Source organism: Bombus affinis, chromosome 18 (genome assembly GCF_024516045.1).
Source record: "Bombus affinis isolate iyBomAffi1 chromosome 18, iyBomAffi1.2, whole genome shotgun sequence".
Taxonomy (NCBI): domain Eukaryota; kingdom Metazoa; phylum Arthropoda; class Insecta; order Hymenoptera; family Apidae; genus Bombus; species Bombus affinis.
In genome coordinates, this window is record NC_066361.1 from 4,270,400 (window position 1) to 4,478,418 (window position 208,019).

The window sequence follows — 208,019 nt, forward strand, 5'->3', positions numbered from 1 at the left end:
ATACAATCTACATCCTTATTTCTCATCCTTCCACTGTATTAGCTCCATAATCCAATCCTATTTTTACTATAACAAAGTTCCTACTTCGAATTTTACTAGAACCAAATCTCTAGTCTACTTGAAGACTCGTTTACATGTACAAACAATTGCACGCAGATTCTCAGGACCTTTGCCTTCCATTGAAATAAGAAACAACAGACAGTACCTTTGAATATTTGCGGTAACGTGTCTATGAACGATTGTTTATGAGTTTCGACAAGCTTAAAACACATACTTACAAACATTAATTAACAGACACATAAATACACATATACACAAAAGATCTACAAACATGTACAGTGCTCAAAATAATTGCTGGCTGGGATAAACATTTTTATTGTAAACACAAGTGAAAGAGGAGTAGAGAGGACGAGGCTTATGGACTTGATAGATTGACATGCTATTCACAAGATACCGCAATAAAACTTATCTCTAAAGCAATCGTTAAAGACAATGAATAAACACAATGAACAAACATTAAAAATCAAATTGACATGGAAAGCGATCTTCCAATTGTTTCGACCGTAGAAACACGATATGCCCGATACGACTGTACAACAATCTGCACATCAATCTGCCATTTATCAACAATATCTACAACCATACACATATTATTTACATATTATTTACGTGTTTTGTAATTCACCTATTCAACTGTTCCCTCGAAAAATATACACAAACACGATCCTCTCACAATCCCTGCCGGAATTCAACGAAAACAACGATGCAGTTAAAGCAAGCTGAGCTTCGAGATCCCGTTTGAAGCAAATCGGGCTGATAGTTGTGCGTACGCTTCTCCACTCGAGCGAGGTTCAGTTTCGCGGGAAATCAGAGCTGGAGGAAGCCGGTTGACGATGCGAGAGGGAAGGAGAGGATCTCTCGAATCGAGAGAGTCCCGTATGCGCGTTCGTAGACCGGACGAACGGCTGTGTCAGTGAAGAGACTGACAATGATGGATGACTGCGCGTGATGCGTGTGAGTCAAGCCCATACGATGCCAGCGAGCTCATATGTGGCCTCCTGTCCGAACGAGCCGACCGAACTGTTGCTATCGTTGCATCTGTGCAGAACACCCCAGCGAAACGCAACCCCCGATCAACGATCACCCTTGGCTCTCCCCTTGCTCCCCCACTCTCTGCCGCTGAAACCATGGATCCTCTACGGTTCACCTCTCCCCTGCTCCCTGCCACCTCTCTCTGTCGGGCTAATTTCTCCACGCTATTAACTTTTTCTCAGCGATGGAAACGCCGCCCTTCCGCCGGCTGGCCGGCCCTAGAAAAAACTGGAAAACCGGGGAATCGCACTTTCGACGAATCCTTAGATATCACTGTTTTTGCCGGCATACTGGCCTTCCTGCTCTTTCGATGCTTCTTCCTTTGCTTTCAGTGTTTCTTTGCTTTTGTTTTTTTTTTTTTTTTTTTTTTTTGGAGAGATCTTGCATGAGATGGGAAAAAGTTCGCGAGGCAATTGTTTCGGTGGAGCTTGAAATTGAGCGAGGTACTGTTGTAGAAATGGCGATACTGAGGAAGTGTTAGTTAATGGAATTTCACAGTTGAAGTTCTCCAATTCGAATTTTTATTTTTGCAGACGATTATCTTAAAGATCGGAGCTACAGGAAGATCGTATAATACGATGAAGTAGCTTGTCCGAAAAGTTTCTTTCGTTTTGTAATGTGGTAATGGATGAACAACAATTTGTGTTTTGTATTGTTTGTTTCTTGTTGGGATCGTTATTTTTATTATTATGTTCGTGCATGATTCAATAAACTGATATAAAGGAAAAAACATTGTGCTTCTGTTATTTCATTATAAAACGAAAGAAACATTTCGGACAACCCAATAACTTGGAATTTCGTGCAATTTTTGGAAATTTAAAATAGTGGGAAAATTGGTTGTACAGTGTAGCAAATAAACAGAACTTTGCAGGTTTTTTTCTGTAAATTTAGGACGATGATAAGGTTAGGATTACAAACCTTCCATACGAAATATGAAAATATCTAATTTCCACTTTCATGATGAACGTTTCCAAAAGACATAGTATCGTCGATTAAATAAAGTTTGTTATTTCAAGCTATATCTTTTATTTAAGAATGGTTTATAGAATTTTGTAAAATTAAAAAAAAAATCGATAAATTTTATAAATTAAAAAGAAATTAGAAAAAAATGATTATATGGTTTATAAATTTTAATAATAAAAAGATACATCATTTTAAAACAATATGGACAAATAAAAAATATCACATAAACGATGCAAGTGTAAACACAGTGTATCTTTTAGAAAATGATTATAGCTCATACAAGCAGTCAGTGCCTGCTTCAACTACATTAAAAGAAAAGCTTCATGGTAAGAAAATATCTTATCGTACAAAGTAGTCATATTTTTATCACGAGTCGTACGACTACTATCACAACCGCATTGGATCGCAGGGGGTGGACCACGAGAAGTCAAGGGTTACTAGTCCCAAGTCGAGCAATGTTTGGCCTCCCTGTCCAACCGTCGCGACCATAAATCTTACGATCGTCAAGGGACGACTCATTCACGCCACTTTGCTTTCCGACCGATATAGCTGAACACCGGAAAACTCCTGAATTCCAGCGACTTTTGCTTCGAACAAGCTGTCAACCGACTTACTTTTTCATCAATTTTTCTTTTCCCTATCTACAGTGCAGAATTTTTCAATCGGGAAAATAAAAATATTATGCGTTTTTTACACTGAATTATATTCTATACAATCGCATACGTTAAATATATTTCACTCGTTAATCCTTTAAGGTCATCGTGGATGAAGAAGTTCAACGCAGCAGGTCTTTTCTAAATTTAAAAAATAATTCAGTTAGACACAGTTATTATTACAGCTGAAGAGTAGACAAATTATTACTCGTAGAGGTTATGAATAGTGACATTAAGATGATAATGACACAAATAATAATACATCGATAATAAAATAATAAACAAAATAAATAATAATAATTGTTGTTACGTCTTTATTCAAAGGTAGGATCACGATAGCTATTATTTTATTCTATGGATAAATCTATCACATCGTTCCGAGGCAAGAAGCCTTTATTGCACATTCTGACATGGACTAGGGATAAAAACAAAAGAACGTCTTAAACCTATCGATTAAATCTATCGATTGTATCTAGAACTATCTTCTAGTTACTTTTTCTTGTAACTAACGCATCTGCATATGGATGGCGAGCACCAACTCAAGTTATCATTTTCGACAATAATAAAACATAATAACGATAATAAAACAAAAACACTCACGACAGTCTTTATGGATCGATCGAATCTTATTTAAAATTATAAAATATAAAGTAAGTACCTGAAAGTTGCAAAAAAATTATTTCAAAAATGTTCTATCTGAAATTTTTTTTTTTTTTTTTTTTTTTTTTGAAGCTAAGGTACATTGACTTTGCTAGTTTCTAAAATTTGAAACGAAGAATATGGAAGCGTTGGACAGGAGAATGCGACACGAACGAAGAAGCGAGATTCACGAAAAGCAAATGTCGGCCGGGAGAAAACGGCCGGCTCTCGGTTCGACGTTTAGTGTCGCGTAATTGTAGGCTGGCGCAAAAACGTAAATAACGAGGAACTCATTTCACAGAGAGGTGAAATCTCGCGGCGCAGTGGCGCGGTGATGAAACGCCGGGGATTTCATGTAATGTAGAAAGTTAAACTGCAAAAGACATAATGCGGCCCCTGCAAAAACTCGCTGCTCGCAAAAACCGCCTCGTGACCAATTCGATCGCGCGCTCCGTAGTCTCGATATTTCGATGATGAAGCATCGCGCGATTGCTATACTTGGAAAGCACAGATCATAAACCACCTTTAACGTCAAACTATCCGAAAACAGCGAAATAGTAATCAATAAAAAGAAATCAATAAATCTATCGACAAAAATGACATAGGAAGACGATTTGGAAAATTACCGCCCGATAATGCAGTTACCTTTATTATCTAACATGGCCTCCCTCCACTTCGACACGCTTCATTCTAACATACAATGACAATGATGATGATGACAATGATACTCCATAAAGTGCTTTTATGTCATCCAGGAAATCAGTTTCTTCGAGTTCTATAAAATAACTGTTTATTGTATTTTAGCTGGCAGTTTGCGGTCTGATCAAAATTATCGATCGACAAGAAACTTTTTCAATTTTACGTAGTAGCAAATGGAAGTGTCAGAGCGCTGAATCTACAGAACACGTGGAATTAGAAAGCAAGTGGAACATCGAATGCAGCAACTTGAATATGCAGCGTTATTCCTTTTCACTGCTCGTGTAAATAGTACGATACTGTGTTCAGATTAATTTCTACAGCAAACTAATCGACGAATCAGCTTCGAACTTAGACCCTTTAACGGTACAGCCCTAAACAGACTACTACGAATTTTATGATGCAATTCATACACGATGCAATTATTACTGTTTTTTTGCTACAAAGCATTGAAAGTGTGTTTCACGTCTTTACATAAGAAATACAGGACATAGAAAAAGATGATGAAAAATTCGACATTTTTCATTTAAACTGTTTATCAAATAGGAGGTTGGCAACTAACTGATTGCGGGTTTTATCATTACGCGGTATTGACAGAATCCGCAATCACTTAGTTGCCAACCTAAAATATATATCAGTAACATTTCAAACTGTACAGTTACAGCATCTACATTTTATATACTTCATGAACTTTCGCGAATTACAGCGCGATCTCTAACCCCGTAAATTTTGAAACGGTGTCCCGAGAGAAAGAGAAGGTGCAGGTTAAATTAAAAGCCATTCGATTTATTTCCAAAGGCGGGAGATCGCCGCAGGCAAAAACATCGTGACAGAGTTGCTCAAAGACGAGTCGAATTTCGAGTTGGAGAAGCTGTCGCCCGAAACGAAAGGAATCTCGAATCCGGGTGAGGTGGCGGCTGGGGGCGAGCAGCAAGCAACGGACGGTTCCGGTTTCTTCGATGCCCCGTGAACGCCAGAGAAATGTCGTTAACGCTTAAATGTTAATAAATGTGGAGGGAGCAGGAGAGAAGAGCAGATCCCACGTAGCGGACAGGTAGAGAGTCTCAGCTGAGACTAAGCGTAGAAGGCAAGAAGTCGCTGCCACGCTGGCGGCTGCTTTTGAGCCTCGGTTTGTCATGGTTCGCATGATAGATGAAGGAAGCGGCAGCCTCCACGCTCTACACAACCTCTACACCCTATATATACGGTGTTAAGTTTTCACCGCGGGAACACCTTGCGCATTCGACTCTCCGCTTTCGAGGTTAGCTGTAGTTGATTCTCGTTCCTTCGTTAATTCCCGCCGTGGTTACACCGCAAATAGAATCTTACACGCCACGCGACCGTGCACTGGCACATGGAAAATTATGGATCTCGCTTCTATTCCGTTTCTTCCATGAGGAACACGCGAACCACCATTGCAAGCAAACGACAGAACTGTGTCGAGTTTTCTATGGTGGGCGGTAGATGTGTCGTTCTATTGATTGCCACGGTCGTAAAGGCTGACATATAGTTACGGTAGCTGGCAAAAAGATTTGCACACTTACCATCAGACGCTTTTATATATATCATGCGTGTTACATATATCAAACATTTCGGTATTTCATTAGTACTGTGATGACACGCGTCTGTCGCGATCATATTGCTTTCGAAAATGTATATATTCGGTTGGCAATTAAGTGATTGGGGATTTTGTCATTAACTGGTATTCACAAAATCCGCAATCACTTTACTGTCAGCCAGAGGTTCAACAGCATACGCACGTCCGATCGGCAGCTCAGGTCCAGATTCTCCCTGGCGCCAGCTCTGTTTCGGTTTAGACTCTCCAATACCATTCTTTTTATTCATCGCGAACGGTAAGTTTTTCAAATTGGTATAAAACTGTGGGAACTAACAAAGCAATGCAACTGACGCAATCTAGCAAGATACCTTAGTACTAAATAACAGATTACTGCTCAAATAATGAGAAAGATTGACGGCGACAGAAAACCGATTAATGGCTATCGGTCGGTAAGCATCGGAGATAAAATGCCAATTAATTGGTTATCGGTCGGTAAAGTGTTAATATACGTAATGAATAATGATGTTAAATATATAAATAGGTGAGTACAATTAGTGCTACAGATGCAGTCTAGCTGAATATCGTAGCTCACTGGTATACTGAATAATTGACTAATTCAAATACTTTGATGACTCTTATAAAGCAGAAGAAACGAACGATATTAGTACTAACCTGCATAGCTACTGTCGTTAACATTTCTTAAACATTGAAACAGACGACAAAGAGAAATTATTGAAATCGAAATCAACAGAGAAGACAATACATTAAATTTTCAAATTGCTCGAATGTAATAGGCGAGAAATACGATGTATCAAGTTTTAGTGGTACTTCGTAGCCTTCAACGGATATAATTTAAGGAAGGATGATGCAGCGTACACTTTTTTTCATCGAGGTAGTAGCAGTACATAATAGCAGTTACAGTCGTTAACGTGGTACTACGCGGTGTTGACGGAACAAAACAGCGTAAGTTGTAACGTTTTCTTCAACAGATACGTGTAGAAAATGCGCTATCGATAAAATCTCTTTCATGAAATGTCAGTGTATAGAATCATTAACGTAGTACCAGGCTTACGGACCAGTGGAATACCATTAACGTCCAGTAACAGAAGTTGAAAGTCGACGTAGTACTACGTGCAAACACCTTTCATACATCTTATCTTGCGACACGAAGATCGTGCAGAGTCACTTAATGCACCGATCAAACCTCATTAACTCGACGATACCTGTGTTTGCAATGGAAATCACAGAATTCTATTACAACGAAATATTTTCTATTTATCCGTTCCGTTATCACAATTCACTCGCAACTATTTCCTAGCAACTCGAGAAGTACCGACGTCCTTTTAAGACTCGACTCGACCATTTGTCGCAGTACAACGTCCACAGACTTAACTAAGAACTCAAGGGTTAGCCGTTCGATTTGACACGTTCCATAAATCTCGATAGGGTAGGCTGGAGAGCACTGAAGAACGAACGGGCCAGGCCAAGCTTCCCGGAGGGTGATAGATCCGAAAATCGAGCGGTAAGCGTGCAAAACCATTCGACGTTTGTTCGTGGAGAGGCAGCCGGGACCAGAGTCCACGATCCACGCACACCACCCTCTAGCAACACGTATACGTGCACACACGGCATCGTTATAATGATTAGTTGGGCCGTGTCACGCCAGAATTCGAATATTAGTCGGGCCGCATCTTCTACGCCTAGACACTCCCCGATACACTTTATTAATTGTTGCGCATCTGGTTTCACCTATAGATCGGCCGCGGTAACGCCACATTGCGATTCATTGCTCAAGGATTTTTCTGTAGAACGTGAAACTCATGGGGGGGGGGGAGGATGGAAAGTTCGATCGATATATGACGCATATGAGTTGCGTGGAATGGTTTAAAATACGAAGAATCGGAAAATGAGAAACTGTGTAAGGTTAATGTGGAAAATTTGGAAATTTAAAGATTAAGCGTTATGATATTTTTAGATTTGAATAATTGAAGATTCGTATATTTGAATGTCTGAAAATTTGGAAACTTGAGTATTTGACAATTTTTAATTTAAATATTTGAAAAGGTGGGCATTTAAATTTACTCGTTGGAAATTTGAACATTTGAAGACTAAGCGACCAAATATTTTTAGATTTGAATAATTGAAGATTCGTATATTTGACTGTCTGAAAATTTGGCAACTTGAGTATTTGACAATTTTTAATTTAAATATTTGAAAAGGTGGACATTTAAATTTACTCGTTGGAAATTTGAACATTTGAAGGTTAAGCGACCAAATATTTTTAGATTTGAATAATTGAAGATTCGTACATTTGAATGTCTGAAAATTCGGAAACTTGAGTATTTGACAATTTTTAATTTAAATATTTGAAAAGGTGTGCATTTAAATTTACTCGTTGGAAATTTGAACATTTGAAGATTAAGCGATCAAATATTTTTAGATTTGAATAATTGAAGATTCGTACATTTGAATGTCTGAAAATTCGGAAACTTGAGTATTTGATAATTTTTAATTTAAATATTTGAAAAGGTGGGCATTTAAATTTACTCGTTGTAAATTTGAACATTTGAAGATTAAGCGATCAAATATTTTTAGATTTGAATAATTGAAGATTCGTATATTTGAATGTCTGAAAATTCGGAAACTTGAGTATTTGACAATTTTTAATTTAAATATTTGAAAAGGTGGACATTTAAATTTACTCGTTGGAAATTTGAACATTTGAAGATTAAGCGATCAAATATTTTTAAATTTGAATAATTGAAGATTCGTATATTTGAATGTCTAAAAATTCTGAAACTTGAGTATTTGATAATTTTTAATTTAAATATTTGAAAAGGTGGGCATTTAAATTTACTCGTTGTAAATTTGAACATTTGAAGATTAAGCGATCAAATATTTTTAGATTTGAATAATTGAAGATTCGTATATTTGAATGTCTGAAAATTCGGAAACTTGAGTATTTGACAATTTTTAATTTAAATATTTGAAAAGGTGGACATTTAAATTTACTCGTTGGAAATTTGAACATTTGAAGATTAAGCGATCAAATATTTTTAAATTTGAATAATTGAAGATTCGTATATTTGAATGTCTGAAAATTCGGAAACTTGAGTATTTGACAATTTTTAATTTAAATATTATACCTTTAAATATTAAAACTTTAGAAAAGTTTCATTCCTACAGACTAAGATTATTGAAAAGCACAGACTGCGATGCAAATTGAGGTTAGGTTGGAGTTAGCTTAGAAATAGATTAGGTTAGAATAGAATATAAAAGAAAACTATCTTTAAGCGTCACCATAAATTTTACAAAAAAAATTATTTTCCTTCTCATATAACGATATCTAGTTACAACACATGTAAATAACCAGTTAAGAAATGTATAGGTATCGGAATTAAAAAATTGCAGAAAATCAAGAGAAAGAAGGGAAAAGCATGAGGTAGATAACAAAAGCGGTGGTAGGTGAGTTTCTAATAAAGGAAAGGAAGAGGAGGGCGTACGAGGGGATTCCCCTGCGCATGTAAACAGGGCACACTGTATAACGGCCCTATAAAATGACTAATGATGTAAGGTGGGTGTAAAGTGAAGCGGCTATTGATTCGTAGACGCGTAAATGACACGTCTATCGGCTACCGAGGCCACCAGTCATGCTGAGGTTTTAACTCTTAGCACGGTGAACCCCCGAATCTCACTCAGCAACCTATAGAGATGATGATAAACGGTCGACGCCACCGGGAGGCTGCGGTTTACAATTACCCGGCAATATTTTTTCCACGGACCGCATTAAGAATGCTGACGGTCCGTTGATTTCGCTGTCGCAAGAAACTGCACGGACTCGTTCTATCCGCGCTGCGAAACACTACATTGTGATTCTGCAGAAAGAAACGATTTCTCCGTGGATAATGAGATCGCTACGATTTTTTATTAAAAACGAAGCCCTAGAAATTTTGATTAAAAACGGAGACCATTCAAGGGAAGTTGAAATTAGCGAAATTTCAATTATTCCCAAGATAAATCTTGATTAATTTGAAATGAAAATTGAATTAGACGGCATTTAAATCGTGGGACAAATTGAGAAGTAACGATGGTTCATTTAGATTAAGTTGAAATTAGTGAGTTATCGGGGGACGATAAAGAAGATTGTTTCTATTATTGGCTAAACGACGGTTTCGATAAAAGGAAAGAAGATACGATAGAACGCGAAAGAACGGAAAAGATGTTTACTTCTGGTCTGACGTGGAATCCAATCAACGTCTCCATTGCGACTTGACCTTACGAAAATTGGGTCGAGGATCCACGGGGATGATTAATGCTCGCGCTGATTAGTCTCGGGTCTTCGAGACGAACGAGTCTTCCACCATTAGCCGTCCTATGATCTTTGTCCATCGGTCGGGTAACATTAGATTGTTCATAAGACAGGCATAAAATCATTTTAGCTGGTACCTTTCCACCGACACCTTCGATTCCACGGAACTGATTGACATTTATTAATTATTCCTGCCAGCCCGTACAATTTTTCTTCGTCCAACATCGAACCAATACACACTTTATATTTCATATTCTTGTCCTCTTCTTTTTTTTACCAAATACTCGATAGACCGAAAATTTTATTTAGGAAATTTATTTTTATATTTAAATCACTTTTGAGTACTTTTTAAATTAGTACGTTTTTTTTTTATTTTACGTATATTATGGCGTCATTGAATATCGTAAAAAAAGTACACGAGACTTAGTTCGTGTACGATCGCTTGTTGCACGTAGCTTTCGTCGTTTATCAGTTAGGGCGCGCGAGGTTTGTTTATGTATGTTAACATGGCGTCGGCCTGTCTCTCCCATGAGCTCGGTTGATTTATAGGCGGAGCATCTGACAGTAGATACCACCCCCAAACTCGACACAACAGCTGTTTCGTTCTGCGGCACAACGTGAAAGTAATCTTGTCAAACACCATCTACGTTATTCAATTCTCACTAAACTTCGCGTACGATGAGCTAGGAACTTTGATTTCTCAGTCAGTTTTCCTACTTCACCAACAGTAAATCAATTCGTCAAATATTCTATTTTACCAACTCCTAGTGAGAAGGTTCTACTTTAGCCACAGAAATGCAGATATCCTGTATTGGTAAGAAGATTGCTTCTTTATCAACAGTTAGTAGGCATATACCTTTCCGTGGTAAAACGTAGAAATAACATAGTTTTCGTCACAGAATAAAAGGACTTTTACCTTCAAACATTAACCAATAGAAATTACGAAGTTTAAGACGATAATTGTTATACCAGATGGGCTTGTTTCACTATTGGAAGCTTGTAATACTTAATTGTTTCAAAAGTAGACAAACTTTCTTTATTGCTAAATTCCGTTACTATACCGATCATTTTTTCATCAACAAATGTCCCTAACTAATACCGACATAATTAAATATCAGATTATATAAGGAATATCCATAATCTCGATAATTGTAAAAAGTTGTTACCGACTAAAAACATTCGCTGCACAACGAAGTGGTTCTCAAACGAGGAAATAAAACAAGTATCTAAATTTCGCTTGTAGTCAATTAAAGTACAAGTTATACGAACTGACCTCAAATTTTTTCTTCTTTTTTCTTCTTCTTCTTCTTCCTTTCGTTTCAAGCTCGAAATCAATGCGCCATTGTACCATTGTGCCATTCTCCTCGCGTTAACGCCTGAACCCTGGACGCGTTTTCATTAAATGGAATTTCTTAATAGAAACTTTAGCCAGGATTGGCAGCATCTGCGAGAGAGTGACGTCGGACCCGACCTTAGTGGGATTGAACAGGGGAACCGACGATCCCGTGTGTTGACGCCCGAAATGCTGTCCGATCGATCTTCGTCAGACTTGATTTCGCAGCGGTACAATCATCCAACAAATAGAATTGTACGTTACCCTAGCCGTTCCCCGAAAAACTTCACAACTGCCGTTCCTTGTCAACAGCCCCTTTCCCGACTTACACCTAAATCCTCCGTCTTCTCTCACCCCTATCCACTCGTAACCCTTAAAAATTCTCTCAACTTCCTTTACCCTGAACAAATTATAATTTTCGTCGTCTTTATCTCTCAACGCTACAATTACCACTGTAGAAATCATACGAACGAAATGAAAAGTGGTAGGGGTAATGCAATGAAAAAGATAAGGTGTTATGCCTGTATATCTGTTTTACAAGGAATCATTCAAATCCTCGAGAATACAACGTCCATTGTAAATTATGTGATAAACTTATATGAAAAATTACGAATTTATTTATTTGTCGTTGGTTTGGTACTTACAGCTGTTAGGTTGGCAACTAAGTTTGCGGATTTTGTCATTAGGTAGTGTTGCCAACCCAATAGTTAAACGCAGCAAAAATTTTGAAAGAAAATAAGGAATAAAAGTTAGCTGCGCGAAATAAATAGAAAATTAGGGAAAATAATTTCACCAATGTTTACTTTTATTCTCCTTTTATAGCAAACTTGCCCATGTTTAATCGCAATGAAGAAGTAGAGAAGAAATGAATAATTATATGTTAGATTAAGGAGATAAATTTATAGGTTATACGTTTAATAAAAATGTGTTCGTGAAACGTATGGTAAACGTAATGGCCGAGAAAATTCCAACGCCAGTGAAGGAATAACGAGCAAGAGTTTTCGTTGCAGGCGCAACGTGCTGGTCGTAGCCACGCGTTTTATCGCCTGGCGATCAACCGACACGCGTAAGTGGCATGATTGATTCTCATTGTCGGACAGCAGTCGTTACCATATTTACTAACGACCGCGTTTGTCTTAATTAAAACATTACCGTACCAACCCTCGAGCAAAGAAACGCTACTGGCGTGCCGGTAGCTCGCGACCTTCCATCTTTTTTCCTCACGTGGTAGCCATTTTGGTCTTCGCTTGTTAACAAGATAAAAAAAACAGCAGATAAGAATCTAAATAAAACGGTGTTGTAGAATAAACGTTTGATAGAAACAGCATGCTAGGAAGAAAATTTCAATATTTAAACGTTTATACGATAGCGAATTTGCGAATTTCAAACATTAATTACAGCAGAAACTAGGTTATCGAAACTTCAATTGACGAGGAAATTGAGTCTCTTGACTTTGAGAGACTGAAAAATAGGAATAGCAAGAGAAAATCATTTTTTCATTTTTATGCCAAAGTTTCTGTTCCTATTTAGCATCGTCTGATATTTATAGAACGTATCAAAGTAAACGATCTTCTCTCATATAGCAACAAAGTCATTCGGTTAGCTGGACAATTCGATTACTCCGACAGTACGTGTTATGATTCATTTTGATAAGATAGTTTCCATTCTATGGAAATCGTACGAAATTTATGCGATAAAAAATTTGTTACAGAGAAAGTTTTTTAAGAAATCGTTTAAACTATATTTATTTCTTTATAAAAGCAGAAGGAACGTCAAAGTATGGAATCTGGTTTCGTTTATTAATTCAAAATAAAATAGAAATAAAAATGAAGAATTTTCTTAATAAAAATAAAATACAAATTTTTAAATAAAAATTGAGAATTTTCTCAATAAATATAAAATACAAATTTTTAAATAAAAATTAAGAATTAACTTTGTGTGTAATTTCCTACAAACATTGCTCTCTGGCTGTCTTCTTACAAAATTTCAATTAAATCTTTTGATCTTCCACTCAGAACAAGAATTTCAACATTCTCCTTTCTCCGTCTCGCTTTCCAGAAGAAGGAAAAGCTTCATGGTAGAATATCGGAGGAAAGCAAAAAAAAGAAAAAAAAGAAAAAGAAAGGAAAAGAGGGAACGAACGGATAGACGTACAGAGTGGTAAAGGCAAAAGGAAGCAGTGGCAGCGCGAAGAATGTCATAGCTAGTTGTTTCTGACCGAGGGGGGAGGCTGACACCTTCGTGATGGATGATCGTCGACCGTCCGCTAAAGCTGCCGTTGCTGCCGCTGACGCGGCCGCCGTCGGAATGGCTGTTGCTGCTGTTGCTTCTGTTGCTGCAAGTACGAAACACATGGCCACGGAACTCTTCGGTCGCCAATGCCGCGCTATTTCATTCTTATTTTTCGCTACGCTAAATAGGTCAACTAGATCTAACCTATAATTTGAACATTGTTGCTGATTATCTTATTATTCTTGCTTTTATTATTATTAAAAGCAGTAAACATTGGTGTGAGTATTAAAATACATGACATAACTTTTGACAAATTATTCTTAGTTATCTTTGGAAAATTTATTCAATAAATAACTGAAACTAAATTCCATACTCGGACGTTCTTTCCAGTTTTATGAAGAAATGAACGTGGTTTAAACGATTGCTTAAGAAAATTTGTCCATAGAGAACCGTCTATACGAAAACGAAATTTTCCACTGGGAATTTTATTTCAATTTCGTTAGCACCAGCTGTCAAGGCTTTTAAGTGTTACAATTGAAATTTACTTTAGTTAAAAGGTAAGACAATTGAAATAAATAAAGGAAAACAGAAATTCATTTAAATACCAGTTTCATTCACACTATTGTTATATTTTCCAATTTTTAAGTGTGTGATATATCTTGAAACAATTCCCAGGATGCAATTCTGCTTTCACAAAAAGAGATGAGACTGAGAGAACGTCGACTGGGACTCGACAAAGGAGTGCAAAGGGTTAAACAACATCTGCAGTCGCTGATCCATGAGACACCTGGTGGAAAATAGTTGAAATTCCAGAGAAAACAATTGAAACGAAGGTAATATTTCTACTGCAACAGACGCTACACAAGAAAATCTCCAGCCTCTGAGAAGTGATCTTATACCTTGGAAACCACTCCGGTTTCCTCCACAATTTCTCCATTATGGAGGATGGCTTTGGTACACCATCAGCTTGGTAACTTAATCCCGGAGAAGTTAGAAGAAAGATGACAGTACGATGGAGCTGAAGAGGAGAGAAATTGGCCCGAGGGTCTCCCGCTGAGAAACAAATTTTTCCGCGAGCAAGTAGGTGCAAAGTACAGTAAGCTCGGCAGCATTCAGCGGACCCGGGGATGTAGAGGCGGTAGCACTCGATGCTGTGCCGTTGGGAGCGTGCTAATGGCTACTGACACACAGTTTTGATGGATCGGCCACGGCTCTTCCTCCTATCCCGCACTCCGCCGCAACGAAATATGCGAGTCTAGCGATACGCCGACGTTTCACGATGAGAGGAAATGCACTGACAAACAGGAAGACGAGCTGCAAATGTTATTGCGTTTCGTACGAACGGCAATCCTGCTGATGATCAATATCTGGGTCAGCTAACGAAAAACATTCGTTGAGATACTATTTTCATGAAATCCTTTGCGTTACACTGTGTCTCTTCAGTTACATTTTTGGTGAAAGTCGTAGTTCGAGTAAGAGAACCGCTAATATCCTGTGTGACAGACGTTGATCTCGTTTCACAAATTGTACAACGCTTGTTACGCTCACATTTTATACACAAATTTTCCTGCGGAACACATCGACAATATATATGTAAACTCCCTAGAGTTCATGTAGGATAGGGATTCTTTTTGTTTTACGGGTAGCACGACAGGCTGTGTTTCACGACAGAGCGATCTTCCTTTGTTTTACGGACGACCATTTGAAGAAGAACGTTTTCCCAAACGAATGGACAGAGAGTTACATTAGAGACACACAAGGTTACAGAATAGTTATTTAAGACTTTAAAGATTGAAGATTTAAGATTTAAAGACCGAAGAAGAAAGATCGGCAGCTCAGGACGTTGAAAATCGATTCTCGATCTTCAGGTAAACATTGTACCAAAGACTTGTTATTTCCCGTTTAGATAATTATCGTTATTTATTGTTATAAACGCATATTAATTGTTCTTTATTTTTGTATTTTTAATTACTTCATAATAAATAAAACTCGATTTTCAGACTTCAGAATCGATCCCTGAATTATCTAATTATTGAACCTTATATATATGTGCGCGAAACGGATTGAAATGTATGAATAGGTTAGGAGAAATATAAATAAACAAATATTATAGAAAATACATTACCGCTAAGTGATTTTCTTCATTCCAACGACCGGTTACATTGTAATAACAGTAGAATTCCATTTATCTTGACTGATCGAAACAGTATATTTGTTTACCTGGAGATCACATGTAAAATATGACAGTATACCTTCGTTGGTAACTACGTGATTGTGGATTTTGTCAATAGATGGTCTTAGCACAGTCTTTTGTTTTGTTAACGTGTTCAAAGCATCTAACCTATATTGTTTTCTTGTTCTTTGGACTTGCACCTTTAATTAGTAAAAAAATTGTATCGATTAATTGTTTAGTTTCGTTTTTATCCGAATATAAAAATGCAAGAACAAGACACGCATTTCAGACATATTTTATTGTATTATTTCCGAAAAGGCAAGAACGCATCGCAAGCACATAACAAGTTACGTGCCGTGTATGGGACTGAAGCGTTGAAGGAAAGGCAGTGTGAAATATGGTTTGCCAAATTTCGTTCTGGTGATTTTTCCCACCAAAAGTGGATTGTTTATAACAACGTTAATTAGAAAAGATCGTGGGTGATGCAGAATGAACCAGCCCAGACGACACCAAAAGCTAAGATTCACAAAAAAAAGATTATCTGTTTGGTGACTGTCAGTTTGGTAGGATTATAAGGGAATTCTGTACTTTGAACTTTTACCAAGAAACCAAACGATTAATTCAAACGTGTACGTTCAACAACTCGCCAAACTGAGCGAGGCAGTTCAAGAAAAGCGGCCGGAATTGGCAAATCGTAAGGGTGTTATTTTTCAGCATGATAATGCAAAATCCCACACATCTTTGGTCACTCGTCAAAAATTATTGGAAGTAGGTTGGTATGTGTTGTCACATCCACCATATAGCTGTGACCTTGCGCCTTCAGATTACCATTTATCTCGCTCGACGCAGAACTCCTTAAATGGTAAAATTTTTCGTAACGCTGATGATGTGATATCACATCAAATTCAGTTGTTTGCTGTTTGACAATACCTAATTGAATAAAGTTATATTTTTAAGCAAAAATGTTGAATTTTCCTTCTTATTTAAAATACGCAATCACTTAGTTGCTTTACATGCTAGGCACGTTCACATAAGCAGATTCAGTCCGTAGAAATCCATTTAATCGAATACTAATTAAAATTCCCTAGATATAAATAGACTCCAGATAAACGAACTGTACATTATCATGAATGAACGTTTTACGGATCATTAGTCTTCTCGGAAATATCATTACGTTGCTAGAAAAACACCTGAGGGGACAAGCATAGCAGATCACTTTTCTCAAACAAATTACTGAAAGAACGTCAATGGCCAACGAGTAGGTCCAGCGTATCAACGATCGTTTATAGTTTCCAACGAACGACACGAGCATCGGGACTGGCTATCGTGAGCTAGTGATGCATAAAAATAATAAGAGGAGAAAGAGCGTGACGATTTCTCGACGAGAAGAAGAAGGAGCGAAGCGACGGGTCTCGGAACCGCGATACGTAGATACGCGAGGAAACGGATAGATACTAATTGGGCAAAGGAAACGAGACGAAAGTACTTGGAAGGAACAGAGAGAGGGCGAGAAAAAGAAAATGAAAGAGGAGGAGACAGCGACGGCGGCAGACGCGACGGCGACACGGGCATCCGCTCGCGTTGTTCGCGGTGACGTATCTGTCCCCAAGGATACACCCCTGGTCCCGAGGCCTACAGACGTCCAACGTTCAGAAATTCCCATTGACAACCTGTTCACCTCCGCTCGACGACGTGTTCACCGCCACAAAGTATTCCATAGAACCGCCACGACACCGATACCTTCAGTCGAGGACTTCCTGGCACCATCTTCGGTGCTCACTTTGTCTTCGAGGTTAGAAAACGAGAGCAACAACTATAGGACCTTGGTACGGTATACGAGAATAGGATAAAGATTTCTGAGAATGCTGCCGAGGCTTTTCTTGGCTTCTGTGCGATGCATTAAATTCTCTAGAATTCTACCGAAGGTATCGATCTGGCGAGAATGGTTGAAGGCATCAATGCAGAAACACGTTTCTGGTTTGGACAGTTTTACGTGGATTTGTCTACTGGTTGATTAGGTGAGAGCATGTGTGATGGTGTTAGACTTTGAAATATTTAGAAGAAAGTCATTACAAGTTTGTTTCATTCCAAATACGAAAGTTTCATGGCGTTTGCTGAAGTTTCAGTTACATTATATTTATCGAGATTAATTTTAAGGAAAGAGTCAGAAGAGTCAACTTATATAAAGTTTCAAGTATAATAGAACAGAAATATATGTGTATAAAGTTAAAGCATGAAATGCAGGCTCTTGGTATACGATTTCAGTAAAATATTCCTCTTTTACGTTATTCGTCCCATTAAATTAGCTGTTTAGTAAGTCTCATACATATCAATTTATCGATATTTCCAATTTGAGGACTAAAATTAATTTTCAAACATTGTAATACTATCAGCACCGTGTTCTTCGCTTATTCTTTTTTCGTGTCGTACTTTTAACACTCAGCCAACCGAACAGGGAGATCTCCACTCTGTGAAGAACATCGCTGCGTGACCGAACGAGGAGATCTCCCTTTTTCACTTTAGCAACGCGTTTTCTTTTTTCTTGTTGTTATTATTAGTTATTGTTTACCTGAAATTGTTGCCTTTTTCTGCTTTCATAAAGTACAGTATATAACAAAATACAGCAATTTAGTGGTGTTAAAATTAATGAAAAAATTAAACTATCAGTTATGACTAAATAAGGTTATAATCGAACGATACCACGCTGTAAAAAAATATTAAAATGTAATATGAAATTTTAATTTCATATTCAAGTCGTGTTATTTATCTTCAGTCATCTTTAATGTTTCTAATTTTACCTGTATTTTTTTTTTATACTTTTAATTTGATGCTTTGTATATATCTCACATTTTTCCAACATTCTCGTACAAACATGCATCCTCATGGAGTTCATACGAAAACTATGTAACTTGAATTTACCATGACCAACATCTGTACCGTGAATTCTTTTTCCTTTGCCCATTTTTACTCTTACAAAATGTACAAATATTCCCAGTAAACTTTGGTCCCAAAGCATCAAACCATTGCAAGACGGTTGCATGTTTCGAGAGATTAAACGCGTGACTAGGAATACGAATCCTTAGGGACGTGACAAGAGGTCGCACAAAGTGTAGGATCATGTAGGTACGTCCGGCCGGATCTCTCCAGAGAGTTCCCGTGTACCTGGCCTAACATGCCCACAGACTGAAGAATTTTCGACAGGTCTACAACATTAAGAATCCATATCTCAGAACCGTAGCTTTTTTTAACTACGAAACTTGCCTCCTGTCTTCCTCAAACATTTTGCTTAAATAATATAACATTTTTAACTCATAACTGATATAGTAATGATTCTATCATATGGACAGATATGTGTAGAAATTAACGAAAGCTGACAGTGTGAGTTTTACATACGCTAGTAGTCGTTGAATTATACATTGATTGACAATAAAATATCTTATGAATAGTATTTTCCAAATTAACTGTGAAAATAAAAATTCCTAGGTTTTCATAGATTTTACCTTATCAGTTATAGGTGAATTTGAAAAAATTATGGAATCCGAATAATTGGACTGTGAATAAGCAGAGATTTTCTGTATCCACTAAATACCATAGTGAATACTATACGTATATTAGATATTTAATATACCATTTCATATTGTTTACATCTTTTGCATTTTTGCGGTTTTATATTGGGTTGGCAACTAAGTGATTGTCAATGCCACCTAATGACAAAATCCATAATCATTTAGTTGCCAACACAATAACACGATCTTAAAAGTGAATTCTCCTTTCATAATTGTTGTGAAAAATGAAATTGTTTCGATAATTGTGAAAAAAGTGATATTGTTTTGTCATTAGGTGGTATTAACAAAATTCGCAATAATTAATTATTTGTTAACCCAATATTTCCCATAGACGCGTAAACACCCTATCGATAATGTCAAATAAAAAAAGACAGAAGCAATGAACATCGTGTTGTTCGATAATAATTATCTAGATTTTCTATTAAACGAATTTCAAGCGTTTCACGATTGATATTAGGACAAAGTAGCTCGTCCAACTTGGACGCTGATAAGATTCGAGGAACGCCAGGCACGCTAGAAAGCGAGTGTGTCGCGATCGTGACGATGACGCTGGAGAATCACCAGGTTAGAACTTCGAAACCGGATCATTATCTTCCACTGATGGCATGCTCACTTTCTCATGCATCCTCGAATGGGATTAATTAACATCTCAGATAAACATCTGAAAGAGAAACCGAGGTCAGTTCGAGCTGTCTTTCGATTTTCGAAACGTCTATTTCCAATACGATTGTCGTTCTATGCATCAAATACACGCGTGATCGCCGCACATTGCGAAAATAAACTCTCGATATCGTGGAATCGTATCGTTGTTCGATCGGTTATCCAATCCTGCTCGATGTCGAAAACATCATACGATAGAATAATGTTCGAACAATACTCGCTGATCGAAATTTATCAGAATTCTGTCTATATCTGTTCTTTGTGCTCGAGGAACAATGAGCTGGCGATAATGGTTACCGATTATAGAGATTCCAAACTCATTGATAAAGGAATACTGGGACAAAGATGATAAAGTAGAGTTCTACTGGGACTCCATATTCGACACAAATTTTATACGACTGATTCAATAATACTTTTCTATACACGTTGTTTCAGATATAGTATGCTCTTAAAATTCATCGTACTTACAATATAACACGTCATGAAGTTCCAAATTTAAAATATTCCTTCGGAAATGTCAGATTTAAACAAAACCCTCTCCAATATCCGTACGATTAAAGATAACAAATATATGTCGGTTAAAAAATATTAAAAAATATATGAATAGGTTAATATCTCCCAAGAAGACGATATTATGCTCAGGGCCGGAGCAAAGCAGGTTCAGCGCGTTCGCCGGAACCCAGCCCCGCGGTCTACGAAAATTACCCAATTAAAAAACACCAATTTTGATTAATTTTTTTACAGAATGATGATACCATTAACAGATGCAAGACATTTTTGTAGTAGCGATGATTTAGTTTAAAGGAGTGAGAAAAATCATGAAAGTTCTGTGTGACTTCATAAAGTCCTCATATCCTTGAAACTATTTTATATGAAAGAAATCCAGGCGTTTTCAGAGAAATGTACTTTTTAGAGAAATTAAACTACATCAATAGTCTTTTGCAAAAGTCACACATGATTACAGATTTTCAGATTACAGATTACAGATTGCGAAAAAATATTACTTGGATTTGTTTAAAAATACTGCTTATAAAAAATATACAATACGTAGCAGCATTTGTGGATAAATAATTTCTCTTTTTAAAATTTAAGCGTAGAATTTGAATGTGTATTCAGGCCCCTCAAAATTTTTGAACCCGGCCTCGCAAAAGATCACGCCGGCCCTGATTATAATAACTTTTAAAATTCTAATTTTTATATCCAGTGTTTTTCCAATTTTTCCAATCAACTTAAATTCGCTTATTCCAGTTCGACACTTCTTTCAAACTCCTATTGCCAAATTCAGAATCTGTGAAATATTCAACTTCCAGCAACTTGGATCAATTCATCTTGAATCAATTCAGGTATACCCATCATCCTTTGAAAAGAATGATCGCAAGATAATTCTATTATACTGTGCGATTTTTCCAGCATTCTTCAACAAAACAGATTGCCATTCTTTGAAACCTACACGAATACAACAATATGATTCATATGATATTCGATGCAGACAAACAGAGGTTAACAACACATTTCTGGAAAACATCGGATTTGGCATACGACAAACTCGCGCCAATGTCAGGTAAGCGTCATCAAACCAGCAAAGCAATTCCAACTTGTCATTCAAATCTTCATTGTAGGTCTTTGTAAGCATCAACGCATATCACGTCAGCCTGCGATCCAAAAAAGGAATCAAAAACAAACAATGAGAAGACGGCTGTGATTCGATTCATATAGCAGCGTGTATCATTGGCATATACAGTTGGACCGAGTTCAGGTATCTTCGCGTTATCTCGGATGCGGGTCTAGGCTGGGTATATCGGTGGAACGCGTCCCGGTATCGGCGATCCCGTTGCCGACTGCGTTGGCTAGTTAGAAGAAAGGGATCCGTGAAAAGGAAGAACGGACTGAATGACACGGTCACCGAAAATGACAGGTACACGACTTGGAAGAGCCGTGGACGTGGGACCGATATCGCAACCGCATCTGACACAAACCTTGGTCAGCCAACTCCGTCTCGTCTTCTTTCTCCGTCCTTTTCTTCCTCCTCTCGTTCTCTCTCGTGTCTGCCTGCCAATATGCCTACCTGTCAACACACGCTGCATTCAATTAACTCGGGGACCAGTTTCACGCCTGTGTAATGACGCGGAAATCAAACTTTACCCACCCCCGTGCCCCTCGCCGACCCTCAAGACGGACGCGATCCTGTAGGACGCCAGGGAACGTCGACCTCGTTCTCGTGAGCAGCTTTCGTTCTGACAGCCACGGGAACATCCTTGAATCGGGCCTCGTGCGTATCTAGCAGCTGAAAAGAAGAGGATTTGAGGAAAAGAGAGTTGGAAAATAAGAGGATCTGAGAGGAATTAGGATGTTTGTGTTACATACAGTATATGTACACTATAGCGTGGATATCATAACTATTTGTTTTCAGATTATTTGGAGAACAAAGAGGATTTAGTCGGAGGAAAACTCAATTTACATTATGAAATTTGTAGCAAAAGAAGTTTAGGATTATTTGAAGAAGGAAAGAGGATTATTTGGAAAGAAATCTAATCACCACAAGTGATAAGTATATTGCAAATATTCATGCAAAACTTCCTATTTTTGTGAATTCATTAAAACATGGCACTTAAAAGGAAATTGTTTTATCCACTAGATATTACACCTACGTCACGAGTTTTGTACTATGGATATTCTACACATGTTTGTATACTACGTACATTCTGTACATTTTTGCACCTTCAAATTTGCCATAAATGAAGAACAATCGGTAATCTAGTGATGAATCTGTAAACTAAGGTCATTGAAAGGTCACTAAAATTGTTTTATCGTTGGTCTTGGCGTTTGTACATAAGAATTTCATATGATTAATAAACTTAATAGAATGGGACAGTGACAAGGCTGAAATAGAAAAGTAAACAACTCGAGGAAGTCTAATCCTGCAATCCATGCGGCAACCGCGAGCAACACGAAATCAGCAGATCAGCGACGATTACAAGAGGATAGAGATAGCGTTATCTCTTATCTACTAGCAGTCCGGGATCTCAGCATCCGCTATCTATCGATGGAATTAAGAAAGCCTAACCTGGCTAGATTAAATTAAAATCGGACTTTATCGGGGCCACTGCGCATTTCTTCTTATCTCGAAGCTGACCGATAATGCGTTTATACCTTAGGAGAATCCGCGATCTCTAATAGGACACTGGTATCTTAGACCGATAGACCGATAGATCGATAAGCTTGTTGTTTTTATTTCGAAACTTTTTCATTTTTACATTCCCTGTATATTGTTTCATAATTTGGCAAACTGTTCTGGGTATATTAAGTATATTTGTGTAATTTTAATTAGGTATATTATATATTGTATATTTAATTATTAGACTGTTGTATTAGGTCGTTCGAAAAGCATCTTTCGCTTTCTAATTTAATTTAATTTTATATTATTTTATCGAATTACGTATAATCCATTTTCTTCTATCAAAATAAGGATCACAACGTTCGACGGATTAGGTTTCATGTTTGTATAAAGATGCGTCGTTGTAAAAGACGTATCTGTAAAAGAAAGAGATTTTTCGAACAACCTAATATTATAATTATTGAACCGTGCTCGTTTCCACACTTACAGAAAATTTAAGTACGTAACAAAATGTAGAAAAATATATTAAATATTCATTAAATGTTACAATACTTGGTAGATGAGACAAATCTCTGCTTATATTCCATTTCTTTAAATCATGTTGAAAAATTTCCATAAAACACGGTAATAATTTCAATTAAGTAGATTTGAAGAAAGAAAGTGAATTTCTATAACATATGTTGTATAAAATAGTTTTTAATAATTTCTATAAAAGTTAAAAGATCTACCATTTTTTTCTATACTTTGGAATATTTAAAAAATAAATTATGATCATCGTCGACACATCTTTAAAATAAACATGATAGAAAGAAAAAAGACAGAGACACGAAAAATAGATTAAAATGTAAGTACAAACAACGGTACTGAAAATTGAACAGGAAGAGCGAGTTGCTGTGTTCGAGGCTTGTTTACGGGCGAATGAAAATTACACGACGGTACCAGCCACCCCTTGGTTCGACGCGTCCATTCATTAACACTTCATATCCCGTTGCGACGTGCTGGTAACGAGCCTGTCATAATTACCGCGCTAACTTTATTACTGCGGATACACGCTCTCCTTGCCCAGGCTATGATACTCGTGCGTCATAGGGCAAATCGAGCGCGCACCCTTCGTTCCACAAGGAAACACGAGCCCCCCGCGGCTCTGAATTTAGAACTCTCAACATATCAAGCGCTGCGTTCTCCTGGATATTTGTGTTTCCTATAAAAGTTCAGAGATATACCATTTTTTATGTATTTTGGAACATTTAAAAAATAAATCATGATCATATCATGATGATATCTTTAACACTAGAACCATCACACCAGTCAAATTGACTGGTTTTACAATTTTATTTGAAAATTCCTACTTCATGTTATATTCTTTTCCACATTGATGTAATGACTTTCGCGTAGCTAAAAGAATAATATAATGAATTTTGTATTGTTTTTTATGTATTCAAACTGAAAATAATTTTGTATCAAGGCTACTTACACCAATACCACTTGAAATGACTGGTACTTGTCAAAGTGTAAAAGGGCGCTGCAATCTGTTTATCGAACCCCAATTAACCAGTTCCCTCGTTTTGTACAACTTGCCACACGTTTGTAGATCGCTATATCGTTAGATGCTAACACTGGAAATACCACACCAGTGAAAATAACTGTTTCTACAATTTTATAAATGTGTCAATCCTCGTTTAGGGATGATGGTCCCAGATGGATTAATAATACGAAAAATGTACTACATAACATGGAATTGCTTCTGTAAGAAAATAATAAATCAATAAATATACAAATATTCTATTATTAGGTATTTTTTAAAGACCAGTCATCTTGGTTGGTTTTGGTAGAAATAGCTTCGTTTTAACTATCGGTAGTTCTAGTATTAAAATAAACACGATAGAAAGAAAAAAAGACATAGACACGAAAAATAGATGAAAATTTGTTTGATTTGTCAAACACGATAATTTTCTCCATGATGGCTGTTTTGTTGCGTGGATTCGTCTTACATAGGTTATGAAACATCGTGTACATACAAATACAGAAAGAAAGTAAATTATCTGAAATTAGATGACGAAAAATTTCAATTCTCCGTGATGCTTTCAAAGCACACGATCATTCTAAATAGATCGAGTGACATTTCCAACTTCACCCACATCGATTGTACATAGAATAACGCACACTGGCGCACAAACGTATCCAGCAGCCATCAAAGTCGACACGCGAGAGCGTAACCCGCGCGAAGTCAGCTTTTGCCTGGAAAAAACTGCTTAAGCTGCTATCTTCGATCTGAAAAAGGGCAATTTACGAAACCAAAAGCATTGGACCGCGTGGAAATTGTAATCCGATCGGAATCGTGCCAGCTCGAACATTCGCCACCGTTTGCACGCACCATTCCGCCCACCGATGGCTAATTACATTTATTCAATATTTACGATGATACGATCTAGCGCGTAAAGCCTGCGAGTGAGTCAGGTCAAATGAAAGGGCAGATCGAGCCCAGTGCACAGTCATTCTGCGATCGAAGCTTTCCTTAATGCCGACATGTCCATTTCGCCTTTCCTTTCTACGTCTGGCAACACTGCCTTATTACATTTCCCTATTTAATCATTTTTAGGACTTTTTATTACAGGACTTCTGTAGACTTTTTGGTATTAATTTATAAAAGACAACAAAAAGAATAATAAACAAAAATGAGTTGCTTTATAGGTTTTCCTCGTTTCTTCTTCAGTTGCTTCTTTTGAAATTTTTCCTTTTAGAATTAGCAAAGAGATATTGAATTTTTCATGTTACGTACAAAAGTTTACTATGATGAGCTCCATACTGCAGAGAAAATTAACTAATAATTCAATATGTTGTAACACGGTCCATGGTGTATTATATACAGTAGCAATGGCTAATTCACAATTAAAAATTAAATGTTTTTATGGTTCTTAATTATTCTAAATTTATCTATACTACTCTATCTATACCACTATAATCTATACTAATCTATACTGATCTACACTACTCCATACAATTAAGAACCACAAAAAACATTTAATTTTTAATTGTGAATTGGCCATTGCTATTGTAAATAATACAACATGGATCGTTCCAACATATTGAATTATTAATTAATTTTCGCTGTTTGTGTAATTTAGACGTCCATTCTAAATTTGTCTACTTAGAGAGTGAAAGTTAAAGTTCCATTCAAAATGCGCCCTTCTGTTTCATTCTCTTGCCTGAAAATTCTTATGCGATCAGATATTAACTAAACCCCATTTTGCCACTTTTTAATACCAAATACCCGAGTACAATAATAACACTGAATGGTCGAAATGAATCAGATGCACGTAGCATCTGATTTTCAGCAAGAATCTTAAAAACTCAGTGTCGCGTTTCCAACAAGACGTTTCATTTCGAGCGTGACGCCTTTAGAGTCGATCCTCTTGTCAGTCAAACATCCAGTCACAACAATTCAGCGGGTGGTTGCCGATGGACAGACAGCTGTCTATTCAGACACGAAGAACGTTGCCATTCTGCGAGAAGTTTATTTTCATAAAGGCGAGATAACTGGCTATTATTCTGTCGATCGTCTCTATTCTAACCAGCACGAAGGCAAAAGTCAGGAAGCCACGTGAAATAAAAGGAGGAAAACTTAGCACCGGATGGGCGGAATTTTGACGAGAAGATGATTCCCTCGAGGAACAGAAATCTCGCGCCTCTCCCTGCTCCGCCTGCATCCTCCAAGGAACAAATTTCCATCGAACCCATTTCTTCTTTCGTATTTAATACGCGAATTTCGTCAAAGTGACTATCATCGTTGTTTGTGGATTATTGGACAACATTTCTGAATCTGGAAGCTTCAAATTGTGAATAAAATACAAATTATTGGAATTTGCTTTTGTGATCTAGTTGTTGATCGATGATTGATTAGTGTCACCTTAAGAGGGAACTTTTGTGCCTTGTGTTTTGGTAGAATTCTTATCAGCTGTTAGATAACAGATTCATTTAGTGATGTTAACCAAAGGCTGGTTCTAAGCATCGAGAAGAATAAATTTCAATTATTTAATTCTGAAGTTTCAAAATAGACAGAATATAATAATAATATAATAATAATAATAATAATAATAAGGGCAGATATATAATTGATAGTTTATTGATAATTGAACTTTAAAACTTCCAATAAAATTTGTTCAAGGTTAGGTATCGTTCGTAAATCTTGTGCCACTATTTTCATTGAACTAAATTAAAATTTCAATATACTGGTATCAGCTTTAAAAATACGATAATAAATGCGATAATAAACGTACCAATAACAGAACCCAGACGTCCTTGACAAAGTCCATTAATTTTCTCGAATCATTCGGCGCAAATTCGCGTCGATCGTATCTAAAGGACACTGTAGACGAAATACGATTTTCCACTTAGAATATTATCCTTTCTGTTCAGTTCTAGCACAATTTTGGTACTCAGCCTCTTCAACAAAATTCTCATTTTGAGTCCGTAAATCGGCAAACGTAACGGTTATCTCAAATCATCGTACTTTCCGAATTCATCGCACAACTTTTTCTATTGTCCAAATCTATAACATCTTCCTTTGACGTTTGAACGTGATGCAGATGTCGTTTTTCCGAAACGATCTCGAAAACTGTCATCGGGGCACAACTCGGCACGGAAATCGAAAATTCAACGCACAAATATCGGATTGCACGAGACACGGGGTGAAATCACGGGGTGCGAATGCCATCGGTCGATCGATCTTCCAGCTCGAATTTTCCATAATTCTGGCCATTTTCGGAATGGCGGCGGCTTTTTGTATGCCGCTCGCACGAAATCGTAGCAGGGACATGGGAAAGCCCGCACAATGGAGTCATCGATCATTCGGTATGAGAGTTGCTCGATTGCTGGTCTAACCGTGCGGCCTCTCGTCGGCCCACGAATGCGAGCGTAATCGAGTGTATTTACCGAATGTTTCGTCGAGTGCACGCGAATCCACGCGTTTCGTGCGCTTCTCTTCCGTTTGTTTCTATTGTTCCACGAAATTCCGAACAATAAGAGAAATCGCGAGTGCGAGCACTTTTATCTGATTGTGGTTGCTTGTGTATTATTTTTCATATAAACTGAAAGTTTTAATCGCATACGATTTGTTGTTTAATCTGGACAAAAATTAAATTGTCCGTGATAGGTTTAGGTGTTTTTCTTGTACAAGTTGCTGCATACTATTTTTAATTCTTATATATTATGGTTCAATTTTTAATTATGAATTAATCGTTTAAACATATTGAAATTAATTTTAGTTCACCGTATAATTTTCTACAAAATGGACATTTTTTAAGAATGTTTTTAATAATCACAGTGTGAAATTGTTAGGTTAGGTGTAGGTTGACACTTGAAAACTAAGATGGTCGGTCTTTATCGATATTCGACTAAGGGACTGATTACGTAAAAATCGATCATTTTCATAACCTCGAATCGAACAGACACAAAGTTATTCCAAACGAATATTCGAAACTTATTTTCCATTGAGAGGTATATCTTATAGCAAATAAATGTATAGTACAGTAAATAAAGTATCATATATGAAATAAAAAAAAAAAAGAAAGAAAACAGGTCTCTTATTGTCTTTCTTACAAAAATCTTCTTCCTCGTGAAATTCTGTTATCTGAACCATCTCCAATTGCAGGCAAATTCCATAGAGTAAAAAATGCAGACTTCGAAACAGCAAGTTTGACGTATCCTGCGAAAGTTCGGCACAGACCAAGTTCAGCATAGTAAGGCGAAGAAGACGAAGCGAGGGAAGAGGACAAGATGTTGTTGGTCGCAGATAAAAGGGAACTGCAGCAAGGCGACTGCGGCTTAGCATGACAATGCAGGTGCCTCATCCCACGTCAAAACGCAGCGTGGCGCCACGACGAGATAGGTACCAGACCGATCGACTGGTTTGTAATTGTTTAAGAGGATTAGCCAGAGTAAAGTTTACGCGTGTCCAAGCTGGAGAGGGAGGAGAAAGAAGCCCAGTCGCTGATATTTATCCGAACATTAGACTCGGCTAAACTCAAATTTACCAGCCTGATCCCGGAAAATAACATTAAAAGTGACTGGAATCGTTTGAACGTCGAATCACACGCCTCATCAACCGACAGTCGCCTCTTTCAGACGAATTCTTGTGGTTCGTCGCTTTGCAGATATCTGAAGAATTTCTATATCGATTCTAACTTCGGAAGAGGTTAGCTTTTTTCTTTTCTTTTTTTTGGGCGGGGGGGGGGGGGGATCATAGTGCACCGGTTTGATTTTAATAACAATTCTTTAAGTATTTAGGAAACAAGATTCAAGTTCGAGAAGCAGCTGTCGGTTTAATTTCAGTAACAGCCGTTTAAATTACGAAGGACAAAGTTGGAGAGTCGAATCTTGATGCAAGACTAGCAAACTTGCAGTTTGCAGCAGAAGAAATTTGCAGTTTTATTATGAGGAGCCATTTTCTTATGAAAATTTCTTAAAATCAATAGGATAGAGGTCAAATCAATTTTATACTACAATATGCTTTAATTTCTAAAAGATGAAACTCTAACTTCGAGTTCGAGAAGCAACGTGTCTGTCTAATTTCAGTAACAGCTGTTTAAATTACGAAGGGCAAAGTTGGAGAGTCAAGTCTTGACGCAAGGTTAGCGGACACTACGAAGAAATTTGCGGAGTTTTATCATGAGAAGCCATTTTCTTATGAGAATTTCCTAAAATCAATAGGATAGAGGTCAAATCAATTTTATACTACAATATACTTTAATTTCTAAAAAGTGAAACTCTAACCTCGAAATTCAATAGAACAAATTCTATATACCCTAATATTAATAACTTACAAAAACACGGCATAAAAGATAACGCAAACACATAAACATACGTAAACCTAAAGTGAAAGATACCAAAAAGGACAGCGACAGCTAACATACTGAACCCAATTCGCAGGCAACATTATCATCAAACCCGAATTAACGAATATCGACGTACGGGGAGAGCGAGAGGACCGATGCACGAGGGCGTTCAGGTGAAAAAGATCGGCCGACAGTGAGAATCAGAACTATGAGACGTGAGGGAAGTTCGATCAAGATGAAGATTTCCTGATCTGATGCACGGCACAGAACGGATGTCGCGGGTGGCCGCAGGTGGCGCCCTCGATATAAGCTCTTCTGACTGAACCGCTGATACAGGACCACTCTCCTAAAACTTTCACGGCGGAATGTGTCATCCTGTCACTGAACCCACATGGGGTAAGAGACGTCCCATGGGCCCGTCAACCGCGTCCCTCCAACTCCTATACCTTTCTCCGTCTTTTTCTCTCGCTTCCTCCGAATCTACTTCATCCAAGTTAAACGTTGTTTCGTACACTGTTATTACGTAACTTTGTGGGAACTTCATTGCCAACGATCACATTTATATCTGCGATTTGTAGCTATTAATCCACTGAAATGCACAGTCGTCTAGCAGGCATATCGTCTAACATCCAAGGGATGTTAAAGATATAAGTGTAGAACCGAATTTTAACACTCTGACTGCCACGTGGGTCATATATGACCCGCCACGGTTTCTTCTGCGACGCCACTGTGGTCATTGGTGACCGGAGTGCTTCAACTTCTTACAATTGTAAAAATTGTATGAAAATTGACAGTTAGGGCATTTTAGGGTACGCTTGCCCTCCTTTCTTCTGCGTTTCGCGTCGCAATCTTTGTCAAATAAGTATATTTAACGGCTCTGGTGAATAGCACTGTGTAAGGTGCCATTCTAAAAGCTGATACCTTGGTTTTTGTTGCTTGTTTATAGAGTATCATCGCGTTTGAAATTGATGTATTTAACAATAACTCTAAAGCTAATTTTATATACCATTTGAGGGTTCTTCTATGTGTTGTAGAATATGCTATTGTAGTATCGGAAAAAGGATAGGATTAGGATAATTTAGATTTGTAAAATTCTCCTAATACTATCTATTTAAGATAAATAAAAATAACAGAGATTAATTAGACAGAGAACGATAAATGTTCAACTTGAACTAAAACACAAAAGTCTTATTCCACTCGAATCACTCTCGCAACTATATAACTCTAACAACTCGATCTCTCTACAACGCTAGCAACTCTACAACTCTAGTCTTCGGCTTCTGCACTCGCACGCTCTCGCTTCTCAACTCACACTGTACGCCTTTTGCATTCGTTCTCGCCGGCGTCTCAACTAACACTGTCTTTAGCATCTCTTTGTCTTTTCCCGTCCTATCGGACACGTGTCCCGAAAACGCCCGTGGCCAGGGTCACGCAGGCCCTTTCCTCGAAACTGTTCACTTGAAAGGACCGACGACACATTGATGTACCCGACGATGCCGCGGCTCTCGCGACATTGTATACGGTTCGGCCGATATCTTAGGCCTTCTGTCCACGATACTACACTATTATTTGATCTGATAAATCTACAGCACATTTTCCTCTGTTGGTAATCTACCACTACCATTGGTTTATCGCAAACATAATTTTTTTCCGGACCCCTACCATTTCAGCCGAATGTTTCGTCGAGATCATAAAAATAATCGTAATACTGTTTACTAATATCTTCTACACGTTTCAACGATATATGTAATCTGCACGTTTTGCTTGCGACGAAACAACGAATGCGAATGTTTTGTTGAAATAAAAGAAGCCTTGTTATAATACGTTGCTATTAATTGTTAGCAAGGCGCCACAGTGGTCACCCGTGACGACCAATAAGATAAACTGTCCATTGGCGAAGAATGTTGTCTTACATCATCAATTTATTATTATTTTGCCATTATATGTTTTGAATAATAAAAATACTCCCTCAACGAAACATGTGGCAGTCAAAGTGTGAAAAGAAAGTCCGCTCAGAAATGAAAATTTATAAAATTTCTGAACGTATCAAGGAATACTAATATTAGACATTATATTATATAATATAATATTGAGACATTTGATATGGAACAATTAGTATAATAATGAGTTAAGTGTTGAAGTACCAGACAAAGCAAAGTTATTTTGTAATAAACATTCTTAAAATCTGTGAATACACATACATTCATATACACAGAGAAAAAACGTAAATGTATTGTAGGATGACTAGGAAAGAAAGCTGAGTTTGTGATGGGAATATTTAGACGTTTGATATGGAACAATTAGTACAACAATGAGTTAAGGTTTGAAAGACAAAACAATGCAAAGCAGAAAGCAGAGTTATTTTGTAATAAACATTCGTGAAATCTGTGAATACACATACATTCATATACACAGGGAAAAAACGTAAATGTGTTGTAGGATGACTAGGAAAGAAAGCTGAGTTTGTGATGGGAATATTTAGACGTTTGATATGGAACAATTAGTACAACAATGAGTTAAGGTTTGAAAGACAAAACAATGCAAAGCAGAAAGCAGAGTTATTTTGTAATAAACATTCTTAAAATCTGTGAATACACATACATTCATATACACAGGGAAAAAACGTAAATGTGTTGTAGGATGACTAGGAAAGAAAGCTGAGTTTGTGATGGGAATATTTAGACGTTTGGTATGGAACAATTAGTACAACAATGAGTTAAGGTTTGAAAGACAAAACAATGCAAAGCAGAAAGCAGAGTTATTTTGTAATAAACATTCTTAAAATCTGTGAATACACATACATTCATATACACAGGGAAAAAACGTAAATGTATTGTAGGATGACTAGGAAAGAAAGCTGAGTTTGTGATGGGAATATTTAGACGTTTGATATGGAACAATTAGTACAACAATGAGTTAAGGTTTGAAAGACAAAACAATGCAAAGCAGAAAGCAGAGTTATTTTGTAATAAACATTCTTAAAATCTGTGAATACACATACATTCATATACACAGGGAAAAAACGTAAATGTGTTGTAGGATGACTAGGAAAGAAAGCTGAGTTTGTGATGGGAATATTTAGACGTTTGATATGGAACAATTAGTACAACAATGAGTTAAGGTTTGAAAGACAAAACAATGCAAAGCAGAAAGCAGAGTTATTTTGTAATAAACATTCTTAAAATCTGTGAATACACATACATTCATACACACAGAGAAAAAATGTAAATGTGTTGTAGAATGATTGAGGTCACTCGCTTAAAATAAATTCATATTTGAACAGTATCTTTGTTTTGGTAAGAATCCCCTGGACAACAAAGCGATTGAAAAGTTGCTGTAGCTCCTAAGCAAAGATTAATTAATTAAGTAGACGTTGCAAAACGTAGAATACTAACCCGATTCCGCTTGGAAATCGGAGCAAGCTCGGTGGAACCCGGTTAGGATGGTTCTCCGTGTAGCTTTCACGACGTAGATCTAGCGGTTCCTAATTAACCCATCAGGACGTCAGGCGTTAATGAAAGCGCAGGAGACAGTGTGCCCTGTCAGGGACAGGTGAGACACGCGTGTGTACACAGAAGAGCGACCAGTCGCGTTAAAGCAAAAAAAAAAGGCTCAAGAGGGGGGAAAGAGAAACGAAAAGAACTCGCGGAAGAAGGGAAAAAAGAAGGAGCGATGCTGGGTCGGAGCTTGGAAGGGAACACCGACTAGGAGGCGAGACCCCGGCTATCCTGGAAGGTGGGCACCGAGATATAATACTCGACTACCTCTACCAGCCGCGATAAGTGTCAACTGCAGCGTGCCAGATAAAAAGAACGTAGGAAAAATAAAATTTAGCTCGGTGATCCATCATGAGGCTACGGACGCCGGACGCGCAGGCTCGTTCAGGATTGGCTGACTCCTCCCAAAGACGCTCACGTGACCTGCGTCGTGAACACGCCCAGTTTTGAAAAGGCAGCACCCTGACTATACCTTGATGTACGTACCGCGACTCGTTTGCCGGAGAACCAAAGGGGAGGGAGGAAGAGAGAGACAGAAAGGGAGAGGGAGACAGAGAGAGTAAGAGAGAGAGAAAGAGAGAAGGAGCCTAGGGTGGAAGAGAGATGCGAGAACTGGACACACCAGACCCTTGTGCCTCGCAATCTCACCTGCGTGCAGCGTTCGACCGTGCCGCCTTCCGCCAGACCAGTCCACCTAGCCAGTCCACTTCAGCGACTCTCGCCGATCGGATCGACGTCTACGCGTTCGCTGTTTGTCCGCTTACTTGCGCCAGCGACGACGCAGTACCGCGTGCTCTGGCGGATTCCGGCAATCTGCCTCGGGATTTCTCGCGTATTCGCGATTTTCTAGATATTTCCATCTATTGCGACCGACTTGTTGACGTTGATCAGGATTTGAACCACACCGAGGATGTTAAAGTAAAGGAAGGAAACTATGATGAAGTTGACTAACGTCTGAAAGCAAGTGAAACATCGTCAGAAGGAATATCGTACGCTTGGACTGTTGGTAAAAAAGTGTGTCAACCAGTGATATTTCTGTGTTATAATCACAGCAAGCTCTTAAGTTAAAGCCTTCCATTCATTATACAATTATCAAGCATCGTGGATACAGAAAAGTGTAGATAAAAGTCAACGTGGTAGCCGTTGGTCGAGATGTAAGCTAATCGCTGGAACGCTCCTTTCTCCGCAAATTGCTCTCTCCCTTCCTCAGTGAAAGAGTGCGCGCACCGAAGGACACGCTGGTAGCCCGGCAGCAGGTGGCCAATTGATGTATTCGCCTCCACGCCACGAGGATGATGATGATGGACATGGGCATGTACGGAACTTACGGCAAGCCTGACTCATACCCCAACTACGTGTGCACGGGTCAAGGAAATCATCATCATCATCAACCCGTGTCCGTCGGGGGACACGTGCCTGTGCCAGCTTCGCCGGAACTCGCTCCAGCGCACTACTTCCCTCAGACCGCGGTTTCACCTTACTCGTCCTCTTCCTCGGAGAGTTTCCTGGCGTCAGAGTCCGCCACATCTTCCGGTACGCCTCCACAGGGCTTCTACTCGCCGTCGGCGGGTGTTCTGCACGAGGATGGTTCCACGACCGCGATAATCTCCTCGGAGAACGGTCTGAGTTACACTAATTTGGATTACGCTTCCTCGTCGTCATCGTACGGCCAGCAGCATCAGCACGCGAACGGCTCTCACGGATCGGTAGATCCTCACCAGAGTTACCACGTTCAGCAAGCGGCGTACAGAGACGACCATCATCATCATCACCATCCAGCTTCTTCCTCGGGCAACGGTCTTCATCAAGGTCCCATGATGACCGCTGGCCACTCGAGAACGGAGCATGACCAACAACTGCACCATCAGTCTTCTAGTCATCACCATCATCACCACCATCATCATCACGAACCTGACTATCAGCTCGCTGGTACCACCAACTATCTACATCAGCTGCCCACCACTGAAGACTCGCTTCACTATCATTCGCAAATCCGACAAAACGACTACAGTGGACATTCCGCTGGCCACTACAAAGAGGAAAATCCGGATCCATCGTGTTATCACGTGCTGCAACAGTCGGGCCATCCTCAACACCCGCACCAACATAGTCACGGACATCACCATCAACAGCATCCCCATAGTCACCATCCTCCGCAGCAGCAACAGCCGCAACAGCCACACGTACCCACTTACAAATGGATGCAAGTGAAGAGGAACGTGCCCAAACCAGCTGGTACGTATTTAGATATTCGATGATTTGGGAGGAGGTTTGACTGGCGTGAAATTACTGGTCCGTGGGGCGATCCGGAGACAGCTCGTTATTCAGCTTCTGTTTATCCAACGAGATGACTATTTTAAGTTTCACTAGTGGGAGAATCGTGCCTGTCCACTCTCTTGATTCCTATCTCATGGAAAATTAATGGTCAATCGGGAAGACGGTCCGATAGAATTACCTTTGGAGGCGAGGTATCTTTCACGATGGTTTCATTCGGGTTATCGTTGATTAATGCGGATGAAAAGTAGGTTCAGGTGCCTTTTCGATATTCGATGCGTTTGATCTACGTACTTTGTCGACTTTAGTCATAAAGTCGTATATGATTTGCAAATAGAGGTTATTTTCACTTGGAAGAATGGTACTGGAAATTTCAATTCTTTGTAAAATCCAGAAAGAAGAATTGTCGTATTTAAACCTTTGGGTGATATGGACACAATTTACGAAATTTTAAAAAGTAGACAAAATTGTTTGTAATTTTACAAAAATATAATGTCTAGAAAGAATACTGGCATTGTACGTACCAAGTAATTAAGTCCACATATATCAAATTATCATTTAACAGTAATTTTACACGAGTACAAAAATGTACCGTAAAAGTGAAATATATAGAACGTTGAAAAATCAGGATATTTGGCTGTACTTTTTGTAACCGTTGTGTGTTCCTATCGGTCACATCCGACGTATTAAGAACACGCAGCATTGAGGTTAGGTGTTAAAAAGAAAAAACAGGGAAATAGGTATTTTCCTTTCCACAGACTTCTCCATCGCTGCTTTCCACGTTACTCACCCCGAGTTCTTGGAACAACAATTTGTAACGTTTAAGTGTCGCGACACGACCCAATTGTCGCTCGTTGACGACACTTTACACAAGTTCGTGCATCTCGAATGGCCGTCGCTGGTGAAACCGTGACGCGGTCCACTCGAAGCATCGAAGTCGAGAGGTTTTTCGCCTGGGTGGTGAATTCAATTAAGATTGACGGACAACTAAAATGTGACGTACTTGTTGGCCGACGACCTAGTGCCTTTCAAACGCAAACTATACGTAACGAGATTAATAAAACGTGACACGTAATTCCGGTTCGACAGACATCATTAATCTTGCACATGCTTCTCAGCCGATCGCGATTAGCCACATTCCTGTCTTCGCGGAGCTAGCTATCATTATTATTCTTCAATTTATCATTACGATTAATTAAAACTGAATGATTGGGTACACAGAATTTACCAAAGATCGGGTTGTTCGAAAAACGTCTTTATTAAAAATTTCCATTATGAAACTGTAATAAAATACTACCTTCGTTGAATATTAAAGCAAATTACCGAGAAACATAAAAGAGTCATTGATGCGAGAAGTAGAAATTCGTAGAGAAAAAGAAGAATTTTTTCAGTCAGCTGGAACATTCGCTTCTATTATATATTTCTCATTGGTTAAATGTATTGGCAACTAAGTGATTACGGATTTCGTCATTAGGTGATAATGGCAAAATCTGCAATCACTTAGTTGCCAACCTAAAAGTAAAATCTCATTATTATTTGTTGTGGTTTCTATAAAACTTATTCGAAAGACATAGATTAAATGGTTTAAAAATTTGTAAAAGCTATTTGGAGGAATTCACTGTCAAAAGGGACGAAAGATTTTTTCAAGAGAGGATTCGTGAAATTACAGATGGCAGGAGATCTAATTCTAATTAGACGTTTCGTAACTCTCGCTACAAACTTCCCGAACAAGCTAATATTTTTCAACTCGAAATTGGCCTTATTTCACACAATCGAATGAATCAAATACCAAACGCTTCAACGATGATTTGCAACATCGTAAAATCAAGATGTAGATACCGATTTCTACGTGACAAATTAAGAAGCACTGCTGATAATTACCAAGCCATGGTAACTAACTATAATTATCTCGAATTACCGAAAATAAGCAAAGAATGTTAGGTTAGACGAAACGTCGAAGTATAAGAAACACGAAGTGTTTAATGCTTCTGTAGAAAGAAGACATCCACGCGGTTATTCGTGAGCCAGGTAGAAATCAAAATTCGATACGGCAAATGATAAGAGGGCTTACCGAGATAGAACGAAAATTTATCGGTATTTATACTGTCCTCGGCTGAGTTATTTAGCCGCTGTTTACGCCCGTGCGACAGTCGTAAACGAGCTTGATAAGATTATGCACACGAATGCAACGCGTAACAGAAGATACCCCAAGCTTTTACGAGAATATCGTAGCTCCACGACCATAAATCTACCACTTGCGAATCGCTCGTCGGCTATCTTTCTTCCCTACAAACTACTCTCCATTACTTCGCCACGATAGATCTCTGATGCTTTGATTCGTGGCGTCAAGCATTTGAACAAGTTATCATCGGAGTTATGACGTTAAAACTATGTTCTAATATTGGGTTGGCAATTAAGTGATTGCGGATTTTGTCATTACGTGGTATTGACTGACGTAGAATGGTTGAATTCAATTTTTCTAATAATTGAACCTTTTAAATTTCGACATTTTCTGATATTTCTTGGCATTCAGAAAATTTTGTATCTCAATAGCAGAAATTTTTGCAGAATCTGAAGAAACTTCAAGATCATTGACAAGTTATCATCGGAGTTATGACGTTAAAACTATGTTCTAATATTGGGTTGGCAACTAAGTGATTGCGGATTTTGCCAATACCACCTAATGACAATATCCGCAATCACTTAATTGCTAACCCAATGGCTGAATTCAATTTTTCTGATAATTGGACCTTTTGAATTTCGACATTTTCTGATATTTCTTGGCATTCAGAGAATTTTGTATCTCAATAGCAGAAATTTTTGCAGCATCTGAAGAAACTTCAAGATCATTGACAAGTTATCATCGGAGCTATGGCGTTAAAACTGTGTTCTAATATTGGGTTGGCAACTAAGTGATTGCAGATTTTGCCAATACCACGTAATGACAACATCCGCAATCAATTAATTGCCAACCCAACAGTTGGTCAATTTTTCTGATAATTGGACCTTTTGAATTTCGACATTTTCTGATATTTCTTGGCATTTAGAGGATTTTGTATCTCAATAGCGGAAACTTTTGCAGCATCTGAAGGATCTTCAAGATCATTGACACGCTATGTAGGGGCATTGGCATTTCGAAAATGTAAATTTAGAACACTTGAAAGATTTGCAAAATGATCGTCGCGCTATGTGCGACGGTGATATCTGAAAAATCTGAAAACCATATACTTGGAGAATATTCGGAATGATTGTCGTGTTACGTAACATACAATACTTGGAAGGTGTAAATTTCTTATTGAAAGCTAATAAATTGTTACCTGTTTCTTGTTTGAAAATTGATTGCTACTTTGTCTTATTCCTTTACATGGAACTTTAGATTCTTTAGAAAATTGTAATGGCTATTTATCATTTCCTGAGTATTTTCTCGTTTTCCTTTTACAACATAAACGATCCTACAACGGCGTGTTTATACACGGAAAAAGATATTTCGTGCATACCAAACGCGATTTATCACGCACGCTGGGTTCGATAATGATCACGATAGATATCGAAAAGCCCTGATAAGATTCGCGCTTAAGAACGAAATTCTTGCACTCGAGTTATCTGATCATTTCGAAAGAAACGACGCGGCGATAACAGGTATCGCGCCTGTAAAGCTTTAATTAAAAAGCGATATATTTTCGTAGCGCGTACGATCGTTTTGAGGTAAAAAGAAAAAAAAAGAAAATAATGCTAACAATCCATTGAAATGATGAAACGCTTAAAAAAGGGGAAAAAGAAAGGATGGAAGGAAGAAAAAAAATGAAAAATCATATAAAATGCTAATAATACAGAACTGAACGCGATAACGTAAAGATTGCACGAAAGACACGGTAATCACATTACGCAAAACGGCAATTGAATGTGACGGACGAACAATTTATCTCGGATAGATCGAGTGAAAAGTACCGAGTGGTTAAACGCCTAACGATTTGCATAAGTGCGTGTAATTATAAACGTGGAAACGAAAATAGGGGAGAAAAAAAAACACCAGGCGATTTCATCGAGCGCAGGACTCAGGTCGTGGCTAGTTCAGTTGTCAAACTGTTAAAAACTTCATGAATAAGCAACGCGCAACAACGCCTGTTATCGAGCAAAGATCAGTCGAATTCCGGCGATTTAAAGTCGATTTCCCCGCCCCATTCAACCAGCCGTATACGCAGAAAGGTATTTTCCATCAGACATTGCACCAGTTTCGGTATTACATAAACGAGAATATATGGAAGAAGGAATTTCAATTTTAACGACTAGCAGCTAATCGACCAATGAATAGGTACCAGGGAATAATCTAACGTGACTAGTTCGATTACTTGTTTTTTTTTAGAAAATCAAGACATAAAAGTGATTAATAACAGGTAGTTAGAGGCATTGGAATAGAATTCGAAGGAAAATTACATTATGTAGTTTTCAGATGTTAAATCGATATTCGATGATAATATCGTTCTTGTTTTCAATAATTATCGTACTGTTTTCTCATTCACTCGGAGATTTAAATCAGCTGATTTGATTCTTTGTAACAATACTTAATCGCCTAATTGTTTCTTCTACTTGGTTATATACTAAGTTAACCTATCAACAACTCTTATTTTGTTTTAAATAAAGGAAAGGAATAATGCAATATCTTAGAAAGAAAATTGTAACAAATAAAAACTTCAAAGAGGATATTTCTTTTTGTTGTTAAGTCTTTATTCAGACTTAGAATCACAATAACTATTATTTTATTCTATGGATAAATCTATCACACCGTTCTGAACCAGAAAAACCTTTATTGCACATTCTTACATGGACTAGGGATAAAAAACAAAGAACGACTTAAACCTATCGATTAAATCTATCGATTGTAACTAGAACTATCTTCTAGTTACTATTTCTTGTAACTAACGCATCTGCATATGGATGGCGATCACGAACTCACGTTGTCATTTTCAACACTTTTCATAGAAAGAAAACTAAAAAGAAAACATCCCATTGACCTCACAAATGAAATAAAATAGTCAAATTCGAAGATGGTATCCTGCTGGGGGTAGCATCCACATGTTATTTAACAATTAACTTAGAAAAATTCACCAAATGTCCAACTGGACAAATTTTCGTGCCAGGTACGCTTCCCCTTCTTCTTCTACATTTCGTGTCGCAATCTTTATCGAATAAGTATATTTCACGGGTCTGGTGAATGGCACTGTGTAAGGTGCGTTGTGAGTGTCATACTAAAAGCTGATAGCTTGGTTTTTGTTTTTGTTGCTTGTTTATAGAGTATCATCGCGTTTGAAATTGATGTATTTAACAATAACTCTAAAGCTAATTTTATATTCAACTTGAGGGTTCTTCTATGTGCTGTAGAATATGCTACCATTTGATCTGATAAATCTACAGCACATTTTCCTCTATTGGTAATCTACCACTACCATTGGTTTATCGCAAACATTTTTTTTCCGGACCTCTACCATTTCAGCCGAATGTTTCGTCGAGATCATAAAAATAATCGTAATACTGTTTACTAACATCTTCTACACGTTTTAACAATATATTCTGCACGTTTTGTTTGCGACGAAACAACGAATGCGAATGATTTGTTGAAATAAACGAAGCCTTGTTATAATATGCCGCTATCAACTGTTAGCAAGGCGCCACGGTGATTACCCGTGACGACCAATAAGATAAACGATGCATTGGGGAAGAATGTTGTCTTACATCATCAATTTATTATTATTTTGCCATTATATGCTTTGAATAAAAATATTCCCGTGGCGTCCTCAGCGAAACATGTGATTTCGACGTGGCAGTCAAAGTGTTAAACAACAATATATACTCAGCATCAATTTTCCCTGCTATATACATTAATATAATATTTTCTTTATTGTAACAAATAATAAATTCCAATGCCTAGTAACGAAATACTTTATACTCTTATAATTGAGAAATTATCTAAGAAAAAGTCCTAGTTATATAAATCTCAATAAATAGCTACATAGGTATATATATTTTCTAATCAAATAGTTAAATTATTATACAAATTTGTATTCATTTTATAAATATGAAAAGAACATCTTTAAGAGTCATTACACTTATCAATTGAAAGGTATCTAATATTAAAAACCCAGATTAATTAATATTTCAAACACAACTTAGATATATACATTTTCTAATAATGTAATAGTTGAATTATTATACAAATTTGTATTCATTTTATAAACAGAAAAAGAACATCTTTAAGAGTCATTACACTTATCAATTGAAAGGTATCTAATATTAAAAACCCAGATTAATTAATATTTCAAACACAACTTAGATATATACATTTTCTAATAATGTAATAGTTGAATTATTATACAAATTTGTATTCATTTTATAAACATAAAAAGAACATTTTTAAGAATTATTACACTTATCAATTGAAAGGTATCTAATATTAAAAACCCAGATTAATTAATATTTCAAACGCAATTTACTCAATTCATGAAAAAAGTCTCTCAATTATTTATTAAGCAGAAAAACGATCCTGTCAGCCATCCTTAACATCCTAAATCCGTCTTCGAGGAATTACTTTACCCTGAACGGAGACATTGCGGAAACGATTTAAAAATTGAAATCAAGGTGTCGTAAAAATGCGATAAGAAGGTAGTAGGAGGCTCGAGGCGTTCCCCTCTCTGATAATTTGCTTAACAGCGAACAGGGTTGCAGGCAATCGCCGGGTTCGAGCAGCTAAGCCTAGCCCGTTGAATGGAGCTTGTCAGGATTACCAGCGTTTCGCTTAATAGCTCATTATAATCGAATTAATAACGCCAGCCGAGAAGTCACCGGGGGTGACGCTTATTACACCGGGACATGCAAACGAAACGTTGAGCTGCCCTCGCCGCGCTCGCCCCTTTACCCTTCGCCGCCACGAGCTTCCGGTCCCGCGTTCCTTATCCGCGATTTCCACGCGGCAATAGAATCTAACGATCTCCGGCCAAAGGTTTTAGATTAAGGAACCGTGACTACCATCGACGTTATCGATACAACGTTATCCCACCTGATACCATTCGAAAAACATTACATATCTTTTTATCTTTCTACTTATTTTACTGAATTCTCTGCAGCGACTGGTATTTTCAAGCACATTGTGTTTTTATGTAAAGTAGCTCAGAAGCTCCTTTGTTGAGTTCCACTTGACATTCTTTCAGTCCCAGCTTTTTTTGTGAAACGTGTGAAGGAAAAGCAGGATCCTGGAAATTGTTTCAAGATATATCATACACTCAAAAATTAGAAAATACAACGATAGTGTGAATGGTATTTAAGTGAATTTGTTACTTACTTTATTTATTTAAATTGTCTTATCTTTTAGTTAAAGTAAATTTCAAATAGAACACTTAAAAGTGTTGGGAGCTGCTGGTAACGAAATTGAAATAAAATTCGCAGTGCAAAGGGTTAATACGCTCCATGTTGTGTATGTTTAAGGTTATGTTTTGACAAATTATTGTATATTGTATGTATTATAGACTTACCTTGCAAGAATGTTCGATATGTTACTTGACACCCTGTATAATTAATTCAACGACAAATGGATTTGTTTTTAGTGAAACTCTTTCTGGTGTATATCTGCATTACGTTGTCTTTGGAAAAACACAGGAAATGTGATTCCATACTCAGCAATTGATGAGAAAAATTTGTTCCACAATCCTGAAACATTACATAACAACCGTAACAAACAAACAACAGAAGACGAAGCTTCTGAAGCTCATTGGTTTTATAACATTTTATATTTTGAATAAAAGAATTACCTACAAATGGTACATGTTATTATCTAAATAAAATCTACATTAATAAAAGAATTAAAAGATTTTTATACAAATAAAAAACGATATAGAAAATTAGAAAATCTTTTAACAAATATTACTATCAATCTGCGTTCGTCAAATATATCCAACGGATGTAACGCAATTCCAGAGGAGAGGCAGCTTCTCAACCAAAATAACGAGATGGGCGGAGCAGAATGGGGGGGGGGGGGGGTTCGAGAGATTTTGGTTGGTGAAGTTTTTTGGTTGGCCAACAGAGCACAATAGCTGTGCTTTTTCCCTCGATGCTTCCATAATGCGTTCCGGGGGTCCATGGAATCTCTATGGGGACGCCCGGTGTGGACCACCACCCTTCTTCATGAGAAAAGCAGGAGAAAAAGGCCAACAGAAAAGGGAGAAAGAGAGAAGAAACAAGCGTCACAGGGCTGTCAGCTCTCCCGATTTATCATACACCACTCGATTTCTTCTCTCTTGTAATCAATAGCAGGATTGGCCAACACGCTGGAGGAAAAAACGACGGAACAAATAAGCAAGCCCCTGCACGAGACAGTAGTAATTCCCTGCATTCGTGCTGGTTTTAGAAACTAACACGTTACCTCGTCATGTATGTATATGTATTCACTTTTTTCCTCCTCTAATAACAGAGGATGCTTGAATAGGTAGAATTATTGGAATTTTTCTGCAATCACCGCTTTTTATTAAAAGGAACTTGTTTGGTAACAGAATATAATTTTCTAGATAACCTCAGGTTATAAAAGCGACATAGATTCAACGGTAAGAATTTCTTTACAACTTATTTCATAGGAAACAGAAATAGATGGAACTATTGGAATTTCTCTAGAATCACTATTTTATACTACAGAAATCTTCTTTAACAACAGAATACATATGTATATATGATCTTTTGATAATTACCTCATGTCACAGAATTGTTATGGGTTCTATTAAGTTGGCAACGAAGTGATTGCGGATTTTGTCATTAGGTGGTAATGCTTCACTTAGCAATCGCTTAGTTGTCAACGCAATGTATCTAGTGAAAATTTCGTTGCGATTTAAGTCATAGAAAAGTAATGAAACCGTAGATATGAACAAATCTTGAAAAATCGGGAAAATAAGAACAAATAACTAAAGAAGAAAGTTGAGATCATCTGAGGTTAGGACTTTTAAAAATTAGACAAAGTGATCAAATCGTATTGTAAATAAGAAATCGGACGTACCACAAAGTCTATTACAATAAAATGAAGTCTGAATAATGCCCCGAAATATTACAAATTAGGTAATTTAGCATAAATCAGGGCTAATGCAAAAAGGTGCAGAAGCGATTGTAAGGAATCGTTGCTAGTCGAATTGGTTGCCGTGTTTTCGTCATTTTGCCAGTTTTACGGCACATTTCGCGTTACTTACGAAGAGAGTAGGCGGCCAGTTTCATTGCACGCTTTCGTTCGTCCACGAACGTCAGCCCTTTACGTTCCACCGTGTATACACACCAGCTTTCTTGTGCTGCTGCTTTACGACGTCACGTCACGTATCGAGCTAACCTTCAAATCGACTTCATCAATCGCAATGCTGCTGACGAGAGCGTGCTAGTAAAAACCTTATCTCAGGAATCGTGTCGTTTATCGAGTAAATTGAACACTTTTTGAATATATTCTAAAACAGATGTAGGAAAGACTGAATTTTTATTTTTTCTTCCATATTTTGGATTGTTTTAAAATGCAGATAAATCTATCTATGATTAGTTACAAGACTTTGTGATTATGAAATTACAATATTAGACATTTTGATTATTAATTCATTGTTACGTTTTAATTCTCCATTATATTATTTTGTCAAACAATAATGAAGTGAAAATTTACTGACGTGGTAAAAAAGCCAGACTTAACAAATATATGTTAAAATTCTTCATTGTTTGGAGAATCAGAATAAAATACAATATTAATAACTGGACAATGATCTTTTATACTTGTCTATTGACTGTTATCTGCGCTATGTTCAAGGATAATTCCAAAACACTGAACACGAAGCAGTTCTTCCTGAATTTCCTGCGGCTGCGTTTTCCTCGTGGACGTAATAACACACAACTACAGTTACCATAATACTTCAAACAGGTAAGAAAACGAAAAAACCTCTGATCGATCTAGAGAAATCAGCGTCGGGCGATTTTGAAAAAGGAAAAGCTCATAGAAACAATAACAAATTTTGTAAAAAGTGGAAAGCAAAGAGAATTGCAAAAATACAAATAACACGATCGACGAACGTTTAACATCAGCGAAATCGTCTAACTGGATAAGGAGCAGGAGAAACAAAAGTGGAAAAAGGATGTGAACGAAATAACACGGCACGGATGCAACTGACGTGTTCCTCATGCGCAAAAAGACCAAATTATCGCGAACCTAAACCGTCCGTGATCATAAGCCAGCGATTAGATTGAACAGGAAGAGGATAAGAAAAATGGAAAACGCGAGCGATATAAGTGGAGTGCAAAATAGAAAGGATGAGACGTCGCGCAGTAATGCTAAAAGGAAAATTCTTAAAGAAGAACGAGGTGTACCATTAAAACGTGTGTGAAAGTCCACTAAAACAACGAGAGCAGGATGAAATTACTTAAGGAAAGAATATTAAAAAATCTGAAAATTACAACAATAGAAAGCAATTTATAAAAGTAGAAAACATGCCATTCCCAAATACTTACAATAAGGAACACATAAACAATGTTATTTGTTGCAAACTATTCTTATCACATACTGTGTATCTTACATCCTGTTTCACCCATACTACCTTCGCCTTAACTTAATTTTCAGCGAGCAATAAATACCCAAATACCAAACTTACCATAGAAAATTCAACTCTGGATAAAATCAAGAAAGGAAACCAATGAAACTGAATTGCAGTAAAAAGCTACGTAAAACATTTCCAAATATTACAATTATTCTACAAAATTCCTTCTACTAAAGTATAAAAGAAAACCAACTGAAACCAAATGGAACTATTAGGTTGGCAACTAAGTGACTGCGACTTTTGTCAATACCACCTAATGATAAAATCCCCAACCACTTAGTTGCCAACCCAATAAATTGTCTAAAAAGTTGAATAACCTATTCCTCCTCTTGTTTCACCAAACAAAGAAACTTTTAATATTTCCAGCAAAAATTTAGTGCGTCGTTCTTTTATTGCCAATGTTAAGAAATATTTAAACAATAGAAAAACACGATTAGATGAAAAATGTGCGCAAGAACGTGGCAGAATTAAAGAAGAGCTTCGAACGCTTCTCTCTTTCTCTGTGACCGGAAAGGCTCAAGTACTTGGTACACGAAGAACGGAAGAAAACAGAACGAAGAAGCAAGAGGTAGGTCGGTCAGTTTGCGAGCGAAGGTAGAGTGGAGCGGCTGACCAAGCAAGCAAGGAAGCAAGCAAGCAAGCAGTCAAGCAGGCAGGGCAGCGTGTTGCGGCGCGGCTGGGGCCGTCGGCGGACGCGTGAGTGAGTGGCCGATATCTCGCGAGGGGATCAGAGGATCGTTCGCGTGTTTCCACCCGGGCTGCCACCCGCCGAACCTGGCAACCCCGGATCCCGCAAGTCCCGCAACAACCCTGGCCGGCTGCCTAAGTAACTGACTCCCCTTTGCTCCCTCGTCACTCGTCCTTTCTCTCTCTCTCCTTCTGTTACTCTCTTGCTAGCTCGCTCGCGCCAGCGTTGCAACGCGCTGACAATCAACGACCACCCTGTCCACGTGTCTCGCGCAACGGTGATTTTCATTTCCGCGGCACTTCACCGACGATATATCGCGACGACGCGAGCGTGGCTCGAGTGCTGAAAAAACCTCGAGTTCAATGCTGCGACCATGTCGGAGTTTGGGGTTGCGAAAAGGTGTTGCTTTGAGAAGATCGAACGTGTGTGTGTGTGTGTGTGTGTATGAGGGATGGAAGTGGAGGTGGTTGATGTCGGACTTGGAAGAAAGGAAAGAAGGTGAATGGAAGGCGAACGTGTTGAGTCTTGTAAAATTAAACTCGGTGTATAGTAGGTGCCTCTCTTTCAAAAATAATTACATTGCTTTGGATTTATGGGTTTGGTTTACGTTGGTGATAAGAAAAAAGGAAATTAATAAGATTCAAAGGTTACTACCATGTTATTATATTTTAATGGCTTCCTACATTTAAATGGTTGAGGTTAACTACAGAGAGATTATATCGGATAAGTAGCAAAATCTTGTAATAATTCATTGTAACGATACGCCCTTCTACACTGCGTTATCTGTTAATGAATTTTTATTTGCAAGACGAACAGATTACAACTCCTATAATTTCGTTTTATTCTTCCAAATTAAAAATCATCTAGAAACTTATAAGTTTCATAGCAATGGGTTCCATTAAAGTTCTTTAAAGAACGGAGACTTCTTCATGCCTTAAATATCTCCATTAATTTTGATAACGATCATTTTGGTTTTTAGAAATTGAAAATGTTGCTTATAGAAATTATTATATCTTTAAATCAGACTTTGTACATCGAACTTGTAACACTTTACCGACTGCTAGCGATTCAACAGCATACGCACGTCCGACCGGCATCTCAGGCGCAGATTCTCCCTGGCGCCAGCTCTGTTTAGGTTCAGACTGTCCAATACCATTCTTTTTGTTCATCGCGAACGGTACGTTTTTCAAATTGGTATGAAACTGCGGCAGCTTACAAAGCAATGCAACTGACGCAACTGAGCAAAGTACCTTCGTTCTAAATAACAAATTACTGCTCAAATAATGAGAAAGATTGTCGGCGATAAAAAGCCGGTTAATATGCTATCGGTCGGTAAGCGTCGGCGACAAAAAACCGATTAATCGGCAATCGGTAGGTAAAGTGTTAAAAGAATCAGATGTGACGTAATTTAGATCAAAGAAAGTCTAAAAACCTAACCGATACATGTTAAATACAGATATTTGTAATCAATTAATTTATCCTTAAATATATAAAAGTGATTTTACGAGGATTAAATTTAAGAATCAAATGGAACTTTTATTCAGCTAGGATTGCGGTTAGATTAAAGTAATCTTAAAACGATCGGATAAATGGAACTTACATTTCACCGTGCGACGATAAGCAGCATCATAAATCGATTGGAGAGGAGCAAGAAAGTCTAGGCAACAAGGCCAATAAAAATGTTAATCTTAATACGCGAAATCGACTGACCTCGAGGCCATAAATAAAGCTGACTGCACGCAATCGTTCGGCACTATGGATCATGCCAAGAAATTCAGATTTCGGCCTTAACTAAAAAGCAAACACTTCTTACCAAAAAAGAGAAAGGCAAAAACGGAATTCATTACCATGTCAAGACTTCGCTCGTTAAGTACGTACATATACTATTAGCCTTATTCCAATGATTTAGCCAAGCTTTTTATTTTTATAAGGTAAGGTAATTGTTTATTCAGATCATTGATAGCACACAGTCGATTTTATATAATTGGCCAAGTAGTTTCGATCGAAATCTCATTTGCAAAAGCCCACCGTTTATAGTGACTCAGGACATTGGTTATCGCGATGCTGAAATCAAAGTAGCCATCGTGACACCCGATGACAAGGGGTCGAACAGAAGGAAATTGTGTCAGTAAAATTGTTTTGTTGCTTCTTATATACATCGACAAGATCCAATCGATACATATACTGTATAACAATCTTCGAAAAAACGATTAATTCTCTAAATTCCAAACGATCCTATATTTAATCCTAATCGTGTTATTAAGTATTCAATGAAAAAGACATGACTGCCTTCGCTATGAGAGTCATCAAAAATTGAGGAAAACAGAAAGTCAATATTCCAACTATCTGTTATCTGTGATCTAGAGTAACGCAGGTTATCGCTCAATCGGTACAATCGTGAGAAAATATTTGCCCGGACAGATGCAAAGAGAGTACGCGTGCAATAGTTACATTCGTTTGTACGTACCTATGTAAGTAGATTTGCAAGCTCTCATAACAGCACGTGATACAGATAAATGGCGAGATCGGATTTCCTCTTCATTTATATTCTTTAGTTAAATGGTCGGTTTATTAGAAGGATGATACAATTAAAAAGTAATATAATAATATTTAATAATAGTAATAAATAATATAAATTTTAAGATATCTGCGAACAATATGTTGTTAAAGATCCTCGGAATTCAAAGAATATTAACCCTTTACACTGCTATATCGACTGTGACACGACGCCAGTTTTTATCTCAACAGCTCCTTTGTCGATCCCAATTAACAGATTGTAACCTGAAAATTGTTTCAAGATATATCATACACTTAAAAATTACAAAATACAACAATAGTGTGAATAAAATTATATTTAAGTGAATTTCTTTCTTCCTTTATTTATTTAAATTGTCTTATTTTTTGGTTAAAGTAGATTTCAAATAAAACACTTAAAAGCGTTGGCAGCTGCTGGTAACGAAACTAAAATAAAATTCCGAATGCAAAGGGTCAAGGAAATTCACTGATTGTTAAATAGTTACATCGTTAATTTCTTATTTCAAACTTTCCTGAAAAATGTATTCTTCTTAATTATATCATTCTACTAACAAACTGACCATACTGACCATAATATGAATTATTATGGAGATAATCGTTTTGACACGATCACTCTATGAGAAATTCCGGAAGCGAGTGATTCCTTTTTCTATTTAATCAATATCCCGAATGTGGATAGAATCCATAACGTGCCACGTTATGGCTATAAAATACGAATAACAATATATTATAAAATAACATATAAATACATTAAATCGCACGCACATAAATTTTTATCCGCCGCGAATATGTAAGCTCGTATTTCCCCTTTCAACTCAGTGTACAATAGAACTCCATTTATTGGAACGATTGCGCGATTAATTGAGAAATATTTGGTCAATTAAAAAATAGTACTGGATTGGCAGCTAACCTAACATTACCACCTAATGACAAACTCCGCAATCACTTGATTGCCAACCCAATAAGATGTATTCTTAGATTACTTTCATCATACGAAATAAACGATTTGCTAGAAACAAAATACAGCTGTTGTCGAATTTTCTGATTTTCACTAACGCATAATAACGCAACATAGTGGTATCAATAGTATAAAAAAATCATCTGTGTCATGACTCATTATATTATTGAGTGAGAACTACCTATTGGGTTGGCAACTAGTTAGTTTAGTTAATTTAGTTGCCAACCCAATAGATAGCGGAGAAAGCTGGTGAACTCCTATTACATGAATTTCAGTTATATGCATTGTCTCTCGACGAGTTCAGATGTTTAGATACGCTCGTTGTAAAAAGTATTTGCCATTATATTTATTACAGCATTTTGGTACTAATTCTGTACATATATAGTGAATTTTGAATCATTTAATAATATTATAGTACACTATAAAAATTTGATACCATAAAAATGAAACGTATAACCTAATGAAGAATACATTTCGCTGAAGAGGAAGACATACGAATATCTTTTTTAAACCAATAGGAATTTGGTGTTTTAACCAGTGAAATAAAGTGTTGCTGTAGAAGTGCGTATGGAATCGTGACGCGACAAAACTCGTCCACATCAAATCCTAGAGCGATTCTTGAGGAACGTTTGGCGAACGAGCGTTGTTACAAAGCACGCGCACAAACGTAAAACACGATCGCGCTATTGACGTCGTTCAAGCAACAATAACGACTTTACGAGGCTCGTTAAACGTCTCGATATCCCTTATTGCCGTTCAACGAGCTTCGTTACAACCGGCGAACGAACAATTCGCGTTTCGCGAAAGGCTTCTGCGCAGCAGACTCGATATTTATTGGTAAAACGCGACATAACTCTGCAAATTGCTTTTGAAACTTCGGAAAAAATGAACGATGACATTTTACAACGTCCATTATGGACCGAGATAAGGCGGTGAGTATAAACGCGGAATATTTAAAGGTAATAAATTAAACAAGTTATTACGGAATGTCAAACAGCAACAAGATGTTTCGACGATGTATACCGGTTGATGGCTACTATATGCTACTTGTTCCATAATAACACGTTCTAATGGCTTTATTTTTGTTATAAATATTGAAAGAGATTGTTTCCTAAGTTTATGTTTAACGACGAACCTTGGAAAATTACTCGAGGTCCGTGCAGGCTTCAAGCTTGGTCTTTGTAAAGAAACATTCAATTATACAGGGATACGAGTGGAATGTTTGCTTAAAAGAAGAAGTTAGGATGGCGTTGTAGCATGTAATCGGATGTGGAAATCAGATAGTTTCAAATACAGCTGTATCCTGATGAGTGGATCCTTTTTTTTTTTTGACCTACGGCCTACCCTGTTCGGATTGCCAGAAACGTAAGCAATACTATCGTAATATGAAACTGATTGAAATACTCGAATTAATGACTGCGAAATGACTAGACCAATTTTAATGTTATCGGTACAGTTGGAATATCGAAACACGCTATTACAGCAAAACGATCAAATTGCCACGATTAATCTTCTAAGAATTTGAATAATTTATTTCAATGATTATCAACTTTTACTATGTTCAGGTGCAAATTTGAAGCAATATAATTTCCAAATAAATAATATTCTTAACAGATGATATATAACGGAAACTAAAGGTCGATATGAAGTTAATGAATCGCCAATCACCAAGCACAGCCGATCAAAATTTTATCCTCGATTTACAGTGAAATTTTCTCGAAAACAGTAGAAAACCATTGATCGACAACGAAGAAAATCCGAAGAGGAAGGAAACTGGTGCCCTTATCCAGGTCCATCTTTCCGGTAACATAATACCCTATGGCTGCTCGCACGCACACATTTCATCCCCTCTAGTTCCTTTCTACGTCATCTGCGCCCTGCCCCCCTAGCTTTTAGCCTTTGAATAATATTTGAATTGCGTAATGCTCGTCTAACAGGGGCACGTTCTCTACCACAAGGCCAAATGATCCCGTGTGATCAACGGATTAACGTCTTACGATTTTATCGGCACCATTAAAGAAGCTTGTTCGGTGTATCAAATCGTCGTACATATCATCCTGGAATTCATTAAATTTAATTAGGAGAATAGCACGAATTAGAAACAACCAGAATACAAAATAGATAAAAATTGATTATCATTAATCGACTTTCTTTTTAGTAACCACGACAAGAAATAATATTTTCTAACCTCTTTCATCCTTTCCCTCGATTGTATATTCGCAATTAATTTTTCTTTACATAATTTAATATTACGATTAGAAGAAAATTTTCTTGAATTTTGTAACTATCTGAAAAACTGAAGACTATCGTGACTAGAGTTCCTGTGTTAAATTTATTATATAGGTATCACAGGATACGATACTTTATGCTATTATAGGTGGCATAATTATTTAACAATTGATATATTATATAGCTACATATTACATAGAAATATTTTCCCTATCGACACGCAGAATCGCAATTCTCCGATTAATAAACGCATCCTCGAAGAACCGGATCGAGAGTAGGAACTCTAGACCAGGTTGATCTTAATGTTTTCGCAAGACTCGATCTCGATTCGTTTTACCTCTGCTGTTTTATTTTCGACTCGATTATCTTCTTTTTCCCCCTCCTTTCAGAACGAATTATCAACGTGCATATAATGAAACGAACCGATTAAAGCTTGTAATTAACACATTCACTATACATGACCAGTCGACACGTACTTTCAGGATACGTGTATGATAGCAACTTAGATGCGTGATACAAACCGAATGTCGATTTCTATCGGATATACAATAACGCACATAATTATTCCTAGCCCTTGAATAAGCAATAAATATTTAACTTTAAGAAACTAAACTTTTTGTGTAACCAATACAATCATAATAGTCATATTTTTACTCGTGATATTTCAAAATGTTTCGTGTAACATGTATAATATAATACATTATATATACATATAACAATACTTTCACGTGAACCACTGTATACATAGTGTGATAGATGTAATAGATGTTCGAATGATTATAATTTATGTACATATAAAGATTAACTGGATAGATACAGGTGTGGCGCAGAACTATTTGTTAACAAGGCAATTTATATGTAACAAAAATCTGATTCACAGTGAACGGGTTAAAACCATGCAACATCTCTATATTCTATAAAAGCTTCATTTAATTCCTACATCCTTACTCTACACATCCTTCTTCCACCAACCTTAAAAAAATATAATATTGGGTTGGCAATTAAGTGGTTGCGGATTTTGCCATTAGATGGCATTGACAAAATCCGCAATTACTTAGTTACCAACTGAATAAATTGCAAACAGCAATCGAACGACACCTTAATGACGGAAACATCTTTTTGAACAGTTCTTGGATAATTTTGAATAGTAATAGACCTGGAAACACCTAGCCAGAACAACGTTTCTACTCACGAATAACCGGGGAGGTCGGAGGAGAGGCTAAATAACTGGAATTACGGTTGCATAGACGGTACAAAGATCGTTCACGTGAACGATATTCGGCCAGTGTTTCCTGCACTGTTCCATTTGCTTTTATCCACTGGCATTATCCAACCTTCCCTGCCCGCCCCTCGCACTCTCTCTAATTTCCTCGCCCTCTCGTCGGGTCGCTCGTTTTCACTCGCAGGCGCCACGTAAAATAATAATATTAAGCCAGGTGAGATTTAATCGGGGGCCTTTGAACGAAGCCTGACTGGCATGCATGCTTCGAAACCGCGGCCACGCTGCTGTTTCCCTGTGTTTTACCTCGTGTATACGTGTTTCGCATGTGTGACGACAGGCTCGCGCGAGCGTGCGAGAATTACATTCATGTTCGAGCTTAAGTGCACTTGGTCGACTGACGTTGCGCCACCCGAGGGATATAATAATTCGTCGTTCTTCTACTAGCAACTTTCGCTGGGAACCATGACCACGCCGGACATTATTGACGAGAGAAATTTTTATCTGAAAGAAATTTTATCATGAGGAAATTTTACGCGAAACGTATTTCACTTAAAGGAAACTATCGAAGTGAAATTTTGGACAAACTCTATGGATGATTGTAAGGCATTTTATGATCGAGCAGTATGGACTGAAATCTCTGAAGAATTTTCTGCGATCTCACTGAAACATACACAATATATATATACGAGTAGGATAGGTAACCTTATGATTTTTCTAGTAATTTATATTTAATAATACTTTACCTGAAAAATGGAAACTAAATTTTGCTTTATTCTATTGGACACGTGATCTGTGTTATGAATGCGGCTCGGTGTTATAAAGAGTTAACAGAAAGTTAAGAGGTTAAGAAGACTCCTGAATATAATTTATGGTTCCCTTGGGCTATGGCCAATTATAATCCTTAACCGATGCCAATTTATCTATTCTTTAACCTGTGCTGCCCCCTGTGCCTTGTTCTCTTCTCATTTGCTATCACTTCAGCAATATAATTTTAAATTAATCTTAGCATTATTTAAAAACTACCTGACAGTCTAATTGACTTGAACGATCATTATATATATACTATACTATTATATACATATACTAATATAACAGTCCAATTTCTTACACACAATGTTTGAAATTTCTTTCCAAGAGCAAATCTGCATTCCCGATCTTCCAACCGTAATAACAGCTTCGTCCGTCTGAAAATTAACAAAAACATTCCTCCGTTAAAATAATGTTACCGGATGAAAAACGGTAAAGAAGTACTATGTATATTACTTGAGGAGGTAACACGATCGCAACATCTAATAATTGCACTACTAAACAGTGCTAGTAATTTTAATCGATACTAATATTAATGTTCGTTGCAGAATAAGTAGCAATTGGCAGGATATCGCGCTAACGCTTAATCGAAAGTGATTCCTTCATTCCACCTGAGCGAGCGTTTCTCGGGGATTTGCCTTTTCGAGAAATGAAATCAGACGTGGCTACCGACTGCCATTGCAGAGCCGACTGGTACACGATACACTGTAAGCAAGAGTTTTATCGATTGAACGATGGTCAAACAGTAATACGGATTACCAAGAATTCTTGCATCTAGTTGGCAAAGTAACTTCTTGCTGGAAGATCCACCTTTTCTGTTGAAAATGACACGAAGAGACTTCTGTTTTATACAGGGTGTTTCTTTTTTTTTTTAATCTTTGTTTATTAATTCCAAGTTTTTTACATATTTTTTTTTACATGATTTTTTTCCAGAATAAACGCTGAATTCTAACTGTAAGGTGGTACAGGCAAAAGTACCGATACGCGACGGTACGACGTAGCCATGCATTATTACATTTTTTTTTTTTTAAGATTATTATTGTAACTTAAATTTAAGCCGCTGTTGCGCTGTGCTTACGTACGATATTTTAATTTATGTCCTGAAAGCCTGGACGCGAAAACAGGACAGTTCGCTAGCCTATTAGGGAGGGGATGGGAGAGGATGGACTGGGAGGGGAGGGGATACAGCGTGTTTCTACAATCTTAGATATGATTAAAAAAGTGGTAATTCCTAATTCAAAAAGTTAAAATTAATATACATATACGTGATGAATTTTCAAAGTTATCTTCCTCGAAAAGGAAGCTTCGTATGTAAAAATGTTATTTCATACTCCTCGTTCATACCTTCGCGAATAATTACTCTGTTCTCTGTTGTACTACGATCGCAGAGACACCTCGTATTTTGTATACAATGACCAGTGTGTACAACGAAAACGAAGCTTTATAATTTCTCAAAGAATTAACCTCTTCTCTGTTGTACAACGAGTAGAGAAAATTATCAAAAAGTATCCAAACTGTCTACAAAAATAAGAGATACTACAATTGACGTATTTTCTATGAATATATCATCTTCTTCTATTGATTCAAAAAGTATGTGAACTACAATGTTTAGGATAAGGTTGTCAGCTAGTCTGTTACATTTACGTCTCTATCTACACCATTCTGTGTCCACATTCTAATGAGATAGTAATATACAAACCCCAAACAACGCAAGAAACGCATAATTCCATTGCCATGAAGATTTCATGTTCTATAAAAATATAATTTTAAAAGATCCAAGAAAAACTTGGATGCAGCACTAATGATCACTGATGTATAGAGACGTTCGCCGGCCTGGCTAGGAGAAAATCAGCGGCAGCGCACGCTCTGTCCTTCCGTTAAGGTGCTAAATTGATGAATGAGTGGCGAAAACGGAAAACATTCCATTGTTCCACGCCGGCTCGTGGACTAATAGAACTTGTCCAACTCGATTATTCAGCTTGAAGATGCGTGAGCTTAATGGCCGCCGGCTAAGTTCCGAGCGCGATGTTTAAGTGACTGATGTTATCAGATTATTTGAAAAATCTGTGAAATAAAATCCCTACAAAATAAGTTGATTTTCGTTTGAGTTAGATTTAATATACGTTTGGGTCTCAATTAAATACTTCTAATATTCGGTAAAATATAAAAAGGTGATAAGGGGAATGGAGCAATACAGGCAAACACGGGTGAAAAAGAAGATGTGACTCTAAGGCGGTGGCTTGACAGTTTCGTCCGCCCTCTGCCATTAAGTAAATTGACTTCCACATACCGGTAGGCTAAATAACAATCTAATTTCCATAATGCGTAAGTGACGCCACCTTTTTTCATCAGAACGCATTCCTCTCTAGTTAGAATAAGTTTGGCTGCATTGCTTTATACCCAAAAATTCCCTGCTAATGAACACGCGTGTAAACAATTTGGAACTTCGTATCGAGTTTCCGAGTGGGCTTCATCGACGGTGTGTTACGATTCGATCAATATCAAAAATTGTACTCGGTAAAATTATTATCGAAATTGTTATACGAAATTATGTGAAACATGGTTCGTGTGGCGATATTATGCTTGTTTCGTTTGCCTGTCAGTCCAACACGACAGCTGACTATAGGCACTCGTCGACATAACTTGACTCGAGATCGTAATTACGAAACTTAATTTCTGTCTGTGGTCATATACATATTGTCAGATAGCTCGAGGCGATTATTATTTTTGAAGTAAAATATTTGGACGATCTTGTGATTAGATACACATATAGGAAAAGATGGTTAACATGATCTAAGTCGAATATGCTTTTAGAATGACCACTAATCGGTTGATAAATACGGGCTAAATAAAATGACGTAACAACTTACCCTTGACATTCGGCAACAGCTGATGCAATTTGATCCAGATTTAGGGCTTAACCCTATCGGTCTTCGGTAAAGGGTGGACAGGTTCGCTCCTTAGAACACTGACCAGCTGTGTTGGGCAACAAACGGCTGTCGCTCGATGGACCAGAGTTAAGCTTAATTCGGTATATATTACTTTTAACCTCTTCCGTTAACGCATCGGTCACGTACGAAGGGCATTGACATCTATAATTAAGATGGAAAGGAATTTGAGTCACAACATGTGTCCTTCTGAATCACACGGATATTGATAATGAATCTTAATGACTAGAATCTCGTAATTGTAATTGATATATAAAATTACACAGATGTTTTACTTTTCTAAAGCTTTACGTCAAAATAGTTCTTTCGCATTATTACTGTACTGCTGGTACTAACATTTTTATGAATAGTAAATATAAAGCAAAGAATTTCAATATGTATAAACGCGCTTGTAAATTTTATACAAAAAGTTCCAAAATAAAAAGAAGATCAAAATTTGTTGCAGCAGCAAAGACAAATCTAAATGTGGGAGAATATGGCGGTAGCACAGTTGGAGGTGGAAACGGATCCCCCTACGCAACTACGGCGAACGGTCCTGTGAACTGTCTTACCGGCGGACCTATGGCCGGTATTGCAGGTAGCTTCAACAATACCGGCCGAACCAACTTCACGAACAAACAACTAACAGAGCTCGAAAAAGAATTTCACTTCAATAAGTACCTGACCAGAGCAAGGCGTATTGAAATCGCATCAGCGTTGCAGTTAAACGAAACGCAAGTAAAAATTTGGTTCCAGAACAGAAGAATGAAGCAGAAGAAGAGAATGAAAGAAGGTTTAATACCGGTTGATAATACAACTGTAACACCACTCAGTGGCGCCAGGAGTTCGAGTAATTCACCAACTAGTTCCTCCAGTCATGAAACTAGTGGTCTCGGATTATCTAGTTTTACGAACGATAATAGTCGGGAATCCCCACCCTCGTCTTCGAAAGATTGACGGGTTCCTTACTGCAGCAACGAACGTATCTATGGCCTACGACTTAACGATGATTGGTGAAAATTAAGAAAAAAAGCGTTATTTTAAATCATGTGATTTGAATTTACATGAATTTCCTTGCTGCAGCAGCAACAATATCTATAATAGTATTTCCAATTTTAATAGAACTGAATTATTGTAACAATATATGATACACTCTTTCGACGATCTTGAAAATTATCAAAATTAATCGAATATAGTATAGAAATTGAACAATGTATGTACCAATTAAGCGAACTATTTATTTTCGTTTGAGTTATATATGCCGTAAAGGCAATATGGACAGAATTCCTGAAAAGTTACCATATACCTCAGTTTGTGTAAATGGTATAATGATATTTATATATAATTATAAATACCAATGATTGATCACAGCATATTATGTAAAAACAATTGTGAAAATATTCTCAGATGCTAATTGATTACATCTAGAGACCAACTTTCTTTTTGGTGAGGACAATTATTGTTTGATGTTATCATCCTTACTATATGGTAATATTGTTTTAATTACTTTTTTACTCGCCTTTTCTCATTCTGTTTATTGCGAGATATTCCAACATTGATAAATTTACATACCAATGAATATTGTTAACTATTCAATACTTGCGAATTATTGTAAAATTCTTGTATAAATTTTACATTCTCAAAGAAATTATTAGATACTGATAAAGATAATAAAAATGATCTTCATAAATGTCACAGTGTACTAGTAGATTATAAACATTCTATAATGATAGCATGATAACAGTAGTTGTGCTCCCAATTTGAATATCTTCTGTATGTATATGTACATATAATCTAATGCAAATCTTGTGTGAGCAGCAATGTACGTCATTATACAGTAAGACATTACCAGAGTATTTAAAAAATACAAGAAGAAGATCATTGCACAGACGCTATAGCTAATAATTGAAATGTATAAATAAGAAATTACACTGTATGATGAACTTATTTTAAAATGATTGCAAGATTTGCATTGATTCTATTTAACTTAATTTGATCACTTAAAAGTTAACAAATTAATGTAATCGTATAGTTATATAGATTATATTGTGATCTAATAAGAAATTCTGTACCTAAATGAATTTGGATATAATAAATTGTGATTATTCTGTAGTATTACTTAGAATTCTGTAGAGAGAATAAAATATTAATACACTACGAAAGAAAACTTATAAAATCCACTGAAACTCCGAAATAAAATGATTTACCTAATTATAACTTCGTATTTTACGACTTATTCTCTGTCAGGAACCAAATTAAAGTTTTTAGCATGCACTATATTTTCTTAACAATTCCTCCATGCACGGTTACCTTTTTTCAACGTTTTCTAACAAATTTAAAACATTATCTGACCAATTTTATGAACGCATACACTGAATTTAAAATACATACAGGCAGTATACAAAAGCCAGTATTTATTCATACGTCAAGTTGGTAACATTGAAATCCAGTATGAAAACCATAACCTTCAAACATTAAGTTACAGATTTTTAATTACATAGAATACTTGAACTTACTTACATAAAGAACTTGATACTTTAGCGTATCTTGTTACTATAAAGTTTACGTTTTATTATTGATTTCGTTAAAAATAAAAATAATAAAATAACACTAACAAAAATGACGACTATCGATGATTTTAGCAATATAAAAATAAGTACCAGCGATTTACTCGTTTTTCAAAGAGAATTAATACAAGAAAAAGAACTTCTTCAAAATATATTAGCAAAAATTGATAATCAAATAAGTAGTTTGCAGGTAAATATAATATTTACAATCCCTTTTTTATCTGTTTTAATATTGAAAAACATTTCATATGCCAAAATGTTTAGGTAGAACAACTTCATTTATTGGGGTTAGTGAACAAATCATTAAAAGGTACAAATACCAAGTCTCCTCCACAAAGTATCAAGTATCAGTCAACAAATGATAATCAACAAGACTTTACAAGCAAATCGTTAGACTTAGCTGTACCCTCAACCTCCAGGTATTACGAGGAAGAAATGGAAGATGAAGATGATTAGAATAAGATTTTAATTTAAGAAAATTATATTACATTAAAGTAGAATGATAATTTGGTTAAATTTGATAATTTATTTCCCTTACAAATAATGAAACTAAATAGTACGTCAATTTATTTTATAAATATGTTTCTCATTGATAAATTTCTAATATATTTATGTTAAGTGCTTTATCTTATTAACAATTCAATAAAAGTACAAAACCAAAATTAAATAGAAACCAAACTATTATTATATTTCTTAAATCAAGAGACTGAATTGTCTATACAAATCTGATGTACTGGCAAAATATGATAGTTGTCAACTACTATTGTTTCAAAGAATATGAAACATTTGTACTTAATTATATGAGTGTAATTTAAAATATATCTAGATATTTATACGTTTTACGATGGATGACTTTGTCTCAGATGGCTTGGATCTTCAGTGAACGATGGAGGTTTGAATTGTTCCGCGGATAGACGGGTAATAAATATTCCTACACCTTCTATTAAAGCCAATAACACTCCTCCAATAATTGCACTACCAGCCATGGCTGGTAAACCATTTCTTGCTGCTAATATTCCACCAGTAGCTGCTCCACTGATAATAGAGTTCCATGGGTCTTCTTTCTTCCTAAGATGTACCAAACTACAATCTATTGTAGAAAACATACCACCCCATAATGCAAAATTTCCAGCAATAATAGGAGACTTCTGTTTAATAGCTATAAGGCTTCCTAGGACCCTTTTGTTTATTCCACTGGGTGCATTACGAAATCCTTTAATACTTTGAAATACTGCACCACCAATAGCACCCATGGTAAAGGCACCACCACAGTCATCTATTATACGCCATGGGCATGGTTCTCTTGCGTATTCTTCCATTCCTTAATTGATATTCTATAAGAAGTTATACACATATTTTTTTTATACTATCAGTTGCAAATAATGATAATAACTATCATATTATTATGGTTTTACCACATTTTATATATTATTAAATAAATAATACATGTATGTATGATTATTGTTATCAAGGAAAAAAGGAAAAAGGCAAGTACTTAATACATCGTAACAATCATGTATAAATGTTTAATATGTTTTTGATTTCATGTAAAATGTATGAAAAAGACTCACTAAAAGTAACCTTTACTGCTAGCTCTTTTGAATTTTATACAGACAGTAATGTTTCTGGAGCATTCTTTTTACATTCAATTTTCCTATACAAACATGTTACGTAAAAGCAATATATCTATATGTATTTAAATAAGAGAGATGAAACGTGGGAAAAGTAATATATGATATAAGTGAGGTTATGAGACTAGATCTCGTGCACACTCGATTAACATGTAAATAACAATACGAAAGATTGCAGTGCATTTATGAAAAATCCTAGTCTTATTATAAAAATAAAATCTTTTTACGTATTTACCATAAAATTTGTTTCAAATAATTAGAATGCCGAGGAGAAAGATGCCCCGAGCGCGACACTGTGGTGAATGTAACTATGTTAATGAACCTTCATACAAATAAAAGCTTTTTTTTTTGATTATGTAAGAATAACGAGATGTCCATCAATTTAATGTAATAAATGACTTTTCGAAAACAATTGAGATATATTTTATCATTTCGTTAAATTATTTTTCATTTACACTTTTCATAAATACGTTCGAATTCATTTGTACAAATAATGCATTAATTCAGCCTCACAGTGCATGATATTTCGTAATGAAACTACTGTAGCAATATCTTCTCGTATAGATATATTTTGTTCCCATAAATAATCGTACAATCCAGAACATACTTATAATTCGAACGAATAATCAATGACGAGTTTTATGTCATGTACTTGCTTTAAATACAATACGACTAACAGTTTGTTAAATGCTAGACTGGCACACGTTTACGATAGTTTAAAATAGAACTAGCAGACAATGTCCAAAAATACATCATACTTTTCATTAGTCCTGGATATCCAGTCGCTTTTGTGTGACAAGAAGTTCCGTATTTAAAGGGAAACATCATTTTTTAACACGTATTCCATTGTATTTTAAGTTCCCGGTAATTAATAAAATCGATCTTATAACATAACTGACGATCCAAAGCTACGACTCATATACTAGAACTAAATTTAAGTAAAACGGATTATACGTAACATTTTAGAATTTCGATCGTCACCCAAACAGTCGATAGACTACAAAACTATAAGAATAAGAAATTATTTCGTGCCTAACGATAGAAATTATTTGACCAGTTAGATAATAATGAACACAGTGAAAATACATCAGAAACAAATTCGTTTTTCCTCTGTTTCGTATGTTTCGTGTGCAACATATAAAAGTGACGTTTCTTGCAGATAAAAATGTCAGACAACGAGACTCTTAAATCAACCACTGATCCAAACTCTTGTCTATCTGAAATGGCAAAGTCAGGTCAACAAGACAATGTAAAAGATACATCAGTCGTCACGGTAGAAAATCAAAATGCACCCGTGCAAGATATTGACTGTAAGATTTCGCAATGCATAGAAGATCAAACAATAGAGATGTCCCCAAAGGAAGTAAACGCAACTATCGTTGAAGATATGAAAATTGTCTGTGAAACTGTGAATAAGTCTCTAGAAAAAAAAGTGGAGGACAGCACAACCTCTGAAGTGAAGCAAAATGTGCCATCTGTGAGTTAAATATTTCTACATACGGATAATATCAAGTGTTAGGTTGGTAAAATTGTGAATTCCTTTTGTAGCCAAATATTCCGGAAATTCAGCAAGGAACGGCCATAGGCGCCGGAGATATTTTTTCCGTGACAAAGCAAGACGGAAATGCTGATGTTGAGAAACCGGAAGAGCAAATTGCACTTACTGGCATGATCGATCCGATTAAACCGGAAAACGATAAATCAGTGACAGGAAACGATAACAATGTAACTGAACACGAACTTTTAATATCGAAATTGAAAGAAGAAGTGAAGGTAAAATTTTATATACAAAAACAAAACAAATTAATAATAGGTAATAAGTTTTATGAAATCTTAATTTCTATGAACGATAACAAAGCTATGATAAATTCTTGTCTATTTACAGAAAGCGGCCAACGAACGAGACTCTTATCAAAAGAAGTTGGAAAGCGCAGAAAAAAAACTGACGGAGTTGCAGACGACGTACGATTCCCTGCTGAAGGGTGAAGGTAACGAAGTCATGCTTCGTCGAATGGTGGACCAGTTAAAGGGTAAACTTATTCAAACTTCGCTGCAATTGGAAGATCGAATTCGTACTGTATCTAATCAGGAGAAGCAAATTAGCGCATTGAATAATCAGGTGGCATCACTGAAGGAAGTAGAGTCTCTCACCAGAAGTCTGTTGCAAATTCGTAATATGGAAGTAAAGCATTTGCAGGTGATTAGTGAAATATAATAAGTAGTATGTAATCAGTAAAATACGATCAGTATCATCATAAGGTCTGTCAATCGAATGATTGTCACGTTTAGGACAATTTGGTTAAATTATTCAAAGAATTATATTTTTGAAAATGACAAAGAAAATGAAGTGAATATTTATTGTCATTGTCATAGGCGGAGGTTGATGACATGGAAGTCCGAATTTCTGAGGAACGTGAACGATATAATACGATGATTAATAAAATGGATGCCGCGGTCAAATTAAATGCAGATTTGAAAAAAGAATATGAGACGCAGCTTTGTCTTTTCCGAGATTTACGAGAAAAGTATGAAGAGAAGGTTTCATTATTATCGGAAGAGAAACGAGCCCTTGAGGCTAACGTACAGTCTCCTAAATAAGGAAGTATCATAAACTCGCTGAATTGTTTTGTAATTATTATAATTTGTATAAAATAGAAACTTTGTTCGGAAATAATTTACGGCTACATATTTTTATACCTCTTAACCTATTCCTTTGTTGACAATGAGTGAAATTATAGATATAGATATATTTGATATGTGTTTTAGTAGAGAATTTTTAATACATACATACATAAATATTTTTTTTTTAATCTTTGTTTATTAATTCCAGGTTTTTTACATATTTTTTTTTTACATGATTTTTTTTCCCAGAATAAACGCTGAATTCTAATTGTAGGATGGTACAGGCAAAAGTACCGATACGCGACGGTACAACGTAGCCATGCATTAGCATACATAAAGATTAATTAAAAAATATGTTATAAAAATTATGATTAAATTAAAGTTATAAAAGGTACCTTGCATGTGTTTCCGTGGTGTAGTGGTTATCACATCCGCCTAACACGCGGAAGGTCCCCGGTTCGATCCCGGGCGGAAACATTTTTTTGCAGAAGAGCAAAAGGAGATTAAACAATTCACAAGATCAGTAGAGGTTCCTGTCACGTAAATTTGACTTATCAGAATATTATTTTGGTTGTAATTTATAAAAATGTTTAAGCCCTGAGGAAATTTAAAACTTAAAATACTAGAAAATCCCAGAACGAATAACATAAATAATTATAACAGATTAGAAAAAATAAATTATTTGTATAAGTAAAATGGATTTTCCAAAAACCATGGATTTTCCAAGGAAGAGAAACTTATGTTTATTCTTACTATTATTCGTGGTAATTCCCTCTTGCACTGGTCTGTATGTATACATGTGAACTTTCACAAGTAAATAAGAACACATTTGGTGCGCCTTAACCAAACAGTGCACTTCGACTGATGATGTGATGCAATGATTTAAACAATTTTATATAGTAAAGGCTTTCTTTTTAAAAAATGCTAAATAATCTGTGATAGTATTTTGTAACAGCCAATATAAGTGCCTAAAATGTAGTGAATATAAATATGTGCTACTGTTTTAATCTAACGGAAAAATATGATTGGACTATAAACTTGACTCATATAGTAACAGTAAATAGGTTGTGAAAGAATAAGAAAGAATGAAAGAAAAATTCATAACTTTCCTGAAACAACAACATGACTAAAGGAAAACTAGAATAAAAAGAGATTCTTATTATCACGTGCGTGTTGTGTGCAGTCGGTAATTCCCAAAGTACTATGAAGCCTTGAACTTTCACGCAGACAAAGACTGATACGTCCAACAGTTCGTATAAATACGATGCAACTCAGTACATTCGATATCAGTGACTTCTCATTCAGAGATCTGACCACTAGTCAATTAGGTAAGATACACACCATATATATACCAGTAATTATTTTATTAAAAGATATTTGTAAAAATATTCAAAGATATAAACGCAACTAAACTACATTATTTTCATATAGAAAATCATGAAGAACTTTATCTTCGCCATTCTGGCTATTACCTTTGTGGTAGCCGCATCTACCACCGTAATCCCAAATGCACATAAAACTGAGGTAACATTAGAGAATATGTCCATGGTTAATTAGAGCAGATATACTTAATCTAAAAATTACATGATAAGAAAATAATTGAGTCAAGTATGAGAAGCAATATTAAATCGTTTTTCTTACCACAGCTCCGTCGTCGTAGGGAAGCCGGACCGGAACCAGAACCAAGTAATCGACCACCCCGACCTATAAGTCTCCCACCAATTAATCCTGTAAGTCTTTAAATATCAGTATTTAAATATTAATGCACAATGACAGTGTTCTATACTAAATTTTTTGGTAATTTTTATCTAGCGCCTTCCTCGTGAAGCTGATCCAGAACCGGAACCAGCCAACCGACCAGTGTACATTCCACCACCACGTCCACCACATCCGGTAAATATTAATTAGATATCAATCGTTTATATGATAACTGTCGATAGTAGGGATGTTTAATTAAATTTAATTTTAACTATCCTCAGCGTCTTCGTCGCGAAGCTGATCCAGAACCGGAACCAGCCAACCGACCAGTGTACATTCCACCACCACGTCCACCACATCCGGTAAATATTAATTAGATATCAATCGTTTATATGATAACTGTCGATAGTAGGGTTGTTTGATTAAATTTAATTTTAACTCTCCCCAGCGCCTTCGTCGTGAAGCTGATCCAGAACCGGAACCAGCCAACCGACCAGTGTACATTCCACCACCACGCCCACCACATCCGGTAAATGTTAATTAGATATCAATCGTTTATATGATAACTGTCGATAGTAGGGATGTTTGATTAAATTTAATTTTAACTATCCTCAGCGTCTTCGTCGCGAAGCTGATCCAGAACCGGAACCAGCTAACCGACCAGTGTACATTCCACCACCACGTCCACCACATCCGGTAAATATTAATTAGATATCAATCGTTTATATGGTAACTGTCAATAGTAGGGTTGTTTGATTAAATTTAATTTTAACTCTCCCCAGCGTCTTCGTCGCGAAGCTGATCCAGAACCGGAACCAGCCAACCGACCAGTGTACATTCCACCACCACGTCCGCCACATCCGGTAAATATTAATTAGATATCAATCGTTTATATGATAACTGTCGATAGTAGAGTTGTTTGATTAAATTTAATTTTAACTCTCCCCAGCGTCTTCGTCGTGAAGCTGATCCAGAACCGGAACCAGCCAACCGACCAGTGTACATTCCACCACCACGTCCACCACATCCGGTAAACACTAATTAGATATCAATCGTTTATATGATAACTGTCGATAGTAGGGTTCTTTGATTAAATTTAATTTTAACTCTCCCCAGCGCCTTCGTCGTGAAGCTGATCCAGAACCGGAACCAGCCAACCGACCAGTGTACATTCCACCACCACGTCCACCACATCCGGTAAACACTAATTAGATATCAATCGTTTATATGATAACTGTCGATAATAGGGTTGTTTGATTAAATTTAATTTTAACTCTCCTCAGCGTCTTCGTCGCGAAGCTGATCCAGAACCGGAAGTAGGCTCCCGACTAATGTACCTTCCACCACCACCATGTTCACCATATCTGGTAAATATTAATTAGATATCAATCGTTTATATGATAACTGTCGATAATAGAGTTGTTTAATTAAGTTTAATTTTATCTCTCCTCAGCACTTTCGTCGTGAAGCTGATCCAGAAGCGGAAGTAGGTTACCGATCAATGTACTATCCACGACCATGTCCAACACATTCGGTAAATATTAATCAGATATCAACCGTTTATATGATAAATGTCTATACTAGGGTTGTTTGATTAAATTTAATTTTAACTCTCCTCAGCACCTTCGTCATGGAGCTGATACAGATGCGGAATTATATTACTGACCAGTGCACATACATCACCCAAACATCATATCCGGTACATATTAATTAAATATCAATCGGTTATGTCATAACTGACAATATATTTCCTACTGAAAGTTTTTATATATAGTATTATATTATATAATATAATGATATCAAGCGCAATGTAATGTGTTCAATTTACTTTTTAGGCTGAATGTACGTTAAATACTCGAAGAAGTATTCTTTATTTCCCTAATATACCCAAGGCGAATTGAAATATTTTAACCTAATACTCTGTAAGATGTAGTTAACTTCACAATAAAATTGGTTATTATTTTAAAATGTAGGAAAATTTGTATTTATCAATCTTTATTTATATATATAAACATTTCCTATATGTACAAGAAGTAAGGATATATGTTTTATATTATACATTTTACAACTGTATGTTTGCACGAATTACAAATATACAAGCCTATTCTAACGAAACAACAACCGGCGCTTCATCTTCAGTTTCTTCCTGCAAATTAGAAAAATCCCACAAGAATTTTATAGACAGTCGTCCGCTAAATCTCGTTGTATAAGATTTTAAACGTCCATCTAATTCAGAATTCATTTCAATATTTGCGAACAATTTGCGTAAATTATGATAAACAAAATTATTATTGGCTACAATGTCACAAAGTATGTCCTCGGGTACGTGCATCAATTGAACTTCTAATGCTTTCATAAATTCAATGTAAATTTCGCGACGTTGTGATATCGCACAATCGGCTCCACAAATAAGAGATACAAGTTTCTTCCAATGTTCAAAGGCATCAAAACTTTGTCCAACAAGAAAACAAACAAATGCCAACTCCATTTCACCAATTATCTCCATGGGACTGTAAAGATATTAATCGTAGGTTATAAAATTCTGGAACAAATATTTAACTAATCACTTACAGCGTCAATTTCTTAAGAACAGTGTCCAATGCATAACTCGTATCCAAAGAATACTTTGTAATCTCAGTTGGTGATGCTCCATCTGGATATTGCTTACAAGGTATTTTTGAAAGTCGAAGTTCTGTCCCAGGCTTAGGTTTCATATCAGGAAGAAGCTCATCTTCCTTCTCTTCTATGGTAATTCCACTCCTCCTTCTTCTTTTCGAACTTGATTCTCCGCCTCTTGGTCTTGCAGCATCAGTGCAATATTCTAATTCTAATGCTGATCTTACAAAGCTGAAATACAGAAATTTGTTAATAAAAGAATAAATATAGCAAAGACAATTAGTAATTTATAAAGCTTATTAACATACCCACATATGGGTGAACAACGTTCAACAAGAGGAGAGGTAATATGATTTGTTAATTCCTTCCATTGTTTCCATATATCATAAGGGTAACATCCTAGAAATCTATCTAAATCTTTCAAATTGCTCTTGTACCTTTCAACCGTTTCTTCTTCTATAGCTTTGTATGAAAAATTAGATTTTATTAATAATGAAGTCTTTTAACAATTTTCTAGTACATTAAGTGCTATCATACTTTCTGAACTTAAATCTTCTTCTTTTGCATCCCAACGTTTGACTAGAAATTCAGATTTTTTAAATATATGAAAAAAGCCAACTTTAGGTGTTGCTTCTCCAAATTCATCTACAGCACTTAAAGAATATAAATATATAAATTATACGTTATGAATAAGAAAAACATAACTACGACAAATTTACCTATAATGTACATAATGAAATCCTGGTGGGATCATTTTAATCCCTTTAAAATTATCTGCTGTATTCCAGGATTTTAAATCAATACCAAACTCTGTGCCAACAGGTACATCCAGCATAACTAATGTAGCACCTTCAACGAGAAGTCTCTGGGCTAGAATTTGATCCATTTCTACTCCTTTGCTTCCCATGATTAATTAATAAAACTGTAAAATCTGAGTAATAAATGGTTTTCTTCACATATAAATCGTATGGAAATTCATATATTTCTATAAATCGTTTACATTTGTGTATTACTACGCCAGTACCAAGCATTTACCTAAACAATTGGAAAATAAGTTTATATTTATTTACTGGAGTAACAAGATATAATATATATGAACGTTGTTGAATAAAAGGTTCTAGAAAGATATTTTATTTCCATCTTTAAGTTAATAGTTTACAACACTGTTACTTCCAAATTAATACAAAAATTTTGCAGTTTACCCAAAATATTCTTGTAAACATTTAGAGTACACAAGCGGTCAGTCTGTCATTCTGTTTTCCATCACTCATGAACAATGTATTATAGAGTAGGGAACCAGTCTACATATAATGTACAACGTAGATTATTCCCTTGTTAACTGGCCATCGCTGCCCCCATCATTTCTAGGAAATACATATGTACATACTTTTATTTCGCTTGTACCGAGCTCCAAACCTGTTTTATATAAAAACTATAAACTTTAGATTAGTTTAATTCTATTTCTTTATCAATTCTATATCGGAGCAGAATTTTTGACATAAATCTTTTCTTACTAAGGGAAGTTTGACTAGGAATGCTATATGTATACAGAACCATCGATAATGTTTATCAATTTCAATAATGAATCACACCGACTCAATTCGCTAGTTACCATACGAATTAATTAATTTTATGTAGCGTACTGATTAGTAGAATGTGGAAAGAGAGAAAAGGACGGCATCTTAAATGAACGGAGTGAGGCGATGCGCAAAATTTAACAAAAAAGCGCGCGACAGATTTCGAGTGTATTGAAAAGTCATAATTGTCATATTGTATCTTGAAAAAGGAAATATGTATGTGTCTACATTAAAATTTATGTCTGATATAATGTAATATTATTGAAAGTTTATTATTATAAAGACATACAAAACTGCGTGAGTATACAAAAACAGTTAAAGGTAATACTTTTAAAAGAATACTTATTAATATTATTAATATATACATATATATATACAATTTCGGCTAGGGACCCTAACATTTATGATAAAAATTATGATAAAATTTCTATATAATGTAATGACATTATATACAGGTGTGTAAAAGATTTTTAGTACGTATAAAAGGTTTTTAGTACGTATAAAAATCTTTTACACACCTGTATATAATATCGTTACATTATATAGAAATTTTATCATAATTTTTATCATAAATGTTAGGGTCCCTAGCCGGAATTGTAAACATCAAACTGAACGCCGCATAAACGTGTTTCTTGATCGGCATTCAAAAATACAAATAATTTTAAAACAAATAGTACTAATTGTCATTTTAATTACCATGGACGATAATTTTTCGGATTTGAAAACAGATGAAACTGCTCAAGTGAGTATTTTATTCTCAGAAGTTTTTAGTTTAAATTGAATTTAATAGTATCGACTATTTAGATTAGTTTGAGGTTATAATACCATTTGATTCTATGTTATTAGTTAATAAGAATTTAATCTGAATTCTAATCAACCTTAATCTAAGACTAGTCAAATGAAATACATCACTTTAATACGAGTTTAATATGAAATATTTACTAATAAAATTTATAGTTATTGTTATGCCATTTTTAAATTCTGATTCTTAATAATTTTAATAGTCGATTGTTATTTATTTAATTTAAGGAGGATATTTCCAATGTAATCAAATTAACGCAGTCCTATTTATTGTTAAAAAAGAAAATTATTGGAACTCAGTAAGTAAATTAATATATTAATCATGTATTTTTATATATATATTTACATCTGTCATCATTTTTAATTAATATTAACGAAATGCTTATTTTTAGTGAATTAATTAAAAAATATAGTGATAAAACAAAAGAATGTGAACGATTAAGGCAAGAGCTAGATACAATAAATAAAAATATAAAAGAAACAACATATAATTATAATACTACTTTAGCAAAGATTATTAAATTAGAACTTGTAAGTAAAGAATATATGTAAATACTTATCCTGCGAAATCTTACCTTTCTTCCTCTTAGTCAATTTTTATATCTTATATTAATATATAATTTTCAGCAAAATACAAAATATAAAAAAAGCATTGAAACTCTGACTACACAAGTAAATGAAGGTAATATCAAGGCAGCAGCTGATCAGCAGCATATACAACAATTAATATGTAAAATAAAGGACATAGACGAACATCAAAATCAAAAGATAATACAATATGACTTAGAAAAATCCTCACTTCAAGGTAATTTTATAAAGTGGATTTAAATATTATATGTAGCTTAATAATTTGATTATCTCTTGCAGTAAAAATCAAGGAATTGGAACAGGAGTTAAAAAATGTAAAAAAATCCCATGATACAAAAATGAAAAAGATGGAAAAGCAAATTTCTGTTTTCGAGATTCTAAAAAATGAAAATAGTAAGTTAATTTAATTGAAGAATTAATATAATTGATTTAAAAATATTTTTTAATAATAATTTAATATTTTAAATCCAATTTATTTTATAGAAGCAATGTTACGGGATATTGGAACTAATACATCGACTAGAGACACAATAATGCAAAATCCGGAAGTCGCAGATAAAAGCGTATTAACCGACGATTTTTGTAATATCAAGGATGTCTTATATCCTATATTTTGTGACAAGTGCAATGTTCTGTTAGATCCACCTCCCTTTGAGAAAATATGCAAAATTATGAGCAATTCATGTCCAAAACTTGTTGAAAAGATTCCATCTCCACCAAAAAGATCTCCATCTCCATTACAACCTTCAATAGGTACACATTGAAATATTTACAGTGTTCGTTTATATGAACTATATTTTAATAATTTCATATACTTTTAGATATAAAGAGTGGACAACGATGTAAAATTGAAACATCGTTAACATCATCAGACACTTCTTCGCAGCATTTACCGGATCAGAATAGTCGTGTAGAGTTTATTCCAACGAGTCTGTTAACGCCCCATGCGATTTCGTTAGGTCGCTCGGATTATTGTAATACTTTTCCTCCGACATCGAATTTAATAGATCCAAGTACATATTATATCGGATCGACGCCACTTAATCCGTTATCAAGGACAGATTCGAATACAATTAATCAAGATAATCATTGTGAGAATATGGTAACGCCTTCGTTATCGATTATGTTGTCGTTACAAAAAAGAATCGATATGTTGGAAATGAAAATGAAAATGAAGAAGAAATTAAATAAAAAGGGCTTAAATCAAAACAATAGCTGTTGTCAGCATCATCATCTAAATGCTTGTAGTATATACGATGTAAATAACTCTACGCAATTTAGTTTCAATGAATTGAGAAAACTGATGGACGCTTACAAAAGCAAAGAAACAAAAAAATCGAATGGACATAAAACATTGAGGAAATTATCTCGATTAAAATGCAAAAGACTACAAAATGTGCATACTGGTTTTTGGAAAATTGAATCAATTGTTAACAAAAATGAACGAACTTCTTTTAAGAAAAAGCCTAAGAAGTGCAAGTATCGACATTCGTTTCTCAGAAACCCTGATAATTTGTTACATAGTATAGAAGACATAGAAGAAGAGTTGGCTGATGACAGTAAAACAAATATTAATGTAGAATCTAAAAGCGTATTACGTATAAGAAGATCTAGCTTGTCTTTGAATTCTGATCATACGAATAGAAATGAAGCTGAAGCAAAAATAGTACGAAATTTGGTTGAATGTAGTAAGTCAGTAGGAGGTGAAACCGATTCAGGAATATTATCGGATTCTATTGAATCTGGTAAACTGATCCGATCTGAAGCAAATACGGACATATATTCGGCACTAACAGAGCATAAAAACACGATAGAAATAAAATCTTCTATGGAAAATGAATCATGTTCTATTGAGCATATTAAACCGGTAAACGAATCCTCGATAAAAGTAGTACACGTATCACATTTAGTAAAATTGAATGAACCAATTGAAGAAACTAATGCTTTAAATACAGACATGTCAGAAACGCCACAATCTGATAGCTTAATACCTCAGATTGAAACAAATAATTTTAATACTCAGAATTCTACAAAGAAAAGAAAGACAAATGAAAGCGAATTTAGCAAATCCGTTATTCGACCAATGTTGTTGAAAAAAATAAAAAATTTAAAGAAGAATAGTAAAATCATGAAAACATGTCAAAATGTGTTGGAACATCAAGATATGCGCAATTATGAGCATGAAAATGATAATATATCTGAAAAACAAAAAGGTTTAGACGATAATTCTCAAGTAGTTAAAAAGGATGATTATATACCTAAAAAGAAACCTCGCATTGCACACGTACCTAAGAACACAATGATTAAACAAGAGAAATTAAATGATGTTCCAGAGTTCAAGAAACAATTAGTAAAAGATTTAGAAAATGCCAACTGTACTGATTTAAATGAATTGAAAAGAGATAATAATGAGTTACAAAAAATTTGTGGTAATAATATACAAAAAACTCGATTAATTTCTTCGAAGGTACATTCTAGCAGTACTGAAAATATTGTAGGAGATCCTGTTCATGAAATACCAGTTACCGATATTAAAAATTTATTAAGTAATGTAAGAAACAAGACAAGCGGACAAGACACAAACATAACATTCAAAACAAATAGTAGGTATAGTCTATTTGATACTACATCCAATACTAATTCTTTGGAAGGGATAAACGAATTGGATGATAAAAAGACTGATTTGACTAAGAATGACGAGCATTTGAAACACGTATGTGAAAATAATTCTCTAGTTGTAAGAGAAATCAACAAAACAGATAGTACGAGCAAACAAGAATTATTAAATTTCAATGACAAGTCTTCCACTGATACTTCAGAGATAAATGATATAAGTGAAAGGAATTTATGTACTGAAAAAATAACACGCACGAATGTTTCTATTACACAGGAAGATTCTGCTATAGAACATGAACTAGAATCGTACTGTCCATTTAAAATATTACAAAAACATATTAATAATAATCCAACTAAGAAGAATAAGAATATGCATAACAAAAAATTTTTACATATCGGTTTAATGGCAGGTAAGATTACTTCTGCTAACAGATTTTTTAAAACATGTGGGATTATGTAAAATATGCTTTATTTATTTTAGATAAATTCGTGAGTAAACAATTACAAAGGCTGGTAGATAATGATTGGCAGAGTTCCATACATTGGGATGTGATTGAAAAACTGAAATTTACCTGTAGTTCTCGTATTATAGCAAAGTTAGTATCACATCATATTTGTAATTAATTTTTAACATGACTAATTACTAACATATACTATATGATTTTAGAGGAATTATAGAATTCTTAAGTACAGAACAGGAACATAACAGAAATTTAGATAATAGTTATACACCGCCTGCACCATTAATGACAAAAGCACAACAAAGAATAGCAGCATTATTAATTGACCTAGAAAAATCAGTTCCCACTGTATTTCAATTTGTTCAAGTTGGCATAGAGTACAAACTTTTTAGACTTAATCAAGAAATAGAGGTTTGGCTTTTCCCTACTATTTTCATACGTAATGCAAAATTAACGAATGCAATTAACAATTAATTAATTTTATGTTTAGAAATGTGTGATAGAATCTCTTGCTAGAATGTATACAGTTTTAGCACGAATTAAGAAGGATCGAGAAAAAGTGAGGATATTTTGTTGTGATGCTTTGTATTGTTTGGGAGTTCATGCAATACTTATTTTATATACAGTATTCACTTCTTGGCCAGAAGTATTTCCAAATAACCAAACAAGTAGTAATAGTATGTGTAATTTTTTAAATCATTTCAAAATCAAATTTTTATTTCGTTATTGTAACTATTTATTATGTATACAGGATTATTGCCAAAATGTATGGCACATTTAATTATGACGCAGCAAGCTATGGACTATCCTAAACTTTATGCTTTAAAAAATTTGGTGTCAATGTTCTACAAATATCCAATGGGAACATTATCGAAAGATTTGCTCAAAGAACTTTTGACTGCACTTCAAGGTAAGAAACAATTATAATACTTTTAATTTATTGCCTAAATATAATTTGATAAATTTATAGAAAGAAATGATAGTGAAGTAGAAATCGCTATTATACTTCTTGCAAAAAGAGAAGGAACTAGATGGACGCACAAGAACATTATTAAGGGTGCATTGTTATCCATGATAATTAACGAGAAATTTCCGAGCACATATCGAGCGCTTTCTTTATTAGGTAAATTTAAAATTTAATAAACTCCATTTAAATATTTAAATTATAACTTCCACTATAATATTTGTAAATGCAGGTAATTTGATGCGTGTATTCCCAATAGAAGATAAAGATAATGTAGTTGGTCAAATTGTAGAACAACTGTGCGATTTAATCAATGCCGATAAAGGTATACTGTTTTTATTTATTTTATTCATGTTTTAAATGTAATAGAAAATTCAGTTATTAACAAACAATTAATATTTTTAACTAGGATCAGATGAGCAAAAAGAAGGAGTTTTCTCTGCATTGTTGAGTTTGTGGAGGCATAAATTTGATGAAGTGATACAGAATACGTTAAAGTGGACTCCATCTATGCCATTGCATGATCGAACCATGGAACAGATCAGTGGATTATTTAATGCACGTGACCCAAATTTTTGGAGGGCTTATTTAAGGAAAAACAGAAAACTGTTTGTTACTTGGGAAGAAAATAAAACGTAATGCATAGTTTTTTTAATATGAACAAATCGAGAAATCGTGTGATATTTATTGTAAGATAATTTAGATTATTAAAAACTCTGAATTTTTCCATTAAGGTTACGTTAATCTCTAATTTATTTAATTTTTCTTTTAATCAGACATCGTGTTATTCTATTAATCACGACAATTATTATCAGTTCTTTCTATGACGTTTTATTACATGATCCTAAAAAATAGAAATAATGTTTCCTTCGTTATTTCTGCATGCATAGTTTAAAAGTGTAACAAATTACTGACTCCTTTAACTGATTCTGAAATCCCTTTTTTTATTTGTCAAATTGTATGATACTTTAAGTGATAATCTTTTTAAGTATTGTATTATGTATTATATTAGTATTGTATTATGTATTATATATTATACGTGACATGTAGAAGACTATGCGAAAGAGAACTACAATTGATAATATAATTTTGATAAGCCAAAGAAGCCATTTCGTACGTGAAATAATCATGCTTCCATAAACTGATTAATAAAGCTTTGGTTGCACTTAATGTGCAAATGTAATGTCTTTACCTTCTATTTCCTTTTATTTTACCTACAGGTAGAATCAGAGAATAGAAAAAAAATCATTTTGTTATGATATAATGAAATAAAAAATTGATTTTCTACATTTTGTCTTTCGAGTGATAGTTCCCTTAAAATATTTTAATTAAAACTCAGATAAAGGATTTAAGCTGTTTCATATCGAATAAATTTCAATTATATAATTTTTATTATATCGTATTTTTCAAACACAGGAGATACTAGCAAAAATGTAATAAGATGAAATATTGATTGGATCAACTGAATATTTATAATTAAATTATAATTAGGAGGTATATGTATTTATATAAGTCGATGGTTCTTGGTCTGCATGGCCTTAATGTTTCTTTGAAATTCCATCTTGCCAATTATCTATGGATGTTACAAATTCAGCTTTTAATAACTCCAACTGTTAGCATTATTTTTCCACTATTTCACTAACATTTACACTAGTATCACTATAGCATATCTGACATCAACCAAACGCATTGCATCGAAGATAAGAATGCCATTAAAGTGAGATAGATGCTGAAACATCAGACCAGTTTTCACAAAAAATTTGTAGGTTCGCGAATTGTTTAATGTCGTTCCAAATTTAATGATTCTTTGAACAATTTGTCATTGAATTAATATACACAGACACTAATTTAAACACGAAATATTTTAAATATAACACTTTTCGATGCGTAGATTACACGTTTCATGGTGATCAAATCTACGCTGGAACTACTGCGTGATCAAATTCGAAAAATAAGGTTTAAATATTGTGCTCTCTTTGGTGAAACTTAGTACGTCATGTTTATATATATTATTTATATATATTATATTATATATATATATATGTCATTCTTCAATTCTTTTACTTTTTCCTTCTTTTAAATACAAGGATAAACGTTCTAGAATTTTTTAAACAACTATAATCACGTATTTGCTTGACGTATTATCATCTAATTGTAAAGGAAGGAACGCGAAGGACAGTGGCGCAGCCTATGGAACAATCAGTGAAGAATGGCGGGAAAGTGTTTAAAGTTTAAAGGATGACTGCAGCAACATGTACGATCTCGCTTATTTATACTACTTAACCATTTCGGGAAACAAGAGTACAAGTTTTTATTCCTTTCAATATAATAATAATCGTAATAATAATAGATAATAATAAAAATAGATAATAATAGCAATAATAATAATAATAGAAATAATAATAATAGAAATAATAATAGCAATAATAATAATAATAGTAATAATAATCAACATATCGTAAGCTTCCATACGCAGAGCACGCTAAGTTAATACATGTACATAGTTTCTTTACAAAAATAATAACAATGTTTCGGTGCAACATTGCGAATCCAATGATCAATCTCGTCTAGCTAAATGACACTTTAGCAGCATTTTTCCTTTGGATAGATAACTCTTGTTAACTATATTATCCCCGTTATATTCGTTCATTGTTCTTACCGTTCGATTTTTACGAAGCAGATCATACACGCGTTATCCGCGTGCACACTGCTCCTTTCTCTCTATCATTTTCTTTCTTTCTTTTTTTTTTTTCATTCTTCTTCACACATTTTTATAAATAAACTACCTTTATTTTGTCAGTTAATCGACATTGTCTTTGGTACATTTACAACGAACAGCATATATCGCGACAGAAAGTACGGATTTGGTATGTCGGACGGGGTACCTACCATCCGCCGTCATAAAGCGCACGCAATTCACGAAAAAAAGAAACAAATTTCACTTGGAGACCTTTCGCGTGTCGTCTGAGCGCGAAGATTTCCGTCCGGAAATTAAAAATTAAAACAAATAAAGGAAAACAGAAAGAAAAAAGAAAGGAAAAACAGAATATTAAGAAGAAACGGAAACGGAAAAGCAAGAAGCAAACAAGAGAAAACAAAGGAAAGAAGAGGATACGAACGGACTGAGCGGCGGTCGCCGACGGTAGAGTTGACCAGTCGTCGATCGGAATGATCGCGCTCCACTAAGAATTTCGTGATTCCAGTGTCCTCGAGTCGATTCCGATCGAACGGTTAGTGGTACAAACCATTCCCGTCGGGTCTCTCTCCTAGGATAAGACCTCTCTGACCACGCTGACCCAAAAGAAAAATTCATCGAAATTTCTTCGCGTCGTTTAGCTGTTTTTCTTTCTCTGTTTCTTTCTCTTTCTCCCGATCGAATGCAACGTATCCTTCTCGTGTCTGCTTTTTTTCTTATTCTTTCCCTCCCTTCGGCTCTCTTCTTCGTCTTGATCTTCGCGATACACGGCTACAGCGCTGTCTGATGTACTAAAATGCTACCACTGTCTACGCTTAAACGATCGCTAAGTCACAAGCCCAAGTCATTGCTCCCGACGATGATTCTCTCTGGTTTATTTATCTTTTCTCTCGACAAAAATTAAAGTCATGTTTCCCCTCGATGATTGATAGGGTGTAAATTAAAAAAAGAAAAAAGAAAGAGAAAGATCGTGGTCAAGCAATCACTCGGTCGTGACGATATTTTAACGTTTAGAAGCTGACAATCGAAGTCTACCTACGAATCTTTTCTCTTGCGATCGCTCCCGTATGAAACGTTTCGAAGTTCCTTCGTGTTCAACAATCGGCCATTCGTTGCTCAATTTTTCGGAATCGACGGGTTCGAGTAATCGCTCTCACGATGCACGTCGATGCGTTTCGAAACGCGATACGACCAATTAGAAGAATTGCGAGGAATCGACTACGATCGTTAGAAGCGATTACTCGAACTTTCAGTGAAACTGTGTTTAGAAGTTGATTCAACGATTGCTGGTTCGATTGCGTGAATTACTACGTTGCATTTATGGAAAGAAACCTGTGTGCTGGCTGAATGAATTGTAGGAAAATGGCTTTCTCGATTGAAGAACAACTGCAGATACTACGATATTCAACGAATGCCTGTGCGATGTTGGAACGTAAGCTTTTCATTGAGTTTTATGCGGTTTTCACAGGCGCACTTGCGTCGGAAATTGCGTGCTTTTTCTCTTCGTTCTTTTTCTTTTTTTACATAACTCTTTTCTCTCTCTCTCCCTCTCTCTCGTTCGTTCGTTCGTTCGTTTATAAATAATAAGTGCGTGTCCTTAAAAGATATCGTGTTAACCAAATAATACGCGGTAGTATTAGGAATAAATTGATTAATCGTGGTTCGATAATAATAATAAAAGGAGAATAATTAAATGATCGCAACTAATGATCGTAAATTAGTAAGTTAATAATAATAATCGTGGTAATTAATAATTAGAGGGAAAAAAATAATATAAGAATAAATTAGGAACCAAGTACAAAGTTACGAGAGAAGTAAGATCGGGGAATAATTAAATTAGAGTTTTTCCATTTTCACGCTACGATTTCTTCACGATAATTACGACTATTTATAATAAATTACAACGTACGGTTACGATTCGAATTCGTACCCGTAACAGAAAATTAAAAAAAAGAAAAGAAATACACATTAGGCCACCTAGCTTCACGCGTTTCTCGTCTCGGAACCTATCTCGTTTCATAATTCTACGTACGTATGCGTATTCTTCGGTTTTCTCCTTCGTTTCTTTCTTTCGACTCTTCTTCCCGATTTTCGTTGTCCAGAAAGATTACCAGCTCTTACTGCATCTTTACGACGTTTTCTAAGTCATTCAAGTTTTGAAACTTCATAACGAAAGAGAAAACACGAGGCTCGTGGCCGAGCAAAGAAACGAAAGCGTCGTCGGGTCATGATCGCGCGACACATTATTCGTACACGTTACACAAAAGTATACTAGACGATTCATTTTCTGTTTCTTCAAAGCGTTTGGAAGCTTCTTCATTCCACGACACAGTATCTACAAATGTACAAATCATCGTCGAATACAGGATCGATCCTTCCAGGATGTTAGGTTATGATCGACTAAACAAATAACATATCGTGCTTCTTCGTGAACTTTTTAAGATGGCGTCGCGGTAGCGTTCGACAACGATCGTTTTAAACGAATCCTCGACTCCTTTCAAAATTCGAAAGAAGAATGGAGATAGTTCTATCGGTTATATTGGGAGGAGCACGCCGCGCGAACAATCGACTCTGTTATCCGGTCGACTCGTTGCCCGATAAATTTATTTGTCAATAGTCACCGTAAAGAAATGGGAACTCGCTGTCGACCAGCGTCGTCATAATTGTAGTTTGTCCGCTACAACGGCCCAATCTTTCTTGGGATAAATTTAACGGAAAACGAATCGGCTGGCCCTATGTGGATAATTTACTATTTACAAGAGGAGAGGCGAGGAACAGAGATTTGCTCCGCAGCGTGCTCGATTCCGACCTTAATCGATCGATGGACACGATCGTTATCGATGCCACCGCGACTCGTGCATTCGTCTTCGAGAATTCAATCGATTTTTATCGACGATCTAACGAATATTACAACGAGGCTTACTTTCTTTTCGCTAGGTTTTAACGCCGCACAGGGACACCATCCTCGAGTTCGTTTTCTTTTCTTTTCTCGCCATGTTAAGGCGAATTTAAATTATATTACGAATTTAAATGAAATTACACTTACGGCATTGTGCGGACAAAAAATACATATACTTAACGAAAACTTTCCAATAAATAATTACGTCTGTATTGAACGAACATTTTACAGTGAAACACACTTATAGGATCAAGTTTTGGCCCGTCACGCGAATCTACTTTGTATTATCGCTGTGACGCATAACTTTCGTGACGATTCGGCACATTGAAAGAAAGAAAACTGAACGACAGAAACGGTTAGAATTTTAGAATTTCTTCCCTTCTGGATCAGCCAGTGTAGAAGAAGAGAAATTGTCTGACATCCAACGATTTAGAACTTCGAATGCTTTGCATCTGCTAACGCTTCTGATACGTGAGTCGTTCTATTTTCCGCGTTTCAGTGGTATTGATTTCTAAGAAACTTGTGCTGAACTCGGAACTTGCATCGAAGGATCGATTTCTGCGTGAGGATACGGAAAAAAGAAGCGAACGAAATCGGACATACAGAAAACAGGAGTTTGTGGAAAAGAAGAATAAAACAAAGCAGTGAAATCTGGGAGGGGAGGGGAGGGACTTATTTCCGCGCGTTTTCTCGATTAAAATCGAGGAATTATATTCTACGACGAGCAACGTTTCTACTTCTAGCAGAGGATTATTCGTCGAAACTTAACTGGTACATTTATCTTAACCGATGCTAATAACGTTATGTAATTATTCTCCGGTTATTATTGTCTGCTCTAAACTATCTCGTATCTCCGATAGGAACAAATTACTTATGCTTCTTCTCCGTTACGTTCGCGCTAAATGCTTCTTTTCTCTTCTCCTCTCTCTCTCTCTCTCTCTCTCTCTCTCTCTCTCTCTCTTCCCTACTTTTTCTTTCTATTAAGAGAGTCACCTATTCAGCAGAGGCTTTATTTTTAAGCTTGCCTTCTTGTCTACCTTCTTGTCCTTTGTTCTTCCAGCTGTTCAGGTCCAGCTATTTAAAGTTACCGGCTACGTACTTCCTTTTTAATCCTACGCTTTTTTAGATCTCGCGCGAATCATCGATCCCGAGGATCCCGGTCCACGTATCGATTTTTTCAGCTGCCAACGAGATCGTCTCTTGCTGTCTTGCCAACGTGATCTTCCATTGTGAAGAAACGCACCGCTCGAACTCGAGCTAAACGATCTTCCTCTTCAAACGATCCTTAACGATGCAAGAAACTCGTCGACCGGATAATTCAGGCACAAATAAACATTGAATTACGACGAAGCTAGGCTCTTCAAAGTTGCACACGATCGTCGAGCAATACGTTCACAATGGATTTTTTTTTTTTCTCTCTCTCTTCCTTCCTCTCTGATACGTCACCGCGAGAACGTAGTCCATGGACGGAGACAGAAAGCAGCTGGGTGAAAGTGATTCCCTTCCGTCGACGTGGTGTCGGTGATCTCTATGCTGGACGCCTTGCTTCGTGTAGTGGAATTAGGCACCGGACTGACTCTATCATTGATTGGAACGTTTGCCTTCGCTGATGGACGCCATTCTCATTGACTCCGCTTCCGGGCAGTTCCATCCGGGCATTCTCGTCTGCTCTATCGCCGCCTGAGAACACCACAAACGAAAGGTTCTTAGCGAACAAGTTTTTACTTTCTCTGATCAATCATTCTCTCCACGTAATATTATATATGTATATATATATATATATAAATAAATAATTAATTAATTAATTATAATATTGATTATGATTATTATATTTGTAATTTCCATTTTTTTTAAATAAAGAATGGAAATTACTATTTAACTTTATATAATTTTATGAACGATTTATTAATTTTTATAGTTTTTGAAAATTTAAATAATTTGATAAATTTTGTCAAAAAATTGGATAAAATTGGCAAGTTTTTAAAAAAATTGAAAGAAATTGGTAAATTTAGTTAAAAAATTGGGAAAAACAGATTTTATTATATATAGGTAAATGTATATTAATTAATTTATTATAATATTGATTATGATTATTATATTGGTAATTTCCATTTTTTTATAAATAGAGATATAATGGAAATTACTATTTAATTTTATATAATTTTGTTAATGATTTATTAATTTTTAAAGTTTCTAAAATATTTAAATAATTTGATAAATTTTGTCAAAAAGTGGCAAATTATTAAAGAGATTGAAAGAAATTGGTAAATTTAGTTAAAAAATTGTGAAAAATAAATTTTAATATATATAGGTATATATATTAGTTAATTAATTTATTATAATATTGATTATGATTATTATATTGGTAATTTCCATTTTTTTTAAAATAGAGATATAATGGAAATTACTATTTAATTTTACATAATTTTATTAATGATTTATTAATTTTTAAAGTTTCTAAAAATTTAAATAATTTGATAAATTTTGTCAAAAAAATTGGATAAAGAGATTGAAAGAAATTGGTAAATTTAGTTAAAAAATTGGGAAAAATAGATTTTATTATATATAGGTAAATGTATATTAATTAATTTATTATAATATTGATTATGATTATTATATTGGTAATTTCCATTTTTTTATAAATAGAGATATAATGGAAATTACTATTTAATTTTATATAATTTTGTTAATGATTTATTAATTTTTAAAGTTTCTAAAATATTTAAATAATTTGATAAATTTTGTCAAAAAGTGGGACGAAATTGGCAAATTATTAAAGAGATTGAAAGAAATTGGTAAATTTAGTTAAAAAATTGGGAAAAATAGATTTTATTATATATAGGTATATATATTAGTTAATTAATTTATTATAATATTGATTATGATTATTATATTTGTAATTTCCAATTTTTTTGAGGAAATTACTATTTAACTTTATATAATTTTATGAATGGTATATTAATTTTTATGGTTTTTAGATGTTTAGGTAAAATTTTGACAAATTTATAAAATTTGATAAATTTTGTCAAAAGTTGCATGATATTGGCAAATTTTTTAAAAAAATTGGATAACATTGGCAAATTAAAAAGAAAATGAAAAAAGTTGGGGAAAATTGGTTTTATTATATGTAAGTATATATATATAAATATATATGTTTATAAATTTAAATATATATATTTAAATAATACAAAAATTTAAATTAGCATATATATATATATATATATATATTTAAATAATAAATTGAAAAAAAGTAATTGAGATATAATTAATTATACATATACAATAATTTATATAAAATATTATTCTTAAATCCTGAGATATATATATATATATATATATATATCCTGGGAAACATTTATATATATATATAAATTTATGTGTTTATTAAATATATAAATAATTATATTACACAAAACATAATACAGCATAATATATATATATAATTTATTTTTATAGATGGAAATATTATTAAACGACCCAAGCATCAGATCTTTGGTACTTTTTATGACACGGCAATTGTTAAGAAATCGTGTCCAAAGTATAGCTGATACAGATTCGCAAATAATAATATGCGAGCTATGGAAAATGTGTATAGAAAAAATTAGCTGAGGAAAATTCGTGCCAGGAGATATCCGCAGGCTATGTGAGGCGTGGAAAGATAGGAAATCATAGGAGTATCGATACAGGTGCACGCGTGCTACACTTACCGAGCTATTAGGATTCTTGGTCATGAAGATCATGAGGGAGCGGCTGCGGTTGCTAAACGGCCTTAACTCCGGATCTCGGCCAGGACCATCCACCGTGTCGACGCAATTACTGTTGGCACAGAAATAACGTCGAATGTGAAATTTGTACATTCATCAACCACCATGCAAGATTTATGAAATGAACGAGAATTAGTTTTTTTATAATTCATCTAAATATCAACCATGTCTAAATCATCAATCTGCTTTAATTATCACTTTCATCATTCTAGGTGAGAGAAAGACAAGAAAGGAAGGCTATTAATAAATAAGACGAAGAAAAGTTCATAATGATAAAAGAAGAAACTACATACCTCGACCGTAATTCCTTTTGCTTTCGCTTACAGTGGATGTAAGCCGCTATGCAAATGATAACGACCAGGAATACTGCTATCGTGGCACCACCGGCGATGCTGGCTGTCTCCAACATTACACGTTGCCGGGAAGCTGTAACAAAAACGTCACTTTCCTAGTCACCGGACATAGCTTCTTGTCCCTTTGGACTGCCTCTAACACGCGTTGCAGATTGAACAAGGCAGTTCGTTGAATTTACATTGTACCCAGTGCATTATACTCGGCTCTTGCTATGTAGCATGACTCTAGAATGGAATAAAACTATCTGGTCGCGGCGACCAGGAATACAACAAGAGAATCGAGAACGGCAGATACTTACGTAAATAGGAACCATCTAAATCCTTAAACTCGCATCTCTGCCCGATATAACCGTTGGCGCATCTGCAAGAAAAGAAAGCGAACCTGGTTAGATACAGTGTTGTATATCGGCCGGATAGAAGAGTGGTAGAACGCATGTCGGTACTTTATTGTTCGAACGCGGCACTTCCGTAAAACGCGGCAAGAAATCCAGGAAGCTATAAAACGTACTCTTTAGGCACGAACCGCTTTTAGTATCGGGCATTAATCAGATAGGTACGCGATGGCTCGAACCACCCAATTAGTACACTTAATTATTAACAGAAAAGCGCAAAAAGGAGATAGGAGAACTGTGTAGAAAGAGGAGAGGGGAGCAAAATCAAGACGGATAGAAAGAATAAAAAAAAAGAAGATCAAAGAAAATAAGAGAAAAGAACATCAGGAACAGGTAAAAACTGTAGAGAGGAACGATTGCTTCTAGAACGTATCGATACGCAAGGCTCGTAATAACCCGGTAATTAAAAGGATTCTCACGGTCGATTTCATGGAACGGTACCACCGAATCATGATTCGCCCTTGGAGCGGAATAATTAGCCGAATGCTGGTTCGTTTCATCCAGATTAACCCGAACAACATTTACAATTAATTGAGTCCTGTGATCGTTGAATTAACGTGACCAACAGATACTGGTCACGCACAATAGTCTTTCAGACATACTCGTTGATAAGGATGCACGATAAACGCGCATCATGCGCCAGCTGCCATAGTTTTCGTTTCATCAAAACGTTCGCTTCTTTTGCTTCCCCGTACCGAGCATTTAACCGTTGGCAACTACGTGGTTGCAGATTTCTTCATTACCACCAAATGAAAAAAGTCCACAGTCACTTAGTTACCAAGCCAATAGCTCGTCGCCGGTCATACCAGAGTCACAGTTAGTTCTCTTTTTTCGAATAATCGTATCGCCGTGTCGATCGGCATTTCTCGCAGATAAACGAACGAAGCGCTGCATGGCACAATCCGACACGGATTCTTAAAAACCGCTGCCACTAAAACGGTTAAGCAACGCTTCCGTTACTCCCACGCAACGCAACATTAACATGGTCGCTTCTACCGAGAGACACAGATCCTGCCCTTCCCCCTTTTGCCATAGTTTCGGCTGGAAACGCGGCTAATTGGCTGTGCGAGGTGTCTATCATCGATAACGTAACACGTCGATACTCGCCGTGCGAGTTGAAGCGTATCAAGGCCTCGATACTTCCTCATGCGAGCAAGCGCAGTAAATAATTACTCGTTCTGAGAGCAGGGCCGGCGTGACCCTTTGCGGGGCCGGGTTCAAAAATCCTGCGGGCCCAACAACAACGAGCAATTGTTTATTTACAAATGCTGTTTCATATTGTATATTCTTTATAAGCAGTTTTTTAAACAAATCCAAGTAATGTTTTTTCGCATGGATAATTCGCTTTCAAGGGGCAAGAAATTCAATGAAAGTAGAAAATCTGCGATCTTTGTATGACTTTTGCAAAAAACTGTTGATGTAGTTTAATTTCTCTAAAATGTACATTTCTCTGAAAGCGAACTTTCATGATTTGTCTCATTCCTTTAAACCGAATCATCGCTATATAAAAAATGTCTTGCGTCTGTTAATGGTATCGTCGTTCTGTAAAAAGTTAATCAAAATCGGTGTTTTTTAATTGGGTAATTTTCGTAGACCGCGGGGCCCCTCAAAACGCGGGGCCGGGTTCCGACGAACGCACTCAACAACCTGCCTTGCGCCGGCCCTGAAATATGAAATTTGTAACGATCGAGCAATACCGAATATTCCAATATTGACAAAGTAAAAAGACAGATAAACTAATATTATCGTAATTTTAGTAATTATTAATAATTATTGTAACTTCAGACACAAGACTAACTGAATTGTTCTATTATCAATGGCAACGTTTTACGAGTCTTACATCTTGTAGTTACATCGATATTACGCTTATTATTAAACACCTTACACAACGAAAATAAGTGCACACAAATGCAATTAAACCGCTATATGCAGCAGCAAGATCGCGTATACGCGATTACATGGCGTAATAATTTACACTGTGGCTTACTTTCAGAGCACCGCTTATCGATTTAATCAATGGCCTTCCAGTAGATTTCTCAAGTGTGCGCTTAATTATAACCGGTGTCGACGATGAAAAGAGATTTGCGCGCGTCCGGATCACGTAAATCTAGTAGTTTCCTCCGCGTTTCTCGTATTTGACGTCATCGTGGGCGCTGCAGTGCGCCAACACGTGACCGACTGAACGTGAACAAATCTCAGACGCCCGTTACAAATGGCGCAGAAAATTACGCAAAATTATATTTTTCATAGCTGTCAGGTAGTTTGGTCGATCCACAGATCAACGTAGATCGAGAGACAAGAGCGAATAGTGGAACGTCGAGTGCCGGGTCACTGGTCTCGTTAGCAAATGTCCTCTTGGTCTTCGTAACGCGCGCGCACACGCCGGCAAGAAAGTGGAAACGTTTATTATCCAGCACTTTCCACCGCAGGAATTTTCTCCGTCCGTTTCACGGAATCCTGTTGTTCGTTCCGCGGAAATTATGGGAGCGCGAACGAGGAAAAAGTAGCACGTACGATGCTCGCGAGAGCAATCGGCCCCCGACGCGATTATTTATTCGTTTCGCCATGTATTCGGTCGTTTGCATGGAAACTGATGAATTGGAGTTATTCGCGGTGTAAAAAGTTCGCCAGTTAGCCAAGTGCATGGACGGTGAAACGCTGATTGAGATACTGTCCACGATTTCATGGCGCGCGTGTATGAATAATGTTTATTCTTGTATTAGAAACTTCGTCATTAAAGCCTGATATTATCAGAAGAGTCTTCGATCATGGTTAGGAATAACTTTTTATTGCAAGCAATTTGCATTTAGCATGTTTTCTGTAGAATGACACTGGTATTCCAGGGCTGATAAAATACAGTGCAAAAGTGAGGTTATTTGACACGGTAGAGTCTTCATTATCAGAATATCGATTTACCCTTTGCACTGGGAATTGTATTTGAATTTCATTAGCAGTAGCTGCCAACGCTTTTAAGTGTTTTACTTGAAATTTACTTTAACTAGAAAATAAAAGAAGAAAGAAGTTCATTTATATACCAGTTTTCTTCATACTATTGTCGTATTTTCTAATTTTTAAGTGTATGATACATCTTGAAACAATTTCCAGCATGCAATCCTGCTTTTCTCTCTCACGTTTCTTAAAAAAAGGTGGACATGAAAGAATGTCGAGTGGGACTCGACAAACGAGCTGCTAAGATAAAAACTGATATCGAGCCACAGTCGACATAGCAGTGCAAAGGGCTAAATATGAAAATGCTCCTTCATTACGAAGATTGTAAAACATGGACAGAACATTATAAGAGCTGGAAATGTGTAAAATGAAGTCAATATTAACACTTTACCGACCGTTAGCGGTTCAACGGCATACACACGTCCGACCGACAGCTTAGGCGCAGACTCTCCCTGGCGCTGGCTCTGTCTCGGCTTAGACTCGCTAATACCATTCTTTTTGTTCATTGCGAACGGTAAATTTTTCAAATTGGTATAAAATTGTGCGAGCTTACAAAACAACGCAACTGATGCAACTGAGCAAGGTACCTTAGTACCAAATAATAAATATTACTCAAATAATGAGAAAAATTGTCGGCGACAAAAAGCCGATTAATAGGCTATCAGTCGGTAAGCGTTGGCGACAAAAACCGATTAATCGATTATCGATCGGTAAGCGTTGGCGACAAAAAAACCGATTAATCGGTTATCGGTCAGTAAGCGTCGGTGACAAAAAGCCAATTAATAGGCTGCCGGTCGGTAAGCGTCGGCAACAAAAAGCCGATCAATCGACTATCGGTCGATAAAATGTCAATATATATATTTATAAAATAATTCGGGATAAACGATGTTCTTTCGTAGGAAAACAAACTAATTCGATCATCTTTATACTTTAACAAACTTTGTACTTTAATTTGTCGTTTAGCAAATAAATCTTCTAAAAGGTTCTATACCAAACTATCGCTCGTGTAATCTTAACTTGTCTAAAAACAGGCTATTACCCGATGGACTATTTTGCTAGCTTTCACAGGAATCGGTCGGCAACGAAACTTTCAACTTCAGCAAGTTTTCTATAGAGTGACACTGATACTCCGGGGCTGATAAAATACAGTGCAAAAGTGAGGTTATTTGACACGATAGAATCTTCATTATCAGAGTATCGATTAAATATGAAAATGATCCTTTATTAGGAAGATTGTAAAGCAAGGACAGGAAAATGATAAGAACTGGACATATGTAAAATGAAATCAATATTAATATATATTTAAAAAATAATTCAGGATAAATGACGTTCTTTCCTACGTATCTCTGTACTTGTCGTTTAGCAAATAAATCTTCTAAAAGGTTCTATGCCAAACTATCGCTCGTGTAATCTTAACTTGTCTAAAAACAGGCTATTAACCGATGGACTATGTTGCTAGTTTTCACAGAAATCGATCGGCAACGAAACTTTCAAACCGGGCGGTCTATTCGAAGGCCAAGAGAAAAAAGATCTGTTAAAGAACGTGTCGGTTTATGACCATCGCAATAGCTACAAAGAAAGGAGTCGATTCGTACGATTGATGGCTTTCCATAGGATTTCCGTAGGAATTCCTCCGTACGTGTCATCGGCACGTAACCAGAGATTAACGTTGACGATGGCGAAAGAAGAACGCGGTGATCCTTTTTTCCACCTTTTCCCATTTCGGTTCCGTTGCAATTGTTCCAGCCATGCTGATGTCAATGTGATTCTCAAACCTGGAGGGTGTGCGTGAGCGAGAAAAAAGTCGGCTGCCGTGTAATGTTCACAGGGATCCGATGATTCCTTTCATTCGAAAGTATACGCGTGGCCGGGCATTCGTCCAGAACATTTCGAGATTCTGGGAATTGGTGCTGGTCGCCTCAGGATATCTCGTCTTGCAAAGAATTTTTGAGATTGCTTTGAAATAAGTTGCACATCTATTGTCAGTGGCGCCACAGGTGTAAACCAAGGTAATGCAAATGTAATCGTGTCGAGTCGGTAAACAAATTGGAACTTTTAACACATTGTTGACCGGCAATTTTACTGAGAATTTATCTCATGTCACAGGCTATTATTTCATAATTGGATGTGCAAGTAAAATAATATAAATAAATTTTAATACATTTGATTTATTATTCAACTTTGAATATTTCTTTTTCCTATGATAAACAGCGTAACAATCACCTACGTGTAATGGTACACAACAGCTTTTGCAAATATATCTAGTTTCGCTGTGTTTTCCTTTTGAACAGCGTCCTCTACACGCTCTAGTCGGATTTGTTTTTCTGCTAGTGACTATTTTTTCTAACACGTGGTCTCTTAGTTGTCCGGAAAGCCTGAAGGGTGCATCACTATAATAAGGAGCTGTTTCAGAAATTCGAGAAGTGTCAGGTGCAATGCTGCCTTCTTTGGAATCCACAGTTATCCATTCTCTAACTGCTTGCAGTAGAAATTTGTTGTATCTTGTTTTATTGGCAGATAGGTACAGTACATTTTATATGCATCGAGCAAGGTGCAGTTTATCGGAAAAATGCTAATTTTTTTTAAAGTTTTTCGTAAAATACTGCTGTTCGCCAAATACTGATCTGCACGATTTACCCCTTTCATGTGCTTATTGTATTGTAATATGCACGTAGGTTTAATGATATTTTGATGCGTGAGATTTTGATACGTTCCGTCATGGTTGACATTTTTTTTGCAACAAAGGACTCAACTTGACTGGTCTTATAAACGAGAGACACAGTTTGAGATATGCTGACCAATAATTGCACTGTATCATCTCCAACAGCGCACTGAGAAAACGACGCTGATACGGGAAAAAAGCGCATCACGAGTTTACTCGTGGCCGGTAACAATGTGTTAAGATTTACATCGCGGAATTAGGGAATCAACGCTGAATTTTTTTTTGTTTCTTTTGCAGCAGATTCTCTTTGGATAATCGATAGATTTAATGGCGAGGAGCCATGGCGTTCGACCGTATTTTCGACGATCATTCCAACTGGCTGCTATTTACCAAGGGTGTGTCTGATTACGTAATATTCCAAAGCGTCTTCGCGGCTGAAATTCCACGCGTGATACGGCCGTGTCGCAATCATTCCACCGTGAGATAGTTCTGCTTCCTCTTGGAAAGCGATCGTTCCACGAGACCCTCCGGTAAATGGGACATCGGTTTCCAACTCGGCTACACAAGGCGGATTGTTTGCAAACCGATCGATAAGTCGAAGAAATCTTGATCGAGCGTTGGCAAAGTGAATTTCTATGTCGTTTATAGAAAGCTTCGAAAGGATATACAACTGGGAACAGGCTAATCGGAGAAAAGTAGACACAAATGGACACTGGGTTACACGGTCGTAAATCATCCCGTGTAGTTACTTTAAACGTAAGCAATTTCGGGACAGGCACGCAGAAATACCTGAAACTAGGTAACGTTGATTACAGGAATGGACGATCGATGGTTATCAGCGAAAACGACGCTAAACGGTGCTGCAAACGAAACGCTATGTGTTTCCTTTATATTCTACGAAGTAACGTTTTCCCAGGCGAACTACGATCGCGTTAAATAAAGTATAAATTAAGGCTCGATGGGATAGACGGCGTTCGAATCTGCAACGTAACCTGCCATTGTCATAGTTTACGGTAGATTTGTAAAATGAACGGTAACCACGGCGCGCTATAGTCGATAGATACGATACGTAATAATCGGTTAACGGCTGTTCTTCTATCGGATACGAAAAGCACGCGAATCGAATGAAACGGTGATTCGAATATCTGCCATTAAACTAAGTCTCGTTCGCAGAATGCTGCGGCTGCATTCTCATGCGCGTGTGGTCTTTCATCACGATTACATTTCGAGGTGAAGATCGTGTGTGGTTCCTTCGGAAAGGTCTTGTAGAATGTTGTACAGAAGGTTAATAGCGGATTTGATTGTGAAAGGTCTGTTGGTATGGTATTGGCTTGGCAACTAAGTGATTGCGGATTTTATCGTTAGGTGGTATTGACAAAATCCGCAATCACTTAGTTGCCAAGTCGAACAAAAGCGTGCGGTAATTTGTATCGTTAATTGCAATTGTAGGAAAAAGATCTTGCAATTGTCCTTTTATACTACTTCGTGTTCTTTGAAGCACTATAATAATATCAATACAGTATTTCAATTGGTAAATTAACGCGGAATTATGAATGGACCGTTGACCTTTATGCAATCTCATATTTTAACAAATGCAACCTAAATTACATTCACTTTGGATATTCTATATGTTTCTTTGCATATTACGTGCAATTCGATATTTTCATAACCTCGAATTTCTTCGATCATGAAATACTTGATATTTACATTAACAGAAATTAATATCACGGATTTATATGGAAAACTGATTGTGTCGCGTGAGATTAATTTAAAATGCAGCTTCAGTTCCAATTCCTCGATGTTAGATTATTATAATATTTCCATATGACACGGTGTTACAGCAATAAACAGCGACAGTCACTTAAGCACAGTAGGATTCCTAACCTCAATTTACTAGGAGTAGGATTAAGCGATTTATGTATATTGGGTTGGCAACTAAGTGATTGCGGGTTCTGTCATTAGGTGGTAATGACAAAACCCGCAATCACTTAGTTGCCAGGCCAATACTTTGAACTTTTACCGTCTTGCGCTACAAGTGAAAAAGTTTCTTTTTTATTATTTAATTTGTACTTTACAATTTGTCAACTGAACATTTGCTAAATTTGCCTAACTTAATTGCTAAATAACACGCGGATGGCTAACCCCAGAAGCATACCATCTTCGAATTTGACTATTTTATTTCTTTAGTGAAATGCAAAATTGTTCTCTGATAAAAATGAAGGAAGAGAAATGAACTAGCGGCGTACTTACAGACAATTGTAAAGGAGGGAATCGACGATTTTGACAGTGAAACATGTGGCACCGTTCAAGCAGTACCATTCCGCATAATCCGGTGGACACGTGTACATGTGGAATGTGATGTTCGGTCGAGGCGTCGGCGTCGGTGGCCGTGGTTTCGGCGTCGACCGCGATGAACAGGCGTCTGTCAACAGAAATCATTCAAAATTAATCATCCATAGAATCACCAGCGCATACCTTCTCAAGTTTCTTGTTTCAGTCACTTCAGACGTCTCTACTAAATTACTTTCACTAAAAATATTTCCACGTTGATTCCATCGAAATATACTGTGAAATTTACTGTAAAAAGGTTGCCTTTTCAAAGCAGCCATTATCCATTGAGGAAATCACGATGGTGGATTAATGAAAGGACAGCGAGAAAGCTGAAAACGTGTTGGCGGTGAATTTGCACGATTAAGTTGTGTAACGACCAAAAGCCAACCATCGTTTATCCCATTATTGGGCACAAGGGAGAGACGAATTGTCGAATAGCCGCTTTAGAAATTCCTTCGGCTTCCAGGTTTGGCAAACACAAAGGGTGGTCCGGTATTTTAGAGCCGGACTAAGTGATCGTCTCTCCCCTCCTTGTACCTCGTAAAAACTAAACTGGAAAACCTTTTTGCCATTCTGTTATCCTCCATCGGCATCTTTTTTTCTCACGTTACCGATCCCTATCAGTAGCATTAAGTCGTAATTAGCACTTTGACTGCCACCTGGGTCATATATGACCCACCACTATTTCTACTGTGGCGCCACTGTGCGGTCATTGTTGACCGAAGCGCCTCAACTATTTATAATTGTAAAAATTGTGTGAAAATTGACAGTTAGGGCATTTTGAATATAACCGATAAATAGAAGATACTTTGAAATAAAAAGTGTCCATTAAACGATTAAACATTTTTATTGGAACATCAATAAAAAAAAAAAAAAAAAAAAAAATGAGAACAAATGTTGCATCTAACGGTGAACTGTGTTAAAACGCTTTAAACATAAATGTGGCTCATCGATATCTGGACGATAGGTGGTCACCTTTTTGGTCCGATTCTTACCAATTTTTGATCCTAACTGTTTAACATTTTTTTTATACCACTCTATGCAAAATTTTCGTGCCAGATACGCTTGTCCTTCTTTCTTCTGCGTTTCGTGTCGCAATCTTTGTCGAATAAGTATATTTCACGGGTCTGGTGAATGGCACTGTGTAAGGTGCGTTGCGAGTGCCATTCTAAAAGCTGATACCTTGGTTTTTGTTTTTTTTGCTTGTTTATAGAGTATCATCGCGTTTGAAATTGATGTATTTAACAGTAACTCTAAAGCTAATTTTATATACCACTTAAGGGTTCTTCTATGTGCTATAGAATATGCTACCATTTGATCTGATAAATCTACAGCTCATTTTCCACTGTTGGTAATCTACCACTGCCATTGGTTTATCGCAAATATAATTTTTTTCCGGACCTCTACCGTTTCAGTCGAAAGTTTCGTCGAAATCATAAAAATAATCGTAATACTGTTTACTAATATCCTCTACACGTTTCAACGATATATTCTGCACGTTTTGCTTACGACGAAATAACGAAAGCGAATGATTTGTTGAAATAAACGAAGCTTTGTTATAATATGTCGTTATCGACTGTTACTAACGCGCCACGGTGGTCACCCGTGACCACCAATAAGATAAACGGTCCATTGGGGAAGAATATCGTCTTACATCATGAATTTATTATTATTTTGCCATTATATGCTTTGAATAGTAAATACTCCCGTGGCGCCCTCTGCGAAACATGTGATTTCAGCGTGGCAGTCAAAGCGTTAGAGAAACCTGATATTCCCGATATTTAGTCGAAAGTTTCGCCTCAGCCATCGTAAATATTTCGCAAGTTTTTCATTTCGATTAATCTAGCAGAAAGATTGTTCGCATTCTGAGGTTCAAAAATTTGAAATATTCCATTTTGTCGCATTTTCCATGGCTAATGGATCGTACATGCTTTTTACAGGAGACACGATGTCACCTTACGGACAAGGAGGATCGAATGGAACGCCAGGCACTCGATACTCGGCGCATTAATCTGCCATACCATCGAACAATTCGAAAGTTGGAAAATATTCGCGCACGCCACGTGAAACTTGGCCGCCGGGTAATAAGAGAGACGCGCCAGGAGCCACGAGCTTCGCAGCAACATCGACGTTCTTATGCAGAACCGCAGCGCACGTTGCATCCGGCCATGCGAGCCTCGCTCTATCTGTCACCTGTTATAATTTTGCAATACGCCGAACACGGTCGATGCCACACGATTCTGCGCGTGTTTCTTTAAAAACGCGTACATCAAATTTACAGTGGAATTTATCGTCTGTTATTTGTATAAACATCGCATAGAATATCAAGGCTCGTTCAAACACGTTCAATAGATTCGAAATAGATTGAAATTTCTAGATTATCTGGCCAAGTACACTGCACCTGATAGCTGCCGAGATTTCCATCTTTTGAAACCAGGATATTTGGTAATCGTTTAGGCGCAAACTATTTTCCGGGCAATTTCGGAAATTGTTTGAAATGGACAAAAAAGAATGAAATTTTTGGAAGGTTCTGAAGAACATGATAAACGACAAAATCGTTTTGCTAAATTACTTGATTACATTTTAGTGTTCATATACGGTAAATTGCTAAATTACTTGCCACTTGACTAAACTACTAGCACGTTTTACTAAACTAGCCGACTAAATTTTGGCACACGCCAAGTTGCTCAAGTTAGTTGCCACTTGACTAAACGTGTCTGAACGATCTTTTATTCGCGATAAGAACAATAGATAATCGTAAATTGTATTGGCAACTATGGTTTCAAAAAGGGAACCATTTATTGGACACAGTTAGTTGAAGATTGCAAAGTTTAACAGAGAGAAATGCCCGGTTATTTGGGAAAATATTTGGTTTCTTGCAAACTTCCACTTTCTGTTGTAATTTCCTTCAATTACTTCCATTTTTTGTCCAGTTTCCTTTTATGCGCTTCAGAAAGATTAGAGGGCCATTTACAGGGCCATGTGTGTACAAATTCACCGGAATAATTCACGCGGTATGTACGTAATTGTTAGGAGCGATTAGGGTCTCGGGAAGCATCGCACGTGTCGCGTTCTCGCAATCTGTCGCTGCCACGCGTCCACTCGAGTTCGCCTCCTCTAAATACGGACAACGGGATCGCTTTGTATACGCTAACTTATCGACTGTGTACGTTGTAATTTGTTGACCTTATAATTCAGCGTCATCGAATTATATCAACACACGGTAATGCCTTTGCAGTTTTATGTGACACGCGTTTCAAACTTGTATATTTCCATGGCAACTAAGTGATTGCGGACCTTGTCAATACTATCTAACGACAAAATCCGCAATAACTTAGTTGCCAACCCAATAGATTGCGATCTGACAGTATCTTAATTGGCCGAATTCGAATAAAATTTGCAAAAATGTTCAAACTTTCCAAAAGTTTCTTAAATCGATGTTGCGAACGAACAGAGTTGATCTACACGATTACAATCTTATCGTTTCCACAGATACAATTCTGACAACACTGGCTCGTTCTCGAGGTCATTTCATCACTTCACTGGTCCCACCACTGTGTATCACGTTACCGTCTCGCGATAACGAGCAACCGGACGTAAAAATGGACAAACTTAAGAGAAAAAAGGCTCGTGCACTAACCTGCTATACCGAAGAGGGTATAAGAGAGGATGAGTAGAGTAGCGAGGTAGGGCGGGATCCTGCATCCTTTCGTCATGGCAGTGACGGTGGCAGGGTTGTCAGTGGCGGTGGTACCATCCGCGTGGCGATTGCTGGTGGTCCGGACGATGCGATCGGCGTTTTCGTCCCGATCGCAAGGCGGTCTGTCGTCCCGCAGTCGCTGATGGATATGATGCAGATGATGATGATGGTGATGGTGAGGGTGGTGATGGTGGTGATGGTGATGATGCAGATGATGATGGTGATGTTGTAGGTGGTGGAGTTCGTGACGGATGTCCCGATGAGGAGGAGCAGCGGTAGCCTGGTCCTGATACGTAGCCTCATCGTCGGCTTCCTCGTCGACGACCAGCTCGTTGCTAGCCATGCTGTCCCTTCGTTGGTGACATCGTTGACGCTGTAGTTGTTGTTGTTGCTGATGACGATGACTATAGCGACGATGTATATGATGCAGGTGATGACGACGGTGGCTGTAGTTGGTGGTGGTACTGCTGTCGCCGCAGCAGACCTCGCCATCGGCCACCGGTGAGCAACTAACCTCCTCGAGCACGCTCGCTCCTACCGCATCGCATCCTCCCCTTCCTTCGTCCAGACCGTCCACGTAGCCTCCCACCCCCGCTGCTGCTGCCTCTTCTGTTTCTTCAACGGCACGAGCTCCACCACCTGGCCCGGAGCTGCGGCGCACGTGCCGCCGCCTCCCTGTAACCAAATATCCGACCGGCCGGCCGTTTACAGTGTGTTTTATCTCGGCCCGGCTCCGCTTCATCTAGCCGGCTGATCCACGCACACCCGGGGGTAGTTAAACACGCCGTGCCAACCGAACACAAGCAACCGAATAATATATCCTTACTTGGAGAGGATCGACGCGTGTATGCGCGGGTGGTTTCTCGTCTGGCCACATGCAGGGGCCTCTATATCGTGGTAAGTGCATATCTAGGGAGAGGGGACTTCACCGGTGAAATTTCGGCGATTTAGTTTAGTGGAAGAAATCGAGCAATACTGAATTTTTAGGTAAAAATTGGGGCTGGATTTTTTATCCTAGACTCTTCTAAATATTGGCCTGGCAACTAAGTGTCAATTTTTGTCAATACCATCTATTGACAAAATCTGCAATCACTTAGTTGGCGAAGAGAAGCGTGCGATACCTTCTATCGTTAATTGCAATTGTCCTTTTTTGCAATCTCATATTTTTACAAATGCAACCGAAGAAACAGAACCTAAATTACACTTCATTTTGGATATTCTATATATTTCCTTGTATACTACGCGCAACTCGATATTTTTATAACCTCGAATTTCTTCGATCATGAAACACTTGATATTTACATTAACAGAAATTAATATCGCGGATTTATATGGAAAACTGATAGTATTCGTGCGAGATTAATTTAAAATGTAGCTTCAGTTCCAATTGCTCGATGTTAGATTATTATAATATTTCCATATGACACGGTGTGACAGCAATAAACAGCGATAGTCGCTTAAGCACAACAGAATTGCTAACCTCAAACTATTAAGAGGAGGATTAAACGGTTCATATATTAGGTTGGCAACTAAGTGATCGCGGATTTTGTCGTTACCATCTGATGACAAAACCCGCCATCAATTAGTTGTCAATCTAATAGGTTAGAAATGTTGCGATAGGTGACTTTACAGTTCATCGGAGTAAAAGTGACTGTTGTTAGTAGTTATAAAAGAAATTTAGGTTGGATCTAGAGAATCTAGTTGCGTGATTCACACAGTCTTTCGCTCTACGTTCCTTTTATCATGGAAATAGCCGCAATTAACCCTTCCTGACGTCCGACGGTCCTAATTCGAAGCAGCGATCTACTAGAAGCCCAATACATATGTATACACTGAAGATCGTACGACAATGTAACGTTCACATCGCACGCGACTAACCTTCTCAATTTTCGCCGACCTCGATTTACTATCTTTAACTTTTTCCACTGCGAATTTTATTTGAATTTCGTTGGCGGTATTTGAAATTTACTTTAACTAAAAAATAAGAGAATTTAAATAAATAAATGAAAAAAGGAATTCATTTAAATACCAGTTTTATTCACACTATTGTATTTTCTAATTTTTAGGTGTGTGATATATCTTGAAACAATTCGCAGCACGCAATCTATCGACTTGGACATGAAACAATGTCGACTGGGACTCGACAAAGGAGACAAAAACTGATGTCCACTAGCCACACTCGACGTAGCAGTGCAAAGGGTTGAAAAATATCTGGCAATTCGATATTTTGGAATTTGATCAAAAAACACGAGCTTTTCAACGTTATATGTTAGGTCTCTTGGAAAAAAATTTTTTCGAAAATGGAAAATCGTCGGGCAACGTGGTATATAAATGTCTATGGGTAAATATTTTTCGATAGATAGCACGCGGTTTCGAGGGTCGGCGCCTCTTAGAAAAATCGAGGTGGTGTGTAAACCAGAGAACACGGCCACGTGAACGCGATACTTTTGTGAAAAGGCCATCTCCACAAAATGCAAGGCTTTTCCTTGTTAAATCCACGAAACCATTGTGTCGCTATTCGACCATAGGCTGTCATTGTGCTCTGTTTGGAAGTAAAATATTTGCCACGAAAAGAAATTGTTTTCCACGTTTGGGTCCCTTAAAACCATCTGCCACCCTCGCGCCGATTATTCCCAACGATTGGATCAGGTTGCACCCTATCCATCGTTCATATCCGTTTTTCGCGACAGTGAGATATTCATCGTCTAAATTCTACGAAACCATCCATTTTCCTACGAGATTGCGGTATTTGTAAATTACCGATGTAAGTGGTTGTCTCTGTGTATTGAAATTGAAGGCCTTATTAATAGAAAATCACAAGTCTTATTCGTGTTTTTCCAGGAAGGCGAAGGAATGCAATAACATTCTTAATTGCTGCTCAATACATTGTCTTCGATGCATTCAACGATACATTCTTCCTAATCTTTCGAAACGAAATAGTTATCGTCTTACACGGTCACTGTGTGTGTATTTATATCGAAAAATTATTTCTAATTACGTCAGAAACTTGTATCTCTCGCGGCAGATTGTTTTTATAGAAGTAATGGCCTGGCAACTAAGTGGTTGCGGATTTTGTCATTAGGTAGTATTGACAAAACCCGCAATCACTTAGTTGTCAGCTCGGTAGGTAATTCTCACTCAATAATATAATAAGTCATGACACAAATGATTTTTTATAATATTGATTCCACTGTCGTGTTATTACGTGTTAGTGAAAATCAGAAAACTCGACAACAGCTGTTTTTTGTTTCTAGCAAATCGTCTATTTCGTATGATGAAAGTAATCTAAGAATACAATATCTTATTGGATTGGCAACAAAATGGTTGCGGATTTTGTCAATGCCACCTAATGACAAACACCGCAATCACTTAGTTGCCAACCTAACATTCAAGAAATGACATTGCTCCAGAAAAGCGCTACGTCAGTGTTCCTATTTCTTCCTCGTATCGCTTTATTAACACTTTACCGACCGCTAGCGGATCAACAGCATATGCATATCCGATCAGCAGCTCAGTCGCAGATTCTCCTTAGCGCCGGCTCTGTTTCGGTTTAGACTCGCCAATACCATTCTTTTTGTTCATCGCGAACGGTAGGTTTTTCAAATTGGTATAAAACTTTGGAAGCTTACAAAGCAACGCAACTGATGCAACTGAGGAAGGTACCATAGTAGTAAATAACAAATTACTGCTCAATTAATGAGAAAGATTGTTGGTGACAAAAAGCCAATTAATAGGTTATCGGTCGGTGAGCGTCGGCGACGAAAAACCGATTAATCGGCTATCGGTCGGTGAAGTGTTAATTAACCAACATGATGAATCCTCGTTTATCCATCGATCGTACATACAGCACACGAACGCGATCGATTGAGCACAAACTCGATCGTAGTCGATCCGATCTCAACCGGAATCGTTTTTCAGAGGACATTGCAGATTTCACGACGACCTTGTCCCAGTAATAGACGTGTCGTAAGTTATACGCGATATTGCTCGCGATAATGAACGGTTTAACTCTCGTCTATGTATTGGGTTGGCAATTAAGTGATTGCGGATTTTGTCATTAGATGGTATTGACAAAACCCGCAATCACTTAGTTGCCAATCCAATATATTTCCCGCCAGTGTTTCTGTGAAACCCGCGATCTCGTAATAGCACTGCTAACTATAATAACATCGTGAATTTATTAAGAGTTGGTAGATGGCGGAGTCGAAGGTGATTTGCCAGAGTCACGTAGAAAGATAGCAACCGGTTAACATGTAATCGTCGTTGCCATGATTCATTGGATAGATACGTGCCGGGGAAATTAGGCGTGTTTAACACTAGAACTACCACACCAGTCAAATTGACTAGTTTTACAATTTTATTTTAAAATTCCTACTTCGTGTTATATTTTTTTCCGCAATGATATAATAACTTTCGCAACGATAACTAAAAGAATAATATAACGAATTTTATTTTCTTTTTTATGTATTCAAACTGAAAATAATTTTCTATCAAGGCTACTTACACCAATACCAGTCGAAATGACCGGTACTTGTCAAAGTGTAAAAGGGTGCAATCTGTTTATCGACCCCAAATTAACCAGTTTCCTCGTTTTGTACAACTTGCCACACGTTTTGAAAATTTTTACTGCGTATCATTCGACATGACGATATCAGTTATTAGAAAAATTCCGGATCGATCGCTAGATCGCTAAATGCTAACACTAGAAATACCACACCAGTGAAAATAACTGGTTCTACAATTTTATAAATGTGTCAATCCTCGTTTAGGGATGATGGTCCCAGATGGATTAATAATCCCAAAAATATACCACATAACATGGAATTTCTGTAAGAAAGTAATAAATCAATAAATATAAAAACATTCTATTATTAGGTATTTTTAGAAGACCAGTTATTTTGACTGGTTTTCGTAGAAACAGCTTCGTGCTAACTATCGATAGTTCTAGTGTTACAGTATCGCATCGATTTCACGGAACTCGAACGTTGTCGATTCCGTTCGATTTAACATGCTAAATGTGACACACAAAACTGCCACCTTGCGTCAAGTAGCGTGACGTCAATCGTCGTTGGAACGTTTCGCACTTGCCTGTGGCGATCTACGGAACTGTTCGATGATAAAAAAGAAAAGAAAAAGATGGTAAAAAACCTCGAGATGTCGTTCGACTATCGAAGCTGAAAGAGACGTTGCTGAAAGGGATCGTGTTCTATTTGCATGATAAGGAACTTTGATTCGCCTTTCAAACGATATTCTATGAAAGATAAAAACGAGTTCCTCCATAGGTGTGTCGTGTGAATCGTGCTTTGTCTTTGAATACAGATCGGAAACTTCGATTTTATTGTTATAGCTGCCTTTACAATGGAAACTGTCACGGAGAATGAATTTTTCGATAGGATAATGTAATTCTATTTTCAACGAAAAGACTTCGAAGAAACTCGATGACAAAGCAGTTGGTCGTCGACCAAATATTTTTCGAACAATTCGTTAGAAACGATTACCTCGTTTTAAACAGCTTCTATCAAGAAGGAAATAACAGATGAATATAGAGAACGAGATTATCTTGGCGGTGAATCTTGTCAAAAAATGGTAAAAAACGCAGTAAACGTGCAGAGGAGCGTGATGCACGGCACCGCGAGACCGGAAGTTACGGTAAAGTGCGTGCAATTAGAAAATAACCTAAATTCAAGACGGTTCGCGATTCGTGTTGAGAGCGATCTCGCCGGGAACGAGCGAGCAGAAGCGTTTAACGGCGCGTCGACGAGGGAAATGATCAATTATCAAGAGCAGACCACGTGGGCCGTACTTTAACTTACGATGCAGCTCCTCTCTTGTGTCACCTAGTTATATCCACGAATTCCTCTATCTTTCTACCAAAAGCTTCTTAAAATCTTGCAATTTTTCTCTCTACGTTATTCTATGGGAAAAGTTTGGAGTAAAATCGAACTATAGATCGCGTACACGCGAGAGAAGGCGCGCTGACAATTAGAGACTTGAACGCCCGCAAAGGACGCAAACCAGTAGCAACGTTTCCATCGGCGACACTCTTAACACTTTACTGACCACTAGCGGTTCAACAGTATACGCACGTCCGATCAGCAGCTCAGGCGCAGATTCTCCTTAGCGCCGGCTCTGCTTCGGTTTAGACTCTCCAATACCATTCTTTTCGTTCATCGCGAACGGTTTTTCAAATTGGTATAAAACTGTGGAAGCTTAGAAAGCAACGCAACTGACGCAACTGAGCGAGGTACCTCAGTAGTAAATAACAAATTACTGCTCAAATAATGAGAAAAATTGTCAGCGATAAAAACGCGATCGGTCGGTAAGCGTCAGCGATAAAAATCCGATTAATCAGCTATCGGTCGGTAAAATGTTAAAATCTGTTGGCAGAGAAATGAGATCGAACATTTATCTTAACACGAAGAAAGTTGCGAATAGTCCGCACGATGTCGTTCCATAGATTTTTCTGTAAATGTGGTTTCTTACGCTCCAATGTTGTCGAGTAATTGTTTCATAACGTTGTTGATTTAGCGTCTAATTTATGTCATAGACTCGTAATCTTATCAGAACAAACGATAATATCTACGCATTGCGTAATCGTCGTTGTGAATTTGTAGAAATACAAATAAGTCGATGGCTTTATAATCTCGTGCGGAGAGTGGAGAATTTGTATTTGAAGATTCTATTAGGTTGGCAACTAAGTGATTGCAGATTTTGTTCTTGCCACCTAATGATAAAATCCGCGATCACTTAGTTGCCAAGCCAATATTTCAGAGAAGAGGTAGCTATTACGTCGTCTGAAAAGTTTCATTCGTTTTATAAGGAAATAATAGACGCACAATGTTTTTTGTTTTATATTAGTTTATTAAATTATGCACGAACATAATAATAGAAATACAACGAAATGGCTCATAATATAAATTCAATAAAATAATATAAAACAGAAATTGTTGTTCATCTATTATCACCTTATGAAACGAAAGAAACTTTTCGGGCGACCTAATATCGTTAGTAGTCTTGAAAGAAAGCAAACAACGATTCGAATGATCCACTCGGAAAATCTATTTATTTGGGCTGCCAAGAAGCAGCGATGTGTCAATAAACGCGACAACTTCGTGCTGTCAGAGGTCTGCAATTCGTTAATGCTTGCGACGAGTCGAGGACAGGTCCGAGTACACGCGCACTCGCAACCACACGAAACCATCTCGTCGCGACTTCTAACGTTTTCCCTGCGAGTCTCGCGAAGTTTAACACTTCGACTGCCACGTGGATCATATAAGACCCATCACGGTCATTGTTGACCGGTGCGCCTCAACTTTTTATAATTGTAAAAATTGTGTGGAAATTGACAGTTAGGGCATTTTGAATATAACCGATAAATAGAAGATACTTTGAAATAAAAAGTGCCCATTGAACGATTAAACATTTTTATTGGAACATCAATAAAAAAAAAAAAAAAAAAAAAAAAAATGAGAACAAATGTTGCATCTAACGGTGCACTGTGTTAAAACACTTTAAACATAAATGTGGCTCATCGATACAATCTGGACGATAGGTGGTCGCTCTTTTGGTCCGATTCTTACCAATTTTTGATCCTAACTGTTTAACATTTTTTTTATACCACTCTCTGCAAAATTTTCGTGCCAGATACGCTTGTCCTTCTTTCTTCTGCGTTTCGTGTCGCAATCTTTGTCTAATAAGTATATTTCACGGGTCTGGTGAATGGCACTGTGTAAGGTGCGTTTGCGAGTGCCATTCTAAAAGCTGATACCTTGGTTTTTGTTTTTCTTGCTTGTTTATAGAGTATCATCGCGTTTGAAATTGATGTATTTAACAGTAACTCTAAAGCTAATTTTATATACCACTTGAGGGTTCTTCTATGTGCTGTAGAATATGCTACCATTTGATCTGATAAATCCACAGCTTATTTTCCACTGTTGGTAATCTACCACTGCCATTGGTTTATCGCAAACATAATTTTTTTTCCGGGCCTCTACCGTTTCAGCCGAAAGTTTCGTCGAAATCATAAAAATAATCGTAATACTGTTTACTAATATCTTCTACGCGTTTCAACGATATATTCTGCAGGTTTTGCCTACGACGAAATAACGAATGCGAATGGTTTGTTGAAATAAACGAAGCCTTGTTATAATACGTCATTGTGAACTGTTAGCAAGACGCCACGGTGGTCACCCGTGACCACCAATAAGATAAACGGTCCATTGGCGAAGAATGTTGTCTTACATCATCAATTTATTATTACTTTGCCATTATATGCTTTGAATAGTAAAAATACTCTCGTGGCGTCCTCCGCGGAACATGTGATTTCGGCGTGGCAGTTAAAGTGTTAAGCGCGTATAAATAGCATAATATCGGTAGAATATTGATTGGTCCATACCGCGGACGTTACATAAGAACATCTATGCACCGGGTAATTAAGATTCTTTCTACAAGTGTGCTCGCGTCACAGTAAGTCCGATCGACGAATATTTACATAAGCAAAAACGAAAAATTAACGTGATGCATTGTTTGTGGAGCACGGCAGCCGTTGCGTAAAGGCGTATCCGCTTTCGTTGATGGAAAGGAAAGGTGGACGCGTGTTATGCGTAGTAGAAAAATTGAAACGCGATCTAGAAAATGTAAATCACTGGCAAACGAACGTGGAAAATCTGAGACGTATGGAAGATCGTTGTTTGCCTTGATCCAAATGCGAACACAATCCCCGAACCGGATAGACGTTATTGACCGATTCTACTGAACAGCATCATCTTGAACCTTGGCATGAGAAGAGCAGAAGAAAAAGAAAGAAAGGGGAGAGCAGATTCTTGTATGCTTTTCGACTCGACTGTCAATTTGTTAAGCGATTCACAGTAGCAGAGGCGCGGCCTTCTCTCAGAGAAGAGACATCAATCGAAAGGACAGGCCAACCCCTCGTACGACCAGGATGAACGTATCCGGACAGGCACCGACAGCGATTCTCGAATTATACGAAAAATTTTGGGCGTGTCTCTGGTCACGTGTCTCTTAAAAGCTGCTGCAGCCTCCACGAGCGATGGAGAGAAACAGGGCGCGAGAACAAGGGGAGAGAGGGATGATTTTCCAATGTGACCAAAGAAAGAGAGAGAGGGAAGGGCCCCCTGGTCCTTCCGGGACCGGTCTGGTATCAGCTGCGCCTCGTTTAAACACGGAAATTCGTAAGTCCTAAGATATGTTATGTTCAGCTTGGAAAAAAATCTCCTGTCTGCGAAAGAGGAGCAAGAGGTGCGGGCCAGTCTCGGACTCCTCCGGCTCGGTAATCTCCACCCCCGATGGCTACCAACCAGCTGAACTGGAGCCAAGATTGACGAGTCGAAGCTGTTCCTTTGATCGATCCCCTGTTTTTTTTCTCTTTATCTGATCGACAGAGACTAACCGGTGCGAAAGGTTAATTCGGTTTGCTGTACGTTTTATCGACATAGACGCCGAGGATTTCATCAACACGTTGACTGGCGCGTGTGTTTTCAATGAAATCTCCTTCGGGCCACGAGTGGCGCTGTATCAAACGTACTCTGCCAGGTACTTCCACCGATATTTTAGTAACATTTAGAAATAACAAAAAGATGTTCTTCATTGCAACTTGGTATTCGAAGAATCTAAATATTAGAAGATTTACAATACAAAAAATTCTTGTCTTCGACGGAGTCAGCGTAATATCGCCGTTCGGAAAAATGATTCCGGAAGAAGCATTAGACACGCGCATGCAAACTATATTGTGCGGATAAAAGACGTCAAACGGACCGATCAAAGACACGGTGGAATTTAAAGAAAACGACAACTTATTGTCCAAATTGTCCCGACCAAACTCAGCTTTGTATAGAACGCTTTAAAGTTTCACATTCTAAACAATTTTCTTAATAAACAATTTTCGTATTGCTTTTATAACAATTCAATAGTTTTATTACTTCCTGTGGAAAATACTTTTCAAATACCTTCGTAAGTAGTCAAATAAGTGCCACCCGTATTCGGGTGACGCGGTCCGACCAGAAATTTTGTTGTCACCCAGATATGGGTGACGCTGGTCGGCCGGAGACTTTGCCGTCGCCCGAACACGAAGACGCGGCCCGTTCCGGAACTTTGACGTCACCCGAATATGGGTGACGCTGCTAGAACAGAGAATTTGCTGTCGCCCGAATGCCGTAACGCGGCCCGACCAGAAATTTTACCGTCACCCGAATATGGGTGACGCGGCAGTCAACGCGTTAAACCCTTAACCTACGCTTTACGTCCGAGAATTTTGGGCCGAAAACGTAAACAAGCTATTATATATTATATTATATATTATATTTGACCCGATCATCGTACTATGGGCTATGCCCGTAGTTGTAGGTTAAGGGGTTAAAGATCGTAAAAATGTACACGAGTGTATACGTCAACGCGATTCGTCGTTAGGTGAAAATCGACGAACTCTCTTCGCTATTACGTTCGATATGGAGCAATGGAAATGGAATGGTTTTCTGCTGTGGAGTGGAATTATTTCGTTCACCACGGGACACGGCGCAGTAGTCATCCCCGACAGATCCCAATTTCGATTGCTTTATATCCACTTTAAGAGCAGAGGCAGACGTTAGAACCATACACAGGAACGAGATGCAACCCGAAGATCTCGGAAACTCCAAGCCTCGCCACCCCCGTCTGTGGCTATCAGCTGCCCCGAACAGTTAGGCGCTAAGCCAGCGTATAACAGTCGGGACAGAGTCTAGGGAAGGCAGCGTAGTAATAGTAGAGACGCCAACGACCAAAAGCCAGAGAAGGGGAACAAGACGGTGAAAAGGTGGAAGAACAGTGGGAGGTGCAGATTTCATAACGTGCTAGAGCTCCAGATACGACAATATGTGAAGTGTAGATATAAAATGTGCACTGGAACCCCGAGTACATTGAAAGAGAGGGTGGAGCAGACAGAAGAGAGTTTCTAAGGAGAAAGAGCAGAGAAAGAGGGGTATATGAATCGTGTATATTTTCATAATCTTTCGTAGACGATTTGGCCGTGGTGGCTCGAGCCAGCGGTTCACGAACCGTACACGCATATGCCTCCGTCGAAAAGCGTGGATCGCACATGCTCGGGGCACTTCCCATTCAGACGAGCGCAGCTGCCGAACTCGTGGGACACGTCGGCAGGCACGCGCCTCTTGCCTCCATAACCTGTTTTCAAAATTCCGCTCCCCTCGGAACCAAGGCTCAAGGAGAGACCCATTTCTTCCTTCTTTCCTCCCCACCTACTATACGCACGCTGCTCTCCCCGTATTCCTCCTCTTTCTTTCTGCTCTCTTTTCTTTATTTCAACCACCTCTATAGCATGCATACACTCCTATCCACAAGTATTATGACATTTATAGAATCTCAGATAAAGCTTAGAATGTTAGTACAAATTTGACGAGTTGTTATTATCCGATTTGAAACTATATGAAGACAAGCAGAAATTCGAGAATCTTATAGCAATAAATAAAATTAAATAAGGAAACGTGGGCAATCCTCATCACGCCATGCTAAGCTCTCAGCTTACTTGGCACAACGTCACCACATTAGCCAAAAGGATCTGCTTCCTGATAAGAAAAAATCCTGGACTGAACTTCCCTCAATAGAACTTCAATTAGTTCAACAATTTTTCAATGAGATTGGAAGATCAACATATGATTGTTAATTTTCTAACTCTTGTAAAATATATTTTGCAAGTTCTTGAGTTTTTATTTTGTACGAATGCAATGATTTGGTGCCCTAATATTTATAAACAAACGTGTATATGTATCTGATCGATTCTTGGCGTGTTCATCTGTCGTCGCTTCCCCGCCTTGCAAATTGCTCGAAATTTCGACGTTGGCGGCAATTAAGCTCAACCCGTGTCTCAACTACGGCCGATGATGCGGTACACCGCGCGAAGAGCGTTTCAAGTGGCACAAGAGCACCTCTTGCCGAAGACGCCCTCAGCTGCGGAGTCCCGTCGACGCTTAAATACCTTCGAGTGCTGCTTTTTAATTGCCTTCCCTACCCAAGAGACGTGTTCGTCTCTTAATCGTTGCATTATACGTATTCACGGACGCGCAAGGACGAATGCAGCTCCCCGAGGGGAATACTTGGATGATTTGCATACGTCGTCGGGGGTGACCGCCCTGGCAGACGGCAGCTGCCGCCTGTGTCGCTGCCTCCGAAATCTCATCGACCATCGTCGTCACCCTCCAGATTCTACGTCTTCGATTTCCAGCATTTGTCTTTCACGGTTTCAGACCAACAGTTTTCATAGAGTTTTGTAAAGTAGCAAATCAATTTTTCTCTTTGAAAGCAAACTCACCTGTTAGAAACGATCAACTATACTTCTATGCATTTTTATACAAACATTTCTCAGTTTCATTACATAGCTGCACGATCAAAAAACGGATTACTAATTTCCGTAAAAGCATTTACCACAATGAGATAACACAGGTAACGATAAATTGAAAAAAATGTTTGGAATGTATCAAACCGAAATCAAATTTCATTACATAGCTGCACGATCAAGAAACGGATTACTAATTTCCATAAAAGCATTTACCACAATGAGATAATACAGGTAACGATAAATTGAAAAAGATGTTTGTGATGTATCATATCTTTCTCTATTCTTCCATTCTGATTAGAAAAGTATGAATTTGCGTAAACATCCGCAATATAATTGTTTTTTAGTAGGCGATTATTATATTATAACTTTTAGTAGGCGAAACAAATATTTGTGATCATAAAAATATGAATTTGCTTGAACATTTGCAATCTATTTATTAGGTTGGCAACTAAGTGATTGCGGATCTTGCCAACACCACCTAATGACAAAATCTGCAATCACTTAGTTACCAACCTAATACGACTCCCGATCACATGTTTTCACTTTTCTATTTTATCAAATAAATTTCGCAGATATTAACATCTCACTATCCTCTAAATTGAGAGATTTCGTTGCCTTCAAATTTGCTACACTGGCGCCACATATTTTTAAGGAAAGATAGTAACGAAATTATCGGGATGAAAGGGAAATTGACCGCTGCCAACTGCGCATCGCGATTCCTCGTACACGAAAACGGAGAGAACAGCCGGTTCGACCAGATGGCGGGCGGATCGATGGCACGACGATACGATCGATAGAAATCGATGACTGGTTAATCAGCATCGCCGGTTATGATGCCGCTTTTCACGCGGCGGTGTAACCTGTCGACACGTCTGCTCGTAACTCTCGTTTAAAACGATTCGGATCATCGGGGTCGTTCAGAAACGATAAAATGAAATATAAGCCGACTCTAAAGATCGATTTCCATCGTTTCATTGTCTATGTTTCGCTCTGAACTTGCTGACCGAAAGTTAACAAAATATTGTCATTACAATAACAATAATTAAGCCTTTGATAAATGACGTAATGTAAAATAATAAAGAATGTAAAATGATCGATTTGAAAAATGGAAAATTTATACTATTTTTGGTATTAAAAATATAAAAAATATCTTGGATTTTTTGTAAGCAATAAATATTAATAATTATGTTACTTATAATAATTTAAAACGAGGAATTTCTAGTACTATACTTATTGTTCAAGTTTTCCCTACGTTATACTATTAACAATAAAAACAATAACAAAAATTGTATCTTTGCCTCTTGCGAAACATTGTGTGGATTTTATTGTAACTAAACTACTACAATAATTTAACAAACAAGAAATTAAACTGTCACCGTAATAATAAACGTTGGAAGAATATTGAAAACGCTGCGACCACCAACGAACATCGTAGAAATCCTCATCCTCAAGGACTTCGATGAGGTGGCCTGCTAGGCTCAAGGTAGGTGCGTATCGAATGAAAAAAAGGAGAACGAAGTGTCTTACGGAGTTAAATACGCAATAAAAAATTTGTCGAATTATTCGCAATTAAAAATTGATCGTGTATTTAATTATAATGGAATATCGACGCGTGTTACGTAGTTAGTGTCATATTATATGGAGTAGTGTCTTAATAATAGGATAATCTCGATACATCGTTCAGATTATCCTCAAGAGAGATACTTTACACGCCTCTTCACCGGAGGAAGATCAACGAGGTGGCCCACTACACAGATATAAAGAAGAAAAAGGGACGCGTCGAGAGAGGGTTGAAGAAGGGTTCGTGCCACGGCGATATAAAAAACCAACGCGGCCAACGAACCGACAGGGGTATTTATCCTCCTATTAAGATCTGTTTCTGTTTCCCTCGCGCAACACCATGTTCTACCTCAACGCCCACCACGTGCGATATAACACGCTAGAAAAAAGAAATATTCCCTTCAAAACAGTGTAACAAATAAAGCTCCAACTCCACTGTCATACATCCTTAATACTATTCACTAGAACTCTATTTATTGGAATAAAATTTCAGTTAACGTCCAATTAATGAACTTCTGCTGATTAGATTTACTTATCTGGACGTGATCTGCTATTACTGGCTCGGCAACTAAGTGATTGCGGATTTTGTCATTAGGTGGTATTGACAAAGTCCGCAGTCACTTAGTTGCCAACACAATATATGAACTCTAATTATTAAACGGATTATTCCTCGATAAATTCAGATAATTCCACCATATTTTTCTCTGCGTCTACGCCTACAGAGAAGAGAGAGAGATGCATCGGGACGGGCGAACGAACGCCACGTAATTGAACCGTGTCCGCGAATGGAATTAAACGAGAAACCGAACGGCGGCGCTCATATTCGAAAGTTTGCATGCGCGTGTTCCGCACAAAAGCAGGAAACATTATACGGCTCTTGAACAGACGAAGATGCAGCTCGCCAGCAAGGATGAAGGGTCGCAAACGCGCGACCAGCCAGCGAGCGAGATAGAAACAACACGCGTCTGTAAACAAGGAAGGCTCTCGGCTAGCTTGTAGAAGAGAAAGAGATAGATAGAGACGTGTGTCGAACGTAGGTCGATCGGTGAAGAAGATAAAAAAACGTGCAGCTCTCGATAGCGTATAATACTTTAGGGCCGGATAGACGAGCAGGACGTATCTTTTCCACTTGATAGGGCTCGAGGAGACCTACGAGCGCGCAACCATCATCGTCGGCTATCGTGAGCCATAGTGTGTGCGGGCCATGGGTCCAAAAGAAGACATGGGCTCGCACATGTTCTTCACCTCGTGCAGGGTATTCATGCCCGGTATTCATAGCGTGCAGCTGCCGAATGCACTTCAACGCCATTACCTGTTTTTCGCAACGTTCGCTCGTTTGCGCCTGGGCACGCGCCCGCCGCTACGAAACGTACCCCGAAATCGAGGCGGGTCTAATATTTCTTTCTTTTTTTCTCTTTATCGTCTTGTTCTTGGTGAAAGCAAGAGCCGTGGTCTTCGTCTTTCTCGTCGATGGAATAATAAGGCTTCCGGGTGTTCGTGCCTTTGGCCATCTTTGCCCACGGACCTAATTTCTGATTTACAGGATTCGTTGTAACCATCGACCGGTTTACACGCACTGACAATGTTAGATGAGACAAGTTTGGATACGAACCACTTTCTCAGCAGTCTCAACTGCTTGTATACGTGTGACCGAGAATGTATACGTAGGATACGGTTTCATTTGGAGTTTAGATAAGAAGATTTGGAGTTTTGTGTTTGTAGATTTTGGGGTTAGGTTGCAATGTAATGGTAGTATAATTTCAGAAATAAATAACACGAATGATAAACGACAAAGGATAACAACGGTGTGCCGTGAAACAGAAACGAGACTAATGCGCGCATCGCCCTTCTCGAGTTTTAAGGGAGAAAATAAGGCTTCCAGACGTAGGTACAGTATCGTAGCGGTGCCTCGAATGCGAGGAAAAAAGGGACTCGTTATGACAGGACAATTGTGCTGTTGCGCGAAAGAAAACAGGTGGCAAAAAACCTTTCCATCTTCCAAAGTGTTTGGTTTCTAAATATTTGAACTGCAATGCGTAATATTTGTTAACTATTCAAGAATATAAGAACGTACATGCGATTTCAAAATCGAATGAAAAGATAATTTCGATTCGAAAGTGGTCGACGGTACATTGAACTTAAAAATTGCCATTCTATTGGGTTGGTATCTAAGTGATTACGGATTTTGTCACTAGGTGGTACTGACAAAATCCGCAATCACTTAGTTGCCAACCTATAAAACACGCGAAATGTATATAAAACATGTGACTCATCACGTCCTTCTCCTGTGATCTTGAAACGAATTCAAGCAACACAGGTTCATTCGATACAGCACGAAGAAAATAAATGGGGTCTGTATAAACGTCGTGCTACCGTAATTATTCTCAACGAGTATGACGCAACCGAAACCGATGACACATAAAAACGTTTCTTTCCCTAGGAATACCGCGTCAGTGCACAGAAATAGTTGCGAAGGCGGTTACAAAACTTCGTCGATCGTCTTCCGGGAAAGTAGGGCGACGAAACGCGTTCCACGTATTGTTGCTGACTTTTAAACGATCGCTGTTGACACGGAACCGCAAGTGCTTGTTAAATTTTCTTAACAAGCTGTGTACGGCTCGACCAGTCGTTAAATACGCAAAAACCATGAAAAGGAAAAAAAATCTGCGTTTATTGTCCGAGTACAGATGGAAACGTAATGAATAGCCAGTTGGGATTCCTTGTCGACAATGAGTTTCTAAAAAAGCGAAAGAATCCTCGCGCGTCCACGGAAACAATGGCGGCGATGCTGATTGTACGCGATCTCCTTTCACCCCCTTTTACGCCGTATTAATTTCTCTGGCCTCTTTCAAATTGCGACATAATAAACGGCTACGAACGGAACAACAATCGGCACTTTTATCTCTGGAAAGAAGTTTGCTTCGATCTAAGATATACGTTCGGTATGCAGCGTCGCGAGAAACAGGCGAACAGGTGGCAACATGTACGTCTCGCCTCGCCGAGATCCCGTCGAATATTATGTAACACGCAATACTTCGTCATCCGTTTCGAGCATTGACGCGCGTTTGATAAAGTTGCACAGAAACACCGTTCGAATCTACCTTGGTATTTCGAGTCTCACAGCTTTTAAGTATCGTAATAGAACACAGAGTATTTTTAGAAAAAGCAATTCGATAAGAAAACATATTTCAAAGATAACGTAGTTTAAAGTTTCACGTTATCGCAAAGATCTCACATAACCGTAAAGGTCTAAAGCCAGAGTTCTAAAGTTTAGATTTAACAGTTTCACTAATACGATAATAGAGAAGAAAATTAGTTGCCTAAATCGGGGTTAGGTTAGGAACGATTTCGTGTTCAGATCGGATCTTTTTACGTTCCATTTCACGGATTCCCTGAATGCCCTACAAATCCTTGACCAAACAGGTCGGAAACAAGCGACCACTCTCTGACGATAGCTATGTAGAATTGATCCCGGCGGCAACAAAACTTTCATCGTAGACTTCGAAGCGGACAGAAAGATACCTCGTAAAAAGTCGCAGCTTATCGTGGCGACGAGGCCGGTTTCGTGCCGCGTTTTGCCTCCGATTGACTCGTAATTAAGGGTATCACCGAGCCGACCCGTGTTCCTGCCTAAAATGTGTACACAGTGTCGCACGCTAAATTGCCCAGTGACATGCAGAACCGAGCCGAGAATATCGCACTCGCCGCGCCTCTCTAAATTAATGAAAAAGGACGCAGATCGGTTAATTAGCAGGGATTACACGCTAAGCGATATCGAACGGCGAGGAGAGGCGAGAAGAAGGGTAGCGCCAGGCGTTTTAGAGCGGCGATTTGGAATCGGGTGCCGAGCTACTTGCGTTATCCGCGCCATCTACCTTATCTTGTTTGCCGTTTCTACGCTGTATCCGCAGCGTGAAATCTTGCAGATATGGTTATCGGCTTATCTGCACGAGCTCAAGGATATAGAAAAGCGCCGCCACCTGTCGCACACACAGCCGCTATTGAAGCCGATCTGGGACAACAAGAACGTTGTCCTGACAAGAATTATGGTCGAAGGACTCTGTAAATCTCGTGCAAGTGGATTTCCGCATAAACCGTACCCAACCTGGACAATAGCGTTTGTAGAATGGCTGACTATGGCAAGCACGATTTACCGAGGATTTTCTGTTGTAGTTTAATAGGGATGAATTGTTGGGAATTATTTAACATTTTGACTGCCACGTAGGTCATGTATGGCCCACCACGGTTTCTCCTCTAACGCCACTGTGTGGTCATTGGTGACCGGAACGCCTCAACTTACAATTGTAAAAATTGAATGAAAATTGACAGTTAGGGCATTTTCAATATAACCAATAAATAGAAGATACTTTGAAATAAAAAGTGCCCTATTAAACAATTAAACATTTTTATTGGAACATCAATTTAAAAAAAAATGAGAACAAATCTTGCATCTAACGGTGTTTGCATCCATATCTTTGAGGGGTAGCCTACGAATATTATTATAAACATACCTTGGAAAATAATTGTGAACGCTGCTTTATAATCATATAATTGAGGTTAGAAGTGTGCACATACCTTGCTATTATATATAGAATGAGCAAATACCGTTTACTAATATCTTCTACACGTTTCAACAATATATTCTGCACGTTTTGCTTACGACAAAATAACGAATGCGAATGGTTTGTTGAAATAAACGAAGCCTTGTTATAATATGTCGCTATCAACTGTTAGCAAGGCGCCACTGTCGTCACCCGTGACCACCAATAAGATAAACGCTCCATTGGGGAAGAATGTTGTCTTACATCATCAATTTATTATTATTTTGCCATTATATGCTTTGAATAATAAAAATACTCCCGTGGCGTTCTGAGGGAAACATGTGATTTCGGCGTGGCAGACAAAGTGTTAACTAGAAATACGTAGGTTATGTAAATAGAGAAGAATTTCATTAGAACGTATAGGGGCTACAAAGAATATTTTCCAATCAATCGTATTTTTATAAGATTCAATATTTCATTTTTATAGTACTAAATTTTTCATATACTTGGATTCAAATGTGTAAATGTTATAATAAATACAACGGTGTGCAAATATTGCCTGCAGCCACTGTAATTGGTTAAAAGATGATCGCGATACTATCTCTTCTTAAATGTCTTATCTAACACAATTGTAGTCAAGCATGATTAACATTATTTTTTGAAAACCCCACAATTTTATCAAAACGTATGACTACCTGCTATTTTGTTCTGTAGAAACCGAACTTTTATTATCCTTGAAACATTTGAAAAATTTGCCTTTGTAATATGCCTTATATGTTACAATTGATTCAAAACATAGAACAACACCAAGTTTTTCCATCTTCGATGCAGGATATTGTTGAGTATATCATTAACGTATCGTATACACTATTCAGGGTATTGTTGAGATACACACGAACATATCGCATCATTTTATTTAACCTTCAGTACTTAATATGACGAACGTCATCAATAGTCTACATCAGCCAACTCATGGAATACAAAACAGGACGGAATATTGCAAAATGAAGTAATTTACCCAATTGCGGTCGGTTCTAACCTAACGACACCAGTTGTGACTTAATCCTCTAAGTCGAAGCTAAGCACACGGATTGGCAACTAAGTGATTGCGGATTTTGTCAATACCACCTAATGACAAAATCCGCAATCACTTAGTTGCCAAGCCAATATACATTCGAAGTAAACATCGTGGCTCTTACATTCGAACCATAACTCTCGTCATCGTTGTAACTCGATACTCCAAAACATAGAGCATAAACAGACGAACGGACGAATAAACAAAAAAAGAAACGAAATAGGATTATCGGCAATTTCTCGTCGCGGTTTCGAACGCGTTAAACTGATCCATTCTGCTGACGCGGGCAAACACGTATACACAGGAGAACATAGGTGCGCGCGTTTTACGGTGTGTCGAATATACAACAGAGAAAGAGGGAGAGAGAGAGAGAAAGAGAAAGAGGAGGTAAGTTACGAAGGAGCCCTTGCGTTGCAAGGGTATCGTTGGCAGGCGGCACATGGTCCGCATCATGATTTTCGAAGCCGCAGATGGTTCCTCCTGCGGCACACGATTATGGTTTTTTGTCAAGCATGCTGGGAGCAGGCGGTAGGGCACACCGCCGCTTGTATTTCTCGATCAATTTTCGCCGCAAAATTGACTGGCCAAGCCGATCGAACGATGCCAGCTCATACACTCTAGGAATTATTCTCCATAGCTGGATATCTTATTGAGGAATTAACTGGCCGCTTTATACAAAGATCGATATCGATACTCGTGGTGGAACTGAAGGGTGAACGCGTTATAAATTGATTCGACGAAGCTAGAAGTGCACTTGTAACAGAATTTAAATGAATTGCGGAGACTGAGTAGCGAGCCTGCCTCTCAGAAGCCTAAATTAATCCACAGCTCCACTTTCTATTAATTTCTTCGTTCAAGAAACGAATGATTTAGTATATAGTGGGTTGGCAACTAAGTGATTGCGGATCCTGTCATTAAGTAGTATTGACAAAACCCGCAATCACCTAGTTGCTAATAGAATGACCCATAAGTTCATCCATCCTAAGGTAACATAAATAATAGTGAAATTCTAAGATAAGATGAATCAATGTGGCATCTGAACAGCTACTATACCAAGTCGCTATAATCGTACATTATCATTCATAGCTTGCACTTGATATTGTGCTGCAACATCGTACAGCTAACTCCCGTTCAAGTAGCTAGACATATCACGAGATAAGAGCAGGAATTTCTAGATATCACCAATATCATTGATCACAATCTATGGAAACTAAGTGATTGCGGGTTTCGTCAATAGCGCCGAACGACAAAATCCGCAATGACTTAGTTGCCAAGCCAATAAAACACGAATTCAGATCGTAAAATAACCGAAGCTGATTCTTTTCAAACAAGTTTATACAGCACACAATCGCAAACAATAAATGGTGCCCTCGACGATCCAATCACCCGAAATCCCCCATCCCTTCTCCAATATTACCGGATTTACCATCCCTCTATAAAGAAAGATGAGCGTTGACTGGAATGAAAAGGCGAGAGGAGCGCGTCGCGACGCGCAGAAAGCCTCGTAAATCACGGCAAGTGGGTTAAGGGTGACGAGGCCGGTTCCGAACGGCGCGCTGCGCCGGTTCAAAGCGTCGATAATAATTGGCGCTGCGGAGGCCGGGGCGGCGTTGTTTGTGCGCATTTCAATGGTCGCTCTGGAAGGCACGGCTAATCACGTGGCCAAGAGAGCCGGACAAACGGAGCGAACTGACAAACGACGGCATTATGTCCGCCATTCTGGTCGTCGCTGGTGGTGGGCCGGCGACAATACCACAGCCAGCAGGACACACAGCTCGAAGAAAAAGAGAGTAGAGACGGGGGGAGGAGAAGAGAGAGAGAGAGAGAGAGAGAGAGAGAGAGAGAGAGAGAGAGAGTGAGGAAATGGAAGAGAGAAAGAGAAATATAAAAAGCAGAGAGGAGAAAAAGGGAAGCAATCTTCCTTATTTCTTCCCATCTCATCTCGTTTCGGCGGCTACCCTCGTATCCCCACCGCCACCCCCTACGGTCCGGCCAATCTCGTTCAGGATGACTGCCGACCAGCCAATCCTCTTATTCCGTTTCATTTGTCGATCGCAAACGTGCACAGTGTGCCTGCGTGTACGCTTCATTATTATTTCGTATTGTGCGTGTAACCCAATTCAATAGCCTAATCTACTTTCCCTGCTTTTCTCTTGCTAATCGTGGGTACCCAGCCGATCACGATCCACCGATCGACTCTCATGGCTCTTTCTTTCGTTCCTTTCTCCCCGTTCCTTCCTTTTTTTTTTTTTTTTCATTTAAGCTCGTTTTCCTTACCAGTTTTATCCACCGAGTTTAAGAGAAACTCGTCCGTATAATGCACGCGCATGGGAAAATTTGACGACAATCGGTTGCTATTTTTTGAAGCAAGGAACTGGCTCGGAGGAGGGTCGAAAGTTTGGGAAAGTAGGTTTCCACGATTCTCGTCGAAACGATCAGGTGCACTGCAGTAATAACGTAATCTGGCTTATGGTGCGCTTGTCCGACGGTCGGTCTGCCCGCGTACCAGAGGTCGCTGCGATTAATTGAAAAATGCTGGCAGAGAAACAACGCACGCCAGTGTATACTTAGGTGCATAGATTCATCTTGATTTAAGCGTAGAAAAAGGAGCACACCGGCGGGATAGGGGAGGAGTCGTTAAAACGTTCGATCAGTCGCTGTATGTCCGTCGATGGATATTACCACGAGGCAGCCATGCCAAGATAATTGGACGGCGGGAAAATTAAAGGGAGCCACCGCGACTCTTGACTCTTCGCAGCGAGCGGAACGAGGCGGAATAATCTGCCTTGTCTTTAAGAGATTAGGTCCTTAAGGAAGCACTGCCTTCCTTCTCCCCGTCTCTCATCCCTCGCCCCTTTATATACCACTCCTTGCCACCCCAAAAAAACACTTTTCATACCTTTCAGTCGAAACCTACCGCGATCATGCGGCTTCGACCAACCGCCAGATCCAACGTCAAACGAGAGCAAACTCGAGGTTCTCCTCCCTTCGAACAGAACGGAACAAGACCAAAGTAAATTACCGTGGACCGAGAAGCTTGGCCTGCAAGCCCAACCGTTTCTCGGAAGTCCAATTAAAAGTACTGTCTACATTGAGAGAGCAATTAGCGCGCGACTCAGCACCAAATAATTTTGTGGAATCCTACACTTTCGCTGTTTGTTGATCTTCTATTCTCAGTTTCATTGAGCGAGCTTGATAGGGCGTTTCGAGGGGAATTGGCACGCTTACGTGCAAATCTAGGGATTTTGTTGTTCTAGTTCTTTTTAAGAATCGTAGCTATGATTTGTTGGTTGTACTGTGCGGTATTTTCTGAGTATATTATTTATCGATTATCCAAGTGTGTCAGTAAATTTGAAGTTGTAATATTTAAACTTATAGAGGACATTTTTAATGCGGAGACATCTATTGGTTGGCAGTTAAGTGATTGCGAATTTTGTTATTAGGTGGCACTGACAAAACCCGCAATCACTTAGTTGCCAATGCAATATTATAAAACATGAGGTTACAGTTTTGTGATACAGTTTTCAGAAAATATAAAATTGTTCAAGAAAAAGTTAAAGTGGATATTTAGGTAACTAGAATTAAGTCAAATAAATTTCCAACTTCTTGCGCTAAAGATACCAGTCCCACTGAAAGATACTTAGGAGAATGAAATTTAATTAAATTCTCAATAATTCAATTCATTTACAATATATTAAGCATCTTGCCAAATAACTCACCAGAAATCTTGCGAAGACTTTCCTGAATTTTTACTTGGAAGAAGATAGCTTAACGTTATCACAGACAGAGACCTGCACCTTCAAAAGATTAAAAATCTTGCTGAGCAATTCCATCAAACCAGAAAGCTTGTGAAAGCTTTCCTGAATTTTTACTTGCAAAAAAAATAGCTTCATCACAAACAGACCTGCACTTTCAAAAGATTAAAAATCTTGCCCAATAATTCACCAGAAATTATGCGAAGACTTTCCTGAATTTTTACTTGGAAGAAGATAGCTTAACGTTATCAGAAACAGACCTGTACTTTCGCAAAGTGTAATTAGATGAAACCTGAGATTCTCATACGAAGAACATTCTTTTCCACACGGTTTAATACTAATCGGTGGCACACGTACCAAAGAAGACGTTTTAACAAGCCCATCCTCAGTGACTCATTGTTAGTTACAGCATACAGAGTATCCCTTGGTCACGTCGAGCAAAGAAGGGTCCTCTTTCTCTCTATGAATCGACCGGTTTATCATCGATCGGACAAAGATTAAGCTCCATACGGAGGTGGAACATGCCTCATGAATATTAACCCGAGAAAGCATAAGCCGAGGAATCCTTATCGATGTAGATCTTATAATTCGTCGGCAATGACCGTCCCGACGGACGATGATGTTAATCACACGGCCGACCAAATTATGGTTTCGCCTCTTGGTTTTCGGCCGTCGCAACGAGAAAGCTCGCGTTTTGTAGTCCAACGATCATGCGAATATGTATACGATATACGCATAGGTCTTGCATTAATTTAGCATAAATTACGGAATACGCACGGTGCCGTTAAACGATAGAAAAGACTGGCGGCGAGGTGAGCTGGTTTTTTCGAGTTTTACCTCTCGCTGATGATTACGTAGCTGTGGAAACATGCGACACATCCGTCACGTTTTTGTGCCAATGACGTGTCTACTTGGACAATCGGACGAGATAAGTTGAAACGTTGCTCCCACGAGCTTTCAGAACGAGACATTCCGAGCATATGATAACAAATTCTGTAATTCACTTAAATGTAGATTTTATCTAAATTCAAAGAGATGTTACGCTTCAGTAGACATCAGCTGTTCTTAGAACTAAGATTCTATGGAAAATTGAAATCTGCTAAGATGTACAGTACGTTGGCAATATACAAAAATATATAAAATATTCGTTAGAGAATTCAAATAGTGAAACAGATTTTTATCCAAATTCCACGTTTCCTTCTCTTCTGTTCATAAAAATATAAGTTTGCAGAAAAATGCAGAGTTTGGTTGTATCAAAACATTTCCTAATACTTGCATGAACAAAGAAACGATAATTCATATTATGTTGATAATTAGACACAAAATTCTAATGCAAAGATCAAAATATCTTTCTGTGCGAGAAAAAAGGTAATCAAAATTTGTCTATTCTTCTGAAATTATTAGGTTGGCAACTAAGTGATTGCGGGTTTTGTCAATACCACCTAATGGCAAAATCCGCAATCACTTAGTTGCTAACCTAATATTCAAGAAATGGCATTGCTGCAGTAAAACTACGTTTCTATTGAATTCTAATGAATAAATATATGGACATATTGAGATATGTATAATTTTGTGTGCTAGACTAGGTTAGATGCGTGGTAGAAATACTTGTATGTGAGTATCAGTGTGTGGAGGTATGTGTATGCGCGGCGTCTCGAAAACAAATGAATGTAAACGGTTCAGTCGGTTAACAGTCGGGTATGGAAGAAAGTGCTGAGACGCGTGCAAGTGTGTATCGATGAATATCTTAGAAATCGTTCATCAAATAAATATATAATTATTCTAATATTAATTGCAAGTGTATATTTAGTGTCCCTATACCATTATTTCCGCTATCAAGATGCACAATTCTCAACAGGACATCTCCACTTTAACTATGATCTTCGTCAAATATATTATTCAATTTTTCTCATTTCAAATCGAACGTTCTTTCAATCGTCTACGCTGAAAATTCCGCGAAATATTGGCTTGGCAACTAAGTGATTGCGGCCTTTGCCATTAGGTGGTATTGACAAAATCCGCAATCATTTAGTTGCCAACCTAATATTCAAGAAATGGCATTGATGCAGTAAAACTACGTTTGTATTGAATTCTAATGAATAAATATATGGACATATTGAGATACGTATAATTTTGTGTGCTAGACTAGGTTAGATGCGTGGTAGAAATACTTGTATGTGAGTATCAGTGTGTGGAGGTATGTGTATGCGCGACGTCTCGAAAACAAATAAATGTAAACGGTTCAGTCGGTTAACAGTCGGGTATGGAAGAAAGTGCTGAGACGCGTACAAGTGTGTATCGATGAATATCTTAGAAATCGTTCATCAAATAAATATATAATTATTCTAATATTAATTGCAAGTGTATATTTAATGTCCCTATACCATTATTTCTGCTATCAAGATACACAATTCTCAACAGGACATCTCCACTTTAACTATGATCTTCGTCAAATATATTATTCAATTTTTCTCATTTCAAATCGAACGTTCTTTCAATCGTCTACGCTGAAAATTCCGCAAAATATTGGCTTGGCAACTAAGTGATTGCGGGTTTTGTCAATACCACCTAATGGCAAAATCCGCAATCACTTAGTTGCTAACCTAATATTCAAGAAATGGCATTGATGCAGTAAAACTACGTTTGTATTGAATTCTAATGAATAAATATATGAACATATTGAGATATGTATAATTTTGTGTGCTAGACTAGGTTAGATGCGTGGTAGAAATACTTGTATGTGAGTATCAGTGTGTGGAGGTATGTGTATGCGCGACGTCTCGAAAACAAATAAATGTAAACGGTTCAGTCGGTTAACAGTCGGGTATGGAATAAAGTGCTGAGACGCGTGCAAGTGTGTATCGATGAATATCTTAGAAATCGTTCATCAAATAAATATATAATTATTCTAATATTAATTGCAAGTGTATATTTAGTGTCCCTATACCATTATTTCCGCTATCAAGATGCACAATTCTCAACAGGACATCTCCACTTTAACTATGATCTTCGTCAAATATATTATTCAATTTTTCTCATTTCAAATCGAACGTTCTTTCAATCGTCTACGCTGAAAATTCCGCGAAATATTGGCTTGGCAACTAAGTGATTGCGGCCTTTGCCATTAGGTGGTATTGACAAAATCCGCAATCATTTAGTTACCAACCTAAAAGAAAGATATTGCTATAGCCTGTAGAATCTAATCGTTGAGAAAGCAACGTGACCGTATAAAAACGCTGTCACCCTCGCGCTGCAGCTGGGTGGTCAGTCCCGGTGTGTCCCCGATCGGAAGGCGGAGGATCATAAATCAGAACGTGGCAGAACACCGCCATTGACCTAGTTGCGTGGCAGAGCCGCGTGCAATAGGCGCTCGTCTACCTGTCGCGAAATGCCACCGGTTTCCTTAGCATCGACGTTATCCATCTAATCGCTTTATTTCCTCGTTACTCTATTCCTCGTATTTTTATGTTTCGTCGACTGTGCTGCACTCGCGGAGATACCGAGTCGTTTCGTTAATCGGAAATATGGATGACTAATATGAGAGCCGCGTGGCGAACGCGAGCGAGACACGTCTCGACTCGCTCGTGTCTCGAAGTCTTCTCTGTAAGTCTATAAATGTAACGAGATGAAGGAGCGGCCGCAGTCTGCCTCGTAGAATGTACAGTGCACACGATCGATGCTGGCCGAAATCCGAGCATTTTTACCGCCAGACGCCAAAACAAACAGCAAGGAACCGTTGGACGCCGCCTACCCGATGCAAAACTGTCCCCGCGTGCCTGCATTTGTACCTGAATTTTCAAAAGAAAGATCGAAAGGCGCGTCGACATCTTTTATTCATTCTTTCGGAGAAATGGCTGGGAAAAGTTTGACAAATGTTCAGAAAATATGACCAATTTGCCGCAGACAAGAATGGTGAAGAATTTTCCTCCTGTTAGGGTTGTCCAGGATTTCGTGAATTTGGATGTTGTAGGTGGGAGGTAAATATAGAAGGTAAATATAGATGGTGGGAAAACGAAGTAAAGATTGGATTAAAGAGAACAGACGACTGAAGACACGTCTGCAGTCGTAGGCAGCAACTGACAGGATTAAGGAGATTCTACTTGTCTGTACAGATACCTTTAATACTATGCTTGTCTAAGCTTTTCTAGTGAATATCTCACGAATCTTGTAATACACTGATATTAGTTAAATATAGAATCCCCATGATTTTTATTCTTTACCTGAAAATAGATATCTTGACAAAACTTCATAACCTCAATCCTAGTTAGCGAGAGATTAAACAAACTACAGAATCTATTTATTCGAGTTAGGAAGTTTATTTATTTTCAAGTTTCTATTATGTGAACTTCGACTATATGAATCGCTTAATTCCCCCTCCCTAATTCACATAAACGGAATTTTACTGTGCTTAAGCGACTATTGCTATTTATTACTGTAACACCGTATCATATGGAAATATCATAATAATCTAACATCGAGGAATTGGAATTAAAGCTACATTTTAATCTAATCTCACATGAATACAATCAATTTTATATATAAATCCGTGTCTCGAGTGCAACTCGATAACGTAAGGCAAACGATTAAAAGTCGCGAGTTCCACGAAAATATTGGGTTGGCAACTAAGTGATTGCGGATTTTGTCATTAGATGGTATTGACAAGATCCGCAATCACTTAGTTGCCAACCGAACCTAACCTTAAACTAACCCCAATAGAATGGTTTATCACCTGCCAGTTATTTCTTCCACGACAAAACTGCAGTTCTGCTTGATAGCAGAAGGAGCTGCATAAGGAGTAGCGTTTCAATTTTAAATAAAGACACAGTCACGAAAGTAGATTCGCGGAAAACGTGGAAAGGGGAATGTTTTATTGTCCGATGAAAAATTTAATTCGACAACGCCCCCCGAGGTTAAAGAAACAATCGCCAGATCTGATCTAGGGGCTCATAAATCCGGCGCATTCTCATTCTCTGAACGGACGCCACTGTATCGCTTGCCTCTTTTAAATTTCGAAATTATCGATCGCCAAAATCTATGAGCGCCGTTCCTTCCAGCCTCGACGTTCACGCAACACCACAGTAAAAGCGCCGCTGCGTCAACGTTGCTCACTGTGCATAATAATAAAAAAGAGAGAAAGAAAAAGGAATGTCTACATTAGCCATCGGCACGACAGATCTTCGCCCGGAGATAAGAGAAATTTACGAACCAGCTAAGCTATCGTTACACGCACACTCTTATCGATCTGTAACGGAAATGAAAGCGAATCGTTGTCGAAAACGATCGTTTTGCCCTTAAAAATTGTTTATACGACAATCTGATAAATATTTCTGTGTTTCAGCATCTTGCGAACCTCTGTTACTTGTGACGATTATTCTGACAGATGAATTATGGAACAAACTCTATAATAGGACTAAAGCATAGGAATTTCAAAAAAACATGGCGCTACAGGCATTGCACGGTAAATAGAAAACAAACAGGACTATGAATCTTTCAACACAAAGATGATATTTAGTGTATAGTATGTAAGTATATTGTATGACATATAGGTTAAGAGAATAATGTTTCGTTAATGAGTATTTTTTGACCACTTTGAAATATCGTACGATTGGATTCTACGAGTAAAACACGAGCACCCACTTCAATGGGAAAACGGCGTTATATAATTCAACGAAGTTTAAACATTGTTATCACGATCGTCCAATATCTATTTCGTAGTGATAAAATGAAGAATGGACGTGATAACTAAATTTACTTAAAACATACGATCGTTCGTATAATTTATAATGTTTCATAGAATAATAATAAATAAAAGTAAATGTAAGTTTAATAATAAAAATTAATAATCAATTATTACCAACATTTACACAAATTCATATTTTTCATAATTTGTGAATTATGTGCATTTAAATTTAAGTCTAATAGTTACGCACGACGTGAAATGGTAACAAGGTATCTGCTACATCGTACATCGTAACATCGTATTGGTAGGAAGAAAAACCACAGAGTATGGCAACGCGGGTGTAACCTCATGCGTACCTACACCCGGACCGGACCACGAAGGCCACGCCAAATATCGATTCTCGCTAAACTCGAAATGGATATGGAAGCCCGAAGAATGTTGGAATTTTCTAGCGGGTTGCGAAGAGTTGGCATCGATAGTTCCCTACGTACCTCGCCTCTTATCTTTCCCGATCTGTCCAACCATCGTAACCTTCTTCTCCTCCAAGAGATCTCGGCCAATCGAACACTTTGAATCGCATCCTCGCGAGACAGACGAAAGAATTCGAAGTGTGGAAATGAGCGTTGCCACAATTGCAGTTTGCGTTTAACAGGAATAGCACCGGCTGATATTTATACTCACTAGGAACGTTTCTCTGTGTTTCCTGCGAGCGCTAAAGAGAACACCGCGAGCCCCAGCCTGGAATTCGTAGGTTCCACGGAAAGTAGAATTATTGCACATCGGAGACCGACTAGTCGCGATTTGAATTTAACGATAACAAGTACGAAGCGACTGGCGATAACGACTGGTTTCCTCGATCGGTAAAAAACCACGTGATAAAGAAGGAATGAAGCAGAGAGGTCGCTGCAAAATGGGGCATCGCGATCGACAGCGTTCACGCGATAACGAAACGTCCTCCATTAAACGACGAACATAGCACGCGCGCGTAATCGCAAAATAAGTCGCCACAGGTTTTAACGACTTGGTTCGCTCTACTTTGCGTTTGTTCGCGACTTTTCGTTGATCTAACGATTAAGTATTCGAGAACAGGGATTCGAGGACGTTTGATACGAGATAACGTTTATCCTGAGTTGTGAGTGGCAAAGAAAAAGCTAAGAGAGGGGGCAAGCTACGTTTGATGGCAAAGGCGTCAACTCGAAAGCACGTGAATGGCTTCTTCGCGTGATGCAATAAAACCTTATCTTTCGCACCAGGAAACGTTCGATCGGTGAAACTTCGATCGAGATTATACGTAGAAAGAAGGCGCGATTTCTTTTAATCGATTTTATTTAATACCACACAGATGGGTGCCGATTGAACGACGAAAGATCCATGGAAGACTGAAGGAACAACGCGAATTTAATCCGCTTACTCGTGTAAGCGATGAACGTGCTTGATAATTACGTTAAACGGTGGACGGAGGCGCGAATCGTCGCGGGGAGACATCAACGCCTGATAATTGTACACGCTGGCCCCGAAGAACGCCGGGTCAAGAAGAAAGCCTATCGTATTTTGCTGAGTGAAGTAGGTGCCAATTGTAGCGGCTTTAATAAACTCTGTAAGAGACAATGACGGCTTTACGAGGTGGAATAGGTCGATTGTGCCTGCGATCTAAGTGATGAGATCATCGGCGATCGCACGCTCGCCGTTATCTCGCAATTCCAATTTCATAAATAATCTATTTGGTATTTCCTTTACCTGGAAAAAATATTTTTCCTACCTTATGAAGTTAATTCAAATGCGATATATTTGTATACTAATCGACAATAGAAATAACATTATTTAATTAAATTACGTATAATATAATTTAGCATCTACATTTGGAAGAAATAATTGCTCAGTTTTTGAGAACGTGAAGTTGGTCACAAAAGTGTCCGGTCATGTTCGATATGCAGTATATTTTGTATAAAATTATAGGATTATTGAGAAGGCCGATAATGGTTTAACCTCTTAACCTACAACTACAGGCATAGCCCGCACTACGATGGTCGGGCCAAACAAATTTACGGGCATAGCCCGTAGTACGTATTACACAAGTCGTGCGAATGGCTCGAAGGCTGCGCGAGCTTGTTTACGTTTTCTCGAACGTAAATCGTAGGTTAAGGTTAAAAATAAAACAATATATAGCGAATAATTATATCTTCAAAATTAAATAGCAAATAACCAGGCAAACATTTATGTAAGCAACTATTAGGTTGGGTAAGGTTAGGTTAGGTTAGGTAATATATATCGTAACACAAAAGAGTTAATCTTATCTTCTCCTTTATTTATTTACGAGCATTATCACCTATGGCACAATAAAAACAAAAGGGTAACAATAATATTGACCATAACCATATCAACAACATTCTCTGTCATATACATTAATCAGTTAATCAAATGAAATTTCGAAAACTGCAGCCTCGAACCAAAGCAGAAAACCAACATAGAGCGGACGATCAAAGAGAAACGACACACTGTCGGCTCGAGTCATTATTCAGATTCAAAGAAGAATCGACGAGGCGAGAGACGAAGCTGGACGACGACAGACCGCGACGAAGACGAGGCGCGACGCGACCAAGTCAACGTCCATGACGACGACGACGACTACGACTACTACGACGACGACTACGACGATGACGACGATGACGTCGAGAAAGAGGCACGACAACACGGGTGGCGTCTCTCACGCACGCAGAAACGCAAACCTGAGCATATGAGAGTTCGCCGGTATAATATTACAGGCCTCGAGGCACTAGGACTCTACTCCTGGGTGTTCGTTACCCGTTTCTATACCGGGTGGCTTGGGTCGATCGCGCGAGCCAACGCCGCAGCGAATATCGATTTCTCGCCCTCTTTCCAGCCGTTCGAGCGCAACGTTCCGCAGCTTCGATCGCGTTCGAGCTATCCGCTGATCAATAAACAAGCAGCCAGTGCTCGACAACTTCGTGATATGCTATATACTATGATACTTTTTTCCCCCGACTCGTAACGTACGTACGACTCATAACGACTCTTCGTTGTAAACCTCTAAAAGAATATTAAATGGTCGTTAAGGAGTTCTATTATTCCCCTTTTCTTTCCATCGAGATTTCTCGTACAGGTCAATTTAGGTTAACCCAAGTCGGAATTGCGAAAAATTAGACGACAGAGGGACTCGCATATCTCGACATACCGATAGTATCAGGTTGGGTTAAGTCGGACGACTTTCACGACAAAAGTCACGATTTTTAGGATTTCTCGAGTTTCTTGGAAGATACCCACCCACTAGCAGCAAATTCACGGTTCCCATGAAACCGCACGAACGTTCTAGCCCACCAATGAACTCGCCAAAGAATCTGGACTAAAAACTCGACCACCTAGATCGAAGGTGAACGACAACGTGCACGACGAAACGGTCGGCAAACAATATAATCCTACCTTGTTTACCGTTTGGGAATGCCCGATTCGCCACGCGACACCCGGTATAACGAGGAGACCAGTCGAAACTAGAGAGTAAAAGAAGGAAGGGTGGAAGGTTGTGGTAGGACTGAGTGAAAGAGAGAGAAAGAGGGAAATACAGATGGTGAAAGGAGAAGGAAGACGGAAGAGGGAGAAGGAAGGGAAAAGGGTGCGTCGAGGAAGCAGACGTAGGAGTTAGAGGGAAACGTGTGGTCTCTCTCCGCAAGGAGGGAACATTGGTAGGGGGTGGTTCGGTTCTATGGTACCCCATGAAACACCTGGCTCTCCTCTCTCTCTCTTTCTCCAGCTTTCCGACTGTTCCATACATTGCCGCCTGCCTCATGCTACCGATCTCCGTCATATTATCCTAAACTGCATTGGCATCCCTTGGACCTTAGAGTTAAGGGCCATCTTTGCACGTCAAGCGGCTTGTTATGTGCCGGACAAAATATCTATATCCGACAACGGGAGATGGATTGGACGTACACGGTTCATCCAGGTGTTGCTAAATATCGTTCCAACACTCTTATCGCTCGTCCAATCGATTCAGATGCGGGAAAGTTCAACAACAGAGGGCTTAATGGCCGTGAAGATTCAATCGACTACTCTGATATACACATACACGCTCGTCTATAAGTATTAGAAAATGAGATGAAATAAAAGAATCATTAAGGACTAATCGAAACATATGTGTGGCATATGGTCCGTGAAAAATCTATATGTTTACCTATTTTATGTCGTAATAAAAATCCTGTAAATAATAAGAATAATATTGCCATTGATATTGTTCAATTTTCTATTATTAGGTTAACCTAAAAGTTTCAGAAGAAAATAATAGATGCACAACACTTTTTGTTTGAATGCAAACGGAACGTACCCTACAGCAGTTAGAGGTCGATAGAGGATAAAGACCACAACATTGGACAGATTAGGTTTCATGTTTGTATCAACATAGCCAGATAAAGCAGCTGCGTGCAGATAGCGAAATACATTTTTGGGACAACCTAATATATTTGTTATTCTTCGACTCTATGCATTCTGTACACGATTCCACAGAGTCAGCTTCAAACTTTTGCAAACTTGTAGCTTGTGACTTGTAAAACGTACCGATGATACGAGTTCAATTTTCAATTCTACGCGAGGCAGACCCGATGCTTACAAGAAAATCACACATTTACTTGATACAATAGAACCATTCGTTGTGACAATCCTGCAACTTCTTATGCGTAACACATGCGTGCGTTACGTATATAAGATATTTTACATTTCACCATTGATCAACGACGCCATTTCAATTCAGGAAGTTTCTTCCACTCTGAACGTCTAACCTTTGGATTCGATTACACCATTCCTGTTTTTGGAAGACGGTATAAAATCTGCGTAGATGTCGAATGGATGTAGGTGTCCAAGAAATAGATCGCAATAGACTCTATGAATGGATCGCCAGGGTTCACTGGACGTAGGTGTCCAACGTTCTGTTCTAGTCGAATCGCAGGGATTCGATGAACGTAGGTGTCCAACGAGCAGATCGTTCTGATCTCCGATTAGAATCTAAAAAGGCCTCGTCTAGGCGTCCAACGTTCCGATTTTCGAGCCAGAAGGTTCGACGATCGGCGTCGATACGCCACAGGATCGCTAATTACGCTCGGGCCACAGTTTCTCGTGCTTGGCGTAAGAGCTTGAAGGCGTAGGCGTGACTCGCGAACGACAACCTCTGGCGCGGCGAGAACAGTAAATTCACCGACTATATTCTCCTTTAATCCAGAGAGGAGAGAATTTTGGGAAATTTTTCGATGAGTTTTGCGTTTCACCAAATTGCAAATTATCTTTGTATCGGAGATAATTTTCAGATTCGGAGATGATCGCGGCGTTTCTACAGAGGAACTCTCAGACGAGGAGTCGGTGTGTTCCGGTAGTAGTGACGGTCCTAAAATAGCGACAGCAACAGGATGATCGCGAGACGCCGTCAAGTTTAAGGTATTGTTCATTGGAACGCTACGTGGGTGAGGACAGTCATCGAACGTCGAAGCACTCGGTCCTCGACCGGTCATTTGCGATGCAAAATCTTTTCTTGGAAGCTGCTCGGCCTGATTCTATCGATGTAGGTTATTCTAACGGGAATCTTAGACAATGCAACAGTTTTTCGAGCTGCTTTCGACACCATACTCCGTGTGTCTCTTCTAAAACGAGCCTGTCATTCGGTATCAAGAAATTATGTAATCAATGGTTGAAAAATAATGGAATAAAAGATGGCGGCAAGAGTTGGAGAGATAAAAGTGAGCGCCACAGGCGAATACAATCGTCGGATCTATCGACACGCTGAGACAAGAACCGCACAAAGCATTTAGTAGCGTATGAACACTTTTTGCCGTGTGTAGGCGGTATTAGGATTGCGCAACTGCGCGCAGGATTAGGATCTGTGCGCGAGACCGGGAGAAAGGGGTAGGTGGGAGGCTTGATTTCCGCAAATTAATTCATAAGAACGTCGTCGGCTGACGTCACTTCCTGGATACGTGCCGGCAAGGCGGGATACGCTCGTAGACGCGAGACGATCGTTGCAAGAGAGCTCCTCTTTCTTATTCTCTGTCTTTCTTACGTTCTCTTCCGCGCAGCGTGTCGCGCATCTCTGTCCTTCTTTCTCGACTGCCGTTCCTTCGAGCCTCCTCGTTTATCCTTCTGTTTCACGCGGCTCACCTATAGAGGGATACACGTGCCAACTAAAAACCGCCTGGCTGGGCGTAAATAGAATGCTGCTACTTCAAAACCGCGAAAATAAGGGCACTGACATTCACCGGGTTCATCGCGATCGTCTTCAAAAAAAGAAATAACGCGTCGATCGTCCATCTTAATCTCTGTATTCACCATCTATAGATCAAAGAGACACCGTTTTCTTCGAACAAAGTTAAGAACATGTTACGTGTATAGGTTAATTACTAATGGGATCAATCGATTGCTCCAGCAACGTACTACGAGGAAGAAGGTCGAAGATCTGTCGATTATCTTCGTTTCTGTGCGTGATCGTGAGATCAAACAAAGTTTCTTTGGCAGCTGAAATTACGACTTAATTACTAGCACGGCAACTTAATTGCCCGATGAATGTATCTTCGATCGAAGATGCGACGCGGATGCTCTACAATCTTCAAATCTAATTTTTACTTCTAACTTCGTCACTGTTTTACAATAGACACTTTTCGACATAAATTACATCCTAAATATGTAGTTGGCCATTTGGAAAGTCAACAAAGGGACCGCCACGGGGCAATTATCCCGTCTCCGGGGATATCCCAACCTGTTTCCTTCGAAATCCTTCCGATCGCGATCATCTTTCGATCTTTGTTCGGCTACGCGGTAATCTCATTAAACCGGGGAAACGTATCGATGCCAGAGCTGATTAATTTCCGCACGAAACGAACAGGCCGGCCGGTTAGCGGCTCATTAAATCCACCTCTGTGAACCGTGCAGCGTTATTACGCCTTTGTCTTTATCATTTTGCCCGATAATTGCTACTCCCTGGCCATTCTGTACGTACGTTTCGATTCTTCCACGGTGTGTCCGGTTTCGACGTTTTATATTCGGTTGGTAACTAAGTGACTGCAGATTTTGTTATTACCACCCAATGTTGCCAACTAATGCCAACTAATATTCCTCTCGATCGAAGTACGTACGTTTAGAGAGAAACTCGTTTCGCGACGAAACCAAGCAAAATCATCGTCTCCGTTTTTGAACAAGGTTAAAAGCAGAGATCGAATCCTTTTTTGAAATGGTTATTTGAGGGGATTTGCGGTTTTATGAGACTATTGTGATCGTCTTAACGCTCTTCTCTGGGACTTTGGTACCGGTTAACCGTTCACACCGATTTGAACTTATATTTTCAAAAAAGAGATTGTTGAAAGTGTCGGGAAATCCCTTTGAGAACACGAAAATTTTCTTATGAATTATGTTTTTGTATCGCAACGTAGTAAATATTGAATAAATATTGTTTGGAAGAAAATTACTTGCAATTAGACTTTTCCTAATAGCTACTAGGGAATGATTGTATCTACAATAATTAAGTTTTAGTACCTGGTATTATCTTTTACTATAGTTTTCAGAAGTAATAAACTACAATTTATTGCTCAGGTAACTGACGAGCTATTCAATTGTTTCGTGAGTTTGAATTATCTAATTGCTCTATCAAATAGGTAAATAGAACACTAAACCTCGTTTGAAAATATACAAAAATAGGAAATGTAACATATTATGTTTTCCAGTCCAGATTTACAGTTTTTAGTAGTTTCATTAGCTCAAATGTTATCCCCAGAAAAATATCTACTATATCATAACATTTAATTTTTGCGAAATATATTGTTTTTAGTCTATTATATTTTAATTACTATTTATTTACTACTAATTACTATTTAGTCTTTTGGTTTATGAAGTTTACCTTGCTTTAATTAGTCTACAAAATTTGGTAACGTGGGACACTGATGACCACCGTGGCAGTCGACGTGTTAATCTACAAACAATCATAGTTTCCTACATAAACAACAGCAACAAACAAGAACAAATAAATCAGTCGCGTTTTGCCCGTTACTCCGGTTCCCGGTCTCACGAGAATCAGCCCATCGGCAACGGTTGAAATTCACCGGCCGTGTAACAGATCTCAGTAACAGAGGGGAATCGGCTAATTGGCCAGTGAAAATCGGCCCACGTTGTTTGCCGACTTTTCAGACCAAAATTTCGCCGCCAGGTAAACCACCGACTCATTAGCCGGCTACGGTGCAATTAGACGTGCCGGCAACAGCTTAATTAGCATACTTTCGTTGCCACGAACGCACCCTCAATGGCGGACGTGTATCCGTGATACATGGCGAATCCAACGATGCGCATGCGCAAACCTTTTCACACAAGCTAATTCAGTTGGGACCAGGAAACAGAGAAACGTTACTCGCTGGATAATTTCACTTTAATTAGTGTGAACGTGATGGTTTAACTCGAGTAGTGAGTTGTACGTGGAACTGAATGAATATTTTGGTGAAGATAGGATTAATTAGTAAGCTATTGATTTCAACGGAAAGGTTTCAAACTACTTGGTAGAAATAGGTTAATCGCATTACTTAACAATTGTTTGTTTGTTGTCACAGGGATTAACCTCTAACGCTTCGACTTTTAACTGTGAATATCGACCGGCAACTTCAACTTATTCTCATCATGCTTCGACTTGCAAGTTTTTAAGTGTCAGATTTGAAATGCTACAATGACGTGCAGATAATAATATTAAAGACATTCAAAACAATCTTAATTCATCTGAGAAGTAATAATTTTGATTACAATATTTATATTAATTATAAACGAGTAATGTGTGGAATTTTTTAAAACATTCATTCGGATGCAACCCGGGTTCACAGGTCTAACGGTACTCACTGACGGATATTATTTTTTATTTGTAAACAATTACCAACAACGACCGAAAAATACATTTGTAGTAGAGGATCGCACATCGATGCTGCTTGAGAGGCACACTCGGAGCGTTAAGTGTTAATCCTCGAATGATGGTGGTTGAGTGAATTCTAACGCGGCTATCTCAAGTTTATTATTTTCTAAGCTACTCTTTATATTCACTATTTTCTGCATACTTCTATATAATTAATGAAATTCAACTTATCACTATAAAATAAAACATTCGACCGAGCCAATAATAACCTGCTCTCCGTTAGACGAGGACTAAATCAACTAGAGTATCGCTACTATGAATCAACGAAAACCGCTACTGCCGCGCCGCGATTAGCGCTGTCTAAATATTTTTCAAGTCAACCGCTGTCGTTCGAACGTAACGCGCGCGATATATAAATGCAATTTTATGTCTCCCTTTTTTCGTGCCACATGCATTCGTGCACGGTAGCAAAAGCGGTTATTCCGGCGTTAAATTTAATTTATTCCCAATGCTGACGTATCACGAGGTATTCGCGTGATCGCCTCTCGACAGCACAGCGAAAAAGCTTTCTCATTCGAGGAGAGTAGATCTGCGGATAAAAAGGGGTACACATTTTTTCGTGGAATTCCTTCGACACCTTTTTTCTCCCTTAAATCTCCGGTCTTTCAGCATTTTTTCGTTCACATAAACGGGAGAGAAAACGGTTTTCGAGCAAAGAACAGTTTAGATGCATTGAAAAGATCGGCACACGAATTTGAAATTCGCCGCAGTGGCGCAGTTCGACCGGTAAATTACGCCAAATTTTCACGTGCTCAGAGGCATAATTTTCTGAACGATTTATCACCTTGGTAATGACGGCCGGGACCCACCTCGCAGTCAAAGAGATCGTATGTAAGCCGGAGAACGTTCGATAATGGCGTGGCCGGTCGGACACACCAGCCTTTCGTGATCGCGAGATGTAATTTGATATTAGCGGGCCGTTTCGGTGGAAAAAAGTGGCGCGTTCCTACCTAGCCTTTACTCTCTTTCTCTGCCTCTTTAGCGTTCTTCACCGCGTAGCATGGCCTGATCTAATGGACAATGGAAGGTCCACTCTGGCATCGAACCAAAGACACACCGACGTGAACACTGACGCGACGCCACGAATTTGCATAACTTCACGCTGCAGGTGTTCGTATTGCAGCTTCGTATGTGTATTGGTACGTGCATTCGTGTGCAATTGACACGAAAGTAACGTAAACCATGGCTTTCGACGGTTGATGAGCAACGGTAATATAGGTTGGCAACTAAGTGATTGCGGAATTTGTCATTACCATCCAATGATAAATATATTAAAGTTTTCAAAATCCCAGTAATTTCGTTAAATAGATACAATCGAGATTTATTTTGTACTTTAAGAATTTGAAATAGTCGTTAAAATGGCTGTGGAAGGCAGTTCTATTTACGGTAGATTAGCAGGTGAAACGATGATCGATCACCTGGTTGAAAGCAAGCTGTTGCTAATGATTATCAATTAGGTGTCGATAATTTATGGTCGACTCGTAGAGATAATAGCCTCGAGATACGTATGTAGGTTCCTACAAGCGTCGCAATAAATTTCATTTTCTACATAAAAATATATTCGCTATGCTTTAAAGGAATAGATTTTTGCAATTGTTTAAATTGTTTAATTCTACTTTGTAGAATTGGCACGAATGATAGACATTACGATTGAATATACGTTTGACAAATAACATTACGGTTGAATGATATACGATTGAAGATCGATTAAATATTTATGGTAGAGTATCGGCAGCGAGTGAAGAGCGATTCGCAGAATGCACGTGAAGAAATGGGCATACGTGGTGACACGTGAAGAATGAATTGCACGTGGCAAAAATCACCTATGCTTTACTTATTCAGTTAAATATTTTACTTACTTACTACTTAATTACTTTACCAACCTAACCTCAATCTATTAATTTTACACGTCTTTTTGACCTTTTGCACTCCAATGTCGAGTGTAACTCGATATCAGTTTTTATCTCAACAGCTCCCTTGTCGACATTCTTTCAGTCCCACCTTTTTTTGTGATTGCATGCTGGAAATTGTTTCAAGGTATATCATACACTTAAAAATTAGAAAATACAACAATAGTGTGAATAAAACTAGTATTTAAGTGAATTTGTTTCTTGTCTTATTTTTTAGTTAAAGTAAATTTCAAATAAAACATTTAAAGGCGTTGGCAACTGCTGCTAACGAAATTGAAATAAAATTCAAGTGCAAAGGGTTAAGTTACATACATACAATTCTTTCTCCATTCTCCTCTTAAAAATTCATACGTAGTTTTGTTATTAATTTTCAAGTATTTACCAGCAATCGTTAAATTCTCCGCAATTGCCCTGTTTTCTGTTTTAATTCCATGTTGCAGCTAAATATGCAACCTAACCCTAACCTAACCCCAATCCAAAAGCTATTGAACCGAAAGAAATTCGCTTGCAAGGAAAAGTCATCTGCAAAATTGCTTTCCATGCTAAATAACTACATTTATTTCGATGAAATTTCGTAATATCGTTATCGCTACCATATTCATAGCCTGTCTCTTTCTTTTGCCCAAAAGAAGTAAGTCGTCGATACTGATCGATACGACGTTAACATCTACAGAACAATCCTGCAGCTCTCCATGCAGTTTTGGTGCATCAGGAGCAGTGGGCCGCTGCACTGCGACCAACTGCAGCACTCCCTGAGGGTATAAAAGCGGCGGGTGGTTGCGGAAGTCGTGGCTCGATGGAAATAAAGTTTCGTGCAGCAGGGCATCGCGAGGTTAAGAACGACGATATATTGCTGCGGCCTGATTTCAGCCCGGCACGAAAACCACCGTTTCCTAAGCCAGTCTTTGTACGCGGTCCCGTTCCATACGTTCCTTCTGTCACCCTTTCTAACGTATCCCTATGTATTGTGTTGACAACTAAGTGATTGCGGGTTTTGTCGTTACCACCCAACGACAAAATCCGCAATCACTTAGTTGCCAATCCAATAGTACCGTACAGTAATCGTTAATAACTAACAAACAATTAAAAATTAATAAGGAATAATCGTTTTCGATAAAATTCAATGACTATAGGGGAAAATGAAGAAGAAATAAAAGTGACGTGATTGGTCGACTTTGTTCCGATCGAGGACCGACGCAGAGTGGCGCGTAATGCACCGAATAACATTTGTGTCGCGCGCCCGAATAATTGATCGTCCTTTCACGTGCCACACCGGACGTAAATCGAAGAGCCGTGGTAAAATCGTTCGTCGAAGAGGATACGTTAATATTCATGATCGAGATTGTCCGAGCTTGTCGTGTCGACGTGCAGGATTATTTTCTCTTTTGGTCCAACCAATTGCTTTTTCAATTTCAACCATTGGCTTGGCAACTAAGTGATTGCGGATTCCGTCATTAGGTGGTATTGACAAAACCCGCAATCACTTAGTTGCCAACCATCCAAACTATAAACCATCGTGAAACAGACAAAATTATACTAAATATTAAAATGTGTAATATAATATATACTATTATATCAAAATACTGATTTATTGTAAAATCTAACAGCATAAAGAATCTCCAAAGAAGTAATGCTCCAAGGAATTCTAACATGAATAAAAAAGAAAGATTTTTCTAAATAACCTAGTAAACTAATAAATGTAAAGTTACAGGTTTAAATAATCTGTATAAAAAATCACAAATCGATCATGTTGACAAACGTGCCAGTTCTCCGGTTAACATTGTTTCGCTAAATCCTATCAACCCATGGACTTGCTTCAATAGAAACACGGTAAGCAGTTGTTCAATAGGATTACAAGTCCTAAAATAACACGTGAGAAAACATTCGACCCAGCATTATAGAAAGACGTTCGTGAAATTCATCCGGACAAACTTTTCACGGCAAACTGAGCACGTTTTCCACTAGATTTTACGACCTGGTATTTAGCAAGCAGGTAGAGACAGTCGCGTATGCGACGCAGTCCACCGTTAACACCGACGATTTTCACCATCCGAGATCGGACACGATACGAAACGTGCGCCGCTCGCATAGTCATACGAGCATCCTCCTCGTTAGCCGAAATCGCCCTTTCACCTGGTCGATTCCGGAATAATGGGAAACTGGCAGAAAACTCTGGAAAAATGGAGAACAATAGGATTTAGCTAATGAAATAAACAAAAGTTCTATTTCCCTCCGAGATCCATTATTACGATAACATAGTTTAGAATACCGTAACGTCGTTCCATTCACCTAAACGCTACGAATGCCCATTCAATGCAATTCTAAAAATTGAATTCATTCGACTCGCCAATTTTCGCCAGATATTGTTATATTGTTATAATATAAGATATTACTGTAATATTAATATTTGCGGTAACGATTTTGATGTTATTTAGTGGTTAAATGAGTATGCTTCAATGTGATGTAATTTTAAAACGAGGAGCAACTAGTAGAAAAATAGTAGTGGCTAATGAAAGTATTCGAACGCTTACACATGCTAACTTCAATGGTCGAAATAATGTACATTAAAGTAATTCGCTTAGACAAGCAGATGTCGGTAGGAAGATGGAGGTTTTGAGGTTATGTCAGTAGAATTTGAAAAGGATTCAATAACGTAAGTAGGAGTTGATACATTTATTAGAAACACGCATTGTAAGTAATTGACAAAGGCATTTGAACGCTGTATGTATTATTAAATTGTTTAATATTAATATTTTGTTGGACCACCTTTAGCAGCGATAGTGTGTCTCAATCGACGTTCCATACTGTAAATCAATGAATTTGTAAAACTACATTCAACGGACTTCCATATTTCTATAATTTTATCTTTCGATACTTGCTTTGAGATTATATGAAATTTGTTTCATTTTTTCCGATTTCAGCCCATAAATTCTCAATAGGATTTATGTCTGGACTTTGTAGTAGAGTAATTAACATGTGTGGTGTATTTATATAGGATTCATTCTTTCACAATTCTAGCAGTATGCTCAGGATCATTATCCTGTTGGAAGTGGAAATCTTTCAATAATCGTAATTCACGGGCACTTTCTTTAAGGTTATTCTTTTAAATATTTGAATACTTATACTAATCAAGTATTCCATCAATGAATATCAAATTTCCGGCGCCACCGGCAGCCATGCACTCCCACGTCATGACCGATCCACCTCCGTGTTTCACTGTTTCACGTAAATGTCGAATTTCCAATTTCGTATTTGGTTCCCTCCACACATAATTTTGACCATCCGAGCCAAAAACGTTAAACTTTGTCCCAAAAAGAATTATCTTTATTAATATAGGTTTTTGCAAATGTCAATCTTTTTTTATGATTTACCGCATTAATACATGGCTCGTTTCGCGATACTCTGCCACGAATATTATTGCTTTCTCTCCTCTCTTCCAGTCAATTTCTTTGGTCGACCTTATCGACCTTTGTTTACGAGTGTTCCCTCGTTCTTTGACTTTTTTACCATATAACGTATCGTGGACTTGCTTCTGTTCACAATTCTGGCAATCTCGTTACATGATCTGCCGTCCTCATGTAATCGGATATTATTTCTCTTCCACAATTTTTTGTTTCACACTTGTTGGTATTCATTTTAAATGCTATTGTGCACACTTTCGCGTTACTGTTACTGAAACGATATCCTAACATCAAGTGAACGTACGAATATTTTCATTTAGCAATGATGTTTACATTGGCTGCAAAGGAAGATGAAAAACTATCAACAGTGTTACAGCGCTCGAATAATTTTCTGAGACACTCATCATGAACGTTTCTAATAAAAGTATCATAATTCCTGTCTATATTATTGAGTCGTTTTTCAAATTTTACTGATGTAATCTTGGCACTTTTCCGTCGCTATAGATACCAAATTGTTTTAACAAATTAATTTAGTACACCTCATTTTATTAATTGAAATTTGTAAGTGTAAGCGTTCGAATACTTTCGTCAGCCACTGTATGATAACTCCAAGAAGTTGTAGAAAAAAGAAACTAACAGCAACCTAATATCCAAGATACGATGGTGTATATTATTTTCACGAATTTTTCCCGGCAGTTGCTATTTTTGTAAATATTTTTCAACGGAATCCCATGACAAATTTAATAAAAAGGCAGTTTCTTTTTAACTCTCGAATTTGCCAATTTTCCGTGCCGAGTCCGAAATAAAAAGGAAAAAAGCTGAGATAGACGAAACGATAATCCTTTGACGAAAACAAAATCGAATATGATTTACACGGACGTTTGGATGTTTGTCCAGGCAACCTAATAATAACGGTGTTCATTGTTGTATCGTCAATCCCACGGCTGGACTCTTTCGTCTATTTAGAAATAGGCGTTACGCGGGCATTGTGCGCGGACTTCCAGGAGAGAAGCAGAAAACATCATTGTCCGAGAAATGGTCGAGTCCGAGTCGCCCTTGGATGCTCTCCTCCGCGTACGATACCCTCCCTCGTTGTTGCGATCAGAAACGAGGCCGAGCCGTTCGTGCGGAATACAAGTACCGAACACACGTACGCCATCTGAATAGTGCAGCATTACCGGATACCGCTCGTACACACAGGATGACTTTTATTATTAAACGATGAAATTCCACGATCTGGCTGCTTTGTAATCGTTTCAGATTTTTGTCAATAGAGTGGAGATTTTAAAGCTGATGTAATCGAGTATCCTTTCCAGATCGATTTTCCTTTTATCTACGAACGCAATAATATGATACTGTGATACGTTGAAGTCTGAAAAACAAAAGTCAGTGAATATTTTTAACGAGATACCAGACATCTATAAGGGGTTTCTATGGGAGATATGGGACCTCAGTGACGTCGGTAAAATTCCATTACATTTTCCTTCTAATTAATCTTTCTAATAGAAAAAATTAATCTTTTCTAAAATTCTTCCTATTTATGATAGAATCCTATATATTGCAGTGGATTTTAGAATTATATAAAAAAAGAATTACAACAACCCAGCAGTGTTTCTAAAAATTATCTTGTATTATCCTACTATGGTAAAAGTGGCATGATATGGTTCTAGTAATAATTACGAAACGCTAGAGTTAAAGAAAACAGATACGATACCGCTTTTTTGTAGACAGTTTCACAACTTCTAATAATCCGAGAGTACTGTAATATGTATAAATATAGCTTAATAAAAATATTAGAAGTATCGATATTAGAACCCGTTTCGTGATCGTTTTATTCCTACCATTCGTTCAACACCTGCGTTTAATTACGACTTGCGTTAAGCAAGTTGTAGGTAAAAGGACGTTTCCAGGACCACGTGATAAATTCGACACCGACAATCCTCTCTATCCACGAACACATATCCAACCGTTTAATTTTCCAACTCGATAAACCCGACACATAACACATCGCCGTTAATTAACAGACAACCATGTATAATTCATGTGCTATTTGCTAATGGGGACAGAAATAGTTACTCTCGAATGGTTGGCACCGCGAAATTTCATACACCATACGCGACTCTAGGGAAATAAGAGCTCGGTATATTAGACGTTTTATCGACGGAGTCGGTTAACCGGAACCGTGAATCATATCGAAACGAATGGGCAAACCTTCTCGAGATTTCACGGTAATCGACCATTGATTCAACGCGTCGATTCTCGATTACACCTATCGATATACGCGTTCCTCATTGCAACAGGAGACGTGGCGATATTTTTCAATTTATATTAGGCTGTCCGAAAAGTTTCTTTCGTTTCATAAAGTGATAATTAGTTGACAACAATTTCTGTTTTATATTATTTTATTGAATTAGGTGTGATCCATTTCGTTCTATTTCTATTATTACGTTCGTGCATAATTCAATAGACTAATATAAAACGAAAACCATTGTGCGTCTTACGTTACACTTTATTTCTCCTCTTTTTAATATTATCCTTGGCAACTAAGTGATTGCAGATTTTGTCATTAGGTGGTATTGACGCAATCAAAGCCGCAATCACTTAGTTGCCAATCCAATATTTCTCATTATTCGATTATATATATTTATTCATCTTCTGTTTACAGGAGAAAATATTTTCAAATATCATTATTTCTTATCTATATAGTTCGTTATCTTCTAATAGATAAAACCACGAACGGAGAAAGAAAGATATCTGGCTCGATGGAAAGTGTGGAGTTCTAAGGAGAAGCTGTTAGGCGAATCGTGAAAGTAAACAACTTCTTTTTTGGAAGTATATATATGTAGTTACTTACCGGCGAACCGGCACCAAAGTGAAATTATGAAACTGTTTGGCAGTCTGCTCAGACTTATCTGATCTTTATTATCCTAAATTAGAGTACTCTTTTTGCGATAGAGAAACTTCAGGTTTGATGAATACGTCTTTTGTAAAGAATAAATTTCCATTTCACTTTGGAAAGAAGAAGAGTCATAGAATATATAGCTAATAGATTATCTCAGACATTATTTTCTATTCTATTTGTAATATTTTAAATTACCGATTACTAATTACTTTAAATTACTTGAATTACCGATAATTGACACTTTGACTGCCACGTGGGTCGTATATGACCACGGTTTCTCTGTGACAATTGTAAAAATTGAATGAAAATTGACAGTTAGGGCATTTACAATATAACCGATGAATAGAAGATACTTTGAAATAAAAAGTGCCCCATTGAACAATTAACATTTTTATTGGAACACCAATAAAGAAAAAATGAGAACAAATCTTGCATCTAACGGTACACTGTGTTTGCATCCATATCTTTGAGGGTTAGTCTACGAATATTATTATAAACACACTTTAGAAAATAATTATGAATGCTGCTTTATAATCATATAATTGAGGTTAGAAGTGTGCACATACCTTGCTATTATATATAGAATGAGCAAATACCGTTTACTAATATCTTCTACACGTTTCAACAATATATTCTGCACGTTTTGCTTACGACGAAATAACGAATGCGAATGGTTTGTTGAAATAAACGAAGCCTTGTTATAATACGTCGCTGTCAACCGTTACCAAGGCGCCATAGTGGTCACCCGTGACCACCAATAGGATAAACGGTCCATTGGGGGGAGAATGTTGTCTTAAATCGTCAATTTATTATTATTTTGCCATTGTATGCTTTGAATAACAAAAATACTCCCGTGGCGTCCTGAGGGAAACATGTGATTTCAGCGTGGCAGTCAAAGTGTTAACACGAAGCTATTTCTACGAAAACCAGTGAAAATGACTGGTATTTAAAAAATACCTAATAATAGAATATTTTTATATTTATTGATTTATTACTTTCTTACGGAAGGAATTCCATGTTATGTAGTACATTTTTGGTATTATTAATCCATCATCCCTAAACGAAGGTTGTGACACATTTATAAAATTGTAGAGCCAGTCATTTTGACTAGTATTGGTATAAGTAAATTATTTTCAGTTTGAATACATAAAAAACAATACGGAAAAAATATAACACGAAGTAGGAATTTTCAAATAAAATTGTAAAACCAGTCAATTTGACCGATATGGTCGACCTGCCAAGATCAGTGTTCTTTCATTATTATATCTTTCGAATGGCGGATCGGTGTTGTGGAAGCATTAGAAACCATATTGGACGCGACAGACGCGCCACACCAGACGACGGAACGTCTATTCGACGATTCGAACGGCATCGAAATTTAGCGAATTTTCCGGTTTCTTGCCCCCTTTGATGATCCCCCGGCCGATATTCCGACCAGACGGCGGATACGTAAACCTACACGTCGAAAATAAATTTTGCCGAGTATTGCCGGTTCATTCTAAGGCGTATAGAATGATAGCTATTTCCGTTAAGGAGAAAAAAACCGGTGCCACTGTCTGTCCGTGGCTTCTAAAGATAAAGCGTCTGCAAGCGATTTAACAAGAAAATCACTCTGCTCCTGTCTGCATCCTGCCCTATCGAATTCGTTTCCCCTTTTTCACAACCCTTTTCCTCGTTCCAAAAAAACGACCACCAAAAGACAACCCCCGGAAAAAGAAAACGCAAAAGAGAAACGAAGAGACTAGCGATAAAATGGAAAATAAAAATATCAGTACGCAAGCAAGTTATTCGCCTTTCGAAATTTATCGATGGCTAGAAAACAGCAGACGCGGATGTTGACTCATTGCCACTCTCACTTTTCCTGCGATTTGCATCGAATCTCTTCCACATATTTATGCGCTCGATACCAGCGCACAAAATCCGACCGCTCGTTTCCAATATCACCGATACGACACCGCGCCTCTATTATCTTCTTTCTCTATGACTGTTTCACATTTTCGTTTCCTTTACTTCGGAACGTTTCCTCCTTATGGATCAGACTTGACTGTAGGTAAATTCTCGAATAGTACCGACTCGGTACCCGAGGCCGACACACACAGCAGCGGTCCTCACACACGTTTCTATTTATATTTTGATGTATTCGCGGCCGATTTTTGCCTAGAGGTTACTCATTCACTCGTCGATGAATTAATGTATAACGGATAGCAGGAGGGGGCAGAGGTTCGCAAATGTATCGTATGCTCGTCTATTCGATCGAATAAATACGAATCTGTTTGGTTTGGAAATTTGATGAACACACTCTCTTAACGATGATGAAACGGTGTTTATTTCATGATCGATAGATTAGGCGATGACGAGTCAGATATGAGATAAACAAACCTATCGAAATGAGACGCGCCACGGTCTCCTTCTGAACAACGATAACACGTACCGATCGAAACGATTCTGATTTATTTTGCTTTTGCGAAAAGATACTTTACGCTGAGTTTTGACCAAAACCTTACTGATACGAGCAATGAAATTTTTAATTTGAGAAAATTAAAAGTGCTATAGTATTTACTAAATGTGTATAGTAATATAATATCACTATATATATGAAAGTTTAAACGTTCAATAAAATTCTTTAATAAATGCCGATCTTATCCATCTTTCCTATATAAGATTCCAAAGAAAAATGCACTTTTATCATTTTTCCATTGAATTGGTCGATTATTAAGGCTGGATCTTATGAAAGATAGTATCGTCGACGTCTTGGAAGCGAAATTATCACAACGTTCGTATCAGCTGAAATACTTTAGGACCGGTTAGGTTAACAGTTAATCCATGCGTTTAAATTTATCAGGGGACTGAAGAAATATGCAAGGTTGTTTACGTACATATGTACTACTTTCGGTTATCTACTATTATTACACACGACAAAGTGCTTCGATGACTGTGAAACCAATGTTTTTCAATTCCTCGACTTTTAAAGCTACAAAAATGATTTACACTTTTCCTTTCGCGAACTACACATAATTTCGCGACAGTCTGAAAATAGATTTCGTTTCGACGTTAGGTTTCGCGTGCACGTAAGAAGAATTATAAAAAAAAATAAAAAAAAAAAAAAAATAAAAAAAATAAAAAAAATGGTTATTGTATAAAAAAGAAAATAGTTACAGGAAGTTTGGAAAATTCTTTTGGAACAAGAGAAAATATTTTTTCCTTTGCATACAAAGAGAGGCAAGTTTAGAAATAAAAGTTAGCTGGTTTATTCACTCATTAGACAAGAGTCGGTTTCGCGACGCTGATCGTTGCGAAACCGGCGACAATAGCGATCATTTGGCCGCTAATTAACACCGATATGAGAAGAATCGGTGTTGCCGTGTCGCTGCGGCGTGTCAAGAGGACACAGATTCTCACAACGCGGCCACGGATTGCTGTAATCCAAATAATTACCATCGCCATTCTCTTTCTCCCCGTGACAAAATTCTTTATTTACCACGGAATTCCTATATTATCATCATTCGGCTCTTACTCCCGGTCTAATTCAACGACAAATCGCTCGGTCAATCCAACGATCAATTGCAGAGTGCAATTTGCTATTTAAGAAGAAATTACGAACGTAGAGTAATTCGGATAAGACGGACCTCGATAAAGAAACGCATGAAATTCACAAGAAATTCATGGGTTTTCACGCGTGTAGACTATGACTGATCCTTTTCATTGAACAGTTTGCGTAATCGATATAAATAATCGATTGATCAAATAAAGCAGAAGTACGAAATGCTTCCTTCCTGTTTACGTAAGCATTTTATAGATAAGATTTAATAAAATGTCAAAAGTGTTACCAATATAGACAAATCAAAAATAATTTCTACTATTATTTCCATTATTTTTGTCTTTCTTATTTCCTTATTTATTTCTACCGTGTTCCGCAAGCGTATGCATCGACGACAGTCGCTTGAAACGAGCCCTAATGTTACGAAAAAGAGTCATGGAAATTGGTAGTGGGGGAAAAGTTAATGAAATCCAAGGTAGGAAGAGAAACACGTTGACACGTATCAAACCGATGACAACGATCAACGATTTGGATTTGAGAGGAAAACGGGGTGGTAGTGAGAAGCGGGGAAGGTTAATTTTACGCGACGCTATGGAAATCCGAGTCGATACGTCAAATCCTCTCTGCACGGAATACATGCGAACTCGTATAATACCGCGGTTACACGAGGCCGTCTCTCGTTTTTGTTCCTCTTATTCTGTCTACGTCGTCCGCTGTACGCTTCCATTTAACAGCTAGCAGTAGCGGTGCACTGACTCGAAAGTCTGGGAATCGAAACCGCACGGATTCCCCGGCGGCGAGCCGCCTACCCGACTAGACAAGGACCGAGAAAATAGCGAAATTTTTACCGAGATGCAGAGAGAGTGTGACTAAAGCACGCGTCGTTGATGCTGGAAAAGAGATATGGGCATGCACACGCGCAGGGGAAAAGACGAAATACGAATACATACGTATATAGGTAATAATACGCTATACACTATATAATATTTATAGCGTAAAACAGCCGAGAAACGAGAACGACATTTTCTCGATTCGAGATACGTCAAAAGTTCCCAATGATTGATTTAACATTATGTATACAACTTATAAACGCGAGAATCCTTATTGGTAATTGCTATCGATGATTCTTATTGGCGAATGCCAATGATTCGTAGGCAACGATACCACGACGACGATCGTCGTTAGTTTTTCTCTGTAGCGATTCCCCTGGCGTGCGCGGCGTGACTTTTTCCTTGTTGAAACGAGAAATAATCGACAAGACGGCCGTCAAACGTTTCCGACGTTCCGTCCAACGGATAGAAGAGATGGATTGCATGCTAACCTGAAAGTCTAGCGAGGAATCGAAGCATACCAGCGGCGGAAGACCAGCAATGAGCCGCGGTTCCAGCGACTAGAATTCCACCAGCGATCGGCATTTGTGTTTTCCTCCTCTTTCCCCAATTGTCCTGGCAATGTGTGTATGTGTGTACGTAGTCGGTTTGGCCTCTCGTGTCTGCGCGTTCCTCTTCGGCCGTATGCCAGAAAAAGAGAGGTAGGAGAATCGCACGAAAGAGCGAGAAGGACGGAGTGTAGCCAAGGGTGACGCGGAGTCCTAGCCTAACCTAACCTCTCTTCCTCCTTTGGTGTAAAGGGATATACAGGCACGCACCGGATGAAATGCAAGATCCTCTTTCGACGGGGCCAAGCACGAGACAACCGGTCGCGCACTGTTTTTTCAGTTCATGGCACACACTGTTCCCATAGCCCGTGATTTTTCCTCGGATGTTTGACACTCCCGTTTCGGCTGGACAGCAGCCGGTTTCGTTTCGTTTTTCGTTTACGTGTCGGTAGCGTGTGTGCGCGCGTGCCGTGCCGTGCCGTGTCGTGTCGCGCCAGTGAAAACTCTGCCAGCGCACAGACAGGAATGGTATAGACTCAGACAGAGACGGGATAGATAAATTGGCCTTCAGCGAGAGAGAGGGAGAAAGAAACAGTCCATTACGGGGAGAGGGGAGAAGCGCGTACGACGGCGTAAAGTCCGACCACGGCCTCTATGGGATGTGAGAGAAAGAGAGACGGATTCTATCTCGTTCTCTCTCAGGATACTCCTCTCCGTACACTTCGACACGATGTTGTCACGATTCACGCACTCATTCGTTTCTCGACATTCGAGTGGCAGACGCGTAAAACCCCGCGCGCGCACTTCAGGAACTTCTATAAAGGTTCGGAACCAAAACCTGCTGCTGCTACTACTGCTGCTGCTGCTCGTTGCTGCGACTCAACCAACGAAACTTGTATGTACGACGAATACGCGCGTTTCGCCGTGATCGTACGCTTCGAAACACTGTTGCTTAAACCACGAGTCACGGAAACTCTCTCCTCTTTCATCGGCTGTTTTTCAACGACGATAACCAACAAACGCGAACATGCGCTATCGTAGCAATGTTAGATGTATCTGTACGATTGTCCCGTCGATGATGGTGGTCTTACTACTCGTTGCTGCTCCTGTTAGATATGTCATCGTGACCGCGGTGAGAATCGCGATGATATTCGCGGTGTTCGTGGGCCCTGACGGGCCCTCGCGGTTCTATTGGCAACGACACTGCACTGTCAGACACAGACTACGATAGAACAGCCGAACGACGACTGACTCCTCCACTCGCAAGCCACCAGCAACGTTGCCACATCACTCCCGAGTCTCAATCGGACAAGTCTTCGGCCACCGACGTACAGGTACTGCGATCACTGCGTTCTTGGTGCTGGCGCGCGACCGACTGTTCCATTCGATTTGTTCTCTCCTCTTCTTTCTACCTCGCGATTCTTCCTCGATACACCGTTGTCGTTGCTCTCCTTGTTGTTTATTCTGTTCTCTCCTGTCCTATCCTACCCTGTCCTGTCCTGTCTTACTCGTTTTGTTTCGTTCCTTTCTATTCTCTGTACACGTCGAAATCGTATCCGCTGAATCAAGTCGTTTTTCGCCTTGCCACGACTTGTCACCGACTCTCCAAGCCTTTTACAGTGCGTTCACTCTTACGTGGTTCTCTCGAACCCGGCGTGTTGTGTCGCGACGACGAGGGTTACACTCGGCAACTGATCGCTGGCTATTGTCGCTACTATCGACTGCGGATTCGGTCGGTGCATCGAAATCCACAGAAACACTGTGATCCGAACGAGCACACAGCACCGAACTAACTGACCACATCTGCTGCCGATTTGCTGGCAGCTCTGTTAACTACAGCGCACGGCCGGCCAGTCTGCCTCTGCCAGCCAGTATGCTCCTTCGCTTTCTTACTCTCACCTACCAACAGTCTGCCAGCCTTCTCGAATAGGCCGAGCCTACCTCTCTCGTGTATTCTCCTTCCCTTCCCTATCCCCTGCTCAACCGCTTTCCTTCTCCTTTCCTCTTGCCCTTCCCGCTACTCGCCTCTCATTCACTCGCTCGCTTGCTTTCTCCATCCTTTTCCCACCGTCGACTCTCGCTTCCACCTACTACCTTCCTATCCCGTTCTTCGTTCAATTCTTCGTCTCTCGCTCTCCATCGAATGAATGGTTTTAGTTCGGGAGGGCGACCGTACCGGAAACAACCGATTGCATCCGGAAATCACCGAGCCTGTACTTCCCGCATTAGAGCGCTTCTTGAATAAAATTCTATTCTTTCCTCCTTTCTTTCCTCACCGTTTGATATCTTCACCGCGTAACTTCCTTCCGAATTCGTCATTCTCATACGTACATATCCGGGGAAAAACAGTTGATAATATAACTCGCTTATCCACCGTTTTCCTTACAGCGAAATCATCTATGACACTACTGCGACTCACCTTTCTCCGTATGGGATGTAATCCGTTGTACAGGATCGCGTTCCACGAACCTTTTCGTGTAACTTTTCGTGCGTGAAATTGTAATACGTTTTGACGCGTGCGTTTCGTTTCTAATGCACGCGCTTCTGCGCGTGTTTTCCTTCGTCGCTTCCTCTCTTTTCCACATTCCCTTCCTTCGTTCGATCGACACCGCTTCTCTTCACGGAGTGTCCCGTAACGGTAGTTAAATTGTGTATCAGTCGCTCGTATGAACGCATTTGCATCATTGTACTATTTATGCAAATACTCTTTCTATCACAATGGAGTCACACATTTTAACTTATCGTGTCCCAATTTTCTCGTAAAGTCTACAGCCATAGTTCTACTTTCTACGAGAGTCCTATTCGAATTTCAATTTTATAAAAATTTTAATTTTTTCAACGGTTATACAAAATAATTTTTATGGACAACAATAATATGTATTTATTACAAAATGGTTATCGCGTGATTTCTTCGTGTAGAAATTTCGCGACTGCAGAGCACGCGTGCAGGAATACAAAAATCGTGAACGGATTGCATGTTCCATATTTCGTGTAACTGGAGCAGTATTTTAGGCCGAAAATTGGCGCCGATTAAAAGAACTGCAGCGTCTGGTGAACTAAATTATGCAAGAAAAATATACCGAATCTCTTCGGCAAGATACGTCAGTGAAGGAAATGCTGCCGCTACGATTGCCATTCTGTTCGCATTTTTTAAACATTTCTTTAAGATCCGCTCGAGCATGGAATGTTGAAAGCAGGCGTAATTCGTGGATACAGTTATGACGGTTCAAATTAAACATCTTGATCTAACATCTTTCCTGTTTGGTCGTACAACTTTCTGCGAAGAAAGTTTCCTTTGCAATTAAAATATTTTATAGTACAACTAATCAAATAATACAGAAAATAGTAATAATATAATTTGATAGTAACAAATGATGATCATCATGAAATATGTACAACTTTCTATGTTTGACGACAAACTCTAGCATTTATTTACATAGAACGATTATATCGTTTCCTGTTTTATCTGCCCTTCTCATCAGATTTCTCAGTTGGTTGTATTAATTTTAATTTATGTAGCTATACAAATCTCGCATTCCATTGTGCAAGCTAGTACATAAGATAATAAGATACGGCAATTCATAAAGTCCAAAGAGACACATTGAACGATAATAGGAATTATGTTTTAATATATGTATTGTGTGTATATGAAGCGACATCTAACAACGATATGTGCACAACTGCGGCAAGAGAGTTCAGCCATTAAACGCGATGTGGCGCTTTCTTCTTCTTTTAATCCACGGTACGTAATAAACAAATTTTCAGGAAAAGGAATTAATGTATGTATATAATGTACTGTTAATTACTAGAAAGCATTCTTCTATAGCTTCGAATATGTCTAATTGCTTATTGTATTCTAACAATAAAAAGATGATTATTAAAACTCTTAGTTGCTTGAAATTGAACAGCCTTTTCTTATAATTTCTATGACAAATTTCATCATTTTGTAAAATTCAATTGAATAATAAATTTGTAAGGAAGTGGATTGTTAGTTTTATTTCTATTTCAGAATTTTTAAAAATATCTTTATACCATAAGATTAAACCTCGACTTTCCAAACGTTATGGAAAGAAAAATGGAAACGATGAGAAACAATAGGCCGCAGGGGCAGGTTCTTTGAGATTGCGTTCGCATAAACGACATCTGAAATATATTTAAAAATAGTGCGAGACTATTGAAGCATTTCGCCCCAGCTGGCCTCTCGCCTCAGTCAGGGAACATCTGCGGAGCAATCTCGATCCTTGCGTCATTATTCTTTGTGACCGCGCACCATCGATTCACAGGTTTCCTCAACCATGGAAATTAATCAACCTTAGACCATGATCAGAACTGATAGATAATGGGAAAACGTGACGTTCGTCGCGGCAAGATTCACCGATCGAGAAACTCGATTCTATCGTCTGCTCTGTTTTCTTTCTTTTCTTCATTCTCATCTTCCTTCTCTTATTCATTTCTTTCTTTCTTTCTTTCTTTTTTCCCTTCTTTTGGATCGGCGATTCAATCGAAGAATTGTTCGATGAAGCGATTTGTCGGCACGCGGTTAAAGGGAACTTTATCGTTCAGCGGTCGCGAAAATAGCGAGACGGGAATGTTCGCCGATCGAATTTCGCCAGTCCAGGTGCTGAGGAACGGGGTAGTGTATGCACGCGATACAATCAATTATCGATTAGGAAAGTGCAGTTTTCAGCGTAAACGATTCCTGATTGCGAGCTTTTCCTACATAAATGTTACTGGACGAAGCAACTGTTACGTGCACGGTGAATCAATAATATGCGTATCGATCATTATATTCTCTATTCTCCTATTCTAAAAACGTTCCACGCGCACGGAAACCAAACCTTTCTGCGGCCAACGAAGGTATTCGGTGCTTTTAATGCATCGTTGATTCTATCATTTCATAATTATAAGCTGTTTTATATATAAAATAACTTTGTACATTTGCCTTGAATTTATTGGGTTGGCAACTAAGTGATTGCGGATTTTATCAATACCACCTAATGACAAAGTCCGCAATCACTTAGTTGCCAACCTAACATTTATCCTTTCAATGCAGTCTTTGACGTAGAGTATTGTACACTAAAACGTTCTAAAGTTTTATTTGCTTATTCAAGTACTGTTTATTCAATTATAATTTTTGAATTTTCATCGATAGGTTTATTCGAATCACAAGTAAAAATTCATTACTCGGAATCATTTTTAAAGAAATATTTGGTCCTAAATATCTCAAAAATCACATAATTCTTACATACTCTGATTCAACTTTTTCCCCGTCCATTAAGTAGCAATAAGTTTCAAAATCGGATTTCTCCAATAACCATACCGAATGAAATATTAGGTTGGCAACTAAGTGATTGCGGCTTTGGTCATTACCACCTAATGACAAAATCCGCAATCACTTATTTGCCAACCTAATACATCCCGCACATATTCTCCTGAAATTTAAGTAAAGAGGAGAATGTTGTTAAATAACCCAATTGTCGAGTAACATTCAACGTCATGAATCGATCGCCAATGTTCAGGTTAGTAATCCTTGGCAGTCGTCAATTTGAGCGATAAATCGATGGCTAAGGTGGAAGAAACGAGTGTCAGGATATGACATCGACTTCCACGTAATGAAAGTGAATTTACGGAAAACAAGGACCACAGTTTGATAGTCGACGGTGTAATATTCATAAGCGGGTGTCGTAGAGAGCGAGCGCAGGCGTCGTTGTCGTCTTCCACGGTATCCTCCTGTTTGCCTACGCGGAAGACAACGGTTGTTCGTTCATCCGGCACCAAGTCGGTTCTCCTGAGCCATGTCGACCACTGTGGTAGCAGCGAGTGTGTTCCTGCTTGCCTCGTTCCTCGGTCCTACCATCTCTCTAACACCTATGAACATGTGTAAGTTTTGTCTACGATGGCTTTGGAAAATTTTCTTTGCAATTTTCTAACGAGTTGAAACGTTCGAACGACGTATGGGTTTCGTGGAGTTGTTTTGAAAGAAGATTCACAAGTTGGTTCGAGATATCATGTTTTAAAAGGAATATCAGATGAAACTCTCTTACTTTTGTTTTACAAAGCTTTAGAAATTGCCAGTAGATGATTTGAAACTCTTTTGACTTTTTTTATTATTATTATTCTTTAGTCGTTTTCATTTCCTTAAAACAATATTCTTGAATGCTATAGTTCGTTACTTTTTAGTGAAATACCGATCCTGCACAGTGTTATTCTTAATTATTCTGCTAGAGTTAATTTTTGTCAAATGCAATGTTATGAAATATTAGCGAAAATGAAATATATCGGCTGCACTGGTTAAACATCGATTGGGTCGCATAAAACTTTGCTTCGTTCTCAATACATCGATAGTAGTTGTACTATTGTTGAATTATTCACGCGATAAACGTTTGACTAATACCTTCCGTATCTCCTGTGCCAACTCGAACGGTTGGTCCCTGGTCCTTGACATAGAAAGAAGTTCGACGAAAGCTATTACCGATGATTGAGACCGAAAAAGAAACAAAACGACACAGATGGCGATATCGTCGCACGATCGTGGCTTCAGATGACACAAACGCGGTGTATCTTTTCGCTCTTTCTTTCCAAACAACGAGGGAAGAAACTTTATTAGCTTAATGAAACTTTCCCTATATGAAGAATAACGACTTATAGCGTAATAAATGATTATTGCACGATTAGATTCTATCTACTGAAACGAAACCATATGAAGCAATACAATAATGAATATCAATAGCGAGGTAAATATGTCACGTGAAACGATGACATTATAATATGTACTCTTTTAAAAACAGCTCCTTTCCTTGTATATGTAAAAATATATGTAGGATATCTTACTACGAATTAATGTAGCTAACTTAATTTTTTTTTTTAAATAGCGAATGTGAAAAGTCTTTGAGAGATTTCTTATTTAAATTAATTTACACTGTAGTGATCGTTTTATTGTTTTGTACAGTGATAGTAATAGAGGAACCAGATAAGGCGATACTAAGCATCCTGAACGATGCTGTACCTCAAGCAGAAAAGAATTTTGGTGAAAACATCATCGCCGTCCATATTTCCACAGTCCAAGTGGATCGTTCCAACGTAGACAGCAGTTACGAAAGAGGTTAAGAAGCAAAATATGTCGTGCAGTTTTCACAGCTTTCACGACCACAGTTCTAATCGATAGCGATCTCTGCAAGTTGTAATGAGCGATTTCAAAGCTTAATTGCTAATTTTATCGCAAATATTCGTGTAAGAAATTTAACGAAAATTCCAATTTGCTTCAAAATAGATTTATCCCTTAACATTGCAAACTTCATTGTTCCAGACATAGGATATTTCACGATAAAAATTTCTTATCGTTAGTTTAATCTATAGCTAATTTTCATACAGTTTACAAGTAGCTTACAAAATTTATCGCTCTTCAATGCTTTAAAATTAACAATATTAATACTCCACGATAAGAATTATTTTCTTGAAAGAAAATAAGAAACGATGGAACATAATTTTATTTGTGACTAATTCTCATACGCTTCGCATCCTTTTGATCGATCTATCGATGATAGCTGTGCAACATCGACGAGCTTCTCCGACATGATCGCGCTTCATTCTTATTTTCGTTTCGTTAAAATCAACTTGCAGTATGTGCTGCCTTATTTAAGGGAATCAGTATCATACTCGACATGACCTGGACTGGTTGGGATCGCCTACGAAACTTGGCCGACGAGAACGGAATAATATACAAACGGGGCGATAGCAATATAAACCCGTACATCCAAGCAATCGACGATCTTTTGATGTTGAAAAACGCCACGGACGTGAGCCTGATCTTCGAAGATGAAAGAGGTACCTTCATATCAACCTTCGATCGTTCATTCCGCGGTTTTCAACTCGTGTCAGATGTTTGAAAACTGATTCATACCCTTTTGCAGAGTTGAATCAGAGTCTCTACTATTTAATTGGGAATTCGATCATAAGGCTGGTGGTGATCGACGAGTTCACGGAGAAAACAGTGTCAAAGATCAGGACCATGAGACCATCGCCATCTTATTACGCGATCTACGCGAGCACATCTAAGATGGAGGATTTCTTCAGAACGGTGATTCCTAGAAATTCTTTTAACCTGTTAATCGAATTTTTAGTAGTTTTAAAAAGATCGCTCATTTTCCTTTAGTTATTGTTTTGTTTTTCGTATACTTGTAAGGATTAAAACCGGGCCACATAAAATCGAATTAAGATTTTAAAGATTGATCAGACAAGGAATGAGCAGGTTAACAGGTTGAACAATTAGGTATACAAATTTAGCTTGTGAACTTACTTTAGTTCTAAAATTTAGGCCATACAAGGAGGACTGGTTACTAGAAATGGAGTATGGAACTTGGTGTTCACTGACAATAATTATGAGACCTTTAAATATATCAATGGGGAGCACAAGTTGGATGTTTCAATCACTATTCTATCGATGAAGAAGGATATTTGCTGCAGACTAATCGGTGAATCGGCTTGCAGTTGTCCCTCTGATATTCAAGTATCTAGAAATTGTTTATCGTGTAGAATATTTCTCGAGTCAAACGATTCACATGTTCTTTTCGTACCTTCCCATGTTTCTAGGTATTTTCACATTACTTTAAAAGATTAGTGGGTCTAATAGTGAGTTTAATGAGCGACCTGCAAGCGTCTGGCATCAGCGTAGAACCGAAAATTGGCCGATGCCCTTCGCCAAACACGAGTCCAGCTTCGAATCTCACGTCCGAGGCATTTAACAATAATATACTAGCGGTAAGTTGAATTGCAATTGTTCGATGATTCTCCGGAGGAACTGAAGCTTGACAGAAAAATGTTGTGATAGAAATTAGGAAGCAACGACACGTTCGAGTACTGGTCAGAGAAAGGAATGATCACTTACAAAGCCGAAATTCAGTTGGAGGAGTTTAATGGGATTTTGGAGCCGCTGGCCACTTGGACGAGACATGGTAAAATCAAAGAAGCTGAGAAAAACAAGATAAAGCCCGCTAGAAGGTTCTTCCGAATCGGAACTGCTCCTGTAATTGACACTCATTACCATGTTTGCATCACGATAATTTTGACAACGTTAATTAATGCAAATATTAAAATTGCATTAGTCAGTGCCTTGGACCGTCCCCAGATTGGATCCAGTAACTGGAAAGATCATGAAGGATGAGAATGGAAATGATATGTGGGATGGATATTGCGTGGATTTCATAAAGAAATTATCCGAGGAGATGGAATTCGATTATGATCTCGTTGTACCGCAGGATCATCAATTTGGGAAGAAGTTGTCTAATGGACAATGGGATGGCTTGATTGGTGACCTTGCTAAAGGGGTAAGAAGTATGCAAAAAGGATGTTAAACTCTGTTGAGGCACTTGTATACTAAACTTGATAGTGCCTGTAATTCTGCAACCACTTAATCTTGTTTGTAGAAAATGTTATCTGTTTAAACCTTTCTAATGATACAAACTATGTGATTCCTCTTGGTGAAATTTGATTTTACTTTTTATTATTCAACAAACTTATCGTTAGAAACTTCTGTTCTTACTACAGACATTTATTTTGTTTTCCAGGAAACAGATATGGTAGTTGCAGCATTGACGATGACTTCAGAACGTGAGGAAGTGATCGATTTCGTCGCCCCATACTTTGAACAATCTGGCATATTAATTGGTAAAAAGTTTCTATTTAAAATATTACTATGTTACACTATACTATTTTGTGTTATGTATAGACATTATGTACTATACTATCACGTTTACTATTATTATACTTAAACTCACATTATGTTTTCAATCTATGTAAATACATTTTATGTTATGTAATAATTTTTCGTTCCAAGTGATGAGGAAACCTGTGCGCAAGCCGTCTCTCTTCAAATTCATGACAGTACTGAAAGTCGAGGTATGGTTAAGCATCGTCGGGGCATTAACGTTAACTGGCATCATGATTTGGATACTCGACAAGTATTCTCCATACAGTGCCAGAAATAATAAACAACTCTATCCATATCCTTGTCGGTAAGCAAGGCTAGTTTCGAAGATTCATTAAGGGACACTTAGATTTAGATTTCGGCAAATTGCCCTTAACGATTCTTATATTTTATGTTGTTGTAATACGTCAATACGTCTCGCTAACATAAAGAAATTATTTCCTGAAAGATAGTGCTTCAATAGGATCAATGTCCTATGTTTAGGGAATTCACGTTGAAAGAGAGTTTCTGGTTCGCTTTGACATCTTTTACACCCCAGGGTGGCGGCGAAGCTCCTAAGGCATTATCGAGCAGAACATTAGTGGCCGCTTACTGGCTGTTTGTTGTCCTAATGCTCGCCACGTTCACCGCCAATTTGGCTGCTTTCCTTACCGTGGAAAGAATGCAGGTGCATAAGTTTTACAAATGGATTTAGAAATTTTTGTACATGTTTTAGAAGATGATAGTTAAATACGCATTTTGTTCCAGTCTCCTGTGCAATCTTTGGAGCAATTAGCGAGGCAATCAAGAATCAATTACACCGTGGTGGCTAATTCTGGGGTACATCAGTACTTCATGAATATGAAGAATGCAGAGGATAAGTTGTACATGTGAGTCTGAACTTTGGATCCCTGTGTTGCGAATTCTCAACTAAATGGCGATCGGTTGATATAGGGAACCTTGGACGAGATTAACGTTCAAGGTGGAGGTAAATTAAATATATCGAGTGTTAGTATGGTTTGTTTGTTTATATGCACTTTTTAGTATACAGCCAACAAAAGCTTTGTCTCGTCCTTATATATTGACTTTCCGTCCCCGGGTTTATCATTGTTTATTATGGTCTCTCGTGACTGTATTGACTCTGGTATTGTCAGCTGTTTACCCTACACCTGACCCATCGGGCACTTAAGGTATTTTTAGCCTCTTAATGAGGTCCGCATTGTAAGATTTACAGCTCGGCGAGGCAGGTAATTCGGAATTTTCCAAACAAGTTAGGTGTATTGTTCGAGTCATAAACAGACGGCCACTCGAAATCCCAAACGTACCGCCTCCTTTAAACGGCCACGTTCAAAAGTTGCCTATAATGATGAAGTGTTTAATTGCGTACATTCGAAAAAGATGTAGATTTAGCAGAATGCAATTGTGCACAAACTATCTTATCTTCTATTGCTATTGTTGTCTATTTCTTGTACTCCGTATGTTCTGGTTCGTTCTATTTCTAGAGTTTCTGATTTCCTCGAGTAGACCGTCTCCTGTACATTTACAGGTATCAATTTCAATGTTGATCTTCTTTAAGGTCCAATCCAATATTGTAAGTTGTTTCAAATACTAGTTAGATTTTATTGCTTTCCCTTGAGATAAAGTACTAAGTTGAGTGCTAAACTTTGTAAATCCCATGTGCAGTCGCTTTAAATTAACGTTCAAGTCGATGACTTCTGTGTGTATTTTAGGCAATCCGGATAGCAGTCATCCAATCGTTGCTAATAAATTCACCGCTGGAGTCCACTGCCCGGCAAGTGTCGTTGGGCACCTTGGTTCTGAGCTCAGGTAGTTGTTCTGCTTTGGCACGTGTTTCTTGGCGCCAGATTATCCATGGAAGACGAGATTAGAGGCGTCTTTCTGTTTCTTCCTATTCTTCCCAGTCAATTGAACGCAGTTGATTGGAGTTTATACCTACTGAGGTTTGTAGCCATCCTGGCTCATTGTGTCGATATTTAGTCGTTATTGGATTGTTCCTAGGTCTGCTTCTTGGTATTGTCGCCACGTTCTGCGTCCACTGGTTCCGCGTAAAACGAACTGCCCTGCTTTGACTCGGGTGTCAGAGGGCAACAGCCCTCTGATTTGGCCAGCATTAATTTTATTTTGTTCCTGTGAGATGTCACCGTGCTGGAACTGTTCAAGGAATTCGCTATCCCATCATTTCTGGCGAGTTTGTCGTTGGAAGACAAGGAATGATTCTACCGATCGGCAGTCTTCAAAATATCTCCAGGCAAACTTCGATCATACGCCTCTAAAATGTTAGATCCTTTATAGTGTTCTATCAAGCTTCTAGGACTCGTTCTAGTTTCTAATTGCTCCTGTAGGATGACGTAGTTTGTGAAAGGACGTTGAGCGTTGTGTCTAACAAGACTCTGCATTGTTGCATTTTTAGGGTTTGACCACTGATGTTTGTAACATCTGTAGACAAAACGACGTTTGGAAATATCTTAGATGCGTTTGATAGATGCGATAGATAGTGTAACGTTTTCATTAATTTTAACGCCACTAAATTCGTGTATTTTATTACATACTGTACTTTATAAAAGCAGAAAAAGTGGCGCAATTATTTGTTCTTCACAAAATCTCCCTATTCAGTTGGCTAAGTGTTAAGGTGTTTTTAACCTCTTAATGAGGTCCGCATTGTAAGGTTTACAGCTCGGCAAACAGGTAGGTAATTCGGACTTTTCCAAACAAGATTAGATAATTGGCAGATTATTTTATTGACAATACGTACAAATATGCTGAAACAGTATTATTGTCTGCAATGGCCGAGTGCACTTTGTTATTGAAGGTTATGTTATACTTGTTATATTCCAGGACAGGGCTACAATACTACAATACTTATTATTTATGTTATTCATTTTTTAGTTGACTTTACAATCAACGACCATTTCATGCTTTAGACACTTTGTTCTGAATAGACTCCATTCCGATGACTTCTTTAGTCACAAATCGGTGAATCGACTGACGACATAAATTTTTACAAACGATACAGACGGTGAGTTCTCGGCCATTGGAAACAATCCTATAACAAAGAATGTTACAAGAAAAATTCTATTAATCTTTCGTGAAGGTTCGCGTGATTTAATGTCTGGATCATTGATATCGAACGAATTAATAACATTTCAGATATTGAAATTTAGAAATTAATCATATTTATCATTATCTTAAATGTATAGTTCATACATCCAATGAATTTCCCTCCCATAAGTCTCCATTAATTTTTCCCAATTTTATTTCACAATTAGGGTATGGAAAGAAATCACGTTAAACAGTACCAGCGACCAAGTAGAGTATCGAGTTTGGGATTATCCAATCAAGGAACAATACGGTCACATATTGCAAGCTATTACGCAGGTTGGCCCTGTTGTAACTTCCAGAGAGGGTTTTCAAAAGGTATGCGTTGACGATCAGTCGCTCGTGCCAGGCAAATCGGTGAACAAAGCCATCGTCTTTCGTGTCATTTCAGGTGATAGAAAGCGAAAATGCAGAATTCGCTTTCATCCACGATTCATCGGAGATAAAGTATGAGGTAACGAGGAATTGCAACCTGACGGAGGTTGGGGAAGTGTTTGCGGAACAGCCTTATGCAATTGCTGTTCAACAGGGAAGCCATTTGCAGGAGGAAATAAGCAGAAAGTATGTTTTTGTATCGAATTTGTACTAACCTATCCTAATGAGTTTGTACTAACCTATCCTAATGAGTTTGTACTAACCTATCCTGATGAGTTTGTACTAACCTATCCTAATGAGTTTGTACTAACCTATCCTGATGAGTTTGTACTAACCTTCCTAATGAGTTTGTACTAACCTTCCTGATGAGTTTGTACTAACCTATCCTGATGAGTTTGTACTAACCTTCCTGATGAGTTTGTACTAACCTTCCTAATGAGTTTGTACTAACCTTCCTGATGAGTTTGTACTAATCTATCCTAATGAGTTTGTACTAATCTACTAACCTTACCTATCTTAACTAATCCTATAATTTATTATAGGATTCTATTCTATTTATATCGGTTGATTTGTTGTAGAATTCTAGATTTGCAAAAGGACAGATACTTTGAAATGTTGGCGTCTAAGTATTGGAATCAATCGTTGAAGGCACAGTGTCAGAATTCTGATGACAACGAGGGAATAACATTGGAGAGTTTGGGTGAGTTGTTATGAACTAAAATACTTCAATAATTCACAATGTTGAATACTTGAAATGTGAAGATAGCTTAATATTTATTAAATAGCAATCTCCTGAATAAATAAAACAGAAAAGTTGGATATTTTATATCCAAATTTCAAAGAATTTTGTCTAAAAAATATAATGATAATAATGTAATATATAATTAAATGTACATGATAATTTAATCAAACAATTCCACGTGTTCTCAGGTGGAGTGTTTATCGCAACTCTTTTTGGTCTCGCTCTAGCGATGATCACGTTAGCAGGAGAAGTGTTTTACTATCGAAAACGAAACACACAAGACAAACAAAAAGATAAAAAGAAAGTGAAAACCATCGACAACGAGAAGCTGATTATGCAGAAGTTGGCCTCGAAATTACAAATGAAACCTGCGCCGACCAATGCGTTTTTCGAGAAAACGATGAATCCTCCCCGCGTGTCTCACATTTCCGTGTACCCTCGCAATTTCACTTTCAAAGAATGAAAAACTTCATAGAGTAAATTAACATGATATAGAATAGAGCTTATAATGTACGGAAATCTTCTTGTACACACGGTCAAATCGTTCTGTATTCGAATGACAATTTGGATTCGATAATAAATTTAATAAGAAACGATGGCAGCGTAAAACGAGAGTGAAAATAAAGTTTCTAGCTAGAAAACATAGTTTTACAAGAACCAGTATCTTTCACTGTTTTGCAATATTTGTCGATTATTTACGCCTCTCGCGAGCCCCGGAAACAATCGTAAATCGATCGATTGCATTAAAAGATATTTCACTTTCGTTTTAATTAACTCTGTACCAGCAGCTTGTAGTCACATGAATAAACAATTAAGAATATTTTTTATATCGTTACGAAATTTTTCATCTTCGAAATTGTCCTTCATGCACCAAGTGCATCAATTACGAGTGAAAGAATCGGCGATTTCCCGGCAAAAATATTCCAATACCCGAGGATGTTTTTCCCAACGATGCCTCTTAAATCGATACCACTTGCAGGTTATTGTCCGTCGCGACATTTTTTACCATCTGCGGTAACGGAATTGCATAAATGAAAGTGAGCAGTTAGCGATCGGTCGGCTGTGTCGCTTCGATTCGTAACATTCTATCGCTGTGACGGATATATTCCCTGAATTGGTCCGCGAGATCAATCTAAACATAACCAATTTATGAATCCATTCAACAAATAAACCGCAACAATTAAAATAATGTTTAGTTATATGATAAACCATATCATCTATGATTATAAACATGATCTATGTATATTACTGTCCTTGTTAATTAAAATGGTATAGTATTTGGTATATTTCATTTTCCAAATATATTGAGATATTTGAAGCTTTTTTAACCTTTAAGGTTAAGTTATAAATTTATAATACAATATCTATAAAATATCTTAATACATATTTAATATCATTCTACTATAAGAATAACACTAAGATATTATTAAACGTAGAATAGTTTGAGAACAATAGTTTAATAGAAAATACAACAGAAAAAGAGCAACAAATAGTAATAGCCTTTTGTAAAACTTAATCGTCGACACAATTTCGAGCATCTTCCTGGTGAGAAATAAAAACTAACGAATTCGTGTGCCTCGCTGCGATTTTTCTTGCTTTTAACGAGACAAAAATGATCAACCAGTGGCCACGGACGAGCAAACAGCGTCCGCCACTGCTTTACGCTCGCTGATTCAAATCATTCTGATCGACAAGCAACGTTCACCGAGTCCGGAGATAGTTTGTGTTTCGCGAAATCAAAAGGTGGGGTGCTGATCTTTTTGGATCAGCAAGTCGATATAAAGGCTTTCCACGCGCAGGCGAGATCATTTCATGGGAAAGTGATGTGGCTCGCCGAACCGGAACCGGAAACGGAATAAGTGTCCACGATCGGCGATATCTCGCACCATGCCCTTCTACAAACTCCATTCTCCACGCCTTGATGGAATGTTTCTGGTAACATCGTCTCTATCGTTATTTATTCGCAATGGAGTAGTCGCATCTTATTAAGCATTTGTTCAATTACAAATTTATCTCAATGATTCATACAGTGAAATTTTGTTAATCAATATTTAATTGTTTAGTTGATTGTTTCAGATGTCAAAGCCTTTTATAATATCTTTTAATAAATATATTCTCGGTTCTTTACATTTTTTATCGGATTTTTTATTAGTAGCATAGATAGTCGAATTCTATTATTGGGTTGCCAACCTAATAATACTGTCATTAAGTGGTAATGACAAAATCCGCAATCACTGAGTTGTCAACCCAATAGACATGATCTTTCGAATAACTTTGTCTCAATGTTTCATAGAATTGATCGCTGCTAACCGGTATTTAGTCGAACTTAAAAATTTTTAAATATCTTTTAATAACAAAAATTCCGGTTACCTATACTTTTTACTGTATGTTTCGTTAACATTTTTATTAGCGATATTTATCGTGTTTTCTATCATTTTTCGGAAAATGAATATGACTTATTAAAGAAAAAAAAAAACAAACACATGCTTTTATTGAAATTAATCTTTTCTGACGCAGATATGTCTTACGCTGACGATCTTCTGCGTGTTAGCAAATGCCGAATTCTACAAAGCCTCATACGTCGACGATTACCCATGGATTCGCGCAAATCGCGAGATTCCTAGCGAATCCGCCTCTTCAGACCACTCGTCATCTTACAGTCGTTTCTTAGAGTCCAGAAAAAAGCACCGTTCGTTGGATTCTGCCGAGTCTTTTGACAAGCCTAGAGAATGGTACTCGACTTCCGCCACTAAGAAAGTCCCCACGGAGAACAAGAACTTGAAGAAAGTAATATCACCGTTTTACACCATAACGAACAAAGATTCGCAAAAGTACAAGGACATGGTGATGAAATCCGGCGTTCCGTACTGTCAGGAGATCAGGAAGAAACAAGTTAATAAGAACAGCGACGCGAAGAATAGCATGGTCTGTTACAAATGTAAGAATCCGAAAAGTGGCGCCACTTACGAGCAATGCTCCTATCATTCTCAGCCATTGACCGATTCTAGCAACGTGGAAAAGATAGCAGTGCCACCTTCAGTGTTCAGAAGTAGGAGATCCAACTCTGAAGAAGCTTTTACTGGTTTTAAAAATTCCGATGATTACAGAAGACACGATAATCCGTACAGATTTAGCGAGAAGATTTTCTCGGACGCCACGGATGATGTTCCGGCAGAGTATAAAAATAAAGATGAAAAATGCGAGAAAGTGGTGAAAGATTCCATGGTGTGCATGGTGTGTAAGGATACCAAGAGCAATGCAAAGTACGAACAATGTTCGTATGTTCGACAGCCTAGTGAGAAGAGATACGCTTATAGTAAATCTAGCTCACATAAGAATCCCGAGACATTTAAGAACACTCAAGCTGAGAAGGATGATAAAGAGGACGGAAAGAGATATGATAAAGAATATTCGGCAAGTAAACCGGTTAAGGAACGTTTCGGTTACGTCGATAAGGAAGAACCAGAGGGAAAATCTCTCGAAGAAACCAAGGAATCGTCTGATAATTGCAAGAAGGTGCAAAAGGGCACGAAGACTTGCACTATCTGTAAAGACCCCAAAACAGGTGAAAATTACGAGAGATGCTTGTACACTTATGAGCCAGATGACAAGGTCTATAAATATAGTAAATCAAGAAGCTTTGGATACCCTGACAGTTCTTCTGGAAATAACGATAAGAGAGATGCTAGTGACAAAGAAGACAAGTCGTCTGAGGAGTCACGAAGCGAACCTGAGGAATCACGAAGCGAACCTGAGGATTACAGTAAAGATTATACTATTCCTGAAAGTTACTACGAGAAAAGTCAGTCCGCTCCATCGAGTTCTTACTTCAAAGGCGACGAATCCAAGTCGAATTATGGTGGATCTCAAGAAACTAAGTCCGCCTCTGACGAGGATGAATCCTTATCTGGATATGAAAGATCTAAATCAGAATCAGAAAGAGTGGCTGAAAGCATCGAACCAAGTCATTGCAAAGAGATTCAAAAGGATTCTATGACTTGCAAGGTCTGTAAAGACCCGAAAACCGGAAGTAACTCCGAACAATGTTCGTACAAGTATCTACCAAATGACAAGAGTTATTCGTATTCGAAATCTAAATCATTTGGTAGCCCAACCGAATCGAAAGACAAATCTTACGACGGATCCGAGAAGAAAGAATCCAAGGAGCCTTACGAAAGTCTTGGCTATGATTATTCTTCTAAGAAGATGCCCTACGTTACCGACAGCGATATCAAAGACGAATTTTCGGTTTCTGATCAGACAAGGCAATCGGAAGCAAAAGAGGAATCAGCGAAATCTGCTTTAAAGAAAAGCGACGTAGGCTTCTACGATGCGTTCAAAAAGAAGGCAGAGATCCAGAAGGTTCTTCAGGAGTTCCAGAAGGAAGATCGTTCCAATTGTAAGAAGTTGATGCGTGACAAAATGACTTGCTACCAATGTGTCGACGAAAAAGGTTTCCAAAAGGAAGAGTGCGCTTTTGTAACTTCTGAAGAACCATCTGTCGATAAATCGGATTATCGAGAAGAGAAAGCCTACCATGTAGAGCCTACCAAAAAAGTTCCTAGGTCAATCATCGCCCAACATCCTCTGCACGATTTTCCTATCGAACCAGAAGCTGCCGCAAGTGAGAGAGCATACGTAAAACGAGAACAAGCAGACAAGGAGAAAGATTCTGGAGAAGTTGAAAGATCCAAGGAGGTTGAACCTTACGAATTCGCAGCAGAGACTAAACCTGTGTTTGATAAGGTTCTTGGATTCACACTTCCGGCGTACATGCTGAGTACTTCCGAACACGAAGAAGAGTTTGATAAGATCGTGGCGAGTAAGGGGATTTAAAGATATTGCTTTTGTATCTTCTTAATAGATTTGACGATGCTTAATCGTTTGTAGAACTCTTCGATTAAAAATAGAATTAAAGTTCATATACACAACTCGGATCTAAAGGTCGCTAGGGGTATTTTAATTGATAAAAATATAATATTTTTTAATCGTTTATATTTTACTTCCATCGTAAAGTTATTTAGTATATAAGTGGTATTGAATTGTTATATGGTTTGTAATTAAATTTCTTCTTGTTTAAATGATGGTGAAATTAATGTTTGCCCGATTACGTGGAATTGCGTTACGGTTACGCTCGATCGAACAAGAAATTAGAAACTTCGTTTGCTGCATTTATTGCCACCGACTTTTTATTAAACGCTATTTCGTTTTTTCTATTTTTTATTCTGTATATGCAGGAGAAAGAGAATAGAAGATTTCTTCTGTTCATATTTCGTGAGAAGAAAGTGAGAATACGAGAGTGATATCTACCGTCGTTCTATTTCGTCATGGATGACTGGCTGTGGATAAAGAAACCATCTAGATAAAATCTAACGGATTACGAAATATCGTTTTTCATTACAGCGTTATTCGTCAACCGAGAAACCTTTCGTCGTTTTAATAGAACTTATTATTCCCTTGAACTATCCATCTAGAAAACCATTTCTTTTTTCATATACAATTTTATCATTTAATAGTTCAATCTCCAATTCAGAGAGACATAAATTCTTCTCAAAAATAGTCGTAGTTTCCAATTAACTTTCAATGCATTTCACTTTTACATTCCTATCAACATTCGCTTATTTTCTATTCATTGCACAAGATCCTCCGTGCTTTTCTTCAAATTTCAATTTCCCAAATTTTCTAACCTATATCTCTTACACCTTATAACACCCAAATTCTATCCTTTTCAAACTTAATCCATTTCTCCTTCTCCCTCGACATCTTCGCACCTAAATAAAATTCACAAAATTAATTTGCAACAGATCCTTCAAATCTTCAGTTTCCAGCCTGCGACGTCAAAAATTTTTTCAAACAAAATCTACTCTTTTCTGCGAAACCCTCGAAGCTTCTTCATTTTCCATCTGGCAATAATAAAAACCATCCGTTGGTCGTCAATTGAAAAATACAAAATCCATCAAATTGAACGCAGCAGATCCGCAAATCCTTCGTCTTTATTATTTACATTCGCAATATTGAAAATTGGGCCCTTTCGGTCTCAAGCCGCTCCTGTTCACCTGCAACCGATCTTCCACGTCGACTGTGCGTGAATATCTCGGTTTGTCCGATCGCGCCACAGCGTGCAGCGTATCGCGGCGACAAAGAGGAATGGCGGCGGAATCCGAGCGTGGTCCACGATCCGGGTGATCGTGGTCAGCGAGCAGTAGCAGCGGGCGCGCGCTAGTGTCGACATCGGTGCTGCTCGTCCCTTTCCAGATCCGTTACCTTCCACCTCCTCGTACGCTCACGGACCTCCGTGGAACAGGTACGGCCAGCCAGAAAGAGAACCGGTTCCTGTCGGCTGGTGGAAAGCGGCACGAGGCGGCGCGAGCTTAACCCGGCACACCGGATTTCGTATCGTCTGCGGCGGATACCGAACCCTATCCGAGTATGAGCACCTCGACGTTCGTGGGGTAAGCGTGGATTTTCCTTTTCCTCCTATCTTGTAAAACAGATAAAGAAAAATAGGCAGACGAAGTAGATAAAGCGTCCAAGGGTTCTCGATCGTTGATATTTCATTTCGCTGACACGGGGTTCTAGGGAGTTTTTTCTTTGATTGTGGCTGTTCCGCTAACCCTCGGATACCTACATAGATCTTTTTGTCCTGCAACAGCAAATTGCTATAGTTAAACGATAGATATCTTGAATCTGCTGCTTGTTACTTTCATGTAAACTTTGCTATAGTCTAGCGTGTTGTTCGAAGATCTTGAAAAAATAATCGAGTAGCTTTCTGAAAGGAGAACTCGCAAGGCAGAATGGTGAATTAGAAAATTGTATCGCAAGCCTTGGTTCTTGTTTTCCAATATTAGCTACTGCTTTAAATAAACGCGTGATCGTCGAGGTAACGAGGATCTTAGAAAGATGCCACGAATGCTATCGCGATAATCGTAATAAAAATTCTTAAATCGGTTTGTTCCTTTTACGTTTACAAATTTCATAATAATTCGACTCTTTTATCATAAAATACATTAGCTGGCTATGTATTTATCGTAGATGTGTATCCCATTTTTTTTTTTTTTTTTTTTTTCTGAAAACTACTCAATTATGTAAGTATAATAAAATCTAAAAACGTATATCCCGGTTGGTTTTCGTGTTTCCGTTCTAGAGATACCAGTTCTCGAGGATTTTGTGATTTGTATATAAAAAGGAAAGTTTCTGGTGACCAGAAATGGTAGGATAGGTGAAACTGGTTTCTAGTTTGGCGCTCGGAAGGACTCGTCCGGTGAGAAGGACCTGCTTGCTCTTTTTGCTGCTTCGATTCGGCTTCTTCAGCTTCGTTGTTGGGGTTGCTCGAGGATACTCCTGCGGACAGAGTAGCTTTCTTACAAGCCACTGAAGAGGTTTAAAAGCTATCGGAATGCTATTGTTGTGCGCAATTTGTTTAACGTTGTTTGCGAAGATTTTGAAATAGATTCATGTAAGAGGATGGCTATCACGATTGTGCTAATCTGCGCAGTTGATTCTCACTTCCAGCTTGTACAGAAATAGCGGCGACGTTTTGGAACGCGTTAGGGGATTGAGAAAGGTCGGGATCTTCCCGGTTTCACGTTCATGGGGTCCGAGTTTCACGTTTGAGAAAATTCACGTAACCTCTTACAAAATTCCAACCCCAAATTAACCTATTGACCACCAAGCAATATATTATTATAACGTTATTATACGTTAAATTTTTGAAATTTCATAGAAATGTAGAATTCTTTTTTACAGCGACAATTGCTAAAGAGCAGAATTTGATAACGGAAATTATTTGAAAAACATGGCGAACGAAATGTATTAACGCAACGTTGGCCCTCGCCGGATTATCTGGCAAACTTTCTATTAGAAAGAAAATTTTTAATTTATTTCTCTTTTTTCGTATAATTTTGCAGCATTAACGAAGGCCAAATTTTAAAATTATCATTCATGGTATTTTTTCTAGCTTCACAATCGTGCGTTTATTTAAAGCAGTTTAAAATTGCAGAAATAGTAAATCGGTAAACAAAATCGTCTGCCAAGAACAATTATTAGAAGCAATAAATCCGACACATTGGTCCGAGCTTCGTATCTTTCCAAAATATTAAAATTTCGAGTATTTCAATTCCGTTATTGGATACCTTTTCGTTTTGAAATAATATGGCGGCAAAATTGACAAAGAATAGTAAATCGCGAGCAACTCGTTCGTTGAAGATGGCAGTTCGAACGACGGGCTTTGCGACGATTCTAAGAAAGAGCTGCTCGACCTATATTTCGTCGTTGAAAAGGAAAACACCGAGGAGCATTCATCGAAAGATTCTCTGTTCAGTGGTTCGTGACTGCTCGATATTGCTTTTGATTAATTGCTTCCTTCGTATGGGTTTCTCTCGTACGATCGATCAAGCATTTCTCGATCCTAACCTTGCTTCGCGATTTCAATAAAAATCTACGCGCGTGAAAGTATGTACAGTGGCTAGAAAAAATATTTCTACGTACCCTTAGTCTGCGAAGAAGCGTTTTGTAATTTTATTTTAAGGTTCCACGTTTTATTTTCATAGTGTCAGATTTTTGTAATGGAAGAATATATGTTACCAAATGACTATACTACAAATGGAATAATAAATGCAATGGCATACGAATACTTGTTATAGCCACCGTGTATGAAATAGAATTGGAAGAAACAAAGAAACGTATCGAAAATCTTCTCTGAGATCGAAATTTGTATTAGATCAGGTTAGGTTACGTAAGGCGTTTGGAACGTGCATATTTCGGAAAAGAGGAACTTTGGCCTATTTATAACGAGTACAATTACACAAAGTGAAAATCATTATGCACCTGAGCACAACAATTTCCAATTTGGCAACACTATACTAAGTCGAGCAGAATAAGTTATAAATAAATCGAAAATTGCATGAAACCATCCGAAATTCAAAGTCGTGTACTTACTTCAAATCGTATGAACGAATTCGAATTAAGTAGAAAAATGACATTTTATAAAATAGAGAATGAGAAATTTTGAAATAAGAAGAAAATCAGACATTTTAAAGGAAATAAGAAGCTAAGACGATGCATCGAACGAAGGAAAGCTCGCGGAACGTGTTTATAGTTACCACCCACGACGAGATTCTATATCTACGTGGATGAGTAATCTCAGCAGGCAGCTCGATGAAATAATCGATGCATCGGGACCGTTCGATTACCCCTTGGTCTTTTATTTCTTCACGAAAATTCAATTCTTACGAGATACATGGTTCATGTTACAAATTCAAATTTCCCGCCATTCTTCATTCGTTACGTTACACATCTCATATTGCAGACTTACATCGTTGACGTAGCGCAGAGTGCACGATAAACAAAGCTAGCTTTGTAACTTCAGATGACGTCCATTTTTCCGCAAAAACATAAACCTCGTGTTGGCTACGTTCGTCTAGAGTTAGACACACGCCTACGCTTCATCCAGTGTTGCATGTCCCGCTTGCAACCGATTCTTGCCACTGCTGCAAAAAATATTGCTTGGACGTCAGTCAGCGGCGAAATTTTCGTTCGCGTGAGGGTTCGTCTTTAGATGTTTTGTTAGACACAGAGTAATCTTTAACACGCGTCCGGTATCCCAAGGGTAAACATCGATGAGATATGAACTTTGAAAAAACTCCACTGCACATAGAAGATTACAGAGACCAATTATGGCAAACTTAGAGCCTTTGAAATATGCAAACTTTTTTTATCCCAAGCAATGAATATCTCATGGAAACTCTTGCAATGTAGCTCGATATAAATTTGCTCCCCGGTATATAGCCTAAATGATTTTGCGATAGCAACTCTAATCAACTTGCACAGTGAAACTTTTCCCGAAAAGAAAGAAGGTCATAAATTCGTGTAAAGCTTACGTAGATGCTTCCCTTTTCTCGTTCTTCATCGGTGAAAAGAAAATCAAGCAACAAACCTTGCATTATTTAACATCGTTATAACAGAACCAAATTTTCCAAATTTTAATTACATTCATATTTACAAAGATGTATCCTAATTTACCTGGTCACCCCGATCTACTTAAATTATGGTTTAAACAGTAGATGTTTGTCCTAGCCAACTGTGATTGGAATGAAACATTTCAAGAACGATGTAGCTACTCTCACAAGGATCTATATATCTGATTGTTCGAACGTCGCCATAACCGTAGCCTTAACCCTTTGCACTGCTATGTCGAGTGTGACTCGACATAAGTTTTTATCTCAGCAGCTCCTTTGTCGAGTCCCACTCGACATTCTTTCATGTGCACCATTTTTTGTGAAATGTGCGAAAGAGAAGCAGGCTTGCATCCTGGAAATTGTTTCAAAATATATCATACACTTAAAAATCACAAAATAGAACAATAGTGTGAATAAAACTGGTATTTCAGTGAATTTCCTTCTTCCTTTATTTATTTGAATTCTCTTATTTTTTAGTTAAAGTAAATTTCAAATAAAACACTTAAAAGCATTGGCAGCTGCTGCTAACGAAATTCAAATACAATTCCCAGTGCAAAGTGGTTAATCTGACAATGATTTATCATCTTGACAAAGGTGATCGCGTTCAATGGTCTCCATTGGGACAGGGTGGATCGACGAACGTTTGTCGCGATGGAAATACACCGACGGGTTTCTAGGTCCACGCCTACGAATCATCCAATTTTGAACGTCTCGGAACCTTGCTCGAGCCCCGCAGTTTAAGCTCCAACCGATTCCATTCTTGTCTGATCAGCTACGTGACTAGGCGCGCCGCATTCTCTCTCTCTCTCTCTCTCTCTCTCTATTGGTCTTAGCCGATCCGCCTCGTCATCAGGAAAATTCGCAGGTGTGAACGACCCTTCGATCATGAGGGTACGGGAAAATTGTTCATTGCCACGTGCCGTGCCCGACTGGCCGCCACGGTGTATTTTTAAACGCTTCGTGTTTTCGACGTCGATCACTCTGCTCTTCATCGCGAGAGCTATTCTTCGTCTTCTCGCCATACTTTCCTTGTGTATAAAGTTTCATCGATCGACAATCGATCCGTTCACCGATGTACACTGAGCCAACTCGTCGCTAGACTGTGTGCGTCTCGTTTTTGCCGGACCATTGCTTTCTCCTTCCAGGATAATCGTCTCGTGCCTTTTTTTCTGAGACCATCGAGCGAGGATCGTATTTCGTTTCTTTTTTCACGGGTGAACGAACGATTTGCGGTCGATGAAATATTTCGCAGTCATTCTTTCTGTTTGGCTACTGCTCTTTGTTTTCTCTGTTTTTTTTTTTTTTTTTTTTTTTTGGTTAACCGTCCTCGTTGAAGCAATTTAGTTGTAATTTTGTATCAAACTAGAATAATTGAGTAGGGAAACTTGGATCAGATACCTTTCAGTTTGTTCGGTTTTCGGCGCAAGGCAAACAGCGTTTGACAAATTAATTCGCCGATCGGCTCGGTATCGGACACCTGACGTGTGCTCGCCTTGCTCGCGGAGAAGCCACGACGCGTCGAAGCCCTAAAAATAAAATAATCGGAAGCATTTTGTGCGGCGCGGTAACGCGCAGGTCGAACCGCGCTAAATTTAACTACGCCTCGCGTATCTACCTAAATACATTGGTACAAGCCACGGCCTGTCGTTGGCTGGGTTCCGAGCATCGCGACACCGCGCCACCACCGCTCGCCCTCACCGAGCTTTTCCGAGAAAGTTCGTCTTTTGCGAGAACCTGGATCCTTTAATCGGAATAATCGCAGAAAACACATTTCCGTGTTTTCATTTTATCGCTTGATATTATATTTACAACGAGCTTCTTGTCACGCAGAACCATCAAATTTGTAGAACGTAGGTTAACTCTTAACGACCGACGACAACTGCTGAACCGCAAATGAGTGCCAATTGGGTTCTAAAGATTTATGTAAATCACGAATTCCACGGATGCAGCATAAACAAAAGACTAGATGAGTGAAACTCGTCTTCGTTTAACAAGTAAAAGGATTTTCATTTGTTTCGAGAGAAACTTCGGCATAAAATTGAAAACCACGCGCGTCGATAAATTATGGATATTTATGCGTTTATGGGACATTTCAATGGAACAATCTGCAAAATGCACGTAACGTGGAAAAATATATAAAACATCTAAAAAAAAGTACACGTTATGATATCTAATAGACGAAGCGAATTTAATTTAATTTGTTTCATTATTCGCATAAACATTCGCAGCTTAGCGGACAAGTTTTTTAACAATCGATTTTTCGCCATCCTTGTTACCTAAAATCAACTAGAAGCTGAGGCAAACTATTCGATCGCCCTCAGTGTTTATTATTTTTTTTCAGTTGGTCCGTCGTTCCAGTCTCGTTTCTCCTGCAAAATTTTGCAGCGTGGAAACGATCAACGCGTTTTCCGAGAAAGTCGACCGCGTGAATTACGATTCCAGTCATGATAACAATGACGTCATCTGTCTGATTCAATGTTAAAATTAGTCAAGGGCGGGTTCACGGTTGATGATTTTGATAGCGTTTTTCTTGCAAATATTACGACCTCACTTTAAGGTTAGGTTGGAATGGGTTAATCGAACAATTTTTTGAATTTGCTATCAGTACGATTGTTTCGGTGGTGGCAATATATGTAATTGAGTCGAGAACAAGAGGACACGTGGCACCGATCAGCATGCCAAAAAAGCGACGTCGTGTCGAAGCCATATCTCCAAAATTCTATTATTAAAAGAGATTTTCGTACGCCATCGAGAGTTTGCCATGGATCGAACATTGTTTTGCGAAACACGTTTCTGTATTTTGAGACCAGACTGTTCTTAGATGCTTGTAAATGTGTGACAAAATTAGTATTTGTTTTTATACATAATATAGAAAGAGAACGATGATACTTGGACGGTTGGTTGGAAAGATCGTCTGAAATAATTGAAGTTTACGAAATGGCAAAGTTTTTCAATCAGACGCCATAATTTTGAATTACATTATGTCGAGAGAAATTTACCTTATTTCGCGAATTTTAGAAATCGTAAATCTTCCTTGATAAACGACTAGACAGATCTTTTGTCATTGATTAACGAGCTTTCGCAACTGCCAAAACGAATTTTTATAAAAAGTTCAATCACCTTGTTGAAAGAAAATGGACAATATAGTGGATCAAGTACACTGACAACGGGACCAGCAAAAATAGAAAACTATCAATATCGAGCAGATAGTTGGTCGATCGCTGCTTGAAACTGTACTGTAAAAATAACGACTCTTTAAATAGCGGATCATCATAAGCTACACGCAATTTCGTCAGTGAAATGACTGTTGGCCATTTTTCGTGCCACGAACGTTTCGCGCGTCGTCCAAACTAACCATTAATAGCTCCTATTATCTAAAGATTATTTCACGTCCAGTTATACTGATTTTTGAGTGGAATGTCTTGTGGTAAAATAAACGTAGATATAATGTTACATTCACATAAATATACATGTATTAGGTTGTCCGAAAAGTTTCTTTCGTTTTATAAGGAAATAATAAATGCACAGTGTTTTTTGTTTTATATTAGTTTATTGAATTATGCATAAAATGAATCATACTTAATTCAATAAAATAATATAGAACAGGAATTCTTGTTTATCTATTATGACCTTGTGAAACGAAAGAAACTTTTCGGACAACCTAACCTATATCGACCATGATACTCTGCGGCAAAAAATGTAACGTGTTAGAGTGAAATATTGTATTTAGACGTGGATTGTTCAAACCAGGGCCGGCGTGACTTTTTGAGGGGCCCGGTCCAAAAATTTTGCGGGTCCTGAATACACATTGAAATCCTACACTTAAATTTTGTAACGAAGAATTATTTATTTACAAATGCTGTTACGTATTATATATTTTTATAAGCAATTTTTTAAACAAATCCAAGTAATATTTTTTCGCTTTCAAGGGGGAAAAAATTCAATGAAAATAGAAAATCTGTAATCATTGTATGACTTTTGCAAAAGATACTATTGATGTAGTTTAATTTCTCTAAAAAGCACATTTCTCTCGAAGCGCCTGGATTTTTTTTATCTAAAGTAGTTTCCAGGAGTTACACTGAACTTTCATGATTTTTCTCACTTCTTTAAACTGAATCATCGCTATTTAAAAAATGTCTTGCATCTGTTAATGGTGTCATTATTCTGCAAAAAGTTAATGAAAATTTGTATTTTTTAATTGGGTAATTTTCGCAGATCGCGGGGCCGGGTTCCGGCTGAACCTGCTTTGCGCCGGCCCTGGTCCAAACCTACTATAAATCGATTATAAAGCATCAGAGTATTCCGAAAATTATAAGCTTATTTATCGATCTGCATCGATACCATTTTATTTCTATTTCAAGTTACATTTACGAATTTTAACGAAAGATAAATTGGTATAGTACCACGATAATACACTCAAAACAGGTCATATTCCCCCAGAAACGTTCTTATACCTAGATGAAAAACTTATCTCCAAGATGAAGACAATATACCCATAATTTACCATATAAAAAGAAAAATAGGAATTAAAACAATACTTCACGAAGAAAATATAAATGGACAGACCATAGATACTAGGTGGAGATACAATATGGCTCTCCCGCAGAAAGACACAAAAGACAGTCACAGAAAAAACATAAAAAAGTATTGGTGGATATTGAAATCATAAAAAAAAAAGAAAAAAAAGAGGGAGAACCTCAAAACGTCAGTAGCGTCCTCTCTCCCTGTAAAATAAATGTAAATACTGTAAATAAATCTAAATGACATCCCCCTACCTACTCCACTCCTCTTTCCCCCACCCTTCCCTCAGTCTCTTAGCCCCACAGGAATTAAAAGTAGGCTACCGATCTGTCCTATTTTGCGACCTATTTTTCAGGACAGAAGAAGAAAGAAGAGATAATATCGTATAAAAGCACCGGTTTTGAGCAGCTTAAATTAAATTATAAATGTTAAAAATGTAAACTCAACACGAAATATGGTATGGCTACGTCGTACCGTCGCGTAAGGGTAATTATGCCAAAACCACTTTCAAATAGAAATGCATTGTTTATTGTGAATACACATGTAATTTATATCTTTCTTAGGCAATACACGTTATATAATATATATGTATAAATTGGTATAGTGTTCTATGCTATAGCTCGTTGCTTAGCTTTATGTCTACTTAGGCCATTCCATTTTATTCTTTTTCACTTATATATATGTATATACATATAAATTATGTTTATTACATAATAACATTATATATGTATATATGTAACTTGGGCCACAAAGTGTTCAAAGTAACATTTAACAAGATTTTAAAGAAAATATTAAAATGCAATAATTTTTAGAACATTTGTGTGATAAGCTAGCAGATACATTAAAGAGAGTGGTTGCGGGTTTCGCAAACTAATTAAACGAAGCAACCTTCCTACGCGCGATGACTTCCTTAAAAGGATTAGGCAATGAAACATAGTCGAGTCATCGAAAGATAAGTTGCGGTCGCGACGATACATATATAGGTTACCGTTTCTCATTCGTTCCTTGATAATTCCAAAAGCAATTCAGTTGAAACGATGGCAAACACACGGCAGCAGCGGCTACCGTGTCCCCAAGGAAATAAATCTTCTTGCTCTCAAGTACTTTGCACACGTGAAAATAGAAAGGTGCTTCGATTCGAGTATTTTAGAACTTCTTGCTTTACCAGGTCACCTAGTGCTTTCGCTAAATCAGTTAAACGGCAATTGTCTTACTCGATAAAATATATTCTTCAAGAAAAGTATTCTCCTTCTTGTCTTAAATAATAAGAAATCTCATCTTAAAATAAGAATTCGGCTAAACTTTACATAATGAAAATATTGATAAAGACTTAAGTCGTTAAGCATAGTAGTGATGACTGGAAATCTCGTCTATTGGAAAAAGTCGTTTTAAAGTAGTTTTTTAAAACAAGAACCCGATATTTGAAATTGGATTGGAAAGTATATACTGGAAATAAATAAAATGGTAATTTTGTAAAAGTTGAGATGAAGAATAAAATTGTATGTTGTTATTTGTTTATTTAGAGGTAGGATCACAATAGATATTAGTTTATTCTTCGGATAAATCTATCACACCGTTCTGAGCTGAACAACCTTTATTACACTTTCTTACATGGAGTGACTAAAAGGTAAAACAGAAACCTATCGATTATATCTAGAACTATTTTCTAGTTACTATTTATTGTAACTAGCGCATCTGCATATAGATGGCGGGCGCGAACTCACGTTGTCATTTTCAACATTATACATTGAACAAAACTAACGACAATTTTACCAAGGAAAAATGCAAACGATTTTTCTTTTGTTGTATTCTTTTTTGATTTTCTAGATGTTGAAATGGGAAATATGAAATAGAAGTGAATAAAAGTATACTTTTAAAAAAGTTAAGAGGAATCAAATAAAACACAAATGAATAAAATTAATGAAATTGATAATTCCATTAAAAATTTGATGAAAGTCACTTTCTAACCAGACGATGATTCAAGTAAAAAATTTCCAAGCTTCCATCGGCGACCACAGCGCTCTTTCATTCAATGTTACTTTGAACTGCGCCCTCGAAACGGTAATTGGAACGCGACCACCGACGCAATCCTAAAGCTATCGAAACAAGTCGTTTTGACAGCAGCTCTCGGTGTGCGCGAATGTCATGTAGTGCACGTAGGTGAACCAAAATACCGATACCGCGCGATATGACTCAACGTTTCGAGTAACTGCGTTCCACAGATAACGCAGGAATGTATCCAACTAACATTAAAGAAAATTCTCCATATACGTATCTGTACACGTATTATCGCGATGATCGTCGCTGATGATCATTTGCTTTATAGTTTCCCAAGAATTCAACCTTTTGATATCTTCCATGGCATATTAGAATATAAATATTTTTAGTGACTTTCGACGTAGACAAATTGAATCGATCACCTAAATGAAATTTTACCATCGAAATATTTCGAAAGAAATATTTTATTCCCAGAAAGGGAAGAATTCAAATGTTTAACATCGTGAACGATTTTGTAACTAATTGTTGGTAGAAAGTATGATAAGCGTGTTAGAATTTTTCTAAATCTTTTTAAAGTCTGCAATAAGAATTAATTAATTAACTCGAATATAAACAGCGCAATTTTCCTATGTAGTATAAGAAAAAATATGTGTCTGCCTATGGATGATTGAAATTATTCAACATGAATATTTTTCGCTTCAATATATTCTTTAACCTCCTCATTCCTAACATTGACTTTAATTGCGATCCGCGAGTTAATTTGTGAGTGTCAATGTCAAATGAAATCGTCTTTGACAACAACTTCTAAATATGTAGCATTGTCGTCTTAATTGCGTGTATAAACATATCTCTGATACTCATCACCTAAATTAAGTCATTACACGTACAATGAACATATATACATATATCTAATCATTACTTTATCAACACGTATGTCATACCTATTTATTTCTATATATTATCACAATTGTATCGTTCTGACGTAACGTTAGTGATTTTACAATAAACTGAACAGCCGTTTTCTATAAGCGATAACTTCACTGCCTTGACTACAATAAAATTGCCTTCGATATCTCGATATGGTGGTTAGGTTTATGGCCTGTCATTGCTGTACATGGTGACGAATAGATGTTTCCGTCAGCTTTAGAAATTTCATGAAATTTCAGTATTATTGGGTTGGCAACTAAGCCAACCATGTTGTCATTAGGCGGTATTGAGTTGCCAACCCAATATTATTATCGGTTTTCAGAACCTCATATACCTAACACAATGATTTGGTTTCAAAGAATAAAATTATGTTTACGTAGATGGATATCGAGTGATTCTTGGACAAATCGACGTATTTTTTTAAATAACTAGAAAATTTGTAGAATTTATAATCGTTAAGAAATAATTTAATGCCGTACGTTAATTTAAGAGTAAAACAGGAAGAAGTGTTGCAATTTTAAAATATCTATAATATTATCCATAACATTTTTAATCTCGTTAATCCTTTGCAATTATACACGAATATTTTATTAAAGAATTCATATAAAATACGTATATAGAATTTGTTTCATAAAATAAATTGTTTATATGAGATAAAATATTATCAAGTTGCAAAGGGTTAATACTTCGACGATTGTATCCTCCTAAGTGATCAAATGTTTCTCGTTTCAGGAATTCAGACGGCCTAGTGACAGGTACGTGTATCCACGTTCAAGCAAAATAATTCGCGGGCTTGGTTGCTCGTAAAACGTAGCAACGAAGATATGCGACGTATGCAAATAATAACTGCTGTCTCATGATAACCAGCAACCGGAAAGTTCGAGCTATGCAGTTAGTTAGATTCGTCGTTTCAACGTTTATAAACATTTCTGACAGTCATCGATAAAACAATATTACAGATTCCTTGCCCAATATGGATTCCTATAAAAACCAGTTAAAAAACATACATATATATATATAATTTTTTCCAAATATCGTCAATATCGTTTAAATATCTAAAAAAGTATTTCCTCTGAAAAAAATTCTTATGCAACACAGAAACAGCGTTTACTTTGGCATCACGCAAGCTACACGAGATTTCCGTATCTCTGGAAACAGGAAAAACAGCCGGCAGCTTCCCCCTGTGTGTACATAAAACGTCCCTAAATACACAAATTCCAAATGAATCCACAATATTTTCGAGATCCACAGCGAACCCACTTGCACAGGAGGGCCGACTACGAATCGAAAATTCAACAAAAAATCGAATTTACCATTTACTGACGATCATCGTATTACGATTTTACGATTCACACATTGGTCAGGGCGAAACTGAATTCCATATAAGGTTACATTCCAAACTTCCCGCTGTAAACAGACTTTCGTTCGTTCACACTTGCAGATTTAATTGTAAAATCTAGAAAAATAACTTCTCGCGAATGCTAACTGTTTTCTTAAGTAACATTAATTTTTCTTAACTTTTATCGTATAAACAATTTTATCAATACTGTGTATCTACCATTTTAATGCCACTGTAAACTGTAAACTCGTCGAATTCCTGAGAGATGAGTTCAAAGATGAGGTTACAACGATAATAAATCTGTCCAATATCTAACACGTCGACCGCTACGCGAATTTTATATATTTTGCCGCTGGAGTCGCCACAGATTGAAATACGTTACACTACAACATTTTATTCTTGCAAAATATTATATTACATTTGTGCACTTTTTATACCGACTTTGGAAAGAAGAGAAGAAGGAAGGTATCTCTCAATTCGACGGTATATTTTTCCCTGCGACAATGTTATCTAAGGCATTCGCGTCGTTGAAAATTTGTTAATTCATGAAATTCATCTTACTTCGATCGTTCTATTGGGTTGGCAACTAAGTGATTGGGGATTTTGTCATTACCACCTAATGACAACATCCCCAATCACTTAGTTGCCAACCCAATAAAAAATTCCATAACCTGTGTCACTGATGACCACCGTCGTGGTCAATCTGTCAACTTCCATGATGGTAAACAATAAACGTTATAAACTATATAACTATAAACTATAAACTATAAACGTTAGCTGGTAAATCTGCCTAATTTCGTTTTATAGCTTCTATCATATAAACAATTTTGCCAATACTTTTACGAATTACCTTTAATACCGCTATAAACAGTAAACTGTTGGAATTCTTGGGAGACGAAGCAGAGGTTACGACGGTGGTAAATCTGACGAGTAGAGTCGGCCACGGGGTTTCCGGTGAGGCATATAGAGAACGTGTGAAAGTGCAGCGAAAACGATGCGCACACGTCCCGCATAGCTGGCCACTCGTTAGCATTCCACTAAATCGCTAATCGTTGCAGGACTTTGTCCCGTGCCTCCACCACCGCCACCACCACCTCCAGTGCCTGGTCAGGTGCCGGCCATGAGGATCAACACCATCGAGGTAAGTGGAAGATCGTATTCAGTCGGCGTTTGTCGCTCGTTGCGAGCGATTCTTGTGGATTTTAGTGGCATGACGTAGGAAGCTTTAACTGACCTAAACGAAAGGAAGGACAGAAAGGAAAATATTATGTGCGTTGATTGGACCAATTGTTCAACTTCAAGTGTAATATTTTATTTGTGAATCGTTGGTAATATTGTTTGAAAAAGAATTCTTCTTAGTGTCAGAGTGTTTCCCCTTCTGCTTGTGTTTCAGTTTATTCAGTTGGATAACTAAGAATGGTGAGTGTTGAGATGAAAGGATTTCTTGGGTCAAGTTGAAGCGTATAGCTTGAAGAAAACGAGGGCATATACATACATATATATATATATGAGAATTTATGGAAAGAATGTGAGGTCGCGATGAAAGCGTAGATTTAAGATAAAAGATGTTTCATGAGGAATTATAGTTGGTCCAAAATTAAAGAGATCTCAAGGCTGTTGTGCCTTCTCTTTGTTCCACGTGTATTCTCTTCCACTGTTTGTTTTCCACATGTACAGTTCTTTGTTCCAGTATATTTAAAAATAATTTAAGCACATAACAAAAGGAAAAGACGAAGAAGAACAGCCTTGTATGAAGTAAAGCATCTTCGACTCTGCAATTGACAAATTTGATACCTTCAAAATCAACTTAATATACTATTCTCATTATATTCTTATTTTTGAAGGTGAAAAATTTGAAAAATTTGTCACTTGCTGAAACGCGAGGCTTCCATTTTAATGTCACTGAATGCGACTGTGTAATTAACATTTAACGAGCATAAAGATGCTAAGGGAGACGTTGAATCGTAGGCACCGGTGACAAGAAGGCCTCAGATGGCTAACAACGATGTTTACGAACCACCAGCGGCCATTCAGAACGCAATGCTGACCAAGGATAAGAAACCATTCACGTATACACCGGGAATGGGTGGAAAATTGGACCTTTCTCAAATTCGAAGCCCACGAATGGCACGCAGAGTGGCGAAAAATGCGAACGACGAGGGAATCGAGGGTCCGCCAAAATCGGCGCTCGAACCGAAGCCGACACCAACACAAAACACCGGGGCCAATCTGTTTGTTCAGCCTCAAGTAGCGATCCCTGTCTTTCCGACCAATGTTCCGGTTCAACCGTCTGTCAATAGAACACCATCTACACCTCCTGCCAATAAGATTCAACCTACTAGTAAGTATACTTGACGATTAAAATGTAAGAGTGTAGTTGAGAAAATGATGTAGATAAAGTAGAAATTTTGGAAAACAAGTTAAATACTTTCAGATATAATAATAATTACAATGATAGTCGCTAAACACTTGACCTTGAACAGAATACTGATGATGTTGTCTTTACTCAGTCATGTAGCTTGGATGAAAGCAGTTTATTAAAAAAAAATTTTTCCAAATCCACTTATGTCCATCTAGTAAATATTTCTTAATAGTTTTAGAGATTGTGCATATGAATTATGAAGTCTAAATTTCTTCTTCTATGATGTTTCTGGCCCGCTATAGAATTTTCTAATAATTAAAACTCACAAATACAGTGACTCACGAAAGTATTCGAACGCTTACATATGCAAACTTGAATGGCCGAAATAATGTACATTAAAGTAATTTGCTTAGACAAGCAGATGTCAACAGGAAGATGGAAGTCTTATGATTATGTCAGTAAAATTTGAGAAGGATTCAACAACGTAGGTAGGAGTTGATACATTTATTAGAAACACGCATTGTAAGTGACTGACAAAGGTATTTGAACGCTACATGTATTATTAAATTATTTAATATTAATATTTTGTTGGACCACCTTTAGCAGCGATAGTGTGTCTCAATCGACGTTCCATAATGTAAACCAATGATTTTGTAAAACTACATTCAGCGGACTTCTATATTTCTATAATTTTATCTTTCGATACTTGCTTTGAGATTATATGAAATTTGTTTCATTTTTTTCCGATTTCAGCCCATAAATTCTCAATAGGATTTATGTCTGGACTTTGTAGTAGAGTAATTAACATGTGTGGTGTATTTATATAGGATTCATTCTTTCACAATTCTAGCAGTATGCTCAGGATCATTATCCTGTTGGAAGTGGAAATCTTTCAATAATCGTAATTCACGGGCACTTTCTTTAAGGTTATTCTTTTAAATATTTGAATACTTATACTAATCAAGTATTCCATCAATGAATATCAAATTTCCGGCGCCACCGGCAGCCATGCACTCCCACGTCATGACCGATCCACCTCCGTGTTTCACTGTTTCACGTAAATGTCGAATTTCCAATTTCGTATTTGGTTCCCTCCACACATAATTTTGACCATCCGAGCCAAAAACGTTAAACTTTGTCCCAAAAAGAATTATCTTTATTAATATAGGTTTTTGCAAATGTCAATCTTTTTTTATGATTTACCGCATTAATACATGGCTCGTTTCGCGATACTCTGCCACGAATATTATTGCTTTCTCTCCTCTCTTCCAGTCAATTTCTTTGGTCGACCTTATCGACCTTTGTTTACGAGTGTTCCCTCGTTCTTTGACTTTTTTACCATATAACGTATCGTGGACTTGCTTCTGTTCACAATTCTGGCAATCTCGTTACATGATCTGCCGTCCTCATGTAATCGGATATTATTTCTCTTCCACAATTTTTTGTTTCACACTTGTTGGTATTCATTTTAAATGCTATTGTGCACACTTTCGCGTTACTGTTACTGAAACGATATCCTAACATCAAGTGAACGTACGAATATTTTCATTTAGCAATGATGTTTACATTGGCTGCAAAGGAAGATGAAAAACTATCAACAGTGTTACAGCGCTCGAATAATTTTCTGAGACACTCATCATGAATGTTTCTAATAAAAGTATCAATTCCTGTCTATATTATTGAATAGTTTTTCAAATTTTACTGATGTAATCTTGACACTTTTCCGTCGCTATAGATACCAAATTGTTTTAACAAATTAGTTTAACACACCTCATTTTATTAATTGAAATTTGTAAGTTTAAGCGTTCGAATACTTTCGTCAGCCATTATATGTCTCGCTATATTGACTGTACCTACAGAGCACGTTCGTCTATTTGTATCGACCGGTGGTAAAAGGTTCGACTCCGGTTTACGGTTACAAATAATGGCGATAATGTTTTGTCCGCAGTTCGCTTACCTTTGAACGTAGCAAACGAAAACAACATTGGTATTCCAAGGCACAATAATATGTGTCTCTCCCGATTCAAATCTTCCGTAGACTTTCGAGCAAAAATATAAAGCAACCGGACAATGGAAAAAATTGAATGCCATAATTTTGTCATTTCAGCTCCAGAGAAGCAACCAGAATCACCGAAACACGTGACCAAAGTAGAGACCAAAGTAATCCCCACGATGGCAGTTCAGCCGAACACACCCGAAAGTCCGAGCACTCCGACTCAAGTGACTTTGACAAAGGCGCCAACTCCGTGGCTGCAGAATAAGAACAAGCCACAGGAAGAATTACCAGAGTGGGCGAAACGTTCGAGCGTGAACAAACAGCAGAGCACGTCGTCGTCTTCGCCGGATAGTCCAACGTCACCACCGGTCTACGCGTCTTCGATTCAGCAAACACAGCAACAATCACCACAATGGCAACAAACTCAACAAAGGCAGCAATCGATTCAACAGAGGCCACAGTCTCAGCCGCTTCAACCAACACAACAAAGACCATCGCAAATTCAGCAACCGCAACAATACCAATACCAGCAGCCTCAGCAATTCAATCAGCAACAGAAACGTCCGTTCTCTAGTCCTTCTGCAACGCAACAGGTTCATCCAACGCAGACGCAAGAACGCATGATACCAATTCGCGTAAGTGTTTATTATCATGCGAGGCAGATGTTGGAAAGTAGTTTCACGATCTTGCTGACTACTGTAACTCACGTCAATCCATTCGTTTGATAAATTCAACGATCGGTGGGTCAGATGTTTAGTTGGACTGTGCTACTTCTTAGTGGCTAAAGATTTAACGTTTGAGTTACCTACAAAATTATTTCTGTTATTTCATTTGCGAAACGCAGGTAAAAGAGTTGTTAGAATAGAAAAATAGAATAGAAGAACACGCAGTAACAAAAAGGCAGCTCCAATATTTAAGTCAGGTTTATTAGAAGAAAAAGAGAGGCGTAGGTTTCATATTCGAAAATACAAAAATTTATTATTATGAATATCAGTTGGCCGTGAATTTATTTCACACATTTTCAAGATGATTCGATTTTCAATTAGTTTTTGTTGGTTTATTCAAATTATTAGAAAGTGGAGCTGCATCCTTGTTGCAACAGATCTTTCGAATCTCTAATTTTTTAAAACTTTTGGTCTAAAGAATAATTAGAGAAGAAAGAATTGTAAAATGAAGTATGGAAACCATAGTGTATTAACATACAATAATCGTTTGTGTCCAGATTGAGGATAGGCCGTCTGTGTTCGACGTAAAACCAGAGCCTGGTCACCATCAATTCAAGCAAGCGAGTCCGCATCATCAGCAACGCTGGGGACAGCCGACTCAGAATCAGGTTCAGAACCAGGCGCAGAATCAAGTTCAGAATCAAGTTCAGAATCAAGTTCAGAATCAGATCCAGAATCAGATGCCTCAACAATCGACAGGTGGCGGGTACATTATACCAATTATGATCGAGGGAAGTGATAAGAAGCCTGCTGGTATACCTACTTCGAATACCTCGTACTCGCAACCGATTCTTAGGAATAACGCGTCTAATGCTGAGAATCAGAACCAGAAAGTGTAAGTTTATTTTTAGAAGTGTGACAATTATCTTATGAGTAGACTTGTAAGTAGAAGAAATATTATAAAAATTGAATAATATTGTAAGAATTTATAAAAATTCATAATCTAGTAATGAGCTAATATAAATTTATATCTTAGTCAAAATATAAATTTGAATGAATTGTTGTATTATTGCTATTAGGATGGCGCAACGTATTATACCTGTGCAAGTTCAGCAATCGGATTCTGGTCCAGTTCAATCTCGATCGTTCAGAGTTCTTCAGAAGATCACAGACACGGATTCAACGAACGACGTGGACACTGAACAGATGCGTAAACTTCAATTGTCAGAGGACGATAGGATTCTGATGAATAAATTCAAGGAGCAAAGTAAAGATCGTATTTTACCAAAATGATCAGTTTCTTTTTATCGTTTGATTATTCTGTTATTGCTACATCTTCTTCTTTCTATAGTCGACAATGAATCTTCTCTCCATCACGAGGAAGATCCGAGATATCGTGGTGGAGCTATACCCTCTCGAGCTTTCCGCTTCCTACAAACTATGACAGAGTCCGGTGACGCTCCTGCTGTGAACACGAGTAAGCTTTTTACGTTTCAATCGATCGACAGGCTGAGAGAGAAAGTGGTACAAATAGTTAAAACATGATTTTGACAAAATTGTAGATAAAATGAAATGTCAGTAGGACATTTTGTAGCTTTCTATACTTTAAATGTATTACTATAAAGTTATGGAAACTTGGAAATTTCTAACAAAATTCTATAGATAAATATCAATTTTATATATATATCGTTTCATGTGGGTGCAACTCATTTTTAAAAAACGTATACTTTTACCACTTTTTCGTGGAATCCATCGACCATAAAGGTACAACACTGTACTATTAGTATCTGTAAAATACATATCGTGTGTACGTAACGAATGTACTGATAGTACAAGAAAATTCTACTTATAAAAGATTCTACTTATAAAATTATAAAATAAAATCGTACGTTGCAGCGTCACGGCCACCATCCGCCATAAACAAGAAGCAGAACAGGAATTCAAAGACGTTTGGTAAGTAAACTTGTTAGTCATTTTTCTCTGATTAGCTCTCCATTACATTGAAGCAACATTAACTTCTCATTAATCCTAAAAAATGTATATAATAAATATAATATTTGCAGAAGAAACGCAAGCGAACTTACCACCAAGCGAGCAACAGGTTCCAGAGCCAAAGAAATACATGGGCAGCGCGATTCCCTCCAGATCGTTCAGGATATTACAAGCGATGACAGCGCCGGAGAGCGTCGGTGAGTGTCGATCGGCGAAAATTTATCGTCGAGATCAACAAGCGTAAAAGACACTGTCATCCTTCTGAATGAAAAGAAGAAGAAAGGAAACGCGTACAACATATTCATAATTCATGCAGGAACACGCTACTCGTCCATGATGAATTAATAATCGCAACAAGCTTCTATTGACCCTTGTACATTAATGTTCAATGACAAGCGTCTTTACTATTCTAATGGATGATTAAAACTTGAAGTAACGATTGCGTGCCGTCGCTGGAACATTCCCGAATCCTGTGTTCACAGGAATAACGAAAATTCCTTGGTATCGTTCAGCTCGATTAAGCCCTCACCCCGTTCCATTCAAATTTCGTTCAAATAATTTCATTTCTCTCCCGACAAACTCGTTGCAACAGAAGTTACATTAGAGAAATTGTCACGCAATGCCCATTCTGGACGTTCCTGTGTATTTTAACGATTGACACACCGATCATCGAGCAACGATCAATATAACGAACTTTTGTTTCGTCCAATGAAAATTTATGATTGCTGTTGACATGGTCTTTTGAAACACCAGTCACTCGATATATTGTACATATACAGTGCATGGTAGGTGAATTATTCGTCTATTTCCATCGATCGAGTAGTATCGTGGTAAACTACGTTGCTTGTAAAATCGTTCCATCATCGTCGTAACAAACGTGTCGATTCGTCAACGTTGAAATAGCCGTTCCTCGTTTAGAAATGAATACACGAGAAAGTATGGCGAGCTACGATATATGGATTTTGGGTAATTTAACCGGGAATGTTGCATGTTCTTATTAATTGATTTCACACGTGTTTAATTATCGCTGGGATTTTAATACGATTGCAAGTGATCGATTTGCATGTAAAACCGTACTACGATTATTTTGGACACTTACGATCCATCTGTCCAGAATATCGTACGAGCATGTTCTTCCTACTCGAACGTAATGATCGCTTGTGTCCCGTCGAAGATCATCGACGAGCTGGTTTTGCGTTCACAATTTTCGATCGTTTCCTTTGAACACAGGATCACACGTCTCGTTTTTTTTCTCTCTCTCTCTCTCTCTTTCTCTCTCTCTGTCTCATTCTTTCGTAGCCGTTCGCGACTACACTCGTTGCTTATCCTCGCCGTAAAAATCGTGGCATCTCGTGGCATCTCGCTTGTCCGTCGATTTTTCACAGCCAACGGTAGACATTTATTTCGTTTTCTGTAATATTGGGTTGGCAACTAAGTGGTTGTGGATTTTGTCATTAGATGGCATTGGCAAAGTCCGCAACCACTTAGTTGCCAACCCAATATTTCAACATATTGGCGTGGAACATTTTTGCCTAGAAGAAATAAAAATTCCAGGATATCCCATGAATACTGACGTTAGTGAAATTTAAATACACATAGATGTTCGTTAGAAACAATTATTCTGCTAATAAAATATATTCTTTTTGGTAAATAATAGTACAAGTTGTCTTATACATATTGCACGCAAGACACTGCTTCTTTGATAATTAATTAGCCAAACATCTTGTGTATTCAAAGAACTGCATTTCTTATCTAATCTTTTATCTTTGGAATTTTCCTGTAGCCTTTAGTTGGTAACGTTTTTTCAGCTACCAAGTCACTTCTTATCAGAATTAACAATATTCCATGATATTTACAATAACGAGATTGTGAATTTGAAATGAGCCCCAAGCTTGAACAGAACATGAAATAAATGTCTATCGCTTGTTCTTCCATCGCCTAATATGAAAAAGAAAGAATATCGCGTGTAATATAAGAGAAAGGGAAGTGTGCGGGTGAAAAGAAGGGATAAAAGCAGAGAAGCAAAAATAGAAAAGGGAGAAACGCAAGACCACATCACACCCCAATAGGAACAGTTGAACTTCTTGTCTGAATGCATTGTGCTGTTTGTTGTAGCCACGCAAGAAAATCGTCAAGCAGATTACCACTGCCAAACAGAGAATAACGTGCCGGGCAATCAGCAGGGTGTCTTCCTCTCTCCCTGTCCGCCTCCATTTTGGACCCCCGACAGTGGTTGGTGGGGTTACTACCCTCTTCCATATGCTGGTGCCGCGAACGAATCTTACCCTTATCATCCTGATAACACTGCCTATGTATACTTTCCTATTTACAATCAAAATTACCCACTTTATCCACCTTATCCACAGTATGATCCGATGAATAATAAAAACGCATATTCTGGTGTTTACCCACCTTATATCGTCCCAGTTGCTCCACAGAACAATAACAATTGCAATAACAATTGTGAACAGGTCTGTGGCGATGTGATAGTAGCAAAAATTCACTCAACAAATATTACAGATATTGCAGATATTGCAGAGAATATTCAGGAAAATAATGGAGGAAACAAAGCACTGGAAAGTAAAATTACCAAGGAGAACGATGATAATACAAATGGTCTTCTGCAATGGGAGAAGGTGAACAGCGTGTCACGAACTGCGAGCAATAACAGCAAAGACAGTGACTGTACTACTGCGATGAATATCACCGATGAAGAGGAGATTCCTGGTGAGATAATCGTGTCAGAGGTAGACGAGGATGACAAGAATTCTAACAGACCTGAGACGAAATCTTGCCCCAATGGAAGCCTCAATGTCAACGTTCCAAACTATACTTACATCGACACGAGTGACTCCAGCGACTCCACTGACACGGAATCGCAATCTGACAACGAGTCCATCATCGAATCGTCTAAAGGTAGCAGAGATTCTGATGATTCTTCTTCCGATAGCGACGACTCTGATTCTTATTTAGCGTATTCTACGGGACTGAATGCTCATGGCAGGTTAGAAAACGACGATGAGAGGAATTCGACTAAAAATAGCTCCAGCAAAGAATCTTGCAACGAAGACGAAAATTCTGAATCATCCTGTAAGAACAATATCGATTCTGGAACAGATGTTGAGCAACAAGTGGAGGAGAACGTGGAGGAGAACGCGCAGACCAGCGCGTTTCCTCATCAGCTGAGCGTGATTTACGAGGACGTGGAGCGTCCAGATTCTGAGAGCCCTAGACCCCGAGAGCCTAGAAGTGTGAAAGACTGGAACGAGACGCCTTTCGAAGCCATTGACGACCCTCCTGATGATACTGACGCGCCAACAGTCAGCGTGAGTCTGCCATTGAGATTTAAATTTTCTGTATCTGAAAATAACGAAGATGTGACCACAGTGATCGTTGGAGACAGCACGATCAAGCCTGAGAGAGGTTATAGCAAGGAAGAAAGCAGAAAGTCGAAGGTCCAAGACAGTAAAAGTCAGATGGAGAAAGCTAATGAGGTGTCCGCGGATTTTGTAGTGAAGAATGACACTACTGTGGATTTTGTAGTTAAAAAGAAGAGTTTCGACAGCAAACAAAAGAGCAGGGATCATTCTAATGAAAGGACGAAGGAGGAAACGACAGAGAGTAAGGTGAAAGAGGACGAAGATCCTGTGGTACCCCATGTGAATTTTACTTTGAGGAAGATTCCTACTAGGTTTGGTAAAATCAATTGCGAGGAGACTGTGGAGACAGAGTTCACGATTAGGAGAAAGACGAGCGTGAAGAAGGAAGAAGACAGGACGAACAAGGGTCAAGAAGAACGCGCGAATATGAAAAGTAACGATGATTCTGTGAACAGACAGAATAAAGAAAGTAATTGCACTCACGTTGCGGCAGTGAAGGGCATTGGTTCAGAGACGCGTGATTTCAACAGAAACATCCTGAAACCTGAAGTGATCGTCTCTGAGTTTAACTTGGCAGAGGAATCTTCGCAACACAACAAGGAGCCTTCTGACAAGTTCCAAAATACAGACTCGAAGATGAAACGAATGGATAAGCCTGAAGGAAACGGTGACCTGTTGAAAAAAAGCGAAGACGAGGTGGGCATTGAAGAGAAAAGAAGCAAAGAGTCGAAGCACCTGTTGAGCGTGCAGAATTCTCGAGAAGAGACGGACGACGAAGATAGCGGCGTCACCTCGGACATGAGTCGCATGATCTCTGAAGTGGACACAGACTCAGAATGCACGTCGTCGAAGAACATGAGAAAGTATCAGAGGACTCAAACTCACTCCAGATTGTTCAGGCTTCTGAACGACGACTCGATCCTCCTAGAAGATACAGAGAAAACCAATGAATCTTCCTCGACTGAAAAGTACCTTAGCCTACCTCTGAAGAGCAACGCCTTCAATTACGACGAGAATTATTGTTCCAATTACTCTAGCGGCGTGACATCTCCAGAATATTCACCGATCTGTGAACAATCGTGGAAGAGACTTCACGACGCGGACAATTCAAGGTTACCGGACCAAACTGGCGACGTGTTTCGTCAAGGTCGAATTTCCTGCAAGGAAGACCCGTACTATCAAGCTTGGAAAACTGCGAAACCTTCGGCACCATCGTTGGATCACGACGTGGTGCCATCGTTGGCTTTCAAGGTCCTGGAAAGTAGAAGGCCATTATGGTCGTACAAGGTGAACGTGCTTTGTCCACGGATTAAAAGTACGAAAAGCGTGCCACAGACGTTGCGAACGAACAAACAGACCAACTCGATGGTGTCATCCTGTCCAAATTCCTCGCCCTTCCAAGCTAACCTAAAAAGTGACCATTGCTGATGGCCCGGGGCAGAATGAGGCCGCGTTTGGCCGCGAGCAACCGGTCCACGGACGAGCCTCGCGCAACTTTTCTCTAGATTCGCAAGACTGGGCTGACTATGCCCGGGGGGCTACAGGCTACGTGGTTTTTTTTTCTATCGGTACATATCGTTTGCATATATTTATCTATTCGCATTTTCTTCCTGATTTTTTTTGTATATTTTGTTTATTTTACTTTATTTATTTATTTATTTTTTTTTTTTTGTTTATATTCTCTTCTATCGTTCTAGTGTTTTTTTCTACTTTTTTTTTTGTCTTTGTTTCTTCTTCTTTTTCTATTCTACTCGTGTGTTTCGTTTGCTGTCGAACGGACACCGATCTTCTACACGGGTGTAATTGTTTTTATTTATTAATTTTTTTATCTGTTTATTTCCTTGTCAATTTTCTTCACTCCGCGAACGAATCGATCCTGTCAGCCGTGACTCGGAGTTTTCTTTTTATTTATTTTTCTCTTTGTTTGCTCTTTGCTGAGGTTTGTCACTAACCAGCCGCCTCTGGTCCAAACAATGCGATTCTAGTTTGTCTTCTCTCCTTGATCAATATTAACGCTTCGTATGTCTTGTTTTTATCGTTTTTTTGTTATCCTTTTGCAAGTGAATTGGCAGCACCTTTCCACTGCTACGTCTTCTTCGTTCTTCTTTACCATCGGTGGGTATCAATGATCTATAAAGAACGAGACCAACGATAAATCATTATCTACAAAGATGTCCTCGCGGAACTTTTTCATAGAGAAAACGTTAAGATAAGCAGACAAAATTCATTGTCAGTGTTTCATTTCAGAGTGCAAAAGAACGATTGCCGAAAGGAAGACGATGTGATTTACGTTCGTAATCTTTGCAGAGTGTGATTTCACGCAGGATTGCCTCATGATTCGACCCACAACTGCATTATGTTGCGAATAAAAATATTCCATGCATGCTTGATTGAGTGATCGACCGTATCCTGTGAATAACGCAAATCGTTTCCTGTTTTAATAATCCTGAAGAGGGTGTCCTGAGTTACAATGTTCTAAAACAGCGTTCTTGTGATTTTTTTTGGAAGGGAAAGAAAGAAATGAAGTTACTGGATTTTGAGGTATGGTTTTGCATATATTTTACGAATACAAAATAATTCTCTTTAAAGTAAAAAGATTAATTGTAACAGATTTCTAACGCTATTTATACGTGGACGTCTTGTCGCTGTAATCTTCAATCGACGGGAAAGATGCAGCTTGTAATTGTTGAGTGAAACGAAAAACCAAAAAAGGATCAAATTATTATATATTTCTCTCCTGGGTGAACCAAAGGAAGGCAGAAAAAAGTTTATTTAAATAATCGTTATAATAATCATTGTAAAATTTATATCTTTTTTAAAAAACATCTTTTTTTAAACCCGCCAAAAATTTTAATTTCACATTTTTCTCTGCCGTTGTTTAATTCACTCAGAAGAAAAATATATAATAATTTGATCCTTTTTTGGTTTTGTGTTTCAGTCAAGAATTACAAGCTGGATCTTTCCTACCGACTGAAAACAGCAGCCCATGAAACAGGCATAGAAATCTGTTACAATTTATTTTTTCACCTAAAAAAAAAATGTTTTGTATTCGTTAAATATATATAAAACCGCAGCTCAAAATTCAATAACTTTGTTTCTTTCATTCCTTTCCAAAAAAAATTACAAGAAACGCCGTTGTAAAACGTTCTAATTCAGGACAGCCCCTGAATACGCACGCCATGCATGCACGATGCATTTGTCTGCTGTATATTGTACCATCAGTTGGAAGCGCGACGATTATTTCGCGATTTATCGGATCGATACGATTGTTTGGATTTATGAAATCCAGAGGCAGAACGAGTCGTAAGTAAATTAACGCCTCGATGGTCGATAGTTAATAGAGCTACTTACTGAAATAATCCATGCTCTGAACGAATAATAATCAGCGTCATTCGTTGCTTTTGATTAGCATTTTACTGTAATCACGACTATCACTATTGTCATTTTACTATATTGCTGAAATTGTAATTATTACAGTCTGTTAAATCTTAACTGGTTATTCAACATTTTCCCAATTTTCCCCACTCTATGGTTAACAGTTTCTAGTAAAACAAAAGTAGACGACTATCTTTCAATTGTATGCTGAGTAGCCAGCAAATTTTGAACGAATTATAAACTGTAATAAGAATCAATTATTTCATGGAATTCAACGACGCTGAGTCCTTTCTACATAGAAAATAATTACCAGAAAAAGATAATTATTCTCCACAAAAATCGTAGCGCGACAGAGTTCCAAGTTCTTTTATTATGTTTTTTTTTCTTTTCCTTTTTAACCAAAGCATAGGATAATTATAGGACGTTAATAATCTTGTCTGTCTGAATTTTTAGGTCCTGATGCGACGGATTACTGAGCAAGGACGAGTGCCTCCATCAGAAACATGGCATTGCTAGTGTGTTTTCTTTTCCTTCTTTTTTCATTTTTTATTTTGTTTACGACGACTCGTCGCGATTCGTTTTAACACGACAACCATCGATACCACAGGACTGCTGCTGAGACCTTCCTAAGTCACCTCATTGTATTTGTTGCCCCTTATAGGTTTCGTCTTGTCCCTTCCGCCATTATCTTTATTTTACTTCTTCTTCCCTCTTAATCCCACGGTGTGCGCATATTGTTAGAAGACGAAGATCTTTTGAGGGATCGATCGGTCGTTCGAACGATCGACGACTAACGACATTCACCGAAACGAATCACGTGACTGGTTTTTCGATTTCAAAATTGAAAATAATCGTCACCTGGTCGCAGTGATTCCCTGTTACGCCATCTTCGATAAAAAGGAATCAACGCCAAGTGTATTCGTGTCGAATACCATCACGTTACCTCGATCAATCATTGTGCTATATTTATGTAAGTTGTGTAAAATAAATTATTTGTAAAGTTCACTTTAAACCTCATTTCCAGTCAGTCTATCCCTCGCTGCCTTTTCTAACAACATTCCATCATCTTTCATTCAATGGAAATAAATAAATGAGATAGCAACCTTTGATCTTGTTTTTAAATATTGTGTACAAAATTTCTGCTATACATACAGAAGGTATATTGCTGAACGTATATTATCATAGGCTGATGTAACTGCGTTTGCAATAATTGCCCATAACTCAGTGCTCCAAATGGCCTGGCATGAACGCAGTGCTTGACTCACCATGCTACCTGTAGTACAATGGAAAGGGAAATTTTAATAGCACACCATGTAGATGTGACAACGAACGTACCCAAATTCACGTCATTCCATACTATCTGATAGGTTAGGTTCTGACTTCACCCTTTGCACATGGCCCAACATTGCAATTAGCAATTACAAACGCAACATACCACAACTGCAAGCATTCGACCAAGAAGAATCTTTTTAGTCTTGAGTCTAGTCTTGTGAACAGCTTGACCGTGGTTTGAACTTCATTGTAACGTTGTACTTAATCATTTTTGTGAATAAAAGCCTGCAAAATTATAAAAACATAGTCAAGTTAAGTTATTCCTTTTTTATCATAAATTATTCATACTTACGTATAATCGAATATAATTGGTCTTACATTTGTCGTAAAAGAGTGTTGAAACAGTAAAGAGGTTGGGCTCCAACCTGAATTTTTCTTAATGATGCCTTTTAACAATCGAATAAAACAGTTATTGCCGCTGTTACAAATTTATATGTTGGAGATGAAAGGACATCTTTCTTTTAGAATTTTTGGGAAGATCCCCAATACTTTAGTCTAGCTGTACTTAAATAATTTCTTTTTTTTTTTTTATTTATTAGAATATTTACAATCAATTCTCATTGAGAATTTTCAGTAACTTAATTTGGCATGATACAATGACATGGATTATAATAGTTTTATATTGTTGGTTCTAGTAGAAACTAAGGATTTAATCTAGAGGGTATTTTCTTTTTAGTCTGCGGATCTGGTCTGTCGTGTCCAGTAGTTGGGTGACTAATGGGTTGTGGTGGTTGTTGACTATTGTGTTATACCTGCTTCTGGACTTGTGTATTTCATCTTTGACTGTAGGTATCTTAAGGTCACGGTGGATTGTTTCGTTAGTAACATACCAGGGTGCATTTGTGACGGCACTCGACCTTGGAAATTTCCAACGGTTTCGCGGCACAAAGCGCTTTATCTTAAAAGCGCTATGCGGACAAGCCTTTAGGTGTCCCTACTGCTCCTTCGCCGAATCTTCGGGAGACCGTACACGTGGCAGTCGTCGCGGACTTCTAACAAACGTACGCGATATCGATGGCCAACAAAGAAAAGAATCGCCGTGGCTTTTGAATCAAAGAGATTCAGTCTGCCCCGAGCTGCGAAGTGCGAAGGATTACGCGAAACGAGCGCTCGACCTCGTGTAACCTGCGTCAAGCATTGATCGTTACCAAGCGTTGCTAATTGTTAATTGTTAATTGTGGTTAATTGTTGTTTGTTGCTAGTTGTTATTGGACGTCAGTTGTTATTAAGTTAATAAACGTTTTTGTTGAAACATCTGAGCATTCCTTCTACACCTATCACGACATACCACTTCATATTTAATAGGGATATACTTAAATAATAAAACTTTTTTTTTTATTTGGTAGACTTTTTACGATCAATTCTCATTGAGAGTTATAAGTAAATTTTGTAAATAAATAAGAGAATTATAAGTAATTTTGGCGTGGTACTGTAACTTGGATTATAAGAATTTATAGTATGTTTGATTCTAGTTGAATCTAATGCTTAACACTAGGTTTACGGGACTCGTCAATTTGACGGATTTCGAACTTTGAAATGAAATATCTCAGAAACCATAGCACCAATTTTAGCCATTTTGCATCGTAAATTAATCATTTCATCCAAAGAATTTATACACAAAATTATTTTTTCCTAGGCTTTCTAATTTTTGAAATCTGTATGTGGTATACCTAGTATATAGTAGTAGTATAGTAGTATTTTTTTCATTAAAAGATCGATCTATTCAAATTAAGTCTGAATATTAGGCTTCGCGTTTAAATAAATTATTAACAAATAAAAAGTCTTTTTTTTTTAATTATCACTAGAAAAATAACAATAACGTTAACGGTACAGGGTGATCATATCTATTGAGCACATTTTTTGCAAATATACTGAATGCTGTTTCTGCATTTTCCTCATATGATCTTTTTGCGATATAAACAATAATTATTACTTCTATTTTTCTGCAATAATCCACTTGGCAACTTTTTCGCACCTCTGACGTCGAATGTGACAGAAATGAAGCTGTGTCTGATCTTTGGCAAATGTTGTCCTTGTTTTCTCCAGTTAATTCCTCGGCTAAACAAAACATGAATTCCTCTCTCGATATTTTCGATCTGGTACACTCTTTATATAGTATCCACGCGTTTATCGCTGCCAAATGCAAAATATTGAAAAAGACTTGAAGAGGCCATTGGAAACTCCTTGCTTTCACGCTATATCTGCGTGCCATTTGGTCAACGCCATATTCTGTTTTATTGTAAAAAGCAATGGTTTCTGGAACACGTTTATAATTATCTTCTATTCGTACACCTGTATGTTCGGTGCTTAGAAGGAGCACTTTTACTTTAGCTTTACTTTTATACACGGTAAGTGTGCAGTTTTCTGATTTATATAAATTTGAGGGAAACAATGTCATGTTTTTCTTTTTTCTCTTCAGCATCGAGTTTCATCTTTTCCCATATACTCAGAAAAATACAAATCAAGAATAGCAACACACCCAAACCGACTAGCTGCGGAAACGTACAAAACCATAAACATGGACAGAAGACTAAAAAGGAAGCACCCAGCAGACCTTATAAAGAACATAACCTAGCAAACACGAGGATGGTACTCCGCTGGGGGTAGCCACCAACATGCTAATTTAACCGTTAAAAAATTCCACCAAATGTCCAAATTGGACAAATTGTGAATTTCAATAAATAAAAAAAAAAAAAAAAAAATCTTTTCCCATATGAGGGAAGCCATTCAAAATATATCTTATTATATCTCTTGGATTTACTCACGATTGCTAGAAAAGGGTGATTGTTCAAAATAAGAAAATACTGTGCCCAAATTATCGATTATCCTATTGTAAATACTTACAATAAGCGGAGACAATAATGGGAAATGTCTACGATAACTGAAACTTTTTCACACTGTCTTTGAAAAACCGATTGTTTATGAAATCAGCCAAGCCGTCATTTTGATGGGTCTCGTAGAGATAGATATACAACAAACAGATTTCGAAAATTAGAAAGCCGAGGAAAAAATAATTTTACGCGTAAATTCTTTAAATGAAATGATTAATTTACGACGAAAAATGGTTAAAATTGGTGCTATGGTTTTTCAGATATTTCATTTCAAAGTTCGAAATCCGTCAAATTGACGAGTCCCGTAAAACTAGTGTTAATGTTATTGTTATTTTCTTAGTGATAATTTAAAAAAGACTTTTTATTTATTAATAATTTATTTACACGTGAATTTATTTTAATATTGTTCATTTCAGACTTCGTTTGGATAAATCGATTTTTTCATTGAAAAATACGAATTTTCGTTTACCCGTCAATTTGAGTAGAGATAGGTATATACGAAACGCCCGTAAGCCTAGTGTTAAATCTAAAGAGTATTGTCCTTTTAGCCTGCGGATCTGAATCGTTGTGCGAAGTAGTAGGTAAACTAACGGGTTTTGGTGGTTGTTTGCTCTTGTATTATATTTCGAAGTAATAAAACTTAGAAGTAGCTGTCTATGATTTAATCCGATTATGTCTTCCCGAGATTTATGACAATGACCTTGGACTCGAAGCGACACGACTGGTCATTAAACGTAGCAGTGGACACGTCATGGACGGTTTTACCTAATAGAGGTATAGAGTAATTATATAGCTCTTCTTAAGAATATAATTGTAGTACAGTAAACTTTCCAACGGTTTCTGTTTGACGAAATTGTTCGCTATACAAAGATCCTATTCTTCGGATAAGATGATTGTCAGATGTCAATATAACATTACAGTATATTTTCAGCCAGCCTAAGGACATGCTATAAATCTAAGGATTTCTGAAGCTAATGTTCTTCAACTGAACAAATAGTCTATATCTTAACAGACTCTAAATCTATTACCTACTATGGAAAGATATAGAAAATCTGCCTTTCTAATGTACAATGCTCCCCCACTAGCTGTTTTTCCTTAAATGTAGTTATCCTTCTTCAACCACCAACGTAGAAATTGACCAATTAACAGCAACGTCCATTTCCCCCACTTTCGGAACGAAGACCTCCCTCGACCAATCTGATGATCTCGTATCCTTAGACAAACCCCATCATAGTTTTCCTCTGCAACATCGTCGTGACAGAAAGTCAGTCATTAGACAGCAGTCAGAGCAGATGGTTGGTAGTTAGCAATAACAGTTGATCAGAGTTTCTCGACATCTTAAGCGATCATCATTCGAGCCAGTATCGTGCATCGTAAGGCATCGCCTGGAAGTCGAAGTTGTCGCACATATAGAAGTTATCTTGCACTGTGGACAAGCCAGTTGAGCTACACTTGGACTGTGGACAAGCAAGTTGAGTTACACTTGGACTGTGGACAAGCAAGTTGAGTTACATTTGAACTGTGGGCAAGCAAGCTGAGCTACACTTGGACTGTGGACAAGCAAGTCGAGCTACACTTGGACCGTGAGCAAGTAAGTTGAGTTCGACTTAGACTTTGGAAGAAAACACTATCATCTGTATTGTATACTAAAAAATGGATAGTCCAGATGAAGGTTTGCCAAACGTCGCTAACTGCGATACTAACTCGATGTCACAAATGAATTTAACAGTGGAACAGTCTGTGGCTATCATACGCGAGGTAATTAAATCGTTCATGCAAAACTCGAATGCGAAACCACAAAATGTATGTCTACCGCGTTTTAATCCTGAAGTCGAGGGCACCGACCCAGCTGTATGGTGCGCAGCTGCCAATCAAATTGTGGAGGATAATTCTTTAGAAGGCAGCGCGTTATACTCTATTTTAACTGATAATCTGAAGGGTTCAGCAGCGCCATGGTTTAGGAAAGTATTGGTCGATGAACCGGCTATTACCTGGCCAAGATTTAAAGAAATCTTCGCTATGCGTTTTGGTGGAAACGAAACAGGAACCTGGGCGCTAACGAAGATGATGATGGAACAACCACTGGAGGACGAATCCTTGTCAGCTTTCGGTCTTCGACTCCGTAACTTCCTAAAGATGAGATGGGGACATTTGACAATTGATGAAATAATCAACGCCTGCGTTCTTGCTCGACTGGTCTTAGAAGATGAGCATATTAAAGAAATTGCATTTGCGAAGAATGTCAAGACCGAGGAAGAATTAATGAACGAAATAAGAGACATGCCCTCGGTGTCATCAGAGAGCTCTAGAACTGAACGGCACAAGTCATCTCGCTCCCGGATCAGATGCTTCTACTGCGGTATGACAGGACATAAAATGGCAGTGTGCCGTAAGAAGATAAAGTTAACGAGACAGAAAAATAAACAAAAGTCAGAAGAATATAGACCAAATGTATCATCGTCTTATTTCACGTGTCTTGTGGAGGGCCATAACGAGACTAATTGTCCGTGGTTCAAAAGAACCTCATAATTTCAACGACCATCAATCATAGAAACTGCTGCATTAAACGATACAGGTAAGTGGTTCCCATTTTACTTCGATTCTGGAGTGTTCTCTAATTAAAGAATCCGTAGCCTTGAAATTTTCTGGAAAAAGAACGACTGATATAATAGTAGTAATGCGAGCAATAGGAAATACCTGTATTAAATGTATATCACAAACTTTGTCAGTTGTATGTATTAATGGTTGTTGGAGATAATTTTCCATGTCCTTGTTGATAATTGTTTAAAGTATACCATGATTGGTCGTGAAATTGTAAGCCAAGGTTTCCACGTGAATATTACACAAAGTAGCCTCGCCATCTGTAAAGCAAAAATAATTAATGTCTGTAATAAAACTGCTGAAAACGAGGTCGATATTAATGAAGTTGACACTGATGTAATTGGTAATTGAAAAAGTTTAAAGATTCATTCATTACGGTTTTCCCACGTACTCGCGTAAATAGGGGCCAGTTAGGTTAGAATCGATCCTAACCTCACTGTACAAAGAAGTCCTTATAGAGCTAGCGAGGAAGTGCGAACAATAGTACGCTAATTAATTAAAGCAAAAATCATAAGACCTAGTAATTCACCTAGTAAGTCATATGGTCGCTGATCGGTATCCTCTACCTTTTATCAAGTCGCCAGATTGCAAAAAGCGAGATACTTTATTAGCCTAGACATGGCCAGCGGGTTTCACTAAATCCCTATTCATCCTAATTGTACTGAGTATACAGTATTTATTACCTTCGATGGACAATACGAGTATATAATAATGCCGTTTGGGTTGAAAAATGTACCATCCGTTATTCAGAGGGCCATTCTCAAGGCCTTAGGTGACCTCGCTCATTCGTACGTTGTTGTTTACTTGGGCGATGTTTTGATTATTGCCGACTAGGTAGACCAAGCTCTAGAAAGATTGTACATTGTATTAAACACCCTCATAAAAGCCGGGGTTTCTTTCAATTTCTCTAAATATTCTCTTCCAAAAATATCGGTACTTTATTTTGGGTGTGTAATTCATAATGGAGAAGTTCGACCCAACCCGGGTAAAATACAAGCCTTGAGGTATTTTTCTTTTTTCTTTTCTTTTAATCTTTGTTTATTAATTCCAGGTATTTTACATATTTTTTTTTTACATGATTTTTTTCCAGAATAAACACTGAATTCTCCCTAATAGGCTCCCCCTCCCTAATAGGCTAATCCCCTCCCTAATAGGCTAATCCCCTCCCTAATAGGCTAATCCCCTCCCTAATAGGCTAATCCCCTCCCTAATAGGCTAGCGAACTGTCCTGTCTTTGCGTCCAGGCTTTCAGGACATAAATTAAAATATCGTACATCAGCACAGCGCAACAGCGGCTTAAATTTAAGTTACAATAATAACCTTAAAAAAAAAAAAATTTAATAATGCATGGCTACGTCGTACCTTCGCGTATCGGTACTTTTGCCTGTACCACCCTACAATTAGAATTCAGTGTTTATTCTGGAAAAAAATCATGTAAAAAAAAAATATGTAAAAAAACCTGGAATTAATAAACAAAGATTAAAAAAAAAAGTGATTAGCACGTTTGGTTACAAACGGTCAGGACCCAGGTTCAAATCCCGGCAGCCGTAGTTTTCCGTTTTTCCTTTCTACAAGGTGCTTTGCAAAATGCAGAAGAGACAAAAGAAGGAAACAATTCAATTTGTGTAAGTTTTCGAATGCAAGAAATAAAAAAAAAAAAAAAGGAAAAAAGCGTACCTCTACAGCAGCACATGTTACATCAGCAATAGTGCTATCACAATGGCATATCCACCTCAGAAAGTTCATAGGTCTAGCTTCTTACCTAAATTTTCACAAGTAATGAAACCTCTGAATATACCTACTCCAGGTAACAAAAACATAACTTGGACAGGTAAAGATGAAAAGATAATTTCTGTTCTGACTGGATGCTCTTGGCTTTGAATTGCACCACCAATCGTGTGACTAAATCGAGTCCATTAGAATTATTAATCGGTAGAACAACAAGACATTACGGCTTGTTACCACGCGATGATAATGTTGAAGAAAAGGAAGGTAGATGTCTCTGATGTACAAAAACAGGCAATAAATAATATAGAAATTAATGCTAAATATGATAAAGATATAGATTCGACAAAACCTAAAACTAAAGTAGTTAGATTTAGTCTTGGTGATTTTGTATTACATAAGAATGAGAAACGAAATCAAACTAAATTAGATCCAAAATTTAAGAGTCCCATTTGGAAGGAAATAAGTATATTTTAAAAACAGTAGATGGTAAACTAATCATATAGATACAGTCATGATAAATTGAGAAAAATGCCAGAGAGAGTTGCATTTCTGTTGAGTTGGATGTCTGCAGTGATGACTATGGCAGTGACAATGATAAATATGAGTACACCGATCATTATTAGCACTATTGCCATAACATCTAGCATAGTGTTTTCACATACGTCCAGTGTGGTAATATGATCTAGAAAAAGTGAGATTTATTCAGATACGAGATCGAGAATGATCTGCAATGTCATTACGGTCTGACTAGTAACTCACAGGATGCAACTAGTACTTTGAATACTAATCATAATGTTATTGATTTTTGTTTCTTTGGACATTATTATTATTATTATTATTTATACTTATTTGGACATTTAGATAAATTGTAAATGTCAGTTGTATTGATTCTAATGTTGAAAACATCCAATGTTTTAGATACATCCAAGAAGTTGTGATTGTGAGGGTGGCCAAAACGAATGTCAAAACCAGAGACGAACACATGCTCTACTCGTACCAGTTTCACTGCCAAATTTTCAAATCAGATTTCCAGAAACAAGTTGATCACACGAAAGCGCGCCTATTCGACCAGAGACTGTCAGCCTGCCGGCCCTACCTACTTATAATTAACAGACACACCAGAAAGTACCATATACTACCTATCCTACCTAGCGCTATATTTACAAAATGGCAAAACAGGCGTACCAACATATATTATATAATATTATATTGTATTCTATTCTGTTATATTCTGTTATATTCTATTCTACTCTATTCTACTCCATTCTATTCTACTCTACTCTATTCTTAATCTACTCTACTCTGTTCTACTCTACTCTATTATAATCTACTCTATTCTACGCTATTCTATTAGATTATATTCTATTATATTCTATTCCATTCTATTCCATTCTATTCTATTCCATTATATTATATTATATTATATTATATTATATTATATTCTACTCTATTCTAATCTACTCTACTCTACTCTATTCTACTCTACTCTACTCTACTCTACTCTATTCTACTCTACTCTACTCTGTTCTACTCTACTCTACTGTATTCTACTCTACTCTATTCTATTCTACTCTATTCAATTCTATTCTATTCTATTCTATTCTATTCTATTCTATTCTATTCTACTCTACTCTATTCTACTCTACTCTATTTTACTCTATTCTATTCTACTCTATTCCATTCTATTCTATTCCATTCTATTCTATTATATTATATTGTATTATATTATATTACATTATATTATATTATATGACATTTTATTGTATTCCATTACATTTTATTGTATTCTATTACATTATATTCTATTGTATTATATTCTATTATATTCTATTGTATTCTATTATATTCCATTATATTCTATTCTATTATATCATATTATATTCTATTATATTATATTATATTATATGTCGGAGATGAAATTACACCGGAACCCCTCCTTGGATTCGCGGGAATGCTCGATATTGTGCGCCAATAGGCACGCGCGATTTGAATTCGCAATATATTCCGCCAATAGGAACCCCTGATTTTTGTATACACGAGCGCGCGCTAATTTATTATATACGAACAGTCAAATTGGTGAAATTGGGAAATAGAAAACATATTTGAGACAACGTTCAGTAACAATTACGAATAAGATTATGTTCATAATGAAAAACTTTTATATTATATGGGTGTAACTGCTACTATTAAATAAAATATTGTATTAGTAAGAATATCATTACGGCAAATTACTTAATTATTCATACAGTTATTAATAAATATATTTCAATGATTCAAACATTGTAATAAATAGAAAAACCTCGACAAAAATGTTAACAATTTACAATGGTCTTTGAGAATTAATAGCGGAACTATCATGGAAAGAGAAATTTCATTAATTGAAAATAATTTATTATCATTATTTACTTTGCTATTAATTGATGTACAAATTCTAAAATTTGTATTACTGTAACATGATCTTACTTGATCTTAACTTGTGCATGTAAGAACATATTAGATTTATATATTTAATAATTAATTATTGAATAGAGGTATATGCTTATAATTAAGTTATGAAAATTGATAAATTGTTGATGCTGAGTTATCCCAGCAAATATCATCAGGGAGATCAACATCAGGCAGGAACCGTTGAAAGGCCAATGGTAGAAAGAGAGGTTGAGATGAAATGGTCACCAAAACACGGTGAGCGATTGCTGACCATTTGAAAAGTTGGAGATAATGAAAAATGAAGGTGGACGGTGTCCCACGGTGTCCCACGGTGTCCCACGGTGCAGTCCAGTCTAGATCATCCAAAATTCTCTTAGTGGCTTTTGGTGATCCAAACTGGATTGTATTAGCGTAGTTCTTAGCTTGGTATCGTTTTCCAAAGATTAATCAACTGATTAATTTTTGGAAAACGATGCCAATTACCAGGTCTCACCACGAGGAGGTGACTACGCACAAGACCCGCCCATGAGTTATTTAACATTACACATTGGTCTCGACATTTAACCTATTGGCAAGAATGTCGAGTTCTGACTCTACGTGATCATGGGCCTGCGTAAAGAGATAGTTGTTTCGTAGCCAAACTGCGAAACACATATCTTCAACGCAGCGCTTACATGAATCTTTACAAATGTAGAACAACATACATAACGCAACATCTATCTCCCACACAACGATTACATCGATCAGTACAACTATCGTACAATAGTTCGCAACCCTAATGGTAGCATTCGGTATCAAAGACACAATTATCCAACTTGGAAAGAGAGAAAGAAACTGTAGCTGCTGACACTGTATATACAATTTCGTGTCTTGTATGCGGGTCGTTGTACTAAACTGTTTAACATTTTATTTTCGCGACACTAAACTTTTGGAGGTATGGAAAAGAAACCCGAACAATCAGACGATAAAAGAAAAATCGCGGCACGCCCGGGACGAACGAGATCGCGATCTCTCGAAAGAACTAACAAACCAACGCGACGTACCCCCGAGCACTGGATAACACTAAGGATCAGCGGAAACCCCAAGAATTGACCGTAACTCGATTTCTGTTTCGCCGTTTGAAACTTACACGAGTTACAGTCGATGGCGCCGACCGATGATGTCAGTGATCCATCGGTGATCCAGCCGTGGATCCAGCACATAGGCCGGCAACTTAACACACTCCAACTGAACAAGTGGAACCCGGGGAGGGACCGCTGAACAGGATTACAAAGGCAAGGCCCCAACTGAACAGTGGGGTCCACCCCCGCGAGGCCGAACAGGATTACGGAGGACGTGAAATTGCAGGTTCCTGACCGAGTACCGAAGTACCAATCGGACAGGACTGCAGATCGACGACTGAATCCCCAATAGATTCACAAGCATCATCGGTGCGACGACAACTCCCGTGACACGATGCAAACGTCAAGCAGTCATCGAGCAGTCACCAAGACAGAGGTGTCCTTGGGGCGACTTACGAATTCAAAGAGTTGTCTAGTGCACGTGGACCCACGCGCACCCGGAATACGCGCGAGCGAGTACGCCACGCGACAATTTGAAAGAACTGAGTGATCGCGAACCGATAAATCTGAATATAATTTCTCCAGTGCCGTAAGCGAGGGGAGAGAGACGAGATTTTTCTTTTTTCGTTCCAAGATGGATAAATATCGTTATACAGAATGGGATCACAACGCACTTAATGTGTTTATCTATCTTGCGATTAATTAAGACAGAGACGCACGCATCCCACGGCGTCCCACGGTGTCCCACGGTGCAGTCCAGTCTAGATCATCCAAAATTCTCTTAGCGGCTTTTGGTGATCCAAACTAGACCAACGATGTCCCACGGCGTCCCACGGCGTCCCACGGCGTCCCACGATGTCCCACGGCGTCCCACGTCGTCCCACGGCGTCCCACGGCGTCCCACGGCAGCCCACGATGTCCCACGGCGTCCCACGGCGTCCCACGGCGTCCCACGGCGTCCCACGGCGTCCCACGGCGTCCCACGGTGTCCCACGGTGCACTCCAGTCTAGATCATCCAAAATTCTCTTAGCGGCTTTTGGTGATCCAAACTAGACCAACGATGTCCCACGGTGTCCCACGGTGCAGTCCAGTCTAGATCATCCAAAATTCTCTTAGAGGCTTTTGGTGATCCAAACTGGACTGTTGCGTAGTTCTT

The 208,019-nt window shown here is 37.8% G+C and overlaps 12 protein-coding genes, 13 long non-coding RNA genes and 1 other non-coding gene across 59 annotated transcripts; 16 read left to right on the plus strand and 10 right to left on the minus strand.

Annotated features, from left to right (window-relative positions):
• The first annotated feature begins 13,886 nt into the window (after positions 1-13,886).
• On the plus strand, positions 13,887-16,600 carry LOC126926735 (uncharacterized). The gene is made up of 2 exons (XR_007714828.1): positions 13,887-14,032; positions 14,151-16,600. It is a non-coding gene; the product is annotated as an uncharacterized LOC126926735 (long non-coding RNA).
• A 2,765-nt stretch (positions 16,601-19,365) lies between these two features.
• On the plus strand, positions 19,366-22,029 carry LOC126926648 (uncharacterized). Of its 2 annotated transcripts, none has more exons than XR_007714720.1 (4): positions 19,366-19,892; positions 21,123-21,217; positions 21,285-21,435; positions 21,494-22,029. It is a non-coding gene; the product is annotated as an uncharacterized LOC126926648 (long non-coding RNA). The 2 variants fall into 2 exon arrangements; XR_007714719.1 differs by having other exon boundaries at positions 19,369-19,778.
• A 262-nt stretch (positions 22,030-22,291) lies between these two features.
• LOC126926674 (uncharacterized) lies at positions 22,292-22,898 on the plus strand. The gene is made up of 3 exons (XR_007714759.1): positions 22,292-22,422; positions 22,510-22,663; positions 22,737-22,898. It is a non-coding gene; the product is annotated as an uncharacterized LOC126926674 (long non-coding RNA).
• A 1,324-nt stretch (positions 22,899-24,222) lies between these two features.
• LOC126926676 (uncharacterized) lies at positions 24,223-28,643 on the minus strand. The gene is made up of 3 exons (XR_007714761.1): positions 27,267-28,643; positions 24,464-24,733; positions 24,223-24,384 (listed from the first exon to the last, which is right to left on the minus strand). It is a non-coding gene; the product is annotated as an uncharacterized LOC126926676 (long non-coding RNA).
• Positions 28,644-33,995: 5,352 nt separating this feature from the next.
• Positions 33,996-59,768, plus strand: LOC126926609 (homeobox protein Hox-B1a). Of its 2 annotated transcripts, none has more exons than XM_050742995.1 (2): positions 33,996-35,554; positions 58,018-59,768. In XM_050742995.1, the coding sequence occupies exons 1-2, from the start codon at positions 34,612-34,614 to the stop codon at positions 58,506-58,508; spliced, it is 1,434 nt and encodes a 477-aa protein (XP_050598952.1). In that variant the 5' UTR covers positions 33,996-34,611; the 3' UTR covers positions 58,509-59,768. The 2 variants fall into 2 exon arrangements, with proteins under 2 accessions (XP_050598952.1, XP_050598953.1); XM_050742996.1 differs by having other exon boundaries at positions 58,021-59,768.
• On the minus strand, positions 41,513-46,197 carry LOC126926661 (uncharacterized). 2 transcript variants are annotated; one of them, XR_007714741.1, is made up of 5 exons: positions 46,100-46,197; positions 44,004-45,057; positions 43,509-43,908; positions 43,117-43,291; positions 41,513-42,837 (listed from the first exon to the last, which is right to left on the minus strand). It is a non-coding gene; the product is annotated as an uncharacterized LOC126926661 (long non-coding RNA). The 2 variants fall into 2 exon arrangements; XR_007714740.1 differs by having other exon boundaries at positions 43,509-45,057.
• LOC126926682 (uncharacterized) lies at positions 48,372-50,650 on the minus strand. Its single transcript, XR_007714769.1, has 3 exons — positions 49,978-50,650; positions 49,341-49,654; positions 48,372-48,937 (listed from the first exon to the last, which is right to left on the minus strand). It is a non-coding gene; the product is annotated as an uncharacterized LOC126926682 (long non-coding RNA).
• On the plus strand, positions 51,173-54,967 carry LOC126926666 (uncharacterized). Its single transcript, XR_007714747.1, has 4 exons — positions 51,173-51,298; positions 51,572-51,731; positions 51,981-52,169; positions 54,953-54,967. It is a non-coding gene; the product is annotated as an uncharacterized LOC126926666 (long non-coding RNA).
• LOC126926657 (uncharacterized) lies at positions 53,484-55,228 on the minus strand. 2 transcript variants are annotated; one of them, XR_007714733.1, is made up of 5 exons: positions 55,081-55,228; positions 54,930-55,001; positions 54,561-54,792; positions 54,403-54,477; positions 53,484-54,318 (listed from the first exon to the last, which is right to left on the minus strand). It is a non-coding gene; the product is annotated as an uncharacterized LOC126926657 (long non-coding RNA). The 2 variants fall into 2 exon arrangements; XR_007714732.1 differs by having other exon boundaries at positions 54,926-55,001.
• Positions 56,048-58,021, minus strand: LOC126926695 (uncharacterized). 2 transcript variants are annotated; one of them, XR_007714783.1, is made up of 2 exons: positions 57,495-58,021; positions 56,048-56,688 (listed from the first exon to the last, which is right to left on the minus strand). It is a non-coding gene; the product is annotated as an uncharacterized LOC126926695 (long non-coding RNA). The 2 variants fall into 2 exon arrangements; XR_007714784.1 differs by having other exon boundaries at positions 56,048-56,704.
• Positions 59,769-59,965: 197 nt separating the features above from the next.
• Positions 59,966-60,634, plus strand: LOC126926640 (uncharacterized). Its single transcript, XM_050743077.1, has 2 exons — positions 59,966-60,308; positions 60,383-60,634. Exons 1-2 carry the CDS (start codon positions 60,171-60,173, stop codon positions 60,572-60,574), a joined length of 330 nt encoding a protein of 109 aa, XP_050599034.1. The 5' UTR covers positions 59,966-60,170; the 3' UTR covers positions 60,575-60,634.
• Positions 60,635-60,780: 146 nt separating this feature from the next.
• LOC126926637 (mitochondrial import inner membrane translocase subunit Tim17-A-like) lies at positions 60,781-62,337 on the minus strand. 2 transcript variants are annotated; one of them, XM_050743072.1, is made up of 2 exons: positions 61,985-62,337; positions 60,781-61,452 (listed from the first exon to the last, which is right to left on the minus strand). In XM_050743072.1, exon 2 carries the CDS (start codon positions 61,435-61,437, stop codon positions 60,958-60,960), a length of 480 nt encoding a protein of 159 aa, XP_050599029.1. In that variant the 5' UTR covers positions 61,438-61,452; positions 61,985-62,337; the 3' UTR covers positions 60,781-60,957. The 2 variants fall into 2 exon arrangements, with proteins under 2 accessions (XP_050599029.1, XP_050599030.1); XM_050743073.1 differs by lacking the exon at positions 61,985-62,337 and adding an exon at positions 61,690-61,978.
• A 114-nt stretch (positions 62,338-62,451) lies between these two features.
• Positions 62,452-64,423, plus strand: LOC126926624 (tropomyosin-1). 2 transcript variants are annotated; one of them, XM_050743032.1, is made up of 5 exons: positions 62,452-62,613; positions 62,909-63,226; positions 63,298-63,522; positions 63,635-63,946; positions 64,123-64,423. In XM_050743032.1, the coding sequence occupies exons 2-5, from the start codon at positions 62,915-62,917 to the stop codon at positions 64,345-64,347; spliced, it is 1,074 nt and encodes a 357-aa protein (XP_050598989.1). In that variant the 5' UTR covers positions 62,452-62,613; positions 62,909-62,914; the 3' UTR covers positions 64,348-64,423. The 2 variants fall into 2 exon arrangements, with proteins under 2 accessions (XP_050598989.1, XP_050598990.1); XM_050743033.1 differs by having other exon boundaries at positions 63,635-64,008; positions 64,123-64,214.
• A 352-nt stretch (positions 64,424-64,775) lies between these two features.
• Positions 64,776-64,848, plus strand: Trnav-aac (transfer RNA valine (anticodon AAC)). The gene has a single exon. It is a non-coding gene; the product is annotated as a tRNA-Val (tRNA).
• Positions 64,849-65,550: 702 nt separating this feature from the next.
• On the plus strand, positions 65,551-68,037 carry LOC126926633 (apidaecins type 22-like). 15 transcript variants are annotated; one of them, XR_007714693.1, is made up of 13 exons: positions 65,552-65,699; positions 65,803-65,895; positions 66,018-66,101; positions 66,351-66,431; positions 66,518-66,598; positions 66,685-66,765; positions 66,852-66,932; positions 67,019-67,099; positions 67,186-67,266; positions 67,353-67,436; positions 67,523-67,603; positions 67,690-67,829; positions 67,905-68,037. XR_007714693.1 is itself a non-coding variant. In XM_050743051.1 (13 exons), the coding sequence occupies exons 2-12, from the start codon at positions 65,809-65,811 to the stop codon at positions 67,732-67,734; spliced, it is 867 nt and encodes a 288-aa protein (XP_050599008.1). In that variant the 5' UTR covers positions 65,553-65,699; positions 65,803-65,808; the 3' UTR covers positions 67,735-67,768; positions 67,905-68,037. The 15 variants fall into 15 exon arrangements, 14 of the variants coding, with proteins under 14 accessions (XP_050599023.1, XP_050599022.1, XP_050599011.1 ...); XM_050743051.1 differs by having other exon boundaries at positions 65,553-65,699; positions 67,690-67,768; XM_050743054.1 differs by lacking the exon at positions 67,186-67,266 and having other exon boundaries at positions 67,690-67,768.
• On the minus strand, positions 67,795-70,123 carry LOC126926622 (protein AAR2 homolog). Of its 6 annotated transcripts, none has more exons than XM_050743028.1 (7): positions 69,888-70,122; positions 69,721-69,802; positions 69,405-69,607; positions 69,223-69,338; positions 68,994-69,147; positions 68,641-68,916; positions 67,795-68,579 (listed from the first exon to the last, which is right to left on the minus strand). In XM_050743028.1, exons 3-7 carry the CDS (start codon positions 69,590-69,592, stop codon positions 68,171-68,173), a joined length of 1,143 nt encoding a protein of 380 aa, XP_050598985.1. In that variant the 5' UTR covers positions 69,593-69,607; positions 69,721-69,802; positions 69,888-70,122; the 3' UTR covers positions 67,795-68,170. The 6 variants fall into 6 exon arrangements, with proteins under 6 accessions (XP_050598985.1, XP_050598982.1, XP_050598986.1 ...); XM_050743025.1 differs by having other exon boundaries at positions 69,405-69,616; positions 69,888-70,118; XM_050743029.1 differs by lacking the exon at positions 69,721-69,802 and having other exon boundaries at positions 69,888-70,123.
• Positions 70,124-70,810: 687 nt separating this feature from the next.
• On the plus strand, positions 70,811-76,875 carry LOC126926597 (uncharacterized). 2 transcript variants are annotated; one of them, XM_050742968.1, is made up of 14 exons: positions 70,811-71,004; positions 71,292-71,362; positions 71,456-71,594; positions 71,691-71,868; positions 71,931-72,044; positions 72,135-72,404; positions 72,473-74,677; positions 74,749-74,863; positions 74,935-75,139; positions 75,219-75,405; positions 75,480-75,638; positions 75,699-75,851; positions 75,925-76,017; positions 76,102-76,875. In XM_050742968.1, the coding sequence occupies exons 1-14, from the start codon at positions 70,960-70,962 to the stop codon at positions 76,329-76,331; spliced, it is 4,164 nt and encodes a 1,387-aa protein (XP_050598925.1). In that variant the 5' UTR covers positions 70,811-70,959; the 3' UTR covers positions 76,332-76,875. The 2 variants fall into 2 exon arrangements, with proteins under 2 accessions (XP_050598925.1, XP_050598926.1); XM_050742969.1 differs by lacking the exon at positions 71,292-71,362.
• Positions 76,876-77,060: 185 nt separating this feature from the next.
• On the minus strand, positions 77,061-150,917 carry LOC126926612 (uncharacterized). 3 transcript variants are annotated; one of them, XM_050742999.1, is made up of 7 exons: positions 148,429-150,917; positions 97,378-98,112; positions 93,657-93,828; positions 85,703-85,764; positions 85,344-85,476; positions 84,994-85,102; positions 77,061-82,966 (listed from the first exon to the last, which is right to left on the minus strand). In XM_050742999.1, the coding sequence occupies exons 1-7, from the start codon at positions 148,490-148,492 to the stop codon at positions 82,868-82,870; spliced, it is 1,374 nt and encodes a 457-aa protein (XP_050598956.1). In that variant the 5' UTR covers positions 148,493-150,917; the 3' UTR covers positions 77,061-82,867. The 3 variants fall into 3 exon arrangements, with proteins under 3 accessions (XP_050598956.1, XP_050598955.1, XP_050598958.1); XM_050742998.1 differs by having other exon boundaries at positions 148,399-150,901; XM_050743001.1 differs by lacking the exon at positions 148,429-150,917 and adding an exon at positions 126,886-127,047.
• On the plus strand, positions 127,373-128,224 carry LOC126926718 (uncharacterized). Its single transcript, XR_007714810.1, has 2 exons — positions 127,373-127,661; positions 127,737-128,224. It is a non-coding gene; the product is annotated as an uncharacterized LOC126926718 (long non-coding RNA).
• LOC126926691 (uncharacterized) lies at positions 134,760-135,200 on the plus strand. Its single transcript, XR_007714779.1, has 2 exons — positions 134,760-134,885; positions 134,977-135,200. It is a non-coding gene; the product is annotated as an uncharacterized LOC126926691 (long non-coding RNA).
• A 3,280-nt stretch (positions 150,918-154,197) lies between the features above and the next one.
• On the plus strand, positions 154,198-163,198 carry LOC126926600 (ionotropic receptor 25a). 3 transcript variants are annotated; one of them, XM_050742976.1, is made up of 16 exons: positions 154,198-154,335; positions 155,405-155,557; positions 156,076-156,279; positions 156,366-156,532; positions 156,770-156,961; positions 157,045-157,212; positions 157,283-157,477; positions 157,557-157,778; positions 158,019-158,118; positions 158,288-158,465; positions 158,642-158,825; positions 158,906-159,027; positions 161,425-161,572; positions 161,646-161,815; positions 162,208-162,329; positions 162,560-163,198. In XM_050742976.1, exons 1-16 carry the CDS (start codon positions 154,251-154,253, stop codon positions 162,832-162,834), a joined length of 2,685 nt encoding a protein of 894 aa, XP_050598933.1. In that variant the 5' UTR covers positions 154,198-154,250; the 3' UTR covers positions 162,835-163,198. The 3 variants fall into 3 exon arrangements, with proteins under 3 accessions (XP_050598933.1, XP_050598935.1, XP_050598934.1); XM_050742978.1 differs by lacking the exon at positions 154,198-154,335 and adding an exon at positions 154,742-155,189 and having other exon boundaries at positions 156,096-156,279; XM_050742977.1 differs by lacking the exon at positions 154,198-154,335 and adding an exon at positions 154,746-155,189.
• A 988-nt stretch (positions 163,199-164,186) lies between these two features.
• Positions 164,187-167,511, plus strand: LOC126926604 (uncharacterized). Its single transcript, XM_050742986.1, has 2 exons — positions 164,187-164,306; positions 164,889-167,511. The coding sequence occupies exons 1-2, from the start codon at positions 164,259-164,261 to the stop codon at positions 167,205-167,207; spliced, it is 2,367 nt and encodes a 788-aa protein (XP_050598943.1). The 5' UTR covers positions 164,187-164,258; the 3' UTR covers positions 167,208-167,511.
• Positions 167,512-168,501: 990 nt separating this feature from the next.
• Positions 168,502-195,894, plus strand: LOC126926596 (uncharacterized). 3 transcript variants are annotated; one of them, XM_050742964.1, is made up of 12 exons: positions 168,502-168,823; positions 180,506-180,528; positions 182,171-182,253; positions 183,081-183,453; positions 185,582-186,105; positions 186,693-187,030; positions 187,215-187,402; positions 187,487-187,612; positions 188,032-188,088; positions 188,199-188,324; positions 190,243-192,794; positions 195,336-195,894. In XM_050742964.1, the coding sequence occupies exons 1-12, from the start codon at positions 168,801-168,803 to the stop codon at positions 195,396-195,398; spliced, it is 4,476 nt and encodes a 1,491-aa protein (XP_050598921.1). In that variant the 5' UTR covers positions 168,502-168,800; the 3' UTR covers positions 195,399-195,894. The 3 variants fall into 3 exon arrangements, with proteins under 3 accessions (XP_050598921.1, XP_050598922.1, XP_050598923.1); XM_050742965.1 differs by lacking the exon at positions 168,502-168,823 and adding an exon at positions 170,577-170,693; XM_050742966.1 differs by lacking the exons at positions 168,502-168,823; positions 180,506-180,528; positions 182,171-182,253 and adding an exon at positions 182,342-182,531.
• On the minus strand, positions 173,606-174,202 carry LOC126926734 (uncharacterized). Its single transcript, XR_007714827.1, has 2 exons — positions 173,943-174,202; positions 173,606-173,853 (listed from the first exon to the last, which is right to left on the minus strand). It is a non-coding gene; the product is annotated as an uncharacterized LOC126926734 (long non-coding RNA).
• On the minus strand, positions 187,016-189,951 carry LOC126926652 (uncharacterized). Its single transcript, XR_007714725.1, has 3 exons — positions 189,227-189,951; positions 188,025-188,388; positions 187,016-187,922 (listed from the first exon to the last, which is right to left on the minus strand). It is a non-coding gene; the product is annotated as an uncharacterized LOC126926652 (long non-coding RNA).
• Positions 195,895-200,565: 4,671 nt separating the features above from the next.
• On the plus strand, positions 200,566-204,736 carry LOC126926416 (uncharacterized). Its single transcript, XM_050742714.1, has 2 exons — positions 200,566-201,620; positions 204,293-204,736. Exon 1 carries the CDS (start codon positions 200,699-200,701, stop codon positions 201,572-201,574), a length of 876 nt encoding a protein of 291 aa, XP_050598671.1. The 5' UTR covers positions 200,566-200,698; the 3' UTR covers positions 201,575-201,620; positions 204,293-204,736.
• Positions 204,737-208,019: the final 3,283 nt, after the last annotated feature.

Bases quoted from the DNA above. Each gene is read 5' to 3' on its own strand.
- LOC126926609 (XM_050742995.1), top strand. From the start codon at position 34,612: ATGATGATGATGGACATGGGCATGTACGGAACTTACGGCAAGCCTGAC. The intron at 35,555-58,017 runs GTACGTATTTAG...AATTTGTTGCAG, and splicing joins GAACGTGCCCAAACCAGCTG to CAGCAAAGACAAATCTAAAT.
- LOC126926640 (XM_050743077.1), top strand. From the start codon at position 60,171: ATGACGACTATCGATGATTTTAGCAATATAAAAATAAGTACCAGCGAT. The intron at 60,309-60,382 runs GTAAATATAATA...CAAAATGTTTAG, and splicing joins ATCAAATAAGTAGTTTGCAG to GTAGAACAACTTCATTTATT.
- LOC126926637 (XM_050743072.1), bottom strand. From the start codon at position 61,437: ATGGAAGAATACGCAAGAGAACCATGCCCATGGCGTATAATAGATGAC.
- LOC126926624 (XM_050743032.1), top strand. From the start codon at position 62,915: ATGTCAGACAACGAGACTCTTAAATCAACCACTGATCCAAACTCTTGT. The intron at 63,227-63,297 runs GTGAGTTAAATA...TTCCTTTTGTAG, and splicing joins TGAAGCAAAATGTGCCATCT to CCAAATATTCCGGAAATTCA. The intron at 63,523-63,634 runs GTAAAATTTTAT...GTCTATTTACAG, and splicing joins AATTGAAAGAAGAAGTGAAG to AAAGCGGCCAACGAACGAGA.
- LOC126926633 (XM_050743051.1), top strand. From the start codon at position 65,809: ATGAAGAACTTTATCTTCGCCATTCTGGCTATTACCTTTGTGGTAGCC. The intron at 66,432-66,517 runs GTAAATATTAAT...AACTCTCCCCAG, and splicing joins CACCACGTCCACCACATCCG to CGCCTTCGTCGTGAAGCTGA. The intron at 67,100-67,185 runs GTAAACACTAAT...AACTCTCCCCAG, and splicing joins CACCACGTCCACCACATCCG to CGCCTTCGTCGTGAAGCTGA.
- LOC126926622 (XM_050743029.1), bottom strand. From the start codon at position 69,592: ATGGGAAGCAAAGGAGTAGAAATGGATCAAATTCTAGCCCAGAGACTT. The intron at 69,339-69,404 runs GTAAATTTGTCG...ATATTCTTTAAG, and splicing joins TTTCATTATGTACATTATAG to TGCTGTAGATGAATTTGGAG. The intron at 69,148-69,222 runs GTATGATAGCAC...TTTCATACAAAG, and splicing joins AGAAGATTTAAGTTCAGAAA to CTATAGAAGAAGAAACGGTT.
- LOC126926597 (XM_050742968.1), top strand. From the start codon at position 70,960: ATGGACGATAATTTTTCGGATTTGAAAACAGATGAAACTGCTCAA. The intron at 75,406-75,479 runs GTATGTGTAATT...TTATGTATACAG, and splicing joins TAACCAAACAAGTAGTAATA to GATTATTGCCAAAATGTATG. The intron at 75,852-75,924 runs GTAAATTTAAAA...TTGTAAATGCAG, and splicing joins TCGAGCGCTTTCTTTATTAG to GTAATTTGATGCGTGTATTC.
- LOC126926612 (XM_050742998.1), bottom strand. From the start codon at position 148,492: ATGCCGATCGCTGGTGGAATTCTAGTCGCTGGAACCGCGGCTCATTGC. The intron at 85,477-85,702 runs GTAAGTATCTGC...TTTTTGTTACAG, and splicing joins TTTAGATGGTTCCTATTTAC to CTTCCCGGCAACGTGTAATG. The intron at 85,103-85,343 runs GTATGTAGTTTC...CTGTGCCAACAG, and splicing joins CAAAAGGAATTACGGTCGAG to TAATTGCGTCGACACGGTGG.
- LOC126926600 (XM_050742976.1), top strand. From the start codon at position 154,251: ATGTCGACCACTGTGGTAGCAGCGAGTGTGTTCCTGCTTGCCTCGTTC. The intron at 156,533-156,769 runs GTGATTCCTAGA...TCTAAAATTTAG, and splicing joins TGGAGGATTTCTTCAGAACG to GCCATACAAGGAGGACTGGT. The intron at 157,779-158,018 runs GTAAGAAGTATG...TTTGTTTTCCAG, and splicing joins TTGGTGACCTTGCTAAAGGG to GAAACAGATATGGTAGTTGC.
- LOC126926604 (XM_050742986.1), top strand. From the start codon at position 164,259: ATGCCCTTCTACAAACTCCATTCTCCACGCCTTGATGGAATGTTTCTG. The intron at 164,307-164,888 runs GTAACATCGTCT...TTTCTGACGCAG, and splicing joins GCCTTGATGGAATGTTTCTG to ATATGTCTTACGCTGACGAT.
- LOC126926596 (XM_050742964.1), top strand. From the start codon at position 168,801: ATGAGCACCTCGACGTTCGTGGG. The intron at 188,089-188,198 runs GTAAGTAAACTT...TAATATTTGCAG, and splicing joins CAGGAATTCAAAGACGTTTG to AAGAAACGCAAGCGAACTTA. The intron at 188,325-190,242 runs GTGAGTGTCGAT...TGTTTGTTGTAG, and splicing joins GACAGCGCCGGAGAGCGTCG to CCACGCAAGAAAATCGTCAA.
- LOC126926416 (XM_050742714.1), top strand. From the start codon at position 200,699: ATGGATAGTCCAGATGAAGGTTTGCCAAACGTCGCTAACTGCGATACT.